General features: G+C 40.1%; 7 protein-coding genes across 15 annotated transcripts; 5 read left to right on the top strand and 2 right to left on the bottom strand.

Annotated features, from left to right (window-relative positions):
* Positions 1–59360: 59360 nt before the first annotated feature.
* Positions 59361–210860, top strand: LOC128738603 (zinc finger protein jing homolog). Of its 5 annotated transcripts, none has more exons than XM_053833864.1 (9): positions 111357–111434; positions 111923–111956; positions 126341–126597; positions 144660–144713; positions 191575–192496; positions 192566–195708; positions 195777–195918; positions 195993–196170; positions 203272–210860. In XM_053833864.1, exons 5-9 carry the CDS (start codon positions 191803–191805, stop codon positions 203765–203767), a joined length of 4653 nt encoding a protein of 1550 aa, XP_053689839.1. In that variant the 5' UTR covers positions 111357–111434; positions 111923–111956; positions 126341–126597; positions 144660–144713; positions 191575–191802; the 3' UTR covers positions 203768–210860. The 5 variants fall into 5 exon arrangements, with proteins under 5 accessions (XP_053689840.1, XP_053689842.1, XP_053689839.1 ...); XM_053833866.1 differs by lacking the exon at positions 111357–111434 and adding an exon at positions 111683–111798; XM_053833865.1 differs by lacking the exons at positions 111357–111434; positions 111923–111956 and adding an exon at positions 59361–60770.
* A 17961-nt stretch (positions 210861–228821) lies between these two features.
* On the bottom strand, positions 228822–229869 carry LOC128737476 (peptide deformylase, mitochondrial-like). Its single transcript, XM_053832118.1, has 3 exons — positions 229656–229869; positions 229217–229594; positions 228822–229158 (listed from the first exon to the last, which is right to left on the bottom strand). Exons 2-3 carry the CDS (start codon positions 229592–229594, stop codon positions 228847–228849), a joined length of 690 nt encoding a protein of 229 aa, XP_053688093.1. The 5' UTR covers positions 229656–229869; the 3' UTR covers positions 228822–228846.
* An 856-nt stretch (positions 229870–230725) lies between these two features.
* On the top strand, positions 230726–232250 carry LOC128733789 (actin-related protein 10). The gene is made up of 2 exons (XM_053827588.1): positions 230726–230876; positions 230940–232250. Exons 1-2 carry the CDS (start codon positions 230806–230808, stop codon positions 232009–232011), a joined length of 1143 nt encoding a protein of 380 aa, XP_053683563.1. The 5' UTR covers positions 230726–230805; the 3' UTR covers positions 232012–232250.
* A 31-nt stretch (positions 232251–232281) lies between these two features.
* On the bottom strand, positions 232282–235534 carry LOC128733788 (protein DDI1 homolog 2). 3 transcript variants are annotated; one of them, XM_053827586.1, is made up of 5 exons: positions 235428–235534; positions 234790–235087; positions 233797–234515; positions 233532–233733; positions 232282–232918 (listed from the first exon to the last, which is right to left on the bottom strand). In XM_053827586.1, the coding sequence occupies exons 2-5, from the start codon at positions 235061–235063 to the stop codon at positions 232647–232649; spliced, it is 1467 nt and encodes a 488-aa protein (XP_053683561.1). In that variant the 5' UTR covers positions 235064–235087; positions 235428–235534; the 3' UTR covers positions 232282–232646. The 3 variants fall into 3 exon arrangements, with proteins under 3 accessions (XP_053683561.1, XP_053683562.1, XP_053683559.1); XM_053827587.1 differs by lacking the exon at positions 235428–235534 and adding an exon at positions 235292–235379; XM_053827584.1 differs by lacking the exon at positions 235428–235534 and adding an exon at positions 235213–235242.
* Positions 235535–241694: 6160 nt separating this feature from the next.
* Positions 241695–246237, top strand: LOC128735625 (uncharacterized). Its single transcript, XM_053830110.1, has 2 exons — positions 241695–243583; positions 245013–246237. Exons 1-2 carry the CDS (start codon positions 241695–241697, stop codon positions 246235–246237), a joined length of 3114 nt encoding a protein of 1037 aa, XP_053686085.1.
* A 1425-nt stretch (positions 246238–247662) lies between these two features.
* Positions 247663–248841, top strand: LOC128737401 (CD2 antigen cytoplasmic tail-binding protein 2 homolog). The gene is made up of 2 exons (XM_053832030.1): positions 247663–247852; positions 247929–248841. The coding sequence occupies exons 1-2, from the start codon at positions 247710–247712 to the stop codon at positions 248821–248823; spliced, it is 1038 nt and encodes a 345-aa protein (XP_053688005.1). The 5' UTR covers positions 247663–247709; the 3' UTR covers positions 248824–248841.
* A 611-nt stretch (positions 248842–249452) lies between these two features.
* Positions 249453–260725, top strand: LOC128738752 (probable citrate synthase 2, mitochondrial). Of its 3 annotated transcripts, XM_053834103.1 has the most exons (6): positions 249453–249486; positions 249780–249882; positions 254560–254718; positions 257413–257539; positions 258325–259016; positions 259071–260725. In XM_053834103.1, exons 2-6 carry the CDS (start codon positions 249835–249837, stop codon positions 259443–259445), a joined length of 1401 nt encoding a protein of 466 aa, XP_053690078.1. In that variant the 5' UTR covers positions 249453–249486; positions 249780–249834; the 3' UTR covers positions 259446–260725. The 3 variants fall into 3 exon arrangements, with proteins under 3 accessions (XP_053690078.1, XP_053690079.1, XP_053690080.1); XM_053834104.1 differs by lacking the exons at positions 249453–249486; positions 249780–249882; positions 254560–254718 and adding an exon at positions 256811–256882; XM_053834105.1 differs by lacking the exons at positions 249453–249486; positions 249780–249882; positions 254560–254718 and adding an exon at positions 256828–256926.
* The last annotated feature ends 27633 nt before the right edge of the window (positions 260726–288358 follow it).

The following is a 288358-nucleotide window of genomic DNA, read 5'->3' as shown; positions in this document are numbered from 1 at the left end:
AAGAACATAAAATGTGTATTTCGGTCATATTTCATGCAGCTGTGTGTAGTTTGGAGAACAAGAAGAACGATAATAAGCAGGGAAAATTGTCACACTTTACTGCAGCCATCGGTTAATCACTTTTATTATGGAAGAAAACATCAGGACCACTTTGGCAAAACTTACCATACACTAATTAACAATTAACTATTGATTTGACGTAAACAGAGTCTTTGCAAATCCCTTCTGTGAATCAAGAAACTATATGATTCGCTCAAGTGCTTCGTCAATGGCACTTTTCAATTCAATCCATTAAGTAAATAAATTAAATGTCGGATTATGATAACTGCTTCCATTGCGTGATTGTAAATGGATATACACAACGAGAGAATCAATTTAGTAAAGCATATTACCACGTCCAGGCAATTTTATCGTAAGAAATAATTGAAATGAAAGGTACTGCTATGGTTATATTGAAAAGTGCTTCGCATAATTAATATCAATTTGCATAGCTTATACATTGTAGCTCTTGCAAAAACGACATGGAACTGCACTCTGAGCTCATCTCCGGCCAACCCGAACCAAGAACTGCAGCTAGTAGATCCTTATCGGCTCCGGGCGCAAGTGTTTCCACTTTCCCCAGGACTCTTCACCAGGCTGGCCATCGCCGTTGCCGTCGCGTCGGTCGGTCAATGAATGAGATGCATTGTTGAAAAGTACACCTCTCTTCGGCTGCAGCCGGTTAGTCAGCCAGTCAGTCTGTCAGAGCAAATAATTCCCCCTATCGTCATAATTTCATACACTGTCGAATGCAGTTCTTGAAACCACACCTCATTCACTCCGTCACGCTGGGTAGGTTAAACTGCATTTTGGCCTGACTAGTGGCTATGGCAGTACCTTTGAGGAAGACGATTCTTCAACCATTATGGAAGGTTACTGGGAAGTGTGACAGCTACTCCCCGAATCGGTCCGTCCCAAACCATTCATTCCGCTCGTTCGCTAGTGGTTCTGTTGGACACAATCGAGCTAATTTGCATTCGGTGCAATCGCACAAATTGCAACCGTATTCATTGCCTAGCGAACCATCATCCGTTGCGGAATATAAATGGTGATCGCGCTATTGTTGTATACACCTGTTGACGGAAGCAGGGGACTGCCCCAACGTGTTTTGCGGTGTTCCATTCACCTTTCAGTTTGTCAAAAGGGGTTTAACTATCGTTGGGATCTCTTAATCGCGTTCTAAGAATGGGGTGATGAGCGCTTAAGTGGTGGTAAACTTTTTATTAACGTTAAACCATGTTCAACATGGTACATTTCTGTGCTTGGCTTGTTTTCGGTACATGCAAAGATCGATTTGCAGCAGTAATACAACAATGTTCATATCTAAATGTCATAAATGAATTTGATGAAATGAATGTCATCATTGAATTTGAAAAAACGTTATTTCGTCGTCCTGTTGAATAACAATTAGCATTGAATTTGGCTAAGTCATCAGTTGTGTTTGCTAAAAACAATGGCAAATTCGGTTATAAGCTGATTGATCTGATACAGTATTAGTGTCGGTTTTGGACACGAGGTCGTTACTCTTTGTTAGCAGCAAACAGAAAACCATGGAGGCAAATAATACTATTTTATGAAGTAACATGGATCAGAAATAGTCAAATTATCTTTATAAATGTTTGGTAATATACAGTTTTTCTCAGATTAGGGGAAGAATAACAAGATCTAGTAAACAAAATTGAAACTTGTAAGACATAATATTGTGCTTCCCGAGAAAATCTTTCGTTTTTCAGCTTTATATAGTTGAGCGCAAAGGTAAATCATGTATTATTGACAGTGTAAGCACGAGTAAGTTTTCTATGTTTATGCTCTTATTCTTTGCTTAGATAACTTTCGTTTTGTTCTATTACATACAGACTTACAAACAACACAATCACAATGTTTTACGTTAACCGAAAATGATAAAATTTAAATGCTGATTGCGTTTGTAAAAAAATTGTGCATGTTTGAACGGGCAAACACAAAGCAAGCTACCCTAGCATTCAGGTGATGAGCGAGAGAGAAATATTGTTGCTTTTGCGTTGACAGTTTCTTACGAAATTTCATGTGAGTGTAAAAGAGATACTTTGACTGCGAGCAACCAGAACAGAGCTGCGCGCAACTGTTAGGCGCACAACTAAACCTACGAAAGAAAAATTTTAGATAATAATCGCAATAGTTTGAATAGTTTAAAAATTACAACATTGTGGCACAGACAAACAGACATAATTCTTGGTAGAAAAATCAAAAAAAAAATATCTTCACGCAGATTTTGTCTGAACACTAGCACCATCTATGATCGGCATTCCCAAATATTAACTATCAACAGGAGTATCCCTGGAACAAGCAAGTATTTTTTATGGGGCATTCTCGTCCTTTCGTTAAAAAGTGTCACTTTGACGAATGTAGACACATTCGCAACCAACAATAAATTAAAAATGACTACAGTAGACCCCCGTTCGTTTGTTGTTGTGTTTATTATAGAGCATCCAATGCTGAAACTTGAATGAACTGGCCGCCCTGCTCTTTGCTATTGTTTTGGTGATTTGATTTAGTTCGCAGTTGCAAGTAGCGAATATTTCATTCTCCGATCGGATTTCTTTCATAATCGTTGGGAAAACGGAATGTGAAAGAGATTAAACAGGTCAGTACAAATATATCGTGTTTATGTGCATTGTCTGCATCAGCAAATCATGTCATGTTGAGACTTACATTTGTACCCTTTTTAATTTGAACGTTGTGCAAACCAGCGGTGTTCAAATTAAAAAGTGTTCAGATTAAAAACGGTCAAACGAACGGGGGTCCACGGTATTAAAGCGTGCTAAGAATGGGAGAGTGAGAGTTATGTCTGTTTGTCTGTGGATTTGGTTTGAATTGTTTCAAATTTATTTTTCGTTTAATTTATTTTTTTTTGCTTTTCAAGAAGGGAAAAGCCCACGGAAGTAGAGCTGTGTTCGACGCGCCTTCTTCCGTAGGCACTAAACCTTCATTTTTGCACCAACAGTTTACACCAAATGATACAATTATAAGTAGTTACATAATGAGGACTTTATTTATTACACAAAGTTCCTTATTATCTATAAGTTGATGACTAACACTATACATTTTACACGTGATTTATTTCAAAGCATGCAAAAAAGCTTTTTTAAGGACAGAACGGAACAAATGGAAATCAAACACATTAAAACAACGGTTGAAGACGCGAGACATGCTCGAGAGAGGCTCGTTTTGGCCATAATTGGTGCGTGAAGCAGAAAGATTGAGAAAGGGGTTGTTCGGACTGTTTTTGAACGAAGCGAAACCGTTTCTGAATCGGCTTTATAATACTAGCAGATCAAACTATATTTTTATTTATAGAATAAATGGTATTAGATTAAGCTTTTTCGTTTTATATGTGGACTTACAATTTTAGTTTCGTTATTCCCTCTTGCAGATAGAATCCTTTTAACCAGCTAATCGTTCCAAACTTTTAAACTGTTCCGTGTTATTTCGTCACTAGTTTTAATTCGTCTGCTTGGTTTTAAATTGTTCTAGCTGTAAGTTTTAACTTTATTTAATTATAAGTCGAAAACTAGTACTTCTTCTGCGTATCTTACTCACTAGTAAATATTGCTACAAAATGGTAGTTAACTTTCTTTAAATTTACCGCTAGCTAGGCACAATTTAACTTTTCTATTTAACTCACTTTTTAGCGCTTTTAACTTCAAAATGTCCGTTCAATTTTAACTTTTCTTTACATCACTTTTAATCTTCCTTCTTTTAATCTATGTTTTTTGAGCATACCAATCTGTCAATGTCCGCTTGAGAACGCATCCCGCAATCTGTCCTCTGTCAGTTGCGCTCAGTGCAATGCTCCCAACAGGGGTGATCTCGGAGGAATTGCCGGCGGATATTGATGTTTAGTTGTTGGAGTATATCTGAGCTGTCAATTTGAGAATTTAAAATATCAGATATGAACAATGCTCTAGCAATATCTCGTCGCATAGCTAAAGAGTCAAGCCCGTTCAGATTCCAGCGGTGTTCATAACTAGGAAGATTTGAAGGGTCATTCCAAGGGAGAAGGTGTAAGGCGTATCGAACAAATTTTCGTTGGATAGACTCAATCAGTTGGATGCTGTTATGGTAGTACGGTACCCATACAACTGCAGCGTATTCTACTATTGACCGCACTAAAGAACAATATAGTGTTTTTAAACATTGGATATTGTTAAAGCTCTTAGTAAATCTAAATAAAAGGCTTAGATTTTTCGAGGCTTTGGCAGAAATATAGGCCACATGTTCTTTAAAAGATAATTTTGTATCGAGCAGAATTCCCAAGTCTTTTACACATGTTTCCCTTTTCAAGAATGTTCCAGAGACTTTGTAATCATACAAGGCTTTGCTTTTTGGAACTGAATTAATTTGTTGTGTTCATTGGCTCCTATCTGACAGATAAAATTCATCCAGTTCCAACTCGGATTGCATAAACAAATTCGCTATTAGGCCAACAATCACCCGTACCTGAAAATTATTCTGACTTACAAGGGAAGCTAACTGGAATCGTTGGGTTGAGTAAGATCCTTTACCGAATACTGACAAATACAAGACATCGTCTAGGCAAGTCTTGCTCTACTCCGGCATACGAGGTGAAAATGTAGTCGTAAGAGAGTAATTGCATCCATTCTGACTTCAGGGCACATGGACCTGGTGAAGTAGTAGCCAATAATAATCGAAAGAATGATAGCGGCCATATTTAGAACACGGATTAAAAACCTTATTCTAATCCAGTGGGATCGTTACCTTTCGCTGTGTCGCACCAATCGCACCAACACATCCAACTGCAGCGATACGTAGTGTGCACCTTTCGCATACCACTCTTTTCACGCGATCTAACCGCCGACATGCATTGGGATTGTGTTGACACGTCAGTAGAGCAAAAGGTAAACAAACGACAGACTGAGATGTGATAAGCGAAGATGCCATTATTAACAAGACTGACCTCTCTATTAATTTTCAATATAAACGCCATGCGTCATTATCAGCGACGCTTTCTTTAGCGAAGATGTTGAATTTTGTATGAGTGTAAGTAAGCTCTCCAGAATTCTGTATTGGTTTTAGTTTGACTATGTTGGCATGGCGTCGTATGAATATTCGCACTCACTCCCACAGATGCATCCAGGGACCACCTTGACCGGTAGAGCGTGCTACCGTCTGTGTCTCCCAATTATTGGCAGAGCTGCCAGTGTTCTTGTTATGGAGTCTTCGTGATAAGTCAAGCACAGACAAACAGACGAGACGACACTTATTTTTCAAAAAAAAAACATGTTTCGCAACATGGCCACACCGCGGCGCTCGAGTGTTGCTTCGAGTTTTCAGTATAAAACCATACAAATGTGAAAAATCTACAGTATAAAACCCTGCAAATGTAAAAAACCTTCAGTATAAAACCCTGCAAATGCAAGCTACTCCGCAACACGCATAACAGAGGGTGCTAGTGTGCAAGCAAAATGTGTAGGATGATGGTTTTTGAAGGATTTTCTTCTATGTGTCATGTCAGTTCGCCAGTGAGTCAAGTTCTAGTTCGAGCGTTGGAAGCAAGAGAGCGAGAGATACGAGAGGGGTTGAGAGTTCCCACCGCTCCACCGATTGCAAATTAGACGACAATAGGAGAAACAAGTAACCGGTCATCAAATGAGGTGCAAACGGCGATGGCTAAGTTGGAAAGACAGCTTGCAGAGATGCCGGAGTAGCAGGATCAGCAAACTAAGACTCTGGAGGAGCAAACGAACCAACGAATTCAGTCAAAGTCGGCTGACCGCGCGACATGCAGTGTCAAAATAGCTGCCTACGTTTTCGGGATTCCCTGGAGAGATGCCTCTTTCATCTCGACGTACGTATAAGAGCAATACAAGGATGGGTGGTTTCAGCAATGCAGCAATGCAATTGTCCTGTATTCTAACAGCTGGCTGCGAAGTCTGTCGTATAAAAAAGAAGGTCAAGTTTCGATAACGGAATGTAGCACCTAGGTTTTGCTTTTCGCTTTGTAGTTTCAGCAATGGGGAAAATCTGCTTCGACTTCAGCGCAGTTTGAAAGATAGAGCTCTCAAGACCGTTCCAAGCACCGTTATAGCATCCAGTGGTCATTGAAAATGTCATCAAGACACTGCGAATGTTGTATGAACAACCTGAGGTTATCGTCAACTAGCGAGTGCTGCTAGATTAGGGAAACACCAGAGCCGAAGACGGATAAACTAGAAACTCTGATCGATTTCGGTGTAGCTGTCCAGAACATGTGTGCAACGATCATAGCCTGTGGGTTTAAACAAGCATTTACGTAACGCGGCACTACTTAAAGAACTAGTCGAGCGACCGTCAAATGTCAAAGGTGGTGACACATGGGACCTTCCGCAAATGGTTGAAGATACTAGTGGAAGGAGCGTGCGTAGTAATGATTCCGTCAACGGTCAATGCATACGTTAGCAAGTTTGAAAGGCGCATAAGGAAGGAGGAGGTTCACGTTCACCCCTACTCCAGCTACAGCCAGTCATCGACAGCATCGACGGCCTATACGAAGTCCTCTAGGAATACATTAAAGTCAGCTGGAAAGTATTGTGAGATTTACCAAGGAGGATATAGCAGTTTGGGATCGTGTAGGAAATTCCAAAGGATATCGGTGTAGAACATGTTGTACCGGAAATGTAAGAAGAAGCATTTTGGAGCGTGCGTGGCATAACGAGCATGCGGAAGAAACGTGCCGTGTATGCCAAACGAGCTGCTGCCTAATGATTTCAGATAACACAGAGCGGAGAATTCCATTGTGTCCCGGTTTGACGGAGATCACCAACGACAGGGGTTGAATTGTGTGAGGCTTGCGCTGAGGATCTCTGGAGTGCGTGAAGCAGAAATATGCCGGATGCCAAAAATACACACGGTGGATAGTCTTGCTCTACCAAAACAAATGTTGATTATGGCGGAACATCAGACCACCAGCACTCGATAGTCGTGCCAGCGGTTTCTTATCGCGAAGTCTAGCCACGGATATTCATCGGGATTGACAATCGTTGCTTGGGTTATGTGTTGGACGGCAGAAAGACAAATCACAGAATGGATAGTGTTCCGAGTAATGCTCTCAAGCAGCGGCGAACTTTACATCGCACCACAGCTTTCACGTTTGTCCGTATTGCGTGAGCGAGACACGCAGATCTCCTCAATATCGCGAGAACTGGATCTTGATCGGATCGTCAGACGGTTGTAAATCCACGATTGCGCAAAGGAACAGCTGACTCAGCGGTCGGGTGGTCCACGGAATCCGGAATTTTGGAGAGTCCAGCCATGAAGATCGCAGTATTAGCCGGCGGTACAAGCGAGAGTACTTATGATCAATGACCACAATGGGGGGTGTCGCAACCTTTCTTTGCGTCGCACCAACACTGCTGGTAAATAGAGTAGGGCGGGGCATAAGTGCGATGTTTTAAGTTGTCATCAATTTTCGTGAAATATAAAGAAGCACAACAACATAGTATATTTTATGGTGATGCAGTAACTCCATGTCCTTACATTCAACTATAAATCATCTGCGGTAATAGTGTTTTGCAAAATAAATTCTTCATTCTTCTGATCAAGTGCCGATTCGCACTTTTACCCCACTAGCGGGGCAAAAGTGCGAATACCGCGGGGCAAAAGTGCGAAGCTCGAATTCATGAAATTAGTACAACAGTAGCTAACAAAACCATATTATCTCCAATCTGCGGTATGTTTTGGTAAGGAATATTCTCAATTTGCACCTTTTTTATTTTGCGCTGGTGAATTGAAGCCTCCGACAGATCGAAACTTTCTCAATCGTTTGTTTTTTGTTTTTTTCAGCGGAAAAACATTGTTTTCCTACGACCAACATCTGTAGAGCACACAGTTTTCTGCCTTCCATTTCTAGTATCTGTAATATAGTGCCAAAAGCTGTATGTAATTAGTTATACATTTTTACCTCGTCAATGAATCGCAATTTTGTCCCGCCCGTGAATCGAACTTTTACCCCGCTAGGCGCTTGACGGAGCTTGATTAAATTATGGAAAAGCGAAATATATTTTGTAAACTCTTTTCACCGTTTTTTCAAAACAGATATGCGAGTGATGTAAAACACGGCTACAAATTTTCAACAAGTAATATCCTCCTGTTGATATCGTATTACTCGTATAACAAAAAATTACATCAAAACCGCCCTAAAATTTGCACATAACTCAGCAACTATGCTTCGTAAGCAACCAAAGTTTACGTTAGATTCAAGCTGTCAAAGTAGTCACCCATTAATGCCAATGTAGTCAATTTACTCGGAATCCGCACTGATAAATCATTGAATCGCACTTTTACCCTCATCGCACTTTTACCCCTCCTTACTCTATACGTTATCAAATCGGAAAATTGTCTACTTTCGTTGCATTTTGCAACAAGTTCTATGCGCACTTGTTGTTAAAAAAGACTTATCAATTTCGGAGATTGCTGAGATGGATATGGATCAATTCAGTAAAAACTAAGTATGCAAAGTTGCTAATTTATATGAACTTTTTACACACACAAAGTTTTATTAAACTCTGAAATCCGCCAATAACAAAATTTCTTCAGAGAATTTTGCAATTTATGTCTGGCATAGGGTCATAGTGCCTGAATAATAACTCTTTCCCATTTAGCTGGCAAACTTTTAAATAATACATCATTGAACCACTTAGCACAATATCGCAGACGAGGGTAATTATGAAAGCAGGTTCACGCGAGTTCATGCTAACCGTAAATTTTGGCAATCTTCCACTTTTGTTACTTTTAGTTTTTTAATTCATAAATCATGACTCATAAATCATAAATCAAATACTTACACCACGACCTGTTTGATACTAAAACAATCGGTTTAAATTGGTACTCTCGGCGGGTAAACAATTTCGGAAAATCAAGTTTCCCTACTTAGTCCGGGTGAACAAAATTCCTAAACACAAGCAACGAATCAAAACTTCGAAAAAGAATGCACCGTTGCGTGACAAACGCCAGAGTAATGTGTACACAGTATGTCTTTCCTGCTCTCTCCACGCGACTACCATTTGGTTTTCTCTCTATACAGCAAACCCTTCGTACGACAGTCCAGAATACATACCTGAAAGGTATGCAGTAATAAAATTACTAAAATGAATAGAAGGCAATTTATGACTCCTATAAGAATCACTGCACCATGGTCAACGGCAGTCAACGCTGGTATCGAATGCCCATGCAGCTGATGCAGTCGAAACTGACGACGACGACGAGGATCCGTGGCCCCTTCGCGCCGTACCTACTCCTTCCGTTTTGCTGCTCCCAGTGTGTGCGGAGGTATTGCGTAGAATTACCATTAGTGCCTAACTCATTCCTCCAGCCAGTGCCAACTCCTACGGCGAGGGACAAGTGCGCACAAGTTGTCTTCATCTGTATGGTGTGTCTTTCGTGACCACTTCAACTATAAAATAAGCACTATCAACCGCATGCAGTTGGCCGTAACATGGAACAAACAGTAGAACGCAAGTAAACCAGGGGACTGCATAGTAAAGCGAATTTTAGAAAGAGAGAAAGGGAGACAAAACGATAGGATCTGTGTTTTTTTATAATCTCCTTCTATTTATCTTCTGCCGGTGCCATGCTGGTGCAACAGCTAATGCACATGCAGTGCCTGCCTGCCGACAGGGATTGCTGCGCTGTGAGACCTGTGATGCACTTTGGGCAGTGGTGAGGTGAAACACCAGATTGACTCCGATGCAGAGTTTGCAAGCCAAGTGGCACAAAAACTGGACTTCGCCGGCGGAGAACCGCCTGCCGGACCGAGCGAAAGAGAGAGAGAGGCAACTGTTTGTGTGTCTCCTGGTTTGTGCGGAAAATGTACAACCAGTTCGAGGATGTGCTCAACCGGTGGAGTTGCGGCGAACGGGTTGGAGTTGCATTTTATGCGTACGAGACCCACTATTTATAAATTCAACAAGTTCTAATATAGACCGAGGTTGGTTTTGGCAGGAATGTAAACATTCAACGCTTGAAATAGTCGTACCGGTTTTGCCGGTGGACACGAACTGCAGTGCCACCATACACGACCGAGCTCCAATAGAATGAATTACCGTTACTCCGAGCTCGGCACGAACCGGTAGAATAGTGCAAATTTACGGCTACGCATTGCTGTATACTGCTGGACAGTAGAATATCTCTTGAAACAATACCGAAGCTGCGACGTATATTTAAAATGTATCTACAATACTCTGCACATTTCATGGGATCAGTCTGTCTAAGGTTGTGGATTATCACGATAGTAGAACAAAGGACCTATATTTGACCTGTTAAACAGAGATCTTGGTTTTTATTTAAGACCCAATACAGGGTGATCCCTAATCACCATTGCGCTGGGGGTGATTAAAATACACTCTCACTAAATCAAAACCAACAAACTTTTGTTCGTAGAGATTTACAAGGTCAATTCGAATCTGTTTCCCGTTTCTCTAATCTCCATTCGAAAGCATTTATAAAATGCATCAAAGCGGGTATGCGAGTTATCCTAAGACATATTGTCTCAATTAGCAACAAAAGTAACTTGAATAATTTTAAACAGGGGCCTTACAGGATACATGCACAATAATCCAAAGTATTAAGATGCGATAACGAAGCAGGCCATTCTTGAGATGATATAAAATGAGGTAAATTGTAATGACACCGCTCTTGTTTCTGCTTTTCACTTCAAGATTTGGAAGTAAAGCACGTACGGTCAAGTAAATAGAAGCTGCAATTTGTTATTGAAATTTATTTTTGACCGGTCGGAATCATTTAACGCATACACATCGTTGCAGCTTGTACTATAGACGAAGAGCTGAGACACTCGAATCCGCATCTCGAATCGACTTCCATCGTCCATTCAAAAACCACTCATTTTTCAAAAACACATTTTTCGCAACATGGCCACACAGCGACGCTCGATACTTCAAGCACCTTCAAGTTTTCAATATAAAACCGTACAAATGTCAAAACCCTACAGTACAAAATCCTATACAATATAAGCTACTCCGCAACATGCATAACAGAGGGAGCTAGTGTGCAAGCAATATGTGCAGGACAGAATGGTTTCTAAAGGATTTTCTTCTATCGACCTTTTCGCGTGCCTAATGGCGGCTAGTTAAAACCCTATAAAGATATACATTTATAGGGCTTTACGGCTTGTGGGTACAACTATCGGAAAAAATAACATGCTTTTGGCAACTCTGCTCACGTCAAGTTGACATTTTCGCCTTGCAAAACTGTCAAGCGTACGTTAGCAAAGTTGCCAAAAGCATTGAAATATTTTCCAAAAGTTGCGCCCACTATCCGCCATTAAGCACGCGAAAAGGTGGATATGTCATGTCAGTTGGGCAGTGTTTGTACAACAACGGGTTTAGGAGGTACCGTACTTAGTACTGACTAACAGAGTCTTCTTACTAGAACCGGAAAGTTAATCTTGCCTAGGAGATCGGGGCAATCGATACTTCCAAAGAGAATACCGAAGACAAACAGCCGATCGAGGAACGTTTGTTCTCTACGAAAGAGTATTACGTTCGATGAGTTGACATCCATCGTCGTAGGCGGTACGGGATTCTGTTGGACTCAGCTCAGACTTAATCAACATATTCCAGTATGCTGAGAACGATGCACAGTGGTCAAATTTAAAAAAACGCGAACCTTAGCAATTCGGTAAAAACTGCATAATTTTTCAAGGGTGGTAAGTTTAATAATAAATTATATCGCATCTTTCTGCACTATTAGGGTAACCGTGAATTCGCCTGTTAGGGTAATCGTGATACGAACTTTTGTTATTTAAAATAATCACAAAAAAATTTTTTTTCTTCAAAAGGTTGCAGAACATACTAAAATGAGCAACTTTGCTGAATACATTAACTATCTATCTCTTACTGGTTGCGAAATATAATGATGTATTAAAAAGGAGTGCTTAAAAATCAACTATGCTCAATAACTTTGCACACGATTTTTTTACTGCTTTCGAGTGTTCTGCAAAGTTATTCAGTATGCTAAAATACTTATTTTCACTGAAGACTGTTTGTCGCTAGGACACATACTTAATAAGTTATAAAATAAATTTAAAAAAAAATTTCAAATTCAATTTTCAATTTCAATTCAATTTTTCACGAATATGCATATTTAATGAGTTTTTTCTGAGAAATTTTATCAAAAAATAACACATTTTTCAATTGATTTTTCTGAGATTCCTTTGGAGATCTCCTGATGGAAATATTTTTTTATAGATAAAATATAGTACTTTCACCTAATGGTTGCGCGAAGCTGCCCGAAATTGAAAAAAAATTGAATACCACAAATTTTTTTCTATTTATTTTATAACTTATTAAATATGCATCCTAGCGACAAACAGTCTTCAGTGAAAATGTGTATTTTAGCATACTAAATAACTTTGTAGAACACTCAAAAGCAGTAAAAAAATCGCGTTCAAAGTTATTGAGCATCATTGATTTTCAAGTGCTCCTTTTTAACACATCATTATATTTCGCAACCGGTAAGAGATAGATAGTTACTATATTCAGCAAAGTTGCTTATTTTAGTATGTTTTGCAGCTTTTTGGTGAATTTTTTAAATTAAAAACAACAAAAGTTCGTATCACCCTAATAGGTGAATTCACTGTCACCCTAATAGTACAGAAAGATGCGCTATTTTTTATTATTAAACTTCTCCAAAGATATCGCCCTTGAAAAATTACGCATTTTTTACCAAATTGCTAATGTCCGCGTTTTTCAAATCCGTACCACCGTGCGACGTGCAGAACAGCCCTGTTTGTAATACGGCAGGACAGCCCTGTTTGTAATACGGCAAGACAGCCCTGTTTGTAATACAACAATTCTCGCGTAACTTTTCAAAAGGACCTAAGTAACATTGAGAGACTCTCTTTGGCGTCCCTCTCTTCTGATTATTACGGCGACATAAATGCATTCTAACAAAAAATTTCCTCACGCTTAACTAGATAGTAACGCTAGCAACCGATTCATGCAAAGCTGGTGCTTTAAAGTGCATTTGCATTGCCGTGGGAGGTGAAAGAGAAGAAGCACAAAGAGAATCTCTCATTGTTACTTAGGTCCTTTTGAAAAGTTACGCGAATTCAGATGTCCTGATACAGCGCTTGTGAGTAACCGTAAACAAATACACTGTTAACACAAATAAGTTATTAACTACACACATTAACCCAATATTAATGTTTAAACATTTTCGCGTTTTTTCCTGCCGCACCCTGTGTACTAGGAAAACACTAGGTTGGTTTGCTGTTGTTCACTATTTTCGATTGGTTCGACATTTGGATGCTGTAAAACTATTGAAAGTTGAGGCTGTACTTGTACCGCGATTGCCAGACGAGCGATAATATTCAGATGATCTTGTATCTATCCTAGTTAATGGATGTATGTTGTAGTGGATGCTTATAAGATGGATATGCAGGTGGATTTTAAAATAAGGTACCCCAGGGCAAGTGGGAATACGGGGTAAGTGAGAACGGAGCTCATAACTCTCTTCAACCTCATTTTATCAAACCGAACCTTTCTAGAAATGAAAGATACAACTCAAACGCATGTATTTAAATTATAGATTATTTATAACAGGCATTCCAAACACCGCAATTGGACTTTAAAATTGAGCGTTATTTTCAATTTGCGTTGTACGTTTAACGCACCTTTCTATAAATGATATTTTGGCCACAGGCTTTTCGTAAAAGTACATGTTTTTCTGGCAGTAGGTAAACATAATGAGTGTATTAACAAAATAAACCCGAAAACTAGTTGTTGAATTTGACAAACGGCAATAAAAAAATGGGTCGGAATAAGATCGGCACTTGAAAGTACCCGGGGCAAGTGAAACCTATTAAAAATAAAGTGTTTCAGCACAAAACTTCCTGTCTTAATACATTTTTTAGATGTACTACCGAACATTTTCAGTTCAATTACATAATATTTATATCAGTAAAGTTTTAAAATAAAACCGAAAAGGACTAAACTAAGGGCACCCAAAAAAGAAGATCTTTAGCACAGCTTATGAGGGAACAAACAGTTTGGTCACATTTTGGTTACACCTAAACGATGTTAATTGTATCTGGAAAGGCAAATTTGATATAATTAAGCAAATTTGCAACTGGAATTGAAACAATAAAGTGTTGTGGTTATTATAGCGTAACTATCTCTTATGAGTAACTCTACCGAATTGGGCATGGTAGCACAAACAGATCATAATCGTATGTTCGAGCTATTAAAGAATGGTTAATCCTAAATTACGTCTCGCAAGAATTTGATACAGCGGCATATTCAACTACATCTCATTACAATAATGTGTTACAGCGTAATTGCTCACGATCTGTGTTTTATATAAATTATGAAGTCGCCCGTTATAATCTGATTTTGTTACGCTATTTTTGGATGAACCTCTCGTACAAATATTGTCTTTGATTGCTTGTTGCAATGCTTTAATATTGCTTTATATTAACTTACACAATTTTCTGTTATTTTATGCTTTTTAATCCAGAATATTGGTCCCACTTGCCCCATTTACTGGGGTAAGTGGGACCTATCGCCATGTTTTTGAAAATTCTCCTCCAGATTCATTTTATGTAAATTGATAGGCCATTTTCGTAATTAAACCTTCGAAGTGATAGGGTAAGAACCCCACAATTCGCCCCCTCCCCAGAATTCGCCCTCCCATTGGTATTCCCGTGATTTAACTCAATATATAGTTGAAATATAAGTTGTTAGTTTAATTTATATTCATTTTAACTCAGTTTTCAGTTATTTGAATAGAATTCGTTGTGTTGTTTTATGTATTTTAATGATTTAATGTGGTTTGAAAAATAGGTAATGTATTTAAGACGCGATTTTTCCATTTTCAAGAACGAGCACGAAAAATAAAATTGAGGAAAAGTAATGGAAAATCGTATCTCTTTGCACTTTTTTCGCATCATTTTGGTTATATCTGTTTCAAATTTCATAATTGTGCTTTTATTTTGATATTTTATCGCAATTCTGCTGAAAATAGAACATAAATGCACTGGGCGAAAACTGGGTATTGTAAATCATATGAGTTCCAAAATTCGCCCGGGTCGAATCTGTATATACTTAGCCGAACTTACTGCGTGAACCAGTTTTCGCCCTCATCTATCAAATATATGCAAATATGCCACACATAAGCAAATGCAAGTCACAATCGATTAGTTTGTTCGCTGATTTATGTTTATCAAAATGGTGAGTAAAAAGTAAAGAATAAATAATATTTTGATGCAGAAAGCACATCATATCTTCATTTGAATTCGTCTAACAAAAGAATTACCTGCTAAACATGGGCTAATGGGGTTTCTACCAAACGAACTGTTGAATTAGCAATAATCGACATCGAAATTGATAATAAGATTAAAACCGCACGAATTAATAAGACGCGCATAATATTCTCAAAAATCACAATTTTTCTTGTCATGAGAATAAATCTGTCATGAATAAAACTTTGAAAAGTATTTAATGTGCAATGCAGACAACAAAGAAATAATCGTGTTGATAAAATAGAATATTTCGATAATATCATGAAAATTCTAATAGCTTAGCATTACAAACCCGGTCTAACCAAAAATGCTAGTTAAGAATTCCAAGTTATGTCAAAAAATATCCTAGTTGAGTAGGTAAGATGGGTATGCTTACCAGTTACCAGGAATATTTAATACTGTAAACCGACATACCCATTTACAGACAGTGATTTACTAAACAATTTTTTTTCTTCATCTTTTTATTGACTATATTAAGCAGTTAAGCTTAGTTATTTCTTGGGGAAGAGGTTAGGTTGTGGACTCGAGTCTCACCTTCGATTAGTCAATATATATAGCCGAATATCAAGATTTTCCAGTTCAACTAATTTTTTATTGTTCACAGTAAACATTTACTCTTTCCCAAAAAATTACTAAACAATGATATAAGTAATCAACAAAGGACCAGAAAAAGCACTATTCATTTTAAATATCTTTGACGAGTGTCAAAAGCCTTATTTTACTGCAATGAAAATAAACATTTAGTAAAACCCCACCTTCTCTGTGTTTTTTAGTTTTACTGAATCAGGTATCAGGAGGTGATGATGATCAGTTTATTTCAATTTAGATTAACATTTAACGAATTCCTGATACAAATTGATTGCCATATTAAGCACTGGATAGACATAATCTTAAAGTTAAATAATAGTAACAACAATTCTAACAAAATAATTGAGATTATTTGGGAAATTTGCAACAAATAACAAGTGGGCGAAATCTGGGTCACATGGGGGACGAATTTTGGATCGCTATGGGCGAAATGTGGTACTAGAGGTTCCTGCACAAAATTGGCTTTTTTGCTATCAAATTTCAATTTTCGCGATTCCTAATAGCCAAAATAGATAGAATATTAATATATAGTCCTACTTGTCTGAGTTCAGGGCTGATTTTATAATAATATGGCGATTTATTCATTTTACAGCATAAAAACCTGATAAAAGGGGCGAATTCTGGGGTCGTTACCCTATCACTGAAGAGTTTCTGTGCTGAAAGAATTTCGAAATAATCATAGGTATAGATAACACAGTGGAATAAACACTAACTATGCAATTTTCAGGTTCCACTTGCCCCGGGGTACCTTATAAATAAGTTTTGGACGTTTTGAAAGCAATAGTGCGGTAAGGTAAGTAAAAGCAAAAAATACTTTCTCCGTTTTAAACATTCAATGATGTTTTACTGTTTACTGTAAATGTTCCAATTAGGACTTTTCAGCGATAAGTGTATTGAAAAAATAAAATATCGATTTTTTATTGTCAATTGCATTGCCCCTTAGACTCTTGAAAAACGTTAAAATATTTCTTCATCCGCATTTATTTCTAGTTGTTTTTAATTGTAATCGACAAATGCTTCTCCAGTTCCATCGCAAGTTAATTTGGGGGCGTTTTCGTGTAAATCCCCGTTTTCTGCCCGTTCGATAACAATATTTGTAATTTACGCATCTAGGGTAATTTACAATAGAAAAGAAATAGGGGTCAGTCCCGGCGTAGTGGTTAGCATTCACGCACTCACGCCGATGACCCGGATTCAAATCCAAACCCCGCAGAAGTCACGAATGACCTAAGCTTTTAAAGTGACTATAATCTAACAAAAAGAAAAATATAAAAGAAAAGAAAAACCAAAACTGTCGTTTGACCACCGATACAGTAAAAGTACACTATTGATTTCGAGTTTCAACTAGCGGATGCATACTGTAAACTGGTGTGACAAAATTGTTTGACTGTGAGTTTATTGAGGGGTAAAATGCGCAATATTTCTCCGAAAATGAAAATAAACATAACTCTAATAATTGGCAATACTTCACATGACAGATTAAGTAGCATTAAGTAGCAAGAAACATTAAGTAGCAAAATATGCATACATTACAAGCGTTGAATCCTAATTTAGCGCAAATTATGAACGGAAAAATGAAAACAGCCATAATATTCGTACAAAAATACACCTATAATTCTTTTTTAGGAAAACAAATTAAATATTGATAATGATTTATACTTGCGGTATGATAATTACGTTTTGATTTCGTTTGAGACATGCTTACACCTCTTTTTCTCCGGAATAAAAATATAATAGGAATGGTTCATCAAAGTTTTATAGGTACACAGATACTGAACATGCGGAACAAAGAACAACAATCAACTATATGTAAGAACATAATTTATGCATAAGCCAAATGTCAAACGCTTCTAATACAGGCTTCTCAACTCATTGTACACTTTGTGGAGCGTTTATGCTGTTACAATTCCGAAAGCAATTCCGTTTGAAAATTCATCATATAATAAAGTTCCCGGCAGTAATTACTCCTGCAAACGCCAGTACTTTATGCAACATGTACGGTACAGTTCAAAACGCAATGGCGTGAACATGCATCACTTGAGAATAATTTAAATTTTAATTTTAATCACCTCCCACGTACCGTGGAGTGGACCCCGGCACTGGCTGGCTGGTCGCCGTCAGAAATATGCCATATTGGCAGAAGCACGAAACCTCCCTTCGTTCAGCGCTTTTCCACTGCAACGGTGCGGCGGAAGGATGCCTTGTTTCAACTAATGAGACATTTATCTTTCCTCATACACGTAGAGGATGGCATGTGTTGAGAAAAAGACAACTCGTTTGGCCACAGTGCTGTCTTTGCAAAAGGATATCGCCCCAGTGCGGAGTGTTGATTTCCTCACCATACTCATGTTTTGTATTCTTTGTGCTGTGGGTTAGGGTACAACTAGAAACGAACGGTAAAAGGGGAAAAAAGAAGGACCCTGCTGAATACTTCATGGTTCATGCATCAACGACGGATGGAATGGACCTAATTTCTTACCCAGCAGAACCCGGCTTGCATGTTGCTTATCCAATCGCTAAGCCTTCAACTTCATTTGGCTTTCGTGTGAATAAACATCGCAATCATTAATTCTGCCGCACGTTATCGCTATTAACCAGACAACAATTAAACCAACAAACTGTTATTGATCGATACCAGTCCGATTATCAACCAGGAAAATCACCTGCAATTCGTCTGTTGCGTATTTTATTTCGCAAAGCTACCTCCCGTCGCCGCGCCGATACAACAACGGTACTGGGAACGGTCTGCGGGGCCTTAACATATTCGAATGTCCAATTGATAAATCAAATAGCGCAGCGACACATGCGAATTTCCACGATTAAATGGCTGGCGCTAGTAGGTACCTGGCAGCAGCAACGCTGTCCCAAGCGCCAAGCCAAGTGCTTGAACGAACTGGATACAACTTTCGTATTGAAGTCGACGTTCGGGCGGGACTATCGCTAATCATTAGTTAGGTATCGTACACAAATCGCGAAACAAAAAAAGGGAGTTTGGACTTCCTTGAAAAAGTTTCTTTAAATTTTTAGTTAATTGAAGACTAAATACAGATCAAAGGAATTTCAATTTCAATAGCTAACAATAAGATACGGAAGCCCAACCTTCTTCCCTCACTTCAATTCACACGAGTTACGTAATTCGTGTACTGTCACTTGGCCCTGTGCTGCAGCGGACAACTGGAAAACATACCACCTTTTTAACCAATTGAGCCCGTGTGTACACCTTTTTCGAGGTGCACAACATGGCGTTGGAGGCCACCTTCGGGGAAGTTAATATGGAAGAGGGCAAATTACAACATCTGATAGCAATCATGCTATTTAGCAATCGGTGAAACCGATCATTTACTCACTCTTTCTTACGGGTGCGGCGGACTTTCTGGAAGAAATCAGGTATTATTTGTTTAGTTTGCAATGTGTATGTGTTCTAATAATCGATTCATACATACCAACTTGCACTCTATATATTTCATATGGGCTCGAATTTGCAAATTAATTTAGATAATATAAAAGTTTCATCACACCATATTTAGCTATGGATATGCTCAAATCAGCAACAACCATGCGTTCACATTGTTTTCAGAATTGATGATGAGAATTTCAGAATCGGAGTGAAACTCCGTTCAGTGCGATATTCAAAATACCGTTATTAAAAAAATGAAATAAGCCATTTAAACGGCAAATGCCAGTTGCCAATATTTTAAAAAAATCGAGTTACGCCTTTTTGAAGATTAAAGTAAACACAGTAAATAAAAATCTTAAATAACACTTATAAAATGAACATGAATCACAGCCGGTATTGATTATTTATGCAACATATGCCCACTGGCGACCATTTTAGAAATTTTACGCTGTATTGGGACTATCCGGAAATGTTCCGGATGAAGTTATCGCTGTGGAAAATGGCCAGTATCGAAAAAAAACAAAAACTTATCATGCGACTCCTTACGTTCCTAAATTATGACAGAATTTAAGAACTAGATCCATCGAAGTCAGATCAACTACCTAGCACCACGTTGGTTATATCTGGATAAGTTCCGAGTACTTCCGGGAACATCCAGACAAGTGGTCAGTTTCGTCATTTAAGTTTCCATCAGTGCATCTAATATCCAATAATTTAATTTTTCGTTTTGATATCCATGCATTATTTAACATATTAGGCTTACCTGCTACCAAAAGGTTAAAGGGTCGTAAATAAAAATAAACAAACAAACAAACAATCTGCTACCAAGTCCTTGTGGTTCAGCCGTCTGTCCAAAATCTCAATTTTGAGATCAGGCATCTGGGAACCACGCGGCATCGCACCTCCTAGCCTAGCTACTCAATAGAATATTACCCGGTATGGCCGCGTGGAGGCGCTAGGTAGGAACTTGGGCTGGCAAAAGCTGTGTTGGTCGCTTTCTTGTTTGCCTTCCCCATTTCATACTTAAGCCAAAAGGTCTGAGAGCCTACAATTCTAAAAATCAAAACGCCTGGAAGTCAAAAGGTCCGATGCTTCAAAGATCTGGAAGTTCGAGAACTTCTGAGAGGCAAAAAGTCAAAGAGTACTAAAATCAAAATGCCTGAAAGTCAAAAAGTCTAAAAATCGGAAAGTCTGAAAATCGAAGTGTCAGAGAGACAATAATTCCGAAAGTCAAAAAGGCTGAAAATCAAGAAGTTCAAAACCAAAAAGTCAATAATTTTGTAAGCCAAAAAGACTAAAAGTTAAAAAGTTTGAACGTCAAAAAATCAGAAAGGCTGATAGGCAAAATATCTGAAAGTCAAATAGTCGGAAAGCTCGGAAATCAAAACGTCAGAAAGTTAAAACGTCCGAAAGTCAAAAGGACCGAAAGTCAAAAAGTCACAAAGTCAAACAGAAAGCCAAAAAGTCTGAAAGTAAAAGGTTTGAAAATTAAAAAGTTAAAAAGAAAGCCCGAAAGTCTGACAATCGAAAAGTTCGAAAGTTAAAAAGTCCGAAAGTCAAAAAATTTGGAAGCCGCAAAGTCTCATAGTTAAATAATAAAGAAGTCCGAATGTAAAAAAGTCTGAAATTCAAAAGTCAAAAGGTATAAAAGCCAAAAACAAGAAAGTCAAAAATTTTGCAAGCAAAAAATCTAAAATATATGAAAGTATAGTATGAAAGCATGAAAGTGAAAAGTATGAAATACAAAATATTTGAAAATCATAAAATCCGAAAGACAAAAAGTTCAAAAGTCTGAAAGCCAAAAAGTTCGAAAGTCAAAAAGTCCGAATGTAAAAAGGTCTGAAAGTCAAAAAGTCGGTAAGTCTAAAAACCAAGCGTCCAAAAGTTAAAAAGACCGAAAGTCAAAAAGTCTGAGAGTCAAAAACAAAAATTAAAAACTCAGAACCTTAAAATGAAGAAGTCCGAAGGTCAAAAAATCTGAAATTCAAAAATTTGCAGTCTTAGAGTCTGAAAATCAAAAACTCCGAAAATTAAAAAGTCGGTTATTTACAAAAACTGACAGTTAAAACGTTTGAATGTTATAAAGTTCGAAGATCAAAAGTCAAAGAGTCTGAAAGTAAAAAAGTCAGGAAGTCAAAAGGTTCGTAAGCAAAAAAGTCTGAAAGTCAAAAAGTATGAAAGTGAAAGAGTTTGAAAAGTCAAAATATCTGTAAATTAAAAATTCCGACAAAAAGTTCAAAAGTCAAGAGGTCTGAAAGTCAAAAAGTTCGAAAGTCAAAAAGTCCGAAAGTCTGAAAGTCAAAAGAATCAAGAATAGTCAAGAGTCAAAAAGTCAAAATATCTGAAAATCAAAAAGTTTGAAAGGCAAAAAATCTGAAAATCGCAAAGTCGCAAATTAAAAAGAACGGAGAGTCAAAAAGTCCGAAAGTCAAAAAGACTGAAAGTCATATGAGTAATTCTTGATGAAACGGGGCCACTACTGACACGAGGTCTTCAAATATTGGAACTTTTGCGCTTAATTGGTTGAAAATGGCTAAAAACTTAGAATTACACCGCTCGTGCGCCAAGGGGTGTAACAGGTTCACAAAAATGTTGAACTTTGAGCAAACCTTGAGATCTATATCATGTGATATTTCATAAATTTGCTATGGGACAACTAACATGGCCCGGTTTTGTAAAGAAAAGAACAAACCTTTCAAATGGAGTAAAAATTTTTTAGCGGCCATCTTGGATTTGGTCGCCATATTGAATTTTATCAAACAATCGCCGTTTTCAACATGAATCTCCTAACCGATTTCCATTTTAAGACCACCATCGGAAAGCTGAGAAAAAATGCTACAAGAAACATTCATTGGGTGTGCAATGGCATTAACTGAAAAAAAACAACCAGTTATTTGTAGCAAGGTTCACAATTTTCATACAATTATTGTGATATTTCCAAAATTTGCTATGAAACGAACTACAAACGACTGTAAAGAGGCGAGATAGGGTTTATAAATGAAGTAAAAATAAAATCGACGGCCATCTTGGATTTGGCCGCCATGTTGGATTTTAGCCAAAAACCGCCGTGGCCCCGTTTCAGCGAGAATTACTCATATTCAAAAAGCCGAAATATCCGAAAGCCGGACCGTTTAAAGTCCGAAAGTCCGAATGACTAAAAGTATGAAAATCATAAAGTCCGAATATCAAAAAATCGGAAAGTAAAAAAAAAAGAAACTCTAAAACTAGTAGACTAATCTCAAGTTTTTAGTCTTGACCTTGAAATGCGGTCATACATATATATTGATATTTTTTTTTTTAAACGATGGTTCTACAATTGATGAAGGGACGGTAGGGAAAGAAATGAAAATTTTTTGGTGAAGGTGGGGAAGAGCGGAAAGGAAGGGGGGGGGGGGGCGAGGGGCTCTGTAGCCGCAAGGTTACCGAGTCTGCTTTGACAAGCGAATGGTCATGGGTTCGAATCTTAGTAGAATCAGGCCATTCGATGTCAAAGTGACTTTAGCATGGGTTTATTCTCAGGCCCCTCATCGCCCTTCCTTCATGCTGAGTTCTATATTATCCCGATATGGCCTATTGACAGTGCAAAAATGAGACCCTTATAGTAAAAATGCACTGGTTTGCTACGCCAGGGATGACTATAATTGGGGACTGTGCGTTGTCATGTGGAACGAGGTGGGTAAAGTAGAGTAAAGTATTGAAAGAAGAGTACCCAATTACACACAAGCACGCATAAAAAAAAAAATTCAATAAGCATATCGCTCATTCAATAGCGACTATAGCCAAAATAAATGCAGTGCGGGTTATACAACAAACACCCGGGCGATATCACAATAGATCTAACCATAATGGTCGCAGTGATGAGTCCATACAGGAAAAAAAAAGGGGCATGAGTCGAACCAAGCTGTAATCTAAGATTACAACCGGATTCGAACCCACAACACCCGCCAGGGCATGTGATTCGCTGGTACTTGTACCTTTGAACCATAGAGGCGCTGGACAAAATGCACCTTCCAGTATTGGACAAAAGGTAGGAGTCAAAATGACTACTTGTCAAGCATAGCTACCAATACCCCCCCCCCCCTTCCTTTCCGCTCTTCCCCACCTTCACCAAAAAATTTTCATTTCTTTCCCTACCGTCCCTTCATCAATTGTAGAACCATCGTTTCAAAAAAATATTAATATATATGTATGACCGCATTTCAAGGTCAAGACTAAAAACTTGAGATTAGTCTATTACATAGGAACGGGGCCTTCCCTCGAAAACCCGCACCGAGAAACGCGGCTAACACAAGCTGACAGACGAACGACGTCACGTGCAGTACCTTGCAAGTCGTAAGGGCCGGCATAGTGTCGTCGTCCTGAAAGTAAACAGTAGTTAGATTAAAACTTCTCGCTCGGTGGTAATCTGCAATTGATGTAGGAAGCGGCACAATATGTGTCGATAACCCAACCTAACGCGTCGCTATCCTAGAGAAGTGGATTTTGCGGTCTCCTTTTGTCCAGCGCCTCTATGGTTCAAAGGTACAAATACCAGCGAATCACATGCCCTGGCGGGTGTTGTGGGTTCGAATCCGGTTGTAATCTTAGATTACAGCTTGGTTCGACTCATGCACCTTTTCCAGTATTGGACAAAAGGTAGGAGTCAAAATGACTACTTGTCAAGCATAGCTACCAATACCCCCCCCCCCCCCTTCCTTTCCGCTCTTCCCCACCTTCACCAAAAAATTTTCATTTCTTTCCCTACCGTCCCTTCATCAATTGTAGAACCATCGTTTCAAAAAAATATCTAAAACTAGTGTCCGAGAGGGTGAAATTCAAAAAGGCCGAAAGTCAAAAAGTCCGAGAATCGAAATGCCTGAAAGCCAATTAAAATTATAAGATCTGAAAGTGTGAAAATCAAAAAATCCGGAATTTAAAAAGTTCAAAGTCCAACAAAGGCCAAGTTTCGTACCAAAAACCCGAAATTCAAAATGTCTGGTAGTCAAAAAATTTAAAAATCAGAGAGTCCAAAAATCTAAACGTCAGAAAGTCAAGAAAACCCCGAAAAGTGAAAACGACCAATATTCAAAAACCGAACAATTCGGAAGTCCAAAAGTCAAATATACTGAATGTCAAAAATTCAAGAAGACAGAAAGCCGATTGAGAATCGAAAAGTCTGAAAATTAAAAAGTTTGAAAGTCCGAAAGTCTGGAAATCGAAGAGTTTGAAAGTTAAAAAGCTTGACAGTCAAAAACGAGGGTCAATAAGGCTTAAAACCAAAAAATTCGGAAAGTCAAAGAGTCTGAAGATCAATAATTTCTAGAGTAAAAAAGTTCATAATTCAAAGTGTCTGAAGGCCAGAAGCCAGAAACTCAAAAAATCCGAAAGAGTTTGAGAAGCAAACAGTCTACAAATCAGAAAATCAGAAAGCTAAGGGAAACCCGAAATGTGAAAACGCCCTGAAGTCAAAAAGCCAGAAACTCAAAAAATCTAAAAATTAATATCTGAAAGTCAAAAAGTCTGAATGGTGAAAAGGCCGCAGGTCGAAAATCCCGAAAATCGAAAAGCCCGAAAGCGAACAAGTCTGAAATTCTAAGAGACAAGAAGTTAACTTGTCAAAAAGTTAAAACGTAAAAAAGTCAAGGAGCTAAGTTTTTTTTTTTGTTTTTCTATAGTCACTCTAACAGCTTGGGTCATTCGTGACTTCTGCGGTGTTGGGATTCGAACCCGGCGTGACTCCTCGGCGTGAGAGGCGTGAATGCTAACCATTACACCGGGATTGAGCCCCAGAGCTAAGAAGTGAAGAAGTCAAAAATCAAAAAATTAGGATGTTAAGAAGTTAAGCAATTGATAAATCGGGAAATTCTGTTAACATTTCTATCTGAATTTCAACAGTCGTGAGCAGCGGGATTCTTTGCTTGAATTCTGAACCATAACTAACAAACCAAAAGTTTAAATTTGGTTTTGCATCGGGTTGGAACTGCAAGCTATTGTAAGATTGCGGGAAATTACCTATATTTATCTATCAAGTGCTAATTGCTACAAATTAAAAACTTCAACCGTGTACGACAGACTACGCAGCCCGTTTGCCTATGGATTAAATTATTCAAATCTCAGCTAAAGCAAGCGTTCTATTGTTTACGACTAAACAAACAATAAATCTAAATCATAAACAAACTAAAATCGATCGACGTGTTTCCATACATACGACAGGATGCCACTGCCGTTGCCGGACGAAAACGTGAATGAACAATACAGGCTGGAAACCGTTCTTTCCTTCTCTTTCTATGGTCTGAAGTTGAAACAGAACATTTCGAGTTCAACTCAGCCGGAGCGGCCGGAGTCTGTCTGTGGCTGGGTACGCGATGGGAGCCTGTGTCTCGGGCTCGGCATACAAATACCTTGCTGTAAAAGTTTTCCAGCCAGCCAACAGCAACACGGCAAACGGCAATGCCTGCATGCAGCTTGGTGTGGTGCAGTTTTAGAGCCGCTGTTAGAAAAATAGTTGAAAACCGGTCCTGGTCGTTTTCGGTCGAACTGCACAAACGACGACGACCGACGGCGACGATGGACGGACGGAAATCGGAGAAGAAAAAGAAGTAAATGCAACGAGTTTGATTATTTTTCTTTTTTTGTTATGATTCTTTTTTTTCGTTGTTTCTCCCATTCGAGGGCACTCCACACGTGCATTTGCTGCTGGGCTACACCAACACCTTTGTGTTGCTGTTGCACAGAGATGCAGGCGACTTGCAACATAAGGTACAGGAGCGTTTGAAAGGAATTAGAGGGCGTTTTCGGTCGAAGCTCGAGGAAATTTCATAATGTATTCTAAGCTCTAAGCTCTGCATATTTTGAACGCTCTATTGTTTGTTCGAAAATAAACGCATGAACAAGATAATCTTCATCGCCCTCTAATCTACAGTAAATAATATGTACAACCAACAGGGTCATTCAATAAAACCATCACAACATAGAGTACAATAAATTGCTCCCACTGTACATATACCTACAAATTCACTATTCCTCCCATCAGCCGATGAGAATCGTAGAATTGATCCGTTCTGGGTTGGCTCGTCTCTCTTGGGTGTGCTCGGCACGATTCAGAAGCAATGATTGCGTTCCACGGTGTAAACTACCCTGGGGGACGGAGTACGTACGGGCAAAGGTTTACCTTTTTCGTTTTCGAACGAAAAGGAAAACATAGGAAGACCCAATTGTTCCAGCTGGATTTCTGTCTGCTGGCAAAGAAAACAAAATGCATAAAACCGGTAGCCACGACGAAAGTATCGGTGTGTAGGTACGTGCATATACCTACCTACACCGGTACATATGGGATTCATGCTGTTGCCATTCGCTGCTGGCTCTAACCGACCGACCATACAATTGAAGAATGAGCCCTAACAGTTTTGAGTAACTGATTTCTTCGCTGGTAAAAGTTATTTCAATTCGTTATTTTTTTTTGCTGTACACTTCTAGTGGGTGCATCGATGATGTGTTGTTTAATACCGAGAATTGTCGTAAAATTTGCAACAAAGTTGCGATGCATCGAGATTTGCAATTGAAATGCATTTAGGTATGTACGGATCGAATGTATTCCTTGAGGATTAGAATGTTTTTCTTTTAAGCAGACACACCAAAAAGAATACCAAAAAGACACACAAAAGAAATAAAGCAGCTAAAGAAATGTTTTGGAAGTTGCTGAACTGTTTTGAAATTCCAAATCGATATCCTGCATTTAAATGAGGAATTTATCCTGGCAATATGAAGTCGTGTTTTTGAGGTCACACCTTTTTCAGAGTTGAAAAACAAGAGTAGAACAGCGTTGTTCGCGTTTCATTCCCGCAGAGAACAACAACCCTCTGTGGGACTCGAATGAAATCGACTATCCACCCAAAATCCGAACACAACACAGTGTACCATCCATCGGAAATTGAATCAGTCTAATTAGCATCCCGAAAAAGCCCTTTACGTTCATGATTTTCCCTAAATTGGAGATAGATATCTCCAAATAATACGTTACAGTCGATAGCAACTCAAATATTTCAATAGTTCTTTATGGTCGATGGTATCATATGTAGCTTTAAAGTCAACGAATTCTGTATTTACTGCCTTTTTCGGAGAAGCTGCCGCAGTGAAAATAGTTGATTTTTCGTTGACCGCACTTCGACGAATCCAACTTGGTAAATTCCTGCAAAATGGTGATGATGAAATGAAATGACTTGGAAAAGCACTTTGTAGGCAGCATTAAGAACGATCACTTACTTTACTAGCCGAGAGCCGGAGTACCCAGCTAGCATTTTTGTATGTATGTAACAGTTAAAAATCAGCATTACGTATAGATATGCATGCTAAATTGCTAATAAATCGTATTTGATGCGCAAAATGGTATATCTGTACTATTTTGGAGGCGATATACGTGTTAAATATACGTGTTTCATCTGTATATGTCGATAATATCCGATTAAGCCTGACTCCCTCCGTACTACTATACAATTCTGTGCTGAATAACGTATGAATGTGAGTCAGGCATTGAGAACGGTTATTGTACAATAGTTTTCACAGTCCAGCTTTCTAGGAGATAAACAAAGCTTTTACGCTTCCATTTTAACAAGCTTCGCTGCGATGCGATCTTTACCAGCCATTGCCTATTCCACGAGACTCGGTAGCATGGCCCTAGTAAGGTAACCTAGTAACCCACCTTACTACGAAAAATCAAGGAAATTCGACTCGGAACATTCGGCATGAACAAAGGCGACGAAATAAGGACATGGAATGGATACTTGGTACCTGGAACTGCAGATCGCTGAATTGCTAGGGTTGCAACCAGGGCCGGCGCTAGCCAATTTGTCGCTCCACGCCAATTCTCAAAATGGCGCCCCCAGAACAAACGAAAAACAGCCGACGTTGCTGTGTGCCGACATTCGACTACCTACACACTCGCAAACGCGCAGTCTCGTAGCATCTTTCTGCATAACCACTTACGTGGCAAACAACTCTTGAGCATCCAGCTGCCCGTCAGGGTAAGCGGCACACTGGGATACAGATTTTGCATTACTTTTTGTTTTCTTCTTCATCTTACGCCCTCGATTCTACACGCGGGTAGAAGTGCGAGTCCTCGCGAGTGATCGGTATCAGTTACTCAGGCTGTAATAGCGTGCAAGAACGACCACCGTGGCTGTTAGCTAAATACACACTCGCAAAAGTCGTTGCAGTGCATGAATAAACAAGAGCGGGAGTCCGAAAGGAATGCTTATGCCGGTGTGTTCATTAGAACGAGTACGCATGTGTAAGAAAATTAGCCCACACAAGTGCGGGCTTCGTAACACTGGTCACAGTCAACCGCCATTTCTTTTGAATAATTGTCGGTTTCTTGAAACCCATTATTAGAATGATAAACCTTCAAAAACGAGAAAGTTCGGTTCATATTTCCTGTTATTTTAGAAACTTCGTCCTCATACCTTGCTACTTCACGGAAGATGAATCTGCTGATTGCGGATTCTGAAGAGATTCGAAAATCTCACCCGAAAAATCAATGTCCCTTTCCTACCACGTGTATCTCAGTGTTTTGATTGTTGTGTTTTGTAGCGAATAGATTTTCATCAGGAGGAGGTGGAGCGCAAACTGAAAGCGAAGAATGGCGTAGGCATATGAATCATGCACTGCAGGCATTACTTGGAATGATTCTCAAAGTACACTTGTCGAAAGTTGGGAGAGTACAATGAGTCGGTCACGTCGCAAGAATACCGGATGACCGTGCAGTGAATCTGTTCTCTTCTAGACCTTCATCGGCCTTAAGGGCCTCATACACGTACGCATATGTTAGACTGGGAACAAATAAAATGGTGGCGGGTCATTCAGGTCGAGCGACAAACACCCAGCATCTTCTTTTGCCTGCTTGGTTCGTGACGTTCATACACAGGTGTGAGTGTTGACCGAACATGAATTCACCAACATTTTCGGATAACATGTTCGTACGCGTATGAGGGCCTTTAGAAAAAGAGAAACCCAACTTACTAGATGGCTCGACCAGATTGAAGCCGATTTGCTTGTGTCGAGATGCTCAACGAATTGGCGGCAAATAACCCAGGACCCAATACAGCGAAGGAGCTAGGAAATTTTCCCTCGAGGGGGCCTAGGGGGTGCCTTCCAAAAAACAATTGATTATGATCTTGTTACGCTGGCTATCACCGATAGCACAGTGTTTTGTAGGGAAATACCAAGCGGGCATCATGAGGGTCCGCGCAATTACGGACCAGATGTTTACCATCCCTCAGATCTTGTAGAAATGTCGGGAGTACAACGTGTCTGCGCATTACATCTTTATTAATTTCAAAGCAGCATACGGTACAGTCGATCGAAACTAGCTATGGTAGATAATGCACGAATATGGTGTTCCGGATAAATTGACACCACTGATCAAAGGTACATTTTATATTGGATCAAGTGATGTATTTCATGTGCATCTCGGGGACACTCGAGTCCCTGCGAGACGCAGTGACGGTTGACAGAAGGTGACAGCTTGTCCTGCATGCTGTCCAACAGTGCACTTGAGGGGGTGATCCGACGAAATTCGAGTCTAGGAGGAGTGAGCTAAACATAAATGCGTCGAAGACCAAATACTCAAAGGAAACAAACGCGTGCCTCTCGCGGACGGTAACTGTTGACGGCAACGAACTAGAAGTGGCATATAACTTCGTGTATTTGGGATTGCTGGTGCTCACGGACACCAACACTAGTAAGGGGATCCAGCAGCACATTTAAGTGGGGAATCGGGCCTACTTTGCCCTTCGCAAAACGCTACGAATTAGAAGCATACGCTACCATACGACATACGTAGCGATACCATACGACACCCATCGTAGCGATAGTTGAGAGACTACGGTGGGTCGGCCACGTTGTACGAATGCCGGGCGACTGCGCAGTGAAATCCGTTATCTTCAAGAACCCCACCGGCACCAGAAATAGAGGAGCCCAACGTGCTAGATGTCTCGACAAAATTGAAACTGACTTGCATGTGTCGAGACGCTCAACACTGGGCGGCGCGTAGCCCAGGACTGAGCACTGTCAAGAGGATGCTGCTTGAATGGAATGCACGGATGGCCTCGATACTGAATGTTGTTCACAACGAAGAGTTTTGGGCGTCTCTTAACTATCAATTGGCGGGGGTCCAAGCTAACGTTAGCGCTACCATAGGAACTGACGTCAATGATGTCTGAGAACTGACTGCAATCAATCAAACAATGGTCGATCAGCATTTCTGTCTGATTTGGAGCTTGTATTGGAAGAAAGTATATAAGTTTTAGAACCATTTCGTTGGTCAGCGGATATGCGTGGAACCCTCCAATCACCGATTTGTATACTTAGCCGACAGGAGTGTTGAAATCCTGATGAAGATCTTCATATCAAGTTTTAGGCAGCGACTCCAACAGCGTGTGCACGTTGATGATGTTCACGTCAAAGTCTAAGCACCACCGCGGGGTCTATTTTACATCTACAGGTACAGGTACCAACTTCGTTACAAAAATGTCGGACGACTGTGCCATCAAATCCCGGCACCGGGAATAGAGCGTGCAACATGGTTCAACCAGATTTATTTATTTATTTATTTTATTTATTGTTTTAACTTCAACTGATTACCTCTCATTGAAACCGATGAATGGGAAAAGCCAATTTGAGTTGACACCATTGCAATCATTCTCAAATTGGCATAAAAACCCATCTTTTTTCTAACTTAAATTATCTTCGTCAGAAAGTCATAATACTATTATCCTATGGCATATTCAACACCACGCTTCATCGTGGCTTTCTCCCGCAGGACTCGTTTTCAGTTTTTTTTGAAATATCGGTATCTCTCACCTAAAACCAAACTAATGGCCCAAATAACTGTCGAGCATTCATCATCCGTGCAGAATGTGCAAAAGAAAAAATCTTTACCGAAGCCTTTCCCTAATCCGGGGGGAGAAATACGCGAACCCTTATGTTACTCCTTCCGGGTAAGCTCAACCCGATCTCATACGTCTGCCATGGTCCATTTCATTTGATGATGATTGATGATGTGAAAAGGGGAAAGTTTGGTCACTTATTGTTTGCCAGGGTATGGAAAAAACCGGGGAAAATAGTGACAGATTTATAAGTTTTAATTGAATTCTGCCTTTTTCCCCATTTTCACGAACCATCCTTATCACTATGTCATGCCGAGTTACGATGGTGTTATTGATCGAACGTATGTTTTTTTCTTTCTCTTTAAGCAAGTCGGACATACTTCTGAGGAAAGTCGTCAAAAACATACTGTTTCCAACACAAACAGTCAGAGCACTTTGCCGGTTCTTCTGGCCATCAATATGTTCCTACCTGTGACTCTTCCGTTGTGGGCTGCGTGCATTGCAGGCAGAGTAAGGAAGCTCCTTTGCCCTGCGGTTTACCACAAGCTGTTGTGCAATTAAATGGTTTTCTTTCTCTGCTTCCCAGCGCAGCGCATCGCTTAGATGTAAACCGGTACAGTAGAAGGTTACTCCAAAACTAAGAAGAACTTGCAAAGTGTATATTTGAATAGCATGCAACGAATCTGTCAGGGTTAGGTTCAGTTGTTATTTGCATATGCAGCTCAGACTGGTCCAGAAGAAAAACGTAAGCAAGTCACATGGAATAAAGAATATCATTTGAATAAAATCATTTATAATTGATATGTGTGTTCCAAAAACACAGGAAAATACATATGAAACTTATTTGACAATCAATTTTTAAACCGAAAACAAAAATACTAATACGGGTCAGTTTACATGTACAGATATTCCAACTTAGTGTAAGGCGTAAATGGAATCGAACAGACCGGACCCGTGGATGGCCTAAAGATGATTGAAATGCGGCTCTTCTTGGACTACGTTTGTTGACCCATCCATTTGACTATGCAAACGAATGGAACGACCATGGTTCATGTTCAGAGTGAAAGCTCTTAACGTACAGCCCTACATCTACTGGATCGGCCTTTCAATCTAATGAATTACCACAAGTAATACTTATTATTTAATCATTACCTATATGAGCAGGCATGCAATCTAAGGGTACTGCATGTACGGTGCAAACAAGCTTAAATAAATAAATGGTTGATAGTGGATGGATTATTCTTCACTGAGTTATTAAGTCATCCATGGTAGGGATCGTCAGGGCCCTTTGCAGTGGAGAAATTTGTTTACCCTTGTTGGCGCTGGCGCTCGAACTGTTCTCGTACAATTGGGATTCTTAGGCCGATTTACATCAACTCGAATCATTAGCTTTCTATCAGAAGTTTCTTAATTTTTCACCGATGCTCCGGTGCATATCACACAGTGAATATCTTTCGTAAATTTAAAGCAACACGTGTATATCCGGCTTTACTAAATCTCTTTCAACAACAAGCTCCTACAAGTCGAATCGACGCTTCAAAAACTTGGTGCGTCTGTTCTCCAGAAGTAGCGATCCCAACTGTATCTTTACTCTAAAGAAGCGGCTGATTAACTGACTTGGTAAGCTGAGGGGTTCCATTGTTGCAAGGTTACAGAGTTGTCAACATAAAAATACCTAAACCGTGTTTGATTCGCGAATAAGGTAAATGATCATTTTTATATTGTAAGAACAATATGTGTGGTGTCCAGTATATACATTATATTAGTAGGGTAGACGCACCATTAGTGGTGGTAGTAACAGTAGTGGTGGAAACTCGAATTATTCCATATTATTTTTGCAGATTTTGGTACAAGTTTGATACTTATCAAATAATACTCTTACTGGTAGTTCGATACTTATCAAACTTGTACCAAAATCTGCAAAAATAATGAAATAATTCAAGTTTCCACCACTACTGGTACTACCACTACTACTGCTGCGTCTACCCTAGTTCAATAGTTAGCACGAAGATACGAAAGTGAATGCAAAAACACTTTTTATTAATTGAACTGTTTCAATCATAATCTATAAAGTGTACTGCAGTTTACATATTGCTAGAATAATCGCTGTTCCCAAGTGTGAATAAACAACAAATAAATTGTCTCAAGATATTATGCGCAACCTTGCTGATAAATTGTTTTTCCACAAGCACAGCTCGGCCTGCCATACATAACATCATAAACGAAACATTCACATTACGATTATTGCATGCATTCATCATTCCCAAAAACAGATTTCCATCTGCCGACGAACAACAAAAATTTTTCCCCTAAATCTTCAACGTTGCAACATTTACGGTTCCGATTCTTATCACACCGCTCTTGTATACGTATACGTAGTCGTGTTGCCGAAAAACCGTGACGAACGAAACGGCAACTTGATGGATGAAGGGTCTGCCAATCAATCGAACCACATCGCACGCACTCACTCGCTCGTCCTGGCCTAACCCTGCCGGACGAGCTGGCTATGCAAGAGTGACGAACCCTGGAAGTAATCACCCTCATAATTCGATTTTGTTTTCCCCCGCTTCCTCGCTTGTCGGACACATACATTTGATTTTCCTGCAATTCATTTATTCATGTATGTACGCTTATAAATGGATCAATTTATTGATCTTTTTTTTCCTTCGTTTCTTGACGATTTCCAGTAGAGAAATTGTAATCAACTGACGATGAACTGTTTCTTTTAAAACAACGGTTCAATTACTGTCGAAAGACTTCGAACACCATATCCGTAGAAAATCACTCTGACAGGATTCGGTTAGTTTTTGAGAACGGGATAAAATATGCTTTAAAGGTCTTCAAAAGTCTTATATGGATGAATCCAGACGGATATCTCAACCAGCTAGACGTTCCTCTTCCCAGAGGCCCGATTTTTCCAATAATAAAACAATCGCGTGCGTTTCGATAGCAGCTAAAGCAATTGTTATTGTTATTTATTATTAAATTAGGAGCGCGTGCAGCAAACACCACATTTGAAATGTTTTCCCCCTTCGCGTCAGACGGAAAGGTATCTTCTTTGCACCCTAATTTTTTACTCAGTTTTTTTGTGTGCATGTGAAGTTCATACCACATAAGGAACAATTTTTAAAAGCGCATTGTGAAAGCGACATCCCAGAAGATATGTTTCTGTTTTACTTCTCGGATGTGATTGCATGAAGATTACATTCAACCGTTTTAATTTGATAACTTGTCACCCAGCAGCATTTATATAGAGCTAGAAAAAATGTTGACGTTCTTAAAGTGGTTACTCTTCTCATGTGTTCATTAATTCTAGCATTTCTATGTCATTCATGAAGTTCAAGTATTGAAGAATCATGAAGAAGTATTTCGTTCCAACCCAACCAATTATTTGAATCGGCGGGAAGCCCATCCAGCACTAAATCCAGTAGGTGTATTTAATCAGGCTTTAGCTTAATTTATGATAATTTGACAATGCATATGTTTTCCAATAGTAGATAACTAAAAACATACTAGGAAAGTGCCCAATCTTATTCGGGATTTTAAAATTAGTCGTGCTTTATGTGCTGTTAGAGCTAAAAATGAAATTTTGGGATGCAAACTAAACGCTGGTAATACATGTGGTACGAGCAAAGCATTATAACCAGTGCGACGAAAAGAAAAATTCGTGCCTTTGGCTGTCACAATCGTCGGGTCATAGGTTGTCCTTACTCGTTACCACACGCTGTTCGGATTTCAAACCTTAGGTTTCCGCTGATCAAGAAAATTTATGACAATATAAAGGGCGTGTCACATCAAATTGCACCACGGAATAAACGCTGTAGAAAATTACCTAATTGACCGTTCCTTTCCAAACTTTCAGACAATAAAATATAACCCATTAGTAACCTTTTGGCATATTTATTTCATTCAACTTCAATGCCATGACCGCATGCTCGCACCTTACGCTTATCTCCACTCATGAGGTTCTGTACAATATCTGGCTGCAGCTTCTTCTGTACGGAAACTCACTCTTTCTTCATGTCTGCCTCAGATTTGACCTCCTTGGGATGCATCCGTAGTGCCTGCTTCATAATAACTCAGTATTTCTCGATGGGCCTTAGCTCCGGTGCGTTGTGGGCGTTCCTGTCCTTGAGTACGAAAGTGACTCCGTTGGCTTAGTACCCTTCTATGACATCCTTTGAATAGTGGTACGAAGCTAGATCCGGCCAGAAGATCGTAGAGTCCTCGTGTTGCTTCAACAGAGGAAGCAGACGCTTCTGTAGACACTTCTTGAGGTAGATTTGCCCGTTTACTGTCCCGGTTGTCGCGAACGGCGCACTCCGTTTGCCACATGAGCAGATCGCTTGCCAAATCATGTATTTCTTGGTAAACTTTGAAAGTTTCTGCTGCATTATTTCCTTCGAAACATCAAACTTGTGCTGGGCGGTGAAGAACAGAAACCCCGGAAGCTGCCGGAAGTCCGCCTTGACGTAAGTCTCAACATCTATGATGAGACAATGAGGCTTCGTTAGTATCTGGGTGTATAGTTTCCACGCCCGGGACTTTCCCACCGTATTTTGCCGTTCGTCACGATTTTGAGCCTACTGCACTTTATACGTATGCGGTCCCTCCCGTTCCTTGGCTCTCGGAACGAAGAATTGGGGTTCTCCTTAAACGCTCCTACGACACGCTTTTGATCCTGATCACTAATATGACATCCTTTCAGACCGCATTTCTCCTTCTGTTCGGTGCTCTGAGTTTCGTAGTACCATTTAACCACACAACTCACAGTTAAGGGCACGATTTCGAGTTGTTTCCGGTGTCCCGATAAGATAGTTGAGGATTTTCCAGATGCTTGCGCAAAATCAATTCGCGACGTTCCTTTTCGGGCATCGCCATTTTTTCCAATTGTCGAAAGACTGACAGCGGTACAAATCAGTGTAAACAATACACTCTAAACTAGTTCTACCCTAATTTTCAAGAGAAAATACCCAATAAATAATTTTCTACTGCCTTTCTTCCGTGATGCAATTTGATGAGGGACACCCTTTATTTGCTTGATTGCATACGCTGATTTCTCTCTCGCTTTCTCGCTCTGCCTCTTTTTCTCTCTTTCTATCTCCCTTTATCTATCTATCTAGATCTTGGTCTTCAGTTATCTAGCTAATGCCACTAGCCCATCGTCGGAGACATATAGACCGTCAGCATTTTTCGCCTCTTCTAAACCGTACGGCGTTCGGCTAACGTCCCTCCGCGGTTGCCGTCATCTTATCCGAACACAATTCCCTAGTAGTCACAAGACCTTTGACCTTCGCCATCACGATACGGTATGCATTAGCGTTCTGACACAACTCCTTGTAGCAGCTGCTGGTCTGGCTGGTCTGAACTTCACGCTACGCTCGTCTCGATCTGCTGCAGTTCTGGCTCTCTGGACGCATCTTCTGGCTTTGAGATAATTAGCACAAAGGTTTCTAATTGTCTCGGTCCACCAGTAAACTAAGCGCCGGTGGAGGTTTCATGACTCCAGTTTTCTTGATCTTTGTCGAAAGCCGTCGTCTTCCATTTCCGCTCGTAGATTCTAGCTCTTTGTTGTACCACCGAATTCCGCCGGTCGGTGATGTACCTGATCGCTTGATGATTACTTGATGATTCGGCACTAGCGACGGGCTGCCGAAGGTTACAACGATGATGGATTCGCGTCCGTCTTTACGAAAAGTGCTCACGTTACCTTCGTTCAACAGCACCCACATCTAGTTTACCCAAAGCCTCCAACAGGCATCGGCTACTTCACTCCATGTAAGTCTCCTCCGATAATGATTGGCTTTCGCCCGATTAGCTTCTTGGTGAGCGCATCCACCATCTAGTGGAACTACTTCATAGTCCATGTTGGTGATGATAGCAGCTGCATATAAATATCTCGTTGATTTTGACAATCACGAAACCTTCAAATGAGCTGAAAACCACTTCCTCAATGGGTAACTTACCCATTACGTCTATCGCAGCAATCGCTACTCTGGCGGAACTCGGTACGGCTCTGCAATTATTGCGACGTCCCATATTGTTTCCGTTTTTGACTGCCACAGTTGCTGTGCTGTGTCGTAATAACTGAGATTTATCTGGGTTTTCTCCATTACTGCTAGGCCGCCTTCTCGTTCTTATGGGCTAGGCATTGGAAGCCCCATCGTGTGGTCATTTCTTTCTTCGCTTTTGCAGAGCATGCACCTCGGCGGCTTTGCACAGTCAATTGCAAAATGGCAATTCTCGCCGCATCACGATCTGTATCTATGCGGACTTTAACCGTTTTGCGCCTGGTATCCGAAGCCTTAGCATTTGAAGTGTCGCTTTATTTCCTTGGCTGGCATTTAACACGCACACTACCGACTAATCATCCGACTTTAAATTTGCTCATTTTTATTAGTTTTGTGTTGCTGCCACCGAAAGACGATTCACCGCAGTCTGCGTTCCACCTTAGGGATTTTTCAACCGGATTACCAACGGTATGACACATAACTCACACGAAGTGCCTACAGTGCACTTCTTAGCTCCTGTTCCGTCGTAATTTCGACCATTTCCCTACACTCAATCACGGTGTTTTGGGAGATTTTTGATGTTTGCTTCTTTTCCCAAAGCCTTGGCAACGAACCCCTTACCTTTTGGTACTTTTTCTCTGAGCTCTGTTACTTTGAAGTTGGCGTTTAGTCCTCTCTCGCCGAGACCTAGGCTTTTTCTACTCGCCTTTTTCAACTCTATTTTGTTTCTGCTTCATCCTGTACTTCTTGATTATGACGGTACGCTATCTACGTCATTCGCGATGGTTCGGATTCTCTTCCTCCTCGTTACTAGCCTTCTGTTTCTTCTCTTCCTCACCAGGCGTTTGCTTCCTTCTTTTGTCCGTACTAGAATTCACGTTTGGAGGTGCGCCTTTAGCGCCTCTGATACTACAGCGACTCTTTTCGTTGCTTTGCTAAGTGCGTTTTCAGCAGCCAAAGCTCTAGACTCGAGATTCATTTGTTCGCATTCAACTGTAGCCATAGCAGATTTAATGCTCGCCACTAACTACCAGGGTTGCCACATGCACAGATTATTCTGTGTTCAAAAGATATTTGAAAGAAATCGTGTGTACAGAATCTGTATGCATAGAATACAGATTTTCGACAGTTACACAGATTATACAGATTTTTGAACTTTTACATGAGAGTGAAAGAGACGGAAATAGTCAGAGCCAGTCTCCGTCTCTTTGACTCTTATTGTTTTGCATTGGAGAGATTTTTGCACAGATATTTTTCCTCGCTGTACAGGGGGCCAGATTTTTCCAACAAAAACACAGAATTATATGTGGCATCCCTGCTAACTACTCGATCTACGTGTGGACGTTATGCCTATCTTTAACTAACTCGTAAAGCGGATCAGTGTTGCGAACCCCACACTCGTGTGGCCGAATTTTCTCACACACGCGTACTCACTCTAACGCGAATCTCTTTCGAACTCTCGCTCTTATTTATTCATACACTGCGACGAGTTTTTACGAGTGTGTATTTTTCTAACAGCTACGATCGTCGCTCTCGTTCCAATTGCAGCCCGAGCTGCTGATATCGATTGCTCGCGAAGGCTCGCACTCCCACCCGTGAGTAGAATCGGGGGCGAAGAAAAGAAAAAAGTAATGCAAAATTTGTATCCCAATGCACCACTAGCCCTCACGAGTAACTGATTTCTCACGAGTTATTTGAATCGCGAGCAAACTATGTAGAAAAGACGATTGAGGCTGTGCTTTCGCGAGTGTATAGGATTGTAGGTAGCAGAATGTTTGCTATCTATCTATCTATCTATCTATCTATCTATCTATCTATCTATCTATCTATCTATCTATCTATCTATCTATCTATCTATCTATCTATCTATCTATCTATCTATCTATCTATCTATCTATCTATCTATCTATCTATCTATCTATCTATCTATCTATCTATCTATCTATCTATCTATCTATCTATCTATCTATCTATCTATCTATCTATCTATCTATCTATCTATCTATCTATCTATCTATCTATCTATCTATCTATCTATCTATCTATCTATCTATCTATCTATCTATCTATCTATCTATCTATCTATCTATCTATCTATCTATCTATCTATCTATCTATCTATCTATCTATCTATCTATCTATCTATCTATCTATCTATCTATCTATCTATCTATCTATCTATCTATCTATCTATCTATCTATCTATCTATCTATCTATCTATCTATCTATCTATCTATCTATCTATCTATCTATCTATCTATCTATCTATCTATCTATCTATCTATCTATCTATCTATCTATCTATCTATCTATCTATCTATCTATCTATCTATCTATCTATCTATCTATCTATCTATCTATCTATCTATCTATCTATCTATCTATCTATCTATCTATCTATCTATCTATCTATCTATCTATCTATCTATCTATCTATCTATCTATCTATCTATCTATCTATCTATCTATCTATCTATCTATCTATCTATCTATCTATCTATCTATCTATCTATCTATCTATCTATCTATCTATCTATCTATCTATCTATCTATCTATCTATCTATCTATCTATCTATCTATCTATCTATCTATCTATCTATCTATCTATCTATCTATCTATCTATCTATCTATCTATCTATCTATCTATCTATCTATCTATCTATCTATCTATCTATCTATCTATCTATCTATCTATCTATCTATCTATCTATCTATCTATCTATCTATCTATCTATCTATCTATCTATCTATCTATCTATCTATCTATCTATCTATCTATCTATCTATCTATCTATCTATCTATCTATCTATCTATCTATCTATCTATCTATCTATCTATCTATCTATCTATCTATCTATCTATCTATCTATCTATCTATCTATCTATCTATCTATCTATCTATCTATCTATCTATCTATCTATCTATCTATCTATCTATCTATCTATCTATCTATCTATCTATCTATCTATCTATCTATCTATCTATCTATCTATCTATCTATCTATCTATCTATCTATCTATCTATCTATCTATCTATCTATCTATCTATCTATCTATCTATCTATCTATCTATCTATCTATCTATCTATCTATCTATCTATCTATCTATCTATCTATCTATCTATCTATCTATCTATCTATCTATCTATCTATCTATCTATCTATCTATCTATCTATCTATCTATCTATCTATCTATCTATCTATCTATCTATCTATCTATCTATCTATCTATCTATCTATCTATCTATCTATCTATCTATCTATCTATCTATCTATCTATCTATCTATCTATCTATCTATCTATCTATCTATCTATCTATCTATCTATCTATCTATCTATCTATCTATCTAAATATCCATTTCATTGCCAAAACTATCCGATGAAGTTTATTGTATGCTTCTTGCGGTTTTGATAAACAATTTTGATCATAAAAACCATCATAAGCGTGTAATAAAGCCAAAATTGACACTCCCTACACCGTATCACTCTAACCTGCTTATGCTTTTCTGATAATCCTTGGACCTCTTACTTCCTGTATATTTTGAGTTAAAAGTAATGTCTGAGTCTGATACTATTTCCGATCGACGATTGAGACATATTCAAATCGTTGGTCCGGATTGTACAAGATACCGGCGAGTACCGTGACGGTGTTGGTCCACGTCGTCAGCAGAGGTCCATGCTTTTAGCTGGTTTTATTTTACTTCGTTTTGATACGAAAGATAAATCTGTTGTTGGCGCCAATGTGTTTAAGCTGTCTCAAAATCTAACAAAGTCTGATTCCCGATCTTGTTTTTTATGCACCATTTGCAGCGGCACAAAAACAAACAATCTTCCAGAACAAACTGACTTCCAAAACATCAAATTTTTACACTTTCACATATGGATAAAACCAAAATTACAGTAAATATCCGCTGCTGAATAACGCTGATATGCCATACTAATTACCCTTTATAAGGCAACTAATAAATACAAATCGGATTTTTTTTTATCGAAGGTGTTAAACTATAAAAACCGTAAACGCATTTTAAAGCAAAGAAATAAAATTTACTGTTTGACTTTTTTGCTAATAATCCAATAAAGTCAACTGAAACAGACATAAATTCGCTTTGAATTGGCTCTTTTCACTTTCTTTCATTCCCCTGTGAGTCAACAAACGAGCCCATCCGGCTCGGATCGTAAATATTTGATGATGGAAGTGAACAAATCTTGTGCTAAATAAATTAACACCGTACACAAGTTTTTCAATCACGGCACGGTGAATATGATGTTGGTAAATTTGTAAAATCTATTGAATACATATGTAACAAGTTGGTAACAATCACTCGAGACATCCGCTTTGGTCTAATTAACCAACGCTCAGGGCCACGGCGTGTTTGTGCACGGAAAATTTTACCAGTATCGGTTGGAATTGAACCCAGACTAGTTGAGGGGTGAGGTTGCTTCCATACACTATACCTGAACTGCCAGTATTCTTGAAGTGGGTGGAAAATGGAATACCGGTTCCGGGGGGCTGCAAATTATTCGACACCGTCTAGCTACTATTTTACGTTGCTTGAGTTTACTCTCTCCGTCTCCCATGGTTGTTCATGGTTGTTCGCAAGTCAAGTAATTTACCAGGAAAAGGAGAACATCCTTCCGCTGTCTGCCTAAACCTCCGGCTTAATTTATGAGTCTAACCTTCTGAATTCTGCGGCGACCCTCCAGAGCCAATCGTACACGGCATGGTAGCTGTAACCAGTTTAGTCCTGCACGGCACTTCGCCATTTCAGTCGATTCCACTCGCATTTCGTTGTGCTGAAATTAGGCAAACCAAACGTTCATTAGTTGCTACAACTATCGAGAACCATTAGAATGCGGGGCTGAAAACCAACCGGTGATAGTTTTATGATCTCCGAAGCCAATCCCATCCGTCTGGAGTGCGGTTTGGTTGCAATTTTGCAAGATGTGAGCTGCGCTCTGTCAGATAGGACGATGATTATTTTCGAATTTGGTGAAAGAAGGATCAGTAATTATGCAAGAATAAGGTACGAGGATACACACACAGAGCTTTTAACGGGTTTACGAAATGAAACAAAGGAAGAGACGTCTTCGTTTAGACGGTGTTTATCGCAGCTTCGTACAGTCATATGTTCTTACTTAATGATTGCACTGTGTGAAGTCTTTTAAATGGTTAAACATGCGTTTAAAAACTACCCAAAATACCACCTTTTGATAACGAGCACACCAACGAATACAAACAGATGGGCGGATGTTATGCTAGCACTAAGTACGTTCAACCTTATTGATGAATTCTGTTCACATTGGATTAGAAACCTGTTTTTCTTACTTACTTCAGACAAACGCATCGCGAAGTGCGCGCTGGGGTGGATAATGTTACGACCACGTGTTTGTCTGCTATACGTTTTGACAGGGATTTAGTTTCCGTTGATGGGATTTATCCTGGCATCGCCTGCGGGGGAAAAAATACACCGCATGGAATCCCGAGGCTTCGCAGCGCAGCGAGTAAAATCCATATGATATCCTGCTGTTTGATTGAGGGATGAGTAGAAGAGTACTGCCAAAGGGATGTGCTATTGTGTGCGTGCTTCTTCGCCGTCGTTCGGCTGTGTAGCCTTAGCCAGTTACCAGTAGCGTTTTTTTTGGTGTGTGAATAGTCCATTTGTGAAAGCAGATTTTTTGGGTTGGGGTGGAAAAATTAAAGAGAATCATCATCGGGATCAAATGCCGCTTCAGAATGAGGATTACGTTTTGTCGAGTAAGGGTGAACTTAGCTATGAACAAATACATATTCGATTAATACGAATAGAAGTGGACCGTTTGGCGATCATTAGTTTATTTTGAAAGAAGCCATACACATATTTTTAGATAAGCCTTGTTTAAACTTGATATGCTACAGATCAATCGCTAGATAAGTGAAACCAAAAGAATTTTATACGAAACCATAGAAAGAAAGAAACGCAACTACGTCGAGAAGGTAAGTTATCAACTGATCCTTCTTTAGTTTGGTTAAAAAATTACATGAATATGATTTGATCGGAAAATACTATCAATGAGCTCCTAAACCCTAAAGGATCAACTTTCGGCCAAAAAATGCTAGAATTTGATACCGATTTTTTCCCATTTTCACTGGGTTTAACATTTGATCACTTTACGGATGGAAACGAATAATGTTCAGTGGAACTAAAATTTCACAAAAAGGTTATTAAAACTGGAACTAAAATTTCATAAAAAGGTCAAGGTAACGAAAACTTAATTTATAGTTGTTTTTAGAAAGTTATGGTTAACTTTGCTGTTTGTTACAGTTCCCCCACAATTATGGACCATTTAAGCGTGATTTTAAATTAATCAATTGTAGCGCATACTATTGTTTAAAAGCAGTTTATAAATGTTTTTAGTTACAGAAATATGTAATCTTTCAGTTGATTCAGTTATTAAACCTATTTAGTGCAAGATTTCCACGGAAATTAAGCTTATATTATGACTGATCAAATACACAATTATGGATCACTTTTGGAAGCTGTCACAATTATGAAACAATTTACATCATATTATGGATCAAAATAAAAATATACTTTTTGCAGCGAATTCTCTCAATGAACTTTATTCAAATCATGTAATAACATAAAAATAACATGTTTCAAATCGTCTGAAAGTCCTTGAGTGGCTTTTGGTCTGTCTTTAGATGCCTGCAATCCTTCTTCGAAGACACCTACCGATCAGCCTTTGGGAATACTTTTCGCGATTTCACGACTGATTTTTTGTTCTGGAAAAAAGTCTTAGGCTCACCAGCTGCGTTGGCTCCGAAAAGACTAGTACAGGATGAAGTTTTTTTTCCGAATTGTTATTAATGAAGTAGGTACAGTGGATCTCGGAAAAGTTAATCGAAGTAAGAGTTTAATCTAATCGCTGCTATGATGCGACTTTGTATGAAACAGTGGAAAGGCGACAATAAACCGAAAAAATGAAAACTAAACATAGAAGGAAATCGCGCGTATTTGACCGAAAGCTCGAAAAACCAGTAAATTCAAACTTTAAAAAGTTAAGGAAAAAATTAACGTTTTAGATTGTTGCATGAGAGCTAACATTCGCTTAACTTTTGCGATGAGCCGTTGCATAGGTACCATCATAGCGTTTTACTGCCTTACGAAGCTTTCCTGTCCTGCGTAATTCAGAAACAGCATTTTCCAAAAACTCAACTCTGTGCAGCTTTTGATTCTGCTTAAAAAATGTTTGTAATAGGTGCTAAAATGTTTGAATTTGTAAAAATTACATTGGAATCAAAGTGATCCATAACTGTGAAAAATTACCTTGTTTTGGTCCCTATTATGGATCACTTGGAAAATTACTTATTTTTACAGGAACATCATTGGCAACCACCAATATTTCGCTGAATCGTAAAGAACTTAGCTTGATCTTTATGTACGAGTCATTCTTTGCTCGAAAATTGGTGATTATGTCACATAGCAACCTTATGAATGAGGAACGTACTGCTTATGCTGATTGAAAAAACGACAGACATTTTGATAGATCCTCGAAAACAACTTTGTACGCTCATTGAAAAAGCATCAATGTCGGGATTTAAAGGATATTTTATGTGTTAAAAGCTAGTTAATAGGGTATATTTTGTTGCAAAAACGCTTCATACCTTCAAACAGTTTGTTTAACTGAGTTATTTAACTTGAAACACAAAAGTGATCCATAATTGTGGGTGATCCATAATTGTGGAGGGAGTGTACAATGATGCGAATGTGTTTAGTAAAGTTTGTTTGACTTTCGATACCAACAGAAAGACATTCTGATAAAGAACATGCATAGTTCAAATCATTCAAACAAAAAAAAGTAGCAAAATTGCATAAAAAATTATTGAAGAGACTCGAGAGCGTCCCCGAAATATGCACAAAACACACATTACTCAATCAAATCTAGCTCTGATCAGTCGCATCAATTTGTTCGGAAAATCGTGCCTATGCTCTTGCATTATCTGCAATAACTGGTCACGATCGACTGTATACTATGCTGCTTTGAAGTCAATAAGTCGTGATGCATGGGCACGTTGTATTTCCGATATCTCTGCAAGATCTGTCGGATGGTGAAAATATGGTCCGTAATGGAACGAGCCCCGATAAAGCCAGCCTAATAATTCCCTATAAAATTTTTGCTATCGGTGATAGCCACTGTAATAGTATCTGGAAGAATACCTTATAGTTACAGCAGTTGAACTGATCGTCCTTTTTGTAGATGGGACAAACAACTCCTTCTATCCATTCCTCTGGTTGGTTCGCCTCCTCCCAAACCTTAGAAATAATCTAATTTAGAGCCATTGGCAGCGTTTCTCGGCCGTGTTTATAAAACTTTGCTGGTAGCTGTCCATACCGGCGGCTTTGTTAGTCTTCAGCAACCTGGTTTCCTTGATGATCGACTGCTAGTACACTGCTATTTTCCATACACATTCCTAAATCATCATTCCAACTTCTTTTGCAACTTCGAAGTGTTCATGTTGTTCGGGACCACTGAGTCAACGGTACAGTACCTTCATAATCACTAAAGCCATAATCGCAGGCTAGTGCGTAGAATTCGTCCTGTCACGGTCCCCATATCGTATTCTTAATCGATGGATTACACTACGATACTTAAATGACGGAGGACGTTACGCGATTAACCTGCAATCGAGTAATTGGCAGTTTCGGACATCACTACATAGACTGATTGTTTTACTTCGAGTTAGCACTAACCTTTCGGGAATATCCGGTCAGTACGCTCTCTAAGTCAATGCAGTCAACTGACTGAGGTTTATTCTACAAACATGGGTATTTATACCCAATCCTGTAAAACCCTAATTCTATCCATTACATAAGAGTAAGTGAAATGACTGGACTCTATCGATATGTAAATTTTGGGACCTCAGCATTATCGGTCAATTAGCACTGAGCTCGTTATATGATATCTTCCTATAGCGAACTCAGTGTGATAGCAAAAATGAAGCGCATGCAAAAAGGGTACGGGGTAACAATTGACGGCTAAATCAGGGTAAATAATCCAGGACTCTTTCCAGGCAGTGAACGCTGCAGAGAAACAATGATACTCCCAGCCGGATCGTGAAGGTCTGGCGTGAACTCTCCAAATTCCACAACATCATTTTTGACAGGAGATTCCGGCTGTAAACGGACCATGCCCCGCTACCTCAGATTTTTGGGTCCTACAAGGGGATTCCGGCAGCGATGCCAGATCAGCGGTTTTCCCGCTAGACTTAGCGGGATTTCAAGCCGGATAGCGGGACTTAATAACCAAACGGCGGCTAGCGGGAATCTAGCGGTTTTCTTAAATAACTCAGCGGGATTTTAACGGGATCTCGATTTAGCGATATTTGGTAGGCAAGAGTGCTGACAGAGAGGTTGACAGCAAAAAACTTCGTTTATTGACAGTCTAATGTCTGCTTATGCATTGGCAGATGGTTCAGTATATCCTGCTGATTAGAAAACTCCGTGGTTTTTGCCTAGAATGGGATCAGTTCTGACAAATACTCATTAGAACTTACTGAACAAGACCACCAAACCAATCCATTTTGCGTATTCCTAATTTTAACAAAACCAAAAAAAATCGGCTGATGAGCCGATAAACCCTAAGTCTAAAAGACAAATCGGTACATTTTTGCTAAAACAAAATATCAGCGAGAACAAAGAGCCGATGCGCTTCTCAGATATTTTTGAATTTGGGCTGCTTATAAAGGTTGAAACATATCTTCTTTTGTCGCCAAAAACCATAACCATTTGCCAGCTTTGCTGAAATTTTGCATTATTTTTATCATAGCTAGACACAGAAAGAGAATTTGTGCTAAAGCTTTTTTCGAAATTTTCGTATGTGTTCTTAGACTCCTTAATTATAAGATTAAGGAAACATAAGATTAAAGATAAAAATTATTCTTGCGAAATGTCGTAGTAAATTGTCATTATATGAGGGATAACAAGATACTTCTTTTTCTGTTTCCTGAAGCTTCGTCAACATGAATGCAGCAAATTTGCATAATGTTCATTTAATTGCAACCTCTCAATTTCAGCAGATCATCTTGATTTCAAATGCAAGCCTTACTGAAATGAATATTCTGCACCAGAAACGAAGGAATAATATGACTTTTGGTTCAGCGGGATTTCTAGCGGGAAATAGACTCTAGACAGCGGGATTTCAGCGGGAAATCAACCTCTGGGCAGCGGGAAAATGGGCAATCGACCTGGTAACACTGGATTCCGGTCTACATTGCCAACCGGTTCAAACAGTGGGCGCTCGTTTAGCTCAACTACGATTTCTCCATGAAACATGTCTCGACTGATAAGTTCGGAAACGCCGATGTGTTGACCAGGCTCATCAACCAGCATGCCAAGCCGGACGAAGATTTTCCTGTGGCTTGACCAGTAGCGCCAATTCTCTTCCAACAAACTACAAATTATGATCCAGTCCTTCGGAAAATTTACAGCTTTGTCCAAGACGGCTGACCATCACCCAATCATGACACAGTTTCCACAGGTGACCGAACGAGAGCCATAAATACTGTAGCCAAACGAGCGATTGTCATACGTATGAATGCCATAAAAACGAATGCCATATGGATGAGAGCCATAATGTACGTTTGTCATAATTCGTATATTCTACGTTTCCTAGATGATTCAGGGCGAGATTGCCGTAGGTACCGGCGAGTGTTCGCCGATGATCAGCCGTCGGAAGCGCCAGCCACTGCGGGGAAATCACATCTGTCTAGGTTTATTCGTTTTCCTAGGTTTACCGACCTCTAGTTAGTTTTCCCTATTCCTCGCATCGAGATACTATCTATAAAATGAAAAGCGGCAAAGCGCCTCTTTTTAATCTGAGTCAATTTGACCTCTTGCGACTTGGTCGCACTGACCCTAAAAGCTTTAAACTGGGTGAAGTATAGTTCTGGGCCTCCATACCAAAAATCTTAATTATGGCAAACGTACATTATGGCTCCCGTCCATTATGGCAAATATACATTATGGCATTCGCCTTTATTGCATTCGTACGTATGGCAACCTTTCATAAGGCAAACGTATACCCAGATAACACAAGATCGTAATAGAAAGTTCACATTAAATCGTTTTCATGTCAACTTTACATTGGAATTGTATAATGATTAGAGTATGTCAAAACAAAGTGAACAATAAGTTGTTTTGCAGTCGTGCGTGTCCTCATATACAACTCAAGACTGTGAATTATAAAACAGTATAGATGATTGCAATATTTAGTTATATCTCAATCATATATTCAGGAGCAGTGCTGTTAATATTCATCAGCATAACGTTCAAACTTCTGGATTATCAGTCTGCCTTGCATTGAAAAGCTGCTTGCTTTGATCAAACGTACATAATAACTATATACAGCAAGCATGAACTTCATGCACGAGAATATGGAATATCAGCGCCCTGTGATATTGTAACAAACTGATATTCACGTTTGAGCAGTGAAAATCAATAAAAAAAATATGTTGTTATTTAACATCTATTGCGTTCAGCTGTTGGACATAAGATTGTTCTTTTCATTTACTGCATTTAAAATTGTTTTTTTCCTGAAGTGAATATCACCTTCTGGGTTTGAAAATCACTTTCTCCTGTTCTATTTTCACGATATATTGAACTTGTATACTATGATGAAAATCACTGTGCAGTTGTACATACGAAACTCAGAGGCATAAAAAACAATGTATGCTAAGAAAAAAGATTTTCTGTTTTGTTTGAAATTCGGTGATAATTAAAGACCCTGTTCAGGAGTATTAAGCAGCGTGTTGTAAAAACCGCTGTATAAAATGCAAGATAGAATTAAAAATAATCGTCAAAATTTTCACACGTATATTGCCTCCACTTTGGTACATATATGCTCTTATCTGACGTGAAATATAACTTTTTCGTTCAGATATGATGTCGTATTTCTCAGTTACAATCGAGATATTCAAACCAAATGGTTTACTGGGTATATATCTAATGGGGTGTCATCGTTTCCACGATCGCCAAGAAGGACTTTCCATCGTTCAGGACTGCATTATGTATGGGGATAGTCTGATGAGTCCCGCTATCTACCGGGAAAAGTGCTTGATTCATCTTCACATAGGCCATCCGGGAATACAACGCATCAAAGCCATTGCTTGCAGCTATGTGTACTGGCGGTAATTAGATGTTTCCAGTTTCGTCAAGGCTTGCCATTGCCAGCACTGTGCAGCGACCGCACCGTCTCCGCCGAAGGCTACTCTTGAACAGTGGTCGTCCAGCGTCCACATCTGCCTTGCCATGGGGAATACTATCTCATCGTCGCAGGTCATCAACCTGTTTCGGACAATACCCAATCCGAACGTTTCAGATGGGAAATCGCCGATTGAAGCAAAGTACGGTCGGCCACTGCGAAAATTCATGGATCTTCTGCGAGCAGCTTAACAACTGGTTCAAAACACCGCAGGTCAAGCTGAATTCAACCAACCGAGAACGTTCGCACCGAAGCAAGCTGTCTACACCTAGGTCTACGCATACAACAAGTGGACTTGGGCGCCTGGCAATGTGGTGGAGAAAATTGGCAAGGTCATATACAACATCTAGTTGAACAGCAAGAGAATGATTCGTGCTCACTTCAACCAGCTCCGGGCTCAAAATTCATCGTGCGACCTAATCATTTTCCGCCGTCTATCACCAATTGTTGTTTATGGGAATATGTCAAGCCGGCTTCGTTGAAGGATGGTCAACAACGGATGAAATATTAAGCTACGGCAGATCCTCAAAAGGGTCGTGAATACAAAGTTTCCAAGCATCATCTGTTCATTGACTTCAAAGCTGCATATGATACCATCGACCTAAAAAATTAGTAATGGAAAATCATGGACGAAAACAGCTTCCCCAGGAAACTCACAAAACTTTAATCTACAATGGATGGCACACAGTTTTGTGTTCGGATCTCGAGTAGATTGTCGAGTTCACTCGAATCACACAGAGGGCCGATGATCTCCCATGCCTGCTGTTCAAATAGCGTTACAAGGTGTTATGAACGGAGCAGATATCAACACGCGGGGCACGATTCACGGCTTCAACAAATCAAGTCAATTCGCCAGCTTTGCCGATGGCATTGATATTATCGGCAAAACCTCTGTGATGGTAGATGAACAGTACACCAGACAAAAACGCGAAGCAGAAAAGATTGGGCTAAAGGTAAATACGTCTAAAACAAAGTACATGCTGGCCAGCGGAACCGAGGCCGACCGACGGCGCTTGGGCGGTAATATAACGTTCGATGGCGATGAGTATGAGGTAGACGGTGAACATTGGCGTAGCTAGCAAATTCCAGGCACCCCATCTAGCTACGTCAATGACGGTGAATTTGTCTACCTCGGCTGGCTGGTAACAACGGACAATGACACCAGCCGTAACATCCGAATGCGTATTATCAGCGAAAGTCGTGCTTGCTATGGGCTTTATAAGCAATTGCGGCCGAACAGACTAAACCCCCATACAAAGTGCATCCGGTACAAGATGCTTAGTTAGACCGGTTGTTCTCGGCGGACATGAAACGTGGACAATGCTCGAGGAGGACCTGCGAGTGCCTGGAGTATTCGAACGACGAGTACTAAGAACGATCTTCGGCGACGTACAGGAACACGGAGTACAGAGGCGGAGGATGAACCATGAACTCACACAGCTCTATGGCGAACCCAGTATCCAAGAGGCGGCTAAAACTGGACGGATCCGATGGGCAGGGCATGTTGCAAGAATGCCGGACAACTACCTTGCAAAGATAGTGCTCGCTTCAAATCCGGTAAGAACAAGACGACCAGAGGCGCAGCGAGTAAGATGGTCAGGCCAAGCGGCACGAGATCTGGCGGAGAGTATTCCACAACCGAGTAAATTGGAGACACTTTGCTCATTAGGCTTTGTCTGAAAACGGTAAGCCAACTAAGTAAGTAAGTTAATAAAACATTTTTATTAGTTCGTAACGTATTGAACTATGGATTTTTATACGTTTATCGTACATTTTACAAAATGTTCTTTACTTACAAACAATGCTCAAAGACGGAGTCAATCCCAAAGTAGTGGTCAGCATTTAGTTCTCTCACGCTGAGGACTCGGGTTCAAATCCTAACTCCGCAGAAGTCATGAATAATCTAAGCTGTCATCAAAATTTAAAAAAAGTTTTGGACTTTATTTTATAAACATTTACTGTTGCATCAAGGAAAATTTAACGTTGCTGGCAATGCCTACTCACCTTTAATTCTAGTAGGTACTATACGATTGAATGTAGGTAGAGTATGTTGCTGCTTCGTCGTAAATGCCTATTCCCATCTTATCCAACACAAATTATTAAAAATATCAGCATTTTCCTACGTTTTTTCGTGCGACGAAGAAGAAAATGTCAACTAATCGTTTTTTTCTGTCATTCATAAATGAAAATAGCTCATGCAAGGCATTGTCGTTATTCTACAGCCAGGAAAACTTGCCTGACCTGCAAAAATTTTGCAGAATAATATTTGTCATGCCGTCCTACACAAATACATGCGCGTTAGCTTCGTAAACATTGTTGTGATTTTTAGTTCGGACGATGAAAAATTTTGATGGACGGATTTTAAGACGGTACGACGAATTTAAGAAATAAAGTCAGGTGCTTTCAAAGTTCACGGATCGGAAGATAAGTGTGTTTTAGTCAAATCAGCACAAGAACTTTTGGAGTATTCCTTAAATCCATCCAACAAATGATGAAAATTGAAATGGCTTTACTTACTACGATGGGAATTTGAAATAAACCCTAAGTCATAATAGATATACCTATGTAAGAGGAAAAAATTCCTCTCTATTCACAGTGCAATACAACGTTGTATTATTTGTGTTATAAGTTTGCTTCGTGAGCCACTGGGCTCCTTAGGTGCATGATTTTATCTCATCGTCGAATCGACAATCATAAGCGTCGGAGAAGTCATCATCGGAAGCAGATAATTGTATATAATATAATTTGTCAGTTTTAAATTTTTTGATGGTGAACTTTTCTTAAATATACAGTAAATAGATGCTTTATTTGTCCGTCATACAAACTCAGGGAATCTGATGAAGATTCTTTACACAGGCACTTTGTTCCAAAGCTCTTGAACCAAAACATAGATCACACAACTGATCCTTACTCCTAAAACAATATGGTAAGTGATTTCGAAGAATCCGTTTATATCTCAGATAAATCATCAAAAAAAGGTAGATTATCGTCCCATATGCTTTTTGTTGTGTATTCATCATTTCAAATATTCCTGCGACTGCCACGAATTGTTTACGCACATTTCCATCTTTCCTTTTCGTTTTTCTGAAGCCACTGCAAATGCCAACCGGCCAGGTATAGGATACAGGGAGGACAGGTGAAACCCGTCAGATCCTGAGGGTGCTACGGTGTTGATCATCACTCCATCAGACAGACGACGACTTTCTATACGTTTAGGGTGTTTGGATCTATTCACATGTGTTCGAAACCGATTTCAAATCGTCATTCGCTGTTCTATTTTACCATCCCGATGAAAAATGTTCTTCATAAGGGAAAACATTTTACCACCTTCTTCCTGTCGGTTGTCCTACTCGGTTAGGGGAGGTGTCTTTACTCTATTTAATTTGATGTTGCTGTTGGTGTTTGCTGCTGTTGCTTTCGTTGAAAATATTATATGTACTGTAGTGCTGGGTGCTTGGTATTTTGTTAGCGAAGAGCGCACACAATGTGCAATCGAATTGTTCATCCGCCGGTCTTCTTTGTGTTAGCTTGCCATCTGCCCGATTTTCATTCAATTACCTTCTGCTGCTTCGGGATGCGATTGGAAACAGAATGAAAGGTGTAGTTTGCTATAGAGGATGAGCATTTTTATAATGGTCGAGATGACCTAATTACTGATATCGATAGTCTTTAAAAAACAGGCGAGAGTTTAGATAATAGATGCTAGTTATCTTTAACAACTTTTACATAGTCAAACAGCTTCACCCTGAATCAAAATTAATCAGTGTTGCATATTAATATTTTTTCCAGTACCGATATGACGATAAGACAATTTGAAATCAATCAAACTGACTTTCTTCAATTTGTTGTCAATCGTTATTGCAGCTGGCTGCAATTTTACGAGTCCTACGCAAATTCGTTTTTCAATAATAATTATCCTGTACTTACTAAATACATTGAAAATATGCTTGTCAAGCAAGGAGGGGTGCAGTGGGCAGGCAATAACGAAAAACTGATGGTTCAAATTGCTAAATTGCAAACATATGTGGTAACGCAGAAAATAACCACGCTAATAATTTTCGCGTAGGACTCTAAATAGGTGGAAACTCCGCAAGACTCTTCAATATTATTAGTAATGAGTGTCCTTTACTTCTCTTTCCCTTAATTGCCACTCTTAGGCGAAACGTTCAATATGAGCAAATATCTGCAATTATCAGAACATAAAACAAATAAAGCACCCAGTGGTCGTCTCGGTCAAAATCAAATTTACCATCTTCAGGGCTGAACCAGGGTGGCTTTATTAAACTTTGGCAGTTTGTATAATAAGATGCAAGACTAAATGAATTGAAACTGCAAAACCGCATTGATGATGGCTGCGAGAAAAATTGAAACTGAAAAACTGACAAACCCCCTCCACCGAAAGGTCAGAAATAAAATTCCCTTCCCGTGGGAATCGCTGCAAGTGGTCGGCTCGACGGACGGAATCGAAAAGTTGATTAGGGGTGCGATTTTTACACCGAATGGCGCGCGCGCGCACACATCATATGTATAGCTAGGAGGAAGTGCTCCTAGCTAGGGCACGAGTGGTGAGTTCGGCGGCTATCGCTGAACGGAAGGCGCAAGGGAAGCTACTTGGAATGGGCTGCAGTACGGGGTTTTTTTAGGCGAATTACTACTTAGTTGTGGACGAGGTGATAACTTCGAGTGACATTTTCCACACAATGAAGTGTTTTGCGCATTTTGTAGTTTACTGATTGATGATTAATCGACGTGATAAGGAAAAGCATTTGGGATTTGTCTTAATTGTCTCAATTTAATTGTAAATGTTTTTTTATTGTAAAACGTGTATCCAAATTTTAAAGATAGATTAGAAATAAGAGTGACTATTTCCTATATGAATCAAACATGTTCTATCCTAAAGAAACTGACTAAAGAAATAACATTGGAGCTTAGTCACTCGCGGCCACATGTCATCATTAAATCTAATTTGCTCAACGATAATTGTTGCTGTTCAATGTTGCTCGAAAAAGTTCTAACAATATTTTTTTCGAGCTCAACATTTAGTCGATTTTATTAACTGTACGTTACAAACTTGATTGCCTGGTGTTTTCGTTAAGCAGCACGGATAGATTTCGTGATGATACGATGATATTTGTTGCCATTTACTTGCAGTCAATATTTTCTCCCGCGTTCATCGACTGATACTCCGCAAGTTTTCGAGCAAAAGAATCAGAAGTTTTCATCGAGATTCATGCGCACTTGGTTTCGGCGAACCGAAAATGAGTTACTTTGTTGTTTCTTTAGTCAGTTTCTTTAGTTCTATCCAAACTAGATCTGGAAGAGTGATAAGTTGTTAAAATTCAGAAGTTTTACGGCTTTAACGAGTACGCTTGAGGTGGTCCATGCAAAAGATCCAATTTCGCATTACTTTTTTAAGCACGCCGAGATCACGACTTAGACAAGAGAGTTTACGCAACCACAGAAAAAGTTGTCAAATTATACAGTTTCGGTGGCCAATTTAAATGTTCAAAACGCAAGCTCACCAAACTCGCCCCTAAGTCTCACTGTTTCGCGCGCTATGTGGAAAGTAGCGCCGTCTTGTTGAAACGACATACCTGTCAAATCCAATGCTTGCATTTGGGACACAAACAGTCCGTAATCGTTGAGCGGATTCCATTAATAGATATAAAAGTTTGACAAACGAACCTCCGAATAAAAATTACTTTTTACAAATCAATCAATTTTTTCGTATGTTATATTTGTTGGGGGATAGGTTACAAGGCATACGGAAGTTAGGAATAGTGATGTAAGATACAGTGCGCTAGGCATATAGACGTCACTGGCACTGCCCCGGCTTTTCTATAAAATTTAACGTAAAACAAAACAAATCTTCAAGGTGTAATCCGCAGTTTTTGATTTAACTGCCAAGTATTTTTTCAATAGGTAAGTTAACTGCGTACAACTAGAACTAATACTAGTACTAGTACTTCTTCCTTCTAGCAGCATAGTACGCGGTGGTTGTATTAAGAACTTTTCCACTTGTCTTGCGTGTCTCGACACACGCAAGTCGGCTTCATTTTGGTCGAGCTATCTAGCACATTGGACCCCGCTATACCTGGTGCACGTGAGCCTCTTGGCTTTGCCCAGATCTACGATGGGAATCTCTCCGAGTGTAACCTGCAGCGTATTGGAGATGTAGGCCGGACACGTCGTAAGGATGCCGGACGACAGTGCGACGAAAACAGTTATCTTCAACAACTTCACCGGCACCAGAAACAGAGGGGCTCAACATGCTAGATGGCTCGACCAGGTCGAAAGTGATGTGCCACTTCTGAGACGACTTGGAAATTGGCGACGAAAATCCTAAAATCAAGTTGAATGGAGACAAAATCTTGAAACAGCACGAGCCACCCTAACTCTAAGCTGCCGACAACAACGACGGGCACGTTGTACTCACGAAGTTTCTGGAGGATTTTCCGGAGACAGTTATCCGCAGTAACTCGGCCCCCCATAAATCCCGAAATCTCTTGCTTTTTGACGATAGGACAAACTGCACCTTCCATACACTCCTCCGGCCGTTTCTTCTCCTTACAAATCTTTGAAATTATCCAATGAAGTGTGGTTCTTTACCATTTTTGTAGAGCTCTGTCGGGAGTCGATCCTTTCCGACGGCTCTATTGCAGGATGAGTAGTAATAACTGTCAGGGTTTTCGGAACGTGCCCAATTTAAAATGGGTTAATCACAAATGTGTTTGGATAATTATCGTTTCGAGTGTATTCGAATGTCAACACAACTTACAACCCAAGTAACAATTTCGGTTTTATTACACTCTTATGATGGCATTTAAGATCAAAATTGGTCACGAAAACCGCAATAAGAATACAATAAAACTCCCATTGTTGCTTGGGAAGTTTGTTTTGAATTTTTTGTTCGTTTAAGAGTCATTTAAGATTAATCATGGACGCAAGAAGGGAACTTGTGATAAGTCTGTTTTTCGAAAAATTTTCGATCTTTTGATATTTCAAAGTAGCTGAAGCCATTCGGAATAGACGAAAGATTCGTCTTTCATATCAGCAAGCGATTCTTGGAAAATACTCCTCAAACCCGGCCGTAAACGCACTGTAAGGACACCGGAAGCCTACAAACCAGTAAAAAAGCGAATTCGTCGGACACCAGATCAGTCTTGAGGTAAGATGACCAAGGAACTGGGAATTTCGTAGTCAACCATGAAGAATATTTTGAAAAATGATCTTCGACTGCTTCCATATAAAAAACAACGGGAGCGCCAGGAAATATCACATTCATTATTTGAGCTTAACGGATTGATATAATAGCATCTCAATGTTGAAAATTTGTCTAATTTCGCGGGGTAATTCTGGGCTGATTCGGATTAATCTTTCTACTTTATGAAATTTAGTAACTTTTCAGAAGCAAAAAACTTTAAAATAAGTGTTTCTCGCGATGGTCTTTTAACCTAATGCACTTCTGGCATGCAAAAGCAAGTGTTTCTCGAGGCGTTTTTATGAAATTTCTCCAAAAAAGCGTGATAAATTTGGTTGCTTTTGTCTACCAATTTAAAGCTCTGGTACTGTTTTACAATTCGCTCTTTGACGTGAAACGCCTGTATCTTTTAGTTTCTTTGCAATTTAGTTTTGAACTTATCGTTTTGAGTGTTGAATCAGTATGCGAAAACTGCTCGAATTCATACATCACGCATAGCACACTAGATCACCGCGTGCGACGGACACGGTCTGACGCGCGTATGGAAAACAACAGCGAAACAGATTTCTCGGGTCTCTCTAGGACGTTTCTGAAAACGATTGCAGCATCGAAAGGTATTCTCCGCCAAAACTCGCCGACATTCACTTTTTCTATGGCATCGCTAATTTTTAAGCAACAACAACCTATCAGAAATGCGGCTGTAGACTTTCCGAACGTTGATTGCAAGTGTGTAAACACAAATCCAGAAGTGTACTTTTTGTTACACAATGATATTTATTGAGGAACTTTTACAACAACGCACCATCGGTGTCGCTTCCAAAATGGTCATTTTTAACGAGGCTTCGAGGAGGGAAGCATCATCATTTTTGTCGCTGTTGTTGTTTTTCATACATGTCAAACCGTATTCGTCGCACGCGGTGGTTTAGTGTGCTATGCCTAATGTATGAATTCCAAAAGAGATAGCCGTTTCACGCCAAAGAACGAATCATACACTCTTAAATGATTCTAGCTGTAAATAGGTCGGATTTAATTAAAGCTAGGTTGAAACTACTCAAAATGCCCTTAAAGTGTACAAACTCAAACTATTGGTAAAAATTTCAACCAATTTTGGCTACTTGTTACCGATAATTGAATTATTCTCTATGACAAATAACGTACTTTAAAGTTCCTACTACCAATTTTTTGCTTGAAAAACTACTCAAAATCTGAGTTTGTACACTTTAAGGGCATTTTGAGTAGTTTCAACCTAGCTTTAACTAAATCCGACCTATTTACAGGTAGAACCATTTAAGAGTGTAGAACGAAATCAGAGCTTCAAATTAGTAGATAAAAGCTATCTATCACGCTCTTTTAGCAGAAATTTGATAGAAATGCCACAAAAAACACTTATTTTAAATTTTTTTATATGGAATTTTATGAAGCAGAAGATTTTCGAGCAGAATTTTCGAATAAAATAACAGAATTAGGCTAGCAAGCATACTTTTTGTAGCAGGTCGTTTCAAGTTTCAACTGCCACGATAATAAAATCAATCTATGCGGGGCAAGTCATCAGCATCTAGAAGACCAGAACTGTCCCGCAAAATCCGAGACGTCTGGTCCTCGGTGAAGTAATCAAAACTACATTAAAGAAAATGGCTCAAGTTACATGAAAACATGTGTTAGAAATCATATTATGTAATATCATTCAGAGAATCGTATAAAAGTTTAAAAATATGGTCTTAACAATCTAATTGTGAAAATATGGGGTATTTCGAGTGCGACTGTAAATGAGACCGCCTATCAATCCTCAATGCTATATGTATTCTGTTTTGAGGATTACGTTTTCATTTTTTATAGCTATGCAAAGCTTTTTACCCACCTATTCTATCCTATACACCTATGGTTTAGTACATAAACTGAACTTCGCTAGAACCTTGGGAAATCTGCCAACGGTCGTTAGTTGTTGCAATGCAATAGCAAATGCTATTGCAATTCAACGAAATTAGCAACAATTACCCTAGAGTCGCAGTCGACTTGCTTGATAGTGCAAGTGTTGTTATGGGCAAAGGAAGAAGAGGTAAATCATTCGTTCGTGTTCCATCCAATCCAACCAAACCGAACGAACATCGACACAGAACGAAACGAAACGATAGAGGTATGTTATTATGGTTCGGCTCGGGCCAAAGCCAAAGCACAAAAGCAAAAGACGAACGAACAGCGCGAAATGCAGGGAGAAATTTATGATCGTGGTGATAAAGGCAGGAGAAAGAGCGCGAAGAAGATAAAAACCGATCGAAGTGTACGTGTGCGTATTTTTCTTTCAAGTTTCAACTTCTATCGCTCGCAGCGATCAGTCGGAAAAACTTGCTTTGCTATAGTGTGAGTGAAAGCTTCTACTAATCGCATGCCATCGTTTTATGTTTGTATTTATGCTACAATTTTGTTGGGTCGCTCGTATGGTGACTATAATAGTGGATAGGAGCGGCCCGCTGAGCCTCTGCATTTATGTTTCCATCTTCAATGGTGTGAAGCGCACTCTCGTGCTCTCCTCGTGTCGTTCGGCCGAAGTTATTCTCGTGGTTTATTCACCACTACTACTGCGAGCGCATTCGGTTCGTGCTGGCTTATGCTGTGCCGCTGTGCGTATCGGACTAGCCGAGGGGTTCTACGCTACGGCTGTCTGGGTTTTAAATCCAGTCCGCCTTGAACCTCCGAAGGGACGATATCGTTTTCGTCGGTTAGTGCGCGCGTGTGTCATTCTCCTTGAGGAACATTTCAGGCTTTTGTTCTCCCCAAGGGAGGAAGGAAGAAACAGTTGGGTTCGGATCGCCTGCCATCCTGCCGGAACTGCAATCAATGCAAAACGAAGATATAGAACACGGTGTGAGAGTTGGGTTCTTTTTTTCTTGTATGCGTGCTTATAGTTATCTAGTGTAAAGAAATAACGCTCTCTAAGTGTCTTCTCTGTTGTCTTAGGAGACTGATTAATAATTACAAGGTCGATAATGATTAGATCCGCGCCCTCTTCCAAAAGTAAGCTCCATCCAACAGTGCGGGGGGATTGATCGGCTATTGCTGTTACACGCAAGTCGGTGGAGTGAAAAGGAAAGGCAATCGCTAATGTATGTGGAGCCATTGAGTGTCGGGGGCCAAAGCTAAAGCTTCCTGCAATAGAAATTTTCATTTCAAGTGAAGTCTCGATGCTAGTTGACGCGCTCGCGAGTGTGTATGTGTGTGTTTTTATGCTGCCCTCGTCTGCAGCATATCAGCCTCTCTCTGTCTATGCCTATTATATAAGCGAAAGAGCATAAGTAGGGTTTACTTTCAGGCGGGTTGCTGGTAGAGCGGGGTGTTCCCTAAGGGAAATCAACGGCGCGCGCGAGAGCAAGTTAGAGAGATTGGGAAGCCGACTGTGTGCGTACGTGCGCGGTCCATCGGCGAAGTAGTACAAGGGTAGTGCGAAGGACGCAAAGGGCGCCTGTGGCAAGAGAGTGCCCGTTGTATCGGGTGTGTTTGTGCGGGATATCGGTACTGCTTTTTTCCCAGCAAGAGGGCTCGCTTGTGTCCCGTTGTGCCCGCTTTGTGGAACCCTATACTGTGGGCTTGCGTCCGTCCGCGTTTCGGTGTGCGTGTGATACACGCAAAACCAGCCAGGAGAGTAGTCCAGAAAACGAAGAAGAAACAGCACCTCGGGAAGGAAGAAAATTTCATGTTGGCTCTGGCGAGCATTAAAAATATGTTTTTCCATCGCGGTGAAGTCTCGGGGCATTCGGCCACAATTTGAAGGTTTCCTGGAAGAAAAAATCGCGAAAAGTGCTTTCGTTATTCCTTTACACTTCCGGCACGCAAGTCGAGTTTCATCCGAAATTAACCGTGAGTGTATTGTGGTGCGATTCGCGGAAAAGTGCCATTACGGTGTGAATCGGAAGAATAGCTTCGACAGGCGCCTCGCAAGGATTACTGAGAAAAATCGAAATCAGTGGGTGAATGCAAACTGAATTTGTCGACTTTTTGTGCTTATGTGTCGCCCGTTGTCATCAGTGGCAGATCAAATCTCGCCTTTTCCTGGCAAGTGCGACCCAGTATGGATTACCTCTGGCAACTGTAGAACAAAAACTCTCGATTAAACATTTCGATCTCATCCAAACGAAGGTAATTATTCCGTCTGTGTCAGCTTTGATTTGCTTTTCCCCGAGAGGGTGGTCTACTAAATCGATTACAAACCCGCGGGTTATGGCAACGAAATACCTTCCATTCCTGGTTCAACTTCTCGATTCTCGAAAAATAACATAAAATGTCGAACATGCGGACATTTTCTCTTGTGGTTCTTATGCTGCTGTTGCTGGTATAGTCATCGTAATCATCATCATCCTCACCACCATCTAGCATCATCATCATCATCATCCAACCAAAGTACCGACCGACGACGGTGGAAGAACCCCGCAGAGCGAGTGTGTCGAGCCGAATACGGGAGAGACAGACAGAGACAGAGCAATGTACGGACGGACGAACGAGCGACCGACCGAAACTGAAACCAGCAGCAACAGCAACAGCAGCAGCAACAACAACAACAGAGGATGCCCTCCGCTAACGTCGAATTTGATGCCCCGCACTGCCGGTCGACCGACTGCGTGCAGCCCCGATGACTGATGGTTTCAGTTTCTCTATGTTGACTGAACGATGATGATGGTGATGATAATGACGATGATGGCGATGATGATGATTACAGTTCGCGAGAATACCTTTCTTCTTCGGCGAAAAACAGAGTTTAACCGACGAGCCGACGAGCAGGGATTCGATCTCGCTGAACCAGGAAGACTTTTGCCGAGTCGTTCCACCGAATCCGAATCCACCGTAGAGCAAAGCAATACGGCCCAGAATCAGTGTGGGGCATTATTTGTTTTTCTTTTTATTCTCATTTTGGTCCGAGCGACGACGACTCGTTTGGTTGGATTTTACTCTCGGCTCGGCGAAAGTGTCCCGAGGGAGGGCGTACCGCCGTGTATCGTTCGCCTTTTGGAGGATAATCCGTCGTCGTACTCGATCCACTTCAGTGTGATTAATTGCGCTAGGTTTGTCGCTGCTGCAGCGCCTGCCTACCAGTGGCAGGTGTGATGTTCTTTTAATTGAAGAGATTAATTGAAAGTAAGGTGCTACTTTAAAAAATTAAAACCTTGGATTTGCAAATGGTATTAACGGAAATGAGGCGCCATAGTCAGGAAAATTTGGTTGCTTAGAGGGCAAACTTTTGGCCACTTAATCGTACGAAAAAGTCACACGTCTTATGTTGGACGAGCTCTGCAGCTGAAGCCGGAAATAAGGAAGGACAATGGCGGGTCTAGTACTATCCATCCTATTGACTCTAACCGTATCTGTAATTGTGCAATTAATTGCTTTAAAACATAATCAACAGCCATTGCGTACGACATGCAATTATACCTCCTGGCTAATACTTGGGAAGGAAAAGATCATTATTCAACTTAGCAAAAAATAAGACCCCACGAAGTCTTCACTACGAGATTGTTCGACAGCTTGAGATCAACTGGAATATTTAGTAATTTCCTTTCAAAGTCAAAACCATCTTGTTAGTCGCTAATTTTGTTGTTAGTGGGTAATTTATCTCGGTAATTGATCCAATTGCATTTAAATTAATGTGCACGACGTCTATGACCACCTGGCCCCCGTTTGAGTAAATGTAGGATTTTTTACTACTCTAGCTAAGTAGCACATTTATGATATATTAAGTTATACCTACTGATTAATATCTCAAATTAGTCATATAGACGTCAGCTAGACTGTTACATAACAAGTATGTTGGTAGGGAACTGTCAACATTTGAAGAGTGCAGTTTCTATGTTGATAGTCTTTTTTTAGCAACGTAAATATGTAGGGATGTGATGTAGATGTCTGTTTATTAAGACAACATCGACCGAAACTAATCATAATCACAGTCATAAAATTACAATAAAATACTAGTCTTTTTCTTACTCCTCATTTGTAGAAACTACAGAAAAGCTACCACGGATTATTTCATGTGATAAATTAAATCCAAAGATGGATTCCTTATTGTCAGACTGCGCAACTGGTTATTAGAGTACCATACAATAAAGCTTTTCCATCAGATCATAGCCCTCCTTTTCTTATTTTTGCCGGAAACTACGCAAAATACGATGCTGAATGGTGTAACCAAATTTTTTATATAATCAACTAGAAATTACTATGACTTTAAACAACGTTGACGAATGTTGATATCCGTTTTCATTAAATCACGAACGTTAAGGTTTAAGAAACGCGTTACGGCAGCACTGGTAACAAAATTTTCACAGATTCTCTGGCAACATTGTACAACTGTGACAGTGTGTTAGCCAGGCAAACTCTGGTTCCAAACTACATTCGAAAGTATTATGCAAAAGCACGAGGAATAAAGCAAGATCAAAGTTTTTTTGAATGGAAACACGATTGCACCGTGGGCTCTATTCTCACAGTCACCTCACCTCACCTTACAGGCCTCAAAATTGATTTGTACAGTCACTTAGGTGAGCCGAGTCACCTGAGTGACTCTGATGAGAATGGCAAATTGTGCTCTCACCTAAAAAATTTAGGTGAGGTGACTATAAGAATAGAGCCCCATGTCAGTTTGCAGTTTTGAAAAAGCAGACTCAAGCAGCTTACCTCTACAGCTTACTTAATGAAGGCATGTTGGTGCAGTTCTGTAGTTCAAATTCAACTAGAACTTTGCTAGTTCTAAGATGAAGCAGGTTAAGGTTAAGTGGTAATTTGTTCTTTATAAACATAAACGTTGTGTTGAATAACAATATTACCTATATTTTTCAGAGCTGGCAGAACAACATACGGTGACTTTGCTGCTGGTTTTGTGAAACTGTGCCGTTTCGAAGAAACGCGAAATATGTGCCTTTATAAATCCGGAATAAATAAAATAAGTCAATGACCATACGAAGTATCTTTACTTATCGACGAAGATAAAAATGCTGCAGATAATTTTGACTGCCAGTGGGAGGCGAGCAAAGGTTAGATCCTGTTTTCTAAGGGAATCAACGCGTAAAATTTCCTAGAATTGAACATTCAGAAAGCAAATATTTTTGTTCCGTTATCCAAAACAGGAGGCTGTAAGCATGTATCTGTCTATTCTGGCTATTGTTTTATACAGCTACAGCTGTATGTGGCTACATACACCCCTATTCTGTATTTCAATAATGACCTACCTGCATTCAACGGAAGTTGCACCCAAGAAAAAAAGGAATAGTTTGGATATCTCAGCTAGACATCGCGAAAACCAGCAGCAACCGATTGTCAAACAATTCAGTCCACACAACAGAAAGTGATTTAATAATCAATCTAATGGTAAAATTATACTAAAAAAAAAGTTAGTTAAATTCACAGTAAAAACAAAATGTGTTAAATCAGAACAACCGTCCGGATTTCTAAAATATCTTGCTTTATACTCCATGAAAATTGATGTCCATGGACAGTTTATATCATCCAAAAAAATCGAAGCCCTGTAATTATAATTATGTGTCATCATTTTTTAGATTTTGCCAACTTGCTGTAACTAAAGAAATTTTAGAACCGATTGCTGCCACCAATGCGAAACCCCTGAGTAGCACTCGGCATCTAGCAACAATTGAACTTGTAGGTTTCAAGTGCCGGTATAGTTTCGTCGTCCCGTCAGTAAAACGATTTAGATTAAACTTCTAATTTAGCGGTTTGACTACAACAGACGGGGAAAGAAGCACAATTCGTGTGTAAAAAATAAATCAACCCACCAGTATTAATGAAGTTCGAAATATATCGCACGCTTCACAAAGATGTTGTAGAATTTCTTGTTTGTCCAGTTCGCTGTGGTTCAAAAGTTCACCAATATGTACGACACAGAGTGCCCGGAGGAGAAATTGGGTTCAAATCGAATTATAATTAGCTCCCATTAAAGCTTGGCTCGGTCCGCTTGGATTCCCCAACTTGGGCAAAGTGGAACGTTGTGCAGGCTCATTAAGCGCCACTTCAATGACCTTCCCTTACTTAATTTTCCACTCGCATAAAAAAACTCGTTATACAAAATAGTAAAATCTCTTATTTTGATAGCACGGCTATCAGAAGAGAATTAGTAAGCTCTCTCACAAAAGACGTCAGAAGGAACGGTCTGTTTTATAAGTACAGAGAACAGACAACGCGTGGTATTACCAGTGACTTGTTAGATGCTTCGGAGCGCATAATACAGAAAGATTTCGAAGTTGGCAACAAATGCGTGTCGCCTATGCTGCCAAAATCGAGATCCTTTTTTGTACGAAAAAAAATTGACTAAATGCGTTAGAAATGGACTAAATATTATTAATTAACGAGTGCAACCGTTTTATGTTTAAAAAGTCCGCCAAGAGCTATCCGTCCGGTGCAAGTAGGTTTTTGACAACCTGCGGTAAGACGTAGTCCTACTGCAATAAAATATTATTTATCGAAACATTCTATAACTGCAAACTTTTTTTTATGGACACACTGAGGGCATTAATTTTTCGTCATCTAAAGCGAAAACTACCCTTCGGAAAAACCGCGGGTTACCATAAAGTAAGGGGTGCTATATCGGATAAGCGGCTACTTTGCCATTTTGATCCATCCAGTGTTTCCGCATTTTGATTTATCAGCAATGGTACTGTTTTTGGGCTCAGATACACCGTTGCAAAGGATTAAAAAGATGGAAAATAAGATTAAGAGAATATTATTGTCAATTGCAAGGAAAATTGTACCATCCAAAGTGCGATATCGCTCATAAAAGTGCCATTTTGCATTAAATCGTTTCGGTATCTTCGGCGCACTTATTGCTTGGAAGATAACGAAAAAGTGCGCCGAAGATACCGAAACGATTCAATGCAAAATAGCACTTTTATGAGCGATATCGCATTTTGGATGGTACAATTTTCCTTGCAATTGACAATACTCAGTTGTGGAGAGTTGACACTAACGGCTCTTATGCTCTTCATGGATGTCAGTGAATCCAAGAATAATTGGCAACAGTGTGTTGTTTATACAAAAAAGAGACTTCAATTGCTTGAATATGTTATGCATGAAATCTGGTTTAGCAGACACAAATTTGACGTGTTTCTAACTTTAGACTGCCCCAAAACTACTCAGAGATTGCTTTTCTGTAAAGGTCTTCAAATATACCAGAATTTTCTGGAAACAAAAAGTAATTTAATTTATTTTGAGCAGCGACAGTGAAAAATCAGTTTTAAATTATCCAAAGTATGTGTATATGAACTTGTCTAAGTCAAATGAAGTCGATGGGATTCACGTAGTTTGTTGAGGCAGAATTTTTGATATGAGAGTGTTGATCCTGTTGCTTGCGAAGGTAAGACAAGTACAATACTTAATGTAAATCTCAGTTTTCTATATGGGTATGGCAATTACGAGTATCAGAATGGCTTCACAGTTGATAAGAATGTACTGCTAACTTTGAAATTTCACTATAGGTAACATGGTGATTTCCGACCCGTCACGCTTCACAGCACAAAACAGTTAATTTGTGGACGGCAATCCTTTAATAAAAAGGGTGCGACTGATACCTTCCTCGCAAGTATGCACACTCCACAAACAAAAGAGTGCAATTAACTGCCGGAAAATTATCCCTTGCAGTCAAAATGATCTCAGAAAACTCGTACAGACTGTCCGGTTAATTTTCTCGCTACCAAGGTGCTTAAAATCTCGTAACCCATGCTTCTCATTCAGTAATACAGCAGCTCGCTGTAATCAAATCCATCCTCCCACAGCACAGCGCGCAGGATACCCTTCTCAACCATTCATTGCTAAATTCATAGTCGACGATTCTGTGCAGACGAATCGGGAAATGATTTCGCCGTCCAGCGAGAAAACATTGCTTTGTTATGTTTGTGTAGGGTGCAGAATCTAGATAAATAATAAGAAGGTATTAAATTACCACTTACTACACCACCGTACCGAGATGGCGACAAAACGAGCTCCCCGAACGAACCGAGAGAAGCCTGCAACCGTGAATGGCGTGGTAATTAATTTCCCCCTTCGGTTTTGGTCGATCTAATTCTATTCGGTGGCAATTTAAAACCACCGATTGGATTTATCCTTTATTTCAATCAGTAGTGAGTTTTGGAAGTACATACTAGTTCACGCTAAAATACAAAAACTTTTTTGGACAGTTCAATGATCTTTAACACGCAATTATTCAAATTTAATCGAGCACATTAAAAATTTCGAGCCAATCCTATAAAAGTACGTCGAAATTACTTTCAATTGAAGAACATTTTAATTCATCGTCTTATTTCCACCTGACGTGTCGGAATGCATATTAGCACTTATAAATATATAGGTATCCAACCGAAAACATTTGTTTTTGAAGACTTACTATATTTACACTCACACTCTGACACTGATCGTGAAGACCACTGGAGATCCGTAACCATCCGAACCCTCCCGCCTCAGAGCTCATCTTCGAATCATTGTCTGCAATGCCAGGGAAAATGTGTTTCGAATACGATAATTACAATGATTACTTCTCCATTCCAGGGGAATCATAAACACTAATAACAGCCCAACGTTGCACCGTACGAAATGAGTCGGTAGCAGTAAATTCGTTTAATAATTTACAATACCGTTTGTCCTATTCGAGCGCGACTATTTTACCCGTCCTGCAAGCGGTTCTCCGAAATAATGATAATAATTTACAATTATTCTCGATTACCGACTGTGGCGGCTCCGAAACGTTGGTATCTTCTGGCTGTCGCGCCGCCGCGGCCGATTACCGACGGTGGTGAAACAAAATACACCGCAGGATCTTCGCTGTCTGGATAACCGCTCGCTTGATTATGGGTCATGCTGCCAGCCAGCACATCAACCACAATAAGCAGGCAGCATGTGTCACAGAGAAAAGCGAATGCGGTTCCCGTCATGATCATGTCATGATGTACACACATTTTGGACAATTTGTTGTGGCCTGTCGGTTAGCATGTGCCGACTTTATTTTAATTTTTTGCTTTTGGGTTCGCTCTCACTCTCACGGAACACCCGAATAATACACAGTAAACTGCAGGCAAACCGCAAAAGACGAAAAAGGCTGTTGAACTTCCGATCGACCGCAGCAGCCTGCGGTGGTGGTAGGTACCTACTACCATCATCGTATCGATCGCATCGCATCGCATCGGCGCGGCAGGTAAAGCTTCTCAAAAACGGCTTGAACAGTCGATAAACCGGTCCTGAGGAATCACTTCGGGGGTTGTGCTGTTGTGGGTTTGTGCGTTTCGGTGCTTTTCGATTTTTTCGGATGGGTTTTGCGGAATGCCACAAGAAAAGGGTATTTTGGGGCGTTTTTTTTTCTTGAGAAAATAAATCGGAACTGATGTTCTGAACAGCTGGTAAACGACAGGATCGGTAGTTTTAATTGTTCGGAATGAAATTACTAAGTGAAACGTTGTAATGAAAATTGCCGTCGATACTGCACAGACCCAGTATTTTTCAACTGGCTGAAATTTCGGTGCATTTCGTGGATTGAGATCCTTCGACACGAAATTAACCTCCTTAACCTTAACCTTAACCTTACCAATCCAGAATGCCTCCCGAGGAGAGATGAAAAAATTACTTCTAGCAATCAAGAAACTAGGAGCGAGATTTATTGAAATCACTGATTGTAAGCGACAAATACTTTGTAGTGATCTGTACAGATTATGACAAATATCATATCAGATCATGTTCATTGCTTGATTGCGTTGAAAAATATAACAGATACGATCAGTTGTGTGTAGTGCTTGAATCTCAATACAAACAATACGAACACTCTGATCGACTGTTGAAAATTAATAACATCTTAATAATAATCTTGTGATTAAACCTAATCAATGATTCACTGTTTATCATGAACTTACAGATCATGTGCATGTAACGATAACTCGCAGATTTGATCAAAATCACTGATCTACCATCCCTGCTCTTAATAGTAATAGTAAAGGCACGAGGCTAGAGCTAGGCCAGAAAGAGAAAATGTAGATCACACAATATATGAGCAGTGGAAATAGACGCTTTTAGATGCATTCTTTTGAGGTATACCCGCCCATGGACCGTACCCGTTTCCACAAATGAGGTGTTTCGCTTTCCACACGAGTGAGTGGCTTACCAAATCATGATTTTTTTGGCAAACTTTGATAACGTGTGTTTTCTAACATGCTTAGGCACGTTGAACTTATGTGATAAGCAGCGAAGAAATGAAGCCCCTGAACACTGAAGTAGCCCTTCCCGATTTTTTTGTAGCTTGCACGAAAGATTTGTTTGCATTTCGATTTGTTTCGTCACATCTCAACTGAACTGTTAAGTTCCTCTTGAAAGCTTGAACTACTTGCTTGTGATTCTTTACACTATACGAGGATCCATGTTGGTCACTTTTTTCCTTCCGATTGATAGTTAATCGCTCCTTGTACCGAATTACAACATGATTTACCGTACATTGCACCTTCTACTCAGGTCAGAGAATATATACCTTTGCTTCAGTCCGTCAAACGTCACGGAAGTGGCTGAGGTCTCAACCGCTATTCTGACGCATGATTTTGACCTACCCAGCGTTGCACGAATCAGCGTAATTAGTTTCGTTGGAAAACCATGTTCTAGCATTCTCTTTGACTGAATCATACGCCGCCTTATAATCCACAATCAGAAGATGAGCCTACAAGTTTTACTCCCGGAACTTGTCTAGTAAGTGACGCAGGGTAAACATCTGATCCGTCGTGAAGTGACCATCACGAAAACCAGTTTGGTACTCGTCGACGAAGGACTCCGCAAACGGTCTCAGTCTACAGGATAAGATACGGGAAAGCATAGGCAGAATTGAACAATGTCATACCTCGATAGCTTTTACACTCCGGATTTTTTTTCCTCCCAGATCCTACTGTATATGCAAAAAGATGTCGATTATGTGGTTATGCAAAACCTCATGGGCAGAGTTATGGCCAAAAAACGGGCATTCAGATACAGAGACGAAATTAAATAAAGTAAAGACGTCAAAATTTAGCTTAATTGTTTTATTTAACACCCTAAAAATTTGACGACATTCTAATCTAATCTCACACGAACGCAGCCAATTCTTGAAATCATCCTGGAAAATGACGATTGCTTAAATTAATCATTTTTTTTTTTGGTCAACGGCCAGGCCAACTGCGCAGTATGTACCGCAGAAAGAATTGCAAGCAATCAAGTAGAGCCAGAAATAATACCTAATTCCATTCAACTTCTTGAAATCAAGAGAAAGGAAGAAAGTGTGGACCTCCATTACCATATAGATAATGTCGTTGGGAGTATCTTTGCTAATAAAGGTTAAGTGATACTCCGGACTTTCGGCGATGAACTTTTTATTTAGACCAGAAGCCATGCTGCAATTGGCCAAGAATATAGTGCTTAATTTCGCTCTCTGAAAATAGATTAGTTTACCAAAAAAAATAGTTTGAATAATATAACACTTGAAAATAAAGTCGTTTGGTTCAATAGTTGCCTAAAGTTACAGTTATAAGGTTAGTAATTGAAAACTACACGACCCCTAAACCTCCTAGCTTGGCTACTCAATTACATTGAAGTCGCTTTTTATGCGGTTTGTTTTTTACGCGACTATTGTTACGCGAATTTCGGAATTTACGCGGTTTTTACGCGACTTTCGGAATTTCCGCGAAGAAAAAGAGAGAGAGAGAGAGAGAGAGAGAGAGAGAGAGAGAGAGAGCAGAGACTTGCTCTCTCCAAATACTATCATTTAATTAAATTAATATTTTTTGAAACGATGGTTCTACAATTGATGAAGGGACGGTAGGAGAAAGAAATGAACATTTTGGTGAAGGAGGGGAAGAGCGGAAAGGAAGGGGGGGGGAGATATTGGTAGCTACGCTTGACAACTAGTCATTTTGACTCCTACCTTTTGTCCAATGCTGGAAGGTGCATGAGTCGAACCAAACTATAATCTGAGATTATAACCGGATTCGAACCCACAACATTGTTATTCGAAGTACTCGAAACACACGTTTTTGTAGAAGACTGCAAATCTCTAAGACCTTTTATTGCAAAGTAATCGCATTTTCAAATTTTATTTTTTCATTACTTCACGAGCCTTAGAGTAGAAATGTTACAAGTAAAATCACACTGCAAGAAAAAAAATCTCTTGCTCTTAATCAGATGAAATGTCTATCATTTACTTTAACCTTTCCCGTTGGTTTATGGTTGATTGAAATAATTACTCATTACAGGTCTACCACAATTTATTAAATGCCATTTCCATCGGACATAAAACCGTCTTCATAATTCTCTTTCAGTTTGCGCACTGTCCCTTTGAAACCCCGTACGAGCACATGTTTAATTTTTGTCCCAAAGGCGAAAAAAGTTGATCACCTTCGTTTATTTTTCAATTAAAACCACGCTGCATAATCCAATTAGGGGCTCAATTTAGCCCCATGCGGTCACCTATCATTTCAGCACAGCAGCTGCAAACTGACTGGCACTGGACGCGGGACTGCCTGGCGATGATCGAAACAGCTGTTGATTTCGAGCGCAAGAAAAACCAACTAACTAAACTGTTGGCGGCCCGCGGCTATTCTGTTTCGCCGCCGCGCGATCGAAAAATATGACTTCAATTATGGCCTCCAATATGCTGTGGCACATGTGTACGCTAAAATACCTATTTAGGGCACATATACCTACCTGCTCCACTAGTCGAAGATCGACGATTCCGAACAACCACTTAGTACCGTGCGAAGATCCTTTGGTGTTATTCCGCTTCCACTTCCACTATCGGTTGATGGTCCGGCTAGAAGGAGATTGCGGTGTTTCCCATCAATTTATCATTTTTACGCATATGCCTGGTGGTTAATTACAATTTCGCGTGCCCGCGCAGGTGCAGTGTCATCGATAGCAAGCGTCGTAAACAGCTTTTGAAAAAATTCCCGACGGACACTGAGCGAGTAAAAAAGAATTTGAATTTCTATCAAATCCACTGAATTTAACTGCGTTTTTGCGTTATCCTTAGACTGTCGACAAACTGGATTTTTCTTTCTCTCTTCTTTCAGTGCAGTGCAACACTGTTAACAGGCGAACGTCAAACTTTTTTTGATATAATTCCTTAAAGCACAAAAACTTTTACGAAAGCCGCCAGACGAATCGATAAACACGCTGGGGCATCTGTTTCTCGGTACCGGTTTGTCAGAATGTTCAATATTCGTGCTTTATTTTTTTATGTCCGTTCATTGCCTCTCGCAAATCGTAAATCAACCCTGTCGAATGGCAGCGGCAAGTGTTGTCAGTTATGCTTATCATCGGGGGTTCTTTCTCTTTCTTGTTTTGTTCTTGAACAAAAAACTGTAAAATTCCCAATTTGCATCATTTCTGTTTTTGTGCTCGCTATCTCTTACCGGAATTACCACCACTTTCTCGTGCCGACAACTAATGTTGTCACCAATCACACACCCCCCGCTCGGCAGAGGCCCAATGACTAAAGCCGTCTGTTCCGTGTTCGAGTAAGTGCTGTATTAATTTCATTACATTTCCGCACCATCCATCCTTCTTGTCGTCATTGGCCACCGACAACAAGTAGGTACCTACACGCATGTCGCATCGTTTTTCGTTGTTATTTCACTGCACAACGCACAATTCCGCGTGTCGAGCTCACAGCATTCGACGCCGGTTGTTGGTGTTTTTTCTCGGTACGTCATCATCATTTCTCGCGTGTGCGGCACCGCCTCACTTCGCCGCGCGTCAGTGCGTCGTCGATGATAAATTTGGTCGCGTGCCAATTTTTTTTTATTATTCGAAACATCTTCGCAGCGTGCGAATGTTGCGTGAGAGACTTGTCGATCTGTTTTGTTACTGGAGGTTATTTTTTTTCGCGCTCCAATAGCTCTCTTAGGCTATAAGACGTCTTATTTCAGCGCGCGAGTTTCTGTATCGGGTAAACAACTAAAGCACACCACAATACACGGGAAGGGGTCGCCGCCGGTCACCAACATCTGTCAAGCGAATAATGTTTTGTTGATAGTGAAACATGTTCGAAGATGGTTTTTATGGTCTGTGCATAAGTTCCCTAAATAGTTCAGCTGGGAACGACACCTTGGGGACTGGTTTTTTGGCATCTTTCTGTATCTTTTTTCCGTCGCACTACTGAAGCCTGTTGTCGTATGTTCGGATTTTAGCTAGGAGACACTGCTACAGTGGATAGGATCGTACTACAGTTTTTAGGATTCGTACCACGGCCAAAGTAGTGGACTACGGTAAGCCGGACACGTCGCAGGGATGCCGGACGAGACTAAATTTAGTAGATTTTAACTTTTTTTTTTGAGAACTAAAAAATTACTAGTATTGAATATTGAAACAAAATGCAGAAGAAGAAAAGATAGATGAAAAATTCATATTTTGCCTTCTGTCGGTTTTCTCGGATTATGGTTTTTAACAAACCTCAGAACAAGCTAGAAAAATCATCACCCAGTGTCCCAAAAAAAAACAAAAAACAGGTTGTTCCAATATTTAACACCCGGTGGTGGTACACCAACTAATCTTGCCGCTGCGTCGTCCAGCAACGCAGTGCCTGTTTCTATTGCCCTGACCGAGAAGATAACAGTCTATCGTCTCGGCGGTAGAAACAAGGAGCAATCATACAAAAATAATTATCGTCGCAAAGGTGAGTGTGTTGAATGATAGAACTAACTTCTCCTTCCGTCTTTTAAACAAAACAAAAAAAGCGTTTTGTGTCGTAAACGTAATATCAATCACTATTGTAAATATATCTATCATTGGGTATTTACGTTTTTAAACTCGCTCGCCAATTCGATCCAATTTTATCAGTAACACATCGTTACCATAATACAATTTTCTTTTGAGGTAGGACTACGACTCTCAGGAAGGTAGTATAGGGTGTAATTTCACAGAATCAAAAAATACGAGCGTCACGAATAAATGAAAAACTTCGAACGCTAATAGCTTTGCCAATCATGAATGGATATTGATGGTTTGAATATCAATCGATTCGTAATAGATGTAGCAATTATGCGGCTTTTATTACCATTTTCATTTTCAATCACTAAATATAGACCAAAGTTGACCAAAACCAATTAACCAAAAGTTTTAAGGTTAAACTTCTCTATACGTTTTCTTCGTGATTACCCGTGATCAGGGCCCTACATCGTCACCTTCAATTGCATAGCGTCACTCATAAATGAAGCAGTGAAGCTTCGGTTTCTACAGAAGCAGCACCGCTTCAGTTTCGAACTAGCTTCAGTCAGCGTCAGCAAAACGGGCTTCCCTTCGCCATGACGATCAGTTTCAACTTTTCATTAGTACTTTTCTATCAAATATTCACGAAAAGACCAGCAACTATGAATGCAAATGAATTGAATTTGAGTAACAATTCCTACAATGCAACGCATATTAAAGTTAACCTTGTCAATGTCGACAAATCGTGCCTGACTTTCTGCCGTCGTCATTGAAACAGCCACCAACTTCAGCTGAAGCTTGCTTGAAACGTTCAGTTCAACAAACGAAGCAAGTCACTTCATGTATGAAACGAAGGTAAGAGAAAGTCACTTTCATTTATTTGTTTCGACGATGCCGGACCCTGCCCCTGATTACCTTGTTTCACAGGTAGGGATGACAATTAAACACACCATATTTTTAGTGTGGTTTTCTTTTTTAAAAAAAAGTAACAAACCCTTCCCTCCTCCCTTCCCAACAAGTCAAAGATTCTTTACTGCGGTTAAACCTATACTAATTTGACATCTGCGCTAGGCAAGCACGCTACAGTGCAAAACCACCACTTTTATTCAACCGATTTTATCGTTTGAATACTTAGCCTAATCCAATTTGATTTCCTGAAAGTAAACTATATTGAATGATCAATTTGATGTCCTGCAAATGAAACGTTATAAAAAAGTGAGTGGTCACCCTTTCCTTTTGCCAGATTGCATCCATATACTGCAAGAAATTGTTCGGAACTGATGTCTTGTACAGAAACAGGGCTAATGGGATATTTGTGCATGTGACGTAACGCAGCAATTCTCAAAGCGATGTAAATCAGCGACTGTCTTATCCGAGAATAGTTTCTGAGCGTTTCACGTCCTGCTTTACGTCAGTCAGTTATTTGCAATTCTTTACATAGTTTCAATTGTATTTTTGTCAAGTATGCAAATAGCTGTAGAGTATCGAAAGAAACTAGTAAGACGCAGAGGACGTTAGCGAATTGATATTTTAACTGGCTGTCCACCGTAATTTTAAACAAGCTCCTTAATATAAGCTAATCTCACGCTAACGTAGCCAATTCTTGAAAGCATCCTGGAAAATGTACCGCAGAGAGATTTCTAAGCAATTAATTGGAACCTGAAATGGAATTAGGTATTTCCATTAAACTCTTTAAAATCAAAGGGAAGAAAGCAAGCGTGGACCTCCCGTACCAAACGCTCATATATAGATACTGATTTGTTAACAGTCGTTGGGAGTATCTTTGCTAATAATGGTTAACTGATACTACGGACCCTCGAGGATGAAATAATGGCATTTAGACCAGAAGCCAGGCTGCAATTGGTCAAGGATATTACGCTTCATTTCGCTCTTCGAAAATAGATTAGTCTAAGTCTAAGACTACAGTTGTAAGGTTAGGAACTGGAAGCTACACGATCCCGCACCTCCTAGCTTGGCGATTTAATTTTAGAAATTGAAGTATTTCCAGGTATGGCTACGTGGAGGTGCTAGGCAGAGGATTGGGGTGGCTAGAGCGATATTGGCCGCTTTTGCCTAGTCGCCATTTCATACCCATAGTTGTAAACAAGCTTTTTAAGTAAGCTAATTTCGTCAACTGCATACCAGTTTCAACACAGTTACGCAAAGTTGACTAGTGCTACAAGTCATGCAAACATTATCAAAATACGAAATCATCTTAAATCATTAGAAGATGTGTAATTGTGACCTGATGGTTTAACTCTTAGTGGAACTACAAACTTTAAAAAATAGATAAAAATGATGTACAGACATTAAGAATATTTGAACTAAACTGCATTTAACAAATTTATATAAATGGTTTAGGGCATTTATTACAATACAATAAATTATAAATTTGCGTAACAAACTGCTGAATATTTTCAAATTGTCAAGCATTGTCGAATTGAACCCTCATGTGAACCCGCCGTTCGTTTATCTAGGCATAGACCTCCATACTTTTTACTACTCTTCCAATGAAATAGTAAACAAGCGCTTATACATAGAATTATATTACAGCCGAACACTACAGCTGTACTGCACTGCCCCAACACAGACACCAAATTGGTCTAGGTTTAAAAATCGTAAACAATATTAGACCTTTTGGGACGAGGAAGTTTTTTACCATTATCTGGCACACTTGCCCAACATAGACATCAAATTGGTCTAGGTTTAATCGTCGTAAAGAATATCGGCTGACATTTTAGAGCGTCTTCGTACAATACGAAACCTGAAATTAAAGAAAGAAAACTTTTTCCAAATTCTACTCTTTATATTTATTCTAGACAGATACATATTTCGCCTACGACTTATAAGCTTCATCGAACTGTTTTCGAACTAGTTCTGTCGATCAATGTATATGTTAAGAATAAATATAAATACAGTAATGTTCCGATTTTGTCAGCCCCATATTGAAATTTGGGCTGACAAAATCGGAGCAACAAATTCAAAAAGCTAAACGACTGTCATATCAACAGGTTCCCACAGGGCAACAATCTGGACCTGTTCTTGTTTCTTCTAAACAAGCTGAGTAGCCGCTCTTGCTCGCGGCCAACATCGTTTTGTCTCCCATCCCTTCATGACTGTCAAGCGCAAGTCGACCACTAGTTTCACATATCTGACTGCACTACCCCAATCAGGCAAAAATTTAAAAATGTTATGTATGGATTGTACAGATTTAATTATTTAATTATTGTCTACAAAATTGCTGCAAGTGTTATTCTATCTTTTGCATTTCCCGGTTCACACTTATTGGTGAACAAAGAGCGCAGACAGGGCCGGCGCTAGCCAATTTGTCGCTCCACGCAAATTCTCAAAATAACGCCCCCAGAACAAACGAAAAACAGCCGGCGTTGCTGTGTGCCGACATTCTACTACCTACACACTCGCAAACGCACAGTCTCGTAGCGTCTTTCTACATAACCATTTACGTGGCAAACAACTCGTGAGCAGCCAGCTACCCGTTAGGGCTAGCGGCACATTGGGATACAGATTTTGCATTACTTTTTGTTTTCTTCTTCATCTTACGCCCTCGATTCTACACGGGGGTGGGAAAGCGAGTCCTCGCAAGTAATCGGTATCAGTTGCTCAGGCTGTAATAACGTGCGAGAGCGACGACCGCGGCTGTTAGCTAAATACACACTCGCAAAAGTCATTGCAGTGCACGAATAAACAAGAGCAGGAGTCCGAAAGGAATGCTTATGCCGGCGTGTTCATTAGAACGAGTACGCGTGTGTGTGAAAATTAGTCCACACAATTTCGGGCTTCGTAACAACCGCCATTTCTTCTGAATAATTGAAGCCCATTATTAGAATGCTGCGCAGATACAGTTGTACATAAAACTTATTTCATACAATTTATGCTGCCTCTCTTGTATTTAACTATAGTTAAATCTTAAATATGAAGACTTATGTAAATAAACAGCCCATCCTTCTTCTATAAAATGCTGACAGTTTGACACAGTTTAATTAATTACCCCACTTCGCTATTCTTTGTTCTTTAGTCAAGATTTTATGGATATGAGGTTGTATTTTTCCGCTCTGTCGTATTATTCTCTTGCCAGCTGCCAGAAAAATAGACTAAATAATAAAAGTTTATTCGATCTATGACTACGAGCCAGCTGAGTTCTACAGCAACCCTTAAGCAACAAGTTTGTTGTATACTGTATCCACTAGTTTCGCAATACAATCATAAACTAAACCTTACGTTTGGGTCCATTTTGAACTAAACTCGCAACCCAATAGCTGTCGGACAACGATTAAACGTATAGGACTAATAAATACAAAATTTATTGCTCCAGCAGCTGTTTCCCTTCCGACGGACACCGACCGATGCGATGCAATGGTTGTTGCGTCCTTTCTGGGAGCAGGTTTTTTTTTGTTTGGTGAACCCAAGCCAACCTACTCTGCTGCTTGGGCATGGGCAGTGAGAAACACACAACAAACCTGTTATTTTCATCTGCTGTATCAGCCTGCAGCAGCAGTGCCATCTTATTGCTGTCAGCAAGCTGTTGTCTCACCACATTGCCGCTGCGGCCACTGTGTGCTTTGGTGGAACGAGGCTACGGATACACAGCTAGCTCAGCCACGTAACCCACAACAACAGCTTTCGTTTCCTCTGGGACACTACCTCGATTACACGATGTGCCAGGGAGGACGTGACCGGAATGTTTTCTTCCCGTTTGCTGCAACCCGACGATGGTGGACTTCCGATGAATTTGAATAGAAGATACTCCAGACTTGAAGGGTAGTTAGTAGGTTTAGTATGTGGACAGAATTAGACATTTAACGAATGGCAACACTGCAGTCATTACAATTTGGGTTTGGTTATGCCATTCGATGGACAGGGATGTTGTAGGCTGCACTGAGGTTACTAGATACAAATAAAAAATAGATAAAATAAACATTCTTTTGTTTAGGAGTTTTTTCACCAGCAAAACAGTCAAGCTACCTTTCGCTTTGTTCAATTTAAAGTGTCAAACAAAGTGGTAAATAATTCAATTTCAACGGTTTCTCACAAACGCCTCGATGGTGGATGCTGTCAATTGATTGTAGAACTTTTCAAAATCCCAAATCTGTAGAAGGGAAAGCTTCCCCTCACTTTCTGTTCCGAATGATGGCAAATTGACACATCGTACTTCACTTTTACAGTGCATCAATTCGCACCCAATTACCCCCTTCTCCTTGTCCAACACACTGCAGAAGTACTTCACCCACCCGGCTTGGTTATCGATCTGATTTCGGCACTTTTGGGTTTGGGTAACGTCGAGTTGCCAAACACGTTGAAAGTAGCAGCAGCCAGCAGCGCGGTTGATCGAAGGGAGAACGCAGGAAAAAATAGAAACACGACAAATCGATATAGATAACATTTGAGTGAGGGGTTTGCAGAATGCAGGCTTCCGATATAGGTCCCGACCTGTAGTGTGAGATAAATGATATATGGATACAAATTGCGATAAAATAATGATGATCGACTTTGGATTGATCGATTTTATGGTTAGGTTATTCGACTCAAACAACTAAAAATAAGTTTCAGTTTGATAAACTGAACTTGATTAGGCAGGTTTTAATCGTAAAAAGAAGGAAGACTTGGACTAAGGACTATCTGAACCACAGCCTTTTGTTTAAGTTTTGTTGACCTCTTCGCCATATGTACCTGCCTGTATTTTTTTTTCATTTCTCCAACCTGCCGGGGGGCTAATGCAACCGACATGGAAGAATGCTGACTTATTCATGGAATTATTTATTTTTCTCTTGCATTCACTTCCTTCTGCTGTCCGATTCTTGCCTTGCAAGGTTTTGCAAAGGGTTTTGTTCAAGAGCTTGGTTATTTATTCGATCTGCTGGCTGGACAGGAGTGCGACTCGCCACGAGAGCTGTCAAACCACTCGCGGAACAATGCACTTTTGCTCGAGTGCTAATGCATATCTATCTATGCGTTCGCTTCGGGGGCTGCGCAAGTGGTGGAAGTTAGTTGCAATTATCGTTTACATGCTAATAGTTATTGTGTACCTCGCATAAGTTTGTGGAGAGATGAACACTGAGCTGTGGGCAGTACCTTTAGGATGTGTACCGTGCAAGAAACGTAGGGCGGATTTTTTCGTTGCTATTGATAGTTTCAAAGTTTTGTAATTTTATTGTGAGCTCTTCTCGCTAAATAACATAAAATGCATTGTATTACTCAGTACCCATTTTCTATCAGGTACCAGTAATTTGGCTCAAATGGCATTTTCTTCGTAATAGTTCAGAACTAAGTATTATGCTAAAGTGCAATTTATGGCATTTTACCATGATAATAGAATTGTATGATTACAAATCATTATAACGAAGGATATAAATAATATACTTTGACCATAGGGCTGGGCTACTGGTCATGAAAATCTTTAAAAAACACTTTAACAAGCCGTATTAGCGGTAGGAAACCTCATTTGAGGAATTTAATGAGCTTCCATGCCAACCCATCACTAATGGCCTCGGGGTTCCTAATCATCCTCCTGCTGGTAACGATTCTCTTGTTCAGGCTTTCTGTGCTCATGAATATTTGTAGCCTGCGGGAGTTTCAATGAATACGGAAACCAGCAAACGGTAGCCCTCCGCCAAGGGCATCAATTTACAAAGCAATTTAATTACGCTCATGCAATTAAATTTCGAGAGATGTATTTTCGACGTAGAAGTACGTCTTTGTTTACTTTATGCTGGGCAGCACTTTGTAAATACAAACACGGAACCGTGATGTTAAACTGAAGGATTTTAAAAACCAATAAGTTTTTTTTTCATTGCATTAAGTTCAATCGCCAATGTGTCATTAAATAGAAAAAAAGGTTGGTCATTTTCTGATATAATGATAGTAACCATTATCATTAGCTGACCAAGCAAAATTGAAAGATTTTTTTTTCGATTTTTATATTTCAACCAAACACATGTAAGCACATTTTTTTCTTTTACTAATCGGTGATGACAATTTTATAGACCATTTCTGTTTCAGAAAATAAAACGATAGAATCCCCTCGTCCCAACAGGTCAGGGATAGTTTGTTTCGAATAAAGTTGGACGAAGCTGATGTCCTGAGGGTAAGACTAATGGCGTGCCTAGATTGAGGCACACAGGGCACGTGCCCCATATTCTGTTTATACCTGGTAGCTAACTTTTTCTAAACCCTACGAGCTGGACACTATTGTTTGAAATTATAGTTCAGTTTAGATCGAAGGAACTGAGAATTCTATAAAAATTTGTATACGGCCGTAGTTTATGGGCTAATATTAGCAAGATTTAACAAATTTAATATTGACAAGATTTTCCCAGAAAACTAATTTTCTCAGACATTATTTTTATTTCCAAAGTTTTTAAATCTCGAACCAATCTTGTTGAACAAATATGTTTCTAAAATGCAGAAAAAAATTGCGAAAATTATCATTTAAATGAATTGCCTGTTTCGAGCTTTATGATGAATCAAGCTGAAAATCGAATAGCTGTCAAAGTAGTAAATAAAAGGTGTCATATATAGGATACCAAAATAATAAGAAAATGGTTCAAAAATAATACATTTATGACACACAAATGACTTAAAATGATAGTGGAAAATAATACAAAACTAACGCAATAATGAAAAAGAACATAAACATTGCACTAAAAAATGATAAAAATAACCTCAACGAAGAATGTCATGAATGTCCAGATATGATACAAAAATTGCAGAAAATGTTACAAGAAAAAAATTGAAAGTAAAAAATAATGAAACAGAAAAAATAAATACAAAAGCACATTAGGGCTGATTCATACACAAAATAAATGATACAAAATGGCCTAAAAAGATACAAAACTTAAAGAAAAATTGTATCATTTTTCTGCCACAAAATTGTACAAAAATCGTACAATAATAAAACATAAAAAAGAAAAAAACATAGATAGGCAAAAGAAAAAAAAACAGAAATAAGATGTCAAATGTTTCCGAATTGATACAAAATGAAACAAAAATTACAGAAAACGATTTAAAAATGATACATAAACCTCACAAGGATTACGAATGAAAAAATAAAATTGACACATAAACGGAAAAAATACAAAAATTACATACAGTTGGAGTTCGAATTTGGCATGGTTCGATTTTGACATACCTCGATTTTGGCAACAAAAGCATTCGTTTTTGGCAACACCAGATATTTCACTTCCAAAACTATGCATAAATATCAATCAGTTTCTGCATACATACTTTAAATGACGTAAAAATGATGCCCTCAGTATGTTCATGAAAAAAAGTTATGTGGTTTCGAACAATAATATGTTTATTGCCGTAGGACTACGTCTTACCGCAGGATGTCAATAACTTATTTGCACCGGACGGATAGCTCTTGGCGGACTTTTTAAACATAAAATGGTTGCAATTTCTAAAATCAATCAATCGCGGGTCTAATTACGATCATACTGGCTCTTGCAGTGTCGCATCGCGCAGCCAACTGGGAGTTTACAATGCAATTTTGTAATTTTGTTTTCACAGTTGTGTATATTTTTAGTTTTTAAGTCTTTTCAGGTATTTTGGTAGCTCTTGATTGCGTTTGATTGGCGTCATTTATGGTCTTTTTGGGCATTTCTTGTCGCTGTTTTAGCTTGGTTTTATCGTCTTTTCATCGCCTGTTTTGCACCTATCCTAATTTGTCGCTTTTTTGTGGTTTCATTCGTTTTTTTGACGTTCGACTGATTGTCATAATTTTTTCGTCGTCTCTTCGCTGTCTTTCGCTGTCCTTTCGCTGCCTCTTCATCGTCTTTTTGTTGTCTATTTGCTATTTTGCCATATTATTTTTGTCTATTCGTTGTCTTTCTTTTTTCATCTCTGTCATACTTTTCGGATTTTCTCTTTACCATCTTTTTATCATTTTTTGTCGTCTGTCCGTCATTGTTTAATGTCAATTTTTAGCATGTTGATTTTTTATGCCATTTTGCGTCGCCCCCTGTTGTTGAAAGTGTTTTCTGTTTGCTGTTTTTTCTTAGTCTTTCTGTCGCATTATTGTTATGTCGTTCTATATCATCTTTTCATCGTGTTTTCATATTATTTCCATTGAATTTTTGTCATCATGCGTCGTCTTTTTGTGAACTGTTTCGGGTTTCTCCTATTGTATTTTATTGTCCATAAATTACACAAATACAAATACAAAATTATGCAAGTAGCAGAGCAGAAATAACAAGAAAACAGACACAGAAATGCGAAATGGTGAAGAAATAATACAAAACAAACATAAGAAATATAAAGAAATGTAATAAACAAAGATATTCAGGACATTATTTAATTAACAACGGAATACGAAGGATTAGTTTAGAAATAAATTCATCTTTGGGTTAGCTCTTTGTGGAACACACCTATTCTCCAAATAGGCTTCTAACTTTGCAGAACACCACAAGCAGTATCTGGTAGTAAGTTGTTCAGTGGTATCGCTGAACCAACAAAAAAGAAAAGAAGTCACTACACATACTCTAGTTAAGATTAGACTTAGTAAAAGCAACTCACTTATTAGCAAAACGTGTCTACTGTACTGCGTATTGCAAAAGTTTGGTGTCCCAATCACGCTCAGGGCACGTTAGTGGGTAAAACAGTATTATAAGAGATCTTTTGACTTCAATCGCTTACTTTGGCACATTAGGAATTTTTTGAAACGGTCTTACAAATCTTAAATTGAAGTTTGTTTTGATTGTTTTTTTAATTGATGTTATCGAAACTAGTTTTTCTATTAAAAAGAAAATAAGATACACAAAGTTTTACGCAAGATAATAATTTGTACTATTTTCATTTTTCTCTCTTCCAGGTACTATCTGGTTCCGAAGCACTAACCCATCAACTCACATAATTCTCAATTAAAGGTAAACGCCTCTAATGTCAGCTCTTCAACCTTCACCTACACAGCTAATCACCTGTTGTTACTCCAAGATTGCCCTAATTCCCAACTCCCTACTCCATCCGCAATCGGATGGAACCTGTGTTTCGTAAGAATCAACTCAATTATCAACCATCAAGAACACGACACTCGACCCGATCCGACGACAGCGCCCTTTATTGTGCTCTATAAGAAAGCACCCCTAATTTTGCCGGTAAAATGCAAAACAGCCATTATCTCAACACAACAGCAGCATTTGCCTACCGTTTCGAACGAGAAGATTGGAAAAGTATGTAATTCACCATCACCATCACCAAACCAAGAACCAACAACAGCAACGAACTCCCAACTGTCAACAATGCGTGAAACATTTTCCTCTCGCTCGGTTGATTGCGAGAAGAAGACGCTTGATGCCTCTGAACCATCGAAAGATGGTTTCCCCTCGTCGGTTTCTTAAATGTTGCGGCTTTAGTCCTTATTTTAGCGTTAAAATTAGGCCAGTGTGTAATTTTTAAAGGGACGAATCACCCGAAAGAAGACCACCGAGCACCGGCAACATATGCAAACAGAAACGGCTTTGACACTTTTTCAATCCCCGTCTTGATCCTGTTTCCCGCCGATGGATGAAGAAAGTCGTTTAAATTGACGATTGAATCGTAATATGAATCAAAATGCTTTACTAACATCATTTTAATTGCGCTGGTATTAGTGAATATGCCCAACAGCACACAACCAACCGCCTTCTGATGTTGAAAACATATCGAATCTTAGGGTGTAATTCATTAAGGTTTTACCACAGAGCATTTTTACAACCTATACGTAGTGTATGTGTTTGTGTGAAACCCCAACCCATAGTTCACCCTTATTCACAAATTTCTCATTGATATAAAATCATCAGCGGAAAGGGGAAATTAGATGCCCTTTAAATGATGAGAGTTGCTTTTTATAGCTGAAGTTCCACTTTGTTACATTTGGTTGATTGGGATAGATTGGTATGTTGAAATAAAATTTGAGTGTTTGCATTGTATTTTTTTATATTTCCCAATGAAAGTTACGATTGCAGTTGAACAAATTATTGCTAAAAATAGCAGCTATCTTTTATATAGCTGCCTGGAACGACGAACTAAGTGGTACTAATCATTGTCTGTATGGAAATTATTCGAAAACGATTATTTTATTTCGACTCGTTTGGTTATATTGCATGTTAAAATAATACCAGAGGTGAGCTTAGGTAAAAGGGAGATAAGATTTAAATAAAAAATTAGAAAATTTTGATTGCATATATTTACTATCCAATCCACAACCGCTCGTCGAACCTTAATTATGACAAACATTCATCCTTTAAGGTCGATACAACGCCCAAGAAAGAGAAAAGATGCTTCGCATATTGGAGTCTTGTTTCCTTCAATAATTTTAGTCTGGTGTACGAATTGACGAGATTTGTTGAAGATCCTGTTCCGCCTGTTCGGTTCATAAAACAGCAGCAGTTCCTCGACAGTGTCTTACACTATTTAAAAATAGGACAGACGAGGCTAAATAAAGCAATAAAAGACGAAATGTAAGAATCCTTCAGTTTAAAACCCTATACATAAAAAGCTACTCTGCAACATGCATAACAGAGGATGCAAGCAAAATGTGTAGGACAATGTCAGTTCATCAATGGTTGAACCATCAAAGGTGATATAAATTTGCTAAACTGAATCGTATACCACCTTAAAGTTTATGAACATATGGTGAATCTAAAAGTTAAAATCTTGTCGTTTGTGGAGAATCATTGGTAAAGTCGACATTTGATCCGTTGAAGAGAGCGTTCCGTTTTGATATTCACCATCAAAAGTACCCTATAACGGTCTGAATCTACATAAGTGTATGTGGGATGGTTCATAGCGATATACCCATTTTAAACGAAAATGGAGCGAAATATGCATAAATTCAACCTTTTCAATATCTGCAATAATAATCCCCAGAAAGGGTAATTTTTATATTCATCCCACTTAGCACCGGCGCTGAAAATTGCGTAAAACTTTCTTGTTCGCTACCCAGTAAGAATTTGTCGCACGACGTCGGACAGATGCAAGCAAAAAGTTTCGCTAGTGTCGGACGACGCCCGTTGTTAGGGCACAGTCCGCTCTTACAGTACAGCGGGACTAGTGCTCTCAACTAACAATTTAAGTTTTATTGTACTATATTTCAGTAGTTTTGAACACCAAGTCTCTAAAACTGCCAATCCTAACTTGGAGATCCTTAAAACCTTCCCACATTTATATCACCTAGGTACTTGATTTTTTTCCAATGTGCTGCAAGCCTTAAAAAAACTTTAAAGAATTTAATCCTCTTCATTTTGTAAATTTTACATGGTCAAATTGTATATTAAATTTGCGACCATTTAATTTGATTGAGGTAATTCATTTATGAACATTAGAGTAACCAACGTATTTTAGATCCCATCAGTAACTGTACATAATTTGGACACTTACAGCAATGATGGGTTAGGTTACCTATATACCTTACGTATTTACATTTACTATTTTTAGTAGTAGTTTTAATTTTTGTAGACAAACATTGTCAGATGGATCAATAAACAATAATACAATACAATTTCTTCGGTACGCACTCTACAATGTCGCTGAAGATACAAGTTATGCTGCGAGGCTAGTGCAACGATCCTACTAACTATAGCAGTACTGCCCAGTCGAGATTCTAAACAAGTCTGAAATGAAATTTAAAAAAAACCGAAATTGTATACCCGGAAGAAGATTCGCACCTAGTCTTCGGGATTTCTCGCATTGAAACCGTGTGAAGGAATTCTGCAGAGAATTCGCACAGAATGCCTTGATTATAGAACCAGGATTCTCATATGGGAATCCTAGAGTTGAATCCCCGGGATACCTATAACTCGGCCAGGGAATCGCCCCGTTTTCAGTGATATACGGCCTCCATTGCTGCGATAAATGATCTAAAATTCTGTTTCCTTCGAGCTAGCCTAGATAGTCATACTCCGTATATCATATTTTAAAAAAAAGTAAGGAATCTTTCAAATAACGCTAAAGTTATGGTAATTAACACCATTCAGCTATGTCTTATTTAAACTTAAAATTCTCTCTTAAATTTTCTCTATGGAAAACATAAAAAATTTAGGGAAGTGGAATTTAATCTTTTATTTTTATTAATTTTGCATAATTTTGCGATCGTTTAGCACTTTTACTGAAAAATAAAACAATCAAGTAGTTTAAGTTTAATCTACACAACTTGGTATATGTCGAGCCGTTCTCGAAGCGCTCAGTTTGTACCTACAAACTGTGACAGACAAAACATTTAGTCAACGTAATCACAAGTCGTGTTTAGGCCGGGGGTTCAGAACCCCGGTTCATTATTTTTGTGTGTTTTTTTTTTGTGTTTAGCCGGAAGAGGCGTGTACTCCGTGTAATTAAAATAGCCGCGTCCGAACTTACCCGACCCCGGTTGCGTAGCGCATAGGGACAGCGCACCGCGCGTGCTGTCTTCTTCCGGTTGTCCGGTTGGTCGAACGAGTAGAACCCAACGCAGTTGGTAAAAAGATGGACGCGAGGTAAAAGTGTACATTTGAATGAATGAATAAATTACCACCGTTTGGTTCTTCTTAATTTTGTTTGGCTTCTAATTATAGTTGTTTCGATGGGGACAATTCTGTAATGTCTAATTTTCTGTTCGAGTTTAACAAGTTGTGGTGAACATTATGGGGGAATGCTTCGATTGATTACCGATAGAGGAAAGGTGGAGCTTGACATTACTAGTTGTTAAACATGCTTCTTTTTATTAGGGTAATATTACCCGTTGAACAAATTAATATTGTATGAATCTGTAAACAACTAACGAAGAGGAGAGAATGTGCACATGATTGCCAACTAAAGCTCTTTTTTAACAGTTTTATCTAATTAAAAACATCAGGTTGATTTGTGTGCACTTTAATACTTTCCAAAACAGACATGTATAGAAGTATTTTACCGTAACCCCAAATTAGAAGTTATTCCTCTCAGTAGGATTTAAATTAGATTTTCAAGCAAATGTCAAAAGCAGAAACGGCGCTAAAACAACGATTCGTTTGATCTTCGAGCCCGTATAGGGCGTCGCACCATCAAATCGCTGCTAGTCCCTCCGAAACGGACAAAGTTTTGCCGTTGCTTCTGCGGAGCCAAATCAGTCTCCATTGCAGCTAGAAAGCGCATCATCCCCACAGAACGTCCCATTCTTCTCAAACTCGTCACCAAATGGGCAGAATTTATGGACCATTTCTCAGACGCCGGCGGCTTGCTGGCTCCATTGCCATTCGTCTGCAGCGTCTAACGTATGTCCGTAGGCGTCACTCGCTGTTGCACCCTTCGTTCGTTTTGACGATAATGGACCGAACGCGGCACCGATCTGAACGGCATATTTATGCGCCGCGGTGTCCTTACAAAAACAGTAGTCACACGTCGAGATGAAAATTTGCATTAATATGCAAATCGGCTTGCCCGTTTTTTAGTTCTCTATCTTTCTCTGTCTCTCCCACTGTCCTTGTCTATCGTTACCCCGATTTCCTTCGGCTACGGACCTCATCTAGGTACTAGCATTTATCTGCATGTTGGAGATCAGAAAAGCTCAGTGATGCGAAGCGAGTCCCTTCATTCGCGCATAAACCGTGTGCGCCTAGGGTGGTCTTTGTTGGCGACCGTTGCTTCCCTGGACCAGTGACCAAATGCGAAATTAATTGAACTAGATTTCCGGTTTTGTTTTGTTTCTCACTACAAGTGAAGATGAAACGTAAGCAGTTTGAGCGACATTCTCTATCAACGTCGTGTGATGTTTCGACGGAAATTACTTACCGTAAGTGATCATTTAACCACCCTAATTACACATCAACACAAGCTCAGATCTTCACGCCATAGCACTCGCTTCGCTCCCGGCTGTAAACATCATTATGTAAATGATTGTTATGAAAATGCCTTACCCCTCCGCTTTGCCCGTCGCTATTTTTCCAATTTCTCGTTTATAAAGGACTTGGCAATCCAGTTTCAGCGCTCCTCGCTCTGGTTCCCAGCAGAGCCGTAGTGTGCTTGTTGGCAGCGCATCATGTCTCTCGCCGCAGCTTCAGCATTATGCGAATCCTCCCTGTTTTTGAGAACTGAAAAGAGGGTCGCCCCGTCCATCAGGATTCCCTTCGGGAGAAGCCATATGTGCACTCAATCAGGCGCGATGAAGATCTAAACTCCGGCGGCAGGATGCATTTCGCTGACCGACCCCTAACTGTGTGGTACATAGCATGTCCGCCAGAAATGACACAAAAAAAGGATTAGACTTAAAATGGAAACGCGTGCAGGGCAGCAGGCGCGCTCCGGATGTGCACGTGTTCGAAATATGGTTACGGAGAACTCTCTTTGATGATTTTAATAAAAGTGCTTGATTTATCCTTTGCACTCCTGCTGACGCTTCTACTGCTCTACTGCATCGTGGCACGGAGGTCGGTCTGTCGGTCGGAGGCGACATGATGTGCTGCTTGTCTGCTGTCTGCTTGTCACACGGTTCTCGGTAACAATTATGAAATAATTGTTTAGAAAAAGTGCTTCGTGCTTCGGAACATTTACTAGGGGGAATGCACACGATGCCGCGTTCGCTGTGTTTGCCGCTTGTAAGCGTTTCGTTATGCGCATGTATTATTTTGTGTTACTGTTCAGCACCTCGAAGCTGTGCGATTTCAATTCAACTAAAACCATATCTAGCAAGTATTTAATATATAATATTTTTTTGAAACGATGGTTCTACAATTGATGAAGGGACGGTAGGGGAAAGAAATGAAAATTTTTGGTGAAGGAGGGGGAAGAGCGGAAAGGAAGGGGGGGGGGTATTGGTAGCTATGCTTGACAAGTAGTCATTTTGACTCCTACCTTTTGTCCAATGCTGGGAGTCAAAATGACTACTTGTCAAGCATAGCTACCAATACCCCCCCCCCCTTCCTTTCCGCTCTTCCCCCTCCTTCACCAAAAATTTTCATTTCTTTCCCCTACCGTCCCTTCATCAATTGTAGAACCATCGTTTCAAAAAAATATTAATATATGTATGACCTCATTCCAAGGTCAAGACTAAAATCTTGAGATTAGTCTAAGTATTTAATACTTAAGTTGATTAGGAATTTACATTACAAATGGCACAGTTTGAAATGTATTGTATAGGATAGTTTTGTCTGCAATTTAAAACGTTGGGTTCAAATGCAACATTATCCTTTCGCGGAATTCTTAACCATGTTTAGTCGGCACTGGAATGCTCAGGCTGGGGCACATGGCCCATCTTCTCTTTAAACTTTGATTACAAAATCATTTTTGTAACCCAGAAGTGCGCAGTTTTTTTGTACGTAATCTGCCATCATTTTTTAGATAATTAAAACAACTGCGTAAAAATAGATCAAGTTTTAAGTTCAGTTATGAATTAAATTTCAAGTTTAGTTTCAAGCCTAACTCAAGCTTAATTTCAAGTCCAAATTCAATTTTAATTTCAAGTCTAGTTTTAAATTCGATTCCAAATACAATTTCACGTGCAATTTGAATCCAATTTATATCCAATTTCAAGCCCAAATTATATTCCTTCTTTTAGTTAAATTTCAAATCTTTTACTTTTCATCGGAAAGCCCAATTTTGGACGCAGTTTTTGGGCCCAAAACAGGGGGTCTGAATTGTATCCACTGCATTCCTCTTGCTAATCTCAACACAGAGAATATATTTTCATAAACTGAATTTTTGTTTCAAACAAAAAAAAATGTTTTTGAAATTTATAGAATCAATGACGACATTTCTCCTTAAATAGGTCTCAGCTTTCTGACTTTCATGACCAATTCTATAGCTTTGTTATAGTACACTGGAATCTCTTTTTACGTCCATTCGTTTTAAGTGATTTCTTTTTACGTCAACTTTTTTACGACCGAAATTTAAATTTCCTCTTATATTAGGTCTAAATTTTGAATTACCGTCCTCTCGTTTTATGTCTGAAATTCAAATCAACATCCTCTTTTTATACGTCCAAAATTTTAATTAACGTCCTGGTCTAATACCATGAGGTAATCTCAGAAGATTCGAAATAACGTCTTGTTACATCCAAAACTCACATTGACGTCCACTTTTTTAGGTCCGCATTTTGAATTAACGCCTTTTCTCTTTACTTCCAAATTAAAATTAACGTCCTTTCATTTTACGTTCAAAATATAAATTGCCGTCCTCTTTTTTATGACCGATTTTTTACGTCTTCCCAATAGTGAACGTAAACCGAGATTTGAGTATATAACAAAACTAAAAGTACAAAACGAGTTTATGAGACAGAAAATAAAACGATATTAGAGAGGAAAAACTGGCTTAAAAATGGCAGAAAAACAAGAGGAAAATCATTTTTGAAAATGGCAAAAAACGAAACAGAAAAGGAATAGAAAGAGGTAACAACGGACAGAGAAAAAGTAATGAGGGGGAAAAGAAGAGAAAATAGGAAAATGAAAAAAAAAACGAAAACTGAACAGAGAACAAGAAAATTCAAAACGGAAAAGGAAAATAGCGATAGAGAATAAAGAAACCGATGGAGAGAACAAGGAAAATGGAAAAAGGAGGCCAAACGGGTTCCAAAGTGTTTTGTTTTTTATCTTTTCTGTCCCATCTTGGCTCTATTTATCTCTGTTCCTCTCATTTTTCCTTTTCGCAGCCCGCTTTCCTTTACCTCTTCTTTTCCTGTTCCAAATTTCGCCATTTTGAACCCTGATTTTACTCGTTTTTCGTTTTGCCAAACTTTTCTTACCGCGCAGGGGGTCTTAATACATTCTTTAGATTCTGACATCCTGCGCGGTAAGACGTAGTCCTACGTCAAAAAGTTTGGCAAAACGAGTAAAATCAGGGCGAAATTCGAAACAGGAAAAGAAGAGATAAAGAAAAGCGGGCTGCGAAAAGGAAAATTAGAGGAAAAGAGATAAATAGAGGAAAGATGAGATAAAAAACAAAACAGCGGGAAAATTAAAAGAAAGTAAACGAGATACGTAAGGGAAAACGGAACAGAGAACAAGAAAAATTAAAACGGAAAAGTAGAATAGCAGAAGAGAAAAAAGAAAACCGATGGAGAAAACAAAGAAAATGGTAAAAAGAAGAAAAAGGAAAAGATAGGACAAAATGCTACACTGACATGTGTATGGGATGGACAAATGGAGCTAGAAAAGGAAGAATAAAAAATAAACAAAACGGACCAAAGGTAAAGGTAAAACACGACAGAAAAACGAAAAAATAAGTAAAACCGGAGAGGAAAATGAAAAACCGATCCAAAAACTGAATAATCGTGATAGGAAAGAGGCATAAGCGGGACATCTAAAAGAGGAGAAGTTAGACAAAGACGAAAACTGAAAACGAAAAAATGGAAAAGAAAAGCCGGAAATCGGAGAAGAAAATTTCAAAAAATGAATTAAAAACAAAGGGTAAACCAGGACTGAAAATAAGGTGGAAATGAAGAATGGAAATAAAGAATTAATGCGAAAATTCGGGACATAAAAAAAGAGAAAAAGGAGAAAAAATAGGAAAAAGAAAAGGAAAGACAAAAATAAGAGCAAAAACCATGAAAATGGAACAAAATGGAAAAACCAGAAAGAAAAAAGAGAAATACAGCCCGGACTCGATTATCCGGGTGCTCATTTTTATTTTCAGTCCGGATAATCGAATCATCATTTTTGGTACAATTTTTTTTTTGGTAAGTCAAGTTTTTTGACTTTTAGTTATCAGAAATGTTTTATTTATTATTGATCTATCTTCCCTAGCGTCAGAAAAATCCTTTCTTACGATTTTTTCCACTGATGATTTTTTTTGGCACAATATTATTGTTTGTATGTTATATTTTTCAATATTTAGGTATTATAAATGTTTTTATTATTGATCAATCTTCCCTAAAGTCATAAAATTCCTTTTTTGCAATTTTTTTTACTGATGATTACGATGATGATCATGATGATGATAATGATGATGGTGATGATGATTTTTAAGTAAAAAAATTGATTTCATCATCGCAGGATTTATTTTTGTTTTTTTCGCCGATAAAAGGGATATAAGAAAGGAATTTTGTAGCTTTAGGGAGGTTAATCAATGCTTGTCTAGCTGGAATCATCATGTAGCATGAAAATTATAACATTTGGGTTTAAAATAAATCAATGAAAAAAAAATATTTTTTTTTTTCACCCGGATAATCGAGTCTAAAAACCCGGATAATCGAATCCCCGGTTAATCGAATCCCCGGATAATCGAGTCCGGCCTATATAAGAAACCGAAAAGCGGCAAAACGTGTGAGAGAGTAAGACGAAATTGGTCAATCATAATTTCAAGTGAGTCTATGTCAATTTAATATCCAATGTCTAGTTCAGTTCCAAGGCCAATTACAGGGTGATTTTAAGTCCAATTCCAAGTTTAATTCAATACCAATTTCAACTAAAATTTCAAGTCAAATTTTCAAATAAAAACTTCAAATTTTCTCTTATGTTCGATTTTATGTTTAATTCTATGTAAACTTCCATTACCAATTACTCCAAATTTCAGTCCAATTTGATATCCAATTTTAAATCAAATTTCCAGTTCAATTTGCAATAAAGCTTAATGCCCAAATTAGTCCAAATTGAACTCTAACTTAATGCCCTATGTCAAGTCTAATTTCTAGTCCAATTTTAACTTTGATTTTAAATCATTTGCACCCGAAAGTCCATAGTTTTCAATCTGAAAGGTCGGGTGTTTTTTAAGTTTATGTCTGGACACGCTAGTGCTAGTCGGCAAAGACGGCAAACACTTGTCACTTTTTTAACTTTTACTGGACAATCTAATGCATTTTTATGGTACGATGGGACATATCGTCGACTATAGATATAGGCCTTATAAGAAATCTATTCAATCTTCTCCTGCAACTACAATGCATATCAAGATATATTCATAAGCCGAAACTATGCTAATGACCTATCATTTTTATTTGCGTTGTAGAACACTCAACCTATGCAAAACCGTGGGACTCTTTTTGTGACACTGTACCTGATGTAAGCGATCAAGTTTAATTAGCAACAATTAGTGGCTTTTGTCTGGTTTCTCCTCATTTTCGTTCAAATAAAATTTCACTATCGAAAAGCCAACTTTGACAACAGTACCCGGCTGCGACGCCGCGGCGTACCGGTACCGGTTGTATTAAGGCTAAACGCACACGCCATTCATCCATTGTTGAGTTGTAAAACGCTAAACGGCACAATGGCGGCGGCAGCGACGCGGCATCGTACGCGTCGTGCAAACAACAAAAACAATCATTGTTACTGGTTTACGTGTGGGCATCGAAGGCCGGTCACAACACAGAGAAAAGGTGTGTGCGTGGAAAATTTGGCAGAAAAAAAACCATCAAAAGCTTGCCAGCGAAAAAACACAAATTAGCAACAAACAAGGAGATGAAAAGAAAGCAAAAACAGTGTCCAATCATTCACTCACCGCCGCGCCGCCGAACCGTTGCGATGGAAACAATCCTCCAGCGATGATGGCACGGTGCGTGGTGCGGCAGTGGCGTTGCTCCATGGATGCAACGCGTTGTTTGTTAGCTCCCAGCTTGCCGACGGCTGTAAACATTGACTTAACCTAGAAAGAAAATAGAAATAAACGAGCACGGAGCAAAAGAAACATGGTGCAAAACAACCAATTTGATTGTTTCACGCGTGTTTTCTCTGTTGTGTATAACGTTGCTTGTTTGATTGGATTCGTGTAGATTGAATATTTTGGTACTTTTCGGTGGATGCTGCCGCGACGGCAGAGTGAGTACAAACAGAACAACAAGAAGTCAAATGCAATCAGACTGCAGCTGCAGGGCTGCATCAAGCTGTAAATTCTACCGGATGTTAATTAAGTAAACGAATACTTCCGGACAGGAATGAATGCGAGGTATGATTTGTTCGAAAGCACTCTAAAACTGAAAACAGATTTTTCATTATAAATGATGATTGTTGCTCGGACGAAATTTTCCACCCTTCAGTAAGCTTATGAAAGGTTAGTCGGCGAAAGCAACCCCAATTTCTGTCCCCTAGTTTGCATTCTAATACCAAGTCGTGCCATGTGCTATGCTCTAATGAACTATGGATGCACTTTGTTTACATTGCAATTTAATTCCCTCATTCCTCTTCCTTCGGTTCCAATAGTAAAGACAGTTCGAAACGAGAAACTGCAGGGCAGTATGAAATTTGCAATATGCAAATAAGCATCTAATCCCTCGGGAGGAAGCTAAAGCACACAAAAGAGTTCGTCCGTCCAAAGGACGGGTGGTCTGATCGGTATCCCGCGGGCTTGATATAAATGCACTGCAGTTGCAGCTAGAGTAGTGAGTGGATCAGATCAGATTGGGGTAGAAATTTTAATACCTAGTTTGTTTCATCCCCCTTGATATTGGCGGGACCGACCGTATCCACTCCATTGATAGCTTGTGTCTCCCCTCATTTAGGGTTACACTCGACTGAGGGTGAATCTTGACGGATGAGTTTCACGACACGGTTCTATTCCCCGGTGACCAATATATTCTACTTGCTTTGCTTAGTGAATGCCGATTGGCCAATCTATCTGTTGTGTTCATGCTTTTCGTGAGCGTAATTAATTATTTAGTGCTAATTTTATTTGTATTTCTTTTCGTTGCAGGTAATATTTTGTGCTAATTAGACGCAGTGGTTAGAAGAGATGAATGTCTGTAGTAAGTAACAGTTGTTTATATGCTGCTCTAAATGTATAAGTATACTGCTCTCTTGTATAAGTTTGCAAATTACAATAAATACAACGAAGACGGCATAAAGTAAGACGTACTCAATCTTCAACATTAAAGACTGTCTGCCAAACACCATTCAAATCAAAGTTGAATCATTAAAGCTGCGCTTCAAGAGTGATAATCCTCTCCACTCTACCACGCCAAGTTCAATCAAATTACGTAAACATTTCGACACCAACCAGCCAACCCACGAAAAGCATCGAAGAAGAAGATGTCCCCCAAATCGCTACATCGATTCCCGGAATCCGCCCGCGTGTCTGCACGATTTCCGTCGCAGCTTCTAAAGCATGCTTGCTCGTTGGTTTCTTTAATACAAACATCCGGCGACCGCGGTTAGCCGACTGCCACGGGATGCTGCTTGAACCCGCAGATGCCCGGCTCTCAGATGGATGACTCAGACGGAGAAATTTAATGATTGCTGTTCTTCACTTGCCACATACCTAAACCGTGACCAAATTGATAGAATGTACACGGTGCTATGCTGCTGACCGCCAATCGGGATATCTTCTTGATGCTGCTATATATTGCCACATTCCAACATGGAAGCATGAGAGGTCGATCTGATGCGGTTTGGTTCTTTAATAAATATACCCCAAAATCAGCTCTGCAGCCAAATTTTACTTCACAGTGATCCAAGAATGCCGAATTCGGAAATCATAAATGTGGCACAAAATAGTATTTCAACGACGAACCACTCTGGTAACCTCTTCGCATAAGTGGAGAAAAGCAAAAAAGGAAAGAAAAAAACTCGACTGGATGGTCCTTCTTCCTCTTTCTCCACTTTTTTTCGACCTCCACCGATGGATGGATGGGTCACATCATCGGTCGGTATGAACCACTGCGAATGATAGTTCCAAAACAGGTTCACTAAGTTCTAGTGTTGTACATACGAATCTATGGATCATCATCATCCGTCGCATTCCATCTGGCACAAACACATACACATACAGACACACAAAACACATTCTCCAACTCGTGGGTTCAGAGAAACAGCGCAAATAGAGGAAGAGTTTGAGGAATTTATTATCCTTACCTGAGCTTTCCCGCTATCTTCTTTTGCCCCTGATCCGACCCGATGATGGATCGGCTATTTCCGCTGCCGATGAGCTTCATTCACACTGGTATATCTAGATGGTAATGAGCAGAACGAAGTTTACCTGAAAAAGTCGAGGAATGTTTTGCTTGGTTAGAGAAATACTTCGCTCTTGGCTTGGACTCGAGTAGAGCAATGTGACCATAAAAAATGTTATCGTACGTACTTTAGTGCTTAATTTAGGGCAGCAGCGTTTGTACGGTTTAATGATGAGGCTATAAGCATTAGTTGAATATTAGTTGAAGAGAAAACCAGCGAAACTTTCATTCTTCGTACATTTCGTCTGTGAACTAAAAAGATATGAAACATTTCATAGTGAACATGCAGAGCATCCGATTTTAGCTTATGAAAAGTTCTAACTTCACCTTCTTCCACCATCAAAGAATGGTTTTTTGTATTATTATTTTCCACTTACCAAGAGTATTGCTGTGAAACTCAATAAGGGTCGAGCAATGTTATATCATTTTTCTTGCTCGCTTATTTCGAGTTCCTCTTCCGTAAAAACATCGAACGTAATTATACATTATTCAATCATGTTCGCTTTTTCCTCTTCGGTAGAGCTCTTTGCGCTCACACTTCCGGATGGGTGGAAGAAATCTAACAAAATTGCAATCAACTGGAATCAACACTCCTCGGTTCGTTTGAACTTTCCGAGTTCCGTCAAAATCATCAAAATTCAACAACCCCGGCCCTTCGCTTTACGATTTCAACAAACAGTGTGGAATGTGAACCGGTGTGAGTGTTGGGCCATAGGCCAGAGGGCCTACGAAATGGTTGTGGGAAATAAGCTGAGAACATTTATGTTTCCTAGAATATGTACGTTTTCACGTACTTTCCATTCATTGTCTCATTTAAAGATAAACGTGATGAGTTTGTAACTTGGTTGTTGTTGAGGTTGAACTAATTGGCCAGCTGTTCTTTAGAAATGAACTATAAAAACGCAGGTATTTAAGCGTTTTATCAATGCTCAAATCAGACTCTGCTTTTATCCTACCAGTCACAAGTGTGCAATTCAAGCGTAGTTTCAAACTGGAAAGATAAAACAGAAACGAAACTATTAGAAAACAATACTTCGAACTTGTTAGTAGAATATCAAACATGAATACCAGCACTACGACCACGGCAGAATCGTTCTGTCGGACGCATAATTACCGCTTTATGCTTTCTTTTGTAGGAAAGCCAGAGAAATACAACACTCAGCGACTAGGTAATTTCACTATTCTGTTCAATCCTTTCACTCTACCCTTGATTGGTGTCAAATAGCACTTTCATTCCTGTAGTATAGCTCTAACCAGTCGCGTCAGTTTGTCCGGGAAATCGTGTTCTTGCATTTGCTTTAGCTAATCTCGATCGACAATATCGTATGATGCTTTGAAGTCAATAGAGATGTGATACGTGAGCTCCCTTTATTCCCGACATTTTCGTAATATCTGTTGAATGGTAAAAATTTGAGCCGCAGTGGTGCGAGCCCATATGAAGTCTGCCTGATGATTCCCGCTGTAATCTTGTACCCAGGATCTAGGAGAATTCTGCCAAATCTAGGAAATAACCCAGTTCCAGCGTTTATCCGCCATATTTATAAAGCTCTACTGGTAGGTGGTTCTTATTGGCAGATTTGTTGGTCTTCAGCAATCTGATTTTTCGTTTGAATTCTAGAAGATCAGGCGCTGGGACCTTCCAAGGGTATTTCTAGGTTAACTTTCGTTCCACTTTTTTCTACAATTCCGGTTTTGAGGTATTCATCGAAGAACTGCTTCCTCCGGTCGATCACTACGTTTGTGGTCAGTTTTCCTTTCACGTTCTTCAGGTTTCGGTGTGTAATCCTTACGAGATTGGTTCGCCTTCTCGTAAAACTTGCGCGCGTCATTAGCTCAAAGTAGTTATCCTAACTTTTTTAAGATCCTAAGTAGTTTTGGCACTTTTTCTCTTCAGAATCAACTGGTTGTCAACTGGTTCCTTGATCGTCGATATTTGGTCAAACTTTTTCTAATGGCAATGTTCAGATAATTCCTTCTAACTCTTTTTTTCTCCACCAATTTCTTAGAATTTCCCATCGAACCAATCATTTTGTACACTTTGGGACCTTTTACGTAGTACTGCAATAACGAAGTTGAAGTTACCTATAGAGTTGAATGTGGTCAGCTAGAGAGTAAAAAACAGTCGAACTCTTTATTATTTTGTACAGCCTCAATTTCAAGCAGCAGCAAAGCCGGTTCCGAATCTCATTGTCGTTGAATATTAGATAGGATTTTCAGATTGAATTACACGAATTTGTCGATTACCCCGCGAACAGTTGCTTCCCTTGAGCTTCTATTTATCGCCATGGAGATTCTTCGCCCGATTCTCCTAGGACGGATTGCATCCGTCATTCCAAAGTTTCTCGTGATAATGTGGCAATTGAGTGCGAAACCTAATATGTTATACCTATTCCTGATATTTCCTGAATAAAGCGTTTGCGGAGTGAAAAATTCTAATCCATAGTAGCGCAAGCATCCGAGCTATTACGGATCAAATTTTAACACTTCGACAAATCTTTCAGAAATGTCGGCATCGTAGTTTCGTGGATTTCAGGGCAACGTACGATACAGTCGCACGAGAATAAGTAAAGCACGAGAATAGATTTCCAGCAAATCTGACGAGAATTCCTGTCCCTTAGAAGTGCGCCAATGGTTGTAGAAAGAAGATAGACTATCCTGTATGTTGTTTGACAACGCTATTGAGGGTGTAATTCGACGAGCGGTTATAGAAACGAGAGGCAGGATTTTCCATGAGTAGTCCACTCCTAGGCTTCGCGGACGTTTTAGACGATGTCACGATAAACTTTGTGACAATCTACACCAGATTAAAGCGGAAGCTAGAAGCAATGGGCCCAGCAAGCAATTTGGTTTGCAACTGAGAAATACGAGATCATATCTGCACGAAAAAGTTATATTTCACGCCACATAAGAACGTCAAAGTACCAAAGTGGAGGCAATACGTGCGAAAATTTTGACAATGATTTGTAATTCTATCTTACATTTTATACAGCGGTTTTTAGAAATCGCAACTTAATACTCCTGAATATATGACGAAGATATAACTTTATACTACAGTCTGCACTGCACTGCATCTGTCTGCACTGTTTTATAATTCACACGAGTCACGAGTTGTATATGAGGACACGCGTGACTGCAAAACAACTTAGTGTTCACTTCGTTTTGACTTTGACATACACTAATCATTATACAATTCCAGTGTATAATTGACATGCATACGATTTTCTTTTACGATCTCGTGTTATCTGGGGGCTAAAACTGCCTCGTAAACCAAATATCGAATACCCTCATGGATATTGGAGTAGCCAAGCTAGTGGGTACGAGCGCCTGTTAACCAAGTGAGGGCGGCTCGAACGACGTCTGTTGTGGAACGAGCAACTATACCTAAGATGACAGACCCTTCAGCGGGATATAGAGATCGCGACCCCGCTAAAGTAGTATACCGAAACTCTCACATACTAGCAAAAACGAAAATGGAAATATGGAAAAAATCAATCCGTATAGGAGACAAAGAACAGAGGAACGCTTAATATAATACGGTTGGAAACTCGGTGTCTGAAATGTGCGAACACTTCATGAACCTCCACAAGCTGGCATGCTTGCTCGAGTTCGAGTTATACATATAGATTCGGAGTAGATACCGCTGCTATTCAGGAAGTTGGGTGACCAAACTCCGGAGAAAGAGAGTTCCGTGCAGTAGACCCTGTTGCAGATGCTTCTTTCAAAACCACGTTAATGCCCGGAAATCAAAGGCACGTTCTTCAATTTCTGCCTCGTTAACTTTTACGCACCGACAAATGAGAAGTTCGATGATGCTGAGGGCAAATTCTACAGTATGCTCGAGCGGACCTATGGAACGTACCCAAACCATGACGTGAAAATCGTCGTCGGTCATGCAATTACGCAAATCTGAAGGGAAGAATTCTTCCTTCCTGTCATTGGAAGACATAGCCTTCATTTGTCGACGAATGCTAACGGTTTGAAGGTCACAAACTTTGCCGAGGTCAGAGGAATGGCCGTTTGTGGCACCTATTTTCCGCGTCAGACTGTTCCGTAACACAACTGGAGACATGCCTATGTCGATCAGGTCCTTGTTGACGGTCGATACTTTCCGAATGTCATCGATGTACGGTCTTTTCAGGGACCAGATATCGACACTGACCATCATATATAAGATTCGCGCCAGGTTGATGAACACAGAGAACGTTCGCAGTGAGAGAACGCTGCGTTCCAAGATCTACAGATTGACGACAGATGGCGGAATGCGCTAGAAAGCTTGATCAACTAACCGCAGAACAACAGGTAGAAAAAGAAGAAGATATGAATGGGTCGTGGGGGAACATCCATGGTGCCATTGAATTAACTGCGAGAGAAGTTGTAGCTACGACGCGTGGAAGACGTAACAGCTGGTTTGATGCCGAATGGCAGAGAATGACAGAATATGCAGGCCAGACACTGCATGGTCACTGCGGTTACACGTCAGAACAGAGAAAGATACAGGGAGGCTAGAGCTGCAGAACGGTTAGTAAGGCAATTAGTGAGCTGAAAGAGGTAAGGCTGCTGGGAAGTACGGTATCCTGGCGGCTGAACATCCAAAAGGTGGAAGCTCGCGATTAAACGGATTAATCCGCTGGATTGTTGTCAGGATTTATGCAGAAAAACAAATGTCGGAGGAGGAAGTACAACTTGCAGCCTCGTCATCTGTTTGTGAATTTCAAGACGGCGTACGAGTCACTCAAATGAAGTGGGCTGCGGCAGATTATGCTAGAACATGGCGTTTGGACAAAACTAGTTGGGCTGATCGTGCGATCCTGAATGGGTCAATATCATGCGTTAGAATAGTGACCTTAGATGCGTTCTGAATAGTGAATGCTTTCAAGGGGATGTACTTTGTAACCGGGTATTCAACATTGTTTTGGAAAGTGCAATACGAAGAGCACATTTACACATTTGTGTAAAGGAACGGGATAATCTTCACGAAATCTTAGAAGTTTTTCGGTTTTGCGGATGACGGTCTTGGTTTTGTGGATGGATGAATGAGGGAATGAGTGAGATGTTGCTGCCTTGGTCATCTAGATGGGGAATGGTATGAAGTTCAAGAATTAATATACCGTGGCACGCTCGTGACCTGTACAAACGATGTAAGCCGTATTGCGTATGTATGTATTGCGCAGACGCATGAACTACAAGCTGTATTAGGTATACAAATATGCTGATTCAGTGAAGATTGTATGATGTGCCAAACTACAGTGGACTGGCATGTGACCAGTATGCCCGATGAATGGGTAGCCAAAACTATTTGCAGCAGAAAAGATATCATAGACTCCAGCCCAGGATTGATAGTAGTAGGGGACCATAATTCATTCGGCCCAGCATCGCTAATGGACCGTCGCCACCAAAGTAAAGTGAGTAGAGGCTCAAACGAGAACAACAATCACGGACAGTGATTATTACCATTGATGAGACTAAAGTTGTTGATGAGTTCATATATTTGGGATCGTTGGTTACCGGCAACAAGACAAATAGGGTATTTCTGTTCGACTTCAAGTTCTCTACGGACTTGAGTCTGTAACCCTGCTTACGGAACGTATAGATAGCCAAGATGGCTTTCTGATGCACGATACCCGTTCCTACTGTGGGTAATAGAGACTCGTGATGGGGCTGCCATCTTAACTGTACTGAGACACCACGTTTCTTAAATCATCCTTCCACTCCGGATCAGACGCTGTCATGAGCCGCTCCTGAAGAACCGCGGATATTCCAAAATCCTCCTTGCGTCATTGTTGCTTCTTTGAGTTGCTTTAGAGCATGGATATGGTGACTTCCTAATTCGCGGGGCCTTCTCCTACTGTAGTCTGTTGACTTTTTTGTTAAAATACGTGCTATGCTCCTCTGTTAGAACATGTCTAGCATCATTAAAAGTAAGCTTTTTGTCTATGTCGTTGTCGATCACTCGGATTAAAACTAAACTTGAACGAACTTGCATTGAAAAGTAATTATAAAATCTTCTGATTTCTATAAGGTTAGTAACTTTAATCATCGTCGTGTGGCCGAAGAGGGAATGGAAATAAAGGAAGAAGTTGGACATCACACTCACTGCCATCATTTAGTGTTCTCTTGCAACTTCCTCGACGCGCTAAATGAGATCAAAGCAACGGGGTGCGAAGCCTTAATTACATATTTTACCCCTGCGGTATTGCTTCGATCGAACGGAAAACAAATTCCAACTGTCATAGCGATAAAATCTGCTGTTTGCTAGACAGTGAAGACGGATAAGGAGAAAAGTGAAATTTAATTAAACGATACCTAATGGCTTCCATACAGTAAACATTTAGTGACAGTTGGTTTTTCAAAAGCTTCCTGCTTCTCAAACCCCGCGAAATGGAAATGGGTGCCCTGTTAGCATCATCCCGGGGTGCTGTTGTTGTCGGAATAAACTTCTAATAGATTTCTATACAAAAACTTTTACCCCATGTGGCCATCGAACAGTGGAAATGAATCCCTATCAGTGAAAAATATTCGTGAGGGGAAAAATGTGTAATATTTTTCATGATGAATGCGAACAGAAAAAATGAAGTTCGTTTCCGGAGTAAACCCTAGTATTTTATCCAATACCTAATACTAGTAGATAGCACAATGTTCGACCTATAAGGACCATAAATTACAAAATCGTTCCGATAAGTTTAATAATTTCCATATCTCTTGCGAGTCACTTCGCATTGTATGTCAACAACATTTTTTAGCGTGAAATGCAAATCCTTACTAATCCTTGAATCCCCTTAAGACATGAAGTGGACTTATCTTCCGATCTTCACTTCCAGACAGTGAGTTCTTCGAAATCACTACGGCCAAGCTGGCCAGACCAGACACAATCGTCAGTCGGTGAGAGCTCATTACTGATTCCAGCGAAAGAATCGCTTACAAATTTTATTATCCTCACTTTAATATTCAGTTTGTTTTATTGCATCACCAACACCACACCAGAACACCGGCGGTGGTGGTGCAGGCTGGTATGCTTGCTGCCTGATGCTACGTTTCGACACCACCACTGCCGTACCGAACTGGCCAGGGAGGCCGAGGGGGAGTGCGAAACAAATGAACTGGCCTCGGATTGCCGCGACTAATTTATACTCCCCCACGGCACGGGAAGGAACGGCACAGATCGATGGCAGTGGAATGGATGGAAGAGGGACTTCAACTGTTCAACTTCCGTAATATATCACGGCAATACGTTGCAAAGTCTAATCTTCAGCGATTCTGCTATCCTGGCTTTTTGCATGGTTCAGGTTGGTGCGCTTTGATTTATTCGGTTTCCTGAACTATTTTCGCGCTTTGCGCGCTGGCGAAGATACTTTGCAATGCTAGGCACCTATTTGCATTTATTTAAATGTTTCTGCGGTTTGAACCGTCTAAAAATACAAAACCTCTAGGGTTTATTTTAAGATTGATGGTAAGAGAAATATCATATTATTTTGGAAAAGCCGTTGTACTTTTCTCCATCAATTGGTTCTCGATACATTAGTCCAATGTAGTTGTTGATTGGTCTAATTGCACTTCTCGTTTGGAGTACGTTTCAGTGGCCCGCCGGAAGCACGCAAGGATGGTAAGAGCGAGCGAACGTAAATTTGCAAATTATCAAATCAACCAGGATAAGCATCTCACCTATTTGCCATTGCCACACAGTGCATGCTGGCTGGCTGACTGCCTGGCACAATGCCATGTTTGGTACCGGTAAAGGAGGCAGAACACAATACAAAACGTCAAGTCAAGCGCAAGAGAGTGAAGTAAATACGCGCGACGGAGCAGAAACAGAAAACTCAAAAACAAAAAAAAGAACCAACTGGCTCGTCGTAATTGCACTGACAAATTACTATTAAAACTGAAGGCAGGGAGTTTTTTTTCTCTTGGGAGTTTTCTTGGGTTTTGACGAGGGGTTCTGGAGTGGTTCATTTTTCGTTGTGAGCAAGTTCAAGTTGAGCACGTCGGTTTGAAGCATTTTTGAGAACAATCAACAGTTTCCGACCAAACAGGTCTAGGCACTATATGTTGACGCAAACGCGCGAGGGGGCAAAACCGTGAAAAATGTTGAGCGCAATTGCACATTAGTCGGTAATTCCGAGAGAACTCGACAACTCTTAATGCGATTTGTTCGGGTAAAGTCACTTCTCGAAGGCCGCTTCTGCTTCGCAGCCATCGCAGTCGATTACCATTGCCGATCTTATCGCCGATTCTGTGACTTGCATCTTACCGAAACATACGAGAAGTTTCAAGAGAGCCGCTGAGAGGTCGTAAAAAGTAACTTTCAACAGACCTCAAACATACACTGCTGCTGCTGCTACTGCTGCTGTTCCTGCTCCAGAAGAGTCTTCAACCGGGCAGGAATGCGATCGCCAGCTTTATTTACAGTTAGAGGGCAAGAATACACAAGTCATATAATACTTTGGTCATAATGAATTAAAGAGTGTACAACTGGAATTGGATGTTATTCCCCTCGCTGCTTCGAGCGAACGTCCGTCGTTACGGATGGGTCGGAAATTGAATGTTTGCCCATATTCGACAGGAATTACAACCCGGGAGCGAACAGAGTCAGGCCGGTGGTGAGCGTACGTGAAAGACTCGTTGCACTTGAGGAGGGAAAACTTCAAGTACGAGCTGATTTTATGACACTGAATAATGTATGACAATCATCGTATAAAATGGAAATTAACAATCATTAACTGCGTTTCGAGTCTGTTGAGATTTCATCTTGAACAGCCAAGATACAATTAGGATTGGTTTTATGGTTCCATTAGTAATTTTATGTTCAACCTAAGTGATTCACTTCGGTTATGTACGTACATGCGTCTGATATCCATTACCATTCAATTAGATCGAAAACCGGAGAGCCAAAGTGATTTCGAAATTGCTGCTGCCTTTGATGGTATAGCCTTTTCTCGGATGATATTAGCTCTGCTGGGTGGGTTAACCGCTGCGGTGCAACATTGTGGTGCTGCAGGAAATCTGTTTGTTTTTACCATTTTGTTTAGTAAATAAGTTTTGAGATTTAGGAGACGGAGGAGGAGGATGAGGAACTTTTCCAGTAAGGTAGTGATCCGCAAGGTAGTAATATGGGACCTTTGCTTTCTTCACTATTTTTCAACGACGTTACTTTGCTATTAGACATAGCTTGCAGACTTGTGTACGCTGATGATTTGAAACTGTCTTTATTTGTTGGAAAAACTAAGGAATGTTGCCAGCTGCAAGCGTTATTCGATATATTTGTGGATTGGTAAAAACGAAACTAACTGACACTCAGTGTGGCAAAATGCGAGGTGATAAGTTTTTACCGCATTAAAAGACTGATTTTATACAACTATCAGATTGAGGGAACTGAGTTGTGCAGAGTAGACTACGTGATTATGTGATGTTCTCAGTAATTAACAAGGAGAACATGTACGAAGAAAATTCATCCGATTTGGTCTGCGACATCTACCATGGTGTAATCCTGAGAATCTCCCGCCATATTTAGATCGGTGCCGCCTACTTGATCTTGACTCATTAGCTTACCGGCGTACAACCCAGCAGGCAGTATTTGTGGCTAAAATGATCCATGGTAAAATCGATACTTCCAGGCTTCTGCTATTGCTGGATTTTCGTGCTTCACAACGAACTCTAGGTTCTACTGGCCTACTGCAAGTACCATTTCACCGTACTATTTTTGGACACAATGAACCAATTATCGCATGTATTAGAACTTTTTTAAAAGTAATTCAATTTCGATGAGCCATCGCATAAATTTGTGCAGAAGAAAAAGCCTCCAATCTTTTTTAGCTATTAGACTTCATGTAGACAATTTTAAAAAATAAAAAAATGTCCGAGAAAAGTTTGACTTCTAAACAGGGGTTTTGGAAATATTGTACCTTAAGCTTCTCCTAGGTTGCTTAACTGATTTACGTGTTCTTGATTGCAAATGAAAGCTAATTATTACTCTGAAGTATTATCAAAGTTACAAAGAGGTTATGCTTATGATTCAAATGTTATCCATAAAAATGAATTTCAATGGAGGCGCAAGGTACATAATATGTACCACAAATATGTATTGCAGATCCGTTTTCGAGAATTTTGCATGAAGAAACGGTAAGAGTTTATACCACGTTCTTTGGCATTGCTATTTACCTGTGTCCGCTTTCGATCCTGCGCCAAACGAATTATGGTCCTTCAGTACTTTCGGTTCTGGGGTGCCACTCCCCAATCTCCTCTAACACTAGCTGAACATGCATCATTCTTGACAGCGTAAATCCGTCGGGTGCAAGGTATGCCCCGAAGTCGACGGCCTATTCCTGGTTCTCTGTCCAAAACAGTCGTGGGTACTCTTTCATCTGGCATTCCGGCATCGTGGCCAACTCATCAGCATATTTGTATACTTGAACAGCTCGTGGTTTATCTGTCTGCGCAACACTATCTTCCATTTTTCGCAGAATTTCACGCTCTAAAACCCCAAGCATACGTCGATCAACTTCCTTCAGTGTTCATGATTCATGTTAGGGAGAGCTAGTGTAATTTTTCGTTTTACTTCAGCTCCACCTCGCTACCAACACCATTCGGATTCCCACGATCCCTGTCAGCAATCATGCTTTGACGGTGTTAATGGTAGGTTCCAATCACACTGCTTCCAAATTAAATAGCCTAAACGCCTCCTCTAAAGCTTGCTTCAGATAGTATTGGAACAAAAACAATTGCGTGTATTTCAGTTATTTGTTATTGAATTCCAGATCGTTTCTTACACAAATGTAGTATTTTCTGCATACTTTTAAGAAAAAATACGGATAAATGCAAATGCCTTGCCAAATCATAAATTTTCATGCAAATTTGTCAGCAAAAACAAATTTAAATTTGCTTGGAACATCCCCCCGAGCCGCTGCCAAGTAAAATTTTTGACCTGGCATTTGCCCGAAGTCAGCCTTGACATAGGTTTCATCGTCCATCAGAAGACACTCGTCGAACTTGTTTAGCACTTGGTCGTACAGCTTTCGAGCACGGATTTTAACCACACTATTCCGTTTTATGGTTCGGTTAGGCTGTTTGCTAGCTCGATTACGACTTGATTCCTTCCCGGAGTCGAATTCTCCTCACGGTACTATGGGCAGCTCCGAATTTTCTGGCCAAATCACGGTCCGACAGATTGGGATTCCTCTTGATGGTCTTCAAAATCTTACCACACAGTTTACGGTCGACAGTTCCATTCCGATGATTAGCTTAAGGCTTCCAAATCGCCGTCAATATTTTCCTATACCGTTTGATAACGCATATGGCTATTTCTGGGTAATTTCAGCTGTTTAGCTAGCCTAGATGCAGACCACAATGGTTTTTCGAAATAACTGTGCACAATTTTTTCCCTTCTTTCGGCTTCCGTGTTGTTTGTTTACAAAATATAGTCGTTTTGCGGAATGTCCAAAATACGTAGGTGAAGCTAACAAAATTTCCGACACGTGGGCGCCAAGAACTTCCAAATCCGTCCACCCAGAGCGCCATAATATGAGCAAAAGTTTGTTCCAATTTTAAATGAAGCAAGCTTTTCCAATGTACAGTTGATTTCTATGATGATATCATCAACGTCATCCGCAAAATCAAGAAGCACGTGAGATTCCGTGATGATTGTCCCGTTCCCTTCCACGTTTGATCTTCGTTTTAACACCTTCCAAGGCGATGTCGAATAGCAGATTAAAAAGTGCACCCCCTTACTTTGGTTCATACAATATCACGAAAGCGGGTGAGGTCTCACCTGATACAATTTCATCCGAAAACCATGTTCTAGCATTATCTTCGTGTGACTTCATCGTACGCCGCCTTAAAGTCCACAAACAGATGATGAAACTGCAGACGCAGAGTAAACATCTGATCCGTTGTCAAGCAAGCAAGCCAGCTCATGCTAATTTATGAAAAATTCTGACATTCCAGATACCGAATTTCCAATCGTTATTCATTAATCGTTTCCTTGTTCTTTGCCGTGTCCTATACCTATTTGATCCGTTCCGTATTTCCTTTTTCGTTGTTCGTGGTATGTAAGAACTTCGGTAAACCGGTTCGCACAGAACCTCTGGGATTCCTCGTATTGGAATCGTGTGGAGGAATTCTGATAAGATTCGTACAAAATGTTTTGCTTATAGAGCCAGGATTCTTGTGTGAGAATCCAAAGGCGAATCCCCAGGGTACCTGTAACTCGGAAAAGGAATCCCCTTTACTGTAAAATAGGAATCCTCACGATTCTGAAAGCAGGAATCCAGTATGTGTTATCAAGGAGGTTCTGCCATCGTAGCTTGCGGGTTGCAGAATTTCATATTCAGCCGCTAGCTTCGAGACAGTCGTTGTTTGAACCGCCCACCACCGGGGAAACAAGTGCTTAAATTCGCACCTCCTAACTGCCACAGCTATCGTCTCTGGAAGAATCGTCCTTCAAAAGTGTCTACGGAAACACCAAAATTGAACAGCTCGTAAACGGTGTTGAAACGGACGAAACTGACAATAGTTGACTCTCCGAACGTCAATATGAAGGAAGTTCCTTGTTGGAAGAGCCCATTCCTATAGACTATAGGAAACTATAGACTCAGTTGTTCGAGGACAGGTGGATATTCAATTTGCCCGGCCAAGAGCATAGCAACAAACACAACTTGTGCTGTAATACGCCTCTTTTCGAGTTTCGAGCTCTTGAAATTTGCACCGTGTATCATATGGAGGTAAGTCTAACAGATTGCTACAAGGTAGCATCCGTAGAGCATAACAAACTAACTTTTTTGTACCGCTTTAATCCTCGTAATCAAGCTAGCTTGAGACGGACACCAGACTATTGAGCAGGACTCAAGTAATGAACGTACCAAAGCACAGTATAGCGAGTTCATTGGCAATTTTGAAGAATCCGAGTTGCCTTTTAGCCCTTGAGACGTTCTGTTCAAAGTACAAACGAAAGATGAGCGCACAATTAAGTTTCACTTCTAGGTCAGGAATATGATTAACCCGTTGCAGTGCATGGCCGAAAATAGAGTAATTGAAAGTAATTGGATTCAAGCTGCGGTGAAACGAGATAACATTGCATTTGAAGATACTGATTGTCAACATATTATCCGTACACCACTCCTTAAATAGGCTAACCAGCTTCGCATCGCATCGTCCGTGTAAAGCATACGACATTCAGCTGGGTAGCAGCATAGAGAGCTCTTTGATGAATAGTATAAAAAGCATAGGGCCCAATTTTCTTCCTCTAGGAACCCCTAATAGATTATAAAACATTTCAATTTTCCGGACCGATTTTGACACATAAACTGTAAACAATGTAAATTAGACCTTCCGTCGGGCAGATTCAATTGTAAAATTCACGTGTTTTGACACGATTTTCGAAGTCTCCAAGTATTTACGTGAATGTGTTATTTAGCTTTCCAATGCATTTCTACTGTTTAAAGCGAGATTAAATAACAACTTTCAGCAACTCCCAATCACTGTCCAGTAGCATTTTTCGCGTACCTAACCTATTTATAGCTAAGCGGCCGGCTGTTTACTTATTAATTTTGTCTAATTACTCCCGTGCAAAAAGGCCAATAAATATTTTACCTTCCCTGCTGCCGCTCCCACAAGATGATCGTTTAATCTTATTTATGGATACAATATCTTCACCCATCAATAACCTCAAAATTGAAAACAAAAAAAAGAGAGCCAACATTACAACTCAATTTCATCCACTCACCGTCAGGGGTCCGACCAGTACCAGCAGTCAGAGCAGTGTCTGGTCCTCGCTCTGTGCAGCCAAGACCCGACCAGGTCCGCTGTGCTGCTGTATGAGGTGTCCCCCACAGGGAAGAAGGCATCCAGATCCACTTTCAGCGTTCAACAGCATCCATAATTTTCCTCGCTTCTCGCTGAAGTCCGGTAAAAACCGTCAAAACGGTTGAAGCAGAGCGCTCACACAAAAAAAAAAAGTATCGGCCATAGAGTAGAAAATAATCGATTTATGCTTTCAGCTTTTTCGAAATGAATAGTTTTTTGTGCTTCGTTCGTCTTTCTCTATCTTCCTCGTCGTCGTCGCTTTCAAACCTTGATTTGTGAATCCTGACGATATGGCCAAAGCTGACTGAAAACAGATCACCCCGGTGGGACGAACACCGCCGGCTGATGATGTTGGCTGTGCGCTTGATGGAGAACGACGATGATGGAGGTCATTCGGTAACGCGAAAAAAAAAATGACGAACACGGGCGCGCGGCGGCACAGTCTTGGTGTGTAGTGTACCGGACGGACCACATTTGTTTGGTTAAACAGCCTCAGGGGAGATTGTTCGATAGATTCGAACTGTGATGATGACAGACTTTCGTAGTTTATCATCGGCGAAATTAATCTGCATTGAAGTGTGTGGCAATCTGTCTCGGGTATCGACGGGAGTTCAGATGCGTAGAGGTTTTATTAAAGTCATGCATTCTTGAAGCAGACTGCAGCAATTCACGCCATTTAAATCCGAATAGTTTGTGTTTCTCTTTCCAACTACCTTCCAGTATCGTAAAGCAACTTTTTATTACTGTTCGAATTCCGAACAAAAGCAGCCCGCATTTGTCTCCAGCTTTCATTGTTGTGCCATTAGTGTCAAATAAATCGAGACCATGGCAGAGACATTGAGTATTTTTATTTTATTCGTTTCCTTCTTCTCGAGACTTTATCCATCTTGTACCCTTTTTTTGTCTCACTTCTTTCGTCTTCTTCATCGGTGCCGTCGCCGTCTGTTGAACTCTTCTCTGAATTCAGGTCTCAATGCACATGTTAACTTATGTTCCTTTTTTGTTTGCTTTCTGAAAAGTCATTCTTTAAAATTATTTTTACGTTCTACACTCGGTCGGTCCATAGCCATCGCATACCTACTTGCGGAGAGTACATAAGGTATAAGATTTTACAGACTACTCAGCGGAGGTATTCCATGCGGTGGCAAAGACTCGTTCTTTTACCTCTCTTGCGCCATTAAAGAAAAAAATGAACGCAATGCAGTCCATTGGTCTTTCTCGTCTACTTCGAAAGATCGCTGAATCTGAGTTGCTTTGAACGGTGTATGAGTGCGATGCACTTCAGCTTCGAGAAACGATGTGATCGATCAGACACAAACACAGCCAGCCCAGCACTGCTGCTGGTACGCTAGCTACGTGTCATCGCATGCCGTAGTTCGGTTCGGTCGGTCGGTTTCGGTGTTAATTCCTGCCTGATGATTGTTTTTATTTTTATTGTTATTACTGTGCTGCACCCTACTCTGCTGCTGCTCCGCATAAACCGTGTGTTGTAGATCTGACAAGCGGAAAACGTAAGAAAAACGAGTCCTCGACGTTTGTTTTTATTTACATTTAACCGTACACACATTATCTACACTACGCAGAGGCTATGTGTCATTCACAGCGTAGGGTCGGTCGGTATGGAACGAGAGAATGGTGCAGTTCAGCAGCTTAGGTTAATCTAGGTTAAGATTAAATGGTTCGTTCGTTTCTTTTCTCCGTCGGTATTGGGCCACATTCGAAGCCGACCGCGTGGGTCTGGTCTGAGTGTCATCTCTAGAGTGGAAAATAGTTATACCTACTACTTCTCCGTCCGCGGTTGTGTGGGTGGAAAGGAGATTTTTAGACCGTTCAATATTCTCGACACTGAATTTTAAGACACGTGATTAGCTAGAGGTAGTAAACCCAGCATGGCCTGCGACAATAAGAGGATTTTCATGTTTCAGTTCAATTGAGGCAATGTTATTTTTCATTGTAAAATACATACTAATAACATCTTTTTCTTTCTTTGTACTTCCAGGTATGAACTGCATTTCGATCTATCCTATATGCATGTAAGTTTAACTGACTGTACTATTCTTTATTTCACAAATATTGCAATGTTGTCATTTCTATAACGCTTTAAATGTTAGCCAATTTATACCTAACCTTTCCTAGTTCTGTTCAAGAATAGGCTTAGACCTTGTTTTGGCGAATTTCTATTCATGCGAGTGTAATCTTTAAGCATTAGGCCGTATGAATAAAATAGTTTGCTTTGCTTTTCCCGTGTTAATCTTATGGGAGCATTTGTTCTAAAGGTCCAAACACAATGCATACGGATTTTACTACGTTGCGGCAATTTGACAGTTTTTCCATGGGTTTTCTGTCAAATATCCGCAACGTAGTAAAATCCGTATGCATTGTGTCTGGGCCTTAACTCTTTTATTCATACGGCCTATTGTACTATTAAGTGATTTAGCATTTCGCAGATATTTGCAGGTTTCATCATTATCCGTTTCGAACTAAAGCAAACCCTAACAATTACTCAGCTTTTACTACAGGATATGGCACTTGAAGCGTAACCAACTTCAGGCCGCTGTTACAGCTGTAACACTTGCAGCAACCATCTATAAATCTGTTGAATGACAGTTCTAACAGTATTGTTTACAAGCGCGTAAAAGTATCTTGCCAGAAGTGAACGCAAACAAAGTTATAAGCGATGGAATTCAAATGTAATTCTAATTAGCTGATAAATCATAGCCAATGATTGTTCGTAAGCTCGCACACCGCAATGTGAATAAAGTTTTTGTTTATCGTATCATAACTCGTTATAATCCCAAGTAACAATTTTGGTTTGATTACACTCTTATGATGGCATTTAAGACCAAAATTGGTCATGAAAACCGCCATAAGAGTACAGTAAAACTCACATTTCTTGGGTGGCAGCATCGTGAAACGTCATAGAGGTGGACATCAAAAGACTGCGATGTCACCTAAAAGGGTTTGAAAAGGGGAGAAATACGCGAATCCAATGGTTAAAAAACCGAATATCTGGAAAGGTCACAGAAGATTATTGAGAGCAAGCCGTAATGATCCTCTTTTGAACTCGCTTGATGATTAAAATCCATGGCCGCCAATCCAATCCGAAGGCCGCATCGGTGTCCATATTCAGGAAGTGTTTTCAAGGATCGGTCTAACGAGGGAACAGTATAACACCTTCAAGCAATGCGGATTGGTAAAGTCCTTGGATTGGGTAAAGGCACAAATCTTCCACATGATTGTGAAGAACGTGCTGCTCGAGCCAAAGATGCTGAAAGTCCTTGGAAATTTTGGAAATGAAGAAAAATTGTCGGTTTACCTTGAAAATAAACGACATGTAGTGCACATGGAAGGTAAGCTTGGGATCCAGTAGAATACACGATCCGCTCGGTTGAGAATAGTACCGTCGATATGGTAATCAAACATAGTCGGATCTGTAAAACGATGAAAGGTCATAACGTTGCATTTTTCGATGCTGAGAACGAGCTTGTTCAGTTGAAACCAACTGACGAACGTTTCTAGCAACATTTACAAATGGAAGTAGTCCTCGATACAGCGCCGCACCAATAAATACGTAGATTTTCAAATCATCAGCGTAAATAAGTTTGCATCGGTGAAGAAAATAACGTGGTCCAAAATTGCTCCCTCACGGAACGCCAAGCATATTAACTAATGGTGAAGAGACGCATAGGCGATGTTTGATGTTGCCTGCTGTTTGACATGCCTGAACACGCATATTGGCCTTACAGCATTCTTCCAGTTATGTTGGATGAAAACCATGACACCAATCTGCTCGATCCTCTCATTCGCAACAATTTACTGAGTAATACTTTACGGTCAGTTTTTTTTTGAAAATCGCTTTAAAATCCGTTAAGATGACATCAACTTGCAATCAATCAAAGTACCTGGAAAATTCTCAAATCGCTCATCATGGATGATGGGACTTACGTCAAGCCGGACTTCCGACAGCTTCCGGAGCTACTGTACTTCACCGCCCAGCACATTTGATGTTCTGGAGGAAGTAAGGATGCAGAAACTTTCAAATTTTCTGGATGGAATGGAATGAAATGGAAGTAAGAAATACATGATTTGGCAAGCGATCTGCTCATGTGGCAAGCGGAGTGCGCCGTTCGTGACTACCGGAACTTTAAACTGGCAGATCTACCTCAAGGAGTGTCTACAGACGCGTCTGCTTCGTCTGTTAAAGCAACACGAGGGCCGTACGATCTTCTGGGCAGATCTAGCTTCGTGCCACTATTCAAAGGATGTCCTGAAGTGGTACGAAGCCAACGGGGTTACTTTCGTACCCAAAGACATGAATCCCCCCAACACACCGGAACTAAGGCTCAATGAAAAATGCTGGCCTATTATGAAGCAGGCACTACGGAAGCATCTGGAAACTGGACAGCTCAGATTTGATCTCCTTGGTATGCTTCCGTAGTAAAAAAGCAAACCTGTGCGCTTAAACGCCTTTCTAAGACTTGATCCTTCGTTATCGATAGACTTCGCGGCCGGCTATTAGAGTACAGGACAGTTACGGGGCTAGTGCAAAAATCCTACTGACTCTATCTAGCAGCAACGCCTAGTCGAGATTCGATCATACGCCGTCTGGCTAGTCAGACCAGCATCGAACCTCGAAGCTAACTGGGCGGTTTACAAAGGCGCAAAAAGAATTTGGATTTCGGCGAAAGCAAAACTGTACCCTTAGAACGTACGACTTACAGGGTGCAGCGTACTCGCACTCTTGAAGTTGTCTTAGTAAGAAAGAATTTTTGTCCGACGTTACAACAGTGCCTGAAAAAGTTTCGCATATATCGGACGACGTCTATCCTACGTTGTGCAACAAATTCTTACTGAAGTGCTTTATCACTACAGATTTGTTAGCCTTCAAACGACATAGTCAACAATTGCTGCTTCACAGAGAAAAGGAGTACTTTCACTGGAACGTTGGAGTTCAGCCACTGACGGATAAGAGGAAACCCATTAACAACTTTCCTGTGAGAGCTGTTAACGTGTATCATTTGCAAACCATCAACGACGTCAAAGTGACAAACTACAGCTTTTTTTGGATGGTAGATATAGCAAAAAGCATGCATAGATATCTATAAGAGACGCCCTTTTGCTTTGCTATAGAGAGATTGTAGAGACCGGTATGCTTTACTCTTTAAAACATATTTAAACAGTCGTACTGAACAATAATACCAACATTAACTCGTTTAGCTCGTGATAGACACTGATAAAACCTGCTAATTGGACACGAAATACGTATCAGCAATTTTATTTAAGTAATTCTGCTTAAATCCAGTAACCAGCATCCACGAAGTTGACCCGTTCGAATCGAAATCGTTGACTTGCAACAGGTCGCTAGCCGAGATCTGGCTGGTATCGCTTCGGCATCAAAGTTTGTCAAGTTTGTGTTGTCGTTTTTTTGGTTCTCCATTTTGGAAGACGACGCACCAAAATGAACTCCTTTTTTAATTTGTTCGTAATTAAAATCCGTCCGCTCCGTCCATCATTCACCGGGCAATGATGGAAGGTAGTGACTACAAATTGAAGCAAAAACTGGCTGATTTTTAATGGAATTTGTTACCTTAATTATCTCGTTCTTGTTGGACCAACCTCAGAGGCAAAATCTGGCGATGACGCGATGACGACGACGGACGGTAATAACGATTGTACTCGCAGAGAGGAAAAGAAGTTTATAAATAATAATGACACATTCGAATAGTGCAACTTCGGACAGGTTTGCAACTCTTGGGAAACTTTTAATTGTACCGTTTACATAAGTTTTGCTGCTAAAATAATTAAAAAAACTGACAATAATCGCATGACAGGCACGCTGTGCATGTTGTAGGTCAATAGAATTCACAGCAAATTAAAAATCCTTAATCGTAAAGCCGCAGTAATTCTATTATCCACAGATCTGAAGGTTTTACTGAAAAAATGAGCAGATTCATTAGCGGAAGAAAAACCTACATTTGATTACCAGTTTAAATATTGTCATTGTGGATCCATAATGAACTTTACGATTCCACTTATAAGACGGATCAATGAAATATTTTAGAACATCTGATACTTTCAGTCTTGAAGTGTGATAGAACTTAAACCATAATATTTATTATGTGGTCGAGAACGCTTCTAGCATATTGAGTAACAATCGTTACGGCCGGTATATTGGCAAAACTTGATAAACCTCAACATATGATGAGCTGACACCCTTTTGGTCTGCTGTTGAAGTACATCAATCTTCCGAATAAGGCCTTGGCTGGTGCTGTTTGTCCTTCGCAATTCCTTACGTTACTTCAAATAGACAGAGCTCAACAAATATGCAAAAATCAGCTTCACAGTTTATCACGCCGCACCACCCATTGCGTTTTTTGAGGGTTATGTTACTATTTGTATCAAATAGGCGCTTGTTGCCTGCTGCAAATAGAATACACATAGGTAGAAAATAGAATCGCGGACTTAAAATAGTTGCCTATAACTCAAATTTAAAAGCGTTTTATTAATACCAAATGCATTCAGATATTCAATAAATGTTATCAAACCTATTCATATGAAAACCTTGTTTCAAATAAATTAAATTTCAACATAATTCATGAATGTTATTCAGGTTACCGTCTAGATAGGCTGAAAATAGGGCTTCTGCACTACTAAGTTAGAATTGAATTATATGCGACTATCTGAAGGAGGCTTACATTCTCTACTAAACGGAATAAAGTTCTTCTATGCTACTTTATCCAGCACAAAGAAGTGTTAATATCCCTTGGATACACCGTATAATTCATGACAGTTGTTCACGTCACAAGTTGTGTTTTCTCTTCGTGCACGAAAGCGAACGATTACCTACGCTGCATTTTTACGGCTACGGTTGTGGCCACAGACGGCAAAGGCTAAAAATGTAGGGAAACATTTGCGCAAGTGGGCACGCAAGAATTTTTCCTCTTTCACGTCAAAACCCGTGTCGATTGACGTGACGGATGGGTGTGCGGTAAAGTTGTTGTAGACGATAAAAAGTTTACGCAATACGCACTTGCGTTTCCGTAAGATGGCTGTATATGTAACAGCCTAAGCGTGACTAAGAAAAGGTTTCTTCATCGATTGAACAGCAGATAAACACACTGTATTTTATCGGTAGAAGGTATGGTTTTCTTATACTTTTAAGCTGAATTAATTAGCTCAACTGTATGCTATTTTTCGATCGGAAATTCTATAGCTTACTTTTTGGATAACACCAGCGCAAATTCGCGAGCAATTTTTGCGCATTTATAATTAGGTAGTTAGGTTTGACATCGTTCGTCATCCATTGTTTGCTTATTTTTGACACCACTCCGTATTGTCTCACGTTTCGTTATCTCGCTCCGATCGCATATAAATGACAGCTTTGTAGTGTGTAATCAACCGAGTAAGTCCACGTAAAAATCCGCATGAAAGAAGATAGCTCGACCGGAGCCAGGGTCGAGCATAGTGTGGCAGACCGAAGCTACCGGGTGCGCAAAAACAGAGCCGCAACCGAGCAGCAAAAGTAATAATAAACGAGAAACACAGCAGGACGCGAAATTACATAAATATATATATTTCTGTATGCACACACGACCTAGGGTAACAATAAATTTCAATGTCCAATAAAAGACACGACATTCGAGCGGCAGTGATGAAGGCAGCGAGAGCGACGCGTGCGGGCGACATTCGACGTCGTTGCTGTTCGTTTCTTATTGCCGGTCACCACCACCAGGCCAGCCGAGCTCACCACTGCCTGGCACTGGCACTGTGCTGTCATCACCGCGCGCCGCTGGTTTTGCGATGAGCACGAGCCGCAAATATCTGCTGCGGTGTCTGAGCTAAGCTGAGCTCACTTGGCTTGGCGGTTGCTTGCTTGTGCATGGAGAAAACATGACTTACTCTATCTTTTCTTTTTGTTTTCGAAAGCGCTACCTACCAAACCCGAAATAGATCATGTTCTAGCTTCCACAGACGGCAGCGCGTGACGACGAATTCCACGATTGGAAGACTTAAATCCCTCGCTTTACTTGCTTCGGGTTAAGAGTAGTAGTCTATTTTATTGGAAGCCGATGCGGTTGGCTGGTTTTAATTAGCGTTCTAAACGTGCAGAATGAAGTTATTGTCACGAAATATGATACCCAACACAAGTAACTTTTGTGATTGTGTGAAGATCTTTTTAAAACCTTGCTAAAAGTTAATCTGGGCGCATAGAAAAACCTATAATTTGGGACTGGAGTGACACAAAAACCCATAAATAACTGGGTTGCAGTAGTTTTACTCGACTTTAAGATTCACAACATTACATCAGTGAATTTCTATAGTTCTGATAAAATGTCGATTTTTTTCTGAATAGCTATCAGACCCATCATACCCTGCACAGTTGAAGATGCGACTGAATCAGCATGTTTCTTCCACTTTGGTTTATCTCTTTTGGCATGAAATCGACACTGTTAGCTGAATACCACTCTAGCACCACTGTAGAGCCACACCCAGTTACGATGTAAAAATTTTGACCGGAAAGTTGCTTGAAATTCATATTCACGTAGGTTTCGGTACCCATCCAAATACATCCGTTGAATTTCGTCAAAACTTGCTCGTACAAACGCCTAGCACGCTTCTTGGTTACCAAATTCTACTTCGAGTACCGATTCGGAAGTTTACTCGAGTAAGGATATTCGGCCATTCGGCGTGATTTGATAATTGACATCGTACCATCTAACCATATCCCGGATGGAGATCCCAGGAATGGACTTAATGCACCTTAATCCTCACCTCTCGGTTCCTAGTTAAGGTATTCTTCAAAGTTGTTTATTGCCTTTCCTCACCTACGTTATCCTTATAACCCTTCAGAAAATTAAACACTGTTGATTTTGGCATTTTTTAGTACTTAAGCCAGCTTTGATCCAGACCACTCCGGATTTCCCTGGTGTTTGTGCAAGATTTCTTTACGTCGTTCGAGTTTCATTCTGTATTGCTCCGCAAAGTAATGGAATAATTCGATAAAACTTGCACAGTTTGTTCTCCGTAAACATGCAAACAAAATTATGTCAAATAGTTCCAGTTCCTACCAAAGCCGAACTCTGGCGTATTAAGACAAGAGGCTTCCTGTGCTTGGGTGCCACCTGCATAAGTTGTGTTGCAGTGATTTCTAGCAAATTCCTTCTGATAAATCATCTCCCTCGTCGCGTAGTTTCTAGTGATAAAGTTAACCGCGAAGCCTAGGGTTGGCATAACACATCATGGTAGGATGCCAAATCGGACTAAAAAAGCACGGAACAAGAACAATTGTGTTACTTCAGAACAGTTGACATTCGATGAAAATGTTTAATATAAACGAACTTCGACAATTTCATATGCTTTAAAATGTCTGCCAGCTTTCGCCTTTTGGCTGTCGCTTAACACTTCTGCCCGGAAAGCTGTTTGAACTCAGGTTTCATCATCGATTTCCACGTAAAAGAACTTCTTTGGCATTGCAGCTATTATCTTCTTATAAGTCGATAGTCCGCCTCGTTTTCTAACTTGTTGTACGCTTGTAGACGACACTCCTATGTTGTTTTACGGTATGTCGGATGGAGATGTTTAGCTTCCGCTGGAAAGGACTGGCCGCTGTTGTTATCGTCGATGTTGCTTTTAACTTCGGATTTTACCCCTGACGCAGGCTTCCTGGATGTCGACAAAGGTTCTCAGAACACTTTTCTTACGTTAGTGATAGTTGATTTGATTGTGATGCGCTAGCTAAATTTTGATACGCTGCTTGTCTTGCTTGTCTGACACAATTATAAAATGAGAAATGACGCTTGGTTAACAGAAATACGTTAATGAAAGTTTATTGCGTCTTGATGAAATTGTCTTGCGCTTGATTGCGCCGTTGAATCTCTTACTTCCTTAGCAACAATGTGAGTTTTATTGTACTCTTATGGCGGTTTTCATGACCAATTTTGGCCTTAAATGCCATCATAAGAGTGCAATAAAACCCAAATTGTTACTTGGATTGTGCTGTAGTCGAGATCCCAAATATATGAACTCATCAATCGCTCCAAATTCGACAGTCACGGTCCGGGGAATGCCAACGTTATTTACTCTTGAGCCTCTACTTATAAAATGTTCGGTTTTCGACGCATTGACTTCTAGCTAGCAAAGCAAAACCTAGGTGCTACATTCCGTTATCGAAACTTGACCTTCTGTTTTTATACGACAGACTTCGCAGCCAGCTGTTAAAGAGCACGATAATTGCAGGGCTAGTTGATACGATCCTATTGACTCTAACAGCCTCTCCCAGTTGAGATTCGAACATACGACGACTGGTTTATTAGACCAGCGTCATACCTCGATGCCAACTGGGAGGATAACTCCTAGCTAACTCCCTCTAATAAATTGCCTTCGCCATCGCGAAGCTTCTAGTGATAGTGTCGAAGTTGACAGCGAAGCCTACGAGTTGGCTGTTTTTGTGATCTTGGGCCACTCGTCTCCAATTTTCCCAGAGTCTCAGAAGTCGTTGTTTATGTGCCTGCCTTCGTTTTCAGTTTATACTCCGCACTCCAAATATCGTTCGCAGCACCTTCCGCTCGAACAGGATTCCTGCTTTTAGAATCTAGAGGATTTCTATTTCATAGTGCAGGCGATTTCCTTTCCAAGTTATAAGTATCTCTGGGATTCAACTCTTGAATTCTCATAAAAAAATCCTGGTTCTATAAGGCATTCTGAGTGAATTCCCTGCAGGATTCCTTCACACGATTCCAATGCGAGGACTACCAGAGACTCTGTGCGAAATTTTTTGGGCCTTATTCTCACAGTCACCTCACTTAGATTTTTTAGGTAAGGTGACACCCTACTAGCACAGTTGTTACAAACCAGTTGTGGCAACTGAATTACGACAAGTTTTAGTCATAAATAAGTTTCTGCAACCATAAGTGGGAAAAATGTGCTGTATGGGCAATTTGCTATTCTGAGAGTCACCTACAGGTGACTCTACAAATCAAATGGGGTCTATAAGGTGAGGTGACTGTGAGAATAGGGCCCTTTGATTCGTCCGGGCAGTCTGGTGTAGATTGCCTCCACCGTCGCAAAGTTCTTAGTTATGATATCAAAGATATCCGCAAAGCCTAGAGGTTGGATACCTTTGCTAAATTAAAATCGTATCTCTCGTTTCGATGCCCGCTCTTCGGATCATCCTCTCAAAACCTATGTTGACAAGCATGCAGGATAAGCTGTCACCTTGTCTCAACCCTCGCCGCATCTCTAAGGGATTCAATAATGTACCCGAGATGTGCACAAAAGACATTACCTTAATCTTCCCTAGCTGGTCTCGATCTGCTGTATCGCATGCTGTTTTAAAATCAATAAAAAGATGTGATGCGTGGGTATGTTGTACTCCAGATATTTCTGCAAGAGTCAATGGATGGTAAAACTTGGATCCATAGTGGCGCGAGCACCCTTGAAGCCCGCCTGATGATTCTCTACCATACCTTGTGCTAGTGGTGAGAGGCAGCGTAGTACGTTTATATAGATAGGACAAACAACTCCATCAATCCTTTTCTCCCGTAGCTCGAAATCTCGAAAATAACCCAGAGTAGAACCTACGCTTTCCAGGTAAGCGGTTCTTAGCGGTGGCTTTATTGATCTTCAGCAAACCAATTTCTCGTTAGTCCTCTTGGAGATTAAGATTAGATTATATTTCATGGTCATACCTAGATTAATTTTCATTCCGCCTTTTGTACATAGGTAGTGCCTCATTCAGTATTCGCGCGTAGTTCTCGATAGGTTGGGGTTTACCCAGCTGCCTAATGTTCAGCCGAGGAGAACGGGTTTAATGTGTCTTATATACGGTTGATAATCAGAGTCAATATCCGTACCCCGTAGCTAACGTATGTTCTTGATGTTTGAGCATTATACGATCATTAAACGAACATGACCAATATAGTTTATAGTTAGTCGGGCAGCTGATCTGCTAATGTCCTTGTGGATAACTTTGTATAAGGAAAAGGTGATTCAGATTATCAGGCCTATAAAGTTCACACATCGTTGGCCGTTATGGTTCGTGTCTATGCATTGCTTCCCTTACGAGCTGGGTATTCATGTCCCCGATGAAGGCCTTGATGTCCCGTGGCGAACAGCTATCGTACGTGCGAAGGAGAACAGCTATCGTATCGTATCGTAGGTGCGCATAGAACGCTTCCTTCTCATCGTCGGGTTCACTTTTGTGTGCAGTGCACGTTGATAATGTTGTAATTGAAGAAACGGTCCTTTTTCCTCGGTAGATACATCCTCTCGTTGACTGCCTTCCAATCTATCAGGCGATATTGCAATCTGCCCAACACAACAAAGCGCCTTTTCTATTCGTTCCTTGCGCAGCACGTTCCTCACAATCATGTGGGAGATTTGTGCCTTGCCCATAAGTTCGTTGGAAGTGCCACCGCTATGGTAGAGCTAAACCTTAGCTCCGCAGGTCTTCCGAATTTCCTGCAAAGCTGCGATGCCGAGTTTTCGGGGATCAAGCTGTTCGAGCAGCACCATTCGCTGCAATATTCAACGAAAACCGTAAACATTTGAGTGGAAATCACAGAAACGTTGCTTCCACGGATCAAGTGTTAGTCTATAGCGTCTTTGACAACGCTCCTGGAGAGCACGCCTGACACTTTCAAGTTTTCAAGTAATGGAATTTCATCAGCAAAACTGTAGTGTTCTGCATTTTTAGTATCTTTCGCTCACTTTTGGGATACTTTTGGGAGACTCGGAATCTCTGCTGGTTTACACCTCATAGAAGCTCTACATTTCCTACTATTATCCGTATCCGAATCCCTTTTGCATCCAGGCTGGTATTGGCTTCATGAGGACTTGTTTACACTACAGATCTTACTGGAAGTATCTAGACTACTTATGTGGTCCTAATATTGGTACCACTCGACCCTGAATTATCAAAATCCGTGGATTCAGGTGATTTACCGCGAAGAGTTTCGTTTGACCAGAATCCTCGTTAGGACCTCACAGGCCTTTTTGTGGAGATCTGGTGCCGCTGATTACTAGGGTTCATGAAGTTCTGACTCCCCAGATATTCTTGCAGTCTGGCGTCGCCTCGGATTTACTCTCTTCAGATAAATTTCGCCAAAGCGTGAGTTTATGGCGACGTATCTGCTTGAAAATAGACAATAGGGTAGATGCTCCAGTAGTTGTGGTAGTACCAGTAGTGGTGGAAACTCGAAATATATCATAATTTTGGCGGATTTCGAGATAATTTCCGTTTTCTATTGTTAAATATATATTTGTTAACAGTTTTATCTAAGATACACAGTTCAAATTCAAGATGTTGGTGCAAAAATTACAAATTCCTTTTCAGCAGTCCAATAGAGTGCAATTGCTTAAGAAATTCGTAACAATCCATAGCATTTTAACAAGCCTACGTTGTTATCCACCTGCTGCCATGCTCGTTGCAAGCGTTGCTAAGGCGGTAAACAACATTCCACTATTATAGGCAAATTTTCCACTATTATAGGAACATTACCACTACTTTAGGAGCACATACTAATGTCAGGAAAAGCAATATTTTAGATATATTAACCAGCAGAATGGTATAATTTTGGTATGTATTTAAAGCCAACACTATGGTGCACCATATTATCAGGTAGTTCAATTGGAAACTGATAAATTGAGCGTTCAAATTGTCTTTACACACTATCCCCCGACATAATCCCTCCATTACTGGAGCATCTACCCTATGCAACTGTTTTGTTTGTTTGGTCTGCTAGTTCTGGTGTTTCAGCACCAACAAAAATCAAACAAGTAAAGACAAAGCCTACTTGCTACATTTCGTTTTCGAAACGTAACCTTTTATTCGGCAGACTTCACAGCCAGCTGTTAGGGTACAGAACAGTTGCGGGACTAGTGCGACGATCCTGTTGACTCTATTAGACTTTCCTAGCCGGGATTTGAACATACTACTGCTGGCTTGTTAGACCAGCGTCGTACCTCGAGGCCAACTGGGAGTCTGAAGAACCAGCATGTCAACCCGAAACGGATGTATAACCAAACTGGTGTCTTTTTTAGCAAGAAATACCTAGTGATAAACCATACCTCAGAATACGGAGAAAAGAAAGTAGTCCAGCAATATAAGGGGGTCGAAAAAACTGGTTCGGCACATTATTTGTTTTTGTTACTGTATTCTTCAAACCATAGTTTATTTAAATTCACTTTTGACTTTGACCAACTTTTCCATATGGTTTATTAAAACAAAAATCAGTTCGCGTATGAATCAAATTAGCTTTACTCTTCGAATATCTTTTCACCATTCTGGAACAAAACAAAGTAATATCAGAAATTTGCAAACAACAAAAAAATCTTTGCCCAAACTTTTCAACCCCACTTAAAGCTTCACTTTTCGAGTCCCCTTTTTCGATATCCATTGCTCTTGAATGCCATCAGGATGAGTTTATCGAACTTTCGCGCCCCATCCCTTGCTCGAAGTTGGGGTGTATGTGGCACAGCACAACTCTTCTGCTCTACAGAATGCCTTCCAGCTAGCGCAGCGGTTGGCAGCCATCCCAGCCCCCGAAGCTCAGCTCAGCTCAGCGGGCAGTCAGTTGGGTGGTCTGCTTCCTGCTCTTCCTTCCCATCCCACGAGTGCGCGTGTCGTACCGACCGGAACCGAAAACTGGCATGCGCACTGCGCTGTAGTACAACACACAGTTAGTTGTAGGTATCTTCTCTGGGGATGTGACGGCACTCAACCAAGCCGCGCGGAACAAACACAGAGACGCGTCCGTAAACGTGTGCCACACAAATGCATTGACGTGGCGTGTCGGCTGTCGTCGACCGTCGAAACGAAACAGGAAGCGGAAAGCACCGGATCCTGTCTTCCTGTTATCACTGGTGACGTCGCGCGACTGTATGCTGAGCACGTTCACGCTTCCTGATAGGATGGTTCAATCCAGTTTTTGACGTCAACCACGAAGTGAAAAATCAGAGGATGTCTGATGTAGCCTAGCTCCAATGGTCCAATGCTGGCAAATAAATTTGATTAAAATTTGATTTTGGTTAGAATACCGTACTCAGATAGCTAGCTAGGCTAGCTAGCTGTCAATACAATTTGTAATTGGAATCATTCTAATGGATGGCCGTGCCAATGCCGGAAATTGGCCCGCTTGTCTCGTTCTGTTCGGGCGGACACTCTGAATTGGTGACTTGCCGCGCGCGTTATGTTGAATAGAAATAATTTTCGAAACTCTTTTTCGTTTTTTTTTGTTGGCGACAGTGGAAGAATTGATCATATTTTGATAGCAGAATTTTTTTCAGCATTGAAGCACTGATCCGTATTGTTAAATTGTGCAATTCCAATTCGGTGGATGCGGGTAGCATCCTGTATATATTTACCAAAAGCAAAGTGTACATAGTATATACGGTACCGAAGGGAGCAGCTGGCAGTGTGAAGAGGCAGGGGTTATGGCTTTTTAAGTACCGCTATGTACCTATGTGATACTGTACTGGATGGAACTTGCAAGGTTGGCGGGGAATGAGAGCGCGTGTGACATGCGATAGGTGAGCAAAATGTTGGAGGAAATGACATTTTTTTATTGGCAAAGTGCCAAGTAGATCAAGAAAAACGAGGATACAAACGATGTTGCGTTGTTGCTTATGTTGCTCTACAAATCGATTGCCAGCTTTGAAACCGTAGCGATTTGTACAATGGCTATTAGACATATGGTTGTTGTTTTTGCTATCCACAATTGATTTTAAATTATCCTTGTTTCTTAGTGGAATATTTTCAATTCTCAAAAGTTGTGTCGTTCAGTCATTCGATAATGTACCAATTAAATATTCTATGAGCTTAATGATATCTTATGCAGTTTGAATATCATGTACTATAAGGTAGACTAAACTATCAAAAGTGCTGCTGTTAATTTTAGCAAATTAGTCAACTAGATTTTTGCCATCAACACTGAATTAGGAATAATGGAAATTTCATTTTTCTGATGATTGGCATTTATCAAGAGGTACTATGAAGCGAGGTTATCTGGATCTGTTTTTTACAAAAATTTCTGTTTATACCTTTAGGAAAATAGGTTAAACCTTGAGTATAACGTTTCTGCTAAGTGCAAGCAAAGTTTTTTTCCCAGTTTAGTTTTGATGGCAAAGTTATTGCGTTTTTAATGGTCTAATAGAGCTAAACATTATAAAAATTCTCTAGAATATCTATTTCTGAAAATCATAGAGAAAATTTCCCAGAACACAAATTTGAGTTTTATTACACAGTTATTAAGGTTTTTGTGACCAAAAATGGTCATAAAGACCACAATAAACCTTCGATAAAGCTCAAATTGTTATCTGGAATCAAACACCTTATTTCGTTATCTTTCTTCATCAAGATAATCTTTTAGTGACCAGGCGATCTAACAAGTCCTGTTTTACTATCGTTTGTTCTTCACAGTGACAAACAACTAGAGATTTAAATAAGAACCTATGATAACCTAGCCCACGGAGCGTACCCACGGAGACCAGCGCAGCAGCCCCGAGTGCCGGGGATATTTTGGCCGAACGAACCGAACCACAGGGTATTTTTGCGCCACTGGAGCCTACCAGGTAGCATTCCCGCGAGTATGCAGCAAAAATGGCCCGCATCCGGAATCAAGATGGTATAGAATCGTTCCGTTTGATGTGCTACGCACAGGATGAGTGTTAAATGCGGTGAGAGAGTTCCGTTATTATATGCTTTCCGATTCATCCGTCCGGTAGATGGTGCTTGAGTTTAGCTATGTTTTTTGTTTGAACATTTCTCATCCGAATATCTACGACTGCGGTTGGATAAAAAAATCTGGAATTGAAATAAAATTGGTGCTCCCAATGAAATTCTCTTCTATGCGAAATATCAGCTCAATTTAATAATGGAAACACAAGGTGCACTGAAATCATTTCTCCATCCTTCCTTTGAAAATTGATTAAATTAGTTCAAGAATTGGATGTTTCTTCTTCAAAAGATTCAGAATTGCATAAAATTTGAGAATATGATATTAGAAATTCTATGGAAAAACACCATTCAGAAACTTTTATTTTCAACTAAACAAGAATACCGTGTCGGAAAAATGATCAAAAATCTATTATCCGGAACTAATTTTTGTCATTCGTTTTCTACAATCAAAAATCTCGATGCATTCGAAATAGAAAATCTATGGATCATTCTTTGGAACGGAATTTGGAAATTAATTGGTCCAATCCTCGAACGTTTTGCGATTATACCTAATAATTTCTGATTGAGCTGAAGGTTTTGCAAAAAAAAATTGCCAGTTGTTTCTGGACTTTTTTCCAAATTTTCTGTTCAAAATTTGTTTTTTCATCCAACACAACCCTAATGCCACCCTTAATGTATTCGTATGTGGAATAGAAGCTATTCAATATGCATGCTTTAATACTCATATGTGTCAATAAATAGCAAAAGAATCTGACTACTTATTCTGTCATAAATTAATTTAATCATTAATCCGTTTCTGACCAAAAAGTATGTATCCTGAAGTCACTATTTTCACAGTTTTTATGCTACTATTGTTATTGAAATTTCGAAATTTTCGCGAATTTTGGTATTTCCACAATTTTTTTCGCGGTGTGCTCTACGCGTCTATTATCACGCATAGTTTTGTAATTCACAAGATTTTTTTATAACAATTTCAGAATCCACGTGGATTTATTTTACGCGAAAAGCATCTAGCATAAAAAGCGCCTTGAGTGTAATTATATCCTATTTGGAATGTAAGGAGGTACACCCAACTTTCGCGTTACGTCAACTCTTGGAGGGACGTAAAAAAATCGGTCGTAAAAAAGAGGACGTAATTCAAATTTCGGACGTAAAAAGAGAGGATGTTAATTCAAATTTTGGACGTAAAAAGAGAGGACGTTAATTCAAGTTTCGGACTTAAAAAGAGGCGACGTTTATTCAAATTTCGGACGTAAAAAGATAGGACGTTAATTCTAATTTTGGAAGTAAAAGAGAGGACGTTCATTCAAATTTTGACCGTAAAAAAAGAAGGCGGTAATTCAAATTTCGGACGTAAAAAATGGACGAAAAAAAATACATAAAATGAATGTTTGTAAAAAGAGATTCTAGTGTAATTAAATCACTTGGCGCAGGTATTGCTTTCGGTTAAAATGTTCTTGAAAAGCGAAAATATTAGTAAATAAAGAGTTAGTAATTAAATAACAATAAGCCACACCGTTGCTTGATGGAAAAATTCGGTTATTTATTGGTGGCACAAAGTTTCGGCTTCCTAATGCAATTTTTATCAGCTATAAAAACAACTTTGCTCTTTTCTTAATATCTATAGAGTTTGATTGAAAAATGTTTGAAATGTAGCAAGTATTTTATTAAAAAAAATAATGAAAAATATAATTTTTACCTTAAGATTAGGATTAATTCAAATGATTTACGATTAATTCAAATGGTACTGCGGTTTTCGTTGTAGTGGTCAGAAATGGGTTAATTCATAAAACGCTTATGCTTTATTCATTAAATACCAAGAAACCATGGCCAACTATTATTATTTTTAGCAACTTCATTGCCATCTTTATTGTCATGAAAATTTTGAGCATTACTAATATTATTTTATCACCATTATAAAGTTATCAAGTAGTTACTAAATTTTAAATTTTATTTATTTCTAACATATGAACGCAAAACCATGGGTAAAAACCCTTTGTTTATTACGTGATTTCTGCACATTCTGTAGTTTCATGTTTTTGTTTCTGTTGATCGCGTTGTGTCTGTGTAGCCTGTGACTAGAGAGCATTGCTTTCCGCAAGACGTCGAAATGGTTATTCCAGATAATCAACGAAATAGTCCTACGGACTGTCCCGCAAGGTAATCACACACTTGTTCAAACTAGTTCAATAATATATTTATAATATTTATTGATACTTATTTTGTTATTTATTCATACTGAAGGTTCTTAACATTTTTAATCACATCACATTTTTTGATGAATTAGTTATGAAACTCTTCAAGCAATTTTACACAGCGTTAGTTGCAATAAGTTTTGATATTCTTCCCGTTCATTCTATCAGCCACTTTAGGATAATATTTCAGGTAACAATGTGGGCCTTATTACGCACTAATTACGCAGTACGAAATGTAGTCAACTGGTGAGACAGCATGAACAGCAGGTCAACGGGAATAGTTTGTCCATAAAGCAAAAGCATACATATTTTGCGAGACAGAAAAAATGTGATGTAGCATAAGAAGAATTTGTTAACCTTTTAACATATTGTTAAAAAAAGTCAATTGGGATGGCGGGGCAGGTTTGGTTCAAAGTAAATTTATAGCTCTTTAGGTTAATTTTAATAATAAAATGAATTTACTGCATCACACCGCGCATATTAACAAGAGTTAACAATTAAAAATATGACAGTCGAATTGTTTACCAACACCACTAATTTACTAATTTTTCATAAAACATTTTTATTGGGAACAGTGAGACGAACAGACGTGGAAAATATTAAGACAGGAATTGGAAATTAATCCCAAAGAACTTACTATAAACGAATTCTTGACTTCAATTTTGAGTCCGATGATCATGATTTGCCCTCTATATGAATGTATGTGAATAAATGAAAATAAACCAAACTAAGCAATTAGGTATTGATTATAGACACACTAGACAGCACGAGCTTACTAAAGGTGTGTCTGTGAATGTTCTTCTATACTTGCCAGGTCCCCCTATTTTATCCCCACAAAGATAGAGACACAATACCCTTTTCCCTTCTTGTCAATGGCCACCCCTTCCTTTGAGGTCTATCTCGTCTCCCAGCCACTTGTATATGTACCCCTTGTTAGTCCTTTTGTCAACCTGCCTGCTGATTCCTTTGTATCAAAAGGAAGTTGAACGCCAATTTTTTGGAAAGTGAGGAAGTATCTGATGCGAAAAACGATTAATTGGATGAATTGGAAAATTTCTATATAGACCAAAAATATATCTCGGCGGTGGGGTTCGCACCCATGTTCTTTCGGCTGGTGCCCGACTGTTTTACTAAATAAACTAGTGCCGCCCGCTATATTAGGTATAGCCTAATACTTAATTTTGTTTTATTCTCCCAATTCTATCATTCTCCGTATTCGCCTTGCCATGCGAACGTCGGTAACGTGCTGCTTTGCTTGTATCACACTAACTGAGTAGATAACAGTTTGTCTGCACGGTGGTAAAAACAAAGAGCGGTCATACAAATAATATCGTCGTATAGAGAAGTGTGTGACTCGTCTTGCATTGTAATTCATTAAAACCCGCTGCTGAAAATAATAAAAATTGTCATCCAGCCACTCGTACAACTACTGTCGGTCCAAGTGCAAGAGAAACGCATCTCTTTATCAACCTTCCTCTCTCATTTGTAAGAGACCGCTCCTCCTTATGTCAATCCCGCTGTGCTGATGTTGACTTTTATGCCTAAGAATATGTGTGCTTAGTTTGATGAAGAAATGTCCAGGCGTTCCGGAGTTATGGCAGAACATACATTCATACTCACCGCTCCCCGGTTGGCTTCCTCCCAATTAGCTCCCCTTCTGTCACGTATCCAATTACGAATCTGTGCTCGCTGAAAATTCCTATACTGGAAAGTTATAAATGTGTTTCTCGAGGTGTTTTTATCAAATTTGTCCTAAAAATGTGTGATAAAGTTAATTGCTTTTATTTACCAATTTGAAGATCTGATATCGTTCTACATTTCGTTCTTTTACGTGAAACGCCTGTGGTGTTAAAATAGTATCTGGAAACTGCACAAATTCATAATTCACGCATAGCACACTAAATCACCGCGTGCGATGGACGCGGTCGTATGAAAAACACCAACAACGACAACAATGTTTGTCATAAACTTAGCGTCTTGAATCTGTAGTGTAGAAAGGAGGCATTTTTATCTGGTTCAGCACGTTTCACACCTTCCAGTGTGACACAGGGCTGTTGTGCAACTTGGCTTATGCTTGTCTTGTGACTATACGCAAAATTTCATGGTCGCTGACACCACTTGCTAATGCTAATCCTCGAAACCATGTTCCTTCTCGGGCGGTGCATTGTCGTAAAAGTTCCTGAATTAAAGTCATTAGCCCGTATGAATAAAACAGTTTGCTTTACTTATTCCGTGTAATGGAAGTTTTATGGAAGAAGTAAAGCAAACTCTTTTATTCATACGACCTATTGCGTAAAAAAAATGAACAATTCTAGATTTGTGTTTACACTCTTGCATTACTGCCGCTACTCGCATAACAGTTCCATTTTCTATGGAGTTTCCTATATAAATGGGACTGTTACGCGAGTAGCGGCACTCCCATTTTTCTATGGCGGCAGTCCCATTTTCTATGGAGTTTCCTATATAAATGGGACTGTTACGCGAGTAGCGGCAGATTAGGTAATCGACGGTCGGAAGATCTACAACCATACTTCTCGCTGGTCTGTCGTTGCTTAACAATTAACAATGCCTTAACAATTGAATGGACGCGAGTTCTTTCGGAGAATACATTTTGATGCTGCAATCGTTTACCTTGACAGTAACATCGTAACGAGACCCGAGAAGTCTGTTTCGTAGTTGCTTTCCATACGCGTCAGATCGTGTCTGTCGCACGCGGTGACTTATTGTGCTATGCGTGATGTATGTGTTCGTGCAGTTTTCGGACCTTAATTTAACACCCAAAACGATACGTTTGGAATTAAATGGCAACGAAACTAAAAGAGATAAGCGTTTGAGGTTAATGAACTAATTGTAGAATGATACCAGTCTTTAAACTGGTAGATAAAAGCAGTCAACTTTTTCACGCTTTTTGGAAGAAATTTGATAAAAACGTTTTAAAAAACACGTACTTCCAAGCTTTTTGTTTCTGGGAAGTTCCTATATTTCATGAAGTAGGAAGTTTAAGTTTTCAGTTCAGCTTTCGAATGATAGCATTAGAATTGAGCTAGCTAGGATACTTTTTGTACAAGAGCTAATTTAAGGCAAACAGAAAACTAAGAAGGTTTAATAACTCTGTAATAATTTAGGCTTGATTTGATCAATCCCCTTTGCAGTGACGTTTTTCTTAGATTTTCGAAAAAACTCATTTTTCATTGCATGTCACTGCAAGGGGGATTTATCAATCCGCACAAATCTTTGGAAAATTGAATGTGAAGTCGAAATGAGCAAAAAAATTTGGTTGAAATCGGAGGTGGCCGATTATAACGGATATAATCCCTTGAGTGGGAATGAAAGTTTTCTTCTTAATTTAATTTCAGGTTTCGTATTCTACTAAGACGTTCCAAAAATTTCAGTCATGTTTTTTTTTGCTATTGGTTTAGCTTTTCGCCGTACATTTTTCTTAATTTATGTCTAATATAAATTCGCTCGATTTGCAAAGCTGCAGAAAGTAACGTGAAACCGAAATGGGAAAATGTTCAGTACGGCTAACCTTAACATTTGAAAACGGCTACAAATGTCGATTTCAAATAAACATGTGTAAAATATCCTCAACCACTACTCGTGTTCTAGGGGGTTTCGCCAGGTTGAATTGCATGTTTGCAAATTTCTTCGCCTTGGCAGCGATCCCACTATAAGCGCAACATGAGTTGGTAATGGGTTTTCAACCTGGCTTTTGCTGTTGTGTGCGTATGCGGTTACCCTATAATTGGTTTTAATCGTTTATTTCCTGCTCTCCTGCGGTTTTGGGCTAGTCGCCTTGGTCTTCAGTCTGCTCTGGTCTTGGTCCTTTTGTCTCGTCTCCATCTAACCGAATCGAGTTCGAGAACTTTTTCATACTCAAATGAGCCTTGCAAACCCGCGCAAGCAAATGTTGCATCTTTCGAATCGTGCTCGTTTAGTTTTTTTTTCGGCACGAAACAGTCGGCACAAACTGCTGAACTGAGAACATCAATCGATTTGTGGTGGTTGCAGTTTTTTTTCTGTGCCGCAGTTGAATCTTTAGCACCAACACGTAGGTACGTTCAAACGGCAAGGAAATAATAATAACAAAGATTGGCGAAACCTTGGCGCTGCTGCCATTGTTGCTTGCTTTGCCCGATAATGGCAGATGGCTTGATCATTTGATGGCGCATTTAGCTTGTGTACGTTTCAATTGTTTTTGTACGTATGTATCGATTTGAATTATTATCCAAAGGTTTGCGTAATGCAAATGAGTACATATTTGAACAAAGCTTTACAATTTTCTATCCTCAAGCTATTTTTTGTTCGTTTGCAGTGTGTAAGAAATGGCACAGTGCTCTAACACTGAATCGATTGGAACATATTACGATAGATTTGCTAGGGCAGTATCGTACCTTCAACTGAAAGGCACTAAAAGCATTTTAATGACCTTTAATGGTCACATTTTCCAAAGGTATCTTTGGAATATTTCAAAGTACCATACAATTATAGCCTTTATTGCGCGCTATTTGTGAGAGTCGAATGCAATCAAATTCCCGACAATGAGTAAGCATCGAACACAGACCTTCAATGTCAGCTTAGATTTCTGTGCTTTGCAATTACATTCATGACATTCCGGAATTCAGTGGCCGCAATTATCCGAACGCACCACAAATTAAAATGCACCACACACTGACCGGTAGATAGATAGATAGATACACGGGACGGCGCAATTTGGAAGTTATTTATCCGAGCGCCGCCGTTTCAACCCCGGTCCGGAGGACAGGCGAAACGTTGCCAAAGTAGACCCTGATTGCAGACTGTGCAGGCCACGGCCGCCCCTGACTGCGTTGGTCAAGGTGGCGCGGCTTACGCTGGTGCGGCCGCTACCGCCACCGCACCGCTAGCCAGCCTGCCTGCTCTGCTGTCCGCTAAAAACGACGGCGAAGGCCAATGACCTGCATTTGCTTAACGCGCTCCGTGCGCCTCACACACATGCACGATAAACCCAATCCTCTAGTTTTACTAGTGGTAGGTCTGTCGGTCGGTCGGTCTTTGTTCGCATCTGCTGCTGGCAGCTTTATGTGTGGCTGTGTTTGTACGTATGTATATCAATGCACACGTTGTGTATCGTGATTTTCGATGTTGTTTATTGTTTTTTTTCCTCTGCTGTCCGCTTTTGCTGTTGACGACGACTACAACGACGGACGGACTGGATGCATTTTTTGCACTGTTTGTTTTTATTTTTATTTTTCGCGAAAACGTAAGCCTCTTGCTGGCGGTGCGCTTTTTTCGCCTCATTCGCGAACTGTTTTTTGTGTCATCGATGTTTTGCACTTCCTTCGTGGTGAGTTTTGTGCTTCTCTAGTCGGTAGACTCTCGGTACTCTGCTGGTCTAGTCTTGTGCTTTGGCTTTTCTCAACCTGTGTCCCCGTTCACGGCGAGCAAAATCGACCACAACTCGGGGACTGACTGGACCTACTAGCGCCGAGAGAAGTGAATTTGATTTACTACATCCGAGTACTGCAACGTTTTGAAAAGTGAATGGAATTATAAATTGAATGGATCCTATAAATCTGCAATTTCAACGCGGGACGTTTGATCACGATTTATTGCGATTGGTGTTGAAAGATAAGAAAGTGTGAGTGAATATTCGGTGAATTTGGGATTATGCTTTTTATAGATTCAAGGCATTATCTGCCTGACGTTTTAGTGGTTATAATTGAGAATGTATAGCAGACATCGTTCCCTGAAGCTTAATTTGATTTGTGTTTGTGATTATTGGATGAATTTGCGGTTGAAACTTCCAGAAACCAATACAACAAGGTAAAATCGAATTGACATCACCATGTAAACATGTTGCTATTTGCATTTGATTGAGATCGCTATTGCTAACCTTTTAAATAGCCCCAGGTAAATTGCTTGATACGGTTCACGGCTAAATAAGCCTTTATGCAGGTATTTTCAATTATCTCTGGTTGAATACATCTGGACATAAAACGTGTAAATTATTCATGAAATTTACTTTCCTTTCATGTAGGTAACAGAAGAACAAGTATCCTGAAATTTGATAGCAAAAATTCTAAGATTTGATATCCCATTTGTCATATTTTTGAAGATAATTCAAAATCGTCAATTTTGAGTTCCGGTAGAATCGATAACACATGTTCCGGAGTGTGGGACATGAACCAGCGCTATACAGGACAGTGTAAGATCTAAAAATAAAAATAAGAAAACTTATCTAATTTAATTCTACTATGTGTATTTTATTCAATGACAGATACGTATTTCGCTTACGACTTGCAGGCTTCCTCAGTGTCTGTTTTCGAACACTGAGTCTGAGTTCGAAAACAGACACTGAGGAAGCCTGCAAGTCGTAGGCGAAATACGTATCTGTCATTGAATAAAATACACATAGTAGAATTAAATTGGATAAGTTTTCTTATTTTTATTTTTAGGTTTCGTATTCTACTAAGACGCTCCAAAAACTTCAGTCAGTGTAAAATTACTTTCTATTGACCACAAATGAAATGGATAACTTTTGCGCAGTCTGTTTAACAGATTACTAGTTTCATTTCATCCGCGAATTTTCACATCAAAAACAATCCCATTGCGATCTGTAATATGTCCGGGCAATTGTAATTATAGTTCTGTTCTGTATACAATTAAGTGTAACAGTTAAAAGAGACAGAAGTCTCACGTTGTGTATTATTTTGAATAAATAAACAAAAAAGGGTGCGCCAGTAGTTCAGTTAGTAAAACAGCCGTTCGGGTAACGGAAGAGCGTGGGTGTGAGGCCCATTGTACGATATAGCATTGTACGATCTAAATAAATTTTTGACAGACACTTTCTCACTTTCCAAAAAAATGAAAGAGAAGGGTCAAGAGGCCCAATTATTTTTTGAAAATAACACAGCTCCGCCAGCGATGACGTCATATCTATCTATTTATATAAGAGGCTTATGTCTGTACCGTAAACCAGGTCTCTAACAGGCAGATATCAAGATGGCTTGACAATATAATTTTTTTAAAACTTTTATCACCAATATTTAGTGGTTAATTTGTGGCTTTGAAATCCAATTTGTGGTAATTTGTGGTTAAGTACTTTCTGTGATTTTTCCAAAAAAACTATGTCAAGCCATCTTTGAAATTGATTTCGCGATAAACACATCGGATTACGATGTTTTATATCTTAATCGAAAGCTTTTTATTTGTGGTTCACGAATACAGGGATACCTCGATATAAGACAATTTATAATTTCTAAAAGTTGTCTTATATCGAAATTGTCTTATATCGAAACATGGTTTTTTCAAAAAAAAATTGCATTAGCGGTCGCCAATTTTGCTCTGTGTTATGTGTTTACGGTTTTTGAACTATTTATTATTGTTTGAACTATTAGTTTTTTACTATTTTTGGGGTTAGTTTGAAATAATGAACATCTTCATGGCACCGATTTCAGAATGGAAAATCAGCTCTGGTATCGTTATCAGCTATGTCAAAGGGATTTGTTTCGATATAAGACAAAATTGTCTTATATCGAATTGTCTTATATCGAGGTTGTTTTATAACGAGGCTGTCTTATATCGAGGTATACCTGTATATAATTTTTAATGTTGTTATTGTAAGTATAAGCGCAAAAATCCGTTTTTTTTTTAATTTACAAAACGCAAACATATCTGCTGTTGATGACGTTACTTGAGCTATTAGTAATGCTGCTATCTGTCGACAAAGGCGCTAGCTGTATGTGACGCTCAGTAAAGCCCTTTAAATGTAAAATTTGAGTCTGAATGACTGCCATCAAATAGTAGTTCAAATCGAACTATTAAAATTCGTTCCAATCGAAATGGGACAATGTTTAACGTTTCTTAAAAGCTCACCCAACAAAAAGTATCGTTACTTATTGTATAAAATATGAAAATTTACATTTTAAAAACTAAATATCGCTTACGGTGATGATTTGCAGCATGTGCGAAACCAATTGAAATGAAATTAAGGGCTGAAAATTTCCTGCTAATGATAAGACTGTAAAACTTTTTCACCAATATTTAGTGGTTAATTTGTGGCTTCGGAATCCAATTTGTGGTAATTTGTAGTTACGCACTTTCCGAGATTTTTCCAAAAAACTAAGTCAAGGCAAGTTTTCCAAAGAAAAATCAAGTCAAGCTAGCTTTGACAATTTTTTTTTTGTAAAACTTTTTCACCAATATTTAGTGGTTAATTTGTGGCTTCAAAATTTAATTTGTGGTAATTTTTGGTTACGTACTTTCCGAGATTTTTCCGAAAAACTAAGTCAAGCCAAGTTTTCCAAAGAAAAATTAAGTCAAGCCAGCTTTGACAATTTTTTTTTTTTGTAAAACTTTTTCACCAATATTTAGTGGTTAATTTGTGGCTTCGAAATCCAATTTGTGGTAATTTGTGGTTCAAACTCAAACCACTGACGAACTGACATGACACTTAGAAGAAAATCCTTTAAAAACCATCGTCCTGCACATTTTGCTTGCACACTAGCACCCACTGTTAAGCATATTGTGGAGTAGCTAGCATTTGCAGGGTTTTATGCTGTAGGGTTTTGTACATTTGAATGGTTTTATACTGAAAACTCAAAGCAACACTCGCGCGCCGCGGTGTGGCCATGTTGCAAAACATGCTTTTTTGAAAAATGAGTGGCTTTTGATTGGACGATGGAATTATCGCGAGTGTTTCGTCTGTTTGTCTGTGCTCAAACTTTACATTTAAAGGGCTTTACTGAGCGTCACATACAGCTAGCGCCATTATCGACCGATAGCAGCATTACTAATAGCTCAAGTAACGTCATCAACAGTAGATATGTTTACGTTTGTAAATTTTAAAAACCGGATTTTTGCGCTTATACTTACAATAACAACATTAAAATTACATATTCGTGAACCACAAATAAAAAGCTTTCGATTAAGATATAAAACATCGTAATCCGATGTGTTTATCGCGAAATCAATTTCCAAGATGGCTTGACTTAGTTTTTTGGAAAAATCACAGAAAGTACTTAACCACAAATTACCACAAATTGGATTTCGAAGCCACAAATTAACCACTAAATATTGGTGATAAAAGTTTTAAAAAAAATTATATTGTCAAGCCATCTATATCTGCTCTAACAGGACGTCATAAGAGGCTTATCGGTAACTAAAAACAGATCCCTGACAGGACGTCATGCTTTCGTAGCAATAGGTTGTATTCTCAGTCACCTCACTGGTCGACTGCTGGACTGCTCGATTGCTCAACTGGTTGACTAGACTGCTCGACTGGACTGGAGGATTAGACTGCTCGATTTTATTGCTCGACTGGACTGCTTAACTGAACTGCTCGACTGAACTGTTCGATTCGACTGCTCGACTCAACTGCTTGATTGGACAGATCGACTTGACTGCTTGACTGAACAGCTCGATTTAACTGCTCGAGTTGACTACTCGACTTAACTACTCGACTGAACCGCTTGACCCGACTGCTCGACTAGGCTACTCGATTCAACTGCGCGACTAGACTACTCGACTGGACTACTCGACTTAACTGCTCGATTAAACTGCTCGACTGGACTGCTAGATTAAACTGCTTGACTCAACTGCTCGATCGGACTGTTCGACTCGACTACTCGACCCGACTACTTGATTCAATTGCTTGATTCGACTGCTCGACTCGCCTGCTCAACTCGATTGCTTGACGTGATATCATATGGTCGGTGTTAAATCAGACCGGACCCAGTTGCAAAATTTTAAATAAAGAGTTAATGATAGCAAACGATCAATAATTTTCTAAGCAACATTTTACTCTAATCAGACTATAGAAATGTTGCAAACAGCCAGACGTTTTTATTCAGTTAAATAATATCCAATACGACCATAAAAACTATTTGTTTGTTTCCGGCTATGACTCTTATGTACAAAATCTTAGAGCTATAGTATGCAATATAAGAACTCAAAGACCTAATACAAAGATTAAACATCTTCGCGAACACTGGCCAATGGAATGTATCCGCAGTTTTCGGAATTATGAACAGACATTTGTATTTTCCGGATCGTAAGATTCGGGCTCAACCGCTCAACTAATGTTTATATAAAGGTTATAGAGGTTACTTTTTACCAGTCCTCTGCCGGATATCCAGTGTTTCCAAAAAAAAATTAATGAAAATCTTGCAAACTAGAATAAACATGTCTGGCAGTCCTTCGGTCTGATAGGATTGCAGTTTTAGGAAATACATTGGAGATTTCGCTCACCGCAAATATAAAATTTTATTCGAAATAAATCCTTTTTACAAGGCGCAGGAAAATGGGCTCATTGCCAGAAATCTAAGCTTTCTTTGTTTATCTGGTCAGGCATCTACAATTCTGGAAGATCCGGACAAATCTGGACGGTTGGCAAAACTATAGGTTCGATGGTTACGTAATATCGGTGAACCATGGGGGCCTAGGAGAATGAAAGTATGATTATTGGAGAATGATTGTTTCCCGTTAAAACCTGATTCACCCCGCAGATCTCCTAGCTTGGTAAAATGAGACGGACAAGTTACACTTTGTACACCTCCCTGTAACAATCCATTCGTAGCATTCATTCTACGAAACTACCCATCGTAGCGTTCTGATCACTTTTTGGGAGAGCCGTTCTCGTCCGTGATTTTCCATAACTCTTTACCGTCGATGGTATCATATGCAGCTTTGAAATCGATACAGAGATGGTGTGCAGGGGCTCTGTATTCATGGCATTCTTGGACGATCTGTGGCAGCTCAAAAATTTGATCGGTCGCTGATCGTCCTTTAACGAAGCCAGACCGATAGCTACTAACAAATCGGTTCGCAGTTGGTGATTTCCGTGATTTTCCGTTGCTCTTTGCGTCGATGGTATCATATGCAGCTTTGAAATCGATAAAGAGATGGCGTATTTGTATTCACGACACTATTGGAAAATCTGCTGTGGCTTAAAAATTTGGTGCGTTCCTGGTCGTCCTTTAACGAAGCTGGCCTGATAACATCCTACAAATCTGTTCACAATAGGTGACCCCAGCCGATGGTTTTAAAGAGCAGTTTGTTGGCGCTATTGAGAACAGTGATTACACGACAATTCTCACAAGCCAGCTTGCCGCCTTTCTTGTAGATCGGGAAGGTAGCCCATATCCATTCTCCGTTTGTTATTCCATATTCATACACGTGGGGCTGGCACCTCTTGCAAAAAGCCTTCATGGAATGCGTTGAGTTTCTGGTAAAACTTTCGTGCTTCTTGTTTCCTGTGTTGTGCTCGAGCTACAATTGCCGAGAACGATGCAGCTGTTCTGATTTTCCATATTTCGCCAGGTAGCTCTTTTTCGTCAGGAAGTTTTGGGTTTGCTGCATCTCTTCATCGTCTTCCTATGTTCCTCTCATCAATCACCCTTCTACATTCATCGTTGTACTACGGTGTCACTGATTCCATTCCACGTGTCTACCTTCAGACACTCTTGGTGTCCGTACCGAATGCTGTGGTCAACCGAGGGTTTTGGTTGCATCCCAAATATCACCTAGAAGTGGTCCTAGTCAATGTGAGCGCTTAAATACGATCTGACGTCAATAGTGTCTGAAAAGTGCAAAAGCAAAGCCTAGGCTTATAAAAACATTAAGTCTTGACCCTATCGACCGACTTCGCAGCCGGTTATTGGAGTACAGGACAATTACAGATTCGAACATACGACAACAGGCTTGTTAACCCACCGTCGTGCCTCGAAGCTAACTGGGATGTTGAAAAGTGCCGGCAATCAATCAAAACGTGGTGGATCTGTATTTCCGTCCAATTTGGTGACCTCCAAGTGTAATGGTATATGAGTTTATGCTACATTAAAGTACTACGTAAGCTCATATTCTTGGAGGCGGCAAAACAGGTAATTCTTAGGTCGGCGGATATACTCTAGGCTCTCCAATCACCGGTTTGAATCCCTCCTCCTTGCCGATCAAAGCCGCCCCAATGACGATCTTGACGTCCTGTTTTGGAAAGCGGTCGTATTCATGCGTAGAATTCCTCTTTGTCATCAGCGGAACTTTCTAGGCCAGGGCTGGATTCCATTCCACATGATGATTCGTATGTTGAAGAGCATGGGCTCGATTTTCTATCGGCACATTCGATGAGCGATAGACCACCATCCAATCATCTATTTCGGCATCCGCATCCGCGTTTCCGCCCAATAACCAATTTCGTTCTTTTGTAACGGAGCCGTATGTGTTCGAAGCGCACACCGAGCGAGTTAGAACACGGCAGCTGATCATGTTATTTATTGTGGCTTTTTCATGTTATCTCTCTGTGCGCACTTAACTATCTTCATACAACTCAATGAGGTTTAAAAAGGTGTGGCAGATGAAGACATTTGATGGTATTAGCGAAAAATCAGAAAACGACGTCAAACTACAAAAACAAACCGCGTCGGACAATGGGGTTTGTTTTTGAAGTTTGACATCACGCTTCATCGTGATTGGTCGATTTACGATTCCACCCACACCATGATGAAATTTCTTCATTGCACTAACACCATTTAACCAAAATTGCCACACCTGTATATATCACATTGCATATAACTGTCATGATCCGTTCGACGTATGCGTAATATGAATGTGGTCGTTGCCAGTAGCATAGAGCCGTGCTGTTTTAAGCAGTAGTCTCCTTTCAGCTCGATCTAGAGCAGTCGTCTCAGAAGTCGCAATCACTTTCGACCTGGTCGAGTCTTGCACGTGGAGCTATGAATGTATGCGACAGAAATTGACGAAAAACGTGCAAAATCGTACAAGTTCGCAGGCACCGTGCTTATCGGTGCCGAGCCAAAGGCATAACACCCTGTTCGGGTGTTTTGTTTCTCCGGCCAGTGTCGAACCCCAGAGCTAACTGGGCCGGCAATGGTAAACCCAAATCACACAAGTACGCATCAAAATTAATATTAAGCCGCAATAGATCTACAGTACTGGTCGTAGTGATGTGTCCTCACAAGGGAAAAACAAGTCTACTCCAGTGTTCCCGTGGAAACGGAAAGATCGGCAGTTACGGGTTTCCAATCCAAAGTCCGTTTTCGTAGTAATGGTCTATTCCGATTGTTCCGGTCCAAATTTCCTTCTATCTCGTTCTTTACGTCTTGAATTTTTGTGATAGTGGCTTGTAGAACCTACGGCAATAACCTCCTGTTTCGCAGGAGGACCATCATTGTGCACAGCACTGTTTAAAGTCCAATATTGCCTGGTAGATGATAATCAGCCGTTACTAACATTTGAATTCCATGCTGTTCAGGCCCTTTCTAACATGGCAAATGTATGCTCAGAAGCTCAAAAGAGCCCACTTTCCCTGTTGTTGACATACAACTAGGTTCACAACGGAGTTGGTTACCCGATTTTTTCGTCCCAGCTGGTGGAGGTATGATTAGGAAGTTGCTGGATGAGAAGATGAAAACCACGGTGGATCTATTTTATGCCACATGTGGTATGCATTTTAAGCAGCATTACAAACCTTCCAGATTTATCAGGATTTTTTAAACTTTTTGATGTTTAGTTAGCCAAACACGAACTTGGCTCAAAATCTTTCAAATTTTTGGCAATGTGCCAAATTTTATCAGATATGCGTTCCTACGGTTTGCGAAAAGGTCATCAAGCCTCTATTCAAGTAAACTTTTACATCTACTGTCAGAAAAATTTTGAATACCAAATGACTGCCAGACATTTTAATTCTTGTTTACCAAATTTTCGAAAATCTGTTGGTAACCCTAATTCCCTAAGCTAAATCGGAGAAGTGGATTCCGACTGATCCACTAATTCACAACGGAATGATCAGATATTCCATAAAATTCCATTTATTTAGTGAGATCTTTATTATTGTAAACAAAAGTAGATAGAGAGTATGAATTTATCTCTACCTAACTGCTTCACTTCAGTACCTACAGGGAGCAATAAAAATGACGTCAGGTGTTTATTTTGAGATTATTTTTTTACCGGCAGGAGTAGTTTACCTTGTCTTGCACTTGCATATCGTGGGAACGCCTCAGGAGGTTGTTATTGGCAGTTCGGTGCATGTTCAAATGTATGACGCAATGCGCTTTAAGTGACATTGGAATCGCACTAGTAGCTCTATCCGGTGGTTATAAGGTCCATTCAAATTGAAGCCCATGTTTCGAAAGTCCAAAGAAGTACCAGGATGGATGTTGTTCCGCTTAATTAAAATTTTAAATTTTTAATGTATCTTTTATGCTACTCTTCGACTTTAAAAATTTAATTTATGATCTTAAAGAGATATTACACTAACGAATTGAGGTTACATCTATTTCTGTACATACTGTTTTAAATTTTTTGAACCCGTCGTACTTAGTGGTGTCATCCACTTCCGCCAACGTTCTAACTAGCATCGTCGCCGTCGTCCAACGGAACCGATTGACCAAAATGTGAAAATGTGCTTCTATGGCTGTCAGTAGTGGAAAGTAAAAATAAAACAACGACATGACAAAAAAAATGAACACACCGTCACGTTGATGCGATGGCGATGGTACGAAAACGATTGGACGATTGGGCGATGAACGACGACGGAAGGAAGTGAACTCACCTTGTCCCATATTCCGCAGTATTTGCTGCTGCAGCTCTTTCTTTGTTTGCTGCTCCTGCTCCGGTCGGTGGTGCTGTCATATCGTGTCTGATTCATCATCGTCTGCAGGCAGGGAGAAGTTTCCCCACTGTGCAGTCGGTGGTGCTATGTGTGTATTACATTGCACCTAAAAGATAAGCTTCTTCGAAAGAAAATTTTTCAATTTATTTTTGGGGCACCAAATGGAAAAAATTTTATATTTTCTTTATCGAAAACGTGATCAATTTAGATTGGTCAATGTATTACAGGCTTGGCATGAATTTTAATGCTTGTATACGTTGCATTTAAACGTCAAAATTATCCTGATATGAATGAATTGCAGTGTTATAAAAATCTGGGAATCTGGGCTCTTGGACATCCAAGACACAATTTTTTTTAAATTCTAGTCATTCCTTGAGCCATTCCTTGAACTTGAAACGTTTCTTTTGATCAGTTCAAAACATGGAACATGCATATTTTGCTGCGAGCAAGACCTAGATTTATTTCGGTAGGATAGCATTAGTGAAGTCATCCGACGATTACAAGAATCAGCCAAACCGTGATCTCATCCCATTTGTTTTTGCACACTCCGTGCACTGCGAAGTTGTGCATTGACCTTAAGTTGCCGCGCGGATGAATGCTGCAGAAAACTGGCTGTCAAACCATCAATCGCCGACTTTGGTTGCTGTTGCTGCACCGTTTATAGTCGATCGTTGTCGTCCTGGTTTATGACGCCAATCTGTTGCTTGCTTGAGGATTCAAGAACTCACCTCTTCTTTGTACTAAATCATCCTAGCGTTGAGAAATTAAAATGCAATTTGAAGAGTTGCTGATGCAGTCGTGTATAGAATGCGAATCGTTACGCTTTAGCTTGGTTCGCTAAAAGGGGGGGAGAGCGACAAACTGCGCGCAGCTCGTCGCTAGGAAAAAAAGCACTGAAATACCATGAGGTGGCTAATTTTCGAGCCCGCTCGTAGTAAACTCGGCTTGGTTCGGTACCTCCGGGTAAGGCATAACATAACTCCGGCCTGGTAACTAAAGTGTGCGCAATTTTGCTGTTGCTGTGACTGCAATTAAATTGCTTGCGCAAGAGAAAAAATGCAGCACAGCCGGATTTTAGCATTTGTGGCTCCCGGCTGCGCTGGAACGGGTGTTGAGGAAACTTGTTAAAGCATTATTGCAGGGATTGCAGGGGTAGTAAATTTTTCGAACTCTAAGCTTGATTGGGACGTAGTTCGACTGAGTATTCCGAACTCTTCATTGAACCTATTTCTAATGAGCATTCCTTTTCTATTTACAGGTAAGGATTCAATATACGCTTAGCTGACGGACAAAACCATAAAACTCCAAGGAGGTAAATTAAAATTCGAAAACAACCAGCATTTCCGTGTCATCTCATCACACACACACACACGCACAACGTACGAACATCGTGTAATTAACTCATTCCGGTCAGTACAAATGCGAACCAGCGTAAAAAGTGCATAACCTCTAATCTTCAGTTTACCTCACAATGATGTTAATGAGCTGTGTACCAATGGCCACGGGTACACTGAGGGGGGAAGCGGAGCTGGGGGGAAGGTATGCAGCAAAACGATCACCCCGCCGTTTAGTTCGTCATGGGTACTTTGCCGGCCGATCCCCCTATGGTCGGAGGTAATTTGCCGATGCTGCTGAACCGATAAGCGGCTGCGCTTCAGTACGAACGAGAGTTGCGCGGAAAGCTTCACATTTGCTTCTGTTGCGCTCAAGCTTTGTGACCTCTAATGAAAAAATCACACTTAATGCAAGCGCACGATACACTTCGGCCAAGGTAAATGTCCCGATTTTAAACCTTTGCGTAAAAGTATGGCCACTTTTGAACAAGGATTCGACGAAAGGTCCAAAGCTCGACACTTGCTACAACCGGCAAAAAGGTGTGTGGTCGTGTTGCCCCCTGTCATGGTAGCGCATATGCACATGCACAAACTTTTCGTGCGGAACCAAACCTGTCTTCCCACATTAGTTACAGCAGCAGCAGCAGCTTCTACTTCCATATGAAGCTGGGAGCTGGTAGTACTGTGACCTCGAAAAATGCCAACAATCTAGCAACAGTGTTCGGTACACCGTAACTATCAGTAGAGCAAGATATGAGCAATCCGGAGGCATGTGACGAACCGAGGGACCGAGTGCTTTAAATGATCATTTATCGTTCCGCTCACTGGCAAACCCCGTTTGCCAGGTATTGAAGAATTGGTCGTCAAGTCGGAAGTGTGCATATTATATATTTTATGGTTTGCATTTATTGAAGCAGGTGTTGTTTTCTAGTTGCAGCCGTTTGTGTTGTTAGGGTTACAATTGTTGCTATTTGCTGCGACTATTTTGAAGGATTGTTTATAATATTTTTCAAGCCATATTTAACAATCAATTAAAAACGTTACTGGTACTATTCCTTGAACCCTTGTTGAACGCCAGATTCTGGAATACTCTACAATGTATACAAAAGTCAGTCTGCTGAAACCATCATTTGTGTTCGAATATTCAAAAGCTGCTTGAAAACTGTTATGATTGTTTCTTTTTCTAATTTATCAGTCGTGACATCGATGGCAATCATAAATTACAAACATCAAATCTTAAAGGTTACAAGCTCATTTAGACTAATCGACTTATTAACTATGATTGTGATTGAAGCCGGACAGACAAATCGTGCTTATGTAATCTAGCCATTAGAGCCAGGAGTATTGCCGCATTACACCCCTCTCCCCCTTAATCATCACTGGATTTAAACGACCTTTATGTAGTGTTCATTTTCCTCTCGATATTGGACTCTAACGAATTGGTCATTTTACCCTACCACGACCGTAAATTTTGAAACCGTTGCATTTATGTACGCTATCATCATGCAAGTATTACGTCCCAATTATCTTTAAAACAATTAAACTTTCTGCAACTTTGAAAACCTGACTACAGTAACCTGAGAAGCCCAACGATACTTCCGTACATGCCGTGATTCGTCCACCTTGCAGGAAGTTGATTTCTAAAAGCTCTTGGTAATGATGAGAACTCTGCTTTGCTCTGAAATAGGCTGCTAGAATGACAATTTGCTATCTCTAGTAGCACGTCAAGATCTTTGATACAGTTAGTTCTTCCAATGATAGTCTCCAAGAGCTTGTAGTCGAAAAAGATAGGTAGGTAGGTACTTTTTTCTTGAAAAAGTGATAACGTCACATTTGTTCGCATTAACTTTCATACGGTTTGTGCAACACCAACCTGCGAAACTGTCAAACTGTTGCTTAAGCACACGGGCATCGGCGATAGAGCTGATTTGATAAAAAAAATTTAAATCATCAGTGAAGGACAAACGGGGAATTTTCCATTTAAAATTCACATAACTGACGTATAAAAGAAATATTAACAGTCCTAGGTGATTGCTTTGAGGAAACTGCCAGCGGACTACCACTGAGATACGAACGTAGCATCTGTTGTGTAAGAATTAAACGACAAAAGATTAGTTACAGTAGAGCACTTCAGCATAAACCTATGCTGGTCCTCAAAAATGTATCGTTGGCAAAATCCAAGAATGCGATCCAGTACAGCAAGCTTAAAAAGTTCAGCAACTGAGCTCTTGGCGGATATTTCACGAAATTTTCGATGAGTATTTCATCTCCTTTTTTATAAACATAACATTTTTGTAAACAAACAAAAACGAAGATTTCCAAAATGTAGGAAACTTACTTCCAGTCAAAGACATATTAATACGATTTTAACAACATTGTTTTCCGTAAAGTCGTCAATCATAATGATGTTTAAAAAAATCTTTACCTAAAATTAAAAAAGAAGAAAACTTATCAAATTTAATTCTACGATAAGTTTTCTTCTTTTTTAATTTTAGGTTTCGTATTCTACTAAGACGCACCAAAAACTTCAGCAAGATCTTTACCGAAGGCACCATACAAATTTGATTTTCAAAATCAATTTACTCTTTTCGACAAATCTGTATTGTAGTTGGTATAATTTCTACGATCTTTTCCTGGTTCGTAGGAAAATAGTTTCCAGCGGGCATTGTGGCCAACGGTCCAACCCTCCGCAGCCTGCCACATTGTACAGTAGTACATATTTGAACACTTGATACAGTTCGTGCATCATTTTTTTTCTTTTTTCCCTGTTGGGTACATTTTCCACTGCGACCAGTAATTTGATCTATTGTTGCGGATCATACATCATACGTCTGTGTGCTATATCGAACCCCCCAAGCACTAGTTGATCAGCGTCCACGATCCATGTCCGTAAAGGGCTACCGAAGATTTAGTGTACTGTAGACCGGCAATTTTATGCGAATTTGCAAACTACAGCACTTCAGTTGGCTACGTAATCCGTAGACAGCTTCACGGCTTAAATCGTTGTCTTGTGTCACGAGCATGCTAAGGCACATGAATTCCTCCACTACTTCAGATCATGTACCATCTAGCTCCACCTTGACAAGCAAAGCGAAGCCATGGGTACAAATGTCCTTAAGAATTTGATCCTTCTTCACAAACAGACTTCGCACTGCTTTGCTTCAACTAAATGAATTTGTAGTGTGCTACTTGGGACGACAGCTTTACTAGATTCGTCGAAAACCAAGTTCTAACATTATCTGCCTCAGCTAATTTCGTTTGACTGCATCGTACGCCGCCTTAGAGTCCACAAACGGATTATTAGTCTGCAAGTTGTGCTCCCGGCAGTTCTCTAGCAACTAACACAGGGTAAGCATCTGATCCGTCGACCCTCACCCAGAACACACTATTGGCATCAAGCCACTCCACGGACATTCACTGGCAATGAACCGGCACATTGCTTCGTTTAGTCGCTCGCTCCCCGCTTCTATAAGTTCAGCCGGAATACCGTCCTTCCCAGTAATCTTGTCGTTTTTCAGCTCACTAATTGCTTTCTTAACTTCTTCCTGTGTTGATGGCTCCACAGCTTAGCCATCGCTCACAATTCTTATCCTGTCCTTCCCTGTATACCTCTTGATTCAACAGCGTGTGGAAGTGCTCCTTCACCTGGCTGCTACCGTCGTTTTGTAGGTAAGCAGGTTACCAGCATTATCATTGTACATCATTGTACACAGGCATGGAAAATTCTTATTCCTAACCGTTTTGTAGAAACTCCGTATGTTGTTGCTGGTGAATTGCTCCTCTATTCGTGCTGCTCATACTTGCTTTTTTTTTACAATGAGTTGGATCTTTTTTCCGCAGTTATAGGTAATCTCTTTACACCTCTGTTCTGACGTGTAGCCGCAGTGGGCATACGACTTCTGACCAGGTTCTTCTAATCTGTCACTCTCTGACATTCGGCATCAAACCAGTTACGCTGTTCTTCGCGCGTCGTGCCTAGCCTACTACCCATCTCGCAGTTGCTTCAATAGCACCTTCCTTCCTGCTGTTCTGTGATTCATTAATTATGCTTTCTGGCGTATTTCGCTGCCGCGTAATCTGCCGTTAACCGCTGGATGTTGAAAAATAGCCTCCAGGATGCAGCATTTCAAATGCAGTCACTCGCTCCGAAACAGGCGCTGTTTGAGCCGCCCCTCATGTAGGGTACAATTTCAGGTATGATCATCGATCTTCATCTTTTGGTTTAGATCTTCGAGAAGGCGCTAGGTAGGGGCTTGAGAGAGCCAGAGCTTTATTTGACGCTCCTTCCAGGTTACTCTCCTCATTTCGTACTTGAATTTCAAATATTCGCATCTTAATGGCCGTGTAGAGCGCATCCGCGTAAGATCCAAAAATCACGTAAATTCACAAATTTGCGTAAAATACCCGTGAGAATTTGTGAAATTCTTAAAAATTTGTAATTTTGGGAAGTGGCGACATATAACCGAGTCAATTCAAAAATTCGCGTAAAAAGAAACAACATTGCAAACCACTCAAAAAACGACTTCAGTGACTTGAAAGCAAGTCAATTTCATTTAGATTTATTCACGTGAAAATATCTAGAAAACAACCCTGTAAATGGAATTTAAGCAATTTATTGGTATTTTACTGGACTGAAATCTTTACGTAGGACTACGTCTGGCATTATTGTGGAGTGCATAAAAATAAAAAGGATACACTAAAATTAAAGGTTTGTGTGACTCTCAAACGATCGTGTTTGTACACAATGTCTTGCACAACCCTAAATTCCATCACAATATTTGTTTCTCCACTAGGGTCAATCCTCAGAACACCAGACATGTGAATGAACTTTTGTGAAATAGGGCATGCACGAACATAGGCCTGTCGCGCATTCTAAATTATGGTCCATTAAAGTATAACTCGCTCCCCAATGAACTGAAAGGAATAACACATAACATTCTCTTTAAAAACAGACTGAAACGTCACTTAATCAAGAACGTGAATGAATATACATATTATATAGATCTGTTGACCATTTTGCAAATGTAGGTTTTTCTGGCTATTGCTGGTTTTTCCTGCATTCTTAATTGTAATTTGCGTTATCAATGTTTAAATTATTTTCATGCTTTTAAATTATTTTTCCGTTTTGTACGTGAAACCCTTCAAAGGAACTAAGTTCCACTGGGTTCTCACTTCGTTGTTATTTGTTATTAATTAAATCTCCGCGTTTTTCTTTTAATATTTTGTTTTGTAAGTGTCCTCTACCAGGGGGCTCTTTCTGAGCTCTCTGGTGTGGGAGTCAGTGGAGGGTTAATAAAAAAAAAACAAAAAAAAGGTTTCACATGATTATAAGGTAACCAACCTATTTTGGACGTCATCTGCAGTTGTACATAATTTGGACGCTACCATTTCTACAGATGGGGTCCAAAATAGGTTGATTACCCAAGCTGCCTTGTTTCTGAATGGATTTTTGTCATCACGAATAACATGATTTATCGATTTTACTGTACCCAAAGAATTGAACTCATTCAAAGAAGATGTATTCATAAGGGCCTTAGCCTCCCAGATCCCAAACCCAGAAAATCTTTCGTTATTTCGGGAGTGCTGTTAGAGGTAGTGCTAAATAAAATACGAAAATCTCCTGCCTAAAAGGTTTCCCGAGCTGATCGGGAATCGAAGCCGGTAATACTACCGTGAGTGACTGATACTGCTAACCATAGAGCTACGTAAATCGCGTGAAGTACCCAAATATTTGGGCTAAACCGTTCTGTTTTTTTTTTTTTTTGAAAATTATCATCTGAGCGTTACTTAAATTAGCGGATCTTCATTAACGCTGAAACTTACTTATACTGTACAAACTTATTTAATTAACAGTACTTTTATTTGGACTACAAACAACTATTAATTTCCACGAAAGACACTGAAAAACAAATTGCCGCAAAATTAACTGTTTTTACGTAACATTAATTAATAAGCACAAAGCTCATTCGGTTGTGAACCCACGATCTCTTAACATTTCAAGCATAAAAATCAATCGACTATGACTTATGTTTCCTGCCGTAAGCCGGAAGTGACCCACATTTGCCTTGAAAGTAATTTTCAAAATAAAAAAACTAAAACATAGGCACCATCGCCATGTGTCCCCTCGTTCGTCGTGGCTAACCCTTTTCCCCGTCTGATTTGATTACCGTGACCACAAGCGCAGCACACGAGTTCTAAACTAAACGAATATGTCCACGAATTCTCTGATGCAGTTGTGGACTGACTCGTGCACACGAGGCAGGATACGAGCGACGCGCCGCGTCGTAAGTGCATCGAACCCACTGCTCGCGGGCAGCTTACTGGCAACTGGCACAGCAGAGCACTCTGGTACTTGAACTTGTGTGTATGTGTTCTCTCGCGTATTGCCTCCACAAATCTCGGCATGGCACGGCACGGAAACCACACGAGAAGTCTCGACTCGACCCTACTAAGCGCACCGGACGATAGCAAAAGTTGGACGGTGGACGGACGGACGGACCCCCGTTCTTCTTGGACGTTCTCTCACGGAGCTTTATTATCGTCGATAGAAACCGAAAACTAAACCACGTTGGTTGCGCAGAGATCGTGGTAGTGCTGGCTTAAGTTACTGTCTGTTACTACCACCACATCCATGCGGTGCTGGTGTAATTACATAAATGCGTCAATTACAATCTTCCGGCTGACTTTCGAAGTGTGGGTGTATGGGAATTTTTAAGGTGCACTTGAGTAATTCACTTACTTCAGTTTTTACTTTTGGATAAAATTAAAAATTACTGCCAGGGCTGTAAGACGTATTATTTTTTTTTGATCACTTCAATTATTCGCTCTTTAGTTACGATCTGTTGCGATGACTGTCATTATCGCTACTACCTGCGGTGTCTTACGCTGAAACAGCTTCGAGCGTAAAACCCGCTAATGGCAGTGTGCGAATCTAATGTAGTAAACGATAGTAGTACGGCATTTACTAGGTGCTACTAGATTCAATGATCTCCTATGGTCGGACCTCACTCAACAACTCGTGCTGTTTCTTTCGCACGCACATCACTCTGTGGGGTGTCCCAATACGGTTGTATACTAACACGGGGTGATCGTCGCGATCCGGCCGCAGTGAGTTGGCCGTGATGACGATGATGCTGACAATGATGATGACGCTGATGATGATGTGTGTTTACGCGAGTGCATACCAAAATAAATAAACAACTGTATTACCGTTGTCTGCATTGCATTGGTCTTCTCCGGCTGACAAATGGGAAAAAATGGAGACAAGTAAATATAGAGAAAAAACTACAAGGTATACAGCCCTAAGGGTTATACGAAATGGTGACGTAGGACTGTGTCATATAATACTCATTATAAATGCCGTTGCTTTCGCCACCAATAGCCGTCGATGGTAAATACTGACCGTCCGTCAGTGCGATTGTGCGATGAATGAGCAGACGGCGAACCAAGAGTACCATTTTATAGTCACTGGCACTGCCGCTGCTGCTTGTAAGCTAGTGTAGGTGGTGGGGGAAACCAGATCAATTGCTGCTGCTGCTCGAATGATTATCCGACGCTGAATGAGCAAGCATTTTCCATGGAACGTTGGAACGTTAACCATTTAGAAAAGTGTAGAAACATCTTTTCATTCTTCAATTACTATAGTTCTTATAAGAACTGTTTAAGACCACAACGGCCTACTGCTGAATTTGCTGCCCGTCAGTCGATCCGTTTCCATTTGCTGTTGGTTTGCGAAAATAACCGCCAAAATGCCATTGGGTGCCTCGAATTGTCATCGAAAATGACATTAGATGCCGCAAAGGTCCTTGGATTTGCCTCCAATAGCCGCCAAAATGCCAAAATGCCAAAATGCTATCGTTGTTACCTCCCGATTGCTATCGTTGTTGGCTCCGATCGCTGGTGTTTGCCGCCAAATGCCGTTGCTTTCGCCACCAATAGCCGTCGATGGTAAATACTGACCGTCCGTCAGTGCGATTGTGCGATGAATGAGCAGACGGCGAACCAAGATTACCATTTTATAGTCACTGGCACTGCCGCTGCTGCTTGTAAGCTAGTGTAGGTGGTGGAGGAAACCATATCGGCTGCTGCTGCTTAAATGATTGTCCGACACTGATTGAGCAAGCTATCGAACAATTTCGCATGTCTGCGATGGGAATAATGCAAAATGTAATGTTAAGTGCATCGTGTGGGATTCACGTTGGCCATTGCCCTCTGATTCCGCTTGTCTTTGGGACCGGTGTTGCCGTCAATAGCCATCGATGTTGCCGATTGGATTGGAAAAGGGGTGTGGTTTACAAAGTGGTCTCAAGGTTATCATTTGGATCCAAATCCTTTGGTGTATCTAATTGTCGTCCGTGCCTGTGAAGCTAGGCGATAACAAGGGAAATGTATGGAAAAATTCGACCTTGAATCTTTACACACATTTTCACTATTTAGCGTATAAAAAATTATTATTAGTATGTTACTATAAAATTGCTGGACATTTTATCTATCCAACGACATATTAACTGTTATGTTTCGTTCAGTAGTATAGTAGCTATTAGCGTTTGAAATATTTCATTCGAACGTTACACTTCTATTTCTCGTTTTTACAAAGTGCTACCCAGTGCCAGTATAGTAAACAAAGACGTAGTCCTACGTCAAACCAACTAAGACATGCTTCTACTTTTCTCTCTTTTGCTCCCAACACATTTGGTATCAGACCGTAATGGTCTGGTCAGTCAGTGGTGTTTCTGTCCGGCATGGTGGCATGAGAAGGAATTGTAAAAGCAGTAATACGGAAGAAATGGTTAAGAAGTAATACAAAATAAAACAACGAACGAACGGATTGTTGGTGGTTTGCGGGTTTCCCTTAAGGTGAAATTAATCGTCATGGATTTCAAGCAGTTCTTTTGTTTGAAATAAAAATTCTGTTCATGAAAATATATTCTCTGTGTTCAGATTAGTAAGAAGAATGCAGTGAATACATACCTAAATATCTATCTAAAAAGAGAGCCCCCACTTTGAGCCTAAAATCTGCTTCCGAAATTTTCGCTTTTCGACGAAAATTTAATGACTGGTCATTTCCCCTTAAGAGAAGATAGAAATGATAAAACAGGATTCCCCATGGGTGCGCCTTTCATCTGTTCATAAAATTTACCAGAACATGGAACACTTTTCTTCCATTCACAATCTGTTTACGTTCACCAACGATTACTTCTTAAGCTTGTTCACTGTGCTGGGAAAGTAGCCAGTCTTTGATAATATCAAAGGTTTCATCCACTGTAATTCTCATTAGGAATCCCAGGTTCTTGTTTGCTTTGGAATTGATGCTGCTGTAGTGGTCCTGCAATGTCTTGGATACCGACATTAAATACCAAGATCTTTGGTGACCGTTACGCGTTCAATATTCTGGCTGTTTATGAAATAACTGTATTGGATTGGAACCTTCTTTCGGCTGTAACTGATTACGGAGCACTTGGCAACGCTGATGCTGAGCCGGTTGCAATGCATTGCATACACACCAAAACTAAAACATGTCGCTCAACTTTTTGTAATTCTATCAGCAACTAGGGTTGCCAAGTGGCCGGCGAATCCGGCAAAAAGGCCGGTTTTCCAACATATGAAGCCAGATTTGTACTTATTGCTTGATTTGTTAAATTTTCTGGTAAATTTTTTAGCAATTTCTGAGCAGTGGATCATTGAAGCTAGCTGGTTTTGCAGTGACGATACCTTGCTTCTGGCGGTAATGTACATTATATTGTCAAGTAGCTGGAGATCGTTGTCGTTGTTACTCTAAAACTGCCTATCTTCAGTAATCCATTCAATGTTCGTTGTGGTTGCGACTGTTATGTCCTGCAGTTCGCTATCTCCACAACTTACTCTGCTCATCCCATTTACACGGGAAACTTTCATCTGTTCCACTTTCTCTCTTCTGTGACGGTTACATGCATATTGCACAGGCAATATGTTATAATCCTCTAAAATGCTATAAATACCAAAATGCCATAGCAAACGTGCATAACCCCCCCCCCCCCCCCGTAATTTTTAGACTTGGCAACCCTATCAGTGCATTTTCAGACTTGGACCCTATCTCGTTGTAATACAGCGAAAATAGCTGGGGTTCGACGTTGCTACCCTGAGGAACGCCTGAGGTACTCCGGAAATCGCAATGCTCAGCGTTCCCCAGTTTCGTAGAAAGGTAGCGGTTTTTAAGGAAGGATTTCAACCACCAGACACAAGCATTTTGGCTAGCAATATGGTGTGGTCAACACGGTCGAACGCTGCTTTGATGTCGTTATACACGGTGTCGACTTGTGCTTCACCTTCCATATGTTGTAGACAAAATGAACTGAACTCCACCAGTTTTGTGTTAATCGAGCGACTAGAAAAAAAAGCCATGCTGATTAGCTGAGACGTATTACGCAACATTGCCTTCTAGCGAGCCACCGATAAGGATCTCAAATAACAATCAAGGTGTTTCTCTGTAGCTGATATTCGCTTAGCATTTCTAGAGAATTAATTGATCTCTCAAGAATCTAAACGACCACATCGTTTTGAATAAATTTTGTAGTCACGGTTCTACAACATGTGAATCTGATACAATAAACACCTTATTCTGTCTGTAACGAAAACCAGGTCCCTGACACTATGCCATATTTTCGTGGTATGAATCACAGCACGCTCCATATACACTTTGTACAAAGTTGAAACCAATGCATGTGTAACCTAAAATACAGTTGGTGCGAGCACCTCATGAAAACTGTCATCCAGGATAGGATTTCTTCTTATGGGCCCGAACGAGAAAAAGCGCAGTGTTACAAACATAACAATATTCGTGATACAACGTTGTACAGATTTCAGTATTCGGGTTAAAACCTCAGCGCCACAGGTAACAGTGGCATTTTTTTTGTTTAGGTTATAGTCACTTTAACCAGTTTTGGGTCATTCGTAACTTCTGCGGGATTGGGATTTGAACCCGGGTCCTCGGCGTGAGAGGCGTGAATGCTAGTCATTACGCCGGGACTGACCCTGTGAAAAGGCAAATTAGTATCGCAAACACTCAAACAAATTATGTCAGCTTGCAGTCAAGACAAGCATCAGTAATGTAGTTCACTTTTACATTTACTTACATTTATGTGGGATAATTCGTCTACATGACCTTGAATTGAATTCGTCTACATGAATAAAACTTAAGTTAGCGTGACCGCTCCTAATTCTGCGCAGCTCCCAATTCTGCGCATTTTTCGTTATATGTACATGTATTTTTTAACATTGTGCATAACTTTGATCATTGTGTTATTTTTTATAAATGTCTGTTGAATATTACGCCATTATTCACAAAAGGGCCATAATATTTGACAGCGAAATAATTTGAAGTGAAATTGAAAGTATTTTATACGTCAGAAAACATCGTCGTTAGCACGGACGTTAAGACTATCCTTCTAAAAATAAAATTTATGATCGAAATTCTTTGCAATGATCAAATTACCCAGCGTTATTAGAAAGAATAATTAGTTTTAGTCATGTTTTAGACAAAAAGAGTGATTGCATTCAGTGCTTCCGTTAGAAAACTGCAATGCAGTATTGCGCACATTTAGGCACAGATTTTTTATTCGTGTTCCAAATTATGCGCAGTAACGTATCCTGCGAAGAAAACGCGAAAGAATACGCAACCTCATCCAAATGGCTGAGGCTTAAAGGCATGAAAATTCAAGTAGAACCTTTAACTGGCATTGATTGGAATCCTGTGCTGCAACTAGGGGTCTAAAATTATGAGCGCCAATTTGTGGAACCATGTCTTGTGATTTATTTTGAATGTCCAATTTCATGGAGCTGTGGACCAGAACCACCATGAGGTTCCACAGCCTCTTATTCAGCATCTCCTATCTCTACCTCCTCGTGGTACCATCCGGCAGGCTTGTCCTGCAGGAGGTCAACTTATTTTGCTTTTTTAACTGTAACACCTCAGCCAAGCAAAATTCGAAAATATATATGGGGCATTTATAGAATAAATTATTATCCATAAGATTGCTGAACTAGGCATTGCTCTATCTTTAGTGTTTACGGCGGAGTTTACACTGGAAGCGCATCAAGGTGCGCACCTTCCCGTTGAGCGCAATGGTCATTGTAATGCCCGGAAATTGAGCATGGTTAGTAGCGTTGGAGAGTCAACTTTGCCGTTGATCATTTTGGCTACAAATAATACCTGTTGCATGTTGCGTCTGCGTTCTAGTATATTAAGTTCAACTAAACGGCATCTATCTGCATAAGGAGGCAAATTATCTAGGTGATTTCATGGAAGATGTCACAAAGGAAGTCGGATGCATCTCCTTTGCACGCTTTCAATCCGTATGTTTCAAGTTAGCTGCTTAGGGAACCACACCAAACTACAATTCTCCAAGAGCGGATGAACTAGGGCGCAATGCAGTGATTTTAGACAGTGCGGATCCTCAAAATTCGCCAAAATCAGTAAACTGGTCCATTAATGTGCACCATTAACCAAACAAATCGAACAATGCTTGCAAGTGGTGACAGTGGTCTATGTTTTGTTTTGGAGCAAACAATTTCAGGTTGTCAGCGTACATTAATTTGCAGCCAATACCAAGCGGTAACGCGACTTTGTTAAAGAACAACAAGAAAAGCAAAGGTTCCATGTTACTACCTTGAGGAACTCCAGACTTGTTAGTGAACACCGATGAAACACTAAAGCCGAGATTCACACGCAATACTCAACCACTGAGGTATCAGTTCAGCCAAATGTTTTTTCGCAGAAATTATACAAAATTACGATGGGTACCTCCGACTCGCTTTCAATTAGACACGAGGCGGCGCACGCGGAATACAGCTAGTATAAGATACACCTTTTCATTTCAGTTCAGTTATGAATTTCCTGATATAATTTCTAGGCTTTTCTAATGTGTATAACATATTTTGCTACGTTCTACGATTGTTCGCAAAACAAAACACTTATCACGACTAGAATAAAATGCTCATACTGCTATTTCTACCACTAAAAACTGAAAGTCTTCTAAAGCGAGCAGTTTTCGTACGACAGCGGTGCAGTGGAATGTAAATGTTACGATAATTCTGGTGTGATTTTTAAATAAGTACTGTTGATCAGACGTAAATAAACCGAGTGAGAATTATTCCCACATAGGAAAATAAACCCACACACAGTTTGTTTACGTTTGTTCGATAGGAACTATTCAAAAATCAGGCCAGAATTAGCTGCTATACCTGCTACTTACAGTCGGGTTAGGTAGGGGAGAAGGAAAAAAGTGAAAACTATTCTCCTACCGTTTCCGTATATCAGACCGGATCAGAATGACAATCTTTTACCATTGTCAGTGGGAAGCACAGTACTTTTCCGCCTTGTTTATGCTTTACATGAATACCAACATAAGTATAAAAACGAAAAGAAGCATATAAAGTGCAACTGTAAAACTCGCATGCGCGGTGATCTTCAACTTGTCAGTTTCGGCAAGTACCACCCTACTCCTCCGTTTCACGCACATACACATATGCAAGCTGAGTTCTAATGTTGGCAAGTAGAGTGCCTGCTGAAGTATGTTCCGCAAGCAAACTTGTGAAGAGTCATGTGATACAATTATAGGCCCATTCCATGCACGTCAGTTAGCCAAGCCCATACTGACCGTTCAATAAAGGTCTGCTACATATTTTATTCATTCAGGCTCATAGTTAATACATACCATACAAAACACGCACAGTGCATGCCACATATACAGAAACTATAGGTAAAGATAATCTTCGTTTGCTCACACTATGCTACAAGTTAGCTGTATTGGCCAACTCCATCAGTCGAACCTGATTACAATCGCAGTGCAATTGTGCACGTAACCCCGTTGCACGTGTGCCGTTTTGATCCAGGGGCAGCTGATTTACAATACTTCAAAAATGTCCATCCAAATAACATCCTCCAGATCCAGTGTGTGGTAGGTACACACGGTCGATTAAAGTCAACCCAAACATTCTCCCCGAATGCGTGTATGTGAGACACGTCCAACGTAGTCTGGCCCAAAACTCTCATGTATGCTGATCACCGGAACAGACAGAAAGCTTTCGGGAAAAAATAAATCAAGTTTACCGGATTGCATTTTTTCGTCTGCACCAGGTTTGGTTGCTTCTCATTCTTCATTCTTCGTTCATGAGGATGGCCGTCATGAAGTCCTCGACCTATACAAGTGCACCATGCCTCGGTCGGACTTGAGTTTATTCAGAATCGGAGAAAGAAAGAGAGCGCTGGATGATGCACTCACTTACTACCAAACTGCACTCCCCGTGAATCTTCTCATCATATGGTTTTCTGGCCAAAAAGTGGAAAGACTGCTTTTGTAGCCCGAACACGAAGTAACGACGGGTTCACAGAACGAAGCCCTGAATGCAAGGCTAGGGGGACAAGGGCTCGTACGCGGGGGCCCCGCACGGTAATTGTATGGTGATTCAATCACGGCTGCCCGGCTCAGCAACCGATGCATTGTGTCATTAATTCTTTATTCTCTGTTGTTCGGTTTACCTCCGGTTGCTACATATATATGCTAGCCACATTCATGGCAAGAGAGTGGCGACGGGATGTGATGACACGAGTCATCGCATGATGCAACCCGGCCAGCCAGCCGACAATGCGGCGTACGTACTGTGCGCGGTGGGGGAGAAGCTCCCAAAAAGGGAGCAAGGACAAGGCTATACCACATTGACTGGCTGGTTGGTGGTACCCACTGTTGTTGTTGGGACCATGCAAGTCAACCGACCAGCCAGCAGCCAGCCGGTTAGACTGGATCTTTTTTGTCGTCTTCGCTCTTTATTTTCGGTTCGAAACTGGTTGGCAGGGCTTTGTTTGGGTATCGTTTTCGGATCGATTTGCCATTAGATATCGGTCCTCTGTCGGATTTTTCGCAGACTTCAGAATCAGATTTAGGTACTTCCTACACACGGTGGATTACATCGTCGTTCGATAAATCAAGAAGCATTGCAATTTTAAATGGCCTTTTTAATTGACGTGTATGTTTGAACCCGTGCGAATGAATGTTCCTACTATAGTTTGTAGCCAATATACCCGAATCGATTTGAGCTCATCGGCATATAAATGTTTGTAATCTATCTGTGAGATATACCAAACGTCATTGAAGAATATGATAAACAATGACGACGCTATATTACTACCTTGGGGAACACCTCAAGCGTTGTGAAATTTATCGGACTCCGTCCAGCTCAGACGATTCGAACCAGCAGTCAGTTAAATTCGGCAAGCGCTTATAATGCTCATGGCTTCATAGTTGACGTAAGAGCCAAAATGACTAAAATATACTTTTTCTGTCCTACGCATTCTTAACCATGTAATATACATGCCCAATACGCAACTGTTTGTTCGAAAATATTCGAGAAACTTGGAGAAATAGAGCTAATCTGCTAATGGTTTCATAGTTGATGTAACTCCAAGCATAATGAAGAATCAACCAGCACAACAAACTGCTTTCATGGACTTCACGCCAAGTTATGACAATATACGTTCAACAAACAGTCGGTGCATTCGCATAAATTGGCGTATGCATTTTTCAAACACAATGAACGAGAAACAAATCACAAAACCTTATTGACAAGGCTCTCTTTTGACTAATAATGTCTACTAAATTGACAGATTATGTGATTGAAAAATTTTACTGGTACGCTAAATGACTTTGAACATTTTTCACAACAAAAACGCGTTTTCTCAGCAATGATGGTGTTGGTTATTACGTCAACTAATAGTATAGTGGTCAACTAGCATAATTGCAAAATCAGTCAAAAAATAACCACCACAATTTCAGCAACATAAGGGGTCTTATGCTACAAGAAATCAGAAAATAAAAGAAACGAAATTATAATGTTTGCAAAACCGATCACTTCTTCGAGTCGGCTTGAAAGCTTGCGCCGATGACTGACACAGTAAGTAGCAACTAACGTATGTACCCGACAGTGACGTAAATTATTGTAAAATCTATGACTATGCTTTTTGCATTGATTTGCATAGCAATGATTAACCATCAGTTGCGGAATGGCCCCATTACGTAGGTACGCGGAACGTATTCCGGAAACGATTTCCTGTGATCAGCAAAGGGGTAAAAACCGTTTCGGCAGGGCTCCCACGATCAGTCAAGCGTTACTCAGTCTTGTTGCTGGTTGGTTGGTGATATGATAAAGATTTTTCTCACTAACTTGGCAAAATGCGTGACGTCGAACGACAGTCATCATCAGCGAATGAGCGGAAAACGGTGGTGAGAGGAGACGAATGATATGGAACTGATTCCGTGCGGTTTCACGATCAGCAACTGAGTGGAGTAGGCATAGGCATGCAGAGTCGGTATCATTGATTGAGACACAGCTTTGATTCCCGTTGACTCTTTTCGGTGTGTGAGTGGCTGTGAGTAAAGATCCGATTCCTATGACATAATACTCCACTTGGCCTTATCGTGGCATGAGTGGAATGCTAATATCGTAAATAAATAAATTTATAGTTGTAATAATAAAAGCGACGTACGGGCGTAGATTACTACGAGAAGAGCGTCGCTTACACGCATGCTGAAATGTGAGAAGGAGTTAACTGATGTATGTACGAACAAAGCGGTGATGGAAATGAACGGTAATGAAATTACTACAATCTCATCACATAGGTTATTTCTGTCCCAGAGCGGCGATAAGATATTTTCTGTCTTTTCCACGCGCGAGTCTTTTAATAGCAAAACTGTAGGTAAGTGGAATTGCCTCTGTCGAAGGGCCAGTCACTGTAATGCTATGAGCACATACATCCTAGCACTTGAACATCGGAGGTCAACCGACCAATGCGTACGTACACACACAGAACAGATGGCATTATAAGCGGTAGTGTGGAGTGGATGAACGGATGGAATCTAATACTTTCGGATATTAATACAGTCGGCAATGCGGGTTGCGGACGATGGTTAGAACTGGTTAGATAAAGAATAGGTGATTGTGGTACACGTCATTAGACTTGCTATTTTTCCTATAATATTTGCTTACAAATACTAGCAAATGTGTATAGCATCCTTGAATGCATATCGGCACGTTTTCAAAACAAAACCAAATAGAAAACGTGCAATATAAGACGTGCAGAACGACCACGATCAAGCACTGCACGACCACTACGGCCCACCAATATGCAACTGTTCGCGAGACGGATTCATTGTTTCCGTGGCATATGACGCAACTCGAACCGGCTTGCGCTATGTTTTCACTGAGACAAATGCTACCCGTGGGAAATTCGTTATCGTATTCTTCCGGCCCGAACTGCAACTGTAGTGGCTTGGTTGCTGCTGCTGCACACCGATAGCTTCCCCCAGATGTAAACCGTTTACTGCTGCCTGGTGGAAGACCACGACGACGAAACCTGTGGTGGACTTTTACGGTTGACTGATTGCCGCTGTATGGCCCCTCAGTCCGAGCGAGACTGTTTGATGCAGCACCTGTCAAACAGAAAGATATTTATGACAACAAACGTTGTTGGTGTTTCTTTCAAGCTGATTTGCAAACCATACACTGCGCGAAGTTAGGGGATGATTGTAAAACTGATCCGCGATTTCAACACTACGGTTGCGTTGGTTTCTGTCTATGCAAAGAGCTTTCTCGCCGAAAATTAGACACCAGGGAGATATTATGTAAAATTGGGCCCAAGCAATTCAAAATTTTGCACGTTTAGTAGACATACAGTAGTCTATATTGGTCCTGCTTGACATGTGCTATTACCAAGTAGATTACTATTGACATGTTTTTTAATCGGACAGTTTAGTTAGTTCAATAAGGAGAAAAGTCGAAAACCACGTAACACATTTTCCTCTGGAAATTAGGCCCTTTTCTTTTTATGAAATTTTTAATAGTTCACTATTGAAAAGTGATAAATAGCTCTGGAGCATATATGCCAAGTTTGATGAAAAACGATCTAGACATTCAGGAGTTATGGTGAAACATACATACACACTTACGTTCACTTTTATATACAGCGGAATTACGAATTTGGCAACAAATGCCTGTCACCTATATTGCCAAAATCAAAACCGTCCCGAGACGTTTTTTGATATGAAAAAATTTAATTAAAATGCGTTAAAAATGGGCTAAATATAATTATTCAATGATTTTTTCACGATTGAAACCATTTTATAATCGAAAACCCCGACGAGAGCTATCAGGCCGGCGCAAGCAACTTTTTGACACCTTGCGGTAAGACGTAGCCCTACGTCAATAAAAACATTACCTTTCGAAACAGTCTACAACTACAAATTTTTTTCCATGCACTTACTGATGTGAGATGTCATCATTTTGGGTCATTGTGAACATGTATGCGGAAATTCATTGATGTTTAGGCATATTTTTGGAAGCGAAATAATTCGTAATGCCAGAAACAAATACTTTTGTTGCCAAAATTGGTCCGGGCCAAAATCGAAATCCCACTGTATTTGCAACAAAAATTGAAAGGATGTATCCGAGATATGACTGCAAGGTTAACGTAAGATTATGATAGACGGCTGTCTTGTATAAATGTGTTTTAACTCAAAAAGGGTGTAAAGGGAGTATTTACACCGGACAGAACTTTTTTATGTTGTATCTTATATAATACTTCCTATTTATATTTGATTCACACTACAAGTCAATCATGTCATGATGGCATCTTTTCAGCTTGCCTGCGAACCAAATAACCGAACTTCAATTCATAACTTTTTAATGAAATGTATATTGGCCCTAAAAAGGACCACTTTATTTCTCTGCTGCTCGCCAATGCCAATCTACCTGGATTGAATTAATAAATTCATCCAGTGAATACGTTCGTTCGCATCTTCAATGGCGATCTGGTCCCCATTTTTGCCCCTATAAAAAAAGAGAAACAAGGCCTTTTTCCTTGTTTGAGCCTCCCTCCTTGAGGTCACTGGTCACCAACTGGTCTTTTCAGACTCCTCTCTTGTCTTCCAGTCACTTGTAAGTCGGTTATGGAGCCAGAAAGTCTCATAATGTGAGACAGTTCCTCCCTGGTAGTAACTACCACTCTTTGTTCATTTTCTTAGTAGTGCCCCCTCCCTCTATGCAGACCCCCATCCTTCTGTCCCAGCCATTTATACAACTGCTCTCGATCAACTGCTCCAGCAAGAGCAACGCAGTCCATTTTACATATTTGAAGCCATTGTTAAAGACCCCCTTCTTTTGTCAACCCCCCAGTGCTGATTCCGTTATGACAAGGAACATGTATGCCAAGTTTGGTGAAGAACGGTCCAGGCATTCCGGAGTTATGGTGGAACATTCATACATACTTATGTTCACTTTTGTATATTTAAAATCACAAATTGTTTTCATTACCAAAACTTTCGCCACGTTGAAGACATTTTATCAATTCGATCTCTTTTTCTCCTTAGCACACCCTCGCCACAACACAATACATTCTATTTTCACTACTCTTTCAATGAAATATAGAATTATATTACAACCGTTCACTACAGCTGTAGCACCCTTCCCTAACACAGATATCAAATTGGCCTAGGATTAATCGCCGTACATAAAAACATTCATCGACCTGCTGAGACGAGATTATTTTGTTACATTTTCCAGGGTACTATCCAAGCATAGAAATCAAATTGACCTAGGTTTAATTGTCCTACAGAACCTGTTGGGACGAGGGGACTTTGTCACTTTTTCTGGAGTACTTCCCAAGCAGAGACAGCAAGCATGGCATACACTTTTCGCTTCGATTTTGCTCTTTTGATTACTGCATTTCAGCTAAACAAAATTTGAAAAAGTGATATATGGAGCGGTTGTAGAATTAATTATTATCTACAATATTGCTGAAGTGAGCGTTACTGTGCTTTTTGTATTTATGGCGCTATAAGACTGCTACACTCTTGGTAGCAAAAAGAACACTTTTTCTGGCGTACTTCTCTAACAGAGACCACAAAATAGTCCAAACTCAACAGTCGTAGGAAAAAATAATCGTCGACCTGTTGAGACAAGGGAATTTTTTCACGTCGACCTGTTAGGACGGGGAGATTTTGTCACGCGTTAAAACTTTTCTCTTCCAACCAATCACAAAGCGATATTTGGGTCGACGCGTAGAAGATTTTCCGAACAATTGGTGCAAAAATATTCAAAATCGATCAGGAATCTGCTAAGTTATTAGCGTTCAAAACCTAACCTCTTTTCGAGATAGATTTTTGGAATGATCCCTATTCAAGCTACCTTCCAGAAAGATCGTATCACTAGTTGGTTCTTTTGACCCACTGTGACGTTTTAGGGATTTCGCTCTTGCATGGATCGATTGGACCATCTCTGAGAAACGTCCAATTAATTGATACCTAGTAAAAACACATTTTTAATTATGTACTACTACTTACTACTTTACCGACCGAGAGCCGGGATGGCTCTTGCCGTATCAAGAATTTCTCCCCGTTGTACCAAATCCAGCCAATTCGTTGCGCGTATTGACACACGCAGGTCGGCTTCCACCTGGTCGAGCCATCTAGCACGTGTATTCCTGGTGCCGCTGGGGTTGTTTAAAAAAACAAAGCCTTGGACTTAAACCGTCATTAGACATTACCCTTCTTTATCGACAGACTTCGCAGCCGACTGTTTAGAGTATAGGAAAATACGAGGCCAATGTAACGATCCTACTGACTCTATCTAACAAACATCGTCAAGCCGGGATTCGAACATACGACGACTGGTTTGTTGAACCAGCATCGTACCTCGAAGCTAACTGGTAGGCTCGGGGGTTCTTAAAAAGAACGGATTTCACTGCACAGTCGTCCGGCATGCTTGCGACGTGGCCGGCCCACCGTAGTCTCTCAATTTTCGCTAGGTGTACGATGGGAATCTCTCTAAGTGGTGCCTGCAATTCGTGATTCCTATGCCTGTGCCACTCTTCACTATCCGTTTGTACTCCGTCAAAAATAGTCTGTAACATCTTTCGTTTAAACACGGCAAGTGCACGTATGGCTTCCGTAAGCAAAGTTACTGTCTCAAGTCCTTAGAGGACGTTTTGTACATCGTCAGCTTTGTGCGGCGGTGTATGCTCCTTGGTCGAAGCGTCTTGCGGAGGGAAAAGTATGCTCAATTTCCGGCTTGCATACGTCGCTAAATCTCCTTACTCGTATTATTGCCGGTGGCGACCAGAGATCCCAAATATACGAATACATCAAACACATCCAGTTCATCGCCGTCACTGTCCGTAGAAGGCAAACGTTTCTTTCTCTGGAGCCTCTTCCTACCATATATTTGGTTTTCGACGATTTGTAACCGTTGTGTAACCGTCAACCTAGCCTCCGTTTTTAGTCTGGCTTAGATTGCCTCTACCGTCCCAAGGTTTCTAGTAATGATGTCAAGGTCGTCTGTGAAGGCTAGGGGTCGGCTACTCTTGCTGAAGATCGTTCCTCTCGTTTCGATGGCCGCTCGCCGCATCGCACCTTCAATAGCGATATTGAATGACAGACAGGATAGTCCGTCCCCTTACCACAACCTTCTGCACGATTCAAAAGAACTCGAGAAAGTCCCCGAAACGCACACATAGCACATCACTCGCTCCAGGGTAGCTTTGTTCAGCCGCGTTAGTTTGTCCGGAAAATCGTATTCTTGCATTATCTGCCATAGCCGTTCGCGTTCAACTGAATCGTATGCTGCTCTGAAATCCATGTGATGCGTGGGCACGTTTTACTCTCGACATTCCTGGAGGATTTGTCGGAGAGTAAAAATTTGATCCGTAGTAGTACAGGCCCTCAATAAAGACCGCCTGATACTGCCCTACGAATTCTCTTGCTATAGGGGATAGACGGCGTAACAAAATCTAAGAGTAGCCGGCGTTGACCAGCGTAATGCCACGGTAGTTACAGCATTCTGGCCCGTCGCCCTTTTTGTAGATGGGACAGACTACACCTTCCATCCACTCCTCCGGTAGTTTCTCCTCCTCTCAAATCCTTAATATTGTCCAGTGAAGTGCCGTTGCTAGCGGTTCTTGGGCATTTTTGTAGAGTTCTGCCGGAAGTCGGTTCTTTCTGGCGGCAATATTCTTCTTCAACTGACCGATTTCTCACCGGATCTTTTCGGGATTTGGAGTCGGCATGCTGTTATCATTTGTAAAACATAAATAAAAACTATACAAAAATGATTCAGAAACAATATAAAAAATACTTTAGAATGGGACGACAATGACACAAAAAATATTAGATTAGATTCTAGATGTCAAAGGTTTTTAACCCGTGACTGGTTCGTCCCATTACGGGAAAAAGCAAAAGCTGACAAAAATCATTAAAGTGCCAGCATTAAATCAGTCAAGTGTCAAAAATTACTAAAATGGTGCAAAGATAATACAAAAGATATTTTGTTAGTTTAATTTCGACTTAGCCTCAACTCTAATAAACTTACATCTCTAATGAGAACTGTGCTAGTATAGATTCTTCTTCTCACCATCGGGTGGTTTCAATCATGTTTTTTTGTGTTGAAATTTAGTTCTACTAGAAGCAACTGGGTCCATTGATACCATCCGTTTTTCTAAGCAATTTCTCATTTGCTTTTTTTTTCACCAAAGACACGAAACAACATCGACACACTATTTTGATAATATGCTAAACAGGTTTCGCCACGGTAAAGCAACAAAAAATTAACTTTTTTTCCTTTTCTCTCCGTTTCTCCCCGCAGGTAAGCAAGAGGACCAACAACCAAAACAACCGGTTTAGGTCTCCCAAATTTCGTCTCGTGTACGAAGGCGAGCCTTCCGATCAATGACCGCCCACAGCCAGCGCGTCATCATCATCATCATCATCATCATCATTATCATCATCTTCTTCTTCAATTCGAAGAAAGCTTTTGCTGCGCTGCAGACCACCAGAATAAGAATCGCCATCACGTCGTCTTTGTCGAAAAAATCTCTGTACTGGCGGCGGCAGTGGCTTGTGCGAACCGTCAAATGTAAGTCAACAATTTTTCGACCAATCCACACACTCGAACCCAAACCGCCGAACGTGTTTGGAATGTACGCGAGCCTTGGTTACTTTATTTTTTTCTCACTCGATTTTTTGTTCATTGACTGACTGTCGTGGTTTTGAACCGTTTGAAGTTTGCCGCCTAATCAAGGGTTACTCGGGAACCTATTACAAAGTGACGGATCGAGACCAATCCAATCGCGGTGCACACCATTCAGCGGCATCGCTTCGACATCTTCCGGAAAAGGTCGAATTGTATGAGAAGGAGGAGCAACAGTAGTGGAAATCCATTAATTAATTATAGATCCGACGAAGAACCGAGCTCCTGTGTTCATGCTACACATGTGGGTTCGGCCATATCTGTTGGTATCTATATAGGGGTCAATGAGAAACCCAACTCGAGTGAGGGTCGCGGGAAGTGTCGGAAATGGAATACAAAAGTTTCCTTTCCCCGTCCGCCGGTTGTTGGCATGGAATACACCATCATAGCACGGTGGGCGAGACGTTCAGGGGCGAAACGAGGATCAGGAAGTGACCAATTAATTCCGTAGAACGTTTTTATGATGTGTAATTTTGCTTCTAACTCGAGCTAATAGAGGATGGCTTAATGGTTGTGTAGTTTCGTGTTGCGAATGGCAGCAGAGTAGTGTGCTACGAACGACCAGAGACCGGTGGTGGAAAACGGGTAGGTTCTCTCCAGGGCCGGTGGCTAGCATGCAGTGCCCGGCTGGTGGTAGCAGCAGGCAGGCACGCGGGTACTACACGGTACGCGGCGGACATGGAAGGAATGGGAATTTGTGCTGAATGTGGGTTGGGAAATGATGAAGAACTTTTACTTTCTTGTTGGTGTGTAGCGATTGTTGATTTGCATAACCAAAGTGGAGAAAAGTAATTAAAGGTTGTTTGGTGCTGTTTGCAGCGTGTCTTTGCAGCGAAAGCATTTTGCAGTGGGTAATAATAGCGCTGGGTGTTTAATCCGGCATGTTAGTTTAATGTGTGAAAAATGGAATAATGATTTGCCGTAACACGAAACTCACGGTATGGATCGAGCTGAAAACGGCCGTTATGAACAGTTTTTGCGATTATACTGCTATTATATAAAAATGTTGTAAAACGATTAGGTATCATCATATCGGTTTTCTACTAGGTTTAATTTAAAGGAAACTTTGAACAAATTATACCATTTCGTTGGAGTTAGAAATAGGTATTTTGGATTTCAGATAGAACGATAGAAATTGAACAATACGGGTCGAAAATCATCAGAAAAGAAACAAGTATACAAGCTTAAACATAATAGGAGTAGGGTTACGAACCCTCTTCGTCATACGTAAACACGATCCAGACTTTATCGCGAATTTTTATAAGAATTAATCCACAAGTACTCAAGTATTTTACACCAGATAAATCTGACACATCTTGCCTGTACATGTATACTCATTTAGCCTGAAAAATATTTCGGAACTTACATTCCTCTGTGGAACAATTTTTCAAGCTCCAGCGGGAGTTAGTCATACGAAAATTCACTTCACCATAAGCGAGATTTCTTTCGTTTATCATGGACAGACAGCAAATATTTACAAAAATCTATGCATGTATTCTTTGAGTCCTGTCCAATAGCTACCCAACTACTATAAAAAGAGTGGAAATAGTTTGAATCACAGCACAAAATTTCAAGTAGTTACTCTTCGTCATACTCAAGCTTCTCTTCGTAATACTCAAAACTGGTAGAAAAACCAAGAGGACTTCTATTTTTTGAACAAGTATTGAAAAACAGTGATTTTCTAACATAATATTTTCCTCGAATGTCTGACTGTAATTCGCATCCAAATTGGTTATAATGCTGCTTTCTTGTCGATATGTCTGGAAAGTTGACGAAGACCCGCCGTACCCATCCAGCACCCTTCTGAAATTTCGATAGTACTTTTTTCATTGAATTACTGGTAATAGACTTGTTGCTATCGCAACAGAAAGACAAGTTTCTGGTTCTTTAACAACGTGTGTTTATGTAGACGCTGTTAAAAAATATCTATCGTATAACAAAAGAAATAATTAGTTGTTATAAAGGTGCAATAATTTTAAGTTTTGGTACGTTTGAATTCATTATAACAGAACAATGAAATAATAACTTTTCGTAGCACTTACGTTTAGTGTCTTTTTCCAGCTTCCTTATTCGTAACTAGCTCAATTCTGCTTTATTGGCTAATTCTATCCTGACCGTACTTATTCATTCACAGATCGTACTGTAGGCTTACTTTCTCTATAAAACCACGATTGTTTCAATCAACATATCGTTTGCACCACAAAACATTTATACTAGTTTTAGAGGCAAGGCAAATATAAATTGAATTATTTTTAAAGCAAAGAAATCCACTAGTCACTAGTTTATAGATTCAATTTTTAGATAGATCACAAAAATGCTCTCAGTTGCTTACAAGTGACGTTTGTCCATTCAGTTTTCTTGCACCGGTTCACTGACGCTAGCAACGGATTACAGCACCAAAGTAATCTTGACGAAGGTGCACCACAACAGAATGTTGCGACAAGACTGCTAATGTGTTATTGAATGAAATCAGCGAATGTCGCTGTGTCAACTTCTCTTTACGGTGGAACAACAGCGAGTGCTGAAAATAATTTTCGCATCAAATCAATCGCATCAAATTGTAGTTGAGGGCTTAGCTGCTAAAGTTCGAAAGAATGACACCAGCGAATGTCGCTGTATCAACTTTTTTTCACGGCGGTACAATGCCGAATGCAGAGTATGATTTTTGCAACTTGTAGCCAATTTGTAGTTTGTGTCATGGATGCGGATACTTGATTGAAGTACTGCCTGGGTTTGACATGGTTGGAAGGAAGTTCATCACACATTCGTTTCAAACACGACCAATTTTCGTGTTCAAAGAGAAAAAATACCTTCAGGTGTCAGTTCATTTCAATATATTTTTTTGAAACGGTGGTTCTACAATTGACGAAGGGACGGTAGGGGAAAGTAATGAAGAACTTTTGGAATACAGAGGAAAAAATGGAAAGGTGAGGGGGGGTGGTTCGCTGGTACTTGTACCTTTGAACCATAGAGGCGCTGGACAAAAGGAGACTGCGCAACCCCACTTGTTAAGCTAGCGACATGGGTTGGGTTATTTTTAGACACAAATTGTGCCTCTTCCTCCGTCCCATGCACCTTCCAGCATTGGACAAAAGGAAGGAGTCACAAAGACAACTTGTTAAGCGTAGCTACCAATACGCCTCCCCCCTCACCTTTCCACTCTTTCCTCTCCATTCAAAACATTCTTCATTACTTTCCCCTACCGTCCCTTAATCAATTGTAGAACTACCGTTTCAAAAAAATATTAATATATACTTGACCGCCTTTCAAGGTCAACACTAAAAAAACACGAGGTTTTAGAATCGCGGCTAACACGCTGACAGACGAACAGCGTCACTCGCAGTACCTTGTAAGTCGCAAGGGCCTGCATAGTGTCGTCGTCCCGCCAGTAAAACAAGGTTAGATTAAACTTCTCGGTCAGTGGTTTCTACAGTAGACGAAGGAAGAGGCACAATTTGTGTCTAAAAATAACCCAACTCATGTCGCTAGCTTAATAAGGGGGGTTGCGCAGTCTCCTTTTATCAAGCATATGCTTGACCACATTTCAAGGTCAAGACTAAAAAACACGAGGTTTAGTCTAATATGATGATGTAAATCTAAGCAAAATCAAACGTTTATTCATTAGAATGCGTTGCATCTTTAGAGAATTGCAGTCATCCCAAGTAACAATTTGGGTTTTATCACACTCGTATGATGGCATTTAAGACCAAAATTGGTCTTGAAGATCACCATAAGAGTACAATAAAACTCATATTGTTGCTTGGGATGTACCTTTTCGCACTTCATTCTCTTTGCAACATTGTACAGTGACAAAATTGACCAAAAAACAAGTTTTTGATGCCACTGTTTCCTGTTGAAACAAATATCCGCTTTAATTTGTCGTTCAGTGTAACGGGAGAACTGTTAAGGCCCAAACAGAATGCTGCGTCAACGCATCCGTCAGCGTCAATTTGACAGTAAAGCCATGGGAGCATTGTCAGAATAACGCTGACGGACGCGTTAACACATCATTCTGTTTAGCACTTTATTCTGTTCCAGCAGAACGTCAGCTGTCAGAACGACCGTCAACGTAGTGACGTAGAAACATGTATTTAGGTTTTTAAGTATTGTTTACTTTAACCCTTTATAAGGCCGTGGCAATAAAATTGCCACCAACGAAAAATATTTGTTTTGCGTCGATAATGACATCAATATAATTATAGAAGCAAAATAAAAAATTTTTGTTGGTGGCAATATAATTGCCACTGCCTTATAAAGGGTTAAGTCAATTCCTATCTATCGCTAACAGAATGTAACCTAGAAACATTACCTCAATACCTATTGTCAATAAAATCAATTACTACTCAGGCTTATAGTAAATAGTAGTCTTTCTATTATTAATAATAGTAAATTATTATACAGCCAAGAACCAACATTTCCAAGGGGTAAAAAGTGACTTTTCTTATGTATGTAAAAAACACGAGACATCGACTGGTGATAGTCTCAACGCGCGGAAATGACAAAAAGCAGATCATTTTGCACCATAAACTCTATTTCTTAATTATTTTTGAAGAATCATTTACAAATTCTCTTTCTTTTGAGATTCTTTGGTAAGGAAGTCTCATTAAAGGTCAAGATAAACGTGGTTGGTCTACTCGCAAGTTTGTCTAAAACATTTTCAGTATTATTGTGTGAAACTATTCTCAAAACATTCGACTTCGCGACTGGTGCTGTTTCACAACCATAAAATTCACTCTTTCAAAGATAGCATGACATTGACAGCCGATATTTTCTCGAAGCATGCTTTAATACAGTGTAATATTAATTTTGAGCACATAAAAAGTAGAGCAATAATTTTTATGCTGTAATATGGCAATAACCAACAAACAGTTAATAGTTTCAAGTAACGCCTCGGTAAGCAATTGACGGCAGGCAGCCCTTCACGCACCAGTCAGCCTCCTCCCGGCCTTGCAATCACATAATCAACAACCTCTCTATTAGGCAGGCCCTACAGCACACAGTCACAGTTCACAGTAAACCCAAGCCGTCACGTTTCGATGGTGATAAAATTTCATTGCGCTAAAAAAGTGCTGTCTCAATTCATTGCAGAAAAAGCGGAAAACAGCTTGGCCTGACCAACAGAAACAGAAAAAAAATGAATCGAACCGAAAGTGCACAAAAGGAAAGAAGCGCATATAGGGCCGCCTGTTCCAATGTTCGCCACCCCACAACCACCCTTCGCGGCTTCGCGAGTTTAACCTGAGAGCAGCGAGAAAAAAAATGCTGCCAAGAACATAAATAAGCACGTTTAGTCTGCTCGTCTGCTGCTATAATATTACGGAAGAGCACAGCAACTTTGGTGAAGGGGCGAGAGTTCAAAAAGAAAAACAGTAGTGGTGGGTTAGGCAAGGGGCAGCAACTGCTCCACCCCCTCCCTCTTTGTTACTCCTTATAAACATTTTTTATGTAACGAAGAATTTCTCACAATCACAAACACACACACAGTATTGGAATGAGGCGAGAGCGAGCGGAAAAAAAGAGAATGAGAGAGTGGCTCCAAATGTGATTTAAAATTTGCCCAATGATTGCAAGAGTGTTCTGCTTCGTTTACGACTGTGTTCGTGTATAAAGCATTAGCATTCAAGCTATTACTACCCTCTTCCCGGGCAGAGGAATGGTATGCAAATCATATGATATGCCTGGGTAACTCACCGATCTCCGATCTCGGTTTGTATGAGGGAACTCAGCAAATACCATTCTGTTGAACCGAATGACGGCGAAGACGTAGCCGAACACATGTTTCGGAATTTTAGAGCGAGATCGCAATAACCCGTCTAGCAAACGCGCGGGCAGTATTTTCGCGATTTCCGCGTTCGGCATTACTTCGTTTGCTGCTCCATTCGGCTGTGCCTCTCGCTCGAGGTCGTCGTCGGCAGTCGCATTTGTTTTTCATTCATTAGAAACGTGCTGTGTTAATGTGTAACGAGTAACCATCATTAGGGTGTGTAAACATTTCTTGCAACTTATAGGTACTTAACGAATACTTTGTGCAGTGATTCAACGCAAGGAATTGTAGTACTCAAAGAGCACCTGTCTTCATTCCACTATCGTTATGTTCGAAATTTCAGCTCACGAACCAGTTAGTCAGTGTGTACGTACGGTGGGTGGCCTTCGTATCGTTCAAGTTCGGCTATCGATTCTCACTGACCGATGCCAACCGATCTCACCCGATCGTCCGTTCGGGTAAGATCGTACTCCGACAAGTTATGCGCTATCGTTTAGTTTTATGGCTTGCTCACATGATATTTTTTGCGCATAACTGCTTATCGTAAAAAAAAAATCTTGTAATAGTTTTCTCACGAACGATACTAATTTGTTGCCAAAACATATGAAATCACTTTCGTTTGTTGTCACACACCGATGCAAGTGCACTCGAAAGAGAGTGGAAGAAGTTGGTGTGCTACTCAGGTTTATGGCAGAATCGTACCATCGAAAGGCTCGTGGTCGTGAGCGCAATATTGACGAACGCTGGAAATTGGCAGAATAGCCTCCAAAATATAACGAATGAAAGCAGAGAGAAGCGGTCAATGTACCTAAACTGCCAAGGTCACGAAGCGAGTCCGTTTCACCGTTGCGTTTCGGTTCATTCTACAAAACCGAGTACATACATACCTCTTCCGTTGTCTCATTCCTTTCCGAGAGGGGTCGCATTGTGTCGACACGACATGCAGCTGGCCCCCTCCGTTGGCCCCCCCAGTCAGGTTGAAATTATCGCTTATCTTGTGTTCTCTCTTTGGGTCTGTTCTTGCTTCTTCGCATTTCTGTTTCGATGCTTTCCTTTGTGCCTATAGATGTGTGTCGATTCGAATCGCTTTGACTGGAAACGCGAGATATTTTCTACTGCCAAATACTATTTTTCTTTCTTTTTTAAAATTTTTATGTTATTTGATTGGTTGATTGGGTATTCGGGATGATTAATGTCAGCGTTGTCCAACGAAAACTGGTCGAATCTCGAGTGCTAGTCAATAGGAACGTAGCACTAGGCCCACAATTGTCCTGTACTCTAACAGCTGACTGCGAAGTCTGTCTTGGAAAACTTTTGATGTAGGACTTCATCTAACGGCAAGGTGCGGGATAGGGTGTCATTCCAAAAAATCAAAAAATGCTTGCTTCAGGAAAAAATGATAGGTTTTGAGCGCTAATAGCTTAGCGGATTCCAGATCGATTTTAAATATTTTTATCGATCGGAAAATCTTCTACGCATCTACACCAATAAAGAAAACCATTGATTTTTAAGTGCGCACTATTGAAAAATTGGAAATAATGGAACATTGTCCACTTAGCAATCCTCGCTTCGTGATTGGGTGTGAAACACGCTATCATAGTTTTAACGTGTTTAAAAAAAGAGTGACAAAATCTTCCCATCCCAATAGGTCGAAGATTCTTTGCGACGTTTGAACCTATAAACCAATTTGATATCTGTGCTTGGGAAGTAAGTAAGCAAATGACAAAGCCTCCTCGTCTCAACAAGATTTCTTAACGTCGCGATTAAATCTAGACCAATTTGATTGATGTCTTTGCTTAGGAAGTACACTAGAGAGAGTGACAAAATTTTCCTTCCCAGCAACATTTCTTACGACCGAGATTAAACCTAGACCAATTTGATGTCTGTGTTAGGGAAGTGTGTCAGAGAAAATGACTAAAGTTTCTTGCCCCAACAGATCGCAAACTTTTTACGGCTAAACGATTAAACCTAGGCGAATTTAATATGTGTTGGAAAAGTGCGCTACAGTGTAGTGTTCGGTTATAATATAATTCTGTATGGATCCGCATGTTTCCCGTTTTATTGGAAGTGTAGTGAAAACATGTAATTATTTTTTTTAATGTGGTTTTAATCAATTGATCATTCACCATCGTGAAAAATTGTGCTGCTGATAAAATGGGATCGAATCGGTAAAATCCCTTCAACGTAAGGGAACGGCTGGCAATAAAAATAATCTTTAATTTCTGTAAGGTAACAGGAAAGCAACCGGAAGCTGCTCCCAGAGGGAGGAGGGATCTCGAACCACCATAGAAACATTTCTTGCCTCCAAAAATCTGCACATGCCAAATTTGGTTCCATTTGCATGATTAGTTCTCGAATTTTGCCGAAATTTGTGTTTCATTTGTATGGGAGTCCCCCCCCCCTTAAAGAGGAGGAAGTGGTCTCAAACCACCATAAGAACTTTCCCGGCTCCGACAACCCCTGCATACAAATTTTTACTGAAGTTTTTGGAGCGTCCTAGTAGAATACGAAAACCATCACTGGTGACTTATGGGATAACCATGAGTTTTTACCATCACTGGCGACTTCTACCTTTTGCCCAATGCTGGAAGGTGCATGGGTCGAACCAAGCTATAATTTGAGATTATAACCGGATTCGAATCCACAACACCCGCCAAGGCATGTGACTCGTTGGTACTAATGTACCTTTGAACCATAGAGGCGCTGGACAAAAGGAGACTGCACAACCCCCTTATTAGGCGCGCGATGTATCTTCAAACTCCAGCATCTTTTCTTTGTTTTGTCGGAAGGTTTGACCACTGCGAGCGTTATTTTAATCTATATTAGCCTATGCAGAAAGACTCACGCGTGAGCTTTTCTGGTTTCGTAGCCAGAAGCACAAAACTCACACATTTCTTCCCGCTTGATCACATTCTGCTTTACTTCAACTGCTACCCGGAGCTAGGCACATATACATACAAATTCGTTGTTGAACAGCATAGGTATTCTCTCGTGCGATACGGTTTGTCAGTCTTCTCTACCATAGACTTAGTCTTGGCAACATTGACTGTGAGGCCTGCTTCCTAGAAGCTCTCGGAGAAGTCATCTAGCTTTTTCTGCATATCAGTACGCCGTTTTGCGAGCCTGACAATGTCGTTGGTTAGGTCTAGGCCATTTAACTGCTCCATCGTTAGAGTATTCCTCGGATTAGGTAATCCTTGAGTTCCAACTAGTATTCCATAACGATAGTCTCGCGCGCAGGTGTCAAAAAACAATTCCAAACTCCAGTGTCCAACGAACAATCATGCTAAAGAGTACCTTGAAGCAAAGTTGGTCATTGAAATCACTGGTAATCCTAAATATGAATCCAAGACTAGTTTCTCATTTCATTTCATTTCATTTCATTTTTATTTATTTATTTATCTGGCCAAGTAGGCCTCCATGAATTTACTTGGATGGGGAAAAGCCTTTTTGAAAAAATCTAACATAGACTCTCAAAAAGGCATAAAAACCCCATCTTCTTTTGAACGTTTACAATAAATGTTTACATATATCACAAGGTTCACAGACATTTCTAATATACAAATTCACAAAACTTATAAGCTAAATAATCTTCTTAATCTATTTTTAAAACTAACACTGGTCATGGAAAAGTCAAAATATAAATAACATTTATTGAAAACTTCACACATCGCCCTTACGGGTTCGTTCTGTCCATATTCAGTGCGCTGGTATTGTAGTCTTAAAAATTCCCATGATCTCAGGTTTCTAGGCGGAATGTTAATGCAAATTTGTGCAAGGATAAAAGAGGGGTCGATCTCGCATGTCAGTAATTTTTCCACAAAAACTGCTCTACATATGTCTCTTCGTTTAGCTAGGGTATCCATATGTAGCATACGGCAGCGTGCAACGTATGGCGGTAATTCTATTGGGTTTCGCCACGGTAAGCTTCTCAATGCATAACGCAGAAATCTTGATTGAATTGCTTCAATCCTGTTTGACCAAACAGCTGTGTATGGACTCCAAACAGCGGCTGATGCTTCCAGTATGGAACGAACAAGGGCAAAATACAGTGTTCGTAAACAATATGGGTCAGTAAATCCTTTGGCAACTCTAATAATAAAACCCAAGTTTCCATTCGCCTGACCAATTATATGAGAATTATGGTCTCTAAAGGTCATTTGAGTGTCTAAGAGTACGCCTAAGTCTCTAACTACCGTTACTCTGCTAACTGTCTCTTCAGATATAGTGTAATTCCATTGGATTGGATTTTTCTACGTGAAAATGAGATCACCGCGCACTTAGCCACGCTCAGGATCAGCAGATTTTGAGCACACCAATCGTAGAAATCGTTGAGATGATGCTGTGGCTCGATACAGTCGTTAGATCGTCAGCATAAATAAGAAACCGACCTGATGGTATTACATAGCAGACGTCGTTAAAAAATAATGAAAATAGTAATGGCCCCAGATTACTCCCTTGTGGTACACCCGAGCGGTTGGTAAAACTTTGTGATTCATGGCTTCCAATTTTTGCAGACCATTGTACTATAGCGGGTGATGCACCAAGTCGCTCAATTTTTGCCAATAGAATAGAGTGGTCTACACTGTCAAATGCCGCTTTTATATCTGTGTACACGGTATCTACTTGAGCTCCTGAACCTAATGCAATGCGATGTGAACTGTACTAAATTCGTTGTTGTCGATCTCCCTGAGTAAAATCCATGTTGGTTAGATGAGATATACGCTTTGGCCTCTCGAAACAGTACGTTGCTTACTAATATTTCGAAGAACTTGACACCCGCGCATAGGGAAGTAATTCTACGATAATTTGCTATATTTTGTTTATCACTTTTTCCAACGCGTTGGAAATGTCGCCTGCGACAGTGAGTGATTCAAAATTAGTTTCAGTGGAGCACATAAGGCTTTCGCACATCTTTTTAGCACAATAGACGGAATTCCATCAGGCCCAGCAGATGTTGAAGACTTTAACTTCCGCAATGCAGCAAGAATATCTTCGTCTCATGAAGAATTATTCCAATATCCTTCACCTGTTCCATTCTAATAAATTTTCACTCCGAAAATGTGAGAACTACAATATAAATGTTCAAGTCGAAAAAAGCCTTCTGCCTCTATTGAGTGGTAAAGATGCCTCATTTATATAAATTCAAAATAGCAGTGGCCCCAAATTACTACAAGGTACACGAAAAATTACCTATCCCATCTTCAAAATCGTGTGGTATCTTGTGGTCTGCCCAACCTGCTTAAAAGAATAGCAAGATATGTGCTAATAAATACGAGAGTTATTTTACCTACTGTAGCTCTATGAATTCGAAGAATTCGACAGAGTTAGGCATTGTGGTTTAACCACGAAATTGCTAAATTTTAATTTTCCAGTTTGAATTGTTGAAATTTTGCAAAATTAGCTGATTAAATCTAACAGGTTATCGATCAAAGTTCTAGCAATCTTGCCCGCACAGTGATCGCCTTTTTGTGATCTCGTTTGCCATGATAAGCAATCGTTATTTTGACCACTAAACATCATTACCTCCGCGACAAGCGATGAACCCCGGATCTGTGAGAAAACAACTAACGACGCAATAACCCACTTTTTTCCACCACTCAGCTACATGTTCGAAGGAAACCCTACCGAAAGAAATGCTGAGCCCATCATCGACAAAAACAGCTTCAACAACAACCGTTTACGACGTGATGCGATGAAGAGGAAAGCTACAGGCAATGAGAAAAAAAACTAACGAACGAACCACCGACTTACCTGCTTACCTCCTCACCTGAAGGTGCAAGCATCCATCGGTGCGGAGCCATCAGTGGTGGACGGGGTTGAAAACAAGCGAAGTAGGAGACTGAGAGCAAGTATCATTTTAAAACCGGTTCCTGGTCAGCGGGGACACCAAGGTTGACGTGAAACTGTCTGCAGACCGTTCTCGCACTGCTGCTGGCTGCTGCTGTCAAACGGTTCTGCTGCGGACGCATCCCGGTCGGTCATGTCCATCGAGCTCCAGATCTCCTTCGTCTGCTACGCTACGGTCTAAATGCGAGCCCATTAGTAGGTCTTAGGATCAACGGACTCTTGAGAGAAGCACAAGAAGGCCGCAGCACTAGAATAGAACGAACGAAATAGATGAGCACGAATAGAAGCGGCAAAAAATGTCCGTTGACTGGCGAGGAATTCACAACCGAATAAACGCAAATTGATGGCAGGTATTTAAATTGATCGCTGATTTAGATATTTGGATGACGATGGCTGTTGTGTTTTTTTCCACGATTATCATGTTCAAGCCGGGCTGACTGAGTCATCCGGTTAATGACCTGAAATGGAATCTTAAGGTGTATGAATACGTTAGGAAAGTTGCATATCTTTTATGATTTGGCAACGGAACGTAAAAACGTAATACCGCATCGTCTCTCAGTGATTATATATTTACTATGTAGGTATTTACTGGATCGAATGCGAATAAACCCGAACCAAAATGCCATAATGCCATGTATTGCAACTGCTGCAAGCAAGATACATACACATTACGGTTCTGAAATGCTGAATTAATTAGTCTGCCACATTCCAGCGCTCACTAATTTCAAACTCAACCACCGACAATTGCCAAACAGCACGCAACCGGCCGGGGCCGGCCACACACCAACCGAAACACGCCGCCGCGCCGAGACTGCAGTTCGGTGCGAGGCATGTCGGAGCATTTATCAAGATTCGGTCTGTGCGCCTCGATTAACGAGAGCAACAACCCGCGAATGGATTGCACACTAAAGAAGTGTAACCGGATTATCAGTTTTGTTTTGGCCCCCGATGGCCCGCGGTTCAGTTTGGTTTAGTTTAGTTTGGTTTGTGTCTCGTGGTCGTGGCACATAATAGCGTCGCGACGCCTGTTAAAGTGCTTCGTGCAGACACTGTACTACCAAGCAAAACAATGGAAATCTTCAGACAGACTCGCCGGGTGTTGTATGCTGAGCGCTGTTGTTGTAAGCTCTCCGGGGTTGCGCTGCTAAAGTCCAGACGGGTTTATCGATTTTCAAACGCTTGCTGTCCTAGAGCGCGTGGCTAGCAGGAGAAAAACACACCCTTCTGGTCCATTTAACAAGTTGTACTGGTTTTAATTACGATAGGTTTCTGTGGAAAAGTTAGATAATTTATTGGTTTGTGCGAAGGTGGTTTTCCTTTTTACGTCAGTAAGTAAAAATCTGGTAGGGCTAAAACAATCGGTTTGGATACGGAAGTGTTGAGATAAATAATTACGAAACACTGGCATTGGGCATTCGAGTTGTGTTACTCGGTGGCAGATTTTAATTTAATTATGTCTCTTACTAATGCATTGATAGTCTTCACGAGAAAAAAAGTTTTTAACTGTTTTTGTTGGATGATAAAATAAACGAATAAAAATCGTCAACTTAATCTATTATGAAAACCTAGTTCATAATTTATTTGATTATTTGTTGAATGAGACTATATATCAACTTTGCATTGTGAAGCATCCATACTCTTTGGGATGTTTTTAAAAGTTTTGTTATTTTTTCACTCAGTTTTCATGCGAAATAAACAGTTAAATTCATTTATGATATTTAATGTGTTGAAGAAATAGGAAGAATAAGGAATAACAAATAATCTTGACAGTTTCAGACACTCAGTTTCTGAGCATTCCGACACCATTAGACAGATTCAAGTATTCAGGGTTGATTATTCTTTTTGAATCCCTTGTATCGCTAGCGCTTTATATCGTCGTCGTAAAATTCTAAAAGCCAAAACTTGTAAAGTGGGTTAAAAAATTATTGCACGGAACTGTACTGCCGCTACTCGCATAATAGTCCCATTTATATAGGAAACTATATTGAAAATGGGGTTGTTATGCGAGTAGCGGCAGTATAGAAAGAAATAAAAATACATATGTTGTAATGTTGCTTCCCAATTGGTCTCGAGGTACGATACTGGTCTGATAAACCAGTCGCCGTAGGTTTAAATCTCGGCTAGGAGAGGCTGCTAGAGTCAAAAGGATCATAGCACTGGCCCCGCAATTGTCCTGTATTCTAACAGCTTGCTGAGAAGACTGTCGCATAAAACAGAAGGTCAAGTTTCGATAACGGAATGTAACACCTAAGCTTTGCCTTATGTTCTAAGTTACCCCATATACAAGGTTACTTGCAAGATTTTTGCGTCTTGAGTTTATGAGTTAAGTTTTTACTTTAAACTTCAAATAATCTAGATTCCTACATGTTTTGAGCGTTTTATTGTCTAAAGTACATAAACAATAGATGCCATAGTCGTCTTTGACGGTAATATATTCTTCGGTACAGGGCCGGCGCTTGCAAATTTGTCGCTCCACGCAATTTCTTAAAATGGCGCCCCCAGAATAAACGAAAAACAGCCGGGGTTGCTGCGTGCAGACTAAAGAAACTGACTAAAGAATTGACAAGTAACTCATTTTCGTTTCGTCGTAACCAAGTGCGCATGAATCTCGATGAAACCTTCTGAATCTTTTGCTCGAAAACTTGCGGAGTATCAGTCGATGAACGCGGCAGAAATTAATGATTGCAAGCAAACGGCAACAAATATCATTGTATCACCACGAAATCGATCCGTGCTGCCTAACGAAAACACAAGGCAATCAAATTTGTATCGTACATTTCATAAAATCGCCTAAATGTTGAACTCGAAAAAATATTGTTCGAACTTTTCCTAGCAACTTTGAACAGAGTCACGCACAACAATCATCGTTGAGCAAACCAGGTTTAATGATGACAGGAGGCCGCGAGTGACTGAGCTCCAGTGTCTTTTCTTTAGTCAGTTTCTTTAGTGCAGACATTTTACTACCTACACACTCCCAAACGCACAGTCTCGTAGCGTCTTTCTGCATAACCACTCACAATGCAAACAACTCGTGAGCAGCCAGCTGCCCGTGAGGACTAGTGATACACTGGGATACAGATTTTGCATTACTTTTTATTTTCTTCATCTAACCCTCTCGATTCTACGCGCGGGTGGGAATGCGAGTCCTCGCGAGCGATCGGTATCAGATGCTCAGGCTGCAATAACGAGAGCGACAATCGTGGCTGTTAGCTAAATACACACTCACAAAAGTCGTTGCAGTGCATGAATAAACAAGAGCGGGGGTCCGAAAGGAATGCTTATGCCGGCGTGTTCATTAGAACGAGTACGCGTGTGTGAGAAAATTAGCCCACACAAGTGCGGGATTCGCAACACTGGTCACAGTCAACCGCTATTTCTTTTGAATAATTGTCGGTTTCTTGAATTAGAATGATAAACCTTTAAAAACGAAAAAGTTCGGGTTCTCGGGTGTCCTGTTACTTCAGAAACTTCGTCCTCATATCTTGCTACTTCATCCAAGATGAATCTGCTGATTGCGGATTCTGAAGAGATTCGAAAATCTCTCCCGAAAAGTTTCTAAATAATTTAATGCATATCATTAATGCCATTTTCCCACCACGTTTATCTGAGTGTTTCGATTGTGTTTTTTTGCGAATAGATTTTCATCAGGAGGAGGTGGAGCGCAAACGGAAAGCGAAGAATGGCGTAGGCGTATGAATCATGCACTGCAGGCACTACTTGGAATGATTCTCAAAGTACATTTGTCGAAATTTGGGAGAGTACGACGGGTCGATCACGTCGCAAGAATACCGGATGATCGTGCAGTGAATCTGCTCTTTTCTAGACCTTCATCGGCCTTCAGGGGCCCCATACACGTACGCATATCCCAGCTAGCACCAACTCGTATATCAATGTACGAAAACTATCGTAAATATCTCCTAACAAACTCGAAATCGTAACTAAAGCTGGATAAAGTGGGATCAAGTTGATTTTTTGTCGTATATAATGATAATGACTGACATACATATGATTTTCAGCACAAAATCGTAGAGTAGTACGGAGCGACTCGCGCTTAATCAGATATTATCGTATATAAATACTTATATAGTCGTAACGCTCAAAATTATTCGTAATCACGTATATCGCCTCCAAAAAAGTACGGATATGCCAATTTTTCGTATGAAATACGATTTATTTAGCATGTATATCTGTACGTAATGCTGATTTTTACCTTTTTTATACATATGAAAATGCTAACTGGGATGTTGGGTTGGAATAAAATGTTAGCGGGTCATTCAGGTCGAGCGACAAGCCCAATATCTTCTTTTGCCTGCTTGGTTCGTGGCGCTCATACACAGGCGAGAGTGTTGACCGAGCATGAATTCACCAACATTTTCGGCTAACATGTTCGTACGTGTATGAGGGCCTTTAGGAATAGAGAGACCCAACTTACTAGAAGGCTCGACCAAGTTGAAGCCGATTTGCTTGTGCCGAGATGCTCAACGAATTGGCGGCAAATAGCCCAGGATCCAATACAACGGAGAGTAACTCTAGATACACCGCTTGCCATCCCAGCTTTATGCTGCTAAAGGAGAAGGAAGAAAGTTTTACATTAACCACTTATTTATTATTTAATGCTACAGTTTGTTTTAATTTAGGCGAAATCGCGCCCCCTCGAAGAGGCGCTCCAAGCAGCTGCTTGTTTTGCTTAAGGGACGCGCCGGTCCTGCTTCGGTAATCACTTGTACTACATCCTTACTACATGTCCAGTCCAAGGGAATTCGCCGTTACCAGGGATGGCACAGTCACCTTGACTCAATTCACATTCATTTGACAGTACCATCTCAGTCAAGCAGAATTTGAAAAAGTTATACATGGGACGATAGAAGAGTTAGTTATTATCCACAACTTTTGTGAATAAAGTTGGGCTTTTTCGGATGGTGATTAAAAAATAGCTATTACCGTTCTTGTTTTTTAGCCTGGTTAATTCCAACTTGACTACTAAATAAACAAACATTTTCGGGAGGATAAACAAACATTTTCGGATTGTCCGTATATTGCTTAGAGCGGGGTTGAAACTGTAAAAAACCCAGAGCGAACCCGACGTCTAAAAAGTTCAACCCAGAGCGAAATTAAGTTCAATCTGAGTGAAAAAACAAACGTTTTTACAGCCGTTCGATTGGAACTAGGGCGAACCTAGGTTGGACCTAAGCAAAAACAAAAACGCTATAAGACAGCTAATTGAGTTTGATAAGGTAATTATATTAGCTTACTTGCAAAACCCGTCCAGTTAGCTTCGAGGTACACAGCCGGCCGCGAAGTCTGTCGGTAAAGAAGGGTAATGTCTAATGACGGTTTAGCCCACGACTTTGCTTTTTACTTGCAAAAAAATCCTACAGCTCTATCAGTCGAACTCTAACCGTGATGGCGAAAACAATTAAGCTACTCCATTCAGAAGTATGCGCGTTCAAAGAACGGTATCCCGCCGCATCTAAAACAGACATCGTGCGGCACTTTGTGGACGCCGAATACGCCCGTTCCAGCATCTATAACATCTTGACACTATTGGACAACAATCAGAGCATCGAAAGAAAGCCCGGTTCCGGACGGGCGACGACCCTGAGCGACAAGAAGCTCCAAAGGATGCTGAAGAGGAAGACCGAGGGGAAAATGGCTACAACGCTGCGAGCGGTTGGCCGGGAGGACGGTGCAACCAGCCAAACAGTGAAAAAGTACCTGGCAAACATGGACATACACGTCAGAAAGCAGCAGTCCCGTCCACTGGTCTTGAAGCTGCACGCAAAGGCGCAACGGCTGAATAAAAGATGGTCAAGAGCGATCGTTGGAGGAGACAGAGCGGTTGAAAGATCGATGTGGACCCAAGTCGGCAAACCCGCCCAACGTCCCCCAGCTGCGTCCCATCGAGAATTTCTGGGCCAACCTGAAGCGTAAGATCTACTTCAACAATTTTGTCGCGAAAACTGAGGAGGAATTGATCAATAAAACGAAGAAAGAACTTATAAACATGCTTACACGCACACTTTCGTCCGCAATGGCGAATGCTCCGGTTAACTGCCGGAAGGCCACTCGCAAGGGCGTAGAATTTTTTTGCAAGTAAGCTAATATAATTACCTTCCATGGGAAATTCACCAGACTGAATTAGCTGTCTTAGTTTTTTTATTATCTTCTTTTTCAGCATAGAGCCGGAATGGCTCGAGCTGTTTCAAGCACTCGTCTCCATTCAACTTGGTCTTGGACCACTCGTCGCCAATTTCCTAGTCGTCTCAGAAATCGCAAATCGCTTTCGATCTGGTCGAGCCATCGTGCACGTTGGGCCTCCCTGTTCCTGGTGACGGTGGGGTTGTTGAAGAGGACGTCGCACTGTCGTCCGGTCCACCGTAGCCTGCTAACTTTCGCTAGATGTACGATGTGAATCTCCCCAAACAGTGCCTGTAGCTCGTGATGCATACGCCTCCGCCACTCTCCGCTTTCAGTTTGTACTCCACCAAATATCGTCCGCAGCACTTTCTGCTCGAACACGGCAAGGGCGCGTATGTTCTCCGTGAGCAGAGTCACAGCTTCAAGTCCATAAAGAACTACTGGTCTAATAATACACTGTTTGTTTCGCGCGGCGGCGTATGCTTCTTGATCGTAGCGTTTCACGAAGGGCAAAGCAGGCCCGATTTCCCGCTTGGATGTGCCGCTGGATCTCCTTACTAGCGTTGTTGTCCGCGGTCACCGGCTATCCCAATTTCACGGACTCCTCTACCACTTCTAGTTCGTCGCTGTCAACGGTTACCGTCCGTGGAAGACGCGCGTTTATTTCCTTTGAGCCTCATCCTTTCATATATTTGGTCTTCGACGCATTTATTTTTAGTCCAATTCTCCTAGACTCCGCTTTCAGTCTGGCGTAGATTGCCTCCGCCGTCGCAAAGCTCCTGGCCATGGTATCGAAGTCATCTGCAAAGCCTAGAAGTTGGCTACCCAGTGGTAAAAATCGTGCCTCTCGTTTCGATGCCCACTCGACGGATCACCCCTCGAGAGCGATGTTGAACAGCATGCAAGATAAACCGTCACCTTGTCTCAACCTCGCCGCGTCTCGAAGGGACTCGAGAGTGTCCTAGAAAAGCGTACGAAACACATCACTCGATCCAATGTAGCTCTGATCAGTCGCGTCAGTTTGTCCGGAAAACCGTGTTCGTGCATTATCTGCCATAGCTTGTCTCGATCGACTGTATCGTATGCTGATTTGAAATCAATAAAGATGTGATGCGTGGGCACGTTGTACTCCCGACATTTCTGCAAGATCTGCCGGAGAGTAAAAATTTGGTCCGTAGTTGCGCGAGCATGAAACCCGCCTGATAATTCCCTGTGAAACCTTGTGCTATCGGTGACAACCGGCGTAACAGGATCTAGGAGAGTTCCTTGCAGGCGGTGTTTACCAGCGTAATACCGCGATAGTTGCAGCAGTCTAGCCGATCACCCTTTTTGTAGATGGGACAAACCACTCCTGCCATCCATTACTCCGGTAGCTTTTCCTTCTCCCAAATCCACGAAATAACTCAGTGTAGAGCCTTTGCTAGCGTTTCTCTACAATGTTTATAAAGCTCTGCCGGTAGGCGATCCTTCCTAGTCGGTCCTTACTTCAGTCGATCTCGTAAACAAGTCCAATATTTCGACTGCTATTCTGACGTAAAATCTGGAACATTTTCCTTGAAATGTCACTTTGAAGATCCACATAACTGATTACGCTTATGATTCGCACCGCATTGAACTCTATGATAGTCAGGCTGAATAATCGGAATTTCTCTGGAATCTCTCGCAAGGTGAACAGTTGGTATATTGTGAAACCTGTCTTCCGAAACCGTATTGATATTGGTCAACAGAGGTTTCCTGAAATTCACTTGCTCTTTGGAAAAGAATTATGTAAAAATTTCTACATTCTACAAATTCTACAAAATACCTTCTACTAAGTGGCTAAAATATAACCTTGTTTACCTTACAAGGTCTTACAAGCCAGTCGTCGTATGTTCGAATCTCGGCTAGGCGGTGCTTGCTAGATAGAGTCAGTAGGATCGTTGCACTGGCCCCGTAACTTTCCTGTACTCTAATAGCCGGCTGCGAAGTCTCGATAAAGAAGGGTAATGTCTAAAGACGGTGTAAACCCAAGGCTTTGCTTTTTTTGTTGACCGTTGGTTGTTTTATGTCAAATTAGGGAACATTGGCTGCACTAGCCTGTCTGGTGTTCCTCGAAGAAGCAATCTAGAACCGTTACTATTTTCCTTATTTTTCAATGACGTTTCCTTCGTTATCCCATATGAAAGGAACTTGTCCGGGATCTGGAACACGTGATATGATCTCTGAGAGATATGAGTTGGTACCAACCGCTTTTCTATCGATTATTGATATCTTTTATGTGCGACATAACATATTGTTGAAGCATCCCAGTTGGCCTAGAGGAATGACACTGGTCTAACAAGCCAGTCATCGTATGTTCAAATCTCGACTAAGAGAGGCTGTTAGAGTAAAAGGACCGTAGCACTGAACCCGCAGTTATCTTGTACTCTAACAACTGGCAGCGAAATCTGTCGAATAAATCGGAAGATCAGGGAATCAAAATATCATTGTTCATACGCAGAAATAACCGACAAAAACGAAAAGCGACAAACTCAAATTCTCTGCCTATAAAACAAACATACGAAGCAACCAGAATATATCACAATAACAAATTAATAGGACAAATGAATGTCCCTTGACACCAGTGAGAACGACAACTTTTGGTGAGAATATATTTTGATACACACTCGTTCTCACAAGCGCTTGTTGTTGGTGATGCTTTAACAGCAACTTGAGCAAAAGGGTCAAAGAGCAAAAACCTTAAGAAAAAGACTAGCTTGCTTTGACCCAAAGTGTAGCGCACAAAAGTTAGCAACGTTACCGTGGTGACTACCAAACACTGCCGCTGCCGACACAGTGTGACATGATTAGGATTGCTTTGGTTGCGTACAATACGTATTGCATACAGCAGTGTATCTTTTTCGCAGGCAACAACAACTACGATAACTTGTTATTGTCCTAACTTCCATGCAATTGTGATTTTCATCATACATTGTCGCAACATTTTGAAGTAGGAACAATATCTTTGTCTCTTGATTTTTGATTTCCTGCAGAAGACCAAGTTCCAAAACCGGAATGTTGCGGTTCCTTAAGGAACATCGCAGTAACTCTGGAACCAAAGGACAAATGTTACCAAGTGGCATATTCGCGATAAATGAAGAATTCTTAAATTTGGTTAAAAAATATTGGAAAATAAAAAACTTTTTTCGCAGGTAATCTGCGCATTTTCATGCCCTCAGGATGACGCGATGGATTACACCATGCAGTCATTACCTCTTATTATCTCAAACTGGCGGATCCATAACCTTGTCTATCCTTTTTCTCCCGAATCTGCTTTTGCTTCACCGTTCAACAGCACTTCAAAACGTATTTTTTTTTCTAGCGCCTGGTCACCTCCACTTCATTGGTAGTCGTTTTCTTTTTCTTTACACATCTATGGCTATTGTCATTACGCGTTTCTATGGCTGACAAGGTTTCGGTTATGACTCTGTTCATAGCTTCGCAAACCTTCTCCTATGGCGCATGTTGACATAATCCTCCTCCTTCAAAAGAGAATGGTTCTTATGACGATAAAGTAGCTTTCCGACAGCTCTAGCATCTTGATGTTTTTGAAGTGATCTGTCGCGCTGCAGGTGCTGCCACACACATTCTAGTTCGTTTTTTTGTCTGCTGCTCTCTGACACTCTGCACCAAGCCTCCCAGCGGGTACAGCTGTTATGAATATGCTTCCACTGGTCGTTCAGGTCCCCCTTAATTTGACCTTCAATCTTCTCGCCTACAGTTCGGGGTTACGTCAGAAAAGCTGGTTCCTCTGACAGTCACTGGATGTTTCACATTATATGGCTTGTTGGATAACCGGGAGTGTAGCTTAAGTTCCTACCACGAGACAGTGTTCATAAAACTGTGCTTGGCAGTAATGTGTTTACGGTGACAGAATTTCATGACAATCTGTTATATGGAGATGGCATCGGAGCAAGAGCAGATCCGCCAAAAAAGCAAGTGTATTGTCATGGAAAATTCGACTGCTTCTCAATCATGGGTCGCGAAACCCCCGGGAATGCATCATTTGAAGATGTCCCGGATGGTGAAGTCATTCAAGGATACCCAGACGACCGTAGCGGTAGTCAGGCACTGGCAGAAATCCAAACACCTGGCGAAGGCCAAGAAGGCGTTGTTGAGTCTGTTCAAGCGTCGGCCTTTCGATTTGCGATGTGACGAAAAAGGCGGTTGTTTCCATCTGGTTTGTTCAAAAAACGATGAAACGTACAAGTCTCCACATCTTCAAGGTCTGGACGTAAGCCACCGAACCGGAACGACAAACAAAACACGGTGACCAAAAACCCGTGTAAGGAAATTATATCAAGAATGGCTGATGAAATCGAGGTACGTCGTAAAGGACGGCGAGACTTACACCGAGGCGGATACATCGTTTCGCCAGACGTGTTTCCAAATGTTCATGAGTGCAAAATAGAAGCTTGATGAAGTCATCTACTACGTAACCTTTTTTAGTGCGAATACATCGTTCAGATTACTTACAAAAAAAAATATCGAAATGGAACTAAACAGGAGTTGTGTCTAGTTCTATGAATCTAATACAGTGGGATTTCGAATTTGGCATGGCTCGATTTTGGCATGGTTCGGTTTTGGCATGCTTCGATTTTGGCAACAAAAGTATCCGTTTTTGGCAACACAAAATATTTTACTTCCAAAAATATGCTTAAATATCAGTCAGTTTCCGCATACATACTTTAAATGGAAAAAATATATTGCCCTAAGTGTGCTCATGAAAAAAAGTTTGCGATTTCGAATAAAAATATTTTCATTGCTGTAGGACTACGTCTTACCGCAGATCGCCAAAAACTTAGTTGCGCCGCACGGATAGCTCTTGGCGGATTTTGTAAACATAAAAAGGTTGCAATTCACATTCAACATTCAATTTTTTCATATCAAAAAAGGGTCTCGAGTTTGGCACGGTTTCGATTTTGGCAACATAGGCGATACGCATTTGTTGCCAAATTCGAAATCCAACTGTAACGAATTACGTTAGAACAAAAACTTTCTTTTGCTGCGAACCGGTTGTCTAAGGCTTGGAAGCATTTCGCGAAAAAAAGCCGTTCAGCCCTTAACCTCACTCAAAAACAGTTTTAAAAAAACCGTTTTTCTTAAATAGGTTTCGCACAGACACCGCTCACGATTTGAGATCGTTCATCTTTCTAAGGCGATTACCGCTAACCTGTTCTGTTTTATGACAAGTTCGTCAACCAATTTACGACCTTACACCACGGTTGGCAAGCATGAATGGCGGTGCCCGGCTGATTTACTATAAAGCTATGGCATCTATTTTGCACGTTCGTCCAGTCCAATTTTGAACGACTCCACAACTTCTCAATTCGGTTCCTCCTGCTGTGAAATCAACCGGCAAACCAGATCGCGGAATGTGGCACCGTGAAGATGTCAAAGTAGATATGGTAGAAAATTACCATACGAATTATATATAGCTCGCAGCAAAAAAAGAAAACAAACGATAGCTAGTCGATTCAAATTTCCACGATTGCCTAAGCAGGGGATACCTAGGTGAAGAGGAAGTTAAGAATCAGAATGTGTGCCTGTGCTTTTACCACCCGCCGCTAACTGGATATGGGTTTAGCTTGGTTCATCTAATCTTCCCCAATTTGGTTGGTTGGCAGCCTTTCTTTCTACTTGTTAGTGTGTCGAAACAAGTTTGAGGAATCAGCAAACAGGGTCCACCAAAATGCTGCGTCGTTTTTATGACCGACGTGGACGAGTTTTGGAACTTTACAACACACTAATGAAACACCACGGAATGTGGGCAGTGGAAGGCTTTTCAGCTCGTGCGAGCGTCCCACACATTTCCGGTGTTCTAGCTTAGTTGGGTGATGACATTCTCACTGTCGGTTGTCTTTTCTAGCCTAGTAGTATCTGGCTTATCTTATAACAACGAAGCTATTGTTCCGGAGGCGAATGAACTTGTTTTTTCTCATAATTGTATTCATATATTCACATTAATTTATAATATATTCACTCTAAGCTAATCGATGTTTTTTTCTCTATTTTCATTGCAGCGGTGTCGCGTCATTGAGTTGTACTGATAGTACAACAGTTCGCGAATCTTCCAATCCAGGATCTCCGTGCACCAGCCCCGATTCGGTCGCCAGCGGTGACGATGCACCACAGCAACAGCTTGATCATAGGTTAAGACAGTAATCAATGCAAAGACTGCCGCAGGCTGCATCACCAAAAGTAACGAAAATAGTCGAACAAACGATCCATTCGCAAACTTTTCACTGCGAATGGCTTCCATCAGTGCAAAAATGGCACCACACACGCAGGCTGCCAATCTTACAATCAAACAGCAATATCAACCCCACCAGTGGCCATGGAGTACCAATAGCAATAGCAACAGCAACAGTTCCGCCACGAGCAATAGTACAGCCAATAGCAGTAATCTGTCTACTTCCGTCAATACTCACTCGCAACCACAGCCAGCCGGTAACGCGGCAGGCACTGTCATAACACCCTCCGTAACTGTGACTCCAGTGAATAAACTAAAACGCCTTCAGTCGGTCCAATCGGAGCCATCTATCGGAGGTAGTATAACCCGCAGTAATAGCACTAACACCATCGCCAACGGTGCAAAGCGGATTCGATCGACTAGTGTAGAAAAAGTTAACAAATCGGTCGGCACCAACACCACCGCCCTTAGCGGACCACCGGGATTAGTTGCCGTCGGTTCCAGTTTAGCTACCGCAACTAGCACCACCACTACCACCAAAAAGCTAACCCAAATGGCCATCGTCGCTGCTAGTAACATCAACCATCATCATCATCATCATCAGCAGCAGCAGCATCACCAACAACAGCATCAGCAGCAGCAGCAACAGATCTCAGCCGGTACGGCCACAACAACCATCACCAAGAATACGAAAAACTTCACTGCCACGGCCAACGGAAATGCCGATCTGAACAACGCAAACAAAATAACAGGTTACTTCAAGTCCCAAATGAAAACCACCAACACTTTTAATAATCTAAAGAAAAATATTAAAACTATAGCGGGACGAGCCACGACGCTGAAGACCACTGCCACTGCTTCGGCGACTTCGACGACCACAGCGACGGCCGAAGCGGAAGCGGAGATCACCACCACCACCGAGCTGATGACGACGACTTCCACCGTCCTGCAGCAGAAGAGCATCATCAAGACAGCCGCACCAATCAAGGGTTCCAGTGCAAGTCTGGAGAAGTATCTTAATTTCCTCCAGCAGCAACAACTGGTGAAGCAGACCGATTTGGATGTACGGACTCTGACCACATCCATTTCTCCGACCACTTCGCTGAAAAAGGTGGAGCGAAAGACGGCGCGAATAGCGCCAACCGTTTCACTCACTCGCAAGGTCGGTCATGCCACCCAAGGTGCTCTTGGAGTAGGACAACCCAAGAAGCCCATCACAATAGCTCCTAGAACGACCGATCCTAAATTGGGTGTAAATTTCAATCAGCAAATGATGGCCACCAACAGCAACAGTCAAACCAAACAGCAAGAGCAGATTGTCAAGTCACAGCAACCTACTGTTCTGCTTACGGCGATACGTATTCCCCAGCAGCAACAATCGGCTCAGACACAAGCAACGCAGTCGCAGTCCAGTCAACCGCAGCCCCAGCAGCAGCCACAACCCCAGCAACCACTGCCGCCACAGCAACAGTTCAAGCCATCAGTGCAACAACAATCTCCAATCAGTAGTCCGCCGCGCACACCAACAAAGCTAGGATCGACCGTATTTCAATTTCACCCGCAATCAACAGCTGTAATGCCAAATCTGGTCCAGATTCCTAATCTGGTGCCAACTCAATCGGTGTCTTCTGCTACCAAGCTGAATACCGTCTCGACGACCGTTTCTGCACCAACCAGTAGTTCAAGTCAGTCTGCAAATTTGCTTATGAGTAACGCAAACCATGGTCTGACGGCTGCTCGACTAAACAATGGGACTGCGCAACTGATCATGAATGGAGCCGTGATCAAGCTGCACCAGATTCAGCAACAACAGCAGGTTGCTGTTTCGACTGCACAGCAAATACCTACCACCCAACAAAACCTTACCATGGAAGCGACCACCGTTAACATGAGTCTCAATGGACTTCTCTCGAAGCCACCGGCTCTGTCTGCAACGGTGCCGCTATCGGCAGCTACCAACATCGGCACCAGCCAGCAATCACAGCAGGGTAAAGCATTTGCGCTCCACGCGCAACCATCCGCACAGTTGTTCCAGCAAGCGAATGCTGCTACCGCCGCAGCATTTGCTCCTCAGCAGCTTTTTATGACACCCGCAGGAGGAATTTTTCTGAACGCAGCTGCCATACCGACAATGTTAACATCAGGATTGACGGCTGCCAGTCTACAGCAAGCCCTTACACAAGCTTCGCACGCGAATGTTCCGGCACTGCACCCGCTACAACCCAGTCAACCTCAGGCATCTCAGTTACCAAACATCACTGCCATCATCCAACAGCAGCAACAGCAGCAACAAACGCAGCAAACGCAAGCGCAGCAGAATTACCATCAGCTGCTGGCTAACATCCCTCAAGCGGTTCTACAAGCCACTGCCAAATTTGGCCAAGGGCCACAATTTGTTCCTATTCCATCGCATCTGTTTCTCAACCCGCAAACTCCCGCTCTGACCAGCAATGGGTCGTCAGCCTCTCTAACGAACCCGATTACGATCTCAACCTCAACGATGCCCTCGGGATCAACAACCGTAACGCAACCACTCTCACCACCTCCGCTGGTCGCAACAGTTCCAACCTTTACTACCACCACCAAACCAATCATGAACCCCCTAAGCAGCCAAAAGATTATCATCGCCTCGGCCACCACCAGTACGACTACGGCCAAACCGCCTGCGACAATAAAACCGATCTCTTCGACGGAGCCACCCAAACTGGTCCCGGTGCAGCTAAACAAACCATCGATCTCCATCGCCCCGGTTCTGACGAACCCTCCCAAACTCGTAACGCCATCCGCACCTGTTCCTAAATTAGTCCTGTCGGCCTCGGTTGCATCCAAAGCTACATCGACCACTAACCTGCCTCCGAAGGAGCTGCCCAAACCAACGTTGCCCTTGTCGGAACCACCGGCGCTCGCTCCTGCTTCAGTTCCCACGGCAATAAAGTTGGCCCTTCCTGCGCCGTCTATAAATACTCAACGAGCCATCGATAACAAATCTCCACCGGCGTTGAATCCTCTCTCACTGGACTGTGGAAGCAGCAACGACAGCGGCATCGTAGCCAACTCAAGCGATACCGAAGACAAATCGTTGACCATTGACCTCTGCTCTCCCGGAACACCGGAGTTTTCACCGCAAAAGAAAGAAGAGGAAATTGGCAAATCCGCTGAACAGCAACTGCCAGCTACACCAATCATTGAACCTGAGGAAGAACTAGAACTCGATTCTAAACATGATGAACCAACCGAGCCAGAGCAACCAGAGCGTGCGCCGCAGTCATCACCTCCTCCTTTACGACTAATTCCGCCGACCGTTGAAGCCATCCAGCTAGATGATCTTATTCAAAACAGCTCCCTACCTCCCAGCCAGAAATCACCCAAGAGTTTAATTCTGGAGCAGATCAAACTAAGGCTGCCCGAAAAACCAGACGATCAACCACAGGAATCAATGTCCTCCGATCAGGATTCCACCAGTCAAAGCCCACTGGATGAGCAGCAATCGTCATTGGAAACTCCATCAGAATCTCAACGGTCCACGACGCCGATTGATCTCTCGCCACCCAGTATCGAAACGGACTTTCTCAACACACCAACTCCGGGGACAGAGTGCGCGAAAAGTCCTATTCTGTCACAGCCAAAAACAATTCGCTTTCCGGCTTTGAATGGCGTTCACCACAACTTCGGTCGCAAAGGTTTCCGCCGACTTTCCGATGGTCGCCTATTTGGGCTCTGCTACTGGAACAACTGCGAGGCCCAGTTTGACACCAGCTCGAAGCTACTGGATCACCTGCAGTTCGAACACGTAAACAGTCAGACGGGACCATTTGCTTGCCTTTGGGAGGGGTGCAAAGTACACAACAAGGAATCCTGTAGTCGTCGGTGGCTTGAGAGGCACGTGCTTGACAAGCACGTCCATGGCGGTTACAAACCCCACAAATGCATCTACGATGGATGTGGTATGCGATTTGGTTCACCGGTAATATCCACAATGATACTAAGATTTGAAGTAATTGCTTATAATATTTCTGCTTCTCTGATTTCCAGTTGGCATTGGAAAAACACGTCAACAATCACTTAGACAATAGCGATAGTGTCGGTTCCAGCAAACGATCGTCGGACCCGCCACTGCCGAAGGTACTGCGAAAGACCGGCAAAAAACTGCGATACCGACGTCAACCGTGGTCAGGTAAGTAATTTACATCTTGCCCCATGATTGCAGCAGTTCTAATCGATCTTCCTTCCACCCTTTTGTAATAACAGCCCGACGGTTTGACTTCTTCGACATTGGTGTGATGGAAGGGCTACAGCATAGACTGATTATGGCTGGCAGTGTGGCCAGCGCACGTCGTGGCACGATGACTTTCCGTGGACAAGCCGCTGGACGGCGAACGACCAGCACCGGAACGGAAGTGTTCGTCAAATGGTTTCCAAGAGACATGTAAGTGTTTTTTCCGCCTTTTTTATCTCATTATTAATAATTAGGTCAGCTGAGAACCTGGGAGCTTGGGTACATGCTGTACTCATCGTGGGTCATGGGCAACAAGTTTAGGATCGAATGTGATGGATTTAATAACAAGCAACACAACACAACGAGCTCTCTGTGTAATGTTTATAGTCTTGAATATGTAATCTAATACCTAAAGTTTACCCAGCGAAACGGTAGTGATTGCATAATTCAGATTCATGATTTCCTAATGATGGAATATCCATAGATGGTTCAGCAATAATAAATAATCACTTCATTTTTCGCACACAATTATAATACTACCCCACCGTTTGTAAGTACTTTGACTGCAGTTGGTAGAAAACAAACTTCGATTACCAACGGATTAGTTAACCACGCAAAACTAATCTACTCTCCGCTTCCCATGCTTCAGAATGAAGCTTGAACTTCGTTTACATTCGCATTACAATAACCCTTAATCTGTCCATAGAACACATCTAGAATCGTCCACACCAAAGGGACCCCACACCCTAGGTTTGGACAATAAACCTAAAAAATCGTAAGTTTTTCGACCACATGGAATCGTCCCACCGCTGATCATGTCGATCAAAATGGTTCTAATGACCTCGACAATAAATTTTATGATTTATAAAATATTTTTATTGTTTAAACATATAATCGAAGAGATTAATAGATATATCATTTCATATACATATTGTTTAAAAAATAAAAGTTTAAACTTGGAGTCAAACTACATACATATATGAAAGTATCGAGCAAGATCGCCACGTGGAAGTTCAAATAAGTAGGAAGTGCATCAGCTCAGATTTCTCAATTTCGTCCCAAAAAAGCAATTGAGAAAGCGTTACATGTACCTTTCAAGCTGTATTACCTTTATTTCTAAGCTAAAGCTTTTGATTAATCTACTAGAGTATAACTGAAGGGAATGCTATGCGACGGCCAAGATTGTTAGTGCCATAAGAATCCTAACACCCTGCACAGTAATACCACAACGAGATATGGTAAAATATTTTGTACCATTCATAGCCTATATGCTCTTCGTTTCAGTGCATTCGCCGACTGAAACGAATACAAAATCGTATTTGGTGCGGAGTTATATATGTTCACAGCGCGCTCCGTGCGGCACCGAGCTAAAGCACATTAGCCGATCTCCATTTTTATTACACGACAGTTTATGAGTGACGTCTTGATAACAAAATGTAAAAGCGTCAAATACGTGCTAAAACTTTTGGCCTGAAATAAACCGAGTCCTCGATTCTTCATCATAATTTTGGCCGAACGCATGCAAGCAAGCACGTTCAGTGTTCGTTAACATGCTCGGTAAACATTTTTATACATCAAATCTTAACTTACAGTTACATGTCGCCACTGTGTAATAATAACAAAATGAAAATTAGTTTAAAGTTTAAACATAGCATAGCATAGTCTTTGTGCTACATTCCAATGGAATTCTGCCTTCTGCTTTTTTTTAGGCAGACTTCGTAGTCAACTGTTAGTGTACAGGATAATTGCGAGGCTAGTTCTGCCATCCTATTGACTCTAACAGTCTCTCCCAGTCGGTATTCGAACATACGACGTCTGGCTCGTTAGTGTCGTACCTCGAAACCAACCAGGAGGCCAATGTAACCAAATTATTAAACCACTCTTCTATGCTTCAAGAACAAGTATACAGTTGGTCAAGGCAGTTGACATTTAGAAAAAGATAACACTTAAGGAAGAACGGTACTGAATCCAACATGGCCAGATCGATGATACCCATATCCTCACATGGACGCCATTTTTCCGGCCATCTTAAAACTTTTGCGAAAATTATGCATCCAGATAACTCTAGACTTCCGGACCGAAATCGAACTGCAACCGGAACGAAGACGACTTTGACTTGAAAATTCGCTGCTTTATTTTTGTTCGGATGTCGATTATTACTGAAAACCTACGTTTAATTCGTTTTCGGTGAAGAGAGCATTTTTAACATCAAAATCCTACACTGAGAAAACTGGCTAAATAAATTTTATGTGCATCACACATGAAATTTTGCAATTAACTTCCGCACTTCAGAATTATATTCCGAATCCTTACATTCTATATTCAGTTTTTATAATAGCTTTATGTGTCAATACACATAAAATTTATAAAACCCGCACATACAATTTATTACTTGATCGTATATAACATTAAAGAAAATTACAAATGCATTTTAAATGCACGCAACATGAATTTTATAGTTTAGAGTAATCCATTATCAATAAAATACGTTATAGAATTTATTAGGATTGTTCACAATAATTCGCTTACTGATGAGCAAATGAAATTAATCTTTGATCTACGATATTTATTCATTCATTTACAGAAAACGTACGATTCTACGATGCTCTTACAATATTTTATATCAGAATTTATGAGCTAGCATCCGACCTCATCTGTTTTCAACGCGCAGTTTCCTTTCTCCTTGGTTTAGAACGAAATCATAATCGGGCATCCGGTGTGTATGTGCTACCAAGTATCTTGCCCGAAGTCACCTAAAAAGTTCAATAATTCTAAAAACGAGTTGGAAAAATGTTACATACGAGTAAACATTACCTCATGAATGCCAAAACCCTGTGGAGGTGACTTGCCGTTACCAACATATTCCATTACTCTAACCCGCTTCAGACGGTTGAACAAGCGTCGTTTGATTCTGGAATCTTCATAAGCCTTGAGCCTCTCTTTGGCAACTTTAATAGACTGCTTCTAAGCACCTTTCTTCGCCATAATTTCCGACAATTTAGGTTCCGATTGCTTTGCCGAACTGATAGCCGCTTCGACCAAGTGTTCATTACTACGCCAGCGATAGTAGCGATGCAATACTGAAGTTTCTTTCTGATAAATAAAATAATATATTAGGAATAATTCATATTCATATAAGAATGTCCAACCTACCTTCCAAAAAATGAAGAAATACTGCTTAAAGAGTGAAACTCTGCACCACAGAAACAGGCTACTGTTCCACATGCTGCCGAATTCATGTAAATTAAATTTATATGCAGTAGAACATACTTTTTCGGTATTCCCCAAAACTAATAGATTATATAAGATGATTCAATAAGAATTATTATTTTAACACTTACATCTTATAAGAATAGTTATAATTTTTATATCTTACACTGTTAATTGTTAATAGGCGTTTATGAATTTTATGTGCGCCTAATCAAATGATGCACAGACGTTTTATATGCGAGGTGCATATAAAACTAATTGATGGGTTGATTTCAGTGTACCTTATTACCGAAATAATTGCATCACATGATTGCCTCACGTTTAATTTTTGTCTCCCATATGAGCTGGAGATACGACAGTAACAAACCGGTCGCCATATGTTTGAAACACGGTTGGGAGCGATAGAGTCGATAGAATCGCAAGCCCGAAGTTGTTCTGGATATTAAAAGATGGTTGCAAGTAGGTTGAATAAAAGCAAAAAGTCAGATTACAAATAATAGAATAAAGCAGTTTTGCTTAATTAATAGTTGAGTCATTTAGCATAAAAAATTTATATAATTCTGAGGTGCAAATATTGATAACATGTTCGAAACAAAGACCAATTTTCATGCTTAATGCTGTTTTGCACAGTTAAATGTTTGAAGTGGATTAATGCCCATTCGTTCATTCATCGTTTTGTCGCACAAAACTGGTAACACCTTCTTGAAGTCGAATTGCTGCAGCAGCTGCCACCAGAGCCATTATTAAATTGTGGCTGACAAAGCCATAAACTTTGCCTCGTAAGACGATAAAGCCACATTCCCAGCTTACCTAGGTAGCTTTTGGTTCCTAACGCGGATGACCACACCGGTCCGCCATACCTAAGTATGGACTGGACCACGTTGGCTAAAAGCCTACGCTTGCTGCCATATACCGCAGAGCTATTAGACATCATACGAGACAATGCCAAAATAGCTGTGGAAGCCTTCTTGCAGGCATAGTCGACGTGGCACCCGAACTTGAACTTGTCGTCGACCATGACTCCCAAGAGTTTTAAGAACCGCGTTGACGTAATAGTGCAGACCCCGACGCTGATATTTGCTTGCTGCACTGACTTCCGGTTGTTAGCCTCCGTTTTATGATGCGCTAGCTCCAGTTTCCTGGAGCGCATCCAATCTTCAACAATGCTTATAGAGTGGGCAGCCGTCAACTCAACATCTCTGATAGATTCACCGTAGACTTCCAAGGTGATATCGTCCGCAAAGCCGACAATCGCCACCCCTACCGGGAACTTTAGCTTCAACACCTCGTCATACATGACGTTCCACAACACTGGGCCCAGTATGGAACCTTGCGCAACCCCTGCGGTGATTGGCACGCACTTCTGACCCATCCCCATCGTCAACGCATCCGTCAGCGTCAATTTGACAGTAAACCCATGGGAAAACTCAGACTAACGCTGGCGAACGCGTTGACGCAGCATTCAGTTTGGCCCTTTAAGCCCACTTCATTGGTCATCTGGTGTGCGCTGAACCCTCCAATCACCGGTTTGTGTTCCTCCCTGGCTCCTGGCCGACCTGAGCAGATATGAGATCCCCGATGGCGATCTGGATTTCATGTATTGGCAGCGATCCTATTTTCCAACTGTGCGTAGAATTCATCCTTGTCATCGGTACTTCTGAGGAGGTCAGGGCGCTGTGCCCGTTGATGATGCTTATGTTGAAGAACCGGCTCTTGATTCTTAACCTGCACATTCGAGGATTGATTGGCCACCATCCATGTATAAACATTTCCACATCTCGTCCACTACTATGGAAGCTGCATCCAGCTCGTGTGTGTTGCCGCAACTCTGGTAGATGGTATGTCCATCTCTGAATGAACGTACCGTTGAGCTCTTGCAGCACACCTCCTGTAGCGCAACGACGTCGAACTTGCGGCTCTTCAATACGTCGGAGAGCACTTCGAGTGTTCCCTTGAAAGTCGAGAGATCGGCAATTCCACGTCCCGGGTTTCCAATCCATAGTCCTTTTTCGTTGCACGGGTCTATTTCGATTTTGATTCCAGTTCGAATTTGCTTGTTCTTCGTTCACTGCTTTAGTTTAGACCAGATAAGTCACCGTGAAAACAGTTTCAGCACAAAACTTCTTTGGTAAACGAGCTTCATTGAGCATTGATCTCGCTTTCTCCACCAGTGTTCGGTTAATGCGGTCGGCTGTCCCGTTTTGTTTCGGCCTATACGGACACACCACATCCGGTGAATAACTCCGTCTCGTTTCATTCTCCGTTTCATGGCCGCATTCACGAACTCAGCTCCGTTGTCGGTCCTCAATACCTTTAGCTTTCTTCCGGACTGTAGGTCAGCCATTGCCTTGAAATCTTTGTATGCTTTGTATAACCTTGCCCTTCGATGGAAATGAAGGTGTTAATAGTACCTCCAGGACGAGATAAGACGTAAAAGGGGAAAGGGCAGAAAACTTAATAGGTAAGGGGAAAGGTCATTGCAGCAACGCTTACTAAGTTTGTATAACGTTCGTCTTTACCCAAGCTGGGGGATCCGCGGAAACTTTAGGAGCTTTTTTAGATAAAAATTTAAAACTTTCAGGAATGTTTTGTTTTGGGACAACTAAAAATTTTCTAAGATGCGAGGGAAAACATCTACGACATTAATGATTGATTGAATAACGGTAGGATTTTTGTAAATTGGTTTGAAGTATTTGAGTAGATTTAAATGAATTTAGTAATTTATTTATTTATCTGTTATTTTTATATAAAAAATCTTTAAACATATAAGTTTGTAGATTTTTTTAAGACCTTTTAACCATTTCGGTCTTTAAGGTCTGAATCGTATAAGTATTCCTTCGGTTCCTAATTGTAATTTTTTCAGTGCTTCTGTGGACTGCTCAGAAGATTTAGTTTCATTGAATTTCAAGTGGCGATCTTGTCCTGTATTCTTCTATGTACAGTAATGAATATTTGTTCAATTTTATGCTTAGTACATCATAAACGATGATTTAAAGATTTCTAGGTACCTACAGTACTACAGTTGTGCAAGCAGAGAATCACGGAACTAAAACGAATATTTTTTGAACCAGATATTTTTTAAACAGAAATGCGGCATTACAGACATATTTTACACATAGCGTAGAGCGTACACAGTTTTGCTGTTTAACCCTCTAACGGGCAACATCGTAAACATCGATGCGTTCGAGTAAATGATTACTTTAAATTTCTCTTTTTAGTTTTTCATGCTTTTTTTCCATGTTGGGTATTTTTATCATGCTTAACGCTCTACCCAAATATTTTTTCAGTTCAAATATATCACAAAATTGAAAAGAAGCATGTAAATTACTCATAGGAAAATTTTGAGATCGAATATTTTGTTCTAGATGTCCTTTTTCTTCAAACGTAGAAAAGGGAATATTCGCACCATATTTTTTTCGGATTTTTTTGGAATTCTTGTTTTTGAAAGATGATAACTTTTAAACACATGGTCAGAATGTTGTGAAGACAGGAATTCTGTTCTGAACATATTTCTCGTATTGTCAATTCAAGACAAATTTCGTGTGTGACTCTGGAGCTCCAAAAGCGAAGGCCGTTTGCAGACGGTCTTACCCGTTAGAGGGTTAACACAAACTATATTTGTTACAATCTAATGTTAAATCATCAATAACAACTTTTACGTGAATAACTTTCCTTTTTTAATAACAGATTTCATCAGCTTATTTGAAAGCCTTGATAGGTTATAGGAAACACAAATTTACGACATGCATGACTCAATAAACTTTATTTCCTTAATTCAGTGTTCATCGCAAATAACAAACAAACCCGAATTGGCTTTTGAAATCATTCCGACGTAGATTTAACTATTTCCATTACGAAGAGATACGTAAATTTGGTGGAGCACAATTAGATATGAATTAAATTTTTAAGGACGTTTGTCGTAAAACTTATTAATTTATACCATATATTTGAAAGTGCAACAGTTCCACCTGAATGAAACTATTTATTCATATAAAAAAGAAACACATTTGAGGGAATTACTTCTTATATTATTTCTGCATATAAGTTAATGTCATGTCTTTTTCAGTTCATGCCTAATGGTTTTTCATTTCTGATCCACAGCCTCTCCGACGATTGGGTCCCCGAGCCGGAAGTAGCTCTCACGCGAGAGATTTCAATACACGAGCTTAACCCGGACCAGCGGTTCGAGCTGGAAGCGCAGCTGAAGACCAACCGAAAGGCAAATGCGGAACTTCTATCGTATCTGCATGAGCTGAACTTAAAACTGCAGACGGCTACGGACGCCGCCACCTCCACCACCACCAGTAGCAGTTGCTGTAGCAGTAGCAGCAGCAGCAGTCGAAGCAGCAGTAGCTTCAGCTTTTCGTCCAGTGGATGCAGCAGTATGAGTACACCCATCCCGTTCAACTCCAGAACTGGACCGAAAAAGTTACGCAAGCCGCCGAAGAATTCATACACGACATCATCTCCCCTGTCGTCGGTGCTCTCGTCATCATCTTCATCGCTGCTCTCTAGCGGCAGTAGCAGCAGCAACAGCAGCAGTAGTTCCAGAAACAGCGGAAGTGCCAGCAGTTGCTCATCCTCTGCATCGTCCTGACCTACATCGACCAGGCTCGGACCGTTGTCAACACTGCAGCAGATGATTTCCGGTTCACTTGCGCAGAAGCGCACCCGGAGGGCACTCAGCTGTCTAAGACGGTACCAAGCGACGGAAACTGCAACTCAAAATGCTTCCCGCGGTCGTATTCCCACCAGGAGTCAACCATCGGCGAGCAGGAAATTGGACTTTTAAGGCGACACCCTCCTTCTACTCCATTTACTAGTTGTACAGTTCAGTGTAATAATGATGGTTTCTTCGAGTACCGTTCCAGGCTCGGTCATCGATATATTGCGAAATAGGAAAACAAATTGTACATACATGATGAAACACATCTATCAGAACCATGAGGACCCACTTAGGAAGAAAAGCTACAAGTGTTTGTCCAAAGTTGTCGTTTTTAGGAGATAGTACTTTGCTCTCGTCTTTTTTGCTGACTGAGCAACGTAGCAACATAACTGCCGCCATCTACCGATTTCGATCCTTCCGTTTATCTAGTTTAGCTATTTTTCACGTCTGCCTATCAGTAATAATGGGGGTATACGAGGATTGGACTATTTCACTTTTAGGTAAATTTTTCGGTCTGCTTAGAAACGGTTGTGTAGCCATTGTGACTCACGTCCTAGTAGAACGTGAACCCAAAAAGGCAGAAGAATATTTAAATGTTTAGTTGTAGTAGATCTATTTTTTTTAGTCCGAGAGAAACAACAGCGCAAAGGCGCTTCGGTTTAGTGTGTGCGCCAAGCAATAAGGCGCATTTTAAATTGTATACATTTTCTAGACTAATTTTTTTAGCGTACTTCGCGCAAAAGTAAGCAAATAGTGGTATAGAAAAAGAAGAGCAAAATGTGGATTTAGTTAAAACGAAATTCTTATGCAAAGGAAGAGAAGAAACAGAAAAAAACGAGCAATTCTTTGATCTCAGTGAGCAGACTTCAGCGGAGAAGGAAAAGGGAAAGCGAAACGATATTTGCGAATTATATTCTGTGAATTTTACCCGAAAAAAAATGACCGAACCGATAAAATTGGCTGCATGAAAGTCTCCTGCCGGGAATTATAGACTTTCTTTGATTTATGACGTACGTATCTGGTTGTGGTTGGTAAAGTTTTGCAGTAGTTGGGCTGCATTGTTCCCTTTATGAGTTCCTTTAACGGAAAACTAGCAGTCTAGTCTAGTTAACTTTTCGTCGGAGAGCCCAATTTCGGAAGTAGTTTTTGGGCTCCAAAGCGGGATTCTGTTTATAGAAATGTATTCACTGCATTCTTCTTGGCAATCTGAACACAGCGACTATATTTCCATGAACAGAATTTTTGTTTCAAACAAAGAAACTGCTCTTGTAATTTGCGGAATCAATGACGACTAATTTCGCCTTAATTCTGCATTCTGTGATTGTACCGCCTCAGGCGGGGAAAAATTAAAAAAAATATGGACCACATGTAGAACTGTTCATTATCTACAATATTGCTGGATTGAATATCAATTTTTTATGTTTAGATCTGCTAGTCGCTTGCCTAAGTGAGCGCTCATTAAGGTAGTGGCCAGATTAGCGATCTTAACATCGTAAATACCTACTATAATAGATCAAGTATAATTAAAGTGGTTCTTAAAGCGTTCCATAAGGGAGTTTCAAAATTAAAGTCCAAAATCGGAGCCCTTTGATACAGGTAAATGAGCGGAATCCAAATTGGACCATTTTATTTATTTATAAGTAAATGATTTCTTTTTGCCTTTCGAATTTTGAAGGCAGATAACTACCAACTGTATTAAAGTTTAATTTAACTAACCTCGCAATGGCAATACTTTGTCAATTTGATGACTAACAAAAAAGATCAGCCACAAATGACTTCCCATATGTGAATTGTAGTGGAACATTAACAATTTCAGATTTCAGATTAACTACCCTTCAGATCTCAGTTGACTTTCTGGATTGAAATTAAACGCCAATCCTACAGTTAATTGGAATTCAATAAAGTTTCAAACATTTGTTGAATAATAAACAAACAACACATAAATTATAACCCTAAAAGGCCAGGATCTGGCCTCTTGAAAATTGAAAAATCAATCCCAAACGCTTTTACTTACAGATGTATGGGCGGTGCGCCAAGAGCGCTCCCTGCGCACCACCCAGTGTGAAATGAGAGTGTGCCGTAAATACTTAAGATAGAGCAATTTTTTTTTGTATGGGCTTATCACTTTGACCACAACATTATTGATCTATTGTAATGATAGAGCAATACTTAGTTCAGCAATCTTATGGATAATAATCGACTCTATAAATGCCCCATATACAACATTTTCAAATTTCGTTTGGCTGAGGTGTTACAGCTAAAAAAGCAAAATAGGTGCACTAAGTGCAGGACAACCCTGCCTCTAGATGAGCGCTAAGTCAGTTCTGAGACCAGGGCTGAAGGTTGTTTGTTGGGCGAAGCTCGTTTTCCTCCATTCTTTTGTTTACGATGATTCGGAATCATCGCTTTACCTCCACATTGGATGCCGAATTTCATCTGCTACCAACATCCGAATTCACTCTAGCTCTTGGACGATATTCCAGATCTCTTCGAGTCGTGGAAATGTTTGGACAGATAAACCGTTTCAACTGCCTAGCAATGAAAATGTTGTTCCAATTTGATTCCACTTTCGTACATTCCCATGCGTCGTGCAACTCTACTTTCAAGACAGAAACAGATAAGCAACAGAAGGACTCAAGTGTTACGCATTGACGAGACGATCCGAGTCTTGCAAGCGTATCGGCTCTTTCATTTCTATCAATTTCACGGTGTCCTAGGTCCCAATATAGGGTATATTTTTAGCATACTTGTATATTATTTTTGTGTCACTCAACTCTGAGGACCCAATTGGTAACCACGAAATGACCCAGGTACCCAGGGAACCAATAAGCATTACCAATGCCATTCATATGCAAGTCAATAAGCGTTTACGTAACCTTAAATGTTACCTAAAAACTTCTTTGGTCAAATATACGGCTACTTTACTGCTAATTCTTCAGTAGTGCAGTAGATAAGCATTGCCTTATTTGCAGTTGTACCGACTAGAAGAATATGAATTTCTGCTATACCTTACCGGACAGTTTAGTGATTCTGCCAATTCAGTCCCACCGTTCTTTCCGTTCCACGGTTTGGCTCCCCTTACGAAGCACTGTGGTCCAAAAAGGTAAAAGAAGAACTTTTTTCTAACGGTTTCTACCTTGTTTTTGCAATGTAGTGTCTTCAGAATGTTTGTTCGTCCGCCCCTCACATCTGGAGGTATCAAAATTTAGTTATGACGTACTAGGGTGAAAATAAAAGAAAACTAACCTTTTTGTATTAGGAGATAGAGACATGGTGTCTTCAGAAAAGTTGTAAAAAATGGAACAGCAAGCAACTTTGCGGAAGAAATGAAATTTCTATCGCCGTCGCTTGCAGAGTTATAGAAGATGCTCTTTAGAAGTTCCCAAAAAATTAGTTTTTCATACCTATACATGAATATATTGTTCTAGGCATCTATCAGAACTTTATCATAATAATGGTCGTGATGGCAAAGGTCACTTTTAAAGACGTTCTATGTTCTATGTTGTCTTTGACTTTCATATAAGTTTATAGCAAAAAGCAAAAATTTTGAACTTCAAGGTCTGCAAAACTTGACCCTTCTTTACAGACAAACTTTGCTGTTAGAGTACAGGACAATTACGAGGCTGGCAAAATGATCCTATTGATTCGTGCAGCACCGTCTAGCCAGGATTCGAACATACGACAGCTGGCTTGTTAGAACAGTTCCTGCAAACTAGCTGGGAGTTCAATTTCTGCAGCAAATTAAAGGCCCTAAGGGTCCTATTCTGTAAGTCACGTCGAGCAAGTCAATTCGACTCAGCCACTGTCGAGTGTTGAGTGCGAGAAGAACTGGAAAAACTAGAATAAAGCAAGCACAGCTGTCAATTATTGAGAATTGAGTCACTAGCTTTTTACCCAACCAGCACACTTTTCGCACTTATGGTTGCAGAAACTTATTTATGACTGAATTTAGGTATAAATCGCTTGCCACAAGTGATTTATAACAACTGTGCTAGTAGAGTAGCGGTCGACACAGTCGAGTTACTCGACAAAATCGTGTCACATGTGATTTACAAAGTACTAAAAGTGAACTAATCGAGGAAAGTGACACTCGACGTGACTTACAGAATAGGGATTTTTAAACCTTCTGTCGAGTTTTCCAGTTATTGGCCTTTCCAGATGGTCTCGAGGTACGACACTGGTCTAACAAACCAATGGTTGTATATTTAAATTTCAGCTACGAGGGGTTGTTAGGATCGTAGCACTAACCATGCAATTGTCCTGTACTTTAACCACACTGTTTGTCTTAAAACTTGATTTTACTACTGCAATACTTTATCAACACAATAAAAGTGCCAATCCTTACGAATAGACAATTTAGAATAAACTTGGGTTTTGAGCAGTTGCAACTTGAATTGGCACAACGTTGGTATTACCTAATTGTACATAAAAAAACCGAAACCAAACTGTGTCTAAATATGAACTCCTGAACTACAGGATAAAATATTATAATCTGTAAATAGCAACACATTTCGTCAATGGCGTCCGCAAATGATGGCGGATGTCGCTTCTAGTATTGTACAAAGCATTTTTTGTATATACTGAATTAAACATCCATTTAAAGTGCTACCCCGAAAAAAACAAGCAAAAGGTGTGTGGCATCCACTTACAAACCAAAAAAAAACAATGAATCAGTCAACACATAACAACATAACCAAACTTTTCGTTAGTAGGGAAAAAACTAAAAAAAAACTTGCACAACCGCGTATCAATACCAACGTTCGACCAATCCAGCTGCAGGCAACCAATCCCTTTCCAAAACAATGGATCTACGTTTGTTTTCCCTTCTCAGTGCTGCCTTTAAAGTATCAGTTTTAGCGAATGGACTAAAAACTAACCTAAGCCCAAGTGTAATCAATCAGCCCAAGAATGTCTTTCCAGAAAACGCAGTCCCCACCAGGCTGCATCTCCGTATGTCCGTGACTATTTATCCGTCGTGTATTGCTATTTTATTTTGCTTGGATAAAACTGAAAAAACAAAACTGAACTATATAGGTTATTAGCAGTAGTAGGGGTTGCTTAGGTGGCGTGAAACAACCGATAAGAAAAATGCCAGCATTTTTTCCAACTGTATCGAGTAATGAATGTAGTAGTATGTATACCCGGATGTATATGGTAGAAAAGCAAACGGCAAAACACACACCCGCGCAAATTTCAAACATCATAAACAAAAAAAAAACAAAAGAAACAATCGAGAAATAATAGGTGTCTATGTGTAAAGCAAATAATGTTACGAAAATTATAAGTTAGCGAATCGATAGAAAACTACACAAAAAATCCAATTAAAAAAGAGAAAAGCCATTCATCTCACGATCGTTTGCCTAATATTTAGTAAGAACGGTGAACTTTAGCTTAAACCAACACACGCATACACACTCAAACGCGCGTACGAGATGAGAGTAAATTAGAGTAACATTTTTCGTTGTGATTAACGGGATCGCAAGTGACTGTGTGTTAGGAGGAGGAAAACAAAAGAAAAGAAAAAAGAAGTTTTCTGTCGAAAAAAAATCACTGCCAAAACAAATGACTGATTAAGTGATTATTTAACAGCATAAAAAAGCGAAATATAATTACAAAATTGCGAAACTACCGATAGAACCGTGGAAAATGAATAAACCACAACAATGACACACACACGCGCGCGCGGGCAGGAATGGTAAAAGAATTTGCTGTCAGTTTTATGTTTTTGTTCAATCAACATCCATCCATTCATTTATTCAGTCCAGTATTTTTTCGTAAACCGAACGCTTTTTCAACGAGGAACCGAAGCATTAGTCAACCAGAAAGGATCTGCGTACCATAACCAACCAAGTGTATTCTTTTCGAGCCTAAAACAATGATTTTGACACTGCCATATAAAAGAGAAAGTAAAAAAACGCGATAGTTTTAGTGGAGTCCTGTGTGTCTCCATCGGAATTAGGTTCGAAGTCACCGCCCGCTACAAACAATCGATACGATTTGGTTTCAGTGAAACTACCCAACACAGACATACATACACACACATACACGTAAAGAAGCAAAACAAAACACAAACACACAAAACGGACTGCCATCGCAAACTGCATTCATGCATTTTTTTCTCGGATAAGCAATCACACCTGATTAAGAGAGAGTGCTGGCCACTCATCGTAGTCTACAAATTTTCGAATCGATCTTAAACCCTTTCTACGCGCTAAACGGTGACCGACCAAACCGTCAGTATAGTGTTGGAAACCCGCAACAGCAAGTGGAAAATTAAAATAATTAGTATTCGCTTACTTTTGGACTGAGCAAAATTTTTAGTTAAATTTAAAATTTCAAGTAATGGAACGATCAACTGAATTAAATTAATTTTTTTTTATCGAATGCTATACAATAATTACTTTTGATTTTCTTAAAGTAAGAAATTAAAACGCATCGAGAAACGCAGACTTTTACTAGGTTTAGAAACAAAATTGATTTCTTCTTGAAGGAAACTTTTTAGTAAGCGACTGGTTAGAGTTTTAACGTCCCACCCACACAACTAGTAGTAGCCGCGTTAGGCGGCAGCGTCCAAACACACTGAGTGAAGCGTTTTTCGAACAAACGGAAAAGCAGTGCAGTTGTAGTTTCATCCTTTTTTTATAATACGAGTCCCCGTAATAAGGAAACTAAGACAAACCACCAGGGCGTGTACAAAACAGAAAATAAGCAATCCGTTAGGAAGTGAAGAGAGTGCAAAAACAAAGGAAAATTCAAGAAAGTCACCTAATACAATGCAACATAAAGTTTTTTTTTCTCTGTGTGCGACTTGATTTCCGTCAACCGGTTTGTACGTTCGATTTGTGCTTCTTTCTTAACGTCTTAGGTTTTTTTATACTCTTTTAAGCTAGCCCGTAACGATTCTTTAGCTGTACATCTAGTAGTGTAAAATATTTTAGTTCTACTTGAAGTTCTATTAAGTTCTGTAGTAAATGTTGAACTGTAATTAAATTCTAAACTCGATACAAGCTCTAGTTCTGGTACACAGTAGTAATAATATTAATTATTATTATTATTAATTATAATGATGATAGTAATAATGGTAATAATAATAGTGATGAAAATATTCGATAAACAACTTGTTTTTCCTTTCTTTTCATTTTGTTGAAATCATGTTCTATTTCCGCCTGTTTATATTTTCAGTTGCGCCTCGTTGTGTTTGGTTGTTCGTTTTTGTTAGCTTCGCTCGTACTTGTGTTTGACCCAGTGCTCATTTATGGAGTATATCACATAACACAAACTCAATGATATATTTTCACACTAGCTGAAGGTTTCGTCAAACATAAAAAATACTAGTAATATCAGCAGTCAAGCTTTCAGAATGTTACCGGAGGAAAAGAGCAAACAAATAGGGAAAAAATCGGCGGTGATTGTTGGATAAAGTACCCCAAAATAAGTAAAACCCTTCGCTTAATGAAAAGCATAATGTACGAGAGCACAGGAGCAGATATATTTCTAAAAAATAAGGCTAAGTTAGAGCACTAACAAGTCCTTTACTTTGGAAATAGTCACTTCAGGATGTTTCAAATGTTATTTGCTGCAGAAATTCGAAATCACCGAGTACCGCTTATCCTACATTTTCTCAACACTTTCTGCTATCGAGACATACCCCTAGTTTATGTACAGAAAAACCGAAAAACATAACGGTAACTGACCTGACGATAAATGGCAGACGGAGAACTTTTTGTCTGTTGGCGTAAGACCAAACTGACAATCTGACAGATTCACAATATTCTTGCCACAATGCACAGCCATTGATAAGCTCGAAACGTCCGAACAAAATGGAATTTAAATTTCGTATTTCATTTCGCAGAAAAACGTCGACCATAATAAGCATACATTCTTGCATAAACGGATCAAATGTTTTGTAATTCGTGAATATAAGAAAAAGATTGTTGTTTGTTTGATTATAGTCACTTTAACAGCTTGGGTCATTCGTGACATCTGCGGGGTTGGGAATTGAACCCGGGTCCTCGGCGTGAATGCTAACCACTATCACCGCGATTGACCTCAAAAAAAAAAAAGATTGTGACGAATAGAATAAATTACGACTGTTGTGCGCTTAAATAGCTCTGCGTCCTTGTTCACATGGAGATGCAAAGGCAGCAAGCACAGCATTGCCTCCATGGCTGCTGTAGGTGTTGTACGCATAGCACTGGTGACTGAAAGGCAGGCCCAGCGTTGAATTTCGTTTAGTTTGACCTAGGCTGTTAACTCATTCACTTTTGACCACCATAGGGCTCCAGCAAAAGTTATCTTAGGCCGTGCAATACTAGTATATTAAAAGGCTAGAGGTCCCAATTCCCGGGTTTGGCCAAACAATGTTACGCCCCTGCTGTAAGCACCATAACAGGCTGATGTTTAGAGCACATTGCATACGGCTGGACAGAACTGCGTCAAATTTTCCTCTGATGTTAAGTACTACATCGTCGATGTAAGCAATGGTCTAATGACCAAGCTTTGGAACGCGTGCGTCGCCCACCAAAACAAGTGGGTATCCATTGATCACCGAAATCTTGACCGACGTATCTCCCAATATTTCTGTGCTGTGATTTCTCAGCTCGAAAGCATTGCTTGAATCCAGCCCATTGTAGTCGATTTCCTTTTGACAGAGAACCCTACTAGATGATGCGAAGGACGTATTGTCGAAAGAGCCTTCATAATCAAAAAAAACGCAAAGTGCCGTCGATTTTTCAATTAACGCCACAGGGCAGCGCAAAGCGATTTCCGTAGATTTACCCTATTTGTATGCATAATGAATTTCTTGCAACGGAGAGTTCTTTAAAAACTCATTGCGGATATTGTTACCCGTGATTTTCTCCATCGTCCTAAGAAGCGTTGCTGTCAGACTTATTGGCTTGAAAGCCAATAGGAATAGGTTTTTCCTTTTTACCAGCCTTAGCTAGAACACCACCTTTACTTTTCACCAATTCTCCGGGATACGTCACAAGTGAAACTGGCTCGAAAGAGGTGGTTTTAACCAAAGGTCATTCACCTCGAAGATGTATATTTATAGCTATTTATAACTAATAACAGTTGATTTGAACTTATGCGCTCGGAAATTTATGGCACGGTCCGTTTTTTGTAAGAAAATAGGTAGAATACCATCCGGACTAGGAGATTTCATTGGTTCAAAAGAGCTAAGTGCCCATTTGATTGAAGCCTTCGTAAACAAACGGCGTTCATGCACAACCGAGTCGTTTAGCACATGACATATATAGTGACCGATTCCACTGCTGCTCGCCTATGTCTTATCCAATGGACACTGTCAATTGCCCTAGACCATTGATATGGTCCTTGGACATCGCTTTCTGCCAACGCGTTGCCTCAGGCATAATTTAATTCTGGACTTCCTTTTGGTCTTGAGTAGCATAGGGTTGTATTTGATGAGGGAAGCTTCAGTCTTCCCAGTTAGATGTGATTTTGAGCCTATTGAGCCTAGGCTTCTGGCGGGGATTGCTAAGCATCGCATTCCACCAGGGCACATCACGGCAAACCGTTCCCGTGACTGGACTGTTTGTGTCATACGCATCCGTGATACTACATTGCAGGTCATTAGTTGCGCATCCAGTTTAACTGGAGTCCATAAATTATTGTGGCAGAAGTTAAATATATGGCAATTAGATGTTCCCCAAGGAAACTCCAAATGGTTTTCCTCGGATTGCTGAATTGTTCTCGCTCTAATGAATTAGCCACAACGTCAAAAGTGATATACAAGTGGTCTGATAAACTTGATTCATTAGTGATATGCCCATTTTTTGACTTTCACGGTTAAGGTGGCGCTACACAAAGTGAGATTTAAGACCTATTGTCTGACAGCGTTTATAAAAGTTGGGTTATTCCCTGCATTGATTACATTGACATCGTTAGAAGTTAGTTATAAGGAGCTACTCACCCCTGTTATTTGTCTCCGAGGCGATGGCGTCGCAGCCTATCACGTATGGTTTGTTGACTGCCTCGCAGTGTCGCGCGTGCTCAGCAAACTCGGGCGGTGGTGGTATATCGTCCTTGTCCCCTGGAAGATATGCGGACACAATGACTATCACCTACTTTCTTCTAGTCGTCGGGATTACCATCGAAATGGCAACAACGTCGTGGATGGATGAATGAATCCTGTAATTGGAGAAAATGTTATTTTCTTATTTAACAAAATGGCGGTCCCCCAGCAAATATTTTTGCATGATGCATGAAATCAGCATATGCCGACTGTTTTGAAGACGATATTCGTACTGCAGATTATTTTTAAACAATTCACACTCATGAGTATTGAAATGCGATGAGCATGGATGATTCCTCCTCAGAATAAAAAAAGAGAAGAGAAAAATTCACACTTTACTCAGTCGCGATTTATGTTGCTCCGTTTTGTTTGAACTTCTCTCTTTTTTACTGATCGCGATTGCTCAGCAACCTGCTCATTGTTCTTCTCATTCAGGAATAAACTGAGCAACCAAGTGTTAATACACTTTTTGGCTGCCCATGATATGGCACAAAAAAAACTGTTTAGTCTTCTCGCAGCGGCAACAGTGCAAAAAATGTTGCATATGACGATGGTGGATGATAGATATGGCAACAATGTAATTCCCGTGCCGTTGGTTGCTGCAGTACGAGCGATTTCGAAAGTTTCTCATTTTTCGCACAATGAGAATCTAAAGTTTGTTTATATTTCGTTTCATTTTTGGACTGTTTCTCATTGCGTGGATGTATTTCTCATTTGTGGCAGCAGTTCTGTTCATTGTGTTGAATGAAAACAGTTGCACTTTTTGCACAATGAGTGAGGAAATGGCTGTGATAAAAATCGTATGTCATCATTTTGTGCGATTAAATGTAAACTAGGGTGCGCGTTAATAAGCTTTATGTACGAATTCGAGCGACATTCGTGACATTTAAGATGGCGTTACATACATTAATATATGACATGTGGTTTGCTGGGCCTATGCCTACCTTGGTATCGTTGATTCATGCCTCCTGCATCAGAGCAGTACGCAGCTGCTATTTGGTGAACCTCCGGTATAGGACACTAGACGCAACCTTGGCATGAGGAAGATTGACGTGGATGCGGCGAAAGCTGCTTATTTTCTGGCGGGATTTCCGTTTTTGGCTTGATCCAATAATGACAAGCTACACCTGCACCGATCCGCCGCTATTGACAGGTGGTTTCTGCGTACGCCTGCGCGGCCTTCTAATCTTTGCATGGTTCTTATTCTTCTTCTACCAGCCGAGAGTCTGGGTGGCTCTTGCTGTATCAAGAATTCCTCTCCACTGTACTCGATCCTGGGCTGCTTGTCGCTAATGCGTTGCGCATCTCGATACACGCCTAGTCGAGACAGCTTCAGCCTGGTCGGGACATCTAGCACGTTGGGCTCTTCTATACCTGGTGCCGGTAAGGTTTTTGAAGAGAACGGATTTCACTGCACAGCCGTCCGGCATCCTTGCGACGTGGCCGGCCCACCGTAGTCTCCCAACTTTCGCTACGAATGTACGATGGGAATCACTCCAAGTAGTGCCTGCAACTCGTGGTTTATACGCCTACGCTACTCTTCGCTATCCGTTTGTCCTTCGCCATAAATAGTCCATCACTCCGCCAGTAGCGTCCGTACCGATCGGACTACATACTTCCGATCTACCTCCGAACGACACCTCTACACCTTCTTCGGTGTTGTGCATCAACTTTTGAAGATTATTGTTTTCCCCATCAAATTTTTTAGAATAATTTTTCATCGCGATGGTAGTAATCTGCTGGTAGTAAGAAAAGCCAATTATTAAATTTCAACACTCCTCCTTTATCCTGGCCTGGGACAAACAGCTAGGGTCCCGATCCAATTTCCCCACCTCTTTGTTCACTCTTTTAAGGGTGTTACACGTAGCTTTTCATTAGCAAAGGTCCGTTACTAGAAGGTTGGAAATGTTAAAAAGCTTGTAGCATTTTTATTTTTTAATATTTTTTCATCAAATTTGTAAAGCTTCCCGAATTTTTTCATAATGTTTCAAATTATGGCCAAATATCAGATGCTCCTCGAGCTATTACGATACTCCTTGAAGACCCATGATAAGGTTTTACGCGGAACGCAGAACACATCCTTCGCGTAAAAAGCGACTTGAGTGTAACCACGTCTGGATTTAATGATTGTTCCACAAATTCTGGGTATTCTACGAACCGGCTTTTGTAGCGTTTCCGATTGGAAAGCATTCCACCGATTGGAAAGCATAGACACTCTCACATGGTTTTTTCACTTGCAGTCTGCATTTTGTGAATTTCTCGGACTAATTCGTCCCGCAGAAGCTCGATGGAATTCGTATCCGGCGATTGCGGTGACCGTTCCATTATTTTCAGCACTTCTTGCGATTGTTTCGATAAAACATAGTTTTTCCGCAGTTTTAACGTGTTTGGGGTCGTTATCCTGCTGGAAAATGAATCCGTTGCCTAGAAAACAAAGACTACAGGATGATGTGAGGCTGAAGCAAGCGATGGTAGTATTTTTGATCCATTTTTTCATCGATTTTTAGCAGATCTCCAACTCCATCGAAGCTAAAACCACCCCAGATAATGCCTCCACCATGCTTGACTGAAGGCGCTACAAATTGTTCAATATGAATCGCCGATCTTTCTACGCACGTATTGCCTTCGTTGCACATCCGCTGTCCAATTTGCATGTGTTCAAGCAAGCCTTTTCGGCTTGTTTACGAGTCTCAAGTGTTTTTTTCACGACACGACTCATCATGTTAACGCATTTTTACAAGTGGATCCATACTTTTGCATAGTAGTGTAAGGTTCATCGTTGAGTAAGACACATCCATCGCGTATCGTCACCTCACAGTCATACAGCTCACGAGCCCGGATTCTGGCCACTATTTGTTATTTGAGACTTCGGCTGGGTTCTCAACTTACTCAGTAACACGTCAGTTCTTCCGGAAACGAATTCCCCCCATAGTACAGCGATCAGTGATATTCAGTTTTTTCTCCAAAGCATAATCAGTGATGTTTAGAACATTCTTGACTTTCCGAATGACCTTCAATTGCAACCGCACGATCAAGGGTTCCACTTCAACGCTTGGCTTGCACTTTGTGGAGATTCTTGAGAGTCTTTCTTGTACTTTTTAATTTTACTCGCACCGTTGTACTTTTAGGACATTCAATCTGTTTTGCCAGCTCCCGAGTTGACGCTGATGGATTTTGCTGGAGACTGTGCACAAATATTTTTCTTTTCTATTCTTGCATCTCGGAACCACGTTAGTTTAAACTGCGGGAAAAAATACCGAGCAGAATTGTTTACAACCAACAAAATGCTGCCAAAAGTTTCCGTATACGACTGGAAGCACCGCAATCACCAATATAAAATACCCCATTTCTAAACGATCTTTACTACAACAGGGTTTCCATCGCACGGCTTTTGGTTTCAACGAACGATAAACCTCCAGTATTCGTTGTTTCTGTGAAGATCTATTCGACTCTGACGTACTGTCACACAATCTGTTGTGTAGAATATTATGAATTGACTTCTAGTCAGATGAATTTAATACATACATTCAAACCAATAGTCAGTCATTTGAACAATCTTTCCGAAGACAGCAAATTTTTATAAGTATAAGTAATGTAATGAAATTGTGTTCATTGACTTCAATGCTAAAAAGTGTCAAACTCCAATAACCTTTACATCACAGAATTGCATTTTCCTTTTTTCGATGCGATTATCATTTTTTCATTCTATCCGTATTATTAAGAATCTTTCTCATACAAAAGATTGGCTATGATAAAAAATATTAACCTTAGACCCAGGTTTTTACTCCACGAATGTCTCATAACTTGGGCAAAAAAACAAAAGAAGTTAAGTGTTTTACAAGGCTTTTGAAAGCAAATTTTACTTCATTCGAAATAAGTTTGTGTGCGTGTTTATTGGAGATAACGAGATTGGATGTAAAACTATAGTAAATAGTTAGCAGTGCAAACTTCGCCCGTAATTCACTTGGTTGGTTATGTTCGACGAGATATTCAGAGTCTGGCACATGAAAAATTCTTATTAAGCGTTATTTAAATATTTTAAATACCAACAGAAAATCTCACCAGCACAAAATGCCCATACATCTGAATGTAGTATAACAATAAAGCGATTACATCATCAGGTCATTTAAACTGTACATAGTGCTTGAAATCAATATAACATACGCCACTTTTTTCGAAGTAGTAATAATACAAAAAGGTGATTCAATAACTAATAAACAGAGAAGAATGACTTAATCAACAAGAATATGCCTATAATTATTTAACTAGAAGTGTATGTGTGTTTGTAACAAAAAATGGAAACTAGACTATATTGAAGCAGGTATCAATGCAAGCAGGAATGAAAAAAATCAATAAATAAACTGGATTACGTTAATCTAACAACACAGATTGCGTTGATCATTAGTTGGTTATTTTCGAAAAGTAATTACGCACAGTTATTTGGAGGATCGCAACGTCAATCATTGCAGCAACCTCGAGAGGTAGAATGTACAGAAGACAGAAAAAAAACACTAAAACACACTAGAACAGACTGCCAGATAGAAGATAATTTTCATAAAATTTAAAAGATACACCGAATTCTTATGAATCTTATGAAGACTATTGCGTTCAGGGAGTACAAGGACTAGTTGCTTCTATAGAGTTAAGACAAAGTGACAGTTGAACAGTGCCTATTTTGTGTCCGCGTTGACGCGTGGCATAAATTCGGAATTGCAGCTGAAAACGATGTTACAGTAGAAGATGTATATACAGAATCGTACAGCAGGCGCTTCGTGTGTCCTGCCGGTCCTGCTTGAACAGTGTTTATTCGTGCGAGGTATTGAATGATCTACGCGGTAGACGCAAAGAGACGGCAGAGGATGTGTTAATAACAAAACCGATTGCAACTTCAGTGCATAATCAGTTGTCATTTAGCTAAAGATATATCAATATCAATGGGGTACATTTTCAGTAAAAGCTTACAATATCCATACTTAGTGTTAATTATTCTCTAATTCAAACCGATTTTAATTGCGATTAACGATATTAGAAATTGCGTGGAATAGATGAAGCAGATCAGAGGAGCAAAATGAAAGTTGGTGAAATCGCAAGTAAAACTTCTACGATATACTTCTTATCTTTTGATAGAACTAGATAAATTATTTACCCTGTAGCCAACAGGAAACTAAAGGAATGTGGCAAAAAAAACATTAAAAAGTTAATTAGCTTAATGTAATTAAATTTCATCTCATCTGCCTGTTTCGTCAGTAAAATGAGATCCTTTGTAAATAACTCAACTGGAGGGATCTTGACTTACTGCACGAGAGAGATGAACCCTAAACCGGAAGGGCATAAGCATTTTTTGTAGTAGGTGTTGTTGCGTACCTAGGGATCCGAACAGAAAAGTGATATGACCAGCAAAATCTAGTCATATTGTAGTGTATACTGGATCGTAATTCTAATATCGTGTTCTCATAAGTTTTCTTTTCAAGTACACGTATCTCGTTAACTGCTCTTTACGTCAGCTCAGAATGCCATTTTTCCTTTTCATTTGATTCTGTTGGGAAAGATCAATTTGAAACAAATTATGACATCGCTCAAAATTTTAATCAAACAGCGAACAAAATTAGAAAGAAACGCAAGGTAGTAGAAAAGAGGACCACAGTTTGGGTATAGTTTACCATTCATACACATACACACAAGCAAACAAAAGAAAAATAATACTGAAATTAACAGCATCAAAAGCAAGAACATATACCAGCAGGAAAAATTTTACACAAACACTTTCACCCAAAAGCAAAAACAAAACATTTTGAACAAATAACTACCTCATTAATTTTAAAACAAACGTCAGGAAAAATCAGCGACAGCAAGAAGCAAATAACGGACAGCCGAAGTCAACGGAAAATCAGTTGCTTGCTAAGAAAAATAAAATATAGAAACCATAACGTTGAGAGAAAATCCTATATCGAAGTATTTTGTACGGAAACCAGAGAAACGACCATTACGCGCAGCACAAGGAATTTCGTTATTGGTATTTCACAGCTGAAATTATCCTAATAGCATGTCTGTAAAAAACAGTTTATTCCAAAGTTGCTGTTAGTAATCAGAAAAAGGAAAATTGTCTCATTTGGTAATTTGAAAAGGAAACTGTCTCATTTTTTTTTGAACAAGCGTTTTTTTCTTCTCTGTGAAACTCTCTCGCAGGAATTGTCCTTAAAGCACCCGTAAAAATTATTGATGGTATAGTTTTAACTGCATTATGAGAAATCGACATCTAAAACCACAGAGTTAGTAGAGGAGAAACAGAATTCAACTGATGATGCTTATTAGAGTATAAATGGACAAGGCGTAATTGAAAAAAAATGTATCAGTATGTTTAACAGTAAAAATACGGAAAATATATTACTGCAAAAATGGGTTTTCTGTTTTCTTCTTCGTTCGCTAATATTACAACCCTGTGGGGATTAGCCTCCCATTAAAATGGTCGTTTGCATAAATAGGTGATACCGGCAACTTCAATAGTTTGTAAACGAGAGTAACATGTTATGAAGAATTGAAAGCCAATTACAAATTTCAAAGTTCAACCTTTTTAAATTTTCTCGGTCGGCAAAATTTTTCTCGCAATATTATAGGGTCCCGCACGTCAAGTGTAATAAACTTCAGATCGCTCTCGCAGCTGTCACACTAGCAGCACCCAAGTAACAACAATAGCTGAATTGCAAGAGCAATGGCTGTTTACGAGTTGGTTTAAGGCGATCAAAGCTGCATAAAGTAAACACTCAAATGTTTAAATAAGCGATGTTTAAGCTACTTTAAGTTTTTCAAACCAGTTCTCTCCCAAAAGCTGATAAAAAAGCTTAATAGCGAATTTTTCTGCTAAACAATCTGCTTCTAAACAGCTATAAACATCAAACTGATTTACGGCTGCTTGAGGGTGTTAAAATGTAGAGTGGAAGCTTTCATTAGGTTCACAGCTTTCAAACTACTTTAAGTCTGCTTAAGGGTGTTAAAGTGGCTTTACAAACTTCTACCAAGTTTTCTTTCGGCTCACAGCACACATACTGTCAGATCATAAAATTTCGCAATTCGGCTGACAGCAAAAGTTTGTCAGTTATCGACATTATCGACTGCTTCACGCTAGACGGGCTAGGCTTCAGGTGTAAAGATACTCTCACTGTCTGTTCTGCAGATGCAAATGGGGCGGATCATACGGTGAGTGCTATGGATCAAAAGATGGCGGGTTCAATTCCCGGAAAAAAGACATGCATTTTTAACATGCACATCTTTTCACTCACTAGATTTTTCCAAATAAATTTATACAAATTTCAAACAAATTTTGCGCATCAATAGATGCTCTTTTCAATCAATAGATACCAGAGCTTAGAAATGTTATATGAAAAAATTGGAAGTAAACGTTGCACGGTAGTAATTTTGTAAGATTTGTTTTCGTTAGTGACATTTTAAGGGACAGATGTCTTATATCATGTATCATGTTTTAATAAATAAATCAAAAATGACAAGCACTGGAAATCATATCGATCATATTTCCCATTCTCAAGCATGTTTATGGCGCAGCTTTTGCACTATTTTTCGACCTCATTTTGTTTTCCTAACCCTCTAACATTGTAAAAACGATGCGATCAAGCTAATGACCATCTTTTCATGAAAGTACTTTCAAAAGAAGCTTAAGTTTTGATTTTCATGCAAAAATAATTATCCGAAGGAGCGCCAGTCAACAAAAAGTTCAATTTCTCTTTTTCATATCTAATGCTCTATTCAGTTATTTTTTCTAATTCAGATATATTGCAAAATTGAAGCCAAGCATACTAATAGTAAAATTTTGAGATTAATCATTTTGTTGCAAATACCCTTTTTCTTCAAAAGCGAAGTATAATAATAATTTTTCTGAACTCTTGTTTTTCAAAGATGCTAACTTTTGAACGCATGGTATTAATATCAAAATATCAAAGCATCTGCTATGATCACATATTTCATATTGTCAATTCAAAACAAGTTTCGTATGTGGCTCTGAAGCCCGAAAGTTAAGGCCGTCTGTAGACCCGTTAGAGGGTTAATTTCTAATTTTCAATATATATTATTTTTCTATAAATCACGTAAATATTATAAAACTAAATAAAGTGTTCATCAAGTAACATAAATGACGCTTACAAGTATTTACGCACCCAAGGAAAAAAATATAATTATTCTACGCAATACGTTGTGAATTATACTGGAAAATAAGGATTTTGAGGAATACGGATATTTAAAAATATAGTCAAGTTAATTATATATGTTCCTGAGAAATTAAATAATGATTATTGTGGCTAGGTCAGAAAGGCTAGGTCACACCGCTAGGTGGATTAATTCGGGTTTTTAAATTTAAGAATAGATTTTTTTGGCTGCATAAAGGTTGGTGAAGCGTTGATTAAGCGACTGGAAAAGTAGATTGCAAAACTATTTCTCGTTCTAAAAATAGAATTGACAGCATTGCGCAAATTGGCTATTTAAAAATGCAAAAAGTTTTTATTAAGCTTCATTGCAGCTTCGAAAGCAGCTATTATTAGCCTGAAGCTTGATAAAATCACCAGATTTAGATGTTTAAGAGCTGAAAAAAGGTTTTCATTTTTAAACCTAAACCATAGATCAGCCACAGGTTGAATAAACTCAGCTATAAAAGCGTTTGATCAACCTGAAATTGTTACTTGGGTTATGACAAATAAATTCAATTACGAAGTTGCCGAGTAGGTTCAGTTTTGATAAAAGTGTTCCTGAGTCAATACGATGCGAAACGATATTGTTTACAAATAAAACCATTGCATATGACGCTCTTTTGATGATTATACATTGTATATTTATAAGCATGTAGCGTGCTTCGTATGATGGAAGAGGAAATGCTGTCCAACATAATTAGGGGCCATCCATATACCACGTGGACAGCTTAGAGGGGGGTGGGGGGTATAAAAATGTCCATGCTTGTCCACGGAAGGGGGGGAGGGGGTATGGAAAATGTCCACGTGGACAAGTTTTTTTTTCCTACAAAAAATAGAAATTAAAAACATTGACCATTGATCAGTGATTGTTTTTGAGCTTAACGGGAAATTAGCAGTCATTAGCTTTTCGTCGGAGAGCCCAATTTCGGAAGCAGTTTTTGGGCCCAAAAGCGGGATTCTGTTTATAAAAACGTAAATACTGCATTCTTCTTGCCAATCTGAACACAGCGAATTAATTTTCATGGACAGAATTTTTGTTTCAAACAAAAAAACTTCTTTTGAAATTGGCAGAATCGATGACGACTAATTACACCTTAAATAAAGTTTTATCTTCTGAGGCATATGTTGATCTAAATACATGAACCGAGCATTACGAGAGCACATATCTGGCATAAATCTTGTTGAAAAGATTAAGCCTGCGTTAGTACACTTAGATATTGACTGCCTAGCCTGGATGAATCCACGAATATTGCATCGCTTGCACCAAATGTGGATGGCATTTTGCCTCAACATCAAATGCAGCTCACCACAAAAAGGTATCCCTGGGCAACGTATTTCCAAAAGGATTCGCCTTCAGAAAATTTTACGAATCACATCGTGTCGGAAAGATCTTGTGTTGTGTTGAAGTAGACGGTCAAGCTGAAGTGCTCTGGTTAGACAAAGACCCAGTAGCACACTTTAGGTCCATTTAGTTGAAGCAACCGAATTAAGACTGAAATTAGTCATATTTCGGCTACCACAACAACTTTGTAACAACCGTGCTAGTAGGGAATATTCTGGACAAAGAAGAATCGTCAAGCGAAAGTTAAGCTGAAACGGATTTTCTTGCAGTCGATAATAATAATTTGCAGTAGTGGTGAATGACCCTTTGGGTTAAAACCACCCAAAAAAAAAATTTGCAGTAGAACATGAATTAAGATCCAAACACCTTACATACGGATTTCAAGACGCTGAGGAAAATTGACGGAAAAACCATGGAAAAACTCAAACTTCCGCAACGACTAAAAATTCGTATGCATTGTGTCGGTGACTTTAGACTGGAGCTTCCTTTCACGTAAGCTTTTTCAATAAATATTGCATAAATGAAGTTGAAAACCAAAACTTTCAAAATGTAAAAATGTTGGGGGGGGGTTGAAAATTGGAATTTTTCTGTCCACGTGGTATCTGGATGGCCCCTTAACGAAGAGCATGTATGAGAAATTCTTTTTGTATTGATTGTATTCTTTCTTTGGGCATGATTAAAAAAGGGACCATACAGTGCTGCAGTATTCCAGTATTGTCCTCACATAGGCAGTATATAGTGATTTGGTGGTATATGGGTCCAAAAAACTATAGCTGAAGCATTTAATAAAACGTAGCATGTTATTTGTCTTGTGTATGATGGTGGCGTTATAATGGTCGATGAAAGTTCGTATGGAGCTAGGTTTGGAGTCTAAGACAATTCAAAAATCTTAACTTTCTCGCCTTTTTATACTATTTGATTTCCTAATCTGATTGATAATTTTGGAATGATTCCTTTTCTCCTAAATAACATTAGGTTGCATTCCTTTACATTAAGTTCTAATAGACTTTTGAAGAGGTTCCAAATGAGAGCCTGGTGGGACCCCAGAAATTTGTTTATTTGTTTGTTTGAATGTGAAATTCAACTGACACAGTTGTCTTATTGAATATTACTTACTTAGGTGGCTTGCTCGCTGCGCTCCTGGTCGTCTTGTTCCTACCGGATTTGAGGCGAACACCATCTGTGCAGGGTAGTTGTCCGGCATTCTTGCAACATGCCCTGCCCATCGTATCCGTCCAGCTCTAGCCACCTTCTGGATACTGGGTGCGCCATAGAGCTGTGCGAGTTCATGGTTCATCCTCCGCCTCCATACTCCGTTCTCGTGTACGCCGTCGAAGATCGTTCTTAGCACTCGTCGTTCGAAAACTCCGAGCATTCGCAGGTCCTCCTCGAGAACAACCGGTCTAGTAAGCGTCTTGTGCAGGGTGCACTTTGTACGGGGACTTAGTCTCAATTGCTTGCGAAGCCCATAGTAAGCACGACTTCCGCTAATAATACGCCTCCTAATCTCACGGCTGGTATCATTGTCCGCCGTTACCAGTGAGCCAAGGTAGACAAATTTATCGACTACCTCAAACTCATCGCCGTCGATCAATATACTACTGCTCAAGCGGTGTCGTTCGGCCTCGGTTCCGCTGGCCAGCATGTACTTTGTTTTAGACGTATTTACCTTTAACCCAATCTTTACTGCTTCGCGCTTTAGTCTGTTGTACTGTTCAGCCACCGCCACAGATGTTCTGCCTATAATATCCATGTCATCGGCAAAGCAGACGAATTGACTAGATTTCGTGAATATCGTGCCCCGCGTGTTGATATCCGCTCGGTTCATAACACCTTGTAGCGCTATGTTGAACAGCAGGCATGAAAGACCATAACCTAGACGAAGCCCTCTGTGTGATTCGAATGAACCTGACAATCCACCCGAAATCCGAACACAGCACTATATAGATTTAATCAGTTTGATGAGCTTCCTGGAGAAGCTGTTCTCGTCCATGATTTTCCATAGCTCTTTCCGGTCGATGGTATCATATGCAACTTTGAAGTCAACGAACAAATGATGCGTGGGAACTCTTTATTCCCGGCCCTTTTGGAGGATTTGCCGCAGTGTAAATATTTGATCCGTTGTAGACCGACCTTCGACGAAGCCGGCTTGATAAGTTCCCACAAATCTATTCGCAATTGGTGATAGACGGCGGAAAATGATTTGGGACAGCACTTTATAGGCGGCATTGAGAACAGTGATCGCTCGATAGTTTTCACAGTCCAACTTGTCGCCCTTTTTATAGATCGGGCAGATAACCCCATCTTTCCACTCCTCCGGTAGCTGTTCCGTACCCCAAATTCTAACAATTAGTCGGTGTAGACAACCGGCCAGCTTTTCTGGTCCCATTTTAATAAGCTCCGTTCCGATGCCATCTTTTCCAGCTGACTTGTTGTTCTTTAGCTGCATGATGGCCTCCCTAACTTCGCCTATCGTTGGGGCTGGCACCTCTTCCCCGTTTGTTGCACCGTCGAAATCGCTTTCCCCGCCGCCATGGTTCTCCGCCTGGGCGACATTCAGGTGTTCGTCGAAGTGCTGCTTCCACCTATCGGTCACCTCACGATATTGAATATTAGTCATGCTTATAAAAAACTAGTATTAGATATCTTCTGTGCAAACTTATGTGAAGGTTCACCGAACTCAGAGGGTTTCAACTGCAGAGAAAGTTCGAATGTAGGAAGTTATTGGTTCGTTGCATCCAAAAGTTGTTCGACGAAAACTCGGCTGCAGTAGTTCGGTTGCTCGGAGGGAGCGTTGCGACGCACGGAAGCTCAAAGCAAACAGAATTGCCGATGAATCGATCTCGCCTTTTAGAATCTTTGCTACACATACAGCTTGCTGAACCTACGCCGCTCGAGTGTTTGTAGACGCAGAAGACGACAACGATCGGGATACGGTGGTAGATTTGCTGGATCTCGCCAAGGAAAGTCTCGTAGTGCAAGCCGGAAAAAACGTTTTTGCACCCGTTCCGTTCCCATTAGAATGAACTGGTGAATATCAAATATCAAATATAATATCAAATAAACAATATCAAATCATCAGCGTACATTAGCTTGCATCTAACTCCAAGCAGCTGGGCGATATCGTTGATAAAAAGCACAAACAGTAAAGGTCCCGTGCTGCTGCCTTAAGGCACACCCGATAAATTAATGAACCGGGAAGAGCGCATAAATAGGAGCTCCGGGATTTTCTGTAGTAGTATTTTATGGTCAGTACGATCGAACGCTGCTTTTGAATCAGTATAGGTTACGCCGTTTTGCGCTTTTTGTTCTATGGGAAATACAAGTAGACGTAAAATCCATAAGGTTCGTGCATACGGATCGATCAGGCATAAATCCGTGTTGGACGGTGGAAATATAGCATTTTGTTCTAGCAAGGATAACATTACTCACAACTATTTAAAATAATTTCGATGCAGCTGAAAGATTGCTATTGCCCCGATAATTGCGAACATACCGGCGGTCGCCAATTTTAACAACAGAAGCATAGGTAACTGCTTCCAGATCGTCGACAATTTTCCATCCTCGAACGATTTGTTGAATATAAGACACAAACGCTCCACTAATGCCATTGCACAACGGGTGAAGACTGCCGCTGGGATACCGTCAACCGTCAGGTCCAGGTAAACACGAACGCTTCAGAAATGTCTTGAATTAGATTCGAGTTCTATCCGGTAAATTTAATTAGTTGTTGGCGCTTAGTTAAATACGATTCAAGCAATTTCAGGAACCCTGGCCCAGTTCCAATTTATTGCAATTTGAAAAGCAGCATTGGTATGTCAATACGATCAAGTTGGTATAATCCTTTCCGGACGGATAGTTTTTGATCAATCTCCCTAGCAGTGGCGCTACTCTCTTTTTTACAGATTTTCAAAAAAAAAACATTTTTCGGGTTTAAATATCCTTGAAACAGTTTGATGTGAAGACTTGTCAATATACTTTTTCTATGGGTTTTTGGCAGCGCAATCGAATGATGTTATCAGTTTTATATAATTTGTCAACATCATTCATTTTTTTGCAATTTAAAACGAAAAATGCGAATATCTCAAAACACCCCCATTTTATTTTCAAATGAATATGCTTAAAATGTTCACCAGCAAATTCTACATAAGAATCACTTAACTAGAAAAAACAATACATATTAATAGTTTGGAAAATATGGCGTTTTGAATATCTGGGGCAGGCGTAATTCTATCTGGTTCGTTAGTAAATATATATGTTTAAACTCGTCTGCCTACAGCTGTACAGCATGGCTAAATAATGTATTTTGATGAAAAAGATGCATTTTTAACATAGAATCAACATAATCAATGTTCATGTTCTGGATACTTTTGTATAAATTTAAATAAAAGTAACAATTTCGTACAAATACAATTTAATATAATGCATTGTTATGTCGACTAATGTGGTATTTCACTCCGGAGATTATTCGAAACTTCAAACTGATTTTGAAAATGGCTTTATTAACACTTCATTGCACTATGGGTAAAACTACCTTAAAAACGAACGAAATTCAGAACCGGCCTGCCAGCGGATAAAATATAAGTGATCTAATGTAAAATTTTCCGGCGAATCGCGAGGTGCCCACCCCTTCCTATTTGTCATCGAAAGTATCAAGTTTTGCTATTTTTCGTCTATTTTTAGCAATATTTAAACTTATTGGACTACAGCAGACAAGATTTTGAGAAAATAAAACTTGGAACAATCCTCTTCGATTCTACGAACTTCTTTGCATAACATCAACATAATATTTTGCATAATATTTGCCAACATCATGACAAATCTAACTTTAGTTTTCAGAAGGTCGCATAATCAACTCTTTTGCATGGATTATGCGACCTTTTGAAAACTAAAGCCAGAAATAAGATAAAAACTGATAACATCATTCGATTGCGTGGCCAAAAACCCGTGGAACGGAATGAACAATTATGCCAACTTTGGTTGAAATCGCTGATGGTTGGATCCAATTTGTCCACTTTCGATGGAATGGCCCATATTTAACTATTGTGCTACGAAGTGTAACTATTCAGCTAACATTGCTCAACTTTTACACATTGTAGATTGCATAAACGAAATTTATATTTTCCCAAACAGGTCATACCCATGACACCGAATGGTCAAATTTGACATGTGTAACCTGTTCTTCAAATCTTGTTGGTGCATCTATTTAAAATAATGCGAACGGGATCATAGCGGGAGGACGCAATGTATGTATGTGTCTAATGTATAGATTATGTATTATATATGTATATTCAAATATACATTTAAGCAAGAATTGTGACCCGAAATTGCCATAGGTACAATCTCTAGGAAACTCTCAATTTAGGGTATTTTCTCTACAAAGTGCGTGCGATGACTCAATAATTGGTACTACAATTCATATAATTTTCTGCCTAATATTTCATTTATGAAAAAATATACTCACCCTTCCTCGTTTTTCATTTACTGCTTGCCAACAGGTGCAAGTGAACGTCTGCCGGTTCATTAGATCCGTGTAGATAACGCCGTCAAGGTGATCCATTTCGTGTTGCGCAATCCGTGCATTCCATCCCTTTAGAGCTAGCTCTTTCTTGGAACCATCTTGGCCAAGACCACGTAGTAATATTTCCGAATATCTAGCCACCTCGCCAGAGAATCCTCGAACGCTTTGACATGCTTCGGCAAATGTTTTCTTCTCGTAGTTGATTACTTTCATTTCTGGATTAATGAAGACCTAAAAAATATACGTCAATAATATTGCTGCATGGATAATTATGCACCTAATTTCTCACTATCAGTGGCAGAGTTTGCATTTCATTAAGTTTATACTCTGAGCTACTATATTCGTTCCTCAATTTTTCCTTAAACTCCATTACCATTATGCGAAGAGGAATTCCTATCTGTGGTGCTGCTAAACCAACACAATTGAATTTCTGCATCACATCGACCATAGTTTTTACCAAATATTGCACTTCTGGGGACGTAACCATGTCCGCCGGGACCAAGTCTGCTTTTTGCCGTAGAACTGGATCGCCAATCTGCGCTACATGATCGTAAGGCGGTTCGTTAGCCGGTCCCGGGCGCCATAAATCACGATACCAGCGGCTAAATGACGACGCCAGTTGCACTGTGTTAGACAAATTTCGCCGCTGGATTTGTACAAGAAACATCTAACCAAACAAAATTGTTAGTAGAAAACCAAGAAATATCAAAATATTCTAATCTAAATACCTCCGGCTTCGATGTCTATAATACCGGTAGCGGCATAAAATTGTTTTATAGAACGAAACCTAATGCACAATGCTAGTGCTAGTGGCTCTATCTGTCTTGTAGTAGATCGCTGCTCATCTGCCGCTCGAGCACGTCCAATTTTCTCACGAAAAAGTCAGCACCAGCACATGACATCGAGCACAACGAGCACGGAGCACCATCAAGGATCAAAATATTGGCGTGAAAATAATAAGACAATACTCTCCTAACAGTGTTCTTATTTAATTTAGAGTGTTGCCATATTGCGCATCCCTTTCCAAAGTAGAGCTGCCACAAATACAGATATTTGTGCATGCATAAATTTGGGACCCATCAATTATTTCAGTTGCTGTGACTTCTGGCCTTTCTGGCTCTACTAGTGTTTCTGAATTTTAAAGTACTTCATAAACTATTTATTGCTGATTCCAAGGAAAATTGTACCATACAAAGTGCGATATCGCTCATAAAAGTGATATTTTAGCTTAAATCGTTTCGGCATCTTCGGCGCACTTTTTCGTTACATTCCAAGCAATAAGTGCGCCGAAGAGACCGAAACAGTTTAAGCTAAAATAGCATTTTTAAGAGCGATTTCGCACTTATTGATTGGACAATTTCTCTTGCAATTAGCAATATGTTTGTTAAAAGATTACACCGAGAAAATAAAATACTTCGGAAAAACCCACCCCATCGACATCTCTATAACGAGCTGCAGTAAACGTCAGCGACAACATGTCGTGGGCTCAAAATTTGACAGCGGGCCCAAATCAGACTGCTGGCAGTTGAGTGAAACGCAGTGCTGACATGCTATATATCATTTTCGCACACACGAGATGTTGGCAGCGAAAACATGGTTGCCTGCCGATGGGGTGGAAAAAACGGTAATTAGGGTCCCAAATAGTATTTGTGGCAGCCAGCCTGGCAGCTCTGACGCAGAGTGCCGATTTGGTTCCACTTTTTGTTAAACTGAGCCAAATTTTATAAGCGTGTACGGCATCTTTGCTTTGACATTTGTTTGTTTTCATTCTGTTGCAATCTTATTGATGTCGTCATCTGTCTGCAGCAGTTTTTTGCAGAATTTTAATTTTTTCAATTTTGGGCAGGTATAAAAAAAGGAAAAGCTTTAGTTTGAAGCATGCCTCTTTTCGATACCGTGCTACAAGAAAAACCAGCAATAGTTCTGGAGTTGGGATACGCATTTACCAAGTAAGATGGATACTGCCATTAACATTTTTCCGTTTGTACAGTATTCTTTTGTCATACTAACAGATTAGGATTTGCTGGGGAACCGCATCCACGCAGTATCATTCCATCAGATTTGTTGGATCATAAAGCAAAAAGCAACGGCCAGACGACACCAAACAAAAAGCTGTTCGACTATGCTAACGAAACAGACCTGTATGATCAGTTGGTAGAATTTCTGAAAATAATTTTCTTCAAGTATGTTCTGGTCAGTCCGAAAGAACGTAAGATTGTTATCGTTGAATCAGTGCTCTGCCCGACACAAATTCGAGAAAATCTTGCGAAAGCATTGTTCTGTCATTTCGACGTGTCGTCGATTTTCTACGTCCCGATACACCTAGTGGTTTTGGCTACGTTGGCAGTAGACACAGCTCTGGTAGTAGATATTGGATATAAAGAAGCTGTTGTAGTGCCAGTGTATAGTGGAGTTCAAGCTCTTTTTGCCTGGGAAGCGCAACCCCTGGCAGCTGAAGCTGTTCACGAGCGCATCAAAGGCGACCTCATACTAAATGGAGCTGACGACCAATTGCTTACCGACTACATAATTGAAGATATTAAGGTACGGACCTGTTTTGTAACTACCGTTGACAGAGCAAGAAAGTGGCGCAACGATGAAAAATTCCAACCGTGTCCGGAAGTCGACTACCCTATTAAAGGAGACGAAACGATCAAAATTCCTGGTATAATTCGGGAAACAGCCTTTGAAGTACTTTTCCCGAAGGACAACGACCATCTCAATTTAGCAAATATCATTCTAAACTCTATTTTGAAATGTCCAAAAGACATGCGTAAAGCATTGGCGGAAAACATCGTGCTAATTGGTGGTACAACGATGGTACTTGGTCTGGCTGCTAGACTGAAGGCAGAATTGCTAGCATTGTTGCAATGCGATCAGTACAAAGATAAGTTGTTTTTAAAGACTGTCAAGTTCCACAAACCACCGTCTAAAGCCAATTTCACCGGTTGGTTGGGTGGTTCTATATATGGAGCAACGGATTTGGTACTGTCTAAGTCCATTGCGCGAGAAGCGTACAGCAAAAATCAGCAACTACCGGACTTTACCAACTACGACGAAACACGGTCCCACGGAAGAGTTTAGCAGCGAAAATTACGTTATACCTTTTAGACGAAATAAAGCGTAGCGAGTTGGAATATATCAGGAAGCCTCCTGCGATACTTTTTCTCGCTAGTAATAACTCATAAATAACCCACGCAGATAAACATTAAAAAGGTTCTTGATACAACCGATACAATTATCATTCGAATTTGTGCTATGCTTCGATAGAATGTTTGCTTAATTATTTATGTAAAATATTTAAAACCATATATTGAATAAAACTCCGGAATTATTACTAAAATTCAATGCATTTTTATTATACTTAAGTAACCCTTACGATGTCAGTGCATTTGTGTTTAGATTTCATTTAACCTAATTAGTATGTGTAAATAAACAGGATGTTCAGAAATTATTTGACTGATCAAAATATAATGAGGTCAGCTTAGCCTAGCAAGTCCCATTTTTAAACCTATGCTTGCGGAGAAAAAACAGAAATCTATCATGTAAATGTATAGTTTACATCGAGAATAACACGAATTGTTCGATGCTTTCAGTTAGAGTCAAACAGAGAAATGCATGCCAATATTAGTGATTGATTGATCCACAAAAGTAAACCTCGATATAAATTGTCAAACAAATGCCGCCAATACGCCGATCAGACGATCTAGGCTCGCCGTTTATCCTAGTTTAGCAAAAAGTCCCGAAGTGGCCTTGGTTTTATCCCCATCGGCAGCCCTGAGCTCAGTAATTACCATTTGCCGGCTAAAACCCATTGATTCTAATTCGACAACGTCCAGTTCAGTGAACTTATCCGTTGGTAGTATAACGAGTGGGACATTTTCAGTCGATACTATTGCCGATTGTGATTTTTGCTGACCAGAAGAGGTAGGAGTACTGCTGCTGCTGCTACCAGTAGGGGTCACATTGTTATTGTTGACACTGGATGATGCTGAAATACGCACAATTGAATATCCGTTTAAAATAAGAATTTTATTTATCCGGTAAAATAAAGCGAACATGATGAACAAAGGAATAGTGTAAGATTTTCATATGGGTATTTTCTATTTAAGCAAATTTTTTCGAGAGAGGACATTTAAATGTTACTATGCTGCAAGTGCTTCGTAACAAAAACAACATTAAGCTGCTAATACATTAAATTGCCAAACTGTACAGAAAAAACTATGGAGTTAAATATGATTGGACTCTGACAACAATTAACAATTAACAATTCGACATTGTATTAATTTTTCAGAGGGTTTTCTCAAAGCTAACCCATCGAACTGTGCGATGTTTCATAATTTTTTTGATATTTAGCAATAGCAAGCAACTAATGGAATGGAAACTCATACTAATAGTGATACGACACCCTGATGTGACGTACAATAAACAGGGGCCTGCCATAATAGATCAAATAACTGGTCGTAGTGGAAAATGTACCCAACAGGAAAAAAAAACAATGGAATTCATTTTAAATAAGTCGACTTTTTATCATGGTAATTACCAATGCAAAAAAAACAACTATTGCTAGATAAAAGCAAATAGCTGTAATACTGCAAACTAACCTTGATCTTGCTGACTTTTGAGGATTGCCTCCTTCATGGCTAGCTCCTCAGCAATGCGTGCCGATTCTGTCATCGCCTTGTGTTGTTCTTCTGGGCTGCCGGTCAACCGGGCACACTCTGGTAAGTCTCCTTCCGCTAAAAACTTTGTTTCGGTTCCAGTCGTTCCAATTCGTAGCACTCCACTTTTGAGGTCAATGTTGCACTGCAAAATAAGAACATTTAAATTATACACCAGAAACAATTTTAAATTGGGCTTTTTCAAAACCTGATGACGTTTAAGCATGTCCAGCCCCAGTAACATATCCATCGGTTGTTCTTCCAGCACCGAAAAACTTGAAGTAAGGAAATCGTTTTCGATTTGAATCTGCACCATGTGAATTCGGCCGATAATTTTCTGCACGCCAACACCCTTCGCAATGCCAGCCCATCTGGTATCGACAAGTCTCATAATGTTGCACCGCTCAGCGGCTGCGGCACTCATTATGGTTGCTTGGGCCCCCGAATCGATAAATGCTTTTACTGGATGCCCATTGACACGACAATTGATATAGAGCATCACTACTGTTCCGAAAGTTTCCGGATTGTACTCCATCGCTGCTTCCATGTTCGCTTCGATGTTCTTCTGCTTGATTTCCTCCGCAATTAGACGCTGGGCTTCCGCATCAAATGGACTTGCCTGCAAAATACGCATTCGTTGTTGTTGCTTCTCCATTCGTTCTGCTATCTGTTTTTTTAACACTGTGGCAAATGTTTCTAAATTTCCGGAAAGCAGTGCTTCCGCTAAACGAGGATTGTTTTGCTTTAGTAATGCCAGCTGGTCCGGATTTGAAAGAAACATTTCACGCACAACAGCCGGATCATCCTCTGGAGCAACCGTAGGCGACGGACGGTTGTTATTAAGTAAACCAGAATTTCCACTACTAGAAGCAACAGCTGACGGAACCTGTATGGAGCTGAAATCCAAACTAGCCAAGCGGGACGGTTCTGAAAAAATGTGATACTATTTTACTTTTGTATTGTTATTCAATTCAATAAAATTTCACAACTGATGTGAAAAGCTTAAATGGTATTCGTTAAATCTGTTTACAGGAGCTCGTAGCAATGTGGAATATTTTTAGAAATTCTCAACCGATAATCAGTAGGAGATCGTTTGCATTTTTCTCGCTTGCATTATTCCTACGTAAATAAATAATTCACATTCAAAAGGGTATATTGACCCTTTTTTGGTGCAAATGTTTTCTAACGTTAATCTTCTTACCTGCCTGCTGTGGCCGAGTTCGAGCAGCCTGTGATACCTGCTGGGTAGCTTGCATTATGTGTTGAAGCATAATAACGTCCCCGTCTCGGATACCCAGTTCAATAAGCGTCTTTTTGTCGTCAAGTAATGGTTGTCCATTCAGAGAAATAACGATCTCACTTGCCGGGAAGCCACTTTCGATTTCGCAAAGCGCTTTAAAATTTTCCAGTTCCATGTCATCAGATACTTCCAACGGAAAGGTGTAATCTGCCATTGTTGTTACTGTAACCCGCATTTTGTCTTCCAAATAAGCTGATATCTACGCAAGAAAAGTTATGTTAAAAACCACCACTACGGCAATCGTCAATTTTAAAACATCGAAAACACAACCAAAATTCAAAGCAAGAGTACAAAGAAAATAAAGTGAAAATCATGCTGATTGACCATGATGAAAAATTTATCCGTCGGAAATCTAAGGACATCTGACTTTTTCCTTAGCATTCCCAATACCCAATCGACCCACTTGATAAATTTTGTTGCTGTTCACAAATTGAACCTGTTCGAGAGCGATTCTTTTATTAAAGACACAAAAAACTATCAAAACTTTTCCACGAAAACAAGTTACTTTTTCAATTACAAGCAAAATTTTGTAAAAATACCTGCAACTCTGCAAAAAATTAAAAATATGCACGAACTTTAATACAAACGCGTTGTCACCGTTTTGTTAACTCACTGTTGGTGTTGACAAGTTAGTGGAAGTGCGAATCAAGCATATGCTACCGCTACTAGCAAAACAGTCCCATTTATATAAGCAACTCCCTTAGGTAACGGAGCGGTTATAGATCATTTTGCGATGACGTCATTTTGCCGTCAAATGACACCACTTGGTGGTTTGTTTACATGTTTTTGTCACATCCAGCAGTTTCGATTTGAAATTTCGTGAAGGATTACTGCATCAATTTCTGTAAAATGCATGTAAGGCACTTTCTCTTCAATAAAAACTATAAATTTCTATCATTATCTGCCGGACAAAGATAGAAAACTCAATTCAAAATTTAACACCACGTAAACAAACCACCAAGTGCTGTCAAAAAAGTGTGGTTAGGAGCTCCCGTGTAATGATCTATGCGAGTAGCGGTAGTATACACGCTCATTAAAAGTACTTACAGATAGAGTATATTCTACTCAATCGGATACTCTTTCAAAAAGTCGTAAACACATGTAAAATCTTAAACGTAACAATTCAAGGACCTGAACATAGGGTAACCAACGTATTTTGTACCCCATCAGCAGCTATACATAATTTGGACACTTCCATTTGATTTTGCTGTAAGTGTCCAAATTATGTACAGGTGCTGATGGGGTCCAAAATACGTTGGTAACCCTATGCTTTTCACACAGACAAACAGACGAGACACTCGCGTTAATTTCATTGTCCAATCAAAAACCACTCATTTTTCAAAAAAGCAAGTTTCGCAACATGGCCACACAGCGGCGCGCAAGTGTTGCTTTGAGTTTTCAGCATAAAACCATTCAAATGTACAAAACCCTACAGCATAAAACCCTGCAAATACAAGCTACTCCGCAACATGCATAACAGAGGGTGCTAGTGTGCAAGCAAAATGTGCAGGACGATGGTTTTTAAAGGATTTTCTTCTAAGTGTCATGTCAGTTCGTCAGTGACGATAAGTTTTTGTAGCCTTTCGCACTGGGCTTAGCAAGCTCTATCCAGCTTTCCACGAACGATAATGGCGGATATTGAGCACAAGAGGGCACAATCTTTTGACATTCATTGGAGGAGCATCAGGTTCGCCCTGAAGGAGTTACTGTGGGAACATCCATGATTGTTTGTTGTTCAAGTGTAAAAATATAAACATTGTTTAGTTTTCGCACATATTGCTAATTTTCCACCTTTTCGTGTACGATGAATAATTGAACAGATAAGAAGTTTTATAGATTGTGGCTTCGTAGTTTGCGCATACTTCGGGAATAACGTCCAAATGCGCAACGGCAAGTTTCTTATCAGACCGAGATGCTGGCCAACTTAGCTACGGCTCGACCAATATAAAGTTAATGCTTGTCTGAGTGCACGCGAGTATTCAATTCGCACAATACTAAAGGGGATTTTTTGAGCCGGTGCTTTCAGGAAATTATGGCCACAAACCACAAAAGTTTGCTTCCGTTCAATTATGTTCCTCTTCCGCTGATCTGCAAAACTTAACGATGTTTACATTTTTACAGTCGAACAACAAACAATCATGAATGTTTCCATAGTAACTCCGTCAGGGTGAACTCGACGCTCCTCCAATGAATGTTAAAAGATTGTGCCCACTTGTGCTCAATCACCGCCATTATCGCTCGTGGAAAGCTGGATAGAGCTTGCGGAGCTTGCTAAGGGTTACAAAAACTTATCGTTTTTCACTCAAACGTATGTTTTTTTACCGGGGTATAACTGGGGGAAAACAAAAACAAACGTGTAAAATCAATGTAAAATCTAACAACAGCAATAACAAATCGCACGTCGATGTGTGCGTGCGGCAAACGTCAGCAAGCTCAATACTACTCATATGCGCATAATTTTTAAGTGTATAATTGCACATACAGTACCACCCCGTTAATCCGACAAATTCATGGCCGAATTTTAACTCGATAATACGACAGTCCAACTAACGTCAGTGGGGTTTGAAATGTCGTGTTGTTTACACCCAGACATAAACAACTCCGGAAATTTCCGAAAGAATTGTCGCAAATACGCAATAAATTTGTTTTGTACTAAGAAATACTCAATTTATTCCTTAAAATACTTTGTTAAAATTCTTGTTTAGCTTAGAAATAAGCGTGTTAATACTGGCAGCACTTCTGGTCACGCTAATGTAACGGTAGGCATCGATCCGTCATCGAAACTGTGAACTTCCCAAGTAACATTTTTGTTGTACAATAGCTTATCAAGCACTTGTTCCACGTGAATCAGCTGTATAACAGTTTAATAAGCTATTATACAACAAAAATGTTACTTGGGTTGAGGTTGGCATTAGCTACTTCCTGTTTCATACCTAAACTAAACGTTGAACAGTTAAGATATATATTTTGTGAGGTGAGAAGATTACTAAAAATATCTAAAATACTTATAAAAATTGAGCCATTTCTTATATTAAAGTAAAATTAATTTCTTTTTTTTATTAAAATGCCTAATTAAAATCATGCAGCTAAAAATAATTAAAACCCTACTTAAATACTAAAGTGTTGAGGTTAGATTTGTTCCTAAGGCTAAGAGACACGTGAAAACCGATTTTTGTAGGTGATTATACTTAAATACTACATTTCTTAACGCTAATTATAAATAAATCTACAGCTAAAGCTGCTGCTGCTACTACTACTAAAACAACGGAAGCGAGTTTCGTTGTGGCCAGCTAAAAGAAATCCTTATCTCACGGAACGTCTAGGAACAAACTTTAGAAAAATCGTCCGCAGAACGATTAAATTTCGACATGCAGTCCATCCCGGAGCAATCGGAAGATCGCACAGTACCACTCGCAGAAACGCTCGACGAGAATCGATCAGATTGCGTACAATGCGAGCGCCCAAATGGAGCGGATAATATGGTGCAGTGCGATAACTGTCAAGCATGGTGGCACTTTTCGTGTGTTGGTGTCTCCGAGTCGATCGAGAACCGCTCATGGTCATGCCCAAAGTGCCAGCCAGATGAGGTGCTTAGCGTCGTTTCCTCGTCTCGTGTTTCCCGTACTACCGATAAATCGGCGAGATCCCCGAGGTTGAATTTGCAGCTTGAGAAGCTGAACGAGCTCCAAGCAATACAACGTACGTTCGTCGAGGAAAAATATAAGCTGCTTGAGTCGCAGCTCGAAGGTGATAACAGGAGTGTAAACAGTAAGGGCAGTCGAGTTAGTAAGCAGTCCAATACCGCCAAGGTTACGAACTGGGTAAAATCGTGTGCAGAGCAGACCGGAATCATCCACGTACCGACATCAACGGACGAAGGCATGACAAATTTGCCGCCAGTACGAATCGACCAGACGCAACCGAAAGCCACTACTACCAGCAGCCACATTCCAACACCGAAGCCGTTACCAGATGGTAACAATCTGCAAAGTCCGCTTAAACATCCCGCCATGCCGACACACCGATACTCATGTACAACGACGTGTACTGATCCAGATACTGGAATTATTAATGCTGTTTCTCAACCAAGTGATGTTTTAACGCAGCACGTCGCTTCCAACAGTGCGATTCCACTAGCACAATCAACGCCAACGTGCTTACTACATTCCGCAGCAGTTTCACTGCCTACAAATGCGCAACCAAAGCCAACGGTGGCAGTGATGGATTTGATACCCGCGTCAGTACCGTTTACAGCGCCGGTATCTCAGTCTACAGTGACAAAGGCCATACCAGATACGATTCCTGTACCAGCATCTGAGCAGGCATCAATCCATGCACCGGCAACCGGACCGCCAGTTGTTTCCGTGCCAGTACCGTCGTATGTGATGAAGCAGCCACTACCGTTGCTGCAACAAAATGGTGTATTCTCGCAACATACACAGCCACGAGCGTCTGTGCTTACCGCCGTACCTGTAGGGTTTTCTGAAAAACAGGCGGGATCTACGATCGCACATCCATCCACGATTGAACGTACAGCGATACCAGCGTTGGCACCACCGCCAACGTACTATTCATCGGCATCCGACGCTAATCTTGGGAGAGCGTTACCCGTGCCGCCAGTGGTGCATCATACCTCTATGTTTACACATCCATCTACATCAGCGCAACTTCCGGACCAACCCGTTCCGGATCAACCAGTTGGGCCGTTACCACCAACTGAAAATGTCTTGCCAGCGACCATGCCTGCGACGGCATCTGTGCCGATTCCTGATGTGAATTGGGGATCACAGTTTCAACGAGTGACAGCAGCCGCACCGACGAATGTAAGTTCATCTGCACCGGCACCCGTACCGCCTGTATCGACATCGACTTCGTGGCCTGGGCCACTCCCTGGTGAAGTATTTCCCTTGCCACCAGGTAAGCCAGTAAATCCTCTACAAGAAAATACACCTTTAAACCATATTGATGCCAACCACCAACATTTAATAAAACAATTTGGCAGTATTGCCTTATCACCTGCGCAAGCACCATTGCTTAACACAAATTTAGCCACTTTCGCCCCCACCCCCTCGCAACTAGCCGCCAGGCAAGTAATGCCGCGTGATCTACCCCCCTTCTCTGGCAACCCCGCCGATTGGCCACTATTTGTCAGCAGCTTTATTAACTCTACGCTAGCTTGTGGGTACTCTAGCGCAGAAAACTTGTGCCGACTGCAACGATGCCTAAAAGGCGCTGCATACGAGGCTGTGCAAAGCCGATTACTTCTACCTGAATCGGTGCCTCACATAATGGAGACACTCCATATGTTATATGGGAGACCTGAACTACTTATTTCTGCTCTCCTGGGGAAAGTACGGTCAGCTCCAGCACCGAAGCTGGAAAAATTCCAAACCATTATTGATTTTGGAATGTCAATTCAAAGTCTGTGCGACCACTTAGAAGCTGCCGGTCAAACTGCACACCTGTCAAATCCCACCCTCCTCGTCGAACTCGTTGCGAAGCTTCCTCCACATCTTCAAATAGAGTGGGGCACATATCTTCAGCGTTTTTCTGAAGTAAATTTGAAAACGTTCGGAACCTTTATGTCGTGTGTAGTGCAATCAGTGAGTAAAGTGACTACGTATGCCAGCAATAGTGTAAACGTCCTCGAGAAGAATAAAACTAAATCCAGAGGAAATATAAACGCTCACGTGGATGCTGCAGGATCAAGTGTTGGAAATAATTCATCTGCTAAGTCTGATGTCGCGAAGGTATGCCCGGCTTGCAAGGGCACAGGTCACCGAATATACGAGTGTCGTACATTCAAGGCGCTTACCACTGACGGCCGTTGGAAATGTGTTCAAACTAATGGACTTTGCCGAAACTGTCTGAGCTCACACGGCAGAAGGAGTTGCAGGAAAACTAGCTGCTGTGGAATAAACGGCTGCGAATTTCGTCATCATCCGCTTTTGCATTCAGTGCGTACTAACCCGCATACGAAACCGTTGGTGAACGCTTCGGAAAATCACACGCATCGCGTGACGGAGCAATCGCTTCTCTTCAGGATACTGCCCGTCACCTTATATGGCCCCAGAGGAAAGGTGGAGACCTTCGCATTCCTCGATGACGGATCGTCTTTGACTCTCATGGAGGATAGCCTGGCCCAGGAACTTGGTGTCGATGGCGAGGCAGCCCCTTTGTGTTTACTGTGGACCGCGAACGTAACCAGAGTGGAAAACGATTCGAAGCAGCTGTCGTTAACCATATCTGGCGTTGGCGGGAGAAAGCATTCGTTGCGCGAAGTTCAAACAGTGAAGGAGTTATCACTTCCTACGCAAACGCTCTCATACAGTGGATTATCTGAACGTTATGCATACCTGAAAGGACTTCCGGTTTCGAGTTACGCCGCTGCGGTTCCGAAAGTGTTAATTGGAGTCAACAATCTTAATTTGATGGTACCATTAAAGATATGCGAAGGGCTAGTGCGGGAACCCGTCGCAGCTAAAACAAGACTTGGTTGGTGCATTTACGGTGGAAACGGGACTAGCGACCAAAGATCTTCAGTGAACTGTCACATGTGTGATTGTACGTCGGACAATACCTTGCACGATCTTGTCAAGGATTTTTTCATTACGGATGAAGCTGTAGTAATGCCACCAACGCCGCTTATGTCGAAGGAAGAAATGCGTGCCGAGCGACTATTGCAAGATACTACAATTCGCGTCGGAAAACATTACGAAACCGGTTTAATATGGAAGTATAACTGTGTAGAACTTCCTGATAGCTATAATATGGCTTTTCGACGGCTAGAGTGCCTAGAAAGGTGAATGAATAGAGATCCCGAGCTGAGAAAAAACTTGCAAAACCAACTAGTCGATTACCAGCGCAAAGGCTATGCGCACCGGGCAAGCGAAGCAGAATTGGCTGATGCTGACATACGACGAGTGTGGTATTTACCATTGGGAGCAGTGACGAATCCTCGGAAACCAGGCAAGGTTCGTATGATTTGGGACGCTCGAGCAGCCGTGAACGGAATTTCACTAAATTCAGTGCTGCTGAAGGGTCCGGACCAGCTGACGTCGCTCCCTGGTGTTCTAGTTCGCTTTCGACAATTTAAGGTGGCCGTCTCCGCGGACATCAAGGAGATGTTCCATCAGGTCTACATACGCAAAGAGGATCGCCACTCGCAACGGTTCCTTTGGCGCAGTGAACCATCTAATGCTCCAGACGTTTATCTTATGGACGTCATGACGTTCGGGTCAACATGCTCTCCTGCGTCAGCACAGTTCATTAAAAATAAAAATGCGGAGGAATTCAGAGAGTTGTACCCCCGAGCAGTCGAAGGAATTATACAGAACCACTATGTGGACGACTCGCTGGAGAGCTATGAATCGGTGGAGGAGGCGATCAAGGTGTCCCAACAAATGTGCTCCATCCACAAGCATGGCGGCTTTGAGCTGAGAAATTGGCTGTCGAACAGTAGTAAAGTTTTGAGCAGTCTCGGAGAAGTAGCCCCTAGAGAGGATAAACAGTTGGCAGCAGATAAGTCGAAGGACTATGAGCGCGTGCTGGGACTTTTGTGGTTGACAGGCGAGGATTACTTAAGTTTCTCAACGACGATGACGCAGGAAATCGACAATCTGATAGACAGCAACGAACCTCCCACTAAGAGACAGATGTTGAAGTGCCTGATGTCACTTTTCGACCCTCTAGGTCTGTTGTGCCTCTTTACAGTGCACGGAAAGATTTTGCTGCAGGACGTGTGGAGAGCTGGAATCCAATGGGATGAGAAAGTGGGCGATGATCTGCACAGAAGGTGGAAAAATTGGACGAATTTGTTTGCAGACGTTCGTGAGTTGAAAATTCCACGGTGTTACTTCCCGGACGCTACAAGTGATCGTTACAGACAGCTACAACTACACATCTTTGTTGACGCGAGTGAGTCCGCCTACTGCGCTGCTGCCTACTTCCGGACGTTGAATAACGATGGAATTCCTGAAAACGTGCTGGTCACAGCTAAGACCAAAGTCGCCCCGTTGAAGACGCAGTCGGTGCCCCGCTTGGAGTTACTCGCAGCTTGCTTGGGTGCACGTTTGATGCAGTTCATCGAGGAAAGCCATACTGTACGCATCACGAAAAAGTTTCTGTGGAGTGATTCTGCCACCGTTCTCTCTTGGTTACGGTCAGAACATCGTAGATACCGACAGTTTGTGGCTTGCAAAATAGGGGAGTTACTGACGATAACCGACGTGGAAAATTGGCGCTGGGTTCCATCGAAGCAGAATCCCGCAGACATTGCGACAAAGTGGGGTAAAGGTCCCGACCTAACAGCCGACAGCGTTTGGTTTAAGGGTCCACCTTTTCTACAGCTACCGGAAGCAGAGTGGCCAATACAAAAAACCCCGGCCCCACCAACCGACGAAGAGCTTCGTCCATGCTACACCCATAAAGCGGCAGAGATTCCCGTACATCTTATCAATCTGGAACGGTTTTCGCGGCTGACCCGAGCCATCCGGGCAACCGCCTACGTCTATCGGTTCATTGCCAACGCAAAGCAATCCATAATGGGACAGGAACGGTCTGTAGGCCCATTGACGTCGGAAGAGCTACAAAGAGCTGAACAACTACTGGTACGAGAAACACAGTGGCAGTGCTTTCCGGATGAGATGGTGTTGTTGTATCGCAACCTTTCGAAGCCAAAAGAGCAACAGATCCCGTTAGGAAAAGATAGTAATCTTTACCAGTTGTGTCCGTTACTTGACGAAAACGGAACCCAAGCAGCACAATTTGTTGCATGAAGGGTTACGCAACTCTAATTGAAACATTCAAATATGGTAAAAGTTCGCATCAGTTACCTTTATCGAACTGTTATGTGATTGAAAAAGCGCAAGAGGTGGAGCCTATATGCAACCAATTGTTACACAGATGTTTTATGGAACATCAATGCGCGTTATCTATCCATTCGCGACTACGATACTAAAAGAGATTTTAAGCCTGTTCGCACTCCCACGAAATCCTATGCCGCGTTGTCAAAACTTGCGTGAAAACATAAACAAAAATACTTCCTTCTCTTTTTTTCTCGCACAAAAACCAATGCGCGTTATCTAAATACAAGCAGGTTTTCGCGACTACGATACTAAAAGAGATTTTATGCCTGTTCGCACTCACACGAAATCCTATGTCGCGTTGTCAAAACTTGCGACTACGATACTAAAAGAGATTTTAAGCCTGTTCGCACTCCCACGAAATCCTATGCCGCGTTGTCAAAACTTGCGTGAAAACAAAAACAAAAATACTTTCTTCTCTTTTTTCCTCGCACAAAAACCAAACAATTATGAGCAACTTCATCACGAATTATGTTTAGCGGGAACCGGGATTTCCTCTCAGGGCTCCAAGACGAAAATTATTTATATTAATATTCTTAATGCGACTTTAGTTTTTTGGGCCTATTATGAGCTAATCTCCATGCCATTCAAAATTTATCGTGCAAAATATAATTTTGCTTTGTATTATTTGATGCGCCTCGTGAAAGTTATTAATTTATTTATTTTCAAGTTTAAAGAATTAACCCAGCCAGATTAAGAATTCGTTTACGATGGAAAAATGCGGTGTAAAATCGAACTAGATACTGCAATCAAATAATATTTTAGTAAATGCCATGGATTCCTGATGAATGTTCGTGTAATTATTGTTGAAATAAAAACATTCCTTCGTTGAAAAATATTTTTTCATAAAAATATGGCAGAATATGATGTTACATTGGTTGTATTTGTTTGGTTACATTTTATTTAACAATATGCCGTAATCAACATGATGCAACATCATGTGACATTATTGTTTAGCAATGGCATTATAATAACACGATGTTGCGATTAAGTTTCATGTTACTAGATATAGACTAATATATTTGTGACAGCCAGTATAAGTATTGGATAACCTGAATCCAACATATTAATAACATGAAGTTGCTTATTTGTTGCGTGTTTCAATACTGTAACCGGTGAAGTTTTTTGCAATTTAAACAAGACTTAATAGCCACATGGAAGATGTTGCAAGTGCTGCTTGGGAATCCTTCGTATCGACAGCAGAATTGGAGCGGCTTCAAATGTGAATGAAGATATGAAATTTCCCATTATCCTCCCTAGGAGGCATGCGTTTACAGCTCTGGTACTGGATGACTACCACCGAAAGTATCTGCACGGTAACTCGGAGACAGTGGTGAACGAGGTACGTCAACGATACCATATCCCACGGCTTAGGACGACAGTAAGCAGTGCTGCAAAAGCGTGTCAATGGTGTAGAGTCTACAAGTCATCGCCGAAAACTCCCCGTATGGCCCCACTCCCGCTGGCGAGAATGGCATCATTTGTAAGACCATTTACCTACGTTGGCTTAGACTTCTTCGGACCGCTGACAGTGACAATTGGTAGGAGTAACGCAAAACGGTGGGTGGCCTTGTTCACGTGCCTTACGGTGCGTGCAGTTCACGTGGAAATCGCGTACAGTCTTTCCACAGATTCCTGCATTAAGTGCATTCGGCGGTTCGTCTGCCGCCGAGGATATCCAGCCGAGATTTATTCAGACAACGGAACGAATTTCCAAGGTGCCGCCAAACTACTAAAGGAACAATGCGACCAGCTAGCCGTTACGTTCACAGGCACTTCTACTAAGTGGATCTTCAACCCTCCCAGCGCTCCACACATGGGCGGAGCGTGGGAGCGGATGGTGCGCTCAGTCAAGACAGCGGTAGAGACGGCGTGCCACAACAATCTTAAATTAAACGACGAGGCGTTGGAAACGTTTATGGTTGAGGCAGAGGCGATCGTAAACAAGCGACCGCTGACGTACTTACCCATAGCATCGGAAGAGGGTGAAGCCCTAACACCAAACCACTTTCTTTTGGGCAACTCCAGTGGTACTCATCAGCCGGCCGTGGAAGCAACATCTCATGCAGACACTCTCCGATCATCTTGGAATCGCATTCAGTACTACCTGGACATTTTCTGGCGCAGGTGGACGAAAGAATATCTCCCAACGCTGACTAAGCGTCCAAAGTGGTGCGGTGAAACGAAACCGATAGCGGAAGGCGATTTAGTGCTGATAGTCGGTGAAGGCAAGAGGAACGATTGGATAAGAGGTCGTATCGTAGAAGTGGTCAAAGGGGTAGACGGTAGAATACGGCAAGCAATCGTACAAACTGCGAGGGGGTTGATGCGTAGGCCTGTGGCAAAGTTGGCGGTTTTAGAGGTTGGCGAAGGTGGTAAAACGGGACCTGGTGGCCAGTTTTACGGGGGAGAGAATGTTAATACTGGCAGCACTTCTGGTCACGCTAATGTAACGGTAGGCATCGATCCGTCATCGAAACTGTGAACTTGAGGTTGGCATTAGCTACTTCCTGTTTCATACCTAAACTAAACGTTGAACAGTTAAGATATATATTTTGTGAGGTGAGAAGATTACTAAAAATATCTAAAATACTTATAAAAATTGAGCCATTTCTTATATTAAAGTAAAATTAATTTCTTTTTTTTATTAAAATGCCTAATTAAAATCATGCAGCTAAAAATAATTAAAACCCTACTTAAATACTAAAGTGTTGAGGTTAGATTTGTTCCTAAGGCTAAGAGACACGTGAAACCCGATTTTTGTAGGTGATTATACTTAAATACTACATTTCTTAACGCTAATTATAAATAAATCTACAGCTAAAGCTGCTGCTGCTACTACTACTAAAACAACGGAAGCGAGTTTCGTTGTGGCCAGCTAAAAGAAATCCTCATCTCACGGAACGTCTAGGAACAAAGCGCAAGAATCTTTTGAGAAGTGTGATGAAAAATGGAGCTCCTGGCAAAATTGAACGCAAGGAGCACCATTTACCCTTTCCATTTATATGAGTAACATCTTGACCCAAATGAAAACCCCCATTGAAGGCAGAGTATGGTTGAATGAAGTACAATGCTTTTTAATTGTGAATTTTCCGGATTAGCGAGATCCGGACTATCGAGTCGTCGGATTAGCGGGGGGGTACTGTACTATTCATACGCGTATAAATTTTATGTGTATTTCTGGAAGGATCGTGTTTATGCGGCTCATGATACATAATCATTTCATATGGAAATTTCATGAGCAGAATATTTTGAGTGTAGATCGCCCTGCTAAACTCCCATAAGCGTCGTTGCAACAATCGGGCGATTCATCGGGTCGAAAATCGGGTGATTCACCCTATACGCGACTTGACGCGAACCAAACTTATAGCGAATTCATAAATTAACCTGGCTCAGGTCGATTAGCACTCAGTTTTAATCGAAGTGCTGTCAAAGTGTTCATAAATTAACCGAGATTGCATCTCGGTTAAACTGACAGCATTCAGTTTGAAGCGCAGGTTAAAACTGTCTAGCATTACGGTTTACGGGTCGATCTGTCAAACTGCCCGTATCGTTCATAAACTTCGGGTTAGAGTTAGCACGAACCCAGGTTAATTTATGAATTCGCTATTAATTCGCAATGACGGCACCGCACGACTTCTTTTCCACTTACAGAACTGCCCGCAGCTGAATGCGTGAAAATTATTTCCGACATATTTCTGTCTTTTGCACTCCTTAACAAATCGCTATTCCGCTTCACGCATACTCGAAACTAATGTATAGGTGTCTCCACTGCGGCGCCGTCATAGCGAATAGGGCGAAAAGCAGGAGGAATTTTTTATCGGGAGACGCTAACGCTGTCAAGGCTGTCAATGTCAATTTATTGATTCTTGATTGTTTATGTTTAATGTTTCGGTTTTACTTACAAAATCTTCTAAAAATGGTTTTTTAAAGAAGCCAGAAATACTAAACTTCATAATGTCCAAACGAAATGCTACTGTGGTTGCCGAGGAGGACAACTATCTGGATGACTTGGTGCGCGACCAGCAGAGCAATCGGCCGTCCAGCAGCAAACACACCTTGGATTCGGACGAAGAGGATAGCGGTGACGATGACGCCCAGTGAGTATGATTGCCTCTGCGTTCGAATGACGATGAGCTTGGAACCGTTTTATGGCCACTTTTCAAAACCTTACAGATACGTTTTAAACGACAATGATATAGAAGGAGAAGAGGAAGGTATCGCTCGAGTTGATGGAGAGACTAAGTTCACTCCGTTTAATATGAAAGAGGAGATGGAGGAAGGACACTTTGACGCAGATGGCCATTATCTTTGGAAAAAAGGAGCGGAAATTCGTGATAATTGGTTAGATAATATAGATTGGGTCAAACTTAAGAACGATCCGAACTACAAGGATAAAAAGGATGCTGCTGTGAAAGGTTTGGGAGATTCCGATTCAGAAGATGATGACGAAAAGTTGAAAACATTCGATTTGTCTGCTACTTACCGGAGTATTTTCAATATGATGGAACCAACTGAAACCATTAAAAAGGCTCTTCAAAGGATTGGCAAGAAAACAGCGAAATTGACAACAGCACAACGCTGGAAAATGAGAAAAGCTGGAACGATTGATGAGTCTAGCGAAATGGTAACCAAATTAACTGCGTTGGCTAATGAGATATTAACCCGTGAAGGTAATATGGATATTTACGACGAAACCTATGAAATGATTCAGAAAAAGTTAAACGAATCCAAAGCGAATGCTGGAGATGAACTAGACATGTACGCGGATGATTTTGACAGTAAAGAAAAAGATAAATTGGTCGATGGAAGTTCAGGCAACGAAGCGTGTGCTTCGGAAGCAAAACCATCCTCGTCGAAAGATAAAAATGATGAGAGCAAGCAGCCTTTGATGTGGGAATACAAGGAGCAGCAAAACGCAGAGGCGATAATTGGCCCCTTTACGACGGAGCAAATGCGGCAATTTGCCGAGGAAGGCAAATTTAGTAGTGGAGCATTTGTCAGAAAAGTAAGCTCGGATGATTCACGCTTTTATTCTGCTGCACGAATTGATTTTGATTTGTACTTATAAACAATAAAAATTGTAAAAACAAAATACATCAATTTAGAGTTTTAATAAAAAAAATATTAGGAACTTACTTTCCTAACGCACAAAGGTATACCTAAGAAAAGATATTTATTTGTGCTAATATTTTTTCCAAAGATCCGCTGTTGCCGGTGACGTATTAGAATAAATGACGTAATTCCTTTGGCAAAAGCTCGTCTCATTAAATGAGAGCTTTTTCAACGCGTGCAAAAGGCAAAGCCGGTGCGTTAGCCAAATTTGCGAGCTATTTGTGTGTAGTGGTGAATGTATTAACCGCACTAATACTACTGAACCCGGCAGATCTTGGAATCCACTTAAATGACGTAACTATTGGTTATGGTAACAAAATTGGTTTTTAAATGTAGGGTAATCCACCTATTTATAATTTGGACACTTACAGCAAAATCAAATGGAGTATCCGTATTATTTTACTGCTACTGATAAGGTTCAATATAGGTTTGTACCCCATTATTTGAAATTTCTCGCAGTATACGGCTTTGTTGGGAAAGAAAAACATATTTTTGGTGGCGGTATTAATGGATGACCATCAAGCAAGCTCTAGCGCGGGACCTTTAGTAAGCATGATTCTCTCTGTGCTCGACCAGTTGGTTTGGTGGTAGCGAGCAGTACGGAGGTATAGTTTAACAGGTTTGTGAGAGCTATTTCTCATATTGTGGTGTGAGAGTTAGATAAGTGGCAGCAAGAAAGAAATGTGGTGCATTTTTATTGTTGGGTGGAAAAGTGCGTGTGCGCGTTGAAGGAATAAATTTTATATAAAATTATTTACTTAGAATGTTTGTTACTTAAAAGGAATTGCCGAAGTGAATATTTTTTGAGCCCAATATCATTAGCGAAATAGACGGTTTGAAGCCGTCACTCCTAGTTATAGCTATACAATAGTAGGCCTGGAAGTACTTCAAATTTTCCACTTTTTATTCTAGGCTTGAAAGGTTAGTTTGTTAGTGCAAAAAATCGTACTTGAAAAAATCGACGATAATGGCTCTCAGCCGTATCTACACATCAAAATTGGCCAGCGCCAACAAGGTAAGTTGAATAGTGTAAATGGTGAAACATATAAAAGTAGGTTTTAAGTAAGTGATCGCAAGTAAGAGATTTTAATTTTTATAGAAAATTTATTGGAAAATTCGCAGGATTACGTAACGATGTCGGGTTTTCCTATAATTATCCCTCATTAAATCTGTTCTGCTCAATATTCTTTGTATTCCACCACAATTTCTCTATAATGTTATTGAAGTGTAAAGTTTGTATAATAATAGTAAAAGTATTCGCTGCAAATTTTGTAGTACTAAGACAAAAACTAAGCATTTTTTTATTTTTGCGATTAGTATCAAGAGAAAATTGAGCAGAGAGCAAATTATTGCACGTTTGCCAGTGTTAGTGTATCGGCGTAGTACATACCGCTAGTAGCTGGTAGTACGGTTTTGTAGTACATAGACGACTTGAAAGTTGGAATGCTCTTATTCGCTCTTTGAAGTGAAGATGACCTGGTCTTGCTTTAGAGGGCGTAGCATAGTATTATGACGTAAGGATATGTGCCTTGGCAGTTTGGCACAGCACAGCTCAGCAAAATAAACTGTCTGCAACATTCTAAGGCCTGATAATGAATTTACATTCATGTAACTCGTAATCAAAAGAGCTTAAGATACTCTTAACAAATACAATTTGAGAGCCCTGGAAGCTATGTTTGAACTATTATACTTTGGGCTTCAAAGTACGCATTTTGCATTTTGAATACGCCAACTACATAAAAATCCTATTCGAACAAAAATAGGTATATGATTTTTTTTATTAAAAAGTAAATTCTAACAGATATCAAATTAAATTATCAATATGAAAAACAACAATATACTTTATATTAATTTGTGAAATGTAATCAACTACATTCATAAAGTGTGGCGAATTTTATATATTTAGGTTTAGTCAGTCAAAAAAATTTATTTGCAAGTAATTGTAGATAGTATAGTAAATACTAGAACATATGCAGCAGTATCTTAGGTATACTAAATCAGTGATACCATCTGGAAAAGTCTGCAATATATCTTGATTCATTTCTATATAGTTATTGGCTTACGTCAGCACGTGGTGCGTCTGCTGGTAATCAGTTTTTGCCCCGTTTCTGCCTCGTCAGCCGCTACCTGAAAAAGGCCGTATCCGCAATCGCCAGGCAAAGGCAAGTAGAGAAAAACCGGTTCAAGAATAAGATGACCTGACCCTCCGTTGGGCTGTCTCTACACTCTTTTTTGTCTGTTGGTATAAGTGCACACAACTATGTACGCGCCATAATAATTTGGCCGATACAGCTCAGTTCTCAAGACCCTGACCATGTGCGTGCAGGGTGCAGAATTTGATACCACATACTTAATGACAGAGCATACTCCGTACAGTACAAAAGGGGAAAGAGAGAACAGTCTGAGTCGTGCCTCCAAATCTGTTTCGCTTTCGTGTTGGAGTTCAATTTTGGCTCCGTTCGCCTGTTAGCTGCTGGCAGACAGCAGTAGTTACTCGTCTCAACCTTCCGCGTGCGTACGGCATACCGAATCGTAATACTATGCCAAACAGTTGAAGCGTTGTACACATGCAGCAAAACTGGCGTTATTTTCAAAGTGCTATGATTAAATCACTGCCCCACTGGTTAGTTAGTTGATCACACCATCGAACAGTGATCCAAAAACTGGACAACCTGGTATAAACTATACTTTTCAATTCGCTGGATAGTTGGATATCGACTGATGTAAGAATCGATAACGATATTTTCTACGAAATTTGTTAATATACTCTGTACTATAATTCCGTTTATTTCCCTCAGAACAAAAGAGTACCCTTTTCCCAACAGGTCAGAGATCGCTGGAGTTGATGTAGTCTATACCAAGTTGATGTCCTGAAAGTAAACTGTGCGTTGTGCATTGGTCAGTCTTCGAAGTCCTCCAATCTGGAACGTACTCGTCAATTTAACACTAAGCGTCTTTTAGAGTCCAAAGATTGTGATTTAGACCCCTGGGTTGAAACAGACAGGTGCTTTGCTCGAAAAGTACATATTTCTCTGCATTCGCAATATTTTCAACCTTTGCTTATTTTCTTACACCATTATTAGCGTGAAAAATGGTGTTTAGCTTTGACGGGTGAGACGAAATATCAGTGTTAACAGAACTACTGCCTAAAATGACAGCTGATGTAATTTTTATGCTTAAGGATTTCCAGTGTTTTAAAAAACTTCATTTAATTGTGTAGTACAGTTCTGTTCGGTTATATAACAGGAGCTGTTTCTGTTTGATTTGAAAACAGTACGCTATTAAAAGAAGAATACACTGAATAAACCATTGCAGGCAAACAATGATGGAAAAAGTTTCATGAGTTTTTCACCAAGTGGCATTAGTATTCGAGTAAAATCTGTTAGGTTTCAGCATGCCTATAAATCGAAGTAGGCGCGAGTAACGAAAGATTAAAAAACTTGGAGTTTTTAACACCACCGCCCGTAATGAAATTTATGAATAATCCCTATTGTAAGACACAATAAGATTCCATTTTATTTTCGCTCACGGACCACTGTGCAATTGTGTTTAGGATCGTCAAGAATTCATCTCTAAGCAATCTAACTTTGGCAGGTTTTAATCGAATAATTTTACCAGTTATTCATCTTCAAACTTTTTCGGCTATCCGGTGTACTTCTCGTCTTTCCAATTAGTTTCCGTTTTTATACCGCGCAGCTTATTTTGCGCGCGTTTGTTTCGCTAGAGTATACCGTACGTGTCCACTAAAAAATGGTGTGCTTCTGTAAAAAAAAATCTCGCGTCACTTTTCATTTCGTCCAATGTAACAAATGTAAACAAATCCGGTTTATCACAACAAATTATTGCTCTTTTTAAACTCTATGTTATACAAAAACACCTGCCCAAATAGAATTATTTTGAGGTGAAAAAATTAGCATTATCAAAATGTCCAATGTGCACATTCGAATTACGAATGACTGACTGTTACTTCGGTCGTTCTCATCTGATGTCCAAAGTGCAAAAAAAATCAAAACAAACCCAATCTGTACATTGGACGTTTAGCAAGTGAAAGTTTTTTTTCGCATTATTTATGCATTTTAAGTGAAACAAGCGGTCTAATATTGAAAAATAACCTCGAAAATAGCGTAGCACGGCAACGCACGTCTTTTACGGTGATTTCGCTTAATTTATGTGCAATAGCCTGGAAAAATAAAACCGTCCAAAGTACAGCATGAGATGGTAAACAGTCCAATGTAACTTTTTCCATAATAAACCAAAACTGCTTAGTTTTAATTAGATTTTTAAAATCTCCGTTAAATATTGAATGTTATTATTCATCAACCACGTTGAGTGAATGACTGAAAATTATTTCATTTTGAAACAATTTAAAATTCAATTCGAAGAACTTTGATCTCGTTTTTCTCAATATGGTGGAATTGTTACATTGGACGAAATCAAAAGTGACGCGAGAAATATTTTTCCAAGCACAAGCGTGGTTTGCTGACGCACAACAAAATTATGTCATACAGTTGATGTGCAATGAGACAAGCTTTAGGAAGAATACGTTATTTCCACAGTATTGCAATGGGTAGTTTACTAACGTCATCTTTTGCGAAATAGGTTCTTGAAATAAACATTTAATTCGAAGTCTAATTCAAGGAATATTCAATAATCAATCTGACCTATTCACACTATCTGATACTATTCACACATAAAAAAATGCTTAAGCTGCCGTAGATCTTGTTGCAAAAATTAGCAAAAATCGATATCGTTTTATTGCTATAGCACTGGTTACTTAAGAGTAAAACTGTAACCTATATTCCCTTGGTTAATAAACCAACTTTTCGGAAGACATTTACCTAACATTTGAGAAATTAAAATTTTCATCAATTTTTTTGGACTTAGAACCACTGTGCATAAGATGCTTTAGAACGGGGTAAATGATACGTTATGCACTTGACTTGTTCTTGGAGAATTACTTCCTACCGCCTAGGTAATTGGCTATTCCGTGGTTCTTTTTAAACAAGTTTCGCGTGTGTAGCTGTAAACCTGTTTTCAAATGGGTTGAGTAGGTATCTACATAGAATCGATATCGATGACGTTTTCGTTTAAATTATGTAATGTTACGAAAAGTTTATATAGGCCGACTGTGACGGAAATAAAACAGAGAACAAAGATACGGTGATCTGATTTCTCCGAAAAAAAGAAATCTAAAATAATCTTAAATGCCATTTTTCCGGCGACAGAAAAAGGATTGATTACTTAAAAACCTTTATTAATATTTGGATTATAAAATACGTTGCATGTTTGCTGTGATTCACTACCGTTTCAATAAATTTTGCGCCAAATTTTTGAGAGCTCCGCCGAATTGTTTTAAGTTGCGGTCTATATATTGTTTACCGCTTAAAAATGATCGATTTGTTGGAAATATTACCACCTGATGCCACACAGCAACATGTGGCAGGAATGGACGTAATTCCTGATAAGACGGGCTGAATCATCCGGTTGGGTGATAAGATTATTGGCTTTTATGCATATCGAAATATGTCAGCTGAGCTGTATGAGCTAAACGTTATAATCGCAGCAACAAAAAAGTATAGGCAAACGTTTGACGTTTCAACGATAGAAATATAGCATATTGACCATATTTAATCCTAACTTGATAATAGTAATAATCAACTAACAAGCAATTCATGTTCTTTTTTGATTACAGAATGTTCTCCCTGTCCTGACGAGTTACGTACGAAATGCATCTGACAGCACAGATCTGAAGAAAATTTTAACCGAGAAGATCCCGAAAGAGCAGGAGCGCATCAAGAACTTCCGCAAGCAACATGGAAACACCAAAGTCGGCGAAGTCACTATCGATATGGTAAGTTTTAGCGCATTTTGTACTAATTGTATGTTCATAAAGAAGGTAATATCTGCTGCGACGATTGAGGCCTTCGAGAAAGACATTTTAAAAAGTTTGAAGCTATTCTCAGTTACTTACCTTTCTCCAAATTAGAAAAGAACTTTGAAATATTTCAAGAATGTCTAAGCTATCTAGTCCCATTACCTGGTGGGGCGAATTTTATCGAAAATCGATTAGTTTCAATTAAACGAGTGCATTTGTATAGCGATCATCCTTACTGTACCACTCTGCCCTATAATTCAATTTACAAATGACCCGCCACGCGTGTGAGCAACAATCGGGCAACGCTTGATAGCTCTCGTCAGCATCGCCAATTGAACAATTCAACGAGCGGGAATATCGTGTGATATGTCATCACAATTGACAAATTACGTTAACTGAACTGCGGCTCTGCATGTCACCGCTAGTGGCACAAGTTTCCACCGATTTGATTGCGGGGATTTATTTGCAGGGTTTTCTATCTCACACTGAAATGGAAACAGTATTCAGTTCTCTTATTTGTATCTCTATACAGCTCAGTCATGTGGATAAACTGGCTGCTACTAAATATGTCTTGGTTTATTAATGTGAACAACTGGATACTTTCTTTCGCCGGGGTTTCGCAGAGTACAAGTTGTTTGTGAACCAATCAAATTTCCATGGAATTGTGTTTTTTTATCGTGGCCGCTTACAGTTTCTATTTTTGAGCCGCTTATCATATTGATCACATTCGGAACTCATGAATCCCACAAAAGCTTCACATTGAATATACCTCTATAAGCTAAAGGTTATCATTTTATATAGCATGTACGGTAATCTGGGTAACTAATTTCTATATTCTATATTCATAGCTTGCACCTTTGTTCATTCAGTGTTTTGTAAACATTGCTCGTATGATGTGCATTATGTTATTTGAGTATGTGTAGTTTGCTACGTCTAGCTTCTTACTGCAAACTTTCACAATGTAAAAGGACACAGTATAATATTAACGGAATATATGATTTCTTTTAGTCGTGTTTTGTTGCTTGCTTGCTTTATTGTGCTGGAATTTAATCCATCCACAGAATAATATTATTTTAGGCGATTCGAAACAAATTATTCTCGGATATGCCACATTTTTGGCAATTAACGAGATAACACTAAATTATAACGCTGTTATTGCGAGTGATTTATTCTAAATGCAACTAATGAAATGATTTCACATTAGTAATCTGCGTTACAAAATCTGCTAATCAGTGGAATCTTCGGTCGAACCACACTTTCAGGCATGTGTGCTCTGAAATTTGCACACACGCGCCGTTTATAAATTCGTTTCAGTAGGGATCGTATGAATCTATTAGATAAGAGAATTTCACAGCTAGACGATAAGTGGCACATGAGCGTCAGTTCAATGTCAAAGGCGTCTTGGGAATTTTGGGGTGTTTTACAAAAGCACGGGAGGTCTGATATAAAAATGCAATATTTTTGCTTATCAGCAGTTCCCGGTAAGTGACCATGTGGTTGATTACATAAAATGAAACAAAAAAAAAAGACTTGCTACCTACATTGATTTTGAAGTAGGCGGAACCTTTACAGTAATCACGTGACGTTGAAAACAAATAGTTGAATGATAAAGGGGGCCTGTTGCCATATCATAAAAATCAGCTGGAGTACCTTCCAATTATGATAAATTCTGCTCGATTCCATTGATACTTATCAAAGCAAATGCTGTATTGAAATGTTTCATTTGGCTATGCGTCAATGTTTCTTCGGGCACGATTATACATATCATATTTATCAAGAAAAATAACCAGTCTTTTGTGTTAGAGATAATGAACTTGCGACAAGCATGATATAATATTCATTGTCGTGCAGGTTATGACGCGATAAAATAGAGGTTGAGCTGATACGATTCCGTCTATGTGCAAAGTATATCCCGCATTGGAGTTATAGTATATAGCTTATAGTTATTCTCGATCGTAATTACTCTCGCTCTCGATGCTCATTAATATTGTAGTCTAGCGCTTCCCGTTAAGATAGTTATAAATTTTAATAAGATAAATCGGTTTTAAAAAATAAAGTAAAAGACATACGCAGGCTATCAGAACTAGGATGGCTTAATTTGAAAAGTTAAAATAGTCAATCTATGCGTAAAACACAAAACGTTAGTTATTGATCGTGTATTATTTTGGACACCCTATGAATCATGTGAGCGCAGAGAAACAACTTTTTTCATAGTACCGTAATTATACTTCCAATATATCAACTGCGGGATTCACACGTTTGCAATACAATGTGCCGCTGTGGAAGGTTAAGCTCAATGACGCGACGTTTAGATAGTGAAACGAATAAATTGTTTTAGATGTCATCCACACTAACTACCTACTTAGTGACGAAACTTAATTGACGACCTTGAATAATCTTACTAAGATTCTATTCATTTAAAAAAAGTTTATTTTCGATCATGTGAAAAAATTAACCACAACTCGATGAACAAACAAAGCAGAGAGCGACAAAAATCGCCAACTTCGTGCAAGTTACCGCTTACATAATTTTGGTTATTTTTATATTGATTGCGGGGCGAGTGTTGCAGATTAACGAGCAACACGCACGAGCAATCACATGATTGGTTGATGTTTTCTCTTCCCTTACAATGTGATAATGATTGTATTTATATGTGTTTAATTTTTCCAGATGTACGGTGGAATGCGTGGCATTAAAGGTTTGGTTTGCGAAACCTCGGTTCTTGATCCGGAAGAAGGTATTCGCTTCCGTGGTTTGTCGATTCCGGAGTGCCAGAAAGTATTGCCGAAGGCTCCAGGTAAGTTGTGACTGCTACACTAAATCAGCAATAATTTTACCTGTCTAATACCAAGGATCAAGTAATAAGTTCTATAAGGACAGTCATTGCCACCGACTGGAATACTATTTAACAGCATTAGATAGTCACGTTTAGCTGTATTATAACTGAAGCCGGGGCGACTATGCCCTTACTTTGAATGCCAGATGTATTTGCACGTTTCAATGACATGCCTATTCGTAGTGTAGTTAATAGCGAACGACGAGATAGGAAATGACGTGCAACGGCGCTAGTTACAGTATACAGTATAGTTATATGCTTCTATGTAAAGGCCGTTTTACAGTTACCGTGAAAATGAACGTGAACTAGAGTTTGACAGTTCGTTTTTTTTCGTGCTGAACATCAGTGTAAACGAGCGCGAAGGCGAACTACTGATTCCATCATGAAATTGACTGTTTTTTCCGTCACCGAATGACAATATTTTCACATTTTTTTCAATTGTATTTCGGATACCATATTTGCGTTGATAATCATACAATGATTTCAGTTCAATTTGACTTCAAAATAACTGAACTCTCTATAAAACTCATCGGCAAAAATAAAACACAACTGCGAAATGTATTATTTTAATTAAATACACAATTTAAAAGATTTATATAAACCTGGTAAACAGTTAGTATAAGTATTTTTTTAAATTTTTAATTTTGATATATTTATGTTTATGATGGATAGTGAAATAATGCAAAAATTAGCATCAGAGCATATTCGTTTAACTTAAACATTAACACCGTGCCTAATCGTTTCAGGTGGCGCCGAACCCCTGCCCGAAGGTCTGTTCTGGCTGTTGATCACCGGTGATGTTCCCACCCAGGCTCAGGTGGATTCGCTGTCCCGCGAGTGGGCCAACCGTGCTGCACTGCCATCGCATGTGGTAACCATGCTGAACAACATGCCAACCAGCTTGCACCCGATGTCGCAGCTGAGCTGTGCCGTGACTGCCCTCAACCAAGAGAGTAAGTTCGCGAAAGCCTACTCCGAAGGTGTGCACAAGAGCAAGTACTGGGAGTACATCTACGAGGACAGCATGGACTTGATTGCTAAACTGCCAGTTGTTGCTGCCACCATCTATCGCAACACCTACCGTGATGGCAAGGGAATTGGTGCCATCGACCCAAAGAAGGATTGGTCAGCCAACTTTACGAAGATGTTGGGCTATGAAGATGAAAAATTCACCGAACTGATGCGGCTGTATTTAACTATCCATAGTGACCATGAGGGCGGCAACGTATCTGCGCATACAGTTCACTTGGTTGGTTCAGCCTTGAGCGATCCTTATCTTTCGTTTGCGGCAGGTATGAACGGATTGGCTGGTCCACTCCACGGCCTGGCTAACCAGGAAGTATTAGTATGGCTGCAGAAACTGCGCAAAGAGCTAGGAGATAATGCTAACGAGGATAAGGTCAAAGACTTTATCTGGAAGACACTTAAATCAGGACAGGTAGGTCTTCAAGGAATTATTGCAGGCAATTTCTTAACTGATTATTTTTTCTAGGTTGTTCCTGGTTACGGACATGCTGTCTTGCGTAAGACCGATCCTCGATACACTTGTCAGCGCGAGTTTGCCCTCAAGCACCTGCCAAATGATCCATTGTTCCAATTGGTATCTAATATTTATAAGGTCGTTCCTCCAATTCTGACTGAATTGGGCAAGGTCAAGAACCCATGGCCGAATGTAGATGCCCATTCAGGCGTACTACTGCAGTACTACGGGCTGAAGGAGATGAACTACTACACTGTGTTATTCGGCGTTTCTCGTGCCCTCGGAGTGTTGGCTTCATTAGTTTGGGATCGTGCTCTTGGACTGCCAATCGAACGCCCGAAATCCATGTCTACTGATGGTCTGATTAAGGCTACCGGGGGCAAGTAAATCACTTGAACGAACAATTCAAACATCAACCAAAAAATAAGTCAACCATTATCCGGGATTTCCGGCATCCGCGTGAACCAATCTAGAGACATTTCGTGGCACCTCGTTGAAGAGACTGTCTGCAACTGTCAACCGAGTAAAAACCTTCAACTTAAGTTCCCTTTCACATCTTTGCGCAGTCTTTGCCTCCTCAAGAACAAGACGGAAAACACTTCAACTTACATACGTTTGTAAAATTGTATAATTTTAATTAAGTGTTATGAGCATAAGTAACTTAATTAATCCTAGGGAACAGTTCTACGCAATTGATTCGTGAGCGCCATCAAAAAGTAAGGCCTTGCGAATAAAAAATATCAGCGAATGAGTGAAAGCCTTCCCTGCAGACCTAAAATCATTTTTATTTATTGTCTACCTAAACTAATAGGTTTAAACTAAGATTTGTTGAATAGAAGCCATTACAAAGCGATGGAGAGACACAATAAAGAGAAAACAAGTAAATAAAACATAATTCATGTTCTTTTCTCGTACAGCAGCAGATAACGACCACCTTTGAATCACAGTAATTGAAAATGCTACCTCATAACAGCCATTTTTAGGGTCCTATAAAAACTTATTATGATAAAGGCAAAGGCTTGGTGTTTTCCGTGAATGATTTATATAGAAGTCACTAGCGAGCAATACTTCAATAAAAGTGAGGGAAAATCAAATATAAATGGATCATATTACATTATTCCTTCATACTTACCGGTACGCTTAGTGTGTTCATTGCTGAGTTTAAAGCTTGTTTTATCCAACTTACATAACTGAAACTGGATTGGTCAAAACCGTTATGGTAAAGAAAACTGCACTTATAGTTCAGATACTACCAGTAGTAGCAATCATGTAACACCGTGTAAAAGGGTGAATGGGCGTAACGTAAACTAAGCTAGTTATATGCATTAGGCAAGGCAGCACCATACAAACAAAACAAGTCAAAACCAATGATAATAAGCTAGTGAATAGGGCTCAAATACAAATTGAATATAGAGTACTTAAGCGAAACATAGCAAAAGTAAACTAGAAAAATAGTGAAATTAATAGGTGGTGCGAAAACCAAACTGATATTTTTCTCAACTGATTCGATTTCATCGATTTGAAGTTCTCAACACTTTCTGCTTCTTTTTCATCGCGTTCTCGTATAAAAAGGTTTTTATTCATTTTTACGTTTCTTTCTCATCTATCATGAATATAAATGATGTCTGGATCTGTTAAAATTTACTTACGACTGCAATAAACATAAATTATTTGAATTGAACTCTTATGATAGACTTTTGACCGAAACAATTCCTTGAAATACTTTCGATTATTACCAGCGTACCGTGGAGTCAAACCGTTAACTGCAAACTACGATGACAAGGATTAATTCGACCAATATGTTCCCTAGTGAATAAACGTTGTGAACCAAGTTGCACTGGAAGATGCTGGGCGCGAGACTCGGCTCGACTGAACCCTTCAAAAATGGTTAACTATGAGTCTGTGCTGTGAGCACAGTACAGAAGTGGAAGTTAAAATCCAAACACCTATCTACATCATCCACCTTTGCTGACAACTATTTTTCAATAAATACGTCATGACGTGACCCCCGGCCATCTACTATGATTTCGTCCACGCAGGTTTCAGGGAAATCCAAAGGACAAACGACTTGACCACCATCAATTGGGATGCAGTTCTGAACAAGGGCGATGTTAATTCCGCCGCAATAACATTCTCTAATAGACTAAACTACATTATCGATCGACATGTTCCAAAAAGAACCATGCACGTTCAGAAGCTGGTACCCTAAGCAAACGTTACGTTACGACGTCTGAAATCCTAGCGGAGAGGCTGCTCTCAGAAACTTCTCGAAGTATAGAGCTTTACCACTCCGTAATCACTATGTTCATCAACCTGTGTTACAAATGATTGAGTCGCTCCTGCTTCGGTGCTACTTGAGAAACATCGAACATAGACTGAAAAGAAATCGAAAATCCTTCTTGAAGCAAGTCAACGAACAGCGGAAAGACAACGGCCTTCCTTCAGTCATGTCCCTGTGTAGTGAATCTGCGAGCAGCAAAGAACAGATTTCTCAACTATTCGCGCGGAAATTCTCTCGGACCGAACGGTATCCTTTTCATTGTATCAAATCAATCAATACGAGTGTCTTCTCGACAGTACGGAAAACGACATATGTACATGTAAGAAAGTTTATGAAAAGGGGAATAGGAGAAACATATATCGGGGTATTTCTGCATTAAACTCAAACTGAACTATCAATTGTCAACTCTACTAATCAACAATCAACTGAACAAATCGCTAAATTGCATAAACTTGGAACAGGAGGCCCGTAGCTGCGATGGTTTAATTCATATCCCTCCAGGCACCATCTAAAAGTTAATATTTCGCTGCACTCCACTTTAATGTCCACGACTCTCGTTTGCTAATCTTAAGCTGTATGGAAAAATAGAGAATCCGTACGATGCCGCGGTTCTCCGAAGCTGTTATCGACTTTCTTGAAATGGTGCATAGATAGCCGCATGATGTAAAATTGCGACAAATGGGAATTATTACATTTTCCAGAAAATCAAACCCTATTGTCTTCGACTACACGCTATCAAATGTGCCTTTACCCCGTTTCAAACAACACATCGCATTTATTGTTGTCAAGGTCTGACCTTGGATTTATTATGCGCATCGCCAGCAAGTGCTACGATATCTATTATCTCAAAGCTCTTTACTGTGCAATAGTTCGCTCTAGTGCGGAGATTCTACTACCAAAATGGAGTTGACCGAGTCGAGTCAGTGCAACGCAGATTTATCCTTTTCGCTCTTCGGAGATTGCCTTGGAACGATCCCTTACAGCTGCCTTGCTGTGAACAACGCAGCAGACTCATCGATCTTGACAACTTGAATACTCGCCGCGATCTCTCAAAGTCGTACTCTACGCAATGGTCCTTCTCTGCGCGTACCGCATCGGTGAACCGACTACAGCAGCTTTAGTACGATCACCGGCCTACAACGTCACTTTAATCGCTTCAAATCTAGCTTCGTCTTCAACGTTAGCCTCGAGGAGCTGGAACTAAATTCCTGGCACTAGCTCGTACATTCTAAGTTAAGTGTATCAGTAGTGTGATAGGGACTGTTGATAGTTTTACATAAATAAACAACTAGACAGTTTACCAGTTTCTGATTAGCAAAGTCAAGTTATTGGTTTAAGCATTTTTAATACTTACCCTTTTTTTATTGAAAAACTTCGAGGCGCTTATTAGGGTACAGGTTACGGGTCCAATGTAATGATCTGATCGACTCTCGTTATGCTCTCCCTCCTAAGCACTATTGTTGGTGCGAGGATTCATTGGGCCAAGAGAGCTAAACACATTTTGTTGATAGCTTGACGCATATATAGTATGTTATTTATTATACAATTTACTTGTGCAGCAGTATGTTGTGCGACATATTGAAAATTTATAGGTCGATTACGCGTCGACAGAACAATTTTAACTCAATGGTTATTCGGTTTCTTCTGTACCGATAAAAAATGGATAAACGACATGAGGTGAACATATACAATATTCTGGTACCGGGTAGGTCATATTTGATAATGACAATTACATGGTATTATAATAATAGGGGGATTTGGTATGACTAATGAAAATTTATAAAGCGATTACGCAGAAAAACTTAAACAATGTCAAACGTATTTTTGACATGCGGCAAAATATTGAGAAAAGATTATGAGGCTTACATTGATTCTTGATTGTTTCGTAAAAATGGCTTAACAAGTCGGATAGACGGAGACATGTTAGAGTAATTGGTGTTTTCCATTGGTTCGTCGTCAATGTTTATAGTACTCTGTAAAAAATGATAGCCAAAATTTAGTAGCATATCTAGACCAACAGAAAAACAGAAAAGTTTACCGCATCACTAAAATTCAAACTTTCATTGAGAACTATGTTGTAACTTTTTTGACTGCCGGTAGGGGACGTTTGCTGTAGTGGTTTGGCAGATTTCCCGTCTGGTGATTTTCGACCGAAAAACCTGTATTGTTGTGTGGGTCGTTTCCGAAGTACGCTATGTTGAAACGTGCTGTAGTTCGAGCTGCTGCCATTGCTTTTCTGTGTTAAGGCATCCTGCGCGTTAGCAGTACGTTTTATTTTAGCCGGTGTAGCTTCAGACCTGCCAGACAGATCGATCGGTCGAAAAGGCGTTGAAGTTAGTTGCAGTGTCGATTGGTTGGCAACCGAATCGCAGCTCAAACGTTGATTTTCCGAATTCATGCTTTTTTCTTCTGATTCTTCTGATACTGATTCAACATCCGAGTCTTTTGCTTCTTCATCACTCGCTACTTCGTCCATTATTAGATGCGGTTCTTCATCATTCTCGTTCAACTTATCCTCCATAATCTTAGTTTGAGAAACGCTTTCGGCAAGTTCTGTTTCGAATTGTTCTGATGTATTGTCTTTCAACTCTGGCTCCGTTTGATTGCTTTCCAAACGGAGTAGAATTTTAGAATACTTCTGTTTATATTCTTCAAATCGCTTTTTTTCTCCACTTAGTTTAGCGTGTAGCACACAGATTTCTTCGTTACGATCTTCCAAGATAGCTTGCATTCCAGCCACTCTGTTCTCAAGTTCTCTACTTGTGTTTCTTTCGTCGTTCACACTATTATCCGAATCAGTGAGCTCGGCTCGTAATTTAGCAATATTATCGTTAAGTGATACTATTTCAGCGTTCTTTTCGGTTATTTCTTCGCTAAGTTTAAGGCATTTTGACTTAACTTCTTCGATTTCGTTCGCATGTTGTATTTGACAAGATTTCTCCATTTCTTGTAGCTTTACTTCCATTTCCTTTTCGGTTTCTGCCATTTTGATTTCCAATCTAGCTAGTTCCGTCGAAGCTTGTACTTTTTCAGCGAGGATAGTATCGATATTTTCCTGAAGAGCAGCATTGGTTTCAATTTCCCTGGTGTAACGTTTTTCTTCTTTAGCCAACTGATCATTAAGTTCTTTCATCTGTTTTTCTTTCTCACTTAACTGGGCTGAAAGCGAAGAAATCATCGTTTGATGTTCAGTTTCTGCTTTCGCGAGCTGATTCTTTAAATTGTTTTCGTCAAGCAACAAATTATCAATCTGTTTCTGTAACTGTATAGCACGGTTCGATTCCAATTCAGCCCGAGATATTTGTTCTTGTACTGTGAAATATATCAATTTGTTAAAAAACGTTATAGAATCTCCGGGTTGGGTTTGCATAAAAAATAAAACACTTACATTCTTTGTCGATTTGTGCAATTTTCTTCTGATACTTAGCAAACTCGGCTTGCAGGGAACGAGTATCCTTCAGAAGCTGTACCCGTTTTAAATCTAGTTCACCCATCATATCTACAGCATTATTGTATTTTTCAGTTATTATAGTCGATAAATTGACTTGATCTTTTGCTCTAAAAGTAAAGGTTTAATATTGCATTATGTGTCTGAAAGTTGTTACAAAACTCACGCGTCCTGTAAGCATACGATAATCCGATTGCTGTAAACCAAATCTAACTGAAGCTTCATCTTGGTAGCGCTCGCTTCCTCCAGTGCTATTCTGAATACGTCTAGTTGTTGTTGAGATCTAGCTTGCTGGATGCGACTTTTAATCAGTTCAGTTAAAATTTCTACTTTGTCGGAATGATACAAACTGCGAATTTCCTCTAAAATACTCTGACTTATGTCATGGCTTTCTGAGTCGTACGATTCATCACCGGAAGAAGCATGATCGCCTGTATCTTCACGACCTTCACATGGTGTTTCAGAGACAGTAGGGCTTTGCTAAAATAAATTACAAGGTATTTATTAAGAAGTATTAGGTAGAAAAAGGTCTTCTCTTTTACCTGAGACGCTTCATCATCCATAATTTTAAAATTTTTAAACGAACGACAACAGCAAAACAGAAAATTAATGCAGTTTGACAAATAAGATCGGTTACACCGGCGTCAAGTCAGGTCATCAAAGAATCCTCGCCGCAGGTCAAAAAAGCCTAATTCACATTTTCTAGCTAGGGTTGAAATTTACCTACGGAAAGCGCCATCTGTGAGAATATATAGACGTAAAAGCCTTTTCGTGGGTCAAAATAACCGGTTCGAATTAATTATTGATGACGGCCAAAAGTAGAAGTAATATATATAGAATGCCAGTGTCGCTGCAGTGCTCGTGGTAAACATCACACATTTGAAAATTACGTATTTACACTGTATGCGCATATGTGTGAGTGATCGATTCGAAACGGGAATCTGATTGTCAAACTAAAAAGGCAACCCAATAAAAAATCCTTCTGCTTTTCCGTAAATCACGTAGGATAAATCACCCGATTTGGTCGTTTTGGGGTGTTCCGTCGGCAGCAAAATTTTCTATTGGGCAATTTGACAATGTAGTTCCCGTATCCAAGACACGAACCAGCAACATGTTTGCCACCAAAATATCAAGGGGTTTCCAACAGCAATGATTACTACGCACCTTTGAAAAAAGTTACTTTTGATTACTTTACTGATTACCTCTGATTACCACTAATCATTCTCTTGTGGTTACTATAAATTAATCATGATTACCAATGATTACTTAAGATTATCATTGATTACTCTACTGATTACCATTGATTACCTAATTAATTCGTAAATGATTACAAAAGTAATCTCTGATTACTACGCACTTATACGCCTTACTGGAAACCCAAGTAGCACACGTTGTCACAATTGAGTCGCAGCGGCTGATATGCGACAAATTTAAATGTAAAACTTCGGTTACAGTAACCTAAAAAGTAACAGTTGTGTAACCGAAATAGCGCAACTTATGTAACTAAATATGGTTACATTAACAGTTACTCAATAACCAATATGTAACATGTATAGTTACAAAATGGTTACTATTGAAGTTACACATAAACTGTAAATTGACTTTCAATTGATGGCAAATTAGTTATCTTGAAACTTTTATTGCATGGCGAAAACAATGCAGCAGGTTTATTATTTCAATCTATGGCTGTCAACGTCAAGCAGTAAATTTAACTGTTGAATATAGAAGAGTGTATAAATTTCGCTTGTTATTTCAACACAAATTTTAATGCAGTTTCAAATTTATGGTGAAATGCATGATTCTAGCTTTGAAAAAATTACGCGCTCTCATTTAATCTAGCTTTTCGTTATTTACTTCTTTGAAAAATTGATTTTTTGTAAAACAAATATGTACAAATATAAAAATTTTAATTTTCTGATTTTTAAATTTATTCTTAGCAATAATGAATTAGTGGAGCATTCACCTAGAAATCATTAAAAACAAATTGTTTTCGCTATCACTTAGTAAAATTCATAGCCATTTTGCCTTTGGTTTTAACTACTACACCATCGTCCTTGAAGTTTTGTATCGTTTTCGGCATATTGCATGAAATAATTTTAAGCAGATACTGTTCATAGATATCGGGAAAAGGTGTTTTTTAGTGATTCTTGTGAAAAGAAAGTGTTAATTTAATATCAAAGAATAGTTTCACTTTGAATAAAACAGTTTACCAGCAGTGTTAATCATAGAAGGTTACAATTCAGTTACATTCTAGTTGCACGTAATCTTAGCCTTCGACCTGGTTACGCTATCGGTTACGGTAACCAATATTAAATCTGTTTTGGTCACTTATTTCATATGTCGTCATTTCTAAGTTACACTGTAACCTATTTTCATTGCCGATTTCGTTTCGATGTAACTTGATCGTTTTGACGTTTGAGAATAATCAAAATTTGTTTATTTAATATCAATGTCTGTGCGGAGAAGATTCCAAGTACCATCAATTAAATAAATAAACGCATTTACAAGAGCATTTTACAACCCGTGTACCAATTGTTTATCTTTACCATAAGTAAAATTCTTGAGATCTATATAGTTTTTGCTTAATCCGTTGTGTTTACAAGGAACAGTGAACAAGTTGTTGCGAGATTGTTACTAGCCGACTATTTTTGACTTCGTAACTACTCGTAACGGAAAATTAACTGTTTTGCGACCAGCAAGTTGATGTCAAAATTGGAAAAAGGTTTCATTTGTGTCACTTGATAACTAATTGGTAACTCGTAACTGAAATGTGACTGTTTTGCGACGACCAAGTTGTTGACAGTTCGAAAAAAAGGTTTCAATTTGGTCATTTGGTAACTACCTGGTAACTTTTTGAGATTTTTGTCACAAGAAAACTAAAAAGTAACTATTTTTAATTTTATGTAACCTAACTCGTTACAAGTATCCTAAATGTAACTGCTGTGCTACCTTTTTGTATTTTTTTATTTTTATGATTAGTTACAAGTGCTACTTGGGAACCCCTTGCAAAATATCCATGAAACACCAGCGACACTGGCATTCTATCCAGCTTTCCACGAGCGATAATGGCGGATATTGAGCACAAGTGGGCACAATCTTTTGACATTCATTGGAGGAGCGTCGAGTTCGCCCTGACGGAGTTACTATGGATGCATTCACGATTGTTTGTTGTTCGAATGTAAAAATGTAAACATTGTTTAATTTTGCAGATCAGCTAAAGAGGAACGTGATTGAACGGACAAGTTTTATGGACTGTGGCTTTCCAGTTTTTGCAAATTTCAGGGAGAATGTCCAAATACGCAACGGAAAGTTTCTTATCAAGTCGAGACGCTGTTCGAGAGCAAACTTGACAACGGCTCGACCAACATGAAGTTAATGTTTGCGTAATGTGTAATGTTTCGAATGTTTAATTCGCACGATTGCCTTCAGCAAATTATGGCCGCAAACCACTATAAAAGTTTGAATCCGTTTAGTTATGTTCCACTTCAGCTGATCTGCAAAATTAAACAATGTTTACATTTTTACACTCGAACAACAAACAATCATGAATGTATCCATAGTAACTCCGTCAGAGCGAACTCGACGCTTCTCCAATGAATGTCAAAAGATTGTGCCCACTTGTGCTCAATATCCGCCATTATCGCTCGTGGAAAGCTGGATAGATCATAAAGCATTGCACACAGATGTCAGTGCGTTTTTTTTCGTCCCAGGTTTGACAGTGTTTGTTTTGATTGCTTATTCGCAAGACCCAGAAGCAAAAACCTGCAAAAAGGACTAAAATATATGTTGTACAGAACTGTTATCATTTTCCTGCCTCGGAAAAGTCGGGTATTTCCGGTTTCCGCAAACAAGTGGTACAAATTACAAGTAATAAGCCCACTAGCAAAAAAAATAGGTTACAAAGGGAATCAAAACAAAACACACAAAAACGTCAAACCAGAGTTGAGGTTAGGCACCGTGCAAAGATTTATTACACGGGAGCTTCTAACCACACTTTTTTGACAGCACTTGGTGGTTTGTTTACATGGTGTTAAAGTTTGAATTGAGTTTTCTATCTTTGTCCGGCAGATAATGATAAAAAGTTATAGTTTTTATTTAAGAGAAAGCACCTTACATGCATTTTAAAGCAACTGATGCAGTAATCCTTCACGAAATTTTAAATCGAAACTGCTGGATGTGACAAAAAACATGTAAACAAACCACCAAGTGGTGTCATTTGACGGCAAAATGACGTCATCGCAAAATGATCTACACTCTTAAATGATTCTACCTGTAAATAGGTCGGATTTAGTTAAAGCTAGGTTGAAACTACTCAAAATGCCCTTAAAGTGTACAAACTCGAACTTTGGGTAAAAATTTCAACCAATTTTGGCTACTTGCTACCGATAATTGAATTATTCTCGATGATTTTAAGCAATTTTAAGTTCCTACTACCAATTTTTTGGTTGAAAAACTACTCAAAATCTGAGTTTGTACACTTTAAGGCCATTTTGAGTAGTTTCAACCTAACTTTAACTAAATCCGACCAATTTACAGGTAGAATCATTTAAGAGCTAGCTCAGCGGTTTTCCGATCGATTTTCAATATTCTTACACCAATCGATCGGAAAATCTTCTAAGAATTGACTCAAATGAAGAAAAGTATGGATTCTTGATGTTGAACTATTGAAAAATTGAAAATAATGAACCTATGTTTTACCAGAATTCTCGCTTCGTGATTGGTTGGAAGATTCTATGCGATGATCTTAACCTATACCAATTTGATATCTGTGCTTGGGAAGTAAGCCAAAACAAGTGACAACACTTCCTTATTTCAACAAGATTTCTTAACATCGCGGTTCAACCTAGACCATTTTGATGTCCTTGCTTGGGAAGTACGCCAGAGAGAGAGTGACAAAGCCTCCTCGTGCCAACAGATTTCTTAAGAACGCGATTAAACCTAGTCCAATTTGATGTCTGTGTTAGGGAAGTGTGCCAGAAAAAACAAGTTCGTTGTCCCAATAGATCGCAAATTCTTTACTGCGAGACGATTAAGCCTAGGCGATTTTGAAATCTGTGTTGGAAAAATGTGCTACAGCAGTAGTGTTCGGTTACAATATGACTCTGTATGAATACGCATGCTTGCCGTTTCATTAGAAATGTAGTGAAAAGATGTGCTGTTGATAAAATAGGATTGAATTTGTAAAATCCCTTCAACGTGTAAAACCATGAATAATAAAAACAATCTTTAATTTCAGTAAGGTAGCAGGAAAGCAATAGTTTGTGTTCTTGATTTTGTTAAATTGTTTTCAAATGCACAATCTTTTGAGAATTGAACGTATGCAATGTTACTACTTTGATAAATGTTACATACAACGCATGTAGCATGTATATATGTTACATATAGCATGTATACATGAAGAATCGAATGATTACAAGCATGAATACATGCTACTATCACTATACAAAGAGACTTACGTAGTTCTGCGTAACCTATATATGCGGTCGTGTCTTGTACACAACCCCTCTGATTTTTTAAAGAACGGAACAGTTATCCAAACACTACGCAACAAACTCAGCAAAGAAGCAAATTCTGTCAAGCGCCACAGAACAGCACAGCTGTTCGTTTTGTTTTGATTTTCTCAAACTTATCCAGGCCTGTGACGCGCCAAAAATACGCAGATACAATTTTCAAATTCGTTCGAAAGTATTTGTTCGTATAATCAGATCGCCCCATGAATGCCGTGGGCCGCAATTACGTTTAGCCATTATTGCGCAAACAAATTGTAAAGCCATTTTCCAGGAATCACCAGGATTTAAACTGGAAAACATTCAAATCCACAGCATGCACGAGGCATTGCTACTAAACTGGATGACCAAACTCGTGATTTTAGTCATGACCTTGAAATGCGGTCAGGCATATATTAATATTTTTGACGTAGGACTACGTCTTACGGCAAGTTTTGAGATAGGGTGTCATTCCAAAAAATCGAAAAATGCGAGCGTCACGAAAAATGAAAGGTTTTGAGCGCTAATAGCTCAGCGGTTTTCCGATCGATTTTCAATATTATTACACCAATCGATCGGAAAATCTTCTAAGAATTGACCCAAACGAAAAAAAGTATGGATTCTTGATGTTGAACTATTGAAACATTGAAAATAATGAATCTATGTTTTACCAGAATTCTCGCTTCGTGATTGGTTGGAAGATTCTTTACGATGTCTAAACCTATACCAATTTGATATCTGTGCTTGGGAAGTAAGCCAAAACAAGTGACAAAGTTTCCCCATTTCAACAAGATTTCTTAACACCGCGATTAAACCTAGACCATTTTGATGTCCTTGCTTGGGAAGTACGCCAGAAAGAGTGACAAAGCCCTCTCGCGCCAACAGATTTCTTACGAACGCGATTAAACCTAGTTCAATTTGATGTCTGTGTTAGGGAAGTATGCCAGAAAAAATGACAGAAGTTCGTTGCCCCAACAGATCGCAAATTCTTTACTGCGGGACGAATAAACCTCGGCGAATTTGATATCTGTGTTGGAAAAATGTGCTACAACTGTAGTGTTCGGTTATAATACGACTCTGTATGAATACGCATGTTTGCCGTTTCATTAGAAATGTAGTGAAAAGCTGTGCTGTTAATAAAATAGGATTGAATTGGTGAAATCCCTTCAACGTGGGGAACCATGGGTAATAAAAACAATCTTTAATTTCAGTAAGGTAGCAGGAAAGCAATAGTTTGTGTTCTTGATTTTGTTAAATTGTTTTCAAATGCACAATCTTTTGAGAATTGAACGTATGCAATGTTACTACTTTGTTCAATGTTACATACAACGCATGTAGCATGTACATATGTTGCATATAGCACGTATATATTAAGAATCGAATGATTACAAGCATGAATACATGCTACTATCGCTGCAAAGAGACTTATGTAGTTCTGCGTCACCTACATATGCGGTCGTGTCTTGTACACAACCCCTCTGATTTTTTTAAACGATGATTCTACAATTGATGAAGGGACGGTAAGGGAAAGTAAATGAAGAAGGATGTTTTGAGAATGGAGGGGAAGAGTGAAAAGGAAGGTGGAGGGGGGGGGGTAATAGGTAGCTACGCTTAACAAGTTGTCGTTGTGACTCCTATCTTTTGTCCAATGCTGGAAGGTGCATGGGTCAAACCATATACGCATATAGCACGTATATATGAAGAATCGAATGATTACAAGCATGAATACATGCTACTATCGCTGCAAAGAGACTTATGTAGTCCTGCGTCACCTACATATGCGGTCGTGTCTTGTACACAACCCCTCTGATTTTTTTAAACGACGATTCGACAATTGATGAAGGGACGGTAAGGGAAAGTAAATGAAGGATTTTTTGAGAATGGAGGGGAAGAGTGAAAAGGAAGGTGGAGGGGGGGGGGGGGGGGGGTAATAGGTAGCTACGCTTAACAAGTTGTCGTTGTGACTCCTATCTTTTGTCCAATGCTGGAAGGTGCATGGGTCAAACCAAGCTATAATCAGAGATTATAACCGGATTTGAACCCACAACACCTGCCAGGGCGTGTGGCTCCCTGGTACCCGTGTACCTTTGAACCATAGAGGCGCTGGACAAAATAAGTCTGCACAACCCCCCTTATCAACCGTAGCGACATGGGTTGGGCTATTTTTAGACACAAATTGTGCCTCTTCCTCCACCTACTGTAGAAACCACCGACCGAGAAGTTTTAATCTAACTTGTTTTTACTTTCAGGACGACGACACTATGCAGGCCCTTACGACTTGCAAGGTACTGCGTGTGACGTTGTTTGTCCGTAAGCATGTTAGTCCGCGCCTTTTCAGCGCGGGTCTTCGGAGAAAGGGTCCGTTCCTATGAATTGACCAAACTCGTGATTTTAGTCATGACCTTGAAATGCGGTTAGGCATATATTAAAATTTTTTGAAACGATGATTCTACAATTGATGAAGGGACGGTAAGGGAAAGTAAATGAAGAAAGATTTTTTGAGAATGCTCCCCGAATGGTGCGCAGTCGACGCAGTAACTGTCAATGGACCAGAATGGCTCAACACTGGAACCAAGCCAAGACCAGCCACCAGATTTACTATCGAATTTACTCACGTTCCTAGTCCCTTTCTTTTGCCCACAGCCACTTACGTTGGCTCTCCGAAGATACCTATATAACGAAAGACGAACAGTTTTTTCATATTTCCTCCTTAAGGCGGAGCATCAAATATAAATACATAAATAGTTTCTTAACTTCTCCATTTCATTTTTATTTGTTTATTGTTTATCGGCGGTTGGTTCAGAATCAGATTCTGAATCAGATCATGAGGCCGGCTCCAAACCGGTTCCGTAGCCAGCTGCGAAGCCGGTTTCATAGCCGGAGTCTCAACCATAACAGGTGGGGTGGCCAGTGAGTAGTATGGCAGCGAGACATTCGTCCACCGCCACTGCAAGGGCGTACCCTGTTCGGATACCGGTGGCAAACCCACAGACGGCAGCTGTGGCTCAACGATCTGTGCCATCTGCATGCCCGATGCCACTGGTACCTTCACAACTGGCGCTGTTGGCAGTGGCGGAGAGGGCGGCTTTGCTGTCGGCACCCGTTCGGTTGGCTGGGAAAGTTGAGTTATCGCCTCCGTTATTTGTGCCGACATAGCTTCAAATATTTGCGTGAGCAAGGCTTGCGATACCGGCTGACCAGCCTCCATAGCTTGCGGTGCCGCCACTTCCGGCGGCGACGTGGCCTGCACGGTCGTGGCCACCGTTGCCTGGGTTTTTTTTATCGTGCGTTGGCTGGGGCATCTTCGTTTTTCCTTCAATATTTTTGTCTTTTGTATTGACTTTTTAGGTACTCTCAAGCCGCACCGTGTGCAATACTAAAAACAAAAAAAAAATTAAATCATTATTTTTTTAGAAATACCTACTACCATCACCTTCGCCTGTTTCGGCACCTTGAAGTACAATCCACATCGGCTGCAAAACTGTAACGAGAACATATAATCAATATTATAGCTAAAATATTTTTTACTTTTAAAACTTTACCATCATGTGCATGTGGTATGTTTGAAAATTTAAACTGAAATGAATATGCACAGCGGACGCAAATGAAATTGTACTGGGCACGGTTGCGTTTGCCCGAAAAAATACTTTTTGGTTTTCAAAGTATATACACACGTACTGCGGGGTTCCTAGTAAGGTGTATACACCTTAGTGGAGCCAGAAATCCCAGTAACTGAAATAATTGTTGGGTCCCAAATTTATGCATGCACAAATATCTGTATTTGTGGCAGCTCTGTCTGTGACACAACGATTAACTGTTTACTTCACCCCATCGGCAGGCAACCATGTTTTCGCCGCCAACATCTCGTGTGTGCGAAAATGAGATAGCATTTCATCACTTCGTTTCACTCGACTGCCAGCAGCTTGATTTGGGCCCGCTGTCAAATTTTGAGCCCAGGACATGTTGTCGCTGACGTTCACTGCAGCTCGATATAGAGATGTCGATGGGGTGGTTTACTTTGCTCGTTTGAAGTAGGGTTGCCAAGTGGCCGGTTTTTCACCTGCAAAGCCGGTGGCCGGTCAATCCTGCAAAAAGGCCGGTTTTTTGACATATGAAGCCGGATTGGTTCTTTTTGCCGGATTTGTTACATTTTCTGATAAATTTATTAGCAACCCTGATCATTGAAGCACTGACGAACTGACATGACACATAGAAGAAAATCCTTTAAAACCAGCTCGAAACATGCTTTTTTGAAAAATGAGTAGTTTTTGATTGGACGATGGAATTAACGCGAGTGTCCCGTCTGTTTGTCTGTGATTGAAGATAGCCAGTTTTGCAGTGATGACTGATAATACTTTGCTGACGGTAATACACAATTAATTGTTCATCAGCACCAGAAACAACTAGTTGTCATTCTGAAACTAGCTATGCTATCTTTAATAATCCATTCAATGTTTGTTGTGGTTTCGATTCCGGCGACTACACATTCCAGGCAAATCCTCTAATAATATGCTGCCCCCCCCCCACAGCATTTTTTGAAGGCAGGACCGACCGGCCGGCTTTTGTCATTTTGAGATATGGTAACCCTAGTTTGAAGCCTTGATTTGACGGTTCGATTGATGTCTTATGCCACGCTCTTTGCGCGTCTGAACTTTAGTGTAAACTAAGTCTCTAGTGTAAACCACACATCATACTATTTGTAACAATTTATATTAAAAAAAACTAGTTATCCACACTAAATGCTACGTTACGCAACTTCTAGGTGAGACCTACGTTTTCTGTTTTCCTTTTCAACAACTTCCTTCGTTTGACATTAAATGAGCTGGAAGGCTGACGTTTTCGTATTGGTAAATTTCTTGGCTAATGAATCATCACTAGCTATACCAACCGTTTCAGTTCAAACGGTTCACATTGATTTAATACAAATCACATAGGTATCGCTTTCGCATTGGTAGGTTTCTTGGATAACGGAACAATTTTTTGACCTGCGAAAAGGCGTTTCTATTTAACTGCAGAATATTAACCATTTAGCAATTTTCATCTAAAAAGTTAAATAATTCAGCTCTGACCCTACCGATCGAAACCAAATTTTGCATGGTGATAGCTCTAGGCATATGCAACGAATCTAGCTCGTTGATGTGTTTTGCCATGTTTCGAACAGCTTTTTTCAGATAATTGCATCAAGTATATGTATTGGCACGAAATTTCGTAGGAAAAGTTAAATAACTCAGCTCTGACCCTGTCGATCGAAGCCAAATTTTGCAAGGTGATAGCTCTACACTCAAAAAAATCGGCACGTCGCATTTACGTGAAAAATCATGCAAACTTCTGTACAGCAACTTACGTGAGCTTCATGTACTAGTTAATCAGAAAATTGATACAACTTACCGGGATCGCACGTAAACTGGTTAGTATGAGTGTTCACGTGAAGGTTACATGAAAAGTGTGATGGATGAGAATTACCTATGTTTTCACGTAAACTTGACGTGCTGATTTTTTTGAGTGTAGGCATATGCAACGAATCTAGCCTAGACTCGTTGATGTGTTTTGCCATGTTTCGAACAACTTTTTTCAGATAATTGCATCAAGTATATGTATTGGCACGAAATTTCGTAGGAAAAGTTAAATAACTCAGCTCTGACCCTGCCGATCGAAGCCAAATTTTGCATGGTGATAGCTCTACACTCAAAAAAATCGGCACGTCGCATCCCCGTGAAAAATCATGCAAACTTCTGTACAGCAACTTACGTGAGCTTCATGTACTAGTTAATCAGAAAATTGATACAACTTACCGGGATCGCACGTAAACTGGTTAGTATGAGTGTTCACGTGAATGTTACATGAAAAGTGTGATGGATGAGAATTACCTATGTTTTCACGTAAACTTGACGTGCTGATTTTTTTGAGTGTACACTCAGAAAAATAACCTGACAAAATTCATAAGATTTGCCTTATGAACGTTTGAAAAATCAATAATTTTCAATTTCATAAGGTACGTATGGAATTCTTAACAGAACAATAAAATTATTGAATCATGTACTGTTACTTTTTGTACGAACACATTAAGGTAAATATAACTCATTTGAATATGAAAAACATACTGGCACCACTTCGGTAAATTCGATGAATTTATAATATTATACCTTATGAATTTTACTTTGTTGTTTATGTTCGCCGGTGTTTCTTCTCGGTGTCATCTGTCATTCTCATTCGGACGGTCAAGTTCAACACGCGATTCGTTTTTGTTTTCGTGCGAAATAAAAAGAAAGTTTTGACAATTCGGTTTTCATCACGGGTTTTTGTGTTATTCGAGTGTGTTTCACTTTAAATTTAACAACGATGGCGTCCATCGTTTTTCCAAGCGAAAACAAGTGCAGGGGAAGAAAATCTGACAAGAAAGTGCGTGACAAGAAGCCAAGTTGGCGGTAGCGAACACAAAGTGCTTCTGAAGAAAAACAAGAGCTACTTGGCGACTAAAGCTATCTTCCGCAAGCGTATGGGAAAACAGTGCTTCAGCAACCACAAGCGTAACATCCGGAAGACGTTAAACAGGGGTATGGTTTCCTGTTGGCTGGTCGTGTTGTCCTGCTGAAGGTTCTGAAATCGGGACTGCTTCCCGCTCCGATGCATTCCGCAGAACTACGTTATTGCCACCAAGACCCGATCGAACGTGAAGAACATCAGGCTGCCGAAACGCATTAACAATAGCTGCTTCCGTCGGGTGGTCAAGAAAAAGAACACCCGCAATGAGAGAGACATCTAAAAAACTGCGGGTTTGGATGACGGCTGAGCCACACAACCTTGTTAGTAGGTAAGCTTAATATAAGTGTAAACACCATATTGAAAACAGTGCCTAATTCTGAACAGTTAAATTTTAAACTATTTAATCACTACACATTTCATATTATTAAAATGGCTTAAATAGCTATAGTTTTGTCAATATATAAGAAAAAATTGCAGCTGTTCAGAATTAGGTACTGTTTTGAATATGGTACTTGCACGATACTTGATTTATTTGTTTCGCTTTAGCTCATGCAGCACCTACTGCTGTAACTCTGGTCGAAAAATGTAAAAGTAAATAATGCTCATGGATACCATGGCACGGTAGTGTAAGTTAGATAGGTATATGCGTATGTAGAATTGCATAATTCACCTGTATGTATAGTATGGGTTTCGTAAAGCGTAACTGAACGGATCTGAATCGGATTCTAAATCAAACCCGTCTAGGCTGATCAACCGGGAGGGCTTACTCAGTTCTGACCTGGTTAATTTAAAGGCACCGGGAGAGTCAACTAAATTCTCTTGGGATTGCTGGCCATGTTTGCATGATGTTCGTGGCGCACCCGCCTCAGATATCATGGAGGTACGTTCAGTGGGTCCACAGTAAAATTGAAGCTAAGGTCTACCCATTTCATTTCCCAACTAGATTTGGGCTACTATACTTGGTCTCAATTCCAGTCATTGTATGCTCGAGTTTAGAATAGGCCTCCGACTACCAGAGGCTTTATTCGACAGTATTTTTTTTTTTAAAGGAGACTGCCTATTTGGCATTCGCCTCTGTTTATTGATAATAATTCAAATATGATTGTACAGTTTTGTAAGTTTTAAAAATTTTAGTACTTTTTCTTCCATTTTCTTGTTGTTACTTAAGGTCTTTCTCATGTTGTTAGGTAGTCCAGTTCTTCTCCTTTCATTGGCGTATTTGCAGCAATCGAGTAATATGTGGTGAACAGTAATTGGTTCGCTGCAGAGATCACATATCGTAGGGGGTTTCTTTTCGAACAGGTGTTCTTTATTTAGCCGGGTATGCCCTAGGCGCAATCTCGTTAGTACTATCTGTTCTCGCCTTATTTTTCTGTCGTTCCATTTCTTTATGGTTCCCTTGATGGATCTAAGGCCTCTTGTATCCAGTGGCGACTCGTGGTGGTTTAGCTTACCTGTTCAACCAGCGAAATATACAAATTAATACGCAGTTTTTTTTATTATCGAAATTCTATATTTTATTCATAAAACAAACATTACACGGTAAAAAACTATCACGTTAAAGTAAAGTGATTTATCTTTGAATTCGCACTACTTGCCAAACATTATAATTTGAAATGAAAACGTGTTGAAAATGAATCAATTCAAAGCACGATGAAACCAACAGAAAATCACTTCAATTTCGGGTGTGTTACGTTTTGAATTTTGGACTGTCAAATGAATTAAAAAAAACGCATATTGAGATTATTAACTTGTTCGAGTTTATTTAGTATATTATATTAATATAGTGGATAACATAATTTACCATAATAAATGATATTGCGTAATTATCCGTAACCAAAATCACCGATCATTGAAGAGGACAATTCTTAAATATTGTTGGTGGCCGCTACCGTGTTCATGTCCGTCTCCATTTGATCAATTCCCCAAGCTGAAAACATTTAATTTATTAATTTCGATCACGGGGATAATTTCACTATACTCACGATCTAAAACATCAGTGATTTCAAACGAAAACATGGTTTAGTCAGCTAACTTTCTGTTTTTCTGCTGACCATTATAAGTTGCCCGTTTGTTTCGTAAGACTTTGACATATATGATTTGCAAAAACAAGATTCATTTTCAATGGATGAAAACAGTCGTGCAGATTCTTAGGATATGCATTACAATTTGATGGTGTTTTCCATTAAATACTTCTCAATAGGAGATCACTTTGTTAAAAAATAAAAATCTCTCGAATATCAATGCTAAATCACTTCAATTTGCAGTGCGGCGTGACAAATTGAAGCAAATGCCAAAACCCTTGAAAAAGACGTGACAATTTTTTACCGTGTAGGGGTATTTACGTAGCGCTTGCTATGTTGCGTAAACGGTGTACTTCGTGTATATGCTGCCGCAATTCGCATAGCAGTTCCGGTTTCTATGGAAGCGGCAGAGTATAGTTACTATATATATAGTTCGGCGGATAGAAAACCAGGCGAATTGGCATCCCTGATTTATGAAATTAAATTTGAAATTATGGTGAAATGTGCAGGTTTTTACAAAAAATAATCACTGGCGGGTGTTGAAAATGACTAGTTCTATGAAAATAAAGTGTGTTTTTTTAATATTACTCCTGCATTTTGGATTTTGAAAAGCTTTTGGCTCCGCTTTTGACGTTTATTTGGCTCCCGATTTTCTATCCGCCGAACTATATATATAGTAACTATACGGCAGAGTAGCGGCAGCATAAATACGCAATACTCCGCATTAGGATTGGGCAAAATTCCCGAAAGTATTGATAATTGAATATCAATATCAAATCCGCTGCTTTATCGATAACGTCGATATATCGTTCGTGAAGCATCGATATTAGATTTATCGATACTATTTTAGCCGGCATTCTGGGATTAGGAAATGCTACACAAAAAAGGGATCATTATAATTAATCAATAAAAAAAACATGTCTGGCAAAGAGAGTGGCCCCAAAACACGCACGCAACACTTAACTCGCTGCAGTGCAGCTCTATTTCGGTAACGTCGCTTTGTACGGAAAACCACACTCGTGTACCACCTGCCACAGTTGTTCGCGCCCGACTGAATCGTATGCTTCCCAGGAATCCACAAACATATGATGGGTTGCACTCTCGATACATCTGGATAACCTGCCGAAGAGTAAAACTTTGATGCGTAGTAGTACGGGCCTCCATAAAGCCCACCTGGTACTACCCTACGAACTCTCCTGCCACCGGGGATACACGACGTAACAAAATCTGGGAGAGCACCCTGTTGGTGGCTTTGACCAGCGTTATGCTGCGGTAATTACAGCAATCTATCCGAAATGGGACAAACCACACCCTCAATCCACTCGTCCGGCAACCCTCTCCCAAACACCTGAAACCATCCAGTGATGTGTCGTTGCTGGCGGTTCTTGGCCATTCCTGCAGAGTTCCGCCGGGAGTTGCTCCTTTCCGGCTCTAGCTCTTCTCGATCTCTGTCCCTCCCGTGCCACTTTCACCACTATTATGGCGCGTAAAAAGCTGGAAAGCCTTCGTTAATGCCGTCAACGCCCAATACTACTCTCCGTGCTCTCTTGTCAGTTCTGAATTGCTGAAAATCGCGTATCGTATGCACTCACTGTTCAATAAGCGTTAAACATGTAAGTGACATTGTTCAAGGTTTTGCATAAGAGTCAATTCCAATAAAGTAGATACCTAAAAAGAAAACAGCGCCAGAAAAAATCCTTAAAATATTACTTTCTTGAGCATTTCCTGTTTAGCTTATCCTAGTTTTAGCTTATATTTTTTCAGCTGCTTATTCCGCTTTATCAAAACAGTATCGGGATGAAATTATCGATTTAGCATAATATCGACGTCGTGAGTATCGATGAAAAATATCGAAATATCGGCCTTCGAGTTTCGATAACGCGGGTATCGATACGGTATCGCCCAATACTACTCCGCATACGCAACATAACAAGCGCTACGTGAATACCCCTATTATTTAAATAACAACGGAATACGGCGGTTTACTTTACCAGCAAACTCGTCTCTGAATTTTAACTACGAACCTAAGACTTTCCGTTCAATTTACCTATTGAACCAAATTCAAGAATAACCACCACACGCACCACAAGCAATATGCGTAAGTTGTTCAATGCTAAAGATGAACGAGTTAATGAGAAAATTTTGCGAATAATGCATGCCATCCCCTTCGTACCAATACATTGTTCCTGGTGCTAATCTCTAAAGTTAGCAACGTTCAAGCGTCGTATTGAACGTTTTGCTTATTAGCTTCGTGACTAGATAAAATGGAATCAAAGCGCAGGCCATAGGGATATGTGGTAGTAAGTTGTTCAATGCTGAAGATGAACGAGTAATGAAACAATAATGCGCCCGCGCTTTCGAGTAAAAGCTGTTTCACATTCTCTTTTTATCTCCTTCGTACCCAGAATCAACACCAGGAATAATGTGTTGGTATACACTGAGGAAAATTTCAGAGTGAAAGTCATTAAAATTCCTTATGAAAATTTGCCACAAGGCAAAAATAAAATTTTCATCAAGTTACCTTATGGAAAAGAACCATAATTACTTGATTATGGCTTTCATGAACTGTCACTATGAAATTCTATCTAAAACCATTTGTAGTTTGATTTCAAACCGATTGAACTTTTAACTGTAACCTTATGAATAGCTCAATGCTGTTATAAGGATTTCATTCAACCGCCTTATGAAACCACTCAAACGAAAAGAAAATTCCATTACATTACCTTATGAAATGACTCAAACGCAAAGAAAATTCCATTACATTACCTTATGAAATTTATACACCATAAAAAAGAATATTCACATTTGGCCCGCAGGCTTGGCTCCCTCTTTTCGCTTCGATTTTGCTCTTTTGACTACAATGCCTTAACCAAACGGAATTAAAAAAAGTGGTGTATAGGGCAATTGTAGAATTAATCATTTATATTAATCATTATTCAAAGAACGTATAGCTTTATCTTTTGTATTTGTGACGGGGCTGCTACCCCGTCGGCAGCAAAAAAGCACTCTTTTTTGTTACCAACGATGTATATAGCACCCTATTGCACTATAAATACAAAAGAAAAGCTATACGTTCCTTGATTAATGATTAATATAAATGCATAATTCTACTACTGCCCTACCACTTTTTCAAATTCCGTTTGGTTAAGGCGTTGTAGCCAAAAGAGCCAAATCGAAGCGAAAAGAGGGAGCCAGGTCCTTTTTGGGCCAATCAATAATATATAACTGCTTAAAATAACTTTATCGTTATTTATATCCTTTAATTCTACTACTGTGTTTTATTGATAAATACGTATTTCGGTCTCGACGTGAGACCTTCATCAGTATCTAACTAACTTAGACTGTTTAACAGTCTAACTGTTAGTTAGATAGTTAGATACTAACTATGGAACTGTTAAACAGTCTAAGTTAGTTAGATACTGATGAAGGTCTCACGTCGAGACCGAAATACGTATTTATCAATAAAACACAGTAGTAGAATTAAAGGATATAAATAACTTTTTGTTTTTCTTCTTATTTATTGTTTCAGGAATTCAACTAAGACGCTCAAATAAACATTAGTTAACTTTATCGTATTTTTACTATGCTCAGCAGTCTTTATTATGCAACGCAAATAAAAAATATTTTACTTTATTATGAAGAATTGTATATGCATATTCGTAACGTGACTTCATTTTTCAACCTGGGTTAGTTTTGACTCAATCAATAAACCTATATGGATAATAATAAGTGTAGGTTTGTCCTATATTTATACCTATTCTAACAAAATATTGTAACTATTATTTTAAATTTCTGGTATTATGAATTGGTGTTTTCTTGGATGTCCCTGGTTTCGTAAAATTGTTTTCTTTGATTTTTTATTGTTTTTTGATTTTTGAGTTTTTATTGTTCAAAGGTTCACCACCTTTCGTTCTATGAACCTAATAAACGTTGCTTCAATGACCTTTCCTTACCTAAAATGTCTTTTCCCGTCACGCCTTATTGGATTCTGTTTAAATACTATATAAACACCTTTTATTTCATTACTTTCTTCTCTTCTTTCTACCATTTCCACCGTCTATTGCAAAGACTACCGTTATAGAACAATAATCAATACCTGACTTCAAAAAAGGTCAAGATACCAAAACATGAGGTTGGTCAATTATTTAAATGTTTTAAAACCCTTTATAAGGCAGTGGCAACTATATTACCACCAACAAAAAATTTTTATTTTACTTCTATAATTATATTAATGTCATTATAGACGCAAAACAAATATTTTTCGTTGGTGGCAATATAATTGCCACGGCCTTATAAAGGGTTAATAATTATATTTATCGCTTAAGATATGAATAAAAACTTTTGCAATTTTAAGATACAAATATAAAATCTAGTGTTCGAATTTTAAAGGGATCTAATCTCCCACACGTCGATTTGCATAAAGTAGCGTGGATTGCTATCAACCAATGCGTAACATATTTTAAATCCTCCAGATCCTTCCTTCAGCAGATTTTGTTTTAAACTTTAACAAAGAAAGTTGACTTTAGTTATAACAATAAATGGAACTGTTTCCTAGAATTGATGTAAATATTTTGTCATAGTGATAGTTGTTTAAAATATAATAAGGGTAAAATTAAAGCAAACAAGGATAGCAATATGCACCTATATAGAAACCTTATAAAATAAATTAAACTATTCACTGCTAACTGCTATGATGACATTTTGTGAGTTTCAAATTAGTACGTCTGCTGTGGGTGTTTACAGAACGAAGTTCATGGATTTAATTCAGTTCCAGAAGTCAGCTTAGAAATCTCAAATACAGTGTCATCCACCTGCATGGATCGATGGCCAGCCTTGAGCGTTGACTTTTACTTTTTTTGTTGCAGAGCTGCATTCAGAGAAAATTTCAATTATTGTAGGTATATGATTGAAACTAGTAATTATAATTAGGATTCACCTCAGACAGACCATAGTCTCCTTGTAGTTTGACATATTTTCCTATTAGCTTCACAAGCTTAACAAGAGCGTTAATTTTGGACAAATGGTTGGGGCCAATTTTGTGCACGAAAAACGCCTCAAGCTGTAAAAATGGAGAGGTACGTTAGTAAATGTGACATAACCGTGAGAAATCACTGTTTAAAAGACTTACCAGCTGCTGAGAATATTGAATATTCACTCACACCCATGTCTGCAACCGAGTTTCCCATATCTTTGGAATCTTAGGCTCGAGAACCGTTTCACCGTAGCTTCGTCCTCTGCTTGCTCTACTTCCCCGTTGGTCTTGTGCTGTTTCTGAGTTTCGGTATATCAACTCACGTACCGTGGCGATCTATACAGCAGAATCAGTCGGCAGGATCCATTCGAGAGTCAGCCGAAGACACGCAACCCAAGAATATTTGTGATTCAACTGACGAATAGAACTCCGACGATAGGCCTTTCGTTTTTCGGTAACCACCACCGACCGGACGCTGTGGCAAAATACCACCGATAACTAATTCGTTGTCATCAAAATTTTCTAATACCAGTTCGGTATCACCGATAGTTCCGTAGTGGGTAGAAGTTCTAGGTGAATCAAACGACTGCCGGCAGATGAAGCAAATTAAGTAGCCCGCATCAGGACACACTTTGGTACGCAAATAATCTCAAAGTCGGTCGCGGTGCAATTTTCCAGTAATCCATCTCGAAGTATACAACAGCTAAATTGACAACTCCTCCCGGTGGAACCAGTTCATGGCTTCCTGCAAAATATTCTGTTCAAGTCACATTATAAGTATCAATCGAAAAGGTAACGGTACGCTCCTGCCAACAATTCAACGACACCCTGCGTTTCGCATCTCACACTTTGTTTTCTTGTTTTGTAATTACGGGAAAATTCGCTTTAGGAAGTTTCGTACCGTGAATCAAGATAGATTCACCTACCTTCATACGACCACGCACAATCGGCGCAAGGTAAAAGGCTACAGTAAGAATAAATACACGATACACCCACTAATAATTACTATTATCTTTACTACTAAGAAAACCCCATAATTTCACAATATTTGCATGCCAAGAGCAATTTGTAAAACCTCGAATTGCGAAATTGTAAGTATAAGGTCAGGTGGGGCAAAACGGGTCGCGGCTCGCGGGGCAAGATATGTCAGTTACGTTAAGATGAAAGTTTAAGCTTAATCCTTGTCAACGATTTTTTTTTGTGGCCGCCCATTTGTTATAATACTATTTAACATAATCCATTTCGCATATTCATAAGGGGCCATTTGGTGTTATTTATTACATTTCTTACTAACTCTTGTTAGTAAGCACTAAACAGATTGCTTAAATTATAAATTATGTCGAAAAGTCGTTATGCCAAAGGTTTTTATGCTATACGGGGTAGCCTCGATTTTCATCTAATACCTTAAGTCATGTTATTTTATAGTCATAATTCGTAACTTAACTTTTAATCATGTATACCTATAACAGTGGATTTCTGTCTGTCTGCCGGTCGGTATGTTCCTTATAGAATCGAAAACTACTGAATCGATCGACTTGAAAATTTACATGTAGGGATTTTTGGGGCCAGGGAAGGTTCTTATGATGGTTAGAGACTCCTCCCTCCACTAAGAGGGGGGAGCTCCCATACAAATGAAATACAAATTTCTGCATAACTAGAGAACTCATCAAGCAATTGGAACCAAATTTGGCATGTGGGAGTTTTAGGTGGCAAGAATTTTTTCTATGGTAAATTTAGACCCCTCCCCTATTTAGAAAGGGAGTTATGACCCTTCTCTCCTTTAAAAGGGGGGGGGGGGCTTTCATAGAAATGAAATACAAATTTCCTCTTATCTCAAGAACTAATCAAGCCAATGGAACCAAATTTGGCATGTGGGGGCAACATTTTTGGAGACAACATTTTTTTATGAATTAGGACCCCTCCCTGTTTAGTAGGGCGTAGGGGGCAAAAAGCAAAGCCTGGGTGCTAATTCCGTTATCGAAATTTGACCTTCTGTTTTTATACGACAGACTTCGCAACCAGCTGTTAGAATACAGGACAATGCGGGGTCAGTTCTACGATCCTACTGACTCTAACAGCCTTTCCCAACGGAGATTCGAAAATACGACGACTGGCTTATTAGACCAGCGTTTTACCTCGAGGCTAACTTGAAGGGAGAATTTGCCAAAATCGCCATTTTTTCTTTCTTTTTGTCGGTTTTGTGGAAAACAATCTATACCTATAAAAATGGATTTCTGTCTGTCCGTATGTTCCTTATAGAATCGAAAATTACTGAACCGATCGGCGTGAAAATTTGCATATAGGGATTTTTGGGGCCAGAGAAGGTTCTTATGATGGTTAGAGACTCCTCCCTCCACTAAGAGGGGGGCTCCCATACAAATTTCTGCATAACTCGAGAACTAATCAAGCAAATGGAACAAAATTTGACATGTGGGTTGTCTGGAGACAAGAATTTTTTCTATGGTGAATTGAGCTGCTACACCAAAAAATAACTCACTCGTTCTGTTTGACAGTTGGCTTATCCGCCCTTTTCAAATGTTGGTCGACAAATGGAGCCAAATTTGGCATGTGGGTGTTTTTGGATGCATGAATTTTTTCCATGATGAATTGAGACCACTCCTCTCTTTAGGAGGGGAATTATGACCCCTCGCCTTTTAAGAGAGGGGGCTCTCATACAAGTGAAATACAAATTTCCTCAAACCTCAAAAACTAATCAAGCAAATGGAACCAAATTTGACATGTGAGTGTGACAAGAAGTTTTTCTATGGTGAATTGAGACCCCTCCCCCTCTTTAAGGGGGGCTCCCATACAAATGAAATACAAATATCCTCATAACTAGAGAACTAATCAAGCAAATGGTACCAAATATGGTATGTGGGGGGTTTTGGAGGCAGGAATTTTGTACGATGGTTTGAAACGCCTCACTCCTGTGGTAGGGGAACAAGGACTCTCATGCAAATAAAACCGAAATTTTTTCGTAACTCAAAAACTAATCGAACTCGAGAAATTTTAGACTTTCATAAAACATTAGTCAATAACAAGACCACCAAAAACTATCAATAGTAACATTAGATGATTCAGCTTCAGAGATCAACTCTATCTAGGTTTATTTATGTTCCTAGATCTACTGACCTCTATTTCTTTCCTTCAGTTGGGTCACCCCTGGGTTTTTCGTGAAATGGTATTCTGCGAAATTCTATATTCCGCGTTATGGTCAACCGAGAATCGGTATTCCGCAAAATGGTATTCGGCGAAATGTTTTGTAATGATGGCGAATATTAAAATGCTTTATTTTATCAGGATAAGCAATGTGGAAAGTTGTTCTCTATTTTACTGTGAGGAAAATTTGTATATTGAAGCACCCATGAACTCCTTAGAAACTTGCAAAACTCGAGATTGTGACAAAGGTTATTCGAAGTTCACGATTTATGTATATGTATATATATATAGATATACTAGCTGACCCGACAAACTTCGTATTGCCACAAATTAACCTGTGTTGTACATAAATCATGAATCTCGGATGATCTTTGTCACTTCTCGAGTTTTGCAAGCCCCCCAGTGGGCGGCGCTTCCGACGGCGGGTCACCGGCAACACTCGCGACCGGCTCGTCCTGAATGATCTAGTGTTACTATAGATAGTTTTTGTGGTCTTGTTATTGATTAATGTTTTATGGAAGAGTCTCGAATTTCTCGAGTTGGATTAGTTTTTGAGTTTCGCAAAAATTTCTGTTTTATTTGTATGAGAGTCCATATCCCCCTACCACAGGGGTGAGAGGTCTCTAATTATCATAAAATAAATTCAAGACTCAAAAATCTCCTACATGCTAAATTTGGTTCCATTTGCTTGATTAGTACTCAAATTATAAGGAAATTTGTATTTCATTTGTATGGGAGCCCACCCTCTTAAAAGGGAAAGGGGTCGTAATACACCACAGAAAAAAAATTCTGCCATCTAAAACTCTCACATGCCAAATTTGGTTCCATTTGCTTGATTAGTTCTAAAGTTATGAGCAAATTTGTATTTCGTTTGAATGGGAGCCCCTCCCCCTCCTAAAAAGGTAAGAAGTCCTAATTCATCATGGGAAAAATGGTTGCCTCCAAAAACACCCACATGCCAAATATGGTTCCATTTGCTTGATTAGTTCTCGAATTATGAGGAAATTTGTATTTCGTTTGTATAGGACCCCCCCTCCTAAAGTGGGGAGGAGTCCCAATTCATCATTGAAAAAAAAATTGTCTTCAAAAACACACACATGCCAAATTTGGTTCAATTCGCTTGATTAGTTCTCGAGTTATGAGGAAATTTGTATCTCATTTGTACAGGAGCCCCTCCTCTTAAAGTAGGGAGGGGTCCTAATTCACCATAGAAAATTTTCTTGCTCTCGAAAACCTTCACATGCCAAATTTGGTTGCATTCGCTTGATTAGTTCTCGAGTGATGAGGAAATTTGTATGGAAGTCCCCCCTCTTAAAGGGGAGAGGAGTTATAATTCCTCTTATAAAAAGGGGAGGGGTCTCAATTCACCATAGAATAAATTCTTGTCACAAAAAAAAACACCCACATGCCAAATGTTGTTCTATTTGCTTGATTAGTTCTCGAGTTA

The sequence above is a fragment of the Sabethes cyaneus genome, chromosome 2 (assembly GCF_943734655.1).
Source record: "Sabethes cyaneus chromosome 2, idSabCyanKW18_F2, whole genome shotgun sequence".
NCBI classification, from domain to species: Eukaryota; Metazoa; Arthropoda; class Insecta; order Diptera; family Culicidae; genus Sabethes; species Sabethes cyaneus.
This window is presented reverse-complemented; position numbering and strand designations above follow the sequence as displayed.

Excerpts from the sequence above, each read along its gene's own strand:
- LOC128738603 (XM_053833867.1), top strand. The coding sequence starts at position 191,803 with ATGGCTTCCATCAGTGCAAAAATGGCACCACACACGCAGGCTGCCAAT. Across the intron at positions 195,709-195,776 it reads GTATGCGATTTGGTTCACCG|TTGGCATTGGAAAAACACGT; the intron begins GTAATATCCACA and ends TCTGATTTCCAG. Across the intron at positions 196,171-203,271 it reads AAATGGTTTCCAAGAGACAT|CCTCTCCGACGATTGGGTCC; the intron begins GTAAGTGTTTTT and ends TCTGATCCACAG.
- LOC128737476 (XM_053832118.1), bottom strand. The coding sequence starts at position 229,594 with ATGTTTCTTGTACAAATCCAGCGGCGAAATTTGTCTAACACAGTGCAA. Across the intron at positions 229,159-229,216 it reads TGCAAACTCTGCCACTGATA|GTCTTCATTAATCCAGAAAT; the intron begins GTGAGAAATTAG and ends TATATTTTTTAG.
- LOC128733789 (XM_053827588.1), top strand. The coding sequence starts at position 230,806 with ATGCCTCTTTTCGATACCGTGCTACAAGAAAAACCAGCAATAGTTCTG. Across the intron at positions 230,877-230,939 it reads TTGGGATACGCATTTACCAA|ATTAGGATTTGCTGGGGAAC; the intron begins GTAAGATGGATA and ends TCATACTAACAG.
- LOC128733788 (XM_053827584.1), bottom strand. Across the intron at positions 234,516-234,789 it reads AACTCGGCCACAGCAGGCAG|AACCGTCCCGCTTGGCTAGT; the intron begins GTAAGAAGATTA and ends ACATTTTTTCAG. Across the intron at positions 232,919-233,531 it reads CAAAAGTCAGCAAGATCAAG|CATCATCCAGTGTCAACAAT; the intron begins GTTAGTTTGCAG and ends TGCGTATTTCAG.
- LOC128735625 (XM_053830110.1), top strand. The coding sequence starts at position 241,695 with ATGAATAGAGATCCCGAGCTGAGAAAAAACTTGCAAAACCAACTAGTC. Across the intron at positions 243,584-245,012 it reads CCAAAAGAGCAACAGATCCC|GAGGCATGCGTTTACAGCTC; the intron begins GTTAGGAAAAGA and ends TATCCTCCCTAG.
- LOC128737401 (XM_053832030.1), top strand. The coding sequence starts at position 247,710 with ATGTCCAAACGAAATGCTACTGTGGTTGCCGAGGAGGACAACTATCTG. Across the intron at positions 247,853-247,928 it reads AGCGGTGACGATGACGCCCA|ATACGTTTTAAACGACAATG; the intron begins GTGAGTATGATT and ends AAAACCTTACAG.
- LOC128738752 (XM_053834103.1), top strand. The coding sequence starts at position 249,835 with ATGGCTCTCAGCCGTATCTACACATCAAAATTGGCCAGCGCCAACAAG. Across the intron at positions 249,883-254,559 it reads AATTGGCCAGCGCCAACAAG|AATGTTCTCCCTGTCCTGAC; the intron begins GTAAGTTGAATA and ends TTTTGATTACAG. Across the intron at positions 254,719-257,412 it reads GCGAAGTCACTATCGATATG|ATGTACGGTGGAATGCGTGG; the intron begins GTAAGTTTTAGC and ends TAATTTTTCCAG.